Here is a 288,358-nt window from a genome sequence, read left to right on the forward strand (position 1 = left end):
GCTTTCTTGCTGGTGTGGCTGTTGGAGGGTTTCTTGAGGGGGGCGAGGGTGTTGGTGCAGTCGTTGATCCACTGTCGGAGGTTGCTGGGCTGCGGAGTCGGGGTTAGTGGGGTCGGCGGGTGGGCTCTGGGCGAGGGTGGTGGTTAGCTGGTCTTCGGTGACTTTGCTCCAGCAGCGGCGAGGCATCTGTTGGGTGCAGTGGTGCGAGGCGGGTTTCCGAAAGGTGAAGTGGATGCAGCGATGGTCGTGTCCAGTGGAGTTCGGTGGTGTGGTTGAAGGCGACGTGGGGGCTTACGGAGAAGATGGGGTCAAGCGTGTGGCCGGCAGAGTGGGTGGGTGTTGTGATGAGTTGTCTGAGTCTGGGGTTGGCGAGGTTGGCGATCAGGGTGGTGGAGTTGGTGTAGTTGTTGTTCTCGAGATGGAAGTTCAGGTCCCCGAGGAGGATGTAGTCTGTGGAGGCGAGGGCGTGTGTGCTGACGAAGTCGGCGATGGAGTCACTGAACTGTGGTCGAGGTCCGGGGGGGTCTGTAGACGAGGGTTCCTCTGAGGGTGGTGTTGGGGTCGGTGTGGATCTGGAAGTGCGGGGGGTTCGGCGGTGCTGATGGTGTCGTCAGTGTTGGTCGAGACTCTGAGAGTATTCCTGTGGACGATGGTGATTCCTCCACCTACTCCGTTGGTGCGATCCCTGCGGGTGATCTTGTAGCCTTCTGGGATGGCCATGGCTGTGTCAGGTGCCGAGGCGGGGTTCAGCCAGGTCAGGAAGGCGACGTCTGGGGAGGATGAGTCGAGTATGTCCCAGAGTTCGACGGCGTTTTATGCGGGCGGAGCGGGTGTTGAGAAGAATGCATCTGAGGTAGTTGGGCTCTTTCCTGGTCGGTGGGCTGGTGGGTCAGATGCTGGTGAAGCTGCAGTTCCGGCAGGAGAAGGGTCCATGGGTGCGCTTCGGGGCAGCCAGGAAGCAGGCGTGTGGGCGTCTGGTGTTGAGTGCATGGAGGGTGCTGGCATTGTAGCAGAGCGGGGCATCATGGCATCCACAGGGGCCAGGGGTACTGGCGCTGGGTGCAGTCCAGGCACCTTCGGCGCGCCAGCAGCGCGCCCGCTGCGCGGGTGGCATATATGGGGAGGTGGGAGGGAGGAGCAGTTGGGAGGTGGGAAGGGGCGGCGAATGGGCGAGCGGGGGGGCGGGGCCGCAGGGACGCAGCGCAGTAAAAACGGGTGAGGAGCGGCGGGGGAAGCAGAGGGGCACAGAATTACAGGGGGCAAAGACAATACAGGCAAAGCAAAAAACAGGGCACAAAAAACGATAGGGGGCAGGATCACAGGGGAAGAAAGGAAAAATACAGGTGGCAGGACACAAGACAGTACAGACCAAGTGCAGCGAGCGAGTCTCGAACTCGCGATTGGCGGTAGTAACGAGCTGGGGGGGTGCTTACACCAGGAGCAGCTGTTGCAGAGGTGAGGCGGAGCGACCTGCCTGCGAGCAATTAAAGGTGCATTTTTTGATTAATTCGTGCATTCAAACAGTTAGTGTTTTTAAAGTTATGAGGTCATTAACTTGGAAGGGGGTACAAACATTTTTGTATTTCCCCTGCTCCATCAATTCCCCCCTTTGGTGATTTTTAGTATCACCACAAAAACCATCTCTACCAATTTATCAGAAATCATGTTTCTTGTCCTTTTCCATTTGTTAGTTTAAACAATTGTATTGTTCAATGTACTTGTTGTACATTTTCTCTTTAAATTCTTCTAATTCAATCTCTCCCATTTCTCGTTCTCTTTGTTTATTTTTCTCATTTTGTCTTTTTGCCTTATTTTGTCTTTTTCTTTTTCTATTACATACACATGCTAATCTCAACATTAATGTCATCAATATTACTATTGTCACCGGTATTAGTATTTTCCCAACTAATGAACTACCTATTTCTGCAAACCATTTCTTTACTGAGGAAAAACTCTTACCAAGTTTCTCCAAAGCACCATCAGCCTCCAGTGGGGTAACTTCTTTATGCAATTCAGTAATATTCTTTATATACTTTTGTATATTCTGACTTTTATCTGGAATGTAAGTGCAACAATGTTGTACCTTCAGCATTCCACAGACTCCTCTCTCTTTTGCCAAAAGAATATAAAGGGCAAGTCGATTTTGCATCCCCATAGCTCTCATGGCAACCATCTCGGTATTTACCATCAAGAACCTCCAGCAGTATTCGTTGATAGAAGATCTACTATTGTTGACAATTTCTGAATCTAATATGCATTAAAAGATATACCCACTGCTGGTATCAATGCTCCAAAAATGTCACCGATTATTTCTGAGAAACTTTCCCTTCTTCTACGTGTTATTGGTTTACCTATCTTGTGAGTTCCTTTAGTTCCCCTATCTACATGAAATATCTTTGGAAAGACCAGGCCTAGATAACATGTTCCGTACCAATGGTTCGGCAACCTATAATAAGCTTTGTTCCCACAAATGAAATAGATCCCTGGGAATAATGGATCTTTTCCTCCTTTGGATCCTCATCTCCCTATAATTCTGTATGTATCTCGGCATTCACTAGCACCCACGAAATAGTTATCATACATAGTGTTATCTTTACGAATGCACAATTTCCCTTGTTGAGGCAAATCTAACCCTATTGCTACATTAGTTTCACTCTTATCATAATTTCCTTCCTCAAAACCTCTTTTCTCCTGTTACATTTCTTTGAAACTCTTCTATCCTCTACCATGTCTAAAAATACTTTTTCTTCTTTCCTTAATCTACATGTAGGGTTGTGTCTAAATGCGTATTCTAGTGTTAATTCTTTTGTTTCTAAGAAAAATTCTCCAAAAACGTAACTAGGCTTCACCTTGTTTAGTTCAGAAACTACAGAAACCTTAGCAAAAACATTATCCATATCAGTATAGTAATGTTCTAGTTTACCTGTCTTATAAAATAAACTAGCCAACACACTGCAAGTTATTCCGTTCGTCAAAGCAAGGTGATGATATGTTACACCCTCTGTCACAGACGCAGGTAACTGCATACAGACATAACAATCCCTAACATCCATTGTCTCTACATATTCATATAAAAGATTTGTAAAAACATTCTTCGAAATATAATTTATTGACCTATCTCTATGAAACTCAGTATTATCTATCAGTGTTGCAGTATCCTTTGTGTTATGTCTCTTATCACTATTTGTTTTATTGTTCATCCCAGACGTATTCTCTGCAGTTAATCTAAGTGGAATAATTATTGCTAGAACAAACCAAATAAGCATCAGTAAACCTGTACAGTAAAAACACATTGTCCACCATCTGAGTAGAAAACTACACCTACATCTTCTAATTCATTCTCTGCCATGGTAAACTATAATCTAAGATATGTACAGAAAAATGTATCTTTTCACACTCAAAAATATATGGCCTTTGAACCAACTGCCCTTAGCGCACTGGCTGGTCTTTAAAATTTTCTTTAAGTTCATCAGTTTGTCTTTATTCTGGTTTCTTCAGTCCCTTCAGGATGGGCACAGTTCACTTTCACGCTCCTGTTTACAATTTTCGTTTGAGTTCTCTTGATTGCTATCCACCTCTTCGATGTCAGGCAGTGCGATGTAAGTCCATTAAGGTGATTTGTATTTCAAATTAGGTCTTTTTACTCTTTTCGGTCTCTGCAATTGTTCTTTATCCAAATGTATTTGATTTCTTTGACTTGTTATTTCATTCAATTGTTCTACCTTGTCTTTGTTTAAACTTATTATTTTTTATCTCAGTCTTTTACATTCGTTGGGCCACTTGTCTCCTTTTCTTGGCCTTTTTAGTCCAGTCTCTGTTTCTTCTCGTTCCACTTTCCAAACTCTTTTTCTCGGTCCTCTCCTTTGTCTTAATTCTTCTTCACTTTCTTCCGATTCTGTTTCAGATCTCACTTCACTTTCTTTAACTTTAAACTTTATGATCTCTGATTCTTCGTCTGATTTTAGATTTTCTTCTGTTGTTTCAATTACTTCTGAAGGGATTTCCTCAAAACTTGTTCTTGGTTGTTTGACATCACTGTGAAATATTTCTGTCTCTCCTGTTTCAATATCAATTGTCTGTCTTTCAAAGTCCTCTGTTTGCTTTTCAATGTCCTCAGTTTGGTTTTCACCAAATTAAGATTGTTCTGCTTCAGATGTCGAACTGGTGTCTGATATTTCCAGATGTCGACTTACAGGTCGATCTTCAGGATCTGAAACTCTGATTGCTCCAGTTTCTGTCTCAGAAGCCAAACTGGTGTCTGATATTTCCAGATGTCGACTTACAGTTCGATCTTCAGGATCTGGGACTTTGATTGTATGACTGGCATGAATCTAATTTTTCACACCTGCACACTTTACTGCTGTGGTAGTCACCAGGATCACCTGGCAGGGTCTGTCCCAGCGAGGAACCAGGCAATTTCTTCTTCGGTGAACTTTTATGCGAACCCAGTCTCCCGGACTCAGATTATGAGCTGGGTTTCTTTCAAGAGTGGTCGCATCCGGTCCGACCCGATGAAACACCGAATGCACCACATCAGCCAATCCTTTGCAATAGTCCAGAATAAGATCTTCAGTTATAGTTAGCAGTTTGTTGACAGGTATGAATGCTTGTCTCATTACTCGTCCCATTATTATCTCATGGGGACTCAAACCTGTTTTTCTGTCTGGTATGCTCCTCATGCTCATGAGCACAAGAGGTAGGGCATCTGGCCATTTGAGTCCTGCGGCTAGACATATTTTCCCTAGTCTATTCTTGATTGTGCCATTTACTTGCTCAACCACCCCAGAAGCCTCTGGTCTGTAGGCACAATGCAGCTTTTGTTGAATGTCTAATGCTTCACATATCAGATGGATGATTTCATTTTGGAAATTACTTCCTCTATCTGTTTCTATCGTTACTGGTAAACCATATCTAGGAATGAATTCTCTCAGCAGGAGTTTTGCTACAGTAACTCCATCATTCCTTCTTGTTGGATATGCTTCCACCCAACGAGAAAACAAACAGACAACCACCAAGACATACCTCAGTCTGTAACTCAGGGGCATTTCAATGAAATCTAGTTGCATTCTGGTAAAAGGACCTCCTTCTCGTCCTATTGTTCCCAAACTCACTACTGTTTTCCTTCCTGGATTCAACTGTTGACATATAAGACATCTTTCACAAAGGCTTTCAGCTTTAACCCTACATTTTGGGTTGTACCAAGTCTGTTTAAAAAGTCTGATCATTCCATCTCTACCTATGTGTGCCTGTCCATGGTACATCCGTGCCATGTTAGAGATCATGCTATCAGGCATAACTGGTCTTTCATCCCTGTAAACCCAAACTCCATCTTCCTCTCTACGTCTACAACCTGATTTTATACATATATCTATTTCCACATAACGTGCTTCTTCCTGCAATTGTCTCACTTCTTCCCACGTTTCAACTGTGTTAGTAAACACCAAAGGACATGAAACATGTTCTTTTTCCCTCCTCCGATTCATTGAGGTTGTATGTCTGGCACAATATTGAGCTATTTCGTCAGCAAACATATTGCCCTCTGTAATGTAGTCATCACCATGTTTGTGTGCAGCACACTTCACCACTGCAATCTGTTTAGGCAGCTATATCACCTCAAGCAACATTTTCACAAACTCACCATTCCTAATTGGAGATCCTGAAGAAGTCATGAATCCCATCTGGGACCAGATCTGTCCAAAATCATGTACCACTCCGAAGCCATACTGGCTATCCGGGATCAGTGATTCGGAAATTTCTTCCCAGTTTACAAGCTCGAATCAGAGCAATCAGCTCAGCAACTTGGGCTGAACGTATGCCTCTCACACAAGATGCTTCCATAATGTCTGCCACCGTACATACAGAATATGCAGCACTTAAAATTCCTTCTTTAGTTCTCAAGCATGATCCATCCACAAACATCACATAATATGATTCTTCTAGAGGTTCATCTTTGATGTCAGGGTGGGGCTTTGTGCAGAATTCAAGTACATCCAAGCATTTGTGATCAATGTTATCTTTGACCTCTGCATTTACTGCATCAGGTAATAAAGTAGAAGGATTCACACTTATGCATCTCACAATCATTACATTGTCTGCACCCAGAATCACCTTCTCATATCTGGGTAATCGGCTATTTGTCATGAATTGGGTCTTTGTTCAGGTCAGCAGGATTTCAACTGGATGTGGGACATATACCTTTAACGGATATCCCATCACAATGCCTTCACTCTGTTCCAGACTCTCACAAGTGGCTGATACCGCTTTTAGACATCCAGGCAATGCTTTTGCTGCTGGGTCCAAAACAGCGGAAAAATATGCTATGGGCCGTCTCATTCTTCCATGCCTTTGTATTAGTTCCGAAAGTACACATCCGTCTCTTTCACTACAGTTACAGTACAAATCAAATTCTTTCTCATAATCTGGCATTCCCAACGCTGGGGCTTCACACAACCTGTTTCTCAGTTGCTCAAAAGCTTCCATCTCTTGCTCGTTCAACACAATTGGATCTTTTACATCACTTTTTGTTAATCGCTGTAAAGGTTTTGCAATCAATGAAAATCCATTTATCCACTGTCGGCAGTAACCAACCATTCCGAGAAACATTCTCACCTCTCTCTGTGTTATTGGGGCTCTCATTCCTTTGATAATCCTAATTCTTTCTGTTATTACTTTTCTCATCTCTTTTTCAATCGTATGACCTAAGTACTGTACTTCTTGTTGACAGAACTGCAGTTTAGATGGGGACACCTTATTTTCTCCTTCTGCCAAATGATTCAATAATACAATTGTGTCAGTAATACATGCCTCTTTGGTCCTTGATGCCACCAATAGGTCATCGATATACTGGACCATAACAGATTTCTCAGGCATTTTCAAACTTTCTAGAGATTTCTTCAGAATCTGATTAAAAATGGAAGGACTTTCAGTATCCCCTTGAGGAATTAGGCACCATGCCAAAATACGCTTGCCAAACCGGAAGGCAAATAATGGCTGGCTATTAGGGTGTAATGGAATCGAAAAGAATGCATGGCAAGAATCAATAACTGTGTACCATTCTGCGTCATGTGGAATTTGACACAGTATTACAGCAGGGTTTGGTACAATTGGACAACAGGGAACAACGATTTTATTCACCTCTCTCAGATTCTGTACTATCCTATAGGTTCCATTAGGCTTTTTCAATCCCATTATAGATGAATTACATGGGCTACTAATTATTTCTCTCAGAATCCCTTGTTCAATCATCTTATCAATCACTGGTGTTATTCCTTCAATAATTTATGGCTTTAATTTGTACTGTGGAGTATTCGGGTAAATTGCTTCTTCTTTTACAGTAATTTTTACAGGATCAATTCCTTTCATTAGACCTATATCTTCACCCGTAAAATCCCATACATCAGTCTTCACTGTTCCTTTTAATTCAGTAAGGATTTTCTCTGCATCAAACACAGGAAATGTATCACAGTTTTCTGGTTCAAGTGCGGTCATAGTCACTTTATACAGAACATCGTCATCTGATGTCTGGAAAGCAATACCATCTGGGGTACAGTAGATGGTGCAGCTCATTTTACAAAGGATATCGCGTCCAAGTAAATTTACGGGACTACAGTTGCACACTACAAAACGGTGCTTGTCTTTAAAAGGACCAATTGCCACCTCCACTGGTTTAGTAAGAGAGGCTTTAATTTGTCTGTTGGAGACACCTACGACTTGGATGAATTCTCCTGAGAGAGGAAGGTTTGGAATTTCAACTGATCTTACAGTAGAACGGGTAGCACCAGTGTCCACAAGGAAAGTAACATTTACACCATTCACCTTTCCATCCACAAATGGACCTGACTGATCTACCTCTAGAGTTACGCCAAGCACGCACTCCTCTTCCTCTCCTAGGCACCGTCATAAGCTTTCATCCGATTCATTTCCATCCAGTCGTAGCCAATACTGTGAAACAGCAGCTGCGCGCGGCAATTTCGTTACCTGCTCTCCACCGTAGAATGCTGTCTCTGCACTGTATATTTGAAGATATACACTCTTTGGGAGAGGTGGCTGCGGCACCTGACTCTGTTGAGTAACTACCTGTTGCTGTGGCTGTTGTTGATAACCCACCTCATTCTGCACCTATGGATTTAATGATTTATTTTCGGTATTAAATTTGGTAGGTAATTTACACTCGTTTTTCCAATGCCCTAATTTTCCGCAATTATGACATGGCCATTTCTTTTTAGCTTCTTCTATATTCATCTGACCTTTTTCTTTACCAATGTTTGGTTTCATTTTTGTCTGCCCTGCTTCATTAATCTGGTTAATTATCTGGGCTTCTTGTTGTTCTGCAACCTTCACCTGTGCCCACATTGCCTTTCCTTTGAGCTTACGTTGTCTGGCCTCAATGTCGTCACTACAATATTTTGCATACCTTAGTACCTCATCCACTGTACTAGACTGTCAACACAGCATGTGCTGCTTAATCATTTCACTTATCTCAGGTCTCAGACCATACACAAATCGATATACAAAGTGACTCATGTCTTTTTCATTCAAACTCTTATATCTACTGTACTGTTTAAAAACTAGAAGCAACCTTTCATAATAAGCGTGCACAGACTCCTTAGATTCCTGAGTTCTTCTATCTATCTTCACCAAATCTGTTTCTCTTGAAGGAATCTTATTTTTCAGAAATGTGATTACTTGCTCATATTTTCTCATTACTTCTGAACCTGGAGCTGCTGTTTTTGCGTCTCTAGGATTTTCTTCCTTTGGCCAATCAATAGTGATTTTACATTCTGTCCACAAATCAGCAGGAACAACAATCTCAAACAATCCATCCAAATCTTCCCATAATACCTTTGAAACCTTTACAAACCTTTTCACTTGTCTATACCATTCTACAGGCTTTTCTCTCACTCTTGGAAAATCATTTGTAAATGACAATATATCGTGTCTGGACCATGGGACATGTACATAACCTCCTCCTGGAATTTCTCTCATTGGGCATTCTACTACTATTGGTTCCTTTTCTTTTACCGGGAAAGCTAAAGTTGCTTTATCAGCCATATCGTCTTTTCTCCTTATTCATCTACTTCTCCATCTGTCTACATCTCCCCATTTTCTCAGTAACACAATTAGTTCTTTTATCTGTGTTAACTGTCCTGAAGTGTTCAAATTTTTTATATCTTTCTCACTAAAATCTACTCTGTAAGGTTTCTATAATCCTCTAATTTTTCCAAAATCTACTCCCAATTCATTTGCTGTTTCTTCCAATTTTTCATGCAAATTCTTACCTCTCCAAGTAATACTTTTACACATAAACATCAATTCATCATCCTGATATGTTTTTAACCGATCTGTACTAATAGTTCCTAGAATCAGTTCTTCCATGTCTATTTTTATTCTAACTACATCTAAAGGTTATGGTTCTGTATCTTTCTTCTGCAAATTCTTAACCCATTCATTTAATTCTTCCGCCGTTGGACCCACAGGGGTCATATTTAAATCTACTCTAGTCACACTTTTCTCTGGTGTTTCAGTTGCTGGCTCAGCTCCTATAGGAATTTTAGTTATTGGACTCTTATTTATCTTCTAATCCATAGGTGGAGTTAATCTGACCGAATCTTTCGTCTCCCTAACTTCAAGATAAATCTTTTCTCGTACTTTTTGCATACTGGAATTTAAGGGAATCGTTAAGGAATGTTCATCTATCTTTTGATTTTCGAATACAGGTATCACTGGATCTATAGTTACTGGTACAGTTACAGCTTCTACATTCTTTGTCAACTCTTTTATCTTTTCAGCCAATTCCTTTGTTGTTCTTGCTAGTTCAGATGCATTAGGATTATCAGGTTCTACAGTCTGCGGTATTTTCTCTCTATTAAATGGACTATTTATTTTAGAAAATCGTTCAAGATTTTGATTCATCACAGTTTCCATTGGGGGTGCATTTGGTGTCACCACCGCAGAAACCTGTTGATATGCAGGGGGTCTTTTATTTAATATGTCTTCCATCATCATCTGTATCACTGGCTCCATATCCACACCTTTCTGGTACTATATGCTTATTTTTCTCTGTACACTTTTTCCCTGTTCCCTCAACGACTGTTCTAGCAGGAAACATGCCATCCGTCATATTAGCGTACCTCCATCGTCTCATCCTGTCTTCATGACTCCAACCCCATACTCTTCCATGAACATAACTATCATCCCTTGTACCTCTGTGTCTCTCTCTTTCATACATCTCATATTCCCATTCACCTAGGGCTTCAAACTGTGTCGGTCTAGGTCTCGCTTCAAGCTTCATCATTTTGTTTCTCAAATTTCGTAGTATAGCTGTACTAAACGAACCAGTTTCTGGAAACGCCAATATTCCATCATTTTGAGTATATTTTGCCCAATTTTCCAACCAAATACAAGTATGATAACCATATTTCGTCATCATGTAAGATGCTGGTGTTTTCGGTGGAGGAATCACTTCTCCCTCTCTCGTTATAATCCTTTTATCTTTCATAAAAAGGTTCTTGAATTTCGTATCCCATGAAGGTTTCTCTATCTCTCGTCCATCATAATAAGCCATATTTCACAATTATTTGCCGAAGTAAATTCACACAACTCTCCTTTAATCTGCTTGACTATTGGGTCCTATCCCAGCGCGAATCACACTAACACACAATCCGGAAAGCTCCTCGTACTTCCACGACTGTCCAATCCCAGTGCAACTCACACCAACGTACCAATCAGAAAGCTCTTCGTACTTCCGCAACTGACCAATCCCAGCGCGGTTCTTGTTGACGTCAGCTCTACTCCTGCTTCTGCTGACCCCTCCTTTACAAAAGTTATCGGCACTATTTTATAACTCGTTGATTTAACAAAATCGGTTAGTTACGACATAAAACACATTACCATTGTCCATTTCTCTAAACAAAAGAGATAGTTTATTCAAACATTCAATAATACTGTTTCGTTCGATAAGTGTAGCATTTCCCTCTACCTTACCCTTCTCTCAAGCAAGAGCTAACCCCATTTCTCTGGGGATAAAACACATGTGGAGACTATACTGCTCCTGAGAATTAAGGCCCGAGTTTCACAAGAAAACCTGTTGCTATTCCACTCAACGCAATTCACACATTAATTTTTGCTAACATAACACAGCCCTGTGTTATCACCAAATCGAAATCAGACAATGCACAATTCCATGTGACTTCTCTTGTCACACAAATCCACTTCCTACTTCCCGGAAGCTTCAAAATTCTGACTACATATAACGTGATACAAATTCAACATGGGTTGTTAAACATAGAATTAATAATCAATAATCCCCTTAACTGACCTATAGTAACCATAACTCTGCTACCAAGAAAACTGATGCAGCACGGCTATAATAAAACCTTTACAAATGACACCAACCCAGAAAAACCCTTACACCACTTGTTCATCGGTGGGGGCCCATAACACCGAAACACACATTCATTCAGTTTTTCTGGATCAGTTATAAGTAGACGAGCTGCAAGACATAGGGGGTACCTTGTTAATATTTTTACCTAAATAATGACTATATACATTATATGCATTTGATTCTGGAATTTTCTATTCTAAACATCAAGGTACTCCGCTATTTGGGTCGATGGACCAACTAGTAGGAATCAGTTGATGGCGATTAAGTCCAGCTCAATCAAAATTAAAACCTTTAACAATTGTTGATCATAACTTTAATTCTAATAACCACAGACTCAGTTTGAGTTAGCATGAAATTTTATCTACATTCATTGAATAAATCGAATAAGTAAAGTTTTATTAGACAAAAATTCTAGACATAAATTTTATAAGCATTCAAGTAAAGATTGAAATTGAAACGGAAAATACTCATTACCCTTGGCCTTAGGGCGATGACGAAAATGATTCACCAGAACATGAATCGAAGATCACAGGATAGGTACCCAAACAGACTGACTGTTCCTCTAACGTCCTCGGACGTATTCCCTCTCAGGATAGAATCCCGCGATGGTCTCATTCCTTTTCCCCATCAACGTTCAAAGTCCAAAATTTGTCAAAGTCTTTTCAGTATCGAGAAGAATAATCATCTCAACAGACGGTGTGTTGTGTTGAATAGTAGAATAAGCGAGTGCAACAACATCATTGTAAGCACAACTCTTTTATACCCTTTCAGTAACTTGGTATACCCAAAATTTAAACCTTTTTAGGGGCTACATTCATTCTGATTGGTCCATTGGAGGGATGGTGATGGTCACCTCATTGTCCTCCTTGCCTGAACCGGTTCTGAAAATAAAATACATTCATACAAACTCTCGTGATCATCAAGTCCAAATATTTTAACTTTGTTAGTGTATTTGCAACATTTTCCGTCAGTCATGAATTTGTTCATCTTCTGGAGTTCGAGTCTCCCATCCGTTCCCAGGCATTCATGCAGGGATTTAGCGATTTAGCACAACTTCTTGTCTTAGGTCGAACTGTCCTTGACAGCTCTCACTCTGGGCATAGGCCACACACTCGTGACTGGAACTTCCATTCTGCTCATGCGCGGGGGCCATCTTCATTCTGCGCACGCAATCACGTCTCTCGACAGCAGCCATTTTCCCAGCGAGGCCTAGCAGGCCCGAACTGAACTAATTTGAAAACAACATAGCAGAAATTAGGCATAGAAAATAAGCCCTTCTGTTTACCATCCACCATTCTAATGACCCGTGTTAGGTGTTAGGACATTTAAAGCTGTTTTACTCACCATCTGCATTCTTTGCCACAATATATTTTACTACAAATGAAATACATGCAATTTACTTGTGGAGAAGTGTGGCTCAATGGTTAGAGCGGCAGACCCTGATGCAGAGGTCTGGCCCGGGACCAGGGTACAATTCCCGCCTCGGCAGCTCTTGGATTCAATTTCCCCGGACCTGATAATTCTCGCCTCGGTGCCTATTCTAATCATGGGTCCCACTGTGCAACTCTGGGCAATAGCTTGCTTAATCTCCACAACGGCCCCCACAGCGCTAGGATGCCTGGCTTCACCTTGGGGGGTGCCCAGAAGGGAAAATCTCACAGGAAAACCAGGAAGGGTTCCACAGCGGTATGAATACAGCGCTACAAGACCTCTGGGTAGAAGTGCACTATATAAGTACAAATACATTTACATTTTTACTTCTATTTTCTACACGAATCCATAAACCTATGTTAATTTAATTCCACATTGGTAAATAAATTAGATTTTTGCAAATGCCAGTTAGTTTCCCGCGTATAGTGTCAAATTAAAGGTGCATTTATTGATTAATTTGTGCATTCAAACAGTTAGTGTTTTTAAAGTTATGAGGTCATTAACTTCGAAGGGGGTACAACATTTTTTGTATTTTCCCTGCTCCATCATACCTGTGCCATGTTAGAGGCTAGTGTGTTCCTGTGCCCTGTGAGAACAGGCTTTGCCATGTTAGAGCAGAGTATGTGGCTTGACTGTCCCTGTTATCTATGAATAAGTACAGATTTATGACTTCAGGGATACCTGGAATTAATTTTTCACCTCACTGAGATCTGTTTGCAGATTTCCATTTGTGCACATCTTTTTGCCATAATAAACAGCTGTAGGTAGCTGGCTCTGCACATACTATACCAAAGTAAGGTATGGTGTGCACAGAATCCAGTGGATCCGCAGAGGTATAGAAGAGTCTAAATTCAAAAAATCACTAACAGCTCTATTTGTGATAGTGTGGTCAAGCATTTAGGCTTATCAGAGGGTGTGTCAAGCATTTATTGTATTCACTCATGCAAGAACTGATGGCACACACTCAGAGACTGAATCCAGACCAATTGATTAAGTATAAAAAAGGTATACTTTTGTTTTATTTCTAGAACCAAGCAGAACTTGGGACAGGTAGGTAAAATATACTTTAAAATGCAAGGCTGTACACAGAAATGCAATTGAGGATGGATTTGCTGTTGATACAGGTTAGTATCACTTTAAAAGGTAGTTTGAATTACAAAGTAATTACTTTCAGAATGCTTTTCAGTTGCTTTTAGATTACTTTGAATGTTGGGGGTGGTATGCCTAGATACCACAGCTAAGAATCTCACAGTACAAGGTAAGTAGCGTCTTACAGGTGAGAGTTTTGGGGGCTCAGACAAATGTTCCCCAAGGTCTAGATGGGCACTCCAATTGCACCACCAGCAGCACTGGGGCGGCGGGGTGCAGAGTGCAGGAGCCCAATGTTAGCTAGTGGGGCTAAGGGGGCCTTTGGTTAGGGGCTGCTAACGAGCAGGCCACTCGGATGTGGGAGCAAAGCTCCTGGAGTTAAGGTCGACACTGCAGGGGCTAACGACCAGCACAGGAGCCACCAGCGGCACTGTGATGGGCGGGTGCATGGTACCAAAAAGATGTCGGGCCCTTGTGCTTTTCAATGGAGACATTCGGTTCGGCGACTTTGCTGCAGACTTGGACAAGGAGACTTCCTGGAGGTGACCACCGGTTGGAGAGGTAAGGTGGGATCGTGGAGAATGCCTAGACACCGTCGGTTGGGCCATTCAAGGCAGTGTGGCGTCGGGTGCAAGGGTGTCTTCTGGCATCGAGTTTTCTTACCAGCTCTGGTTGTGGTTAGGGGGACCCTTCAGGTTGAGGTGGCAGGCTTCCTCTCGAAGCTTGAGGGAGGTCGTGGATCACCAGATCCCAGGTCAGGATTGCTGGGGAGACCTCCTTGTGGTGTTGGGCCACTCAAACTCGGGCCGTGGGTGTCGGGTGCAGAGTGGTGCAGATTCGAGGAGTCGCCTGAATCCAGATTCTGGTCTTGGAGTCTTTGTTGAGAAAATCCGGTGCTCACAGGAGAGTCTGTAAGGTGAGTGCAGGGCAATTCCTCCAGGCTCTGGGGGGCTGCTGGCTGCTGGACATGCCTGTTTCTTTGCTGTAGGCAGGTCGGAGTCGGGACAAGCTGGTAGGGCTGAGGCCAAAGCAGTAGGCATCCTCTTCATCCTGGGTCAGCATGGCTCTTCGGTCCTTCTTCTTTCTTCCTCGAATCTGAGGAGGCAAGGTTCAGGGTTGCCCTAAATACTAGATTTAGGGTCATTTAAACAGGTGTGCAGGTCAGGACCAATGAGTCCCTTCTTTGGGGTGGTTACACCCTCTATTATACCACCCTAGAGTGGGAGGGGGGCATGAGCATCTCCTGAATTTGCTGGCTCCCCTCATCCTCAAGGTGGAGGTGACTGAGATGTGTGTTTCTCCTCGCCTCCCCCACCTGAGGGGTGGGGTTGGCAAATGTGGGCACACCTCTCTTCCTAGCTCAGTTTTCCCACTGATTTTCACACCCAAAATGGGGGCCAGAACTGGTGGGAGCCAATTTCTGGGGGCAGCAAAAGGCAGGGACAGCTTCCAAAGGCTGCAGATCTGTGAAACTTCCCCTTCGTGGACCCTGCCCATCCTGGGGGTAGAGGCATGACACCTCTATCCAGCATGGGCTTTTTTTCTGGACCCAGAAAGCAGATGCTCTGGACCCAAGGGTCCAGAAACCTGTCTGCTGGTGGCCAATGGCAGGCATCCATTCAGGAACCACACCAGGGCTGGTTGATTTTCGGGAGGCAACTCTAAGATGCCCTCTGTGTGCATTTTACATTAAATCCCACACTGACAACAGTGCAGGTTTAATGTGCTGAAAAGTGTGCTACCAAACTTCCCAGTTTTTAGTTAAGCCATTATGGATCTGTGGAGTTCATAATGACCAACTGCCAGACCATATACTCTGTATGGCTTTACTAAACTTACAGTGTCAAAGAATGGATTTAGGCACTGTAGGTGCACAGGGCTAACGCCACTGTGCCCATACCTGAGGGCTAGTGCATCCTGCTAGAGGGGTGACTTAACTAGGCCTCAGGCAGTGGGTTACAGGCGCTTCATTTTTCTCTGCACCACAACACGCAGCCTGCAATGGCAGTGTGTGGGTGTTAAAGTACCCGGCCTCTAAGGGTGGCACAATAGGTGCCGCCGCCCTTAGAGGCCTTTCCTGGTCACAGGGCCTTGGTACCCATGGTACCTTTTACAATGGCTTACCTGTGACCAGAGATGTGCCAATTGTGGGTACAAAGGTACAGTTTTGGGAAAGAACACTGGCCCTAGGAACCTTGTTGCGAGGTACCCAGGGCACATAAAGTCAGGTTGCATCAAATGTCAGGCAAAAATTAGGGGGTAACCATGCAAAAAGGGGTACTTTCCTGCAACAGTAAAGACAGAACTTGAAGCTAAAGATTGTACTATGGTGTTTTGTCAAATCAAGGACAGTTGCAGGGGCTATATATCAATAGTGCAGCAGGTGCAGTTACACTGGAGCCCAGGAGTGTAATGAACCTACTGCACACAAATGATACCTCTTTGTAACTACCCAACAAGGAGATGGCGGGTCTATTTTCCTGCTTTAGTAGGCACGGACTTGGCAGGTCTATTTTCCTTGTAGTAGTGAATGTGGTACCTTTGCTATGCCACTAGACAGTTGCATATAAGGGGGAGATAGCCTTTCAACGAAGTCTTTACCACACAATGCCTTCAGTATGCAGACTTTGCCAAGCAGGTAAGTACCAGAGAGAGAGAGGGATATATATATATATTTTACACAACTAAACCTTGCCAAGCCTAACATCTCGGAAAAAACCCGAGAAGAAATCCAAGAAAAAATGAACGAAATTAACAATGAGACAACCAATGATGACATGGCACAAATAAATATTGATGCAGCGGATCGAATGTTAATATAAGATATGCAAGAGTTGATGAACGAGGATGCTATAATGAGCCCAAGTATTGAAACCACTGGACTGCCAAGTACTGCATACAAACCAATTATCACCCCTTTCAAACCTCCTTCCACCTTTAATCTTATTATGTTAAAGGACACGATTGATGCTTTTCAGGAGCAAGTTGTGGGCGGTTTAAAAAATCTCAACTGCAAAATATAAAGCATAAATACGAATAAAAACAACAAAAGGGAATTACAATATCAGCAACTAATGACCAAACTTAAAAACAACAGTGAGATTGTAGTTAGAAATGCCGATAAAGGTGGGAATGTAGTATTATGGAAAAGGGAGGACTACATCAAGGAAGCTATGCTTCAATTAAATGACAGTACCTGCTACTGTCGCAGCAATCAACAAGCAATGAACAGTGTATGCAGCACTTACAAAATGAAACTAGTGGCTTGGAAAAATGCTGGCTTATTATCAGGTGATGAATAAAAATATTTGAGAAAAGACAATCCTGTGATACCAATATTGTATTTTATCCCGAAAATCCACAAGGACTCGACAAGACCCTCAGGAAGGCCGATTTTTTTCCAGCCAGAAAAAGTCTATTGGAGAGAACATCGATATACATTGATTTCTTCTTACAGGAATATGTCCAACAACTAACATCTTATAAACGGGATACAGGGGATTTTTTAGCCATTAACTTCAAATGGCAAAAGGACTACCGGCTCATTACGCTTGATGTTACCTCACTTTATACATCTATTCGGCACAGGGATGGCCTAAGGGCATTGCAATTTTATTTGTCACGTAGAGGTATCAATTTCATTCAACATACTAACATGTTGATTAATATGGCAAAGTTTAGTCTAAACAATAACATTTTCATGTTTCAAAATTCATTGTTTCAACAACTAAGGGGTGTAGCCATGGGAGCCAGCTTCTCCCCCAGTTACGCTTTCCTCCACATGGGCTGGTGGGAGGAGCTGGTTCTCATGAAAGAACACACTGAATTCATGAATAACAATGTGAAGTTTTGGTGGAGATTTATTGATGACCTTTTTTTGGTATGGCAAGGCACTCATATAGAGGCTGAAACATTCATAGAGGGACTTAACAATAACCAGCTTAACCTGCACTTCACCGCATCTATTATTAAGACCTCAGTCAATTTTTTAGATGTGCCATTGTATGTGAACAATGACAGGCTTGAGACTAAACTCCACAGAAAGCCTACAGCCGGGAATGCCATCCTTCACACCAGCAGTGAACACCCTGGCCATCTAATCCAAAGTATACCCTACGGTGAACTGCTGCGCTTAAAACGCATATGTAGCAATGAAAATGATCTTAAGTTGCTCCAGCACATAAGGGTTATCAAAAACAGCGACCATTCATACCCAGTGGCACGTCATTTTAATGAAATGCATGGAGGTAACTCCAAGGATTTAAAATACTTCCTTATTGACTCAGTCACACCTAACAAAAGGGGCGGTGATTGAGAAAAAGCACTCCATAAACTTTAAATGCTATATATTTTAAATCTCGACACCAAACATCCGAGAGGGCTGAATGCCACAGTGGAACTACATGCGAGCTTGCTCAACTGATACAATAAGGATCAAATAAAATAAAATTAAACAAATTAATGCACTTTCTGAATACCTATGGAATCGATAATTCATTCATCTTTGATTAGTTTTATCAATAAACATTCAGTTTTATATCATTGCCAGCCCCACTCCCAGTATTTTAACACACTTAGCAAGATAGGTTTTTGCACAAAGTTTTTCAATAGTTTGCACAATACACTTTTCTCAGGGTATTTTACACATAGTAGCACTTTATGATCAATAGGGAGACACATCAAATACTGTCATACCCCGTAGGACTTGTCTAAAGGACGGAATCAATCTAGAATAACGTCAGGTATTTGCACCTAGATGTGAGTATATCAAGTAGGGTTCCCAAACAACCAGCAGCCATTTATACAATGTTCAAGTGGGGCTTTAATGTTTTCAATAATGTTCAAATCAAATTATTTGGCAAATATATTGTATTATTGAAAGCAGGAAAGTTTATTCAAAGTTTTATGGTTTTTAAGCAAAAAAACTGGCATTTTAGAAGGGTGATTATAGGTATTTATACCGTTATTTTAAAATATTTTCTGCAATGTGCAAGTGTCTGTATTTATATATTTATGTATTTAACTTCATAGTTACTTATTTATTTATTTATACATTGATACGCATGCACCATTATGAAACCTTCTAAGCCTGTAGCTTAAAAAGAAACCATTCAATATGAGACTATATCAACAGTTTTACTTTTATGTCCATGGTCAAATGTGTTTTAATAATGCACATGTCACTTTAAGAAAATCACGAGGGAAAAGTTAAAAAAAATAGTATTTAAACAAATCAACCTGTTGAAAGCGCGTCATGTGATCAAGTCCCCTGTGAGGGACGAAACACGTCATGGCTGCTGTGATCTGTTGTGAGCAACAATAAAATAGCCAGCAGAACAAACTACGGTGGTCCGTGCTCTTTCATTTGCCAATGGAAGTGAGCAACATGGGAAGGAGTTTTTTGGCTATGTATAGATATATATATATTCACTAAAAAACAAAGGTTAAAGTAACTCTATATTTAGGTGAATAGGTCAGTGACGACATTAACGTCTTGAACTAAAAAGAAAACACAGAAGTTCACCAGTTATAGTTAGCAAAGCTAACTTTACCCTGCACCCACGCCATGCACTGCTTATGACCTCAGATATTACATCACTCATGACATTTTTGTATGACATAATTTATGACACCTCTGATGACATCTTAAATGACATCACTCATGACATATCTGATGACATCATCCAATGAGTGTTAGTTTGTTTTACAGTTTACATAGTTGCGGGTAGCTACCATATTGTGACGATTCCGTCCCAGGTCCGATACTCCTCAGGATTCGAGCGATGCCATAGGGGTCCACCTCTCGACGTCCCCAACTCCTGCACTAATGGCACGGAAGGTTGGAGCAATCAAGCGAGGGAAGGGAAGGAAGGGAACAGCGGGGAGTAGAACCTGTAAAGGAAACAAACATACAAACACAAATGAAGCGTTAAAGCATATAATCTACACTCATCAATTCTCGCTAGTGACACCCGTTCCTTACAGGCTGATGGCTGGTTGAGTAATGTTTTATATTTGCCAGTAGCACTATTGCATCATACGCATACCACCAAATAAACCAGAAGCAGGCACCTCACAGGCATCATCAGCTAAGAAACGCGGGCCACCACCACCATCCTTGGATTTACTAAGTGCCACTGTGTGGAAGTTTATAAACACTCGGAGCCTCTCCTTAAAGCCCCCATAGTCTCGCTTTGGCAAATCAGAAGAGCCTCCATAGGTCACTAGTGAGGAAATGGCGATCGTCCAGGTGAAGCAATACTAACAACCTGGTTCATCTGGCTAGACGTGGTTAAGATACCATCAGACTAAACGTCCATAGTGTTTCATAAGTCGTTTTTTGAGCTGCTTATCCATTGTGGTTACATACACCACCCTTGGACTCAAGTACTCATACGTAAATTAACAATGCTCCCCCACCGAAGGATTAGGTGGAAGAGCGGACGGCACGAGCAGGATTCCCTGCTTAGCGCCAAGACAACAGCGTTCCCTGCCCCACCAAAGACCGTGGCGGTGTGCAGGGAGAAAGGCCTCCAGTCCGAGGGGGAGACTTAGGCAGAAAATACCTGGCTTTTCTCGCTCCAGTCCCGAAGCGCTGCACTCGGCTCTGGCTTTCCCCGATGTCCGGAATGATACACGTCTACCGCCGCTCGTCTCAGCTGAGCAGGCGACGTAGGCGAGTCTTAGCACAGCTGTCGGGGGTTCTTTCAAAATGACCGGGGAATTGCGTTCTCACCACAGGCACCGGTCAATGATCCACTGGTACTGCTCCGTACTCCTCGGAGCGGGGTTCGGAAAGGACGAACTCGCCAATCAGGAATTATGCACAGCGTCCTGTGTGCGTCTCGTCTTCTTTATGCTCGTGGCTCCGCCCACGCTATCCCCGGGGATTCTGGGGATCGTAGGCGATGCAGGCGCGCGTTGCCTGAATCATGACAGTAGGTCTCCGTGCACGTTGCCACAGGGTACCCATGAATCCTCTTCCGAGGTATACCCCTTCCAGGATATTAAGTACCATAAGTTACTCCCTCGATACTTGGAATCCACAATGCGTCGCACCTCGTACTCCAGTCCCTCTTCTGTGGACACGGCCGGTGGTGGCTTCTCCAACCCCCCTTTGGCAGGTTTCAAAAGGCTACCGTGGAAGTCAGGGTGGATCCGAAGAGAGCCTGGAAGCCGTAGTTTGTAGGCCACTGGATTGATCCTCTTCACCACTCGATAGGGGCCTATATATCGGGGGTTGAACACGCTACGCAACTTGAAGCTGATGTTCTTTGTGGACAGCCATACTTTATCCCCCTCCGTGTACTGGTGGCCCTCTACTCGGTGCCTATCAGCCCAGTGTTTGTAGGTCTGTTTTGCCTTTGCCAGATGCTTCCTCACCTTTACGTGCCCTTGACGTAACGCTCGCATGTGAGCTTGTACTGATGGCTGAGTGTTTGTTCTTCTTGGTAGGATGATAGGCAAAATCAGGACACTGTAGCCGTAGTTGGCTGAAAAGGGGGAGACACCTATGGAGCTGTTCGTCGCGTTGTTGTATGCCAATTCAGCCATCCATAGCATGGCAACCCAGGAGTCTTGAGCCTCTTCCGCGTAGCACCTCAGGTATTTCTTTACCGTTTGATTTAATCGTTCTGCTTGTCCATCAGTTTGTGGGTGGAAACTTGACGACACCGCTGACTCAATATGCATGGAACTACACCATCCCTTCCAGAAGCGAGCTATAAATTGGGGGCCCCTGTCCGACACTATGACATGCGGGATGCCGTGTATCCACACCACGTGTTGTAGCAACAGTTGAGCTGTTTGTCCAGCCGTAGGTAGAGTCTTAAATGGAATGAAATGCCCCATCTTTGTTAGGCTGTCTATCACCACCAGGATGGCGGAACACCCCTGATCCATGTGGAGTCCTGTGATGAAATCCAGGCTAATGTTCTGCCACGGCGACTGAGGTGTTGGCAAAGGAAGGAGCTTGCCCCTCTTTATTGATGTGTCCATCTTTCCCCTTGCACACTCCTCACATCTGGATACCCAGTTCTTTATGTCTGGGACTAGGGAGGCCCACCAGAAGTGTCTTTGCACCAAGAGGGTTGTTTTTTGTATGCCAAGGTGTCCTGCTAACGGTGATTCATGAAACCAAATGAAAGCCTTTCTTCTAAGGGCTGGTGTAGGCAGAAACAATCTATGGCTCCGAAAAGGCAGTCCATGCCTAATTAGTCTCTCCGGTTCTTTCTCTGCCCATCTGCTCCAGGCTTCGACGCTCTTGTTTTTCCGGATGCTATTCAGATAGTCCTCGGCCTGTAACGCACAGATTACCTTGGAGGAAGGTATAATCGCCTCTTCTAATACTTCGGCGTCCGTCTCAGTGGTCAGCACCCGGGACAGTGAATCCGCTTTACGGTTGTCTGCTCCTGGTCTGAAGGTGATGACTAAGTTATACTCCTCGAAGAAGAGCATCCATCTCATTTGTCTGGGGGAAAGGCGTCGAGCCGTTCGTAGATACTGCAGGTTCCGATGGTCGGAGTAAACAGTGACTGGAAATCTAGCTCCCCACAAGTAGGGACGCCACTCCTGAAAAGCCTTTTTTATAGACAGCAGCTCTTTTTCGTCGATGTTATAGTTTCGTTCCGCCGGGAGAAGTTTCCTGGAGAGATATGCCACTGGGTGGAGCTGCCCGGTGTCTTTATCCCGTTGTGATAATATGGCCCCGATAGCCTCGTTAGAGGCGTCTGCCTCTACTATGAAAGGTGCATCTAGCTGTGGGCGTCGCAACACCGGTGCTGTGGTAAAAGCCTTTTTTAGGTATCCGAAAGCCATTTCCGCTTCTGGGGTCCATTCGAAAGACACACCTTTTCTGAGAAGCCGAGTGATCGGTAGGGCCTTTTGCGAGAACCCTTGGATGAAGCGCCTGTAATAATTGGCAAACCCTCAGGACGGAGGATCACCCCCAAAAACTCCACTTCAGACACCCCAAATTCACACTTGCTCAATTTGCTGAACAAGCGATGCTTTCGCAATGCCCTCAATACCTGTAACACGTGTTCTGTGTGGCTGCTCACAGACTCTGAATAGATCAAAATATCGTCTATATACATGACCACTGTTCTATCAACATACTCTTTTAACACGTCATTCAAGAAATACTGGAATGCCGCCGGGGCGTTGCACAACCCGAACGGCATGACCAGATACTCAAAAAGACCATAGCGGGTCTTAAACGTGGTTTTCCACTCGTCCCCTTTGTGTATGCGCACCAGGTGGTACGCACCCCTAAGGTCTAACCTCGTATAAACCTTGGCCTCACGTACCTGATCCAACAAGACGGGAATAAGGGGCAAGGGATACCGGTTGCGTACGGTGTTTTTGTTCAGCATACGGTAATCACAGCAGGCTCTTAACTCCCCATTGGGCTTCGCTATGAAAAACAAAGGGGACGCCACAGGAGAACGTGAAGGACGGATAAATCCGATTTCCAAGAAGTGGTCCAGATATTCTCGGAGGTGTTTAGTCTCGGGCTCGAAGAGCGCGTAGACCCTACACATAGGGATGGTAGCACCCTTCACCAGATCTATTTGGCAGTCGTAGGACCGGTGAGGAGGAAGCGACTCGGCCTGAGATTTGCTGAATACATCAGCAAAAGAGGAGTATTGTTTGGGTAAGCTTATCTCTTTTTCCACTGCGGTAGCGGCTACGAACGAGCAGACCAAAGCCGCCACACAAAAACTCTCCCCGAGAACAAGGTGCTCCTGGCATGTCTCTGACAGGAACTGTACGGTTTTTTCTCTCCAATCAATGGTGGGATTGTGGAGGCTAAACCACAGCATCCCCAGGATAACCTCGTACTGGGGGGCTTCTATGATATTCAACGCCAAGGTTTCTATGTGGCGCATGCCTCCTATTCTGGTCTCTAACCTGAGTTTCTCTGTTTGTTCAATGAGGAGCCCTGATGTAAGTGGTTTGCCATGAACCGCCAACACCTTTTCTGGGATCTCACACGACACCTTCCTTGTGGCTAATTGTTCCACCAATCCTCGGTGTATGAAGTTACCCATGGCCCCAGAATCCAACATGGCTCTGATCTGATATGTGTGTGGACCGTTCTCTTTCCACATAACCAACTCGATATGTTTTTCTGTGTCTTTCTGTTGGTTAGTAGCCAAAGAAGGGATCCTCCAGTGTTGATTCTTAGCTTCTACGGAACTACCCAATGGTACTGGGTCCAAGTCTGTGCTTGCCACGGTGGCTATGGCCTTTCTGTTCCTGTTATACCCCCCGGGTCTTTTAGGTCGAGCGGGGCATTCACGGACATAGTGTCCCTTCTTCCCACAATACATACACAGCCCCTGTATTCTCCTGCTCTCCATTTCTGTCCTTGACAGAGGAGCACGAACAGCACCCACTTCCATGGGCTCTGGTGCTGCTTCGATACCGGTTGTTTCCTTCCTGACCCTCTCCCCTCGGAACCTGTCACCCCCCCCTGTCGGCGATGCGCCCATCCAGCCGTAAGGCTAGGCTAACCAGAGCGGTGCATGTGCAGGGTTGTGGGTCTATTCTGGCGACGACATCTTTTAACTCGTCGCAGAGGCTCTGGTAGAACAGAGACATCCTCTTCTCTTCTGGCCATGCAGCCTCCGCTATCAAGCGATTAAAAGAGGTCAAATAAGTCACCAACTCATTTCTTCCTTGTTTTAACTCTAGAAGCTCACGGTCCGCGCTAAACGTGGTAGATCGTCTGTCAAACACCCCTTCTAAAGCTGCCCTAAACTCGTCCCAGTCGGATAAAACCGGGTCATTGTTTTGTACCAACGGTACCGCCCAATTTGCGGCGTCGCAGGGCTAAGTAGGAGATAGCAAAGGCCACCCTAGAGTGATTATTCGGAAAAGGGGACGGCCTGCAAGAAAAATGCATCAATAGTTGCATTAAAAACACCTGTATCTTCTGTGGATCCCCGGAGTATCTTTTAGGGTTGGCTAGTGGAATAGGGGGAGGCACGGTGACCTGGATGGGAAGAGCCCCAGAACTTGCATCAAAAGAATTTCTCGACATCCTTTCTACCTTCCCTCGTAATGCCGCTGTTTCAGCCCTAGAGGCTGCTAATTCCTGCTGTACTGCGGCGAGTGCTTGCAAGACCTCTTCCATACTGCGTCCCTACAGCACCCCCCGAACTGGTAGGAGTCTCAATACGTGGGTGCGTAATTCTGTGACGATTCCGTCCCAGGTCCGATACTCCTCAGGATTCGAGTGATGCCATAGGGGGTCCACCTCTCGACGTCCCCTTCTCCTGCACTAATGGCACGGAAGGTTGGAGCAATCAAGCGAGGGAAGGAAGGGAACAGCGGGGAGTAGAACCTGTAAAGGAAACAAACATACAAACACAAATGAAGCGTTAAAGCATATAATCTACACTCATCAATTCTCACTAGTGACACCCGTTCCTTACAGGCTGATGGCTGGTTGAGTAATGTTTTATATTTGCCAGTAGCACTATTGCATCATACGCGTACCACCAAATAAACCAGAAGCAGGCACCTCACAGGCATCATCAGCTAAGAAACGCGGGCCACCACCACCATCCTTGGATTTACTAAGTGCCACTATGTGGAAGTTTATAAACACTCGGAGCCTCTCCTTAAAGCCCCCATAGTCTCGCTTTGGCAAATCAGAAGAGCCTCCGTAGGTCACTAGTGAGGAAATGGCGATCGTCCAGGTGAAGCAATACTAACAACCTGGTTCAGCTGGCTAGACGTGGTTAAGATTCCATCAGACTAAACGTCCATAGTGTTTCATAAGTAGTTTTTTGAGCTGCTTATCCGTTGTGGTTACATACACCACCCTTGGACTCAAGTACTCATACGTAAATTAACAATGCTCCTCCACCGAAGGATTAGGTGGAAGAGCGGACGGCACAAGCAGGATTCCCTGCTTAGCACCAAGACAACAGCGTTCCCTGCCCCACCAAAGACCGTGGCGGTATGCAGGGAGAAAGGCCTCCAGTCCGAGGGGGAGACTTGGGCATAAAATACCTGGCTTTTCTCGCTCCGGTCCCGAAGCGCTGCACTCGGCTCTGGCTTTCCCCGATGTCCGGAATGATACGCGTCTACCGCCGCTCGTCTCAGCTGAGCAGGCGACGTAGGCGAATCTTAGCACAGCTGTCGGGGGTTCTTCCAAAATGACCGGGGAATTCTCACCACAGGCACCGGTCAATAATCCACTGGTACTGCTCCGTACTCCTCGGAGCGGGTTTCGGAAAGGACGAACTCGCCAATCAGGAATTAGGCACAGCGTCCTGTGTGCGTCTCGTCGTCTTTATGCTCGTGGCTCCGCCCATGCTAGCCCCGGGGATTCTGGGGATCGTAGGCGATGCAGGCGCGCGATGCCTGAATCATGACAATATTACTTTTCTACCTAATTTTGTACAACCTGTGCCCAGCTAATAGTTGTAACTGTTTACAAAATGTGTGTGCTTCTAATGCATCCTAGGTGTGAAGAGATATTGAACACGTTATAAATCTTTGTATTGAAGAGTAACTCTGTGTGCAGATGACAGTTGACGACTTGCATCCATTATGTTACACATATGTTTTTTGGTTCAGCAGAAAAAGTTTCCAAGAAGGCAAAGATTCTAAATACTACATGCTAAGTATTGTAAGCAGCCTTGAGTTATTAGACAGAAATGTCTCAGCAAGACAATTTCTACATAATGTAGACGACTGTGTGCACCAGGAACTACCTTATGTACGTGTGCTTCTTTTGCTTCAAAAGATGGACTGTCTGTAAAGTTTACACCACAGTATGAAGGCTGCAGGCAGCATGATCTTTAGCACCTTCAGACCTTGGTTATTTTAAGCGAATAGTGTCTTTATTGACTAGTGTTGCACGGAATGTATACCGTTCTCAGTCGATACTTTCTAATACTCTGTGGTGTATTTCTCATGATAATCTGCAAATAGTGTGGTACAGAGTAAACTCTCTCCATAGTGTAAACATTCTTTGTAGTACTCACTTTTCTACTCATACCAACTTCATTTCTCAATGTAGTTCTGGCGAATGTGAGGGGTTTGGCACAGATAAAAGCTGTCCATAGTAGGGCATTCATTTAGGAACAGACATTGAGTATCTTGAGGAACTTAGCTTTCTCTGAACAGTTGTATACATATTGAAAATATGTTCAATGCGGGTCTCCCATATATCTGTGCATGATTTTTTTTAGAATGTTTTTTTTACAGAGTTTTATATAGCGCGAACTTGACCCGAATCGGGTATCAGAGCGCTTTACAAAGCACCAGTTGCATAACATGAGGACACATTCATTTTTTTGTTTATTTATATGAACTAGGCTACCCGTGAAGTGTATGGTATAGGATCAATTTGCACATAACACATTTTTGACACACCTAAGGTAGTTGTGTCTGTGATGGTGTATTAATGATGATTTAGATTAATCTGAGCTTTATTATGATTATTCTCAGGTCTCTAATGTCATACTAGTTCATAGAGTAATGTCTACAAAAAAAGCTTGGATGATCTCATCAGTGATGTCATCAATTATTTCTTTTGAGTTGTAATCAGTGATGTCATAAATAATGTCATAGAACATGGCATAAGTGATGTAATATGTGAGGTCATAAGTAGTGCAGGGCGGGGCGCAAGTTATAGTTAGCTGTGCTAACTATAACTGATGAATTTCTGTGACATTTTGAACTAAAAACATTAGTGTTTGACATTTAATGACATATTTACCTAACTATAACATTACTTTAGCTTTTATGTTTTTTTAGTGAATTTCTAAAGTTTAAAAAAATAAAAAACAGATCTTTTTTATCAAAACTAAGCACAATGTTAATTTAACCTTTGTTTTTTTCAGTTAATTTCAAGTTTTTTTTTAACATAATGTAATATTTTATTACCATACATAAAGCCAACCCCCCGCTGCGTACGGCCTTAAGATGTGCGTGGCAGGGGTATTCAATCAATCAATCAATCAATCAATCAATCAATCAGGTCACTTGTAAAGCGCACTACATACCCGTGAGGGTCTCAAGGCACTGGGGGCCGGGGGGGGGGCTCCTACTGATCGAAGAGCCAGGTCTTGAGGAGTCTTCTGAAGGCCAGTAGGTCTTGGATCTGCCGTATGTTGGTGGGGAGGGTGTTCCAGGTCTTGGCGGCGAGGTGGGAGAAAGATCTGCTGCCGGCGGTCATTTTTCGGATGCGGGGGACTGTGGCGAAGGCGAGGCCGGTGGAGCGGAGCTGGCGGGTGGGGGTGTAGAAGCTGAGGTATGCCGGTCCGGTGATGTGGAGTGCTTTGTGTGTGTGGATGAGGAGCTTGAAGGTTATCCTCTTGTTGATGGGTAGCCAGTGCAGGTCTCTCAGGTGGGGTGTGATGTGGCTGCGGCGGGGGATGTCGAGGATGAGACATGCAGAGGCGTTCTGGATGCGTTGCAGCCGTTTCAGGAGCTTGGCCGACGTTCCTGCATAGAGGGGGTTTCCATAGTCCAGCCTGCTGGTGATGTGGGCCTGGGTGACTGTTCTTCTTGTTTCGGTGGGGATCCACTTGAAGATCCTGAGGAGCACTCGGAGGGTGTTGAAGCAGGATGAGGAGACGGGGTTGACCTGCTTAGTCATGGAGAGGGTGGAGTTGAGGATGACCCCTAGGTTGCGTGTGTGGTCGGTGGGTGTCGGGGCTGTTCCCAGTGTTGTCGGCCACCAGGAGTCGTCCCAGGCTGAAGGGGTTGAGCCGAGGATGAGGACCTCCGTCTTGTCCAAGTTCAGCTTCAGTCGGCTGCTCCTTATCCATTCGGCGATGGCCTTCATTCCTTCGTGGAGGTTGGTTTTGGCGGTGTGAGGGTCTTTGTGAGGGAGAGGATTAGCTGGGTGTTGTTGGCGTAGGAGATGATGTTGAGGTCGTGCTGTCGGGCGACGTGGGCGAGGGGTGCCATACAGATGTTGTACAGCGTCGGGCTGAGGGAAGAGCCATGGGGTACGCCGCCGATGATCTCAGTGGCATTGGAGCGGAAGGGGGGGAGGCAGACGCTTTGAGTTCTGCCGGAGAGGAAGAATGTGGTCCAGTCCAGGGCCTTCTCTTGGATCCCGGCGTTGTGTAGGCGTGTTCATAGTGTGCGGTGGCAGACCATGTCGAAGGCAGCTGACAGGTCCAGGAGGATGAGGGCCGCTGTCTCTCCGTTGTCTAGCAGGGTATTGGCCGTAGGGCCTGGCCTATGACCAGACCCTGTGGCAAACTCCTCACAGAGTGCAACCAATCCTGTGTAGGCAGCCAACCCCATTCTGCACATGGCCTTTCATCACACGTGGCATGGGGTTGGCTGCAGGCAGCCACTTGGAGGAAGCTAACTACATGCTGCCCACAGTCTTTGGTCATGCATAGTTAGCAGCAGGGCCTGTCTTGTAGCCACAACCTGCTTCCAACTCCCTGCAGGCAGTCAACCCAATGCTGCACACAGCCTTTGGGCGTGGGTAGTGGGGGTTGGCCATAGGGCTTGGTCTGCCACCAGGCCCTGTAGCCAAACCCCCAGCAGGCTGTCAACCTCAGACCGCACACAGCCTTTGATGTGCACAGCAGTGGGTTGGCCTTCCGGCCCTTGGGACCCCATCCGCTGGGGTCAAAAAATATTTATTAAGGGGAGAGGAGTGTGCAGCCTCCTTCCTGACCTTTAGTTAGCCACAGGGACCCCATCTCCCGGTGCCAGTTCCAATAAAAGGGGAGGGGAACCCATGGCCTCCTCCCCAAGCCTTAATAGGTCCCGGCGACCACATTTCCCAGAGCTAAATACAATTAAAAGGGGAAGGGGGTCGCACAGCCACCCTCCCCAAACTTTCTTGGTCCCCGGCAACCCCATCCACAGGGCCAAATATTGAAGGGGAGGGTGCTACACCAATAAAAAAAGGGAGGGGGCCGTGTGGCTCCACGGGAGCCTTCATAGGCCTTGGAACTTTTTTGCTTTAAAGGGGAGGAGGGCTACACGGCCACCCTCCCCGAGCCTTATCAGACCCTGTGGATCCTATCCCCCTGGACCACAACCAATTAAATAGGGGAGGGGGTGTGCAGTACACTCCCCAGGCCTTCTTGGGCCCAAGGATCCTTTCCATAGTAATGAATAAAGGGAGGAGGCCGCATGCCCCCCCTCCTCAAGCCTATTTTGGTCCTGGGGACCTCATCTCCTGGGGCCTGCATCAGTATTAGATGGGTGCCTTGGTGCCTACTGGCCGAGGCTGTTGGCAAAGAAGGGCTTCCTCAAGAGTCTACAGACCCATGTCAATAGGGCTGCTAAAGAGAAGGAGAGTACATAGGCTGCCAACCCGCCATTTTGGGTGGCGGTTCCAGTATAATCAGACACATCACACTGTTGCACTTTATGCGTAACTTTGCATATATAGGCAGGGATCAGTCAACTATGTAATGGTAAAAGGACAAATCGCTGGATACCCCTATTACTATCTTCCTAATATTTTGTGCTAACTGTCGTAAATCTTATTATGTGCCCCCTTTGTTTACTCCCCAATATTTTACACCTGTAGGAAAGTAGGGTCTGCTTTCATGGTCACCCCCACGTTTTGCTGTTGTCATAATGTTTTCTGACTAGTCTGACTGGGATCCTGCTAATCCGGACCCCAGTCTTTGTGATTCTTCCCTAAATTGGACACGGTGAGTACTTTAGTACACTTCAGATTGGCTGCTGGTGTAACATTGTAAGTCCCTAGTATATGGTACTAAGGTCCCAGGGCAAAGATACACCAGGAAGGAGTCTTCCAAGGGCTGAAGCATATATTAATCCACCTATGAAAGACCACTCAAATTGTGACTACAGGCCTGCCATTGCAGCCTGTGTAAGCTGGTGCTAGCATCACTTACGTCAGATATACGTTTCCTTATATCTAAAGTCACTGCACTTAAAACCTATAAGTCACCCCTAAGGCAGGCCTTTCAATCCTGAAGGCAGGGTGCTCAGTTATAAGTGTTAGGGTGCCCCTGCATGGGAAGGACATCCCTACCTCCCTCAGAGTCCATTCTCCCCGGAATGTAAGTGCATCAGCCATTTCGATACATAGAGTGGCCATGCGTCATTACGTGATGGCTATCTCTTAACTGGCTGTAACGAACCCTGTCGTGTTTGGTATCAAACATGTTAGAATCCTACCCCCACATGCCTGCATGCACTATAAAGCTCCCCAGCTTGCTCGAGGCCTGCTATGAATTACCGACTCGTGGTGAGTCACTTGGACCTTGCTGGTCCCGACACTGCACCATTTTCAACAAATACGTTGGTTGCGGTTGCCAAGGCTTGTTGGTGCCCCTGCCAGACACTGACCCCTTGGTTCTTGACATCCGACCTGTAACAGCTTGTGAACGGCTTCTTGTCTTCTACAGCGTCGCCTGGTCTGCACAGCTGCATCTTCACGGGCACTGTCAACTCTCCTGCATCTCCGACATCGGTGGGCATTCGTCTTCCGTGCCTCCCTCCTGGTCACTCCTAATTGGCATAGACTCTGTCACCTCTGCTTTCAGGTACCTCTCACTTTTGGGTTCCACCGGACTCTTTCGCCTTCTTCGCCAGCGGCATCTTTTCTGTAGTCTACAGCGGTTTCTGACGTCACTTTGCACCAATGCAACCGGCTTCCCTGGTGTAGGTATTCTGGCTCCTGGGGTATGCATGTGTGGGGTTACTCTACAACCTTCCATCTTCCATAGGGTGTCCTCAAGGTCCCCTGGGAAGGGTGCTTTTTCTTTAATAGTGCAACTGCGTTTTACTTATTAACTTGCATTGAGCAAGTGGTCATGTTCCCACTCTGCACACGACCTCCATGGGGTTCCTAGATACTCACCTCAAGTGGTTCCTTGGGTCCCCAGCTCTTCTATGTCTTATGAGTCCTTTCTCAACATAGGTCGTGGTTCGCATCCCACTATTTTAGTATATGGTTTGATCTCCCCTTGGAGACCACTTTGTATTTGTGCTACTTACTAATTATATTTCAAAAGTATTGTGTGTATTGTAATAATATCTCCGGGTAGGAGATATTGAAATTTGTTGGTGAGTGTTAATAAGAAATGCATATTTTTTATAACTACACTGTGTGGTTCTTTTTCACTTAACCTATACCATAAAATTATGCACTGCTAAAACAAGCTGCTTTACACTCTTTCTGGACTTAGCCTAAAGGCTGCTCTCCACAGCTACCACTTAGAGAGCTTTCTAAGGTTGTCTAAGATCACTAAAATCACCATAAGGGTTGCCTAGATTAGTGCAGGGTGCTACACTTGCACCATATACTAAGCCAGCCTCCTACATTGGTGTGCAGCAGTTGAGATTCAAGCCTGCATTGTTGTACCAGCGAATCTAGGCGTGAATTGATTGTAAAACCATCCCTAGCATTAGGCACATATAATCCTTTATAGACTAAGTTCTACTGAACTTTTAGATTGGTTGTTAAGGGTCTAGCACAACTCCTGCTCCAATCTTAAGAAGTTTAGTTAATACTAGGGTAAGTAGGTGCTGTATCCCAGTCTGCTAAAGTACAGTGGTCTGAAGGTCCAGGAACTAAGGACCCTGTGTAGCCTTAGAAGAGATAAAGGCAGGCAACAACCCCATTACTAAGCTGCTCTTAGAGCTACTTCATCTGGATGACAAGAATCTTGGAGGGGCAGAATAACAGGACAATGTGGGTGCGGATGCTCCTGAAGAGGGGACACCAGGAGTATGGTCAAGAGGAGTCTGGTGACTCCCACTGGCAAATTCTGGTCCCTAGGGAATAGTGCAGATGGCACAGAGGGTGTCCACTTTATTTCTCCAGGGGGGAGGGGTTCAGAGTAGGCAGATAATTCCATAGGGACCTCCATATCTAGCAAGAGGGAGGACTCCTTCAGGAGGGACTATCGCCTGATCAAACTTGAGAGAGTAAAACTCAGGCTCAGGCAAGATCAGTTGGCCCTTGAAAAAGAGACCCTGGAAGTACAGAAACTTAGGAGGAAACTGGGACTAGAGTCCCAAAGTGGCAGCAACAGTGTCCCTAGAATAAGGAAAACTAAGGGGCTTAATTACAAGCCCCATGCGCCACCCGTACGTCACTTTTCCAATCTTAAAAATGACGCAAAAGTAGCCCAAGAGGCTTGTAAATTAGCCCCTAAGAGCCTGAGCAGGATAGTCCCTCCTTACCAGGAGGAGGATGTCATCCATAAATGGATCACTACTTTGGAGAGGGCCTGCAAAGTACAAAAGGTCCCTCATGGGCAGTAAGCAGCTGTCCTTTGCTAACAAAAGTAGAGATAAGCTCCTCACTGTTAGAAAAGAGGATGCTGACAATTATTCAGTCCTAAAGAGTGCACTCATAGATGGGTTTCGCTTAACCACTGAGCAATACAGGATTAAGTTCAGAGACACCCTGAAGGCACGCTCCTAGAACTGGGTAGATTTCAATGACCATGCTATTAAGGCTCTGGAAGGCTTGCTTCATGGAAGCAAGGTACAGCACTATGAAGGATTGTACAATGTGATAATGAGGGTGCACATCCTTAACAAATGTCGGAACCAACTCCTGCACCAGTACCTGGTGGACTCTGATCTGACCTCTCTCCCAAGAATTGGGAAAGAAGGCAGACAAATAGTTCGGCAACAGGGTTAAGCAGAAAAAACACGGTGGTGGAGGTGACCAGAAGAAGCAAGATTCTTCTAATTCCCAGGAGAAGGGTGGGGAGAAGGGCAAAAACAAAAGGAGTCTTCTCAAAGTCCCTAAAACCTGCATCTGGGAATGACTCCAAGAAGGGTAAAAAGAAACCTTTGTGTGATTTATGTTAAGTAAATACCCATTGGACAAGAGATGCTGATTGTCCAAAAGCCAGGCAACCTACTACCACTGCCCCTAAGGCAACCGTAGCCACTAGCACCAGTACAAGTGGTAGTACAGCAACCAAGAGCATTGCTGGGTTCACCTTGGGTTCTGGCCTAGTCACAACTCCAACTCAGGCTGTTCTAGTCTGTGATGGTGGCATTGATCTTGCCACCTTACTAGTAAGTCCCACTAACTTTGGAAAGTACAGGCAACAGCCTTTAATCAATGGAAAGGAAGCAATAGCTTTCAGGGACACATGGGCCAGTGTCACCATAGTGAGAGAGAAACATGTGCCAGCTGAACCATTCATACTTGGACAGATGCAACGCTAGCATTGTCAGGACTGATCATTCCTTGGAAGTTGTGAATCTCAGCTGGAGAGGGGTAACTGGACCGAAGAGAGTTGTGGTATTGTCTGACCTGTAGATTGTCTGTTGGGCAATGATTTAGAAACTTCAGCCTGGTCTGAAGTAGAGTTCAGAACTCATGCAGAACAGATGGGCATATCTGCCAGCGCATTTACTGTAACTAGGGCTCAGGCCAAACAGCTCAGCACTAAAGGAGCACAGGATCCTCAAAGAATGGACCAGATTGCCCCTAAGAGAAGGAGCAAGAAGGGTAAGGAAGTATCTTCCTCCCAAACTCCCAGTGAGGATCAGTCTCCTGAGAGAGAGGATATCAGTCCCTGTGAAGGAACTGTCCCAGAGGAACGTGGGCCTGACCAGGAGTTTTGTCGCTCCTGTGTCACTTAGCAAGCCAGTGGTAAGTCAGGTGGCACTACAAAGGCCCCTTTAATTCCACTCCCAGTGGTTGGGGTTCCCTTTGAGAGGATAGGGATTGACATTGTTGGTCCTGTGAACCCTCCAACTGCATCTGGACACAGTTACATCCTAGTGGTGGTGGACCATGCCACAAGGTATCCAGAGGCAATTCCCCTTAGAACCACTACAGCTCATGTAGTTGCCAGGGCCCTACTGGGAATTTTTTCCAGAGTGGGCTTCCCTAAGGAGGTCTTAACAGACAGAGCTACCAATTTCATGTCCCGTTATATCACTGCAATGTGGAAAGAGTGTGGAGTAAACTATACGTTTACCACACCCTACCATCCACAGTGCAATGGGCTTGCTGAAAGGTTCAACAAGACCCTGAAAGTATGATCATGGGACTCCCAGAAAGGCTCAGATGAAAATTAGATGTCTTACTACCCTGCCTTTTCTTTGCCTACAGAGAGGTTCCTCAGAAGGGGGTGGCTACAGCCTATTTGAGCTTCTGTTTGGGCATCCAGTTAGGGGTCCATTGTGTCTAGTTATGGAGGGTTGGGAGCAGCCTCTCAAACCTCCTAAACAGGATTTTGTGGACTATGTACTTGGTCTGCGTTCACGTATGACTGAGTATATGAAGAAGACAGGTAAAAACCTTGAGGCCAGACAGGGGCTTCAGAAAGCTTGGCATGACCAAAAGGCTGTCCTGACTGTTTACCAGGCAGGCCAGAAAGTGTGGGTGTTGGAGCTTGTGGTCCGAGCAGCTCTTGAAGACAAATGGAGTGCCCCCACACAATCTTTGAAAAGAAAGGTGAGGTCACCTACCTGGTGGACCTAGGCACTCCAAGAATTCCCCACAGGGTACTTCATGTGAACCACCTAAAGCCTTTTGTAGACAGGGCTGACATGAGCTTGTTTATGATCACTGATGAGGGTTGGAGGAAGAGCACGACCCTCTCCCTGATCTCCTCTCTCAAAACCCTGTTGATGGGTCAGTTGAGTTGATGGAGTAGCCTTGTCAGGCAGCCTCACTGACCAGCAGCAAGCTGATCGCATGAATATTCTCAATCAGTACAAACACTTGTTCTCTCTGACACCAAGTCAAACCACCTGGTGTACCCATGAAGTGGACACAGGTGACAGTCTGCCAGTAAAGCACACAATTTACAGAGAGCCGGGCCATGTCAGAGACTGCATCAGGACAGAGGTCCAAAAGATGCTGGAATTTGAGGTCACTGTGCCTTCAGATTGCCTTTGTCCAGCAGTCCTTGTGCCACAACTTCACACCAAGGGTGGAAAAACAGAGATTAGGTTTTGTGTGGACTACAGAGGCCTCAATCCACTCACTAGGACTGATGCCCAACCAATTCCCAGGGCAGATGAAATTATAGATACTCTGGCCTCAGCCAAGTTTCTGAGTACATTTGACCTGACTGCTGGCTACTGGCAAATCAGACTAGCTGAGGATGCCAAGCCAAAAAACAGTATTTTCAGCCCCCAGTGGACATGATCAATTTATTGTGATGCCCTTTGGTCTGAAAAATGCACCTGCCACATTTCAGAGGTTGGTGAATAAAGTTCTCACAGGTCTGGAAGCATGTAATGCAGCACATATAGACAATATTGCTGTCTTTAGATCCACCTGGGAGGATCACCTGGTGCACCTCCGGAATGTTCTGGAGGCCCTGCAAAAGGCAGATCTCACTATCAAGGCCACCAAGTGTCAGATAGGGCAGAACAAGTTTGTATACTTGGGTTACCTGGTAGGTGGAGACCAAGTTCAGCCATTGGACAGCAAAATCCAGACAATTATGGACTGAGTTGCCCTCACTACCCAGACTCAGGTCAGAGGTTTCTTGGGTTTGACTGGGTACTACAGAAGGTTTGTTCATGGGTATGGGTCCATTGTGACTCCTCTTAATGATGTCAGCTCCAAGAGAATTCCTAAGAAAATACAGTGGCCAGTTATCTGTCAAAAGGTATTTAATGACCTGAAGCAGGCCATGTGCACTGCCCCTTTTCTGCTAAGTCCTGACTATTCCAAAACCTTAATTGTCCAGACAGATGCATCTGAGATAGGGGTAGGAGCTGTTTCATCACAACTGTTACGAGCCCAATACTCTTCCAATGCACAGGAGCAGAATGTCGCAAGTCCCCAATGCCTTCCTGTGATTCCTCAGTCACACGCTGTCATAAACATGTAGGCTTGTGGAACCCCAGGGGTAAAAGGGGATGGGAAAGAGAAGAGACATTCGCACCTCGCCTGATTCTTCTTTCTGCTTCAGACGTGCCTTCTTCTACCTTCTTCTGCTAACACGGGAATATGTTTTTACTGTAAGAAATAACATACATTAACACATCATCTATACTTAGTGTGTCTATATCTTATCCACTTCCTTGTAAACCTACCCCGTTTAGGTGTGACCAATGCCTCTCTTCTTTTAGTTTTTTCTTTTAGACTCTGTAGCTTCTACGTTCAGTAACGAAAAATGAATGGTCTATTAGTAGTTACTCTACTTCCTCCTAATTGTTTATTGTACTTTATTTTTAGGGGACTCTCACCTATTCTGTCACGGCAAGAAGCGTTATTGGGTCCAGTCAGGTATGAACTAATGAATTCGATATATACCTATTCCTATTATTTTCCTACTCTTACTATTTTTAAAAAGCTGTAGCCATTAATCTTTCTCAACTGAATGTTTCTACTCATGCAGAAAATAATACCATTACGGGAGCTTGGAATGTAGCGACCCCCCTCGTGTTTAAACCTAATGAAATTGTCACCGCTTTTCCTTGACTGGCACTGACTAAATAAACGAAAAAAGAACAGCGCTAAATCTTTTAACTAATGGCCCGTGAACTACCTCATAAGACTTGTGCTGACTCTGAAGTCAAAGGGAGTTGTGTTATTCTTTAGCGCATGTGCAATTTAGTCCACTAGTATACGCATGACTTTTAAGCATGTTAGTTCGAATATTCTAGCGCATGCTCAACCACAAACTACTCAGAACAATCTTACTGCAACTTCCTATTATTCCATGACGCTGAAACTGTACTCTAACGATGTGCGACAAAGTTTTCTCCCTGACTAACTTCGCGACTAATCTTCCTTGACGACCTTCCTCTCAGCAAACTCAGGTGAAGTGCGCAACGGAACAAGCGCTTCACCTGCATCTCGATTATTTTCCTGGAACACTAGTGCGCTAACCTGTGGACATAATGATAGACTCTTGGTGGCCATTTTGTGGTTAGCTCTAGGCAAAGACGTGTTTTGCTCCTCCTCTCCTTTACTTTTACTCTTAGAGTTTCGCGCCACTGTGCTAATCTTTAGTGTCTTTCTGTATAGTGATCTGGCAGTCCTGACAGTACCCTCCCTCAAAGTACTTCCTCTCTGCTTGGGTTTGTTTGGAAATCTTCTATGAAACTCCCTGATCAGTCGTGGGGCATGAACTTCTGAAGACAATTCCCAAGACCTTTCTTCGGGCCCATAACCTTTCCAATCCCAAAAATAGTACAATCGCCCTCTCCGGATCCTTCAATCCAGAATCTGTTGTACCTCAAACTCTTCTCCTTTCTCGGTTTGGATTGGTTTTGGGGGCTTGCTGATTCGTAAATCTTTTGACACCTTCTTTAACAAGGAAATATGAAAGACTGGATGTACTCGTAACCCTTTAGGTAACCTCAACTGAAAATTTAAAGCACTTAATTTTTTCTCAATTAGGTAGGGACCTACAAATCGCGGCTGAAATTTCCTAACTCCTTTTAATCTAAGATTCTTTGTGTTCAACCAAACCTTATCTCCTACATGTAATTCTGGCTCTTTTCTTCGTTTCTTATCTGCGTAATGTTTGTAGCTTTCCTTAGCCTTATTCAAATTCTTTGGAGCTAAACTATGCACCCGTGTCATGTGTTCTACAAGATCAGTCACTGCTGGAACATCTACCTCCTGAAAACTTAGTGATTGATGGGGATGTCTATCAGTGGTTAGATAAAAAGGGGAATAACCAGTGGAAACATTTGTCGCATTATTATGTGCAAACTCTGCTGCCCACAGGTAATCTGGCCAATCTCCCTCATGATCCAATAAACACAATCTAAGGTATTGCTCTAATTCTTGATTGGTTCGTTTGACCATCGGTCTCGGGATGATAACTTGTCATGTTTCTAGTCTCTATGTTCAATTTCTTCGTAAAGGCTCTCGAAAAATGGGACAAGAATTGGGTACCCCTAGCTGATATAATAATCTTTGGAATTCCATGTGCTCGTACAATACTTTGACTAAAGGCACATGCCAATGTTTTTGCTTGGGGCACCCCTTTTAAAGGTACAAAATGGGCCATTTTTGTAAAGGCATCTACGCCTACCAAGATGGTATCATACCCTTGACTCAATGGTAAATCGACAATCAGATCTAACGTGACTGTATGCCATGGGTAGGGTGGGGTTGGTAAGGGTTTCAGTAACCCCTTAGGAGCTTGCCTCTCTGGTTTTCCTCCTGCGCAGATCTTGCATGTGGCTTCATATTGACGCACATCCTTGATCATGCCCGGCCACCAAAACCCTCGTGTAACCAATTCTTCAGTCTTAGTAATGCCCTTATGGCCTGCCAATATGCTATCATGACTTTCCTTTAAGGCCTTTTGTTGCATTTCAGGCGTAGGTAAATAGAGAGCTCCATTATGATACGGCAACCCTCCCCTAATTTCTCGTCTCGAGTCTTCTTTCACCCAATTCCTCATTTCTTCCCAAGTCTTGGATTCTTGTTTTCTTCCTTCTTGTGACTCTTGCAACACCGCTCCGATCACCTTTTCAGCTGGTATGATCGTCTGATTCTCGACCTCTTCGATAATTCCATCTGTACCTAATTGGGACAAGGCGTCTGCTTTACCATTCTGCGACCCAGTTCGATAGGTAATGACAAAATCATAGTCCGCGAAGTATAAAGACCAACGTAATTGCCTTGGCGTCAGTGTTCTGGCTGACTTCAAGAATTTTAAATTTCTATGATCAGTGTAGACGGTGACTACATGTCTTGCACCCATCAAATAGTGTCTCCAGTCTTTAAATGCATCTTTGATGGCTAATAACTCCTTTTCAGTTATTGTATAGTTGGTCTCGGCCGCTGTCAACTTCCTAGAACTAAATGCCACTGGGTGCAATTGCCCTGTGGTTTTATGTCTTTGGGACAACACACCTCCCAATGCCAAATTTGAAGCATCAGTTTCCACGAAGAAGGGTTCGGATGGATCTGGATGAAGTAATATTGGTGCTGTTGTGAAATCCTTTTTCAACTGAGTAAATGCCTCTTCAGCTTCCTTTGTCCACTCAAAACGAACACCTCTCTTCAGTAGTTTAGTTAAAGGAATCAATTTCTTGGAGAAATTTTGGATGAATCTCCTATAGAAATTAGCGAATCCAATGAAGCTTTGAACTTCTTTCACAGATCGAGGTGATTCCCATTCCACCACTGCTTTAATTTTATTTTCATTCATGGTTATTCCATTGAGTTCAAGTATGAACCCCAAAAATTCCACTGTTGTGACATTAAACGCACATTTCTCCAACTTAACAAACAAATTGTTTTCTCTCAATTTCTGCAAGACTTTCTTAACATGTTTCTCATGTTCTTTTACAGTGTTGGAATAAATCAAAATATCATCAATATATACTATTGCATTTCGATCAATGAACTCTTTCAACACATCATTAATAAAATGTTGAAAAGCAGCTGGGGCATTACATAAACCATATGGCATCACTTGATATTCAAAAAGCCCATGTTTGGTTCTAAAGGCTGCTTTCCATTCATCTCCTTCTCGAATTCGGACAAGATGATATGCCCCTCTCAAATCCAATTTCGTGTAGATCCTTGCTTCTTTCACCTGGTCTAATAGCACAAATATCAAGGGCAAAGGATACCTATTCTTAATGGTTATTCGGTTGATTGCCCTATAATCTATGCAAGTTCTCAACCCTCCACTTTTCTTTGGAATAAAAAAAAGTGGTGATGATACCGGGGATTGAGACGGTCTAATGAATCCATTTTTCAAATATTTTTGTAGATATTCCTTCAGATGTTCATCTTCTCGTTCAGTCAAGGCATATATTCGTCTGCATGGAAGATTGGACCCAGGTTCCAAGTCTATTTTACAGTCATACTCCCTATGAGGAGGAAGCCGTTCAGCCTCTGCTTCATTGAACACATCTTGGAATTCTTTGTACTGTTCTGGGAGTTCGGTTGTATCTATCACACAAATCGTAGTCTCCTTCTGGCTTAAATGATATGCTGGTGTGTTTACATGGCCCCTCTTACATTCTCTTTACAATACTTTGAATCCAAAGTTATTGACCGAGCTGCCCAATAAATCGCAGGGTTATGTTCTGTAAGCCACGGTAATCCTAGTATCAATTGGAATTGTGGGGCATCAATTAAGTTAAACTGCAACGTTTCAAGGTGTCCATCATCTGATTCCAATTCCACTGGTTCGGTGTGACTCACAATGGGTCCCGACGATAGATTGGTTCCATCTACCGCTCGGACTGCTTCACTTTTTTCTTTCTTGATTGCCCACAGACCAATCTTATTTGCAAACTTTAAATCGCAAAAGTTGCCCGTAGCTCCTGAATCAATCATAACAGTTACCGATTTCAGTGTCTTCTCCCTGAACCGTAAGGTCATCATCAAAACCATATGTGGTGAAGCCGATTGCAAGGTATTAGCCAAGGTGTGAGTCTCTGGAGTTGTCTTAGAATCTGCAACCACCAGCCCAACTCCTTCTACTGGTGGTGCGAGGCGTTTTCCGACAAAGTTTGCTTGGGTTTCTTTGGGCAGTTCCGCACAAAATGACCTCTACCTCCAAAATAGAGGCATTGCTTATTTAATCTTCGTTTCTCCTTTTCTTCCTTTGAGAGGGGTCCACGAATTGTTCCTATTTGCATTGGTTCTCCTCCATGAGTGGAATCTGTCTCTTTACTGCCTTCCGTCCTGGCTCGATCAAACCTGGGCACACTGGGACGATAATCTCTTTTCCTCTCACCTCTTCTTTCACTTTGTCGAAAGTCAATTTCCAGAACTAAATCAATTAATGCTGAGGTCTCCGAGGGCCTATTGGGCATTTGAGCCAGGGCATCCTTTAGTTCATCTTTTAGGCCTCGATAGAACACTGCGGCCCGTTTACTCTCTGGCCATTCTGTCTCCACCACCAACTTATTAAATTGAGCCAAATAGGGAATTAAATCACGACTGCCCTGTTTGATTTCCAATAATTCATTATCTGTTGCCTGGGAGACTCTCCGTCTGTCAAATATTCGAAGAAACTCTTTTTTGAATTCATCTAAATCATATAAAATGGGATCATTTCTGGTGACCAAAGGCATAGACCAAGATGCAGCGTCTCCACTTAATTAAGACAGAATAAATTTATTTATTTATTTTTTAAATTTATAAAGCGCAGCGTATGCCCGTGGGCGTCTTGGCGCTAAGACTAATGAGGTACAGAGAAAAGCACTACTGGTCAAAGAGCCAGGTCTTCAGCAATTTCCTAAATTGGAACAATGTGGGTGTGGATCTAATTACCAATGGAAGAGTATTCCACAGTCTAGCTGCGGTGTTGACGAAACATCTGTCTCCCCAGGTGACAGTCTTGGTCCGTGGCACCACTAGTTGGTATAAATTTTTAGATCTTAATTGACGAGTGGGGCAATAGAAAGAGAGATTCTGTTTAAGAAACTCTGGCCCTAGCTGATGGAGGGCTTTGAACGTATGACACAGTGTTTTAAATCTAATCCGATTTTTTACTGTCAACCAATGGTAGTTCCTGAGTACTTGCGTAATTGGTTTGAATTTGGGGGTCCCAGATAGCAGTCTTGCTGCCGCATTCTGGACCAGTTGTAACTTGGCTACCACCCGACATTGAGCATTTGCAAATAAACCGTTACAGTAATCAAGAGATGATAATATCAGTGAGCTCACTACGGTTTTCCTAGCACTTTCTGGAAGAAATGGAATTATTTTTTTTAGAAGTTTGAGTTTATAAAATGCTGAGGAAGCTGTTTGGTTGGCGTGATTAACAAAATTTAGTTTCTCATCGAAGATGACGCCTAAATTCCTAGCCTTCTGGACTGGAGTTGGTGTAGCTCCGAGTAGTGGGGGCCACCAAATAGATGACCACATGGGAGATAGTTTACCAAAGATGATCACCTCAGTCTTTTCGGAGTTCAGCCTTAAGCAATTACGAGCCATCCACTCCTTTATTGCCAGCATGCCTTCCTGAAACTGGGCCGCTACCCTTTCTCCATCATTGTTGATGGATAACACCAACTGGGTATCATCGGCGTATGTAGTAAGGCTCATCCGGTGGGTCTTAATGACCCTAGCTAAGTCCAACACATAGATGTTAAAAAGTGTCGGACTTAGGGATGAGCCCTGAGGAACCCCACAAGGTAGAGCTAGATCGGCCGATGTAAAAGGCCCTAGTGTTACGGCCTGGGTTCTACTAGACAAAAAGGAGGCAAGCAATGCTCCAGCCTTAGTATGAATGCCCAGTTCTCCGACACGGCCAATCAAGATGGAATGATTGACCGTGTCGAAGGCCGCAGACAAATCCAGCAGAACCAGTACCGCCGTGCCCCCCTGGTCTCTAATAGTTCTAATGTCATCCGCAGCTTTGATTAACGCAGTCTCAGTGCTGTGCATTTTCCGGAAACCGAACTGAGAATCATCCAGCAATACGTTTTGTTCAATGTATTCCGAGAGTTGATCGTTCATTAATTTCTCAGCTACCTTGGCAAGAAACGGCAGGCTAGCAATGGGCCTATAGTTTTTCAACAGATCTTTATCCAGACCGGGCTTCTTAAGAAGTGGTTTTAGTAGCGTGTTCTTTAGCCTGTCTGGAAAAATCCCGGATTTAAACATTGCATTACATATTTGCATGATGGTTTCACTAATCAAATCAATTATTGGAGAAAGAAACTTTGGGGGACAGGGGTCGATGGTCGAGCCTGTTTTGATAGATTTAATAGTGTCAACTATTTGGTCTTCATTTATCTCTTTAAATTGGTCAAGTGAGCATTCAAGGTGTTTGCTTCGAGAACTGTGGACCGAGGACATTGATTGATCAATCACTGAAAACTCGGAGTAAATATTTTTTACTTTGGAGAAAAATAAGTTTGCCAGTGCGTCACAAAGCTCTTGAGAAGGCAGGGGAACCACATCGGGTAGTTTCCCGGCCAAAGATTTCACCACCTCATACAATTGCCTGCTTGAATTTTTGGCATTTTCGATTTGTTCCCCATAGAATTTTTTTTTGGCTTCATTGATCATTCTTTTATAAGTGAGCAAAGTGTCTTTGTATAGAATTTTACTTTCATTGTCATAAGACCTTCGCCAAATTCTTTCGTGGTTCCTACAAATTTGTTTTTGCTTTCTTAGCGATTCAGAAAACCAGGGTGCGGACGGCGTTTTCCTGTTTCTGGAAATCGATTTAAGAGGGACCAGTGTTTCCACAGCGTTACTTAGCCAATCTGAGTATTGTTGCACAGCTATATTGGCGTCTGCAGAAATAGTCGGACGGGAATTGATTACGAATGCCCTTAGAGTCACATTATCAACATCCTTCCAGACTGTAAAAAATTCTTGGGTTAGAGGAGGCTGTTTTGGTGTATGGGTCAGGGTGATTGAGATGTTGCTCAAGATGGCGAAATGATCGGACCAAGTAAGAGGCAATATATCCCTTACTGTTATCTCTTTGGTGTTGGAAAAGATACCGTCTAATGTATGACCTGCCTCGTGTGTGGGTACGGTTATCAACTGGGTTAGTCCTAAAGTACTAAAATCAGCCATAAGAGATTGAGTTTCAGTATCTTCGGTTTTATCCAGATGGAAATTTAAATCCCCCAGGACCATAAAGGTGTCATCAATAGCAAGGGGTTCCATAAGTGACATAAAGGTGGCCAAAAATTCGGAGCGAGGACCCGGTGGTCTGTAGATAAGGGCTCCTTTGAGATTATATGAGGGGGTGAATTTAAGTGTAAAATATAGGGCTTCGCATGTTTTGGAAAGAATGGGAGAGGTTCTGACCGGAAAGCTATTCCGGACAATAATTGCCAAGCCCCCACCTTTTTTCCCTTGTCTGTCTTGGCGATATATGGTAAAGCCCTGCGGCACTGCCACCACTAGATCGGGGTCGGACGCCTCGTCCATCCATGTCTCTGTGACAAAGAGTAGGTCTATTTTTTTGTCCTGAATAAGGTCGGCAATCTCCTGCCTATGCCTGCCTAAAGGGCGTGCATTAATAAGTGAGAAAGTGATGTTCTTAGTCTTGGAGTTGTGGGCTTGTAATGGAAAGGCTTTGGAGTTGGCAGATGGTATAAGGGTCTTACATCTAAGGCAGCAGGTGCTGATCGTTCCGGCAGTAGCGCCAGGGTCATACTGTGAGCACGCCATCCCGCTGGAACGTCTCAGCTGTAATAGATCTGCCATTCTTGTAATGCTGGACCAGGGGTTATGGCGCTCGGCGCTGGTCCTTCGGCGCGCCGCCGGTGCGCCCGCTGCGCCCGCCCGCTGCGCGGACGGGATGACTTCCTCATTTTATCCAGTGTAGAAGAGGGCGGGAATCAGCCAGCTACTGGCGCTCCACCCTTAGTTCCCCCAATATGGCGGCTGCTCACCTCTACTCCCAGCGTCAGCACGTAGTCTGCTGCGCTGGAGCGGTGTAGTGAAGCGACTATGATACAGGTCAGCTCCCGAAGTTAAAAGCAGGCAAAATGTACGATAAATGAACACAAACTAAAAATCCAAATGCACACAATTTAAAACATTGCTGAGCCCCCGGCTTCCGCCTCAGGGGTAAGACTAGTTTTGGAGTCAGCGCGTTCGCACTACAAGGCAGTAAATATAGCCTGAGAGGGCGGGAATCAGCCAGCTACTGGCGCGTCACCCTTAGTTCCCCCAATATGGCGGCTGCTCACCTCTACTCCCAGCGTCAGCACGTAGTCTGCTGCGCTGGAGCGGTGTAGTGAAGCGACTATGATACAGGTCAGCTCCCGGAGTTAAAAGCAGGCAAAATGTACGATAAATGAACACAAACTAAAAATCCAAATGCACACAATTTAAAACGTTGCTGAGCCCCCGGCTTCCGCCTCAGGGGTAAGACTAGTTTTGGAGTCGACTTTGCCACTCGAGATTGCGCATCAGGGAATACTGCTGGACGACACATAAAATGTAAAGTACATTGTGTCAGAAACACCTGAGCCTTCTGTGGGTCTCCACTGAAACACTCCGGTGGTGCCAGAGGAATGACTGGAGAGAGGGAATGGATAACTTGTGTAGTGATTTTTGGTTGTGAAGCGGATGCGTCATTAAGATTCCCCTCAGATGAGGCTGAATACTTAAAACTAGTGCTGGATACTAAATTACTCACTTTTAAAGTCAACTCTGTGGTTTCTTTTTTAAGTTCCCTATTCTCCTCTCTGACTGAAATGAATTCCCTTTGTATTCCTTCTAAGATTTCTCCTAGTTTCTTCAAATCCAAACCTTCCGCCATTCTGCTCAGGTGCTAATTAAACGTGGGCACTTTACTCTGTCACGAACCCAATACTCTTCCAATGCACAGGAGCTGAATGTCGCAAGTTCCCAATGCCTTCCTGTGATTCCTCAGCCACACTCTGTCATAAACATGTAGGCTTGTGGAACCCCAGGGGGGAAAGGGGATGGAAAGAGAAGAGACAGTCGCACCTCGTCTGATTCTTCTTTCTGCTTCAGACGTGCCTTCTTCTACCTTCTTCTGCTAACATGGGAATATGTTTTTACTGTAAGAAATAACATACATTAACACATCATCTATACTTAGTGTGTCTATATCTTATCCACTTCCTTGTAAACCTACCCCGTTTAGGTGTGACCAATGCCTCTCTTTTAGTTTTTTCTTTTAGACTCTGTAGCTTCTATGTGCTGTAACTAAAAATGAATGGTCTATTAGTATTTACTCTACTTCCTCCAAATTATTTATTGTACTTTATTTTTAGGGGACTCTCACCTATTCTGTCACGGCAAGAAGCGTTATTGGGTCCAGTCAGGTAAGTACTAATGAATTCGATATATACCTATTCCTATTATTTTCCTACTCTTACTGTTTTTAAAAAGCTGTAGCCATTAATCTTTCTCAACTGAATGTTTCTACTCATGCAGAAAATAATACCATAACGGGAGCTTGGAATGTAGCGACCCCCCCTCGTGTTTAAACCTAATGAAATTGTCACCGCTTTTTCTTGACTGGCGCTGACTAAATAAACGAAAAAAGAACAGCGCTAAATCTTTTAACTAATGGCCCGTGAACTACCTCATAAGACTTGTGCTGACTCTGAAGTCAAAGGGAGTTGTGTTATTCTTTAGTGCATGTGCAATTTAGTCCACTAGTATGCGCATGACTTTTAAGCACGTTAGTTCGAATATTCTAGCGCATCCTCAACCACAAACTACTCAGAACAATCTCACTGCAACTTCCTATAATTCCATGACGCTGAAACTGTACTCTAACGATGCGCGACGAAGTTTTCTCCCTGACTAACTTCGCGACGAATCTTCCTTGACGACCTGCCTCTCAGCAAACTCAGGTGAAGTGTGCAACGGAACGGGCGCTGCACCTGCTTCTCGATTATTTTCCTGGAACACTAGAGCGCTAACCTGTGGACATAATGATAGACTCTTGGCGGCCATTTTGTGGTTAACTCTAGTCAAAGACGTGTTTTGCTCCTGATCTCCTTTACTTTTACTCTTAGAGTTTCGCGCCACTGTGCTAATCTTTAGTGCCTTTCTGTAAAGTGATCTGGCAGTCCTGACAACAACTAAATGCTGAAGGACAGGACCAACCAGTAGCTTTTATACGCAGAGGGTTGACCCCCAGGGAGAAATGTTAGTCAGCTATAGAGAGGGAGTCCTTTGCTGTGGTCTGGGCCTTAAAGAAGTGGAGGCCATACTTGTTTGGCACTCACTTGATTGTTCAGACAGACCATAAGCCCCTCTTATGGCTAAAACAAATGAATGGTGAAAACCCCAAACTTTTGAGGTGGTCTATTTCCCTACAAGGGATGGACTATACAGTGGAACATAAACCTGGAAGTAATCATGCCAACGCAGATGCACTCTCCAGACATTTCCACTTAGAAAGTAAAGACTCAACTGGGCAAGGTTAGTCTCATCTCCCTATGTTTGGGGGTGGAGGGGTCGAGTAGGAAAGTAGGATCTGCTTTCATGGTCACTCCCACTTTTTGCTGGAGTCATTATGTTTTCTGACTAGTCTGACTGGGATCCTGCTGCTAATCAGGGCCCCAGTCTCTGTGCTTCTTCTCTAAATTCGACACGGAGAGTACTTACGTATACTCCAGATTGGCTACTGGTGAACCCTTGTAAGTACCTAGTATATGGTACTAAGGTACCTAGGGCATAGGTACACCAGGGGTCTTCAGTGGGTTGTAGCATGTATTATGCCACCAATGAGAGACCACTCAAATTGTGACTACAGGCCTGCCATTGGAGCCTGTGTAAGCGGGTGCCAGCAACACTTACGGCAGATATAACTTTCCTTATATCTGAGGTTACTGCACTTAAAACCTATAAGCCAACCCTCAGGCAGGCCTTTCAATCCTGAAGCCAGGGTGTTCAGTTATAAGTGCTAGGTGCCCCTGCATGACCAGACACCCCTATGACCCTTGGAGTTCATTCTCCCTGGTTGTAAGTGCATCAGCCATTTCGATACATAGAGTGGCCAAGCATCATTACGCGATGGCTATCTCTAAACTGGCTGTAACGAACCCTGTCGTGTTTGGTATCAAATATGTTGGAATATGATTCCATGCACTGTAAAGCTCCTACAGGAGGACCTCAGTGCTCCCGATACCAGTTTTCTAGACCCAGAAGGTAAACTATGGCTGCTGCCGACCAGAGACACCATTCTGCCCTCCTGCTGAAGAGCCAAGCTCGAGCAGGGAAAGGCAGGACAATAGGTTTCCTGTCACATGGAGGTGTGACCACCTCCTAGATAGGACTTAGTGTATTGGAACAGGGTGGGGGCGCTCGCCAGCGCAACTAGACTGCTTTGAAGGGCACATTTGGTGCCCTCCTTGCATATTCCAATTTAAACCAGTTCAGGGAGACGTTGGCTCCTCCTCTGACGTGAAACTGGACAAAATTCATGGGAGTATCCTCCCCACTGTCCAGCCCCTCCTCAGGGAGGGACCTCTGAATCATCCCAACCCTTTGCTTAGGGTACCTAAGGGCTGATCTTTGGGTGGGTCCTTAGATTGGTCATGGGACAATATTCAGATAGGAAACCATTTCATCTTCAAGTTGCTGTTGCATGCCCACTCTATATGTCATAATGGCTGATGCACTTATAACCCGGGAGAATAAACTTTGAAGGTTTTAGGGGTGTTCTGCTCATGCATGGGAACCCTCACACTTAGGATCCAGCACCCTGACTTCAGGATTGAAAGGCCTGCCTTAGGGGTGACCTATAGGTTTTAAGGTTAGTTACCTCAGATATAGGGAAACCTATATCTGTAGTTAGTGGAGTTAGCACCAGCTTACACAGGCTCCAATGGCAGGCCAGTATGCGCAATCTGAGTGATCTCTAATGGGTGGTATAATACATGTTGCAGTCCATGGGACACCCATAGTGTACCTATGGCCTGGGTACCTTAGTAACATATACTAGCGACTTACATGGGTACACCAGTAGCCAATCTGGAGGGTACCTAGGTACTCACCATGTCCAATTTAAGGGAGAAGCACTGAGACTGGGGTCCTGCTTAGCAGGATCCCAGTCAGACTAGTCATAAACCACAGTAACACCAGGCAGAAAGTGGGGGTAACCATGCAGAAGGATCCAACCTTCCTACATACCCCACCCAAAATAAAGGAATACGTCTAACCTTTCCCAGTTGAGTCTTTATTTCCGAAGTGGCAATATACGGAAGGTCCTGCACTGGCATGGATACTCCCTATGTTATGGTCCACTGAGAAGTTAGTCCCCTGTAGGGGCTTTGATCCTCTCAAAAGTTTGGGGTGTCTACCTGACAACGTTTTGAGTCCAGAGAGGGTCTTGTGGGGTGTCTGAGTAGGGGAGTGAGGCCCTAACAGGGTTGGTATCAACTTCCTCATAACACTTGCCACAATGGAGGCCTTCCTTTCTAGGACTGACTTGTACCTATCCCTAGGAGTCCAACGTTTGCTGGGTACACCTTTTGGTTGAACCTTTCTGACTGGGGCAATTGAGGGCCTGTTAATGTTTGGGGCATTCTTGTACCAAGTCTTGCCTTGCCCAACAGGAAGAGGTCACCTGCTAAAGGTAAAAGGGATCTCTGAGATTGCTGAAGGTTATCCACCTTGCTAGTACTACTAGACTGGGGGTCCCTAATCTGTAGATAAAGAGATTCCTCTTGGCAGTGGGCCCTTTTGGGTCCACTGACATCCCTAGCCTCTGCAGCACCCGGCTGACTGAAAATTGGCAGAGAAGGGCAGAATACCTGCTCCAGACTGGTTACCTCCCTAGAAGAGTCACCTGCCCTCAGGGGCTGGGTCCGGATAGGCCTGACCTCCTCTCGGGCAGTTTCTTCACAATGGGTAGGATCAGTTCCCTGAGGAGGCTGACCCTCACCTGAAGTTTGGGGGGAGGAAGACTTTTCTTCTTCCCTTGTGCTCTTTGTGGGAGCTGGGTGGGCCAGTCTTTCAGGCTCCACAGATCCTGAATTTCCCTGGTGTTGGACTGGGGCCCTAGCAGTCACACCAACCTGCTCAGGGAGGCCAAACATTTCTAGATGGGCCTTGAGTTCTGCTTCAGCCCAGGCAGAAGTCTCTAGATCATTGCCCAAGCGGCAATCTACAGGTAGATTTGGGGATACTGCAACCCTTTTAGGGCCATTGACCTCTCCCCAGCTGAGATTGACTATGGCCATGGGATGATCTGTCCTAACACCATCAGTGTTGGTCGCCTTGTACATAGACCCAGGTAAAACTTGAAGGGGGAATACAAGTTTTCCTGTCACCATGGTGACACTAGCACCTGTGTCCTTACAGGCTATGGCCTTCTCACCATTTATCAGAAGCTCCTGTCTGTACTTCCCCAAGGTATTAGGACTTACAGTAAAAGTGACAAAATCCATGCCACCATCACAGACTAGGGTAGGATGTGTGGGGGATCTGGCTAGGCCATTATCCACCTCAGTACCCCATGAGAACCCCACTAAATGTTTGGGTGCACTATTACTACCTGGTGGGCTACTACTTGGGGTGCTAGCCAGTGTAGTAGTAGTAGTAGTAGAAGGAATATGTCTCTGTACTATGAATGCGCTACAACGCATTCCATTACAACGCAGTCGTTACAACAACCGCGTTGTTTCAACGTGAACCATTACATCGCAAGTCATTACAACGACTTGCTGTAGGGAGCGCGCTGGACTTAGGAATAGTATTATTTACTATTCCTACCCCAGTTTGTGCAACAGCAGGGAAGGTGTTGGATTGTAAATCCAACACCAGCGCGCCCCCTACAGCAAGTAGTTGAAATGACTTGCTATGTAATGGTTCGCGCTGAAACAACGCGGTTGTTGTAACGACCGCGATGTAGTGGAATGCATTGTAGCGCATTTCTAGTAAACAATGTCTCCCAGTAGAAGTAGTATTCTTATTGCTGGGCTTGGGGCAATTGGATTCCCATTTCCTGTGGACTTCGTCTTTGCAGACATAGCAATAAGGTTTCTTTCCAGGGAAAGGAGTTTGGGACCCTCCCCCAGAGGAAGATTTTTGGAGACCTTCAGAGGACTTCTCTTTAGACTTATCCCCACCTTTCTCTTGGGTTTTGGAAGAATCCTTCTTCTCGTTACCACCACCTCCATGGTTTTTCTGCTTGAGCCTGATGCGGACCCATTTGTCTGCCTTCTTTTCCAATTCTTGGGGAGAGGTCAGATCAGAGTCCACCAGGTACTGGTGCAAAAGTTGGTTCTGACAGTTATTAAGTGTGCTCCCTCATTATCAAATTGTACAATCCTTCATAGTCCTGTACCTTGCTTCCATGAAGCCAGCCTTCCAGAGCATTAATAGCACTATCAATGCAGTCTACCCAGTCATGGGTGTGTGCCTTAATTTGTTGAACTTAATCTTGTACTGTTCAGTTGTTAAGCCAAACCCATCAATGAGTGGACTCCTCAGAACTGAATAATTGTCAGCATCCTCTTCTCAAACAGTGAGGAGCTTATCTCTGCCTTTGTTAGCAAAGGAAAGCCACATGATAACTGCCCACTGCCCTTGAGGGACCTTCTGAACTTTACAGGCCCTCTCTAAGGCAGACATCCATTTCTGAATGTCATCACCCTCCTGGCAAGGAGGGACTATCCTGCTGAGGTTTCGAGTGTCAAAGGATGGTTCTCTGATTCTAGATACACTTGGGCTGCCACCATGGGGATCTAATCCCAGATTTGTTCTAGCTTTTTGGACTTCCAGGGCCTTCTTGTCAAGGTCCAACTGATCTCATCTGAGCCGGAGTCTACCGCTCTCAAGTTTGGTCAGGTGGTATTCCCTTTCCAATGAGCTCTCTCTCTGGCTAGAGATTGAGGTCTCTATGGACTGTCCTGAAGAATCAGACTGAGCAGAAGGAGATCTACATCTCCTCCGCCTGTTCTGAACCCTCGCAGGAGGAATAAAGGGGGACCTACTTCTTGGGACACGCTCTGTGCCATCTGCACTATTCCCTAAATCAGAGTTCATCAAAGTGGAGTCCGCAGACTCCTTTTGATCATGCTCAGAATTAGGGCCACTGGGGGTTATCCCTCCTGTCCTATCTTCTGGAGCATCACCACCCACTTGTCCTGATCCCCTGACCTATCAGGGTTCTGGAGATCATCTAGGAGAAGCAGCTCTAAAAGATGCCTAGTGGTTGGATTGCTACCTCTCTAACTTCCTAGATGTACACAGGGTCCTTAGTTCCTGAAACTTAAGACCACTGTATCTAGAAGACGGAGCTCCACTGGGGTCCACTTTAAAAGACATGTCTAGGTGTAGTGTGGTGTTGCACCTACCTAACCCAGTGGAAACTAAATGTTCTAAGATTGGAGCAAAGGCTGTGCTAGACCCTTGTCAACCAGTCTATAAGTTAAGTAGAACTTACTTAGTCTATATAAATATTATGTGTGCCTAGTTCTAGTGATGATTTTTCAATTAATCCACACCTAGAATAGCTGGTAAAACAATGCAGGTTTGAATCCCAACCGCTGCACATCATTGTGAGATGTTTGCTCACTTTGTAAGTGTAGCACCCTGCACTAATCCAGACAACCCTTATGGTGATTTTAGTGGTTTTAGACAACCTTAGAAAGCTCTCTAATTGGTAGCTATGGAGAGGAGCCTTCAGTCTTAGACCAGAAGGAGTGTAAAGCAGCTTGATGTACCAGTACTTAATCTTATGGTATAGGTTAAAAGAAAAAGAATAACAAAGTGTAGTTATAAAAATATGTATTTTATTACAAACACTCACTGAAAGATTTGTACTATCTCCTACCCAGAGATAGAAACACAATACACACAATACTTAGGAAATAGAGCAAGTAAGTAGCACAAAAACAGAGGTCTCCAGGGGGATACCAAACCATATACTAAAATAATGGAATGCGAACCACGACTCAAGTCAAGAATGGACCCAGAAGACGTAGAAGAGCCGGGGACCCAAGGAACCACCCACGGTGAGTATCTATGAACCAAAAACCAAAGGAAATGATGGACGGAGTGTTGAACATTGCAAGCACTCACCCCCAGTCAACTGATCTGGGTTTAATCCATCACCGTTCTTTAGCCCACTCTGCCACCCCAGTTCAGACATGGCCACATGCAAATCAGTCTGACCCTGTGCCTCATGGGAACAATCCAGCCCGAACTGCCAAGCCATGTCTTCTCTGGACCGGAAACAAGCTTCCTAGGACCGGTTTCTGGCATTTCAGCCGTCTTCAGCCAGGCTTGCTTGCATCCAGTGGCAAAGTGAGCAAGGGACTCACGTCTGAGCATACCCTGCCAACTTATGGCGAACAAAGCAAAAACCAAAGGAAATGATTGACGGAGTGTTGAACTTTGCAAGCACTCACCCCCAGTCAACTGATCTGGGTTTAATCCATCACCGTTCTTTAGCCCACTCTGGCACCCCAGTTCAGACATGGCCATATGCAAATCAGTCTGACCCTGTGCCTCATGGGAACAATCAAGCCCGAACTGCCAAGCCATGTCTTCTCTAGACCGGAAACAAGCTTCCTAGGATCGGTTTCTGGCATTTCAGCCGTCTTCAGCCAGGCTTGCTTGAATCCAGTGGCAAAGTGAGCAAGGGACTCACGTGTGAGCATACCCTGCCAACTTATGGCGAACAAAGCAAAAACCAAAGGAAATGATGGACGGAGTGTTGAACATTGCAAGCACTCACCCCCAGTCAACTGATCTGGGTTTAATCCATCACCGTTCTTTAGCCCACTCTGCCACCCCAGTTCAGACATGGCCATATGCAAATCAGTCTGACACTGTGCCTCATGGGAACAATCCAGCCCGGGGTGGCAGAGTGGGCTAAAGAAGATGATGGATTAAACCCAGATCAGTTGACTGGGGGTTAGTGCTTGCAATGTTCAACACTCCGTCCATCATTTCCTTTGGTTTTTGCTTTGTTCGCCATAAGTTGGCAAGGTATGCTCAGACGTGAGTCCCTTGCTCACTTTGCCACTGGATTCAAGCAAGCCTGGCTGAAGACGGCTGAAATGCCAGAAACCGGTCCTAGGAAGCTTGTTTCCGGTTCAGGGAAGACATGGCTTGGCAGTTCGGGCTGGACTGTTCCCATGAGGCACAGGGTCAGACTGATTTGCATATGGCCATGTCTGAACTGGGGTGGCAGAGTGGGCTAAAGAACGGTGATAGATTAAACCCAGATCAGTTGACTGGGGGTGAGTGCTTGCAATGTTCAACACTCCGTCCATCATTTCCTTTGGTTTTTGCTTTGTTCGCCATAAGTTGGCAGGGTATGCTCAGACGTGAGTCCCTTGCTCACTTTGCCACTGGATTCAAGAAAGCCTGGCTGAAGACGGCTGAAATGCCAGAAACCGGTCCTAGGAAGCTTGTTTCCGGTCCAGGGAAGACATGGCTTGGCAGTTCGGGCTGGACTGTTCCCATGAGGCACAGGGTCAGACTGATTTGCATATGGCCATGTCTGAACTGGGGTGGCAGAGTGGGCTAAAGAATGGTGATGGATTAAACCCAGAACAGTTGACTGGGGGTGAGTGCTTGCAATGTTCAACACTCCGTCCATCATTTCCTTTGGTTTTTGCTGAGTATCTATGAACCCCAAGGAGGTCATGTGCAGAGTGGGAACACGACCACGTGTTCAATGTTAGTCAATAGGTAAGTCGTGGTTGCAATTTTAAAGAAGAAGGACCCTTCCCAGCAGACCCTGAAGAAACCCAGTGGAAGATGAAAGGTTGAAGAGTCACCCAACCCGTGGATACCCCAGGAACCAGGATACCTACACCAGGGAAGCTGGGTGCATAGGTGTGAAGTGACGTCGGAAAACGCTGTATACCACATTGGAGGACTTTAGGAAAGATGCAGCTGGAGAAGAAGACGAAGGAGTCCGGCAGAACCCTAAGGTGGATTCAAGATGAGAGGTACCTGCAAGCAGAGGGGACAGAGTCCATGCCACTCAGGAGTGACCAGGAGGCATGGAAGACAAATGTCCACCGATGTCGGAGATGCAGGAGAGGTTGTCTATGCCCTTGTAGTTGCAGCTGTGGGGACCAGGCAATGCTGTGGAAGACCAGAAGCCGTGCACGAACTGTCCGACGTAGGATGTCGAGAGCCCAGGGGTCACTGTCTGGCAGGGGCACCAATAAGCTTTAGCAGCGGCAAACAACGTAGTTGATAAAAAGAGGTGGAGTGTTGGGACCAGCAAGGTCTAAGTGACTCACCACGAGCAGGTAAGTCAAAGCAGGCTCCGAGCAAGCAGGGGAGCCCAATGAAGCCAAAGAAGACCCTCAAGAGGTCCCACAGGCCGCAGGCACGGGAGTGGTAAGAGGACCTTGAGCAGCTCACCAATGAAGAAGGCCCACAGTGCTAAGGAAGCAGTGAGGGCAAAGGTCTTGGCTGCAGGAGTTGCTTGGGGTTGGAGCTTTTTGGAACCAAAAGATCTCTAGAACAGAGTGTCACTAAGCATTGGAAACGGCAAGTCAACGCAGTGCACAAGGGTTCTGTTCCAGCAGTTCCAACTAGGGATACTGACCTCAAACTTGGTATGAAGACATTGCAGGCCTCAAGGGAGTTGCAGATCTACCACCTATGTTGCTGAGCCTTTCAGAGTTTGTGGGAGCCCAGGATCAGCAGACCGATCAGCTGTGTTGCGTTGCCTGCTAATGCAGGGGGGTGACAACTTCACTCCAAGGGAGATGCCTTTGGGTGTCTTGGATGTCCACCGGCCTGGTGAAGAACCTGTATGTAGCATGGGCACAGACGTTGCAGAATACCAGCAGGACGACGAGACCAGGAGGAGCAGGAATCTTCCCCGGTGCAGTCTCGGTTCCCAAAGCGCAGTCCAGAGTGTCCAGATGTGGTATGTGATCTGAATCTTATCCCATGATGAATCTAGGGACACACCCAGAGGTAAGCCCTTAAGTACACTTAGGAAAGGGTTGGGACGATTCAGGGGTCCCTCCAGAGGAGGGGCTGGACAGTGAGGCAGATACTCCCATGTCCTTTGTCCAGTTGTGCGCCAGAGCGGCAGCCAACGGCTCCCTGAACTGGTTTGAACTGGCATATGCAAGGAGGGCACCAAATGTGACCTTCAAGCAGTTTCAGTAGCACTGGCAAGTGCCCCACCCTGTCCCAATCCGCCAAATCCGGTCTGTGAGGTGGTCACACCTTTCTGTGACAGGATACCTATTGTTCTGCCTTTCCCTGCTCGATCTTGGCAGCAGGAGGGCAGAAACGTGTCTCTGGCCAGCAGCAGCCCTAGCTTGCTGTCCTGTTCTGGAAGATTGGTACCAGGAGCACTGAGGGCCTCCTGATGTGCCTTACAGTGCATGGAATCATACCTCCCACACTGTTATGATGTGGGGGTGTGATTCCAACATGTTTGATACCGAACAATACAGGGTTCGTTACAGCCAGTTTAGAGGTAGTCATCGTGTAATGACGCATGGCCACTCTATATCTCGTTATGGCTGATGCACACACAACCTGGGAGAATGGACTCCGAAGGTTGTAGGGGTGCCCTGCTCATGCAGGGACACCCTCACACTTAGGACTCAGCACCCTGCCTTCAGGATTGAAAGGTCTACCTTAGGGGTGATTTATAAGTTTTAAAAATGTAGTGACCTCCGATATAGGGAAGCCTATATCTGTCATAAGTGGTGTTACCACCAACTTACACAGGCTGCAATGGCATGTGGGCACAAGTTGAGTGGTCTCTCATGGGTGGCATAATACATGCTGCAGTCCAAGGGAGACCCCTAGTGTACCTATGCCCTGGGTACCTTAGTACGATATATTAGGGACTTACAAGGGTACACCAGTAGCCAATCTGGAGGGTACCTGGGTACTCACCGTGTCCAATTTAGGGAAGAAGCAATGAGACTGGGGTCCTGATTAGCAGGATCCCAGCCATACTAGTCATAAACCACAGTAACACCAGGCAAAAAGTGGGGGAACCATGTAGAAGGATCCTACCTTCCTACATTGAGATTTGTGAATCCAGTCACGACCACGTAACGTGGTCTTGCTTGGCTTCATAAATCTCATTTTTAATTTGCTTCGAGTGATGTATAGGGGCTCATAAATATGCCCCTGTATTTTTAGCTAATGTTCTTCTCTAAGCTCCCTTCTATTTTGCCTTTTACTGTAGTGTCTACACGCTCCACATTTTCTTTCAGCACATATACACTCACAGGTTTTTTTAAACAATACTATTTATAGTACAACCTGAATAACATACCTGTAAAATTTCTATACTGTTGTCCAACTTTTGTAAAATCTGTTAACATCTGTTTTCCACTGCAAATCTCAAGTCAGAACTAGGGCAATCTTCCTCCACTCACAGCTGAAAAGTACCTAAAATGGCTACCCTACCCCATGTGCTCTTACATATACTCCTGTACTTAGCATATCACAGACTTTCTTTCATCCTTTATTTTTGTTATACCACTCCTAAATAGTCGCTATTTTTTAACCCTTTCCAAGTTTTCTGTAAAGAAATCCAATTTAGTAGGTTTCACAGGACTATGTCGATCCACTGCGGCGCTCAGCGCACCTCACACGTAACCCCTTAAAACATGCAACAATCTGCTGTTAATGCTTGTAATTTGTTTCATTTTGTAAAATAATGTCAATTACAAGACATACACTCCCTACTGAGCAATTTATGTACACCAGTCTGCTTTTCAGTTTCAAACTGCTGTCTCTTTTGTTTCTTTCCCCCAAACTCTTTTACCTCTGTTTCCATAGTAACCATGTTTCCAATAGTCTCTGCCTACCAGTAGGTGAAACGTTCACAAGACTTTCTCCAAACAGCATTCTAGCTTCACATTAACTGTAGCAGGTGTGGTTGATTGTTAGCAATTCCAAGCCTATCCCAAACAACATTGCTTTTTTTATTTTTCCAAAGCCAACTACAGAAGTAGTTACTTTTTTAGTTGTTGAAGTCACTACCTAATTTTATTTCCCTGCACATCTCCTCCATCCAATCAAATATATTCTTTTATATTTTACTTGCTTTCCTCCATTTTAGCTGCATTTCATCACCAAAACTGCCTTATTCTGCTGCAGTATTTTCCTGTGTGCTACTCCTGCCTGCCTCCAAAAGGGTCAGAGCCTGGATTGTGGGCCATAGTTTTGTATTTTGAGACAGAGAGAGAGCGAAAAAGAGTGGCATTGACAGGACATAGGTTTATCTAATGTAGACAGTACTTGGGTTGACCAGAGAGGGCTAAAGTAGCATCAATTACTGCCTTTGTAAATGTAAATGTAAATTGATACTTGTATAGCGCACTACTCACCCGCAAGGGTCTCAAGGCGCTTGTACGAATACCGCTGTGGAACCCATCCTGGCTTTCCCTGTGAGGCGTCCACTCCTGGGCACCCCCAAGGTGGAGGCCAGGCATCCTTAGCGTTGTGGGGGCCGTTGTGGAGATTAAGCAAGCTATTGCCCAGAGTTGCAGAGTGGGACTCCATGATTGGAATAGGCACCGAGGCGAGAATTATCATGTCAGTGGAATTTTTGAGCCCAAGACCCACGGAGGCGGGGAATTGAACCCTGGTCCCGGGCTAGACCTCTGCATCAGGGTCTGCCGCTCTAATCATTGAGCCACACTTCTCCTTTGGTAGAAAGCATTGCCAATTGCCAACATCCAGACCTCATAACACTTTTCCCAGATACTGCCTTGTGTTCTCCAACATTTGCCAAAGACAAACAGTGGGAGTGGTCAATCCAATTTTGTCCATGGATAGAGGAAACCAGGAATCATGTCAATAAAGCTGTGCCTGCATTTCTCAGCGCCCACAACATGGGCTCTATATACTATCACAACTTACCTTCGATATGAACTTTAACGATGTTGAGTCGTCCTCGGGGTTGGTCTGATGCTCAATAGGTCCACCTCCTGATAGCTTCAATTCTGCATGCCTTAATAGACCAGAATTTTAGGGTGATCAAGTGAGGGAAGGAAAGGGAAGAAACAGCAACAAAGGAGAGCTGAAATATAAACTACACACTATCAATATATGTAGGTTTATCTACCTGTGCAAAACATATCATGAACGCCTTCATGTACCTGTAAACAATAAGAAAGCCTTTGTGTCAACACTTGAAACTGAGTCCATCTTTATGTACGTAAACATTAGTATGGGTTTTATGTAACACTGCTAACTCTTCAATAACGAGTGGCTTATAACCTGGAAAGGATACCTCATTTAACTGTAACAACAAAGAAAAAACACTATTGGTAACACATGTCCATTCACCTCCAATGACTACTCTCTCTTCCTTCTTTTGTGAATTTCTCTTTTGAAATGTTATTTACTGTACCCACCTAACACTTAATAATGCCTTGCATCACAGGGAGTGAACCTTAACTTGACAGGACTCACGATGAACCCTGTTAAAAAACTGCAAAGAATAAATGCAATTTAACACAAAGCATACTACCACCTATTAGGCTTTGGAGCCGTATTTGTAGAAGTATACGATGATTGGGTATTTCGTAATACCCCTTAGGATAGTCTGTGGATACCAAGTAATGGTAGTCTGAATAATGCGACTCAAGAAATGTCTCGTAGAATTATTTGCACTGAAACTCGGTAATGCTCAGTATATCCTTAGAATCCAATATTATCTGTATAAAGAGGAAATCGTATCCCCCTCAGCAAAAGTCAGTATATATTTTAGAACCAAATAGTGTGATCCAATAATCCCAAGAACAACCGGACTCATAGATTGGGACATTCACCACGCGGGAAAACAAAACAACACTCCAGGCACCCACTCATTGACAAAGAGCACTGTGAAAGGAGAGAAAATGCTAACTTGGCAAAAACCCAAAAAAGCATCAGAAGGAGGTGCAAGCACCCTTACGGTACTGGGAAAAGATCACAACGAACTTCTGCAGCACTTCCACAGGTCTTGTAACTGGAATAATCTGCCAGCCTCGATGTCTGAAGCCATTTAAATACTTCCTGGTTGAACTTTCAACCCGCGAACTGGGTTTCTCTTCCTGGTTCAGGAGGAAGCAGCGGAATCATGGGAATTGTAGTCCTCATTCCCATGTATATCTTCCTTCATATGTATTTCCATGCTTCGCGCAATTTAAGGAACAGGGAAACCACCCTGGTGAGTTCGCATGGGGGTTATGATGTCGCTCTTTCCTTAGCAGGCACGTTAGTCGCGCTGTGTCTATGCTTCCTAGCTGAGTGTGTAACATGGATGGGATATATCGAAACGGCGGAGTCCATTTCAGACAACAGTGTTCCTCAACAAGTTTAAAGACTGCATCATGTTCTATGTGTGCTTATCATCTATACAACATTAACACAAAGACTGTTTTCAGAGACGACCCGTTTCCCACACATAGTTTTCTTTTTCTTTTCAAATACTTTTTTCACAAGTTTTCAATAGGATCCGCGGATCCGTAGCAGGTCCTTGACCAAATAAGGGGTCTGCTGGCTATGTTGCAAGCATCCGTTCCCAAACAAAAGCACACATTCAATACAAAACAACACATTTAATAGAGTGGGTGTGTGAGTGGCTGATGGGTGTGTGATTGTTGTGTGGGTGTGTAAGTGGGTGTGTGAGTAGGTGTGTTAGCCTCTGTGTGGGTCTGTAGTGGGTGTGTGAGTGGTTCTCCAAGTCAGTGATAGGATGAATCGGTGACTGTATGGGTGTGTGAGTGGGTGTATGAATGTGTGAGTGGTTGTGTGGGTGTTATAAGAGAGTGTGTGCATGCATTTTTTTAATTGGTGTCTTGATCCGTGGATCCGCCATGGATTTATATGGGGAGCGTACTGAGTGCTGCAGTGTATCCGCGGATCTTCGCATGACCAAACAAAGGTTTAGGATGATTTCTTGCCCATAAGGGGTCCCTACAGACCCCTTTTGGGCCTGTAGGGTCAGGATACCTTTATCCTGACCCCTAATATCCTATCTTTACATTATTCTCCCTCAGGAACCGTGTCCCTATACAAAAAATGGCAGCCGCAACTTTTCTCTTAGGTTGCGGCCAGCCAATCACGGCAATGCTGTTGGCACATTAATCCACTCTAGATATAAATAATTGTTTTGTATTTAATAACTCCAAAATTACTAAACATATTTACACCAAATTAGAAAGAGCACTCTTTTTGGACAAAGATCTAGCTTTTGCGTAATTCCATTTAACGGTTCGGGCTGTAGTTGTGTCTAAAATCTCTATTTTGTGAAGATTCGTCAAATGGCGCCAAGGTTATTTGAAAAACAAAAAATGCTCTGTCTATAGAAACTAGGGGCTAGATGAGCGACCCTTTCATTTAGTGCCTTGCAATTTGCGACACATTGCGAGTCGCAAATTGCGAAGCGCTAAATGAAATGTACAACAGTGTGTTTACACTGTTTTGCGATTCCCAATGGGGTCGCAAATTGCGAGGTTCATTAATATTAATCAGCCTTTCGCAATTTGCGAGCCCATCGGAAATGCTAACCCTCCCAGGGATGGTGGCCTGCTGGGCTCAGCAGACCCCCATGTCTGGGACTGCTTTTTTAATAAAGCAGATTTCTCTTTTTAAATGCAGCCCGTTTTCCTTAACGGAAAACGGGATGCATTTAAAAAAGAAAAATGAAACTTTTCAGTTTCATGTTTTTTAAGGGCAGGCAGTGGTCTCTGGGACCACTGCCTGCTCTTAAAAATATGTTCCAACATACTCACAAAGGGGAAAGGGTCCCCCGAGGACCCCTTCCCCTTTGCGAGGGGTTTACCACCTACTTGAAGTAGGTTGTAAACTACGCTTGTTTTGCAGTCGCAAAACACTAGTACATAGCATGTTGACTCGCTATTAGGAAGGGACGCCCCTTCCTAATAGCGAGAGTCGCAAATGCTATTTTGCAAGTCAGTGACTCGCAAAATAGCATTTGTACATGCTATTACCCTTTTTTGCGGTCGCAAACGGGAGGTCCTTCCGAATGCGGCCGCAAAAAGGCGCCCTAGGTCCTAACTATAACCATCTACTGGCAACCGCAGCAGGTTTTATATATATATTCACTGAAAAAACCAATGGTTAAAGTAACATTATAGTTAGGTGAATTTGTCATTGACAACATTAACGTTTTGAACTAAAAAAAAATGCACCAGTTATTGTTAGCAGCATCAACTTCTTTATGACCTCATATATGACATCACTCATTACATGATCTATGACATCATTTATGAGAACATAATCCGGAAGGCCTGACTTTAGTCTAAGCAAGGATTTGCTCTCCAGATAATCACATGCTCAATAGCTGATCCCAACAAACATATTGCTTTTTAATGCATAATGGCAGTGACCGATCAGACTCTTAGCTTGAGGAGGAAGCCCAGCGTCACTCATTCCTGACCACGGCAGATCTGGCCAAGAGTGTGCTTATACCTGGCTTGTGGTGAAACTGCATGATTGCAGTGATTCCTTGTCGTCTGTGTTGTTGCTGCAGCTACATTCTTCAATGTGTCGTGAATGCAACCAGTGAACTCAAGAGGAGCATCACAAACCATTTTTGGACCTGTGCTATTTCATGTCCTTGGTGGTAAGATAAAGCAGTGCTTGCTCCAAACACCTTTTACCACTGCATTCTGAAAACAGGATTCTGGAGGCTGTAATATGTGACAAGAACATTTGTGCACATTGATTGTGTGGAATTTTGCAGTGCTGATGTGTACTTTTTTGCTGCTATGTTTCTGTGCTGCTTTGTTACAATGTTATTTTGTTGTGCTGCACTGTGGTTGTTGTGTTCTGTCTGTTTTTACTATTTTGTTGTGATATGTTATGGTATGTTTTAATTGTGTTATTATGACAAGATATGCTGCTATATTTCCAGGCAAAATCAGCACTTCATGAAAGCTAATGTGACAAGCAGTCATTTACAGGCTAAAGTGGTAAATTATACATCTCCAGCTCTTCCATCACTTAAGCCTCCAGTCAGCCCAAAACTGTGGCAGAGACTGTCTTAATTTAGCGGTTCCAGTGCTCACTTTATGTGATAGCACCTACAATGTTTTCCTTGTGAATTGGTGCAACCAGAAGGGTAAGGGCTGAATTCCTGTCCCTGACTCTGTACGTTCTTGATATGGCTCTGGCGGCCCAGCTATTGTAGTTGCCGCCTGGCTCCATAGCATCAAGGGACGATGCGCCATGTACTGTGGTTTCATGGGAACGCCTCTTGCCTTGCTTCATTGATCTATTTGGGCTAACATATCTGATAACAAGGACTTGTAGCATTAAAACATATGCTTAGAAAGATGGTACCCTTATGACATGGAATGAGGTGAAATTGCATAGTCCAATATTGTGATTTTAGCTAAGCGATTACTGTTACTTCCCCGTACTTGAGTATGCCTTAAGGCAGTGGGTTAAGGGTTCATTTCTGCTGTCTTTAAGAAGCACCTTACGTTTCAATAAGTTTCCTTGTTTAATTCTTAATCTCAGTTCCTTTTAGTTTTCAGCCCAGTTTCCATTCAGAAATTCTCCCTCTCTCTAAAGATACTTTAGTACTTTCTGTATAGTTAGATTTCTTGTTTATTCATTCACTGCTTGGACCTGTTAATCTTGCCCCAACTAGTAAGTGCTCAGGCTCCGACCCTCTGCTCTATGTATTTAGAATAGTCGCTGTTGCAACATGCTATCCTACTCACCACTTTGTGCGCCATTTGCACAGTTTCACCCTTAAGATGATGTTTGTTCATTCCTATCCCTTCTGCACATCGTGTCAGTGAATTGCAGGCATTATCTGTTCAGCTATCACATACCAACCACCTTTTCCCCCCGACACATCGGTGCTTCAGACTCAGGCATCCTTTCTTCCAAAAGCGGTGTTGCTTTTGCCTTGTCATGTAGGGTACTTCTTCACACTTCCCGTGTTCTTCTCTTTGCCACATCCTTCTAAGGAGAAGGAGAAGTTTCACTGGTTGGGTCCTAAGCTGGCCTTTGGTTTCTACACTCATAGGCTAAGGAATATCAGTTGGATGATGGACTCTTTCTCAGATTTTCCATTACAAAGAAAGGAAAGGCAGTCCAGAAGGAGACCTTTTTGAGGTGGACTATCATTTCCTTTAACTTGTGCTATGCTGTGGCCAACAAGGAGCCTCCTGAGGGCCTTCAAGTTCATTCAAATGGGTTAAAGCCCATAACTATGGCCTTGGCTAAAGGTGTTCCCTTGTTGGAGATCTGCCAGCAGGTTTGTAGGTAACGTTGTTTTGCCTGCTCAGTCCTACAGGACTTCCTGATGTAATGTCCACACCTAAGACCCACTGTCATTGTACTGCTTTGGTATTGAGTCAAATCTTGACTAATCTGCGATAAGAATTATCCACCAGAAATACTCTTTCTGGTGGATACTGTATCTAACCGCAGATACCTCACTGCCCGTCTGCCCTTTCTGTGGAGTGAACTTCTTGTGGGTCATCAAGTTAGAATTCACACTCAGTCAACATATTTATTTGTTGGCAGCTTTGTGCCTGAGTGTGTGGATATTGCCTGTTAATAAACTGAGATCATTGAGTAGGGGTGGCTCTTACATTCAGCTGAGTGTTATCACACCCGGAGATGGGTGAGACAAGTCACCAGAACGTCAACGGTGTTAACTACCAGCACGTTGAAGCTACTGCAGACAGTTTTTTTTTTTAACAACAAATTTTATTGTCAGTCGCAGGGCTCTGTACCCCAGAGACTGCTGCATCATCAGGTTGTACAGTGGCATGCCCGCCAATTACAGTTTTGTTTTTGTTTTTTTAAATTATAAGAAAAAAACCAACACAATCTTGGACGTACAGTGCCATTCCGGGTGCCCATTTCAAACACCCAAACGCCCCTCCCTCCCCCCCATCCCGAGTTGCTCAATTCCCACTGAAGACCGCCCACCCGCCAAAAGCCAAGGACCAAAAAGAATAGAAACAGACATACTACCCGCTCTGAGGAAAGACCAGACCATTCTAACACACACCCTCCCCAGGCATCCCCCCTCCCCCCAAGCATCAGACCCAGCGACCCCATCTCTGCCCTATTCCACTGGGACATCGTCTGTTGCATTCGGAGGCTCCAGCCACAGGCCTCTATAGTCCGCCCACCACTTCCATATTTTATAATGCTTACGTGGACAGCCCCGCGCCACAAATATGGGCTGCTTCAGCCCCATGCAGAAGTCCAGGCCGTTTATCCAGGCGGCCACCGAGGGAGCCCGCGTGTCCTTCCACAGTTTAGCAATATCACGTTTCGCCAAAGTGAGGCCCAGCAGCAGAAGATGCCATTTATATATGTTGCCCCCGATATCTGCCATTACATGTAGCAGAGCTAGCTGTGGCGTGCGTGGGAGCATCCACCCCAGGACCTCAAACAGACAGGAAAAGACTCCCCTCCAGAAACGATCCAGCGATGAGCATTGCCAGACCATATGTAGGAATGTGCCCTCCGCCCCGCCACACCGGAGACATTCCGGGGAGGCAACCAGGCCCGCTCGGTACAGCCGAACCCGAGTATAATAAACCCAGTGAAGGTACTTGAATTGGATAAGGCGGAGGCGCATCGCTGTGGCAGCTCCCCGAGGGGAGGCCAGGGCCTCCCTCCAATCTTCTTCCTCCAGCGTGCCTATGTCCTCCTCCCACCCCTTTCTCAGCTTATCCAGTGAAGGCACACTGTGGATGACCAAGGACTGGTATATCTGCGATATTTTTTTGTTGGCAAGGTCACCCATGAATACCTTCGCCTCCAATGGGCTAAACTCGGGGATGGAAGCAAGGCCCTCCAGACTGGGGAAAAGCGCATGTCAGAGCTGGAGGTACCGGTAAAATTGTGTCCGAGGCATACAAAATACTTCCTGCAGATCCTGGAACGATTTAATGGACCCATTACGCACTACATCGCCGAGGGTGAAGATGCCGATAGCATCCCATCTGCTAAAACCCTGTAGGGCCGCCAGGTAGGACAGGCGTCCGTTGTGCCACAGAGGAGTTTCCTCCGTTAGTGTATTCCACCACCCCATTTTTCTTAAAGATTGCCGACAGACCTGGAAGATTACCCCCGTCACCGGCGGCAGTGCACCGCGCAGTTTCGTCGATTATAGGATTGTGTGCAGAGTGTACCGCCCCATGAGGTGCCGCTCCAACGCATAAGCCGGGTCCCCCCTGTCCCCATACCACCACTCATTGAGTACTAACAGATGTGAGGCTTGGTAGTATGAGAGGATATCTGAGGTCGCTAGGCCTCCACAATAAGTGGAGAGAAAGCATGTGCGCAACGCCACACGCACCGCCCCCTGCCCCCACAGGAACCGGCTCAGCGCCAAATTCACCAGCCTGAACCAGCACGGCGCGATCGGGTACGGGTGGTTCTGTAATTCATAGAGCAAACGGGGGAGCGCAACCATCTTAAAGATCGCTGATCTACCTTAGATAGTCAGTGGCATACGGGACCAAGTTGTAAGATCTGCACGTACGCGCTCCCACACCGGTGCCAAGTTCCGCTCCCAGGATAGCGTCGATACCTCCGACAGAAAGACTCCTAGATATTTAAGCCCTCCCTCCGCCTCCTGTAGCGTCAACGCCCATGTACCCACTCTCACCCGAGTACCCAAGACCCACAGTGTGGACTTGAGGGGGTTCATATACAGCCCGGACTTTTCCCCAAAAATCTGCATTATCTCCAGTATGCGCGGCCCGACTTGTCCAATGCCGTTAAGAAGAATTGGACATCATCCGCATACAATGCGATTCTGTCCGAAAATCCCGGGGCCCACTCAAATCCCTCCAACTGTGCATCCATACGCACCCAGGCCGCCAACGGCTCCATGGCGAGGGCGAAAAGATAGGGCGACAGGGGGCACCCCTGTCTGGTACCACGTCTAATAGGGAAGCTGGACGAGATTGCTCCCACCACACGGACCGAAGCTGTCAAGTCGGTGTATAAGAGCATCACATATGACAGGAACCGAGGACCGAGGTTAAGCCGACGAAGGAGGGCGAACAGATACACCCAGCTCAGGGAATCAAATGCCCTGTCCATGTCTGCCAGTAGGAGCGCAGCCGGCACCCCCATCTGCCGGACCGCTGCCAGTGCCATGTGTGCCCGCCGTATGTTGTGCCGTGTCGCCCTCTGGGGCATGAACCCGGCCTGGTCCGGGTGTACCAATGTCGAGATGTGAGGCAGGAGGCGATTAGCCAGGGCCTTGGCCAGAACCTTGGCCTCCACGTTGAGGAGGGAGATAGGGCGGTATGAAGCATGCTGTTCCGGGGTCCGACCAGGCTTATGGAACACCACCACTTCTGCATGCCACCAGTCTGGTGGGAGCCGACCGGCATCCCTGGCCTCCTCCACCGCCGCCCGATAATAAGGCGCTAGTTGTAGATTATACCGACGATGGAACTCCAGCAGGAGTGAGGCGTAGGACTGCCTCGCCAACAGGAGCTGTCATACCGCCGTTCCGCCGCCCTCCTCCCGACATCGACGCTCGAGCCCTTCAATCTCCGCCTCGGCCCTAACAAACCCATCGCGACGCTTCCTACGGGCCGCCACGCACCATGCAATGTCTACCCCTCGTAGAGTGGGCTTCAGTGCCTCCCAAAGTGTTACGGCACTAGGGCCGACCCCGCATTGGCGACAAAGTAGTCCGCGATCGCCTTCCTCAGAAGATTCTCGTATTCGGCGCTCTGCAAATTCCACACTGCTAGTCGCCAACTAAATGGTTGCTGCACCCCACCTAACCGCAGCACCATGAATACCGGCGAGTGGTCCGACAGCCCCCTAGGAAGGATCCCAGCGGACAGTACCTGCGTTGCAATCGCCCGTGGGACGAAAACATAGTCTAGCCAAGAAAAAGACTTATGGACCGCCGAGAGATACGTAAATTCCCTCCTATCACCATGTACGTGCCGCCAGGTGTCCACCCAATCGAGGCTCCTAACCAGTGAGTGCAGCTTCGTATGCTGAGTGCCACCCAGGCCCCCTCCCGCCCTGCTCCTGTCATTTCCCAAATCCATTACATCATTCCAATCGCCACCCACCACCGCGGCCACGTCTGGCATGTTCGCCCACAGGGAGAGCAACCGCTCCACCAAGGACCACTGTAATGGAGGGGGGGGCGTATACACATCCTAGCACTATAGGGTCCTCCCCAATCTTGCCCTGAAGAAACAGGTACCGCCTCTGCGGGTCCAGCCACTGTTGCGCATGTACGTATGGGACCCTGCGATGTATCAAGACCGCTACTCCCCTAGAGCCCTGCAGGAACCCAGCATGAAAGACCTGCTGGAAACCATATCGCTGCAGGCACAGGGCCTTGGAGCCCATCAGATGAGTCTACTGCAATAGGAGAATATCAGCTCCGACCCTTTTTCGCCTGACGCAGGACTGCCCCTCGCTTAATTTTATCCAGGACGCCTCGTACATTCCAACTAAGAATATGAAGGGCACCCAAGGACGCCCCAGTCTCTACCCTCCCACTAGCCATTGGGCAACATGCCTTGATGTAGCGCGGATAGAAGGTCCCAGCCACGGGTGTGTATGATAGATGTGCACAGTGTGAAAGTGCAACTCATACCCCTTCCCCGTAACAAACCCCCCTTCCCATACCTCAAAAACACTGAAGTACCTGTCGCGGCGGGGTTGGCTCCATGCCCCCAACCGGGGGGCACAGGCTGTGCCCGCCAATGGATCCCCAACTTACAGCCCATATCACCCAGGCCCACCCTCCACAAACCCTGAGTCGGTGGGGATTCAGCCCTCCTAAGGGCTCCCTCTAGACCTTGAAAGCAAACAGTCACACAGGCCAATGAAGGAAGCACCCCGGCACCAACCCGACACCACCCTATTCACAAATATCAAGGATCTAGTGTCCGGGCTGGGAGGCAGAGTCCTCCCGGGGCGGGGCTCCACGGGAAACAGAGCGCCTCCGGGATCGCGATCTCCTATGCCCCTTCCGACGCTGTCCACGAGGATTCTTTGACGGCCCCTCACTCAATGAGGAGTCTGACTGCAGACCAGGCGGCGTATTGACCCGCACCCGAACGGTTTCGTCAGTCCACTTAAAGACCTCTTCTGGAGAGTCAAAGAAGTGGGTGCAGGATTGAAAGACCACTCGCAAGCGGGCAGGGAATAGTAAAGCATACGGGAGATTAAGGTCTCTCAGTCTGGCCTTTGCCGCCATGAACGATTGGCGTTGCTGCTGCACGAGTCGTGTATAATCCGGGCACACTAGGATACGTTGGTTGTTGTAGAGCAAAGGTTCTTTGGCGCGGGCCTGCTTCAGCACAGTGTCTCGGTCAAGGTAATTTAGCAGCCTCGCAATCACCGGTCTTGGGCGAGCCCCCACCGGGGGCTTCTGTAGAAGCGCTCTGTGGGCCCGCTCCACGACGAAGCACCTGGATAGCGCATCCGGCGGGAGCCAACTCTCCCACCACTGCGTAAGAAAGTGCTCCATATTGCCATTCTCACACCCCTCCAGGAAACCAACAAAGCACAGGTTGTTCCTCCGGGCACGCCCTTCAGCATCCCCCACCCGAAGCACAAACAAGCACTTCTGGATGCTCTCCAGACCTGCCACCTTCTGCTTGAGAACGCCGACGTCATCCTCCATCCCAGAGATGCGGGTTTCCGCTTCCGTGATGCGGGACACCGCGTTTCTAAGATCTTGGCGCAGTAACATGACGTCCGCTCCCACTGCGCCAATTTTTGCGTCCAGCATATCCCGGGATTGGGTGATTGCCGCCATCAGGGCCGCGTTGTCTGGTATGGCCTCCTGAGATGCCCCAGCGGCTCCACCCGTCGCTCCCGGACCCGTGAACTTGTCAATAGGCCCATGCCTCTTGAAGCCACCACCACCCTTGTCCCTCGTCATGGCGGCGGACTCTTCACACCTTCAGACCACGATGGATAGGACGCCGACACCAGGGCCTCCCCCGTGCAGGCACACCACAGATGAATTAGTCGCCCGGCCCACGGGAAGGAAGAAAGGAAAGAATAGAGGTGGGAAAGCACCCCCGACCCGGGGCCCGCAATCCACCGACATGAGCCTCAATTCGCGAACAGACTCCGCAGAGTCGCCGGTCACCAATGCTACGTGGCCCCACTCGGGACGCCGTCTTCCGGATCCCAAACAGCTCTCCCGCCGTCCCAGGGAGCGTGACCCGGCGTGGCCGCTGATCACGGGCCCCGCCACCACAGCCGGGGCCGAGATGCCTTCACCAAAGCTGGCTCGCCAACCTGCATGCGCCCCCAAGGCCCATAGAACTGCGACAGTCCAGCAAAATCCACTGTCCTCACCCTGCGGTCGCGCTGTCCCTCCTGGTCTTCCTCCGGCCGCTGGACCGTCACGGGGGCCCCCCGCTGGAGCACATTCACGACCCGGCGCCTCTCTTCATCCGACCTGGACGCCCGCAAGACTAGAAGAGCGTAGGATCCCCACTCCGGGGATAACCAGGCAGCTCCCATGGGGCCCCCCTGGCCTCTCCACCGTGGCCCGATGCAGCCACCGATCCCCCAGCGCAGTCGCCAATCCGGCCAGAGAATCAGGGGGGGAGGCAGGGGGCTGGGGGAAGGGCCCCCTGCTCGCCCTGCTGCTACCACCTCACCACCACTGAAGAATTTCTGGGAGGAGGGCCCCCGGCTCCCGAGGCCCGGTGCCGGCCTTACTCCTGGGCGCGGTGGGCAGGCCCAATCAAGTTAATCCAGATGCCGCTGCCACAGGCTCACTGGGGCTGCCGCACGGCTCGCGGCGCCTCTCGGGCACGCCGGAATTGACTCCCCGGCTCTGCCTCGGAATGCTGGGCCGCACCTCGCGAGCGCATCTGCCTCTGCGCTCCGCTGCTCTGATCTCCGCCGCCGCTCACCGAGCAGCCCCCTCCGATCGCTGGTGCTGTAGCGCTCCCTTCCAGGACCGATCGCGGGTCCGAGGGAGCCAGGATAGAAGGCGGATAAGTGCTGGCCTGGACGGAGCGGACTAGCACGCGTTCGCCATGTTGGCCCACGAAGCCACGCCCCTACTGCAGAAAGTTTTTAAGATCCAGTTGGGCGCCTGGGGATTAAAAATGAGAGGAACCTGTAATTAGATAAATCAGTGCTTCCCAAATTATTTTAGAACCACAACCCAATTTTTAGAACCACAACCCAATTATTAGAACTTTCGTGACTTACCTACCTTTAATGGACATAAGGGGGGGTGATTTTCGAATGTCACTAAAGCATGGTGTGATAGTACACTGTCATTTACAAAAAGCACATTTTCCGTTGGAATGTCCACTACATTTGCACAGACATACTGATAAAACTATATAGCACACAAATGATAATTTGTGGAAATCGAGTTTCTGTAAAGATTTATCATTTGTGCATCACCAAGTAAGCATCTTGATTCGTTTTGATCTTATTAAAATCTCTGTTTCTAGTACACTTCAGAATTAGAAAATAAATGTGTTTCATTTCTGCTTTCCTAACCATTGCATGTATACAGATCATTTACGGGTATCTACATTTTGTTATGTGCTGCAAAAAACAACATTCTACCATCTTTCCTTTCACACTCCCAGTACTCTAACAAGATTGTCACATAATTCACTTTAAAAACTCATCTCACTTCGCAGTCAGACAAAGAAAGAAAAGTAAACACCTACCACCATGCTAAATGAGTGAGCAGCAATTTTTTCAGCAGACATAGCCAGCATTTGTCCTGTCATTGAAGCACCAGCATATGTGAGAAGATAAGCACAGAATTTAAAGGCATCTTTAGTTGTTACTCAGAGTTTCCTGACCAAACATAACTCAGGCCACGACCGAGTCGCGACCCACAGTTTGAGAAATACTGAGGTAAAGTATCGCCTGTCAAGAGCGTTATCGAAGTTAAGTAATCACTTCTTTTGAAAATAAAGAAGACTACAGGTAAAGCTGCCTCTTTCCTGACTAGCTTCACTGCAATATTTGGGAGCCACACATCATCCCTTCTGACAGTCATTCCTCTGCATTGCCTACTAGGGAGACACCAGTGGATCGTTGCCTTCACCCAGCTCCTCTTGCGTTGTGCTCTGAGTCATTAGGGTTGATGTAAGTTACCTGAGCCAATCCATGCCTTGGGCAATGTAGATACAAACTTCTGAAGCTCCCTGAATTTCCTTGCAGCAGCGATTGCTGCTGGGACCGTTTTGAGGAACATCTCTTCTGCCAATTGCATGTGAATTCAAGGCCAAGTCCATTCCAGGACTTTGTCAGTTCTGACACCATCCACTCTTCTAACAACAAGTGCTGGTATACCCAGGAAAAATGGCTCAAACGTGACCAAACCCATGGTTTTCACCCAGTGCCCCTGCTGAAAGTGCAGGTTGGGCTGTTCCTACTGAAGAAGGGTCAAGACTGATTTGCATACGGCTGTGTCCGAACTGATGTGGCATTGCAGGAAAAAAATGATGCTTGGGATGCCCCAGAGTGATTGCCAGTAGCTGAGATTAATTCAAGCCTTTTACCCATCACTTTTTTTTTGATGCTCTGCTGAAAGTGCATGACAAGATTTTCAAGCTTGAATTGAAGTGACAGATATCCTCAGGATAGCTTGACAAGTACAGACAACACAAAATATATTTCAAAGTATTCAAGTCATTTAGACAAGAGAGAGAATGTCTTTGCACTTGTCAGAAACATCCGAGAGCGAGCTCATCCAATGAACTATTTGCAAAGACAATTTTTTCAAGAGCTACATTTAAAATGCCCCATTAATCCCTGCATTATTCTACTCCTCCCATCTAATATTTGATTAGCCAAACTCCTGACGTAAAGACTAGCTGTGATACTTTAATCTGTTTGCCTTTTTCGGTAATGAATTGTTTATTTTGTGTTTGGATATAAAGTTGATTTAATGATTATGTTATCAAAGGAGACCTCCAGAAGTCTTGTAAGTGACTAGATGAGCATGTTTGCCTTTAATGAAGTGATCACCATATCTCTTTCTTACAGAGGAATCAATTGACACAAATGGTTGAGTGAATTGGGAATCTGAGAACATCTGCTACCTTCCACAACTGACAACCAATACATTTGGAATTAGGAGGAGCAATTGGTACTTAATAGCCCAGGAGTTAGTTAGTAAAATGAGGCATAGGAGATGCTCCACCAAAGGAAAAACTTCCAATTATGAAAGGGTAAGTGGCAAAAGAAGATATTTTAGACAATGTTTGCCCTGCAGAGCATCATCTGCGTTTTGTTTCAGACCATAAGGCTCGGGCCACCCCAGGAGTGGCCAGCCTGAAATGGCTGGAGAGAGTACCTGAATAGGGGGATCAGAGCACCCTCAAGAGCGAAAATGCCCATCACAAGCATCCATAAATAGGGCACATTGAGAATTTAATGTAGCAGGTCAGTGGTTTTGAGAAATAATAAAACTCTTGAGGAAAGGCTGGAGAAGATGGGCCCTGTGTCCAAAAGTGGTTCTTCAGATCCACTAAGGATGTTGTGAAGGGACACCATGAACTGTCATTTTATTGAGCCCTCATTCCACTTCAGAGCACTAGTCACAAGGGAATGTAGGGGACACAGGAAAGAATTTGCAATGCAATAGGTCTCGCATTAGTTAAATGGAGAGCTAATGGCTTTGCAAATAGGAAAGAAATGTGGAGTCCGCATGGCTTTGTTTTGAAATGTATTGACTCTTGTAGCAATCGCGGGATGCTGCGCCTTAGCTTTGGATGTTAAACGCTAAAGCGTGGTGTGTTGCCATTGCTATAAAAGTTACTAAATAGAAAGAAAGTTTGCGGCCGACATATTTTTTTTCTATTTATTTACTATTGTAGCAATCATGGCACGCAGCGCTGTAGCTTTATATGTGTAAAGTAAAGCGATGCATGATGTGATTGCTGTAACAGTACATCAACGGAAAACAATGCACCTTCCGCCCCCCTTTGTTTTTATATGTATTGACTTTTGAAGCAATGACGGCATGCCGCGCTTTGGCTTTAGATGTTTAAAGCTAAATGGCGGTGTGCCGCCATTGCCACAAAAGTCACTAAATAGAAAATAACAGTTGTGTGCCTGCCATATTTATTTTTTATTTATTTACTTTTGTAGCGATTGCAGCAGATAATAGGTGGCATTGATGCGTCATTTAAAAAAAATATTTTGTGCTTTGGTCACGTCAAGTTTCTGGCGTAAAACGAGTTTGCTCAACAGTGTTGTCACGCAAGCTCCCAAGTTAAAGATAGGAAAGTAGACCTTATTTGGGTATGACCAAGCTGCGCCCATTTGGATGTGAAATCAGCAGTAGGGTTCTGAAGTTGAAGTAATGAAAGGGAGGCGGGGAGCCACCTCAACACCCCAAGCAGATGTGAGAGTGCAATTTAAAAAAGCTGAGAAACCTGCATTGCTGAGGGTGGAAGAGTGAGAATAACATTCGCCTCTGCCTAAACAAGCACCACACTCTTTATTCCCATTCAGTCGCCCTGATTCAGCCAGGACACCGGGGGCAAACTTCCCAAGAGAGCTACAAGAGAGATGCGCCCCAAGTCAATTTGAGTGAACAACAGCACAGTCAGTATTGACAACTGTGGTTAAAGTGGCGCTCGGGACAAGATGGACAAGTGGCGCTGGTCGCGTCATGCGGATGATACAGGCCGGGAGGCTCTTGGTCCCAAACGGCGCCACTGACATTGCTTCAGGGCGAAGTTCAGTCAATCAGACCCAAGTCCGCAAGTGTAGAAAAAAGCACAGATTTCATTCACGTTCGTCTGTTTTCTTTAAGTCTGGATGCTGGTTTATTGTAACACGCAAGGAAAATCACTCCGTGAGCAGTTGGGGAACTTGCTTACAGATGTAGGCTACAATATGTAGCATATGAGTTCCCTGCCTTGCACGCACCCGCGGTGCTTCTGCGTTTCAGTCTTTGAACATCTACGCCAAAGTGGGAGATAAGTGTGCAGCCTCCATGAATACAAAGCTTGACGTGCTGCACTTTATAAAAACATATACATTTTAAAAGAAATGCATTTTGGTGGCACACGCGATAATAAAGTTGCGCGGCTGCCGTATGCGCTTTATAAAACAAGCTGTACCAATTGCCAAAGCAGAATAAAAAAAAAACAAAGGGCCTCATTTATGAGACTCCTTGCGCCTCCGGAACGTCACTTTTTGTGACGTTCCATGGCACAGAAGCCTGCGTGATATTTATCAGGCAGCACTAAGCCACTTTGTTTGGCTTAATGCTGCCTCATAAATATCAGTCCCTTTGACGCAGTGTTCTGTGTTGAAGGGGCGTGCAATGGGTGCTGCTGGGGGCGTTCCCAGCAGCATCCATGGCCTTTTGACACTTACCCAGATTTATGTGAAATCGTAAATCTGAGGCAGTGCCAAAAGCTTACCCCTCCCCTTGGGAGGCGTAAGGGAGGCACAACAAGGAGAAATATCTTTATTTCTCCTTGTTTTTCCTTTTTCTATGTGTGCTGCATTCTGCAGCACACACAGAAAGAGGAAAAAGCATCTGTGATTATTTTTGTACAGAAAGGTTTCCCTTACTGTACACAAATAATCCTCCCCGCAACGCAGGCACCCTTGCACCATGGTACAAAGGTGCCTCCATTGGCGCACGGCAGCCCATTGTGCGGCAGCGCAAGGGAAAAGTACAGGAATGCACCTTATCTTATAGATACGGCGCATTCCTGCCCTTTTCTTTTGCCATAGGGAAGCGCAGCAGGAAGCCCTGCTGCGCTGCCCTACAGCAAAACCCCATAAATGAGGCCCATAGTGCTTACTGAGTAAATGAAGGAGACAGTATAACGCCGCAAGTAAAAGATCCAGTCCTGATGGGCGGTCACAAAAGGAGACATGGGGGTAACAAGGAGGGACTAAGAAGCCTCACTATCAATCGGAAGCTAGCGTTTACCATGGACGATGTCGCCAACCAATGAAAAATATGGGCGGGGCTTCCACACCACTTCTAAAAAATACCCTCACAAAGCGAGCAGCACATGCACTGCAATGCTAGGCGAGACCTAAAAATCATTGCTTGAGGGTCTTTCATATGATATTATGGAGAGGCACTTTCCCATCTCTCTTTGTACTACATGAATTTGGGCTTAAGTCTCAGGCATGCAAGTAATGTGTGTTAGAGGGCCAAGCCTTGTACAGGAAGGGATTGTTAACCAAATTGCGTTTACTTAGCTGTCTGTGATAGTGTTGAAATAAGAATAATTTATTTCTAAGACAAAGTGCCATCGAGATTTAAAAATAAAAACAAAAAAAAGTTAAACAATCTAAGTACAAATAGAATCTTAAAATTCAACAAGATCTGCACCTTATAGCAAATCAAATGACTCATCAAGGTGCAATAGTTAAACCTCTCAGTAACTCTTTGGGGTATATTCTCAAGGACGTGTGATAACCATCGCAAATTTAGTTAAGCGCAACTTTGCATATCACAGTCTATCGCGGGAAAACAACGCCGTGTCAACGTAGTATTCTCAACCTGGTGGCACCAAATGACCGCGTTAAACACAATGCGACGCTGCAAAAATGCGAAAAACACCAACGCAAAAAAGTAGCGATGAGGCCAACCTCGATACAAAAATCAGCGATATCCAGCGACAGGGCTGCAAATCCCCCACGTCATGCTGGAAAATGCGCCATAAAAGCATCCAAAAAAAAATCAAAGGGAGAAAAAATGAAACCGCGTAACCCCATGGATGCTCCCGGACTGAGTGCAGAGGCCAACGCAAATCCCACAAGCCCCACAGACCACCTCCAAGGAACGGCCAAGGAGAAGAGGAAGAGGCAGATGGGGTGCAGTCTGCACGAAAACCAGATGAGCGGCACGGAGGTGACAGAACACCACCATCCACTGAACGTCAACACGACAAACGTGAATGCAGTCGGAGTGTCCTGGACGCCTATGGAGGAGGACAAGAGGCGCTGGCACGATGTGAAAAGCCAAACTAAGTACAAACCCGCTGCCCACAGGAAGGCAGCAACTGCGGCAGGAGGTTGGAGTCCTGCGCCACAGGAGGAGCTGGAGGAAACAGAGGCCACTGTCAACAGGGTGGAGACGGCGCAAGGAGTCGGGAGTCCGGACACAGTTCGATAGGAACTGACACAATATCAACCGGGTCAGTAACGACCAGAGACTGGGGGGACGGGGGGAGATGGGCACAATGGCACACATGAACGACGACGTGTAGCACACTGCACAACCACAATGACCCTGGATCATGTCCCTGATCCCCGTGGCACACTGAAGCACACACACAGAGCAACAACAGCACATCCGCCGACAATGTGGAACAAAGTGCAACACCGACACTGCAGAACAGAAGACACAACTGGCTCCGCTAATGCGCAGACACAGGCCACTCACATCTAACATAGCAGTAATCTGCGAGATGGGAACGTATGTGTACAACCTCACCTACGTCATGTGGTCCAAATGTCTACTGTCCCGCATCAAACATACTGCACCTCCCAAACAGTCACAATGAACAACGTCATATAATCTGCTTGTAAACCAGAAGAATGCACCAATACACATTTCAACACAATGTCAACATGCATATCCCCTTCTCATTGCAGAGGGACAAACAACACCTCTAGCAGAGCAGACCACACTACTCATCAATGACGTTGGAGAGGACCATCAGCCCTTCGACACCGACGCCCTACAACAGCCCATGGACATCTTAGGTGACCCACCCCCCAGGAGCAGTGCAGCCAAGCCAGATAGAGGAGACACCAACCCCCACACAGACCACACAGCAGGAAGCACCCGCCTCCACGTCTGGCTCCCAACACTCCACCTCGGAACACATCTCATTCCAACGCCAGGTGTCAGAATGCCAAAGGGAGGTGGCCGAACAGGTGCGGGTGGGGTCCGAGCACATGGAAGCCTAACTAGAACACACACGTGGGTGTTCAAGTCCCACCAGGGACCACCTACACCCCACAAAGGAGACCCACACCGCAACAGAGACACATGCATACTTCCTGCAACGAACAACGCCCAGAGCCGAGGAATCATCATTCACACCCCCATGCTGGACCTCCTTACAACGGCCCAGGCCACTCCTCCCACGCATTGAGCGGGTGACAACAAAGCTGAATGTCCAAGGTCTTACCCGCTGCCAGAGATAACATGGTTGCGCACGCTGTACACAGCACAATGTAATGTTGTAGGCCCAGGGACCCTCATGCATACATCATGACCACACGGACACACTGGGATAGTTCGTAGAACTGGCTACGGGCATGAGCGCCTGGCTCCTTTATTGGCAGGGACACATGTACAGTGATGCCTGTGCTGGATGTGTGTGGGGTGAGTGTGAGCCAGCCAGCACGGAGTGGCTGGTGCTGACAACAACTTGTAGTGTCAACACTATGGAAACAGAAACAGAAAACACCAGCATTACAGAGGCAAACGTGGAGCATCATGTTAGTAGCCGGAGCAAGTACAGAGGCCACCCAACATGCAAACAAAAGTGTACGTGAGTTGCAGTGCACTGATGTCGGGGCACCTAAGCTGAGCTTGCACATGTGAAGAAATTGTCTAGGAATGTGTCCCTTCGGTAAATACCTGATGCAGCTGCAGTGGTGTGTGTTACACCTGCATCATCATCCTCATCATCGTGCCAGGTCTCCCACACTGCCTGAGGTGACATTGCTGCGTGACCTCTCCACAGCACACAACTCAATCCGAAATGGTCCATGAGTCATGGTGCTCTGAGTCAGTGGCACCTGAAGTGCAGAGCAGGGTATCGGGTAGATGTTGGCATTCACCACAGGTGTGGCCGACTCTGATAGTCTGACAGCAAGACACTTTCGACTCTGGCAGTTGTCTTTTGGAGGTGGCCCTGGCTGTGGTGGCGTGTGCCTCCTGCGGTGATGCGGCGTCCGGTCCGGTCAGGACTTGTAGTGATGTGTGAGCCCTGGTGGACCGCATTTGAGTCCGGAGGCAGCATACAGCGCAGGGCCACAGACACATGGCGTTGATGACCCAAGACCACCGTCTCAGAGACCATCCAATATATCAGCAGACAGGGCCCCTCACTGATGCTGTACAGAGTCAGTGGCCCCGGATGCACAGCGGGCGGCACAGGCACACCCGCAAGGAACGTTGACGTGTGGGGCACTGAGATAGGGGCACATGAAGGGCTGAGCGAGTCCTCGTCGATGTCCAAGGTGGATGTGGCATAGGCTTGCAGTGAAAGGTGTCCTCCAGGGCATGATGCAGAGGGCAGAAGCCGGCTGGAAGCAGCAAATAGAGCAGTGGAATGCCACAGCCTAATTTTTTGCCACAAAGTCTGTATCACCGACATGATGATGAAGACAACCCCAAGTCCATAGACTCAGTCGCCACCAGAATTCAACAGGAGAGTGTCCATGGATGTTGGAGGATAGACTTAGTGGCACTGGAGCTGAAAGGGGTCGCAGTTCAGCGAGCTCCTCTGGGAACTCTAACACACAACGTTGAAATGGCATGAGGGGGTGACTTGTGGTTGACGGGTTAGAAGCACCAGAGCTGAGCAGGTGTTCAGTCAGCGACGATGACGTGTCCTGCCTGGTGCGGACTGGATTGGATTGGTGTGAGGCCTGCTGGACCACAGTGTAGGCCGGAGACAGTGGTCCGCATGGGCCCACAGCCACGTGTCGTTGGGATGCTATGCACAGAGTTGCTGCCACCTGATCGAAGGGTGTACAGTGAAGTAAGGCTGCCATGTATGAATGGCCTCTGACATCATGTAATCAAGACTTAGTTCCATATGTGTGACCAACTTCACCGCAGTGTCGGCCCGAGGCAGCGCTCAGCAGGGGCACACAGCCACGTGTTGTTGGCCCGTGATGCACATAGTTAGTGACACCAGAGCAGTTGTCAGCAGTGTTCGATCACCTCGGTAATGGTGATCCTTTTCTGCCCCGGACTGAACTGCGTCTTCCTCTTACACCTCTCCCTGCATGCAATGATATGGACTCTTGCATACATGTATCAAGACTCGGTTCCAAGTGTGTGACCTACTCGGACTCAGTGTAGGCCGTAGGTAGTAGTCAGCAAGGGACCACAGACAGCTGTCGATCAAATCCTATGCACAGAGTTGGTGGCACCACATAGAAGGGAGAACACAGATATGACTCAGCCATGAAGTGTGTACTCTGCCATTGCATAATCAAGACTCAGTTCCAAATGTGTGACCTACTTGACCGTGGTGTAGGCCGGAGGCAGCAGTAGACTACGTCAATGAGAAAGGAGTAAAACGGGCCTGTGTCGCGGAGGCCGTGATGGTCTGAGGAGGCTGACAAGGTCGCGGGCCTCGGGCTTGGAGTTTGAGTCGGCACGTGATGGGCCGGTGTCGGCAGGCGATCAGTGAGGCTTGGCTGCGCAATGACGGGCCTGACGGGTTCGGGATCCAGCGGGCTGGGGTACAGCAGGCGCACAGGATCGCAGGCAACTCCGTTCACGAAGACGGCGTCGGCCTCGTGGTGGGGTGAGTGGCGCCCCCGTGGCAGAGACGTTGGGCATTCTGGAAGAGAACCACGCCCAGGGCTACGTGCTTTTTATTCACACCCCTACGCTGGCCTGGTGTACGATGGGCCATCCCACTCCGCTCACGCTTACGGGGGGACGTAACAGGCAACATTTCCGCAAACTCCCCCACTGGCTGGGGTGACATGGTTGTGTCCTCTGTTCACTACACTCCACACACCAGCGGTGTATGTCGCCATGGATATGGGTATGTTTTGCATACTGCGGTCATCCAGTACATCTCCGCCACACTTGGCATTGTGTACTTTCCCAATCATGGTTCTCTTGCCTCCTTCACACATGCCTGGTTCCCACCTCTCCCCACATTCCTCTATTGTGTGGCTGAGGTGCCATGACGTTAATGGCTCATGTTCACGGCTAGCCCAGGTTACCATAGTAAGTTGTTCTGTCGTGTCTGGTGGGTGGGCATGTTGTTTTGCATGTTGTATGTGATTTTGTGACGTGTGCATTGCCAGAGTTGTGAGTTGCATGGTTGTGAAGTTTAGGTGTGTGGGGTGTTCATTTGGTACTTGCCAAGGGGCTGTGCATTTCCCTTGGTGCCATCCTGGGAGCGCTGGTTTGATGATGGACTGTCAGAGGATGAAGGAATCATGCACACTGGCTGGGTAGTTGGAGACGATGTTGATGGAGATTCCACGGTGTTCGGATGTTACCTGCACATTGATGGTAGGCGTGTGCTTTCTGTTGCGGTAATTGTGTGCTGTGTCACCTGGGCCACAAGTAGGACATGTGTGCTGTCGATTGCCCCCGACACGTGTGTGCATCCAGCTATGGCATATGGTCCTTGCTCAGTCTCCAGCTGTTCCTGCGCATTGTGTTGGACGTATAGGTACTGGGGTACCAGGTTGATGATGGCATCCAGGACAGGTGTGAGGGACTTGGATGTGGCTGGCTGTGAGACTCCTCCGACTCTGGCGGTTGTTGTTTGGGAGGTACCGGAGGCCAATAGGTGCAGCATAGCCAGCAGCTTTGTCTGGGCTGGCATGTTGGTTGTCTGCTGTGTTGGTGCTGTGAGCCTGTTGGGCGATGATGGTCAGGATGCGGAGGATGGTTGCCCTTTTGGGTCTGTAGTGGGCAATGACATTGTCAGGTTTTGGGTCTGTGAGGCTGGTGAGTTTCCTGCGGGACCGCTATCTTTGTCCGTGCTGCCTCTGTGGTGGTCTGGGGAGGATTCCGGGGGGGGGGGGGTGTTCAGTCCTGGGTGTGGTGGCAGTGGGTGTTGGGGCTCCGATCTGCATGATCAGTGGCTCCATGGCGTCTGTTGGTCTTCATGTGTGGCTGTGGTCTGGGCTCCTTTTTCTGTTGCAGGTTGTCGTCCGACTTTGCACCAGGCCAGAGCAGGTGTTCATTTCCTGCTGCTAACGCGCCTTATCGCATGTTTTGTGATCTTATCGCCGATGTGGCTGGTCGTTGAGATTGTTGGGGTGTGGTGTTGTCGCAGCTTTTTGCCCGGGAACGCCTACTCTGCATCTCATTAGTGATAGTTGCCGTGGTCATCTGTGGTGATGTTTTTTTAGGGTGCTATCGCAGGAAATCTGGTGGTATGGGCTGTTTGCACCAGCTTGTGAATAGGGCGGTAATTTTATCGCGACTTTGGCTGCGATAAAGTGCCGATAACTCTGCGATAGCTCCTTGAGAATATGCCCCATTACATTAAACTAAAACCGCGTATCTGACCGTTTATAATAAGATGCATCAATGATCAAAAAGTGCAAATACTGAGATGCGATCAATCAACAGTTGAGACATATAAATAGAAACATTCTTAGTAAATATCCGAATTTCAACTACAGAATCAACTTGTTTTGGGAAAGTAATACCCTCACACTTTGCATTAAACGAACTTCAGCAAACACTCTTTTTTTTAACGGTCTTAATGTAAAGTGTAAGTGCAGTCGAAATTTCCAACAAATCCATCGAAAATAAACTATGAAGTGCTACTACTTGGGAAAACACCTCTAATTTTAAAAATAACAGTCTGAGTATTTCCCTTCTTTTACCCATGAAGAACAAAGAGTCCAGGAAAAGATGAGTTGTATTTACCTCTTCCCCTATCTTCCTTGCCCCAGTACTTACTGTTGAAGTTCCCTCACATTTACCAAACTTTACAAGCAAAACACACTAAAAAATGGCCACCTGCTACCTGCAGTGAAGTATAATAGAGGGTTAGGCCAAAGGACTTACTGTTTCTTTTTGTCACAACGCAAACAAATGCAAGCAAGATGGAGTAAAGTATGTTTATCTAATTTTATATCATATTTCAATATGACCGGTCTCGTTATAGAGGACCATTTGATTATGGTTGTACTAAGTCGGGGCTGCTACCTCCCACTCGCAGTGGGGCGGGTGGGTGGTAAGAGACGGGTAGTGGGGGGGCTTGGGTAAAAAACACAACAAAAAACACTTGCCTCCTGGCTGGCCGGCTGCCGACGCTTCTCCTGCAGGGAAACAGGAAGTGCCAGGGCTCCCACGCTCCCCGCAGCCAATCACAATTGCAGCGTTGTGGTTGGTCTGAGTCCTGTGATACGGCGCTCAGCCCGTGGCCAGTGGCCGGAGGGCGGGCATGTTTCCATGCAGGCTGTAATGCAGCCTGCATGGAGAACAGGGGAAGTGTGCATGACTGTTTTGGGCGGCCTGAGAGGGCCGACCAAACAGTCATTGCGCCCTTAGGAGGGTTGTACCCTCCTCTCCTGCTCTTCAGCCCCAACCGCCCCCTCATGCAAGCTGCCGCAGCAGGAGGTCAAAATAAAATGATAATAACATTACATTATTATCATTTTATTTTTTACTTTCTTTTGCTGCATAAAGGCATTGGGGTGATGCTCCTCCGCCTTAGTGGAGGTGCCGCCACTGTTTGCACTCCCGCGCTCCTTAATAGAGGGCATCCTGCTATAGTGGATGTGCAAGGAGAGCAGGTTTAGGGTACACCTTAGCAGCCTGGTTTCAATAAGGTGCAGTACACGCTCTAGCGGTTTAAATCCACCTTTGAGTTTGCGCTCATGGTATAGGGGGCCAATTTGCTAAGTTCATAGGCCTGCTCTCCCCGACAGCATGTGTCCAGCTCTAGCAGATATGCAGGGAGAGCAGGAAATCATTCAGTCCCTGCTGCTCAGTAATAAACAGGTAGAATCCAGGAGAGTATTCTAAAGCCTCTTACTTATAGGGTCATCTGCGCAGGTAGTAAACACTTGTTTATTTTGCAAACTCTAATTCTGAACGAGAATTGGTTGCTAAGCAACCTCCACTATTTAAGAAAATGCTCTTCCCTCTTTGTGTGTGCTACATTATGAAGGTGAAAGGAACCATGATAAGGAAACTGTTGGAGAGGAAACCACATTTAAACTTTTTAATGACAGGAGAAACCAAATTATGACACTTCTGAGAGACAGTTACTAAATGTGCACCAACTACTCATTAAGAAAACATGACAAGACAAGAGAACCTTTAGTTACTGCATCTTAAAAGCATGCAGAAAAGATGTAGTCCAGATGATATTTGTCATGTAAATAATATAGACTGTGGTTTACAAAATGACAAAGTACTATATTTCATTAACGTGTACTAGAAATGTGTAGATGGTGAACTCTCACTCTATGGAGTTTACCTCCAATCATTCTTTATTATGATTTATATGTGTGTATAACTAATGAGAAGTAATCAAATATTAAGATTTAACCTGATTATGATGGTGATTTTTATTGAAATTTATCTTTGCGTGTGCACCAAAATAACAACAGAAAATAGGTGTTACACATTACTAATTAATGATGTCTCAGTGAAACTTTCAGAGATTGTATTTCACGCATGTGCTAAAACAAATTTCTAAATTTATGGTTTGAAATATATTTGCATGCTAGTACGTTTGAAACATGTTATTTGTAATCATACTAAGTGATTTCAAGTGCATTAGAGTTATACTAGAATCATGAGATCTTTATATTCCCTATGAATGTATGTTTAATGATCATATATATTTTACGGTATATTACCTCAAATTAATGTGGGCCTGACTGTATACATGAAGTCTCTTGACCTGCTGAATCTACTGCTCGTGAGAGAATTTCTCAATATACCCAGTAACGTGAAACAGTGTTTTTTTCTGAGTTCTCATGTACTGTACACGACACCTTGCTATATTTTTGTTACAGTCCGGAACAGCTGACAGGGAAACAGTCCTCTTAAACTCACTTATGTATTCTTGCTAAAGGGGCATTGTTCCGACGTTTCACATACTGGATTGCTTAAGGACTGTGTAATTGTCCCACCTATTTCTCTACATTTTGTGCCTACTCTATGCCGCCTTACACGCATCCTATACGAACTGACCAATGAACTGAGTGGTCTGATCAGATGAGGTGACTCCAGGAGGTGTCACCCTGCAACTTTAAGAATATAATATTGCCCGATTGCACTGACCGAAAAGCATGAGCGCGAGCTGATGGTGACAGATGGGCAGCTGGCTAGTCTCTTACTTTCTGAGCTCTACTGACGTAAACAAATCCTGTGGCCGAGACTTGCGGAACTTTCATAGCAATCTGACGTGCCAGATGTTGACTCACCTTGCTTCCTCTCTGAACTGACGCATACACCATATACGCCTAGTGGTTTATACCTTCTTGGGAGACTGCTTGAGCTGGCATGTTTCATGTCCCTTCCTGACCTCTTGAGCTTTGGTATCTTATCATTATTTGTCCAAATTATCTTAGAACCTGATGCCAATTTACTGATGAATTTGTCTTTCCTTAACCTCTGATAATCTATAATAAAATTGCCATATAGACTCAGCTATCATGATTATTTCTATTCAAGTGAATGTGCATTCATTTGGGTTCATTGATGATTGGGAGGCAACATATTAGAGCGATCTTGGAGCATCAAATACTAATGCCATTATCCTGTATAGCTTTAACTGAGCTCTTGGTGTGTATGAATTTGACTTGCCTATGTTTCTTCAGGAGATTAGGGCTTTCTCTGATAATCCTTTACTTTTACAGCATTGTTTTGAGAGTAATTTACATGAGTTTAATTTTGAGTGTGTAGTCCAGTTATTCAATTCCTGGTCCTCATTGGAAGACTGTTTATATCAGACCCCTCTCGGCACAAAACAAGGTCCATCGGAGGACCAAGAAAGTGGTACAAAATATAATGTAGAAGAAAAGGAAGACATTCATGGGCCAAGAAACACTACAACAAAACATACAGATCCTTCCTCTCTTGAAGAGGAGGATGCAGGTCCAGCATCAACGAAGCTGGACACAATATCTCTAGAGTCCATACACAAGATTATTGAGAATGATGTAGAGGCTGCAGTTAAAGCCTGATATGGAGATCCTTCTCCAACAATGCCAGAGTATCGACGGACATTATTATGAATACTCGGGATGCTATTGTAGTAGAAGAAATCAAAGGACATTAGGTGGAAGGTCAGCCGTTTTCAGAATTGTTACCACATTTTATGAGACAATCTAGCCTTACCGGAGGTCAAAGAGGATTCCAATGCAGAAGCTATCTTCAGTAAACAACCTATACAATTTAATATTTGTTTAGAGAGTTTCAATGTTTAACAGAACAGAATCAGAATGGCTCAGATCTAAAACCTACTATACTTGTCATCATGAAACAACAGATGCATTTTCTCTCTGATGTTTCTTATGATCTACTCTGGGCTGCTGCTTCATTCCCTAGAGCAGTAATAGCAGCCAGAAGGGACCTATTGATATGTTCAAGTAAAACAGATGCATCCTAGAAGGAGTAATTGATGCATCTTCCCTCCACTGAAGCGAGGCTTTTTGTTCCACAGCTTGAGGAACTCCTCAAGAAGTCAGTAAAAGAGCAGAAGTTGCTGCAGCCAGCGTATTCATCCTTTAAAGGAAGAGGAACACCATACAAGAGAGTGTTTGCACCTAGTTCATTATCTAGAAGAACCCTTCAAGGAAGAGGTGGTGGCTGGGGGACCCCTGTCTCAGACAAATCCCAGTCCCAGTTAACCCAACCAGCTTCTTCAGTAGTCTCTGCAAAGTTCTGACTATGCTGAGACAATCAAGAAACCAGTGGGCGTCAGTTAAAGTGTTTTCAAGACAACTGGGAAAAAGGACCCTGGAAATTTTCTCTTCAGGTTTATCAGGTGAAATTTGCACAGGACACTCAAAAGGTTTTTCTTTGTACTCCATTGCCTCCAGACTGAGAAAGATGTGCAGCAGTACTAGAAGGGGTTCAATCTCTTTAGAACAAAGCAGCTATAGTACTAGTACCAGAAGATCAGAGTAGTAGTCAATCATTTTTCTGGTACGGAAGTTATCAGGAGGATTCAGATCAGCTATAGACTTAAAGAATGTCAATACATTCTTTCCACACCAGCCATTCAAGATGAGAACTTTGACAAGTATCGTTCCCTTCGTGAAGCAAGGGAACGTCATAGCTTTAATAGATTTGTTAGATGCCTACCTGCACATTCCAATGGACAAATCATCTCAGAAATTACTAAGATTATGTGTGCAGGAACATCATTATCAGCACCAAGAGTGTTCACAAAACAATTGGCTCCAGTGGTAGGTATACTACATTCTTTAGGAATCTCACTATTCACTTACTTGGATGACTGGTTGATTGTGGCTCCTTTTTTTAAGGTTTCAGAGAATGTAGCGATAATGTCCAGGGTCCTCATAGAGCACGGAATTCTGATAAACCACTCCACATGGATTTCATACCAATGTAATCAAATCAATTCATGGGAGCCCTGTTCAATTTGGAGGTGAGATGAGCATTTTTGCCAGAATACCGAAGGGTCAAACTCCTATTCAATCTACAGGACCTCCTCTCCAAGCAAAGGGCAATAGCAAGGGAGTGGTTATCTGTACAAGGGAAATACCTTCCACTGTGTCTTTGGTCCCATGGTCTCTTTTACACAGGTACACCTTAGTAAGGCATCTACTAGAGCATTAGAATCCAGCATCACACAATTATTAGCTCATGATTCAGATAACTCCTCAAATTATAGTCATGCTACAATGTTGGCTCAGTGTGCACAACCTAACTAGGGGTTATCCTTTTTAGCTTTGCTTGCCAAGATAATCAACACAGATGCCAGTGGGACAGGTTAGGGAGCATCTCTGGAGTCACTGGAAATTCAGGGGAAGTGGGGTCCTCAAAAACTTTCCATGTCATTAAATGAAAGCGTGTAAGGAGGTCATGCTAGCATTAACTAATTTCTCTGAAATTCCAGAGGGATATGCAGTCAGAACCAGAATAGAAAACTTGGTGACAGATCCTTAATAAACCACCAAGGGGGGACAGGCTCCCTAGAGCTATTTCATGTTGCACAGGAGATTGGAATTTAGGCACAGAACAATCTTACCAATCTCAGTGCAGTTTACCTCCCGGGAAACAAAATGTTCGAGCAGACCATATGAGTCAGTTATTTCAAATTTCTAATTTTTGGTGCCTTCCTCCGAAGGTGTTCGAGACACTGACTCGGAAGTTCAGAATCCCTGGATTGCATCTGCGTGTGCAAGAAAATAATGCTCTTCTCCTACAATTTTGTTCTCTAGAGCAGACCGATCAGGCTTGGGCAGTGGAAGTTCTATCAATAGCATGGCCTCAGGGACCTCGGTATGCTTTCCCTCCAATTCCTCTCCTCTGGGTTATTTGAAGATTCGGGAGGATCATGCCTGCATTTTGTTGGTAGCACTGTTGGCCTTGCAGAAATTGCTTTACCTATCTCAACAGGCTACAAATCTCCCCTCCTTGGTTGTTTCCAATTCAGCCATCTCCATTGAAAATCCTGATGCTAGATCAAGCAACATTGTGAGGCCACACCTGAGGGTATGGAACTTTAGAGTTTAAACGTCAGGTCTCAGGGTTGATCTGTGGATGTAGCAGTAAACATTCAGCAGTCAAGGCGTCCAACAACATTACAAATGTATAGCCGGCATTGGGATTCCTTCTTCAAATGGTGCAAGGTAAAAGGTTTTTGCCTGGCTTCATGTGATCCGGAAAGAGTGCTAGACTTTTTGGGAGATGGCTTTCTCCATGGTCTAGCAGCTGCCACTATTAGAAGCCAGTGGGCTACAACTCGAGCCTTTAGGAGCTCAGACTGTTCAGCCATAATCAATCTGGTAGGTAGGCTCCTAAGCAGTTTCTCACTTGAAAGACCAAAATTACACTCCAGATACCCCTTTGGCATCTACCCTAAGAGGCCGATTCCGATCTCGCTCGGAAGGGCTCAGAACGCGATCCGGCCGGAAAAAGTACGAGCCGTACGCGTGTTTAACGACGAGTGAGCGAGTACGCTGCGAGAAACGCAAAATTGCCGACTGACTCGTTTCTGGGTCCGAACCGCTCCGTACGTCTCGTCCATAAGCAAACCGTGCAGGGCAATGGAGGCAATTTCTGACCGAGCCAGTACGATGCACGATTCGGACAGCCAGATCGAGTCGGAGCCTCTGACATGTAAACACACCGGGAAGCGGACTTCGGGGGTCGTGCCAGACCCCCTTCACCCGTGGCCTTACGATTCGGTCGCAGGGGGAGACCCAAGAGTCCCCCCACACATGCATGTACGGTGCAGATAGCACCAACGCGTAGACACTACAGGGGGCGCCCTTGTTCGCAACATACCCATTCATTCAATGGCAGCCTGTGTAAGCATCGTACAACCGGCTCTCATTGACTTCTATGGGAGTCCGAGCGACCCGAGTCTGTCAGCATACGGCTGCATCGTACTCGCTCGGTCGGACTTCAGGGGCATGGCTCAGTCGGAAAACCCTCCGGATCCGACTCGGACAGAGGGCTTTCCCAACGAGATCGGAATCGGCCCCTTAGTGTTAAAAGCTATTCAGTCTCCACCTTTTGAACCTCTAGAAATAATATATCTCAAGATGTTGTCATACAAAACACTGTTGTTGATGGTTGGGAAATGCTCAATAGGTTGGAAAAAGAGCACAGTTATGTGGGCACCCGCCGTAAAAACGAATGAAAGTGACAATCACTGCATGGCAAACACTGGTGTCGAGAGTGAGTTGGTGTTAGCCACGTAGTGACATGACCACAAAATGTTTTTGGTAGCCATATGTTCTGGGTGCAGGGTTGGTAAGTTAGGTGCTTTGTTGAAATGTGAACCTTTTTTGTGCTTTTTTGCAAAGTGATTTTAAGGCAAGACCCATCCTTCCTAACTAAGGTCCAGCTACATTTCATGTTTCTCAAGATCTATTGCCCCCTTCTTTTCACTCCCATCTAAACTCCCCAGGAGAATTGAAGTTGCATACACTCACCATTTAAATCAGAAGAACAGCTCCATTCAAGAAAGTGGACTCATTGTTTAAAACCATCTTACATCACAATGAGTAGGCGGCTGAAGGCAACCATTATCAGTACTTATGAAACAGAGGGGGAAGTCCTGTCAGAGACATATTGTCGAGATCCACTCGAGGAGTAGGTACTTCATTATTTTTTTGTAAAGTAGCATCGATGAAGGACATTTGTCCAGCAGCCACATGGTCTACCCCTCACACATTCATGACTAGCTATATACTGCAGTTGGGGATGAATCCTATTCTGACTTTGGGTGAAGGTACTAGGATCATCTTTTTAACACTACAAATGCTTAAGCAATAAATGTTTTGAATGAATTATTTTTGGAGTGATGCAGGGAAGACAGGGGAGGAGGTAATGAGCCAGTTACTTATTGGTAATCTTCATTACTCTGACTCCAGATCTTCCTCATCACAGTATGGGTTCAAACAGCAAGTAATGTTCTAGGCTTGATTATTCGCAGGAAGTACTGGTGGCCAACCTGCTATTATATTTCACAGCGGTATATAGTGGAAAGCCATTTTGTAGTTCATTTTGCTTCTAAAGATCGGAAAACGGAAGGGAACTGCGACAGCAAGGACTGTTGTTAGGGGGAACTGGAGTCGGAGAAATGAAGGTTACTGGTAAGTAACTGGGTCATTACCTTCGATCACTTTAGTATTTAACGTTTTCTAAATGTTGGGCAAGCAATTGATTCCACAAGTTTTAAGATGTTTATCTCCGAATTAGACTTAGCCAGATGAGAGATAATACGGTGGGAGCGATCATCAGCTCCTTTTGCTACAGCCTTCCAAAGTACATTAGAAAGTTACATCATGTCTTCAAAACCTCTTAAGGAATCCATAAATAATCATCTAAATGTAATTTATTATATTCACTTTAACTGAATATATATTTCAAAATTAAGTTAAAAGTGCTGTTGCGTTTCTTTGTATTTAGTTCTATATATAAAAGAAATATATCAAATGAATTTACATTAATATTTATCATAAAAATATTTTTATGACTTTTTTTAGTGTAGCTTTCTACATTTTCCTTATACTTTACCAGGTCGAGATCTCTGGCCCGACTGTGGAGTCTCCCTGTGGTACAGTATAGGGAAAATTACATTTTGTTATTAAACTAAAAAATAAGGTTCCAAATATTTTTATGATAAATATTAACGTTAATTAATTTTATACATTTATTGTAAATATAGGATTACATTTTTAAAAAAGGTACAGAACTATTAAGTTAATTTTGAAATAAATAATTAATGTAAATATAATACATTTATTTTAAATTATTTTTTAGAAGCTGAAATTAAAAAATACATTCCCACCTAAAGTAAAACAAAAAATATTATGCGCTAATAAATATTAAAAGTGTTGTATAGAACTTACTAAAAGTAATTTAATTATATTTGAATAAACCGTATTATGTTAATGTTCACATGCAAAAAGGTTAGTAAAATATTTTAGAAGTGAATTAAAAACATTTAACATTAAACTATATTTATTTATATTTGTTACGTTTTTAAAAAAAATAATTTAATTTAATTTATGGGGTTTCGTTTAAGTCTCTAACACCATTATTTTCTATTAGGGGGGTTGCAATATCAGTGTTTGACCATGATTGATGCTAGACTTACTCCAGCTCTGAGATGGTATTTTACTGCTGTTCAGTGTACCTTTTTAGCTGTAGTAACTATAGAACTGCATTTTGTGAACAGCTATGGTATTATGAGTGGGTTGACATCCATCTATTAACACCTCCCTGTCCTTCCCTAACCCCAACTTACTCCTCCCCATAACCCTACTCTTTATTCTCAATATTTCAGCCACTCCTTTGTGTCCCTGCCACATTTACTACTAAAACATAAATATATATATATGCAGAGACTTTGCAGTTAGGGTGGAGATCTCCACACATATAGGTGTAAGAGAAGCAGAGGCATAAATTCCACACTCATGTTTATGAATAGCATTTTGTAGTACTATAAAACTTTCCCCAAAATGCAGTTTGTGAATGTCCCCTGAGTCTTCGAGATTGTACTTGGGAGGGGAAATGGCTTTTACAATGCGGGCTAAGCCCCACATGCCATTTACCCACAAGCACCACCACACTTACCTTAACCACGCATATGCCTTAAGCACGCATACGCGTGTTTAAGGCATGTACGTGGTCTAGATGCTGGAATTGGCAGGCCCAGGAACAGGAAGGATCGGAAGAAGATGTAGTGAGGTAAGTGGGGCTGAGGCCGTATTTCGAGGGAGTGGGGGTTCATTAGAGTTGAGTTGGGGGCTACTTTTTAGGGCTGGATGGCCGGGTTGTTTCAGGGCTCGGGGTTAGGGATGATTTAGGGATCGGGCTCAGGGTAGTTTTTAGGGCTAAGGGGGGGGTCAGGGTAGTTTTTAGGACTTGAGGGGTTGGGTTAGTTTTTACGTCTCATTGGGGTTAGTTTTTAGGGCTCAGGGGGTGAGTAGTTTACAGGGCCCGGGAAAGTTTTTAGGGCTCAGGGGGATCGTGGTAGGTTTTAGGGCTCGGGTGGGGGTAGTTTTTAGAGCTCAGGGGTAGGTCTGGTTAGTTTTTATGTGTCGGGGGCAGGGTAGTTTTTAGGGCTCAGGTGGGGTTGGGGTTATTTTTAGGGCTCGGGGGGAGGGCTGGGTGTGAACTTTACCACACATATCCCTTTACTAGCCATACCTTTACCACGAAATTGCGTGGTAAATGCATGTGTGATAAAGGAATGCATTGTTCAGACGCATTCATGGTAATGGCAGCGTTTTTAGAGGCACGCATGGTTTAACCATGCATGCCTCAATCATATAACCACTTGGGAGGGCAGACAAAAATGGAGTAAATAATAATGGAGAAAGGACCTACCCCTGCTTCAGACCATTCTCATCCAGAATCTTCTTCGTGAGATCCTGGTCCTATTAACAATTGCCTGGACACAATTATTGCTATGAAAAACCTGCAAACTACCGAAAAAGTCAGAGGGAATTTTAAGGTTGAAAAGCTTTCTCCATAGCACATTTCGATCTACTCAGTCGAAAGTGGCTCTGAAGTCAACAAAGAAGCAGAAAAGTTTACCTGCTACTTCTATGGACCTCAGTCAACACCCAGAGAGCACAGCAATGATCTATAATTGCGTGGGTTTCTCCAAGCCCACCCTCTCTGGGAATAATCCCCTCACACGTTGACCAGCGTTCCAGATATTTCAATACCATTCTTGAAAAGATATTAGCAATGGTATCTAACAAAGATATCAATCTATAATTGGCTAGTTCATTACTATCTTCGTTTTAACCCGGGTTCATAACAGCCCTTCTTCATGAGTCTGGTATCTCAGCATTCAATGGAAGAAAGGTTGAAGAGCAGAAGCCCACCAAAGGTGGCTTGGTACCAAAATGTGTCGCCAGTAGATAATCTAGGCCTCACGCCTGAGCCGTTTTCATGGACCTAATTATGTGTGATCCCCTTTTTTATAAAGAGAATGACCTAAAACCATTTATCTTGTGGGCCCACATATTGCAAAGAGGCAGGAGTTATTATTATTTGCCTAGTAAATAACTAACAAAAGTGTATAGAGTCACCTAGTCTGATTGGCTTAAGCATCCATCACAGATCTATTAAACAGGAAGTAATTATGTTTTTTAGTTTTGAATACGAGTCATGTACCTTCTTTTATCTTCTAAAAAGCTGCTGCGAACATGAATAGATCCCTTTTGAGATAGATGTGGACGCATAGCCGTTATGCTCCCGTCTACTAATGTAGCACTCAGCAATGAACCAGTCTGTAACTATTTTGATTTATTTTATTTTTTGCTGTTGAAATCCTTTTTTCAGGCTAGTTAGGTTTGAGGCATTTTACTAATTTTTTGATTAGAAAGTCATACCACCACATCAAAGATCAGTGCAGAACTAGGCAAATCTTTATCACCTTGATGCTGAATATTGCTAAGATGTACCTCTTAGAAATAGAGACTCTAATCCTATGAGGGTAGGAATAATGAAGAGTCATCTTCTGTCTTTTTCTACTAACTGAGATGTTTGTAGCATTACTTTCAGGAAGAGACATCTTAAGGATTTTGGGGGCCCTGGGCCAAAGTATTTTGGTGGCCCCTGTTCAGAACAGCTGTGAATTTATGATCCAATTTCAGCTGTTTCATGCCCTCTTTGGCCAGGTCACTGATAGTGCATAGATACGCTTGTCCAAATTCTAAATGTGTTGACATCTAATATTCAGGGATAGTGTGACGTGTTTTCAATACTGCGACACCTCACTAATATTACAGCAGATAATCTCTGTGACAACCTCCCATTTCTCATATGAGAAGTCCTGTTTTTGGTCTGAAAGAAACTTTTTTATGGATGTTGCATAAACACAACATTCCCCTCATCCAAAATGTCTGTAATAGACTCTCACACATCACCCACATTAAAAATAAATTAAAGGAAAGGTATTTAAAACAATCTGTTTAAGAAGTACTCAAGGGCATTAGGGCTGGCTCTATCAGGGGGCCCTTGAAAGGCTGGGGCCCTTGGACAGAGCCTACTTTACTCATGCCTTAAGGCGTCTCTGCTTTCAGGGCTAGTTGGTCACTGATTTTGTAATCAAATACCATAAAACTTTTAATTAAGATAAAGTGCTCACAAAATAGAAATGTATAGCCAATAGTGGACAGTCCTTTTCTAAATCTAAATGTGGCACATTTTGAAGACTCAGATGGAACTTGTCAATTCAGATTTCGCTGATTATGCTGGATTAAAATAGCAAATAATTGAGCAGCTCTCTTGGATGTAAAGTTATGCATGGTCCAAGATTCAGAATTTCATTATAAAGACATATCAGTAGAAACATTATCCAGGCAACATAGTGAAAGATTTTTAATTAAAATTCATTCCTGTGATAGTAAATTTGGGATAATTACACCTGAGATTTGTCAATTCTTGGTCCAATTTGTGTAAATGTTCCAAGTACACTATTGCATTTGGTGGGATATAAATATTTAAGGGGATAAATGATTTGGCAGGATTTGCTTGACTCCTAACAATGTCTGCATATGCTAGAATCCAATTGCAAGCAGTATCTAGAAATGTTAGTTACATCAATTCCAAATGAGGTTGATACCAGGGTCATAAAACTATGCTTACACTAACCAGCTTGAAAAACACCTCTGGGTCCTACTGCAGCGTAGTAAACAAAGCTGGAAGTGATGTATATGAAAGGCCCTTGAAGAAACGCATCACAACCCATGACTTGAATAAAGAGGGCTGTGCAGGCAAATATACAAGGGCTGATGAGTAACTGTTAACTGTGTCTAGAGCAAGGTTTTGCCTGGTCAGAGACAAAACAAACAAAAGAACTTCAGACAGCAGGGCATGAAGTGGATCAAGCTGTCTGTCCTCATACTAAGCTACAAACCTAGAACAACTTTGAGGATGGGAAGTGAGCAGCCAAAATCATATCCACCACCTCTTGCTGAAGGTCAAAGGCAGTTGATTCTCAATCCTGAGGCATGGCGGTGTAGATTGTGGAGGTTTGGGTTCAGAACTATGTCCTCTTGTTGGGATAACAGGTCCTCCCGACAAGGCAGTTGAAGTGGAGATCAGATGCTTAGATTTAGTGGGTCAGGGTACCAGAATCTTTGAGTCCAAAAGGGGTACAACAAGATGAGCTGGGCCTCATCCCTGTTATTCTTCTTAATGACCCTTCAAAAAGAAGCTGGGGTCCCACCAAGGGCAGAACATGTCTCCCAGATAGCCCTGAGGAGGTAGCATCTCTTTGTGTTCACGACCTCTGCCACCACCTCTCCCTTTGGAGCCATGAAAAGGCGGGACAGGATGCTGGATAGACTGTGAGTGTTCCCCTGTCAGTGGAGTAACCTTGGAACTTCCAGTGCTGCTGGGGGAACTGGAGAGAGGAGGTCAGTGACTTCAGGGTGCGATGTATAGCACTTCTACCTTTACAGAGCTCCAGAGCCAAAAGCACTTTCCTGCCAAAGAGTCTGGCTCAATCAAATGGCATGTCCATCGATAATGCTTGAACAGGCCCGGGAAGGACTCGGTACCACACATCCAAACATACCATCTGGAATGATGCTAATGCAAATGGAATGGCTGACATAGTCTATAGTGTCCAATGTAGCCCCAGGGCGTACTTGGCTGTGCCCTGGATGTCATTGACTCTTTAGATAAAGATAGTGAGCAATATCTCACTCACCATGTCTCAGAGCCCATGTGTGTAGTGGCCCCAAGAGACACAGCTTTCAAGGACCAGGGAACCAAACCGGCAGAACAGAAAACTCTTTTACCTAAGACAACAAACCTTTTGCACTCCCTATCTGCAGGAACAGTAGGGAAAGGATTATGGTTCACCTTACTTGCCATTGCCTGCATGACAAGACTCTTTGAGTTGGATTTGCATAAGAAAGCATAGGTCACCAGGAGCAGCCCTGTGGCACCAAGCAATTGGTTGACTCACAGGTGGAACATAAAAATGTGTTGACGAGGCTGCCACAAGAGCCTTGTAGAGGATTCGCTAAATGGCAGTAAGGGCTCAGACGTTGATGGCCAAGGCTGCAAAATAAAAACCAAAGGAAATGATGGACGGAGTGTTGAACATTGCAAGCACTCACCCCCAGTCAACTGATCTGGGTTTAATCCATCATCATTCATTAGATCACTCCGCCACCCCAGTCCAGACATGGCCATATGCAAATCAGTCTGACCCTGTGCCTCATGGGTACAGTCCAGCCCGAACTGCCAAGCCAGGTCTTCCCTGGACCAGAAACAAGCTTCCTAGGACCGGTTTCTGGCATTTCAGCCGTCTTCAGCCAAGGCTGCAAAATCACAGTCAACAGGTTTTGCCTTAGTCTCCACTTCTGGAAACTGTCAATTCAAGATCACCACAGCCTTGCATATGACCACAGTAAGGGATGCACTCTCTTCAGAAAGCGGCCCGAGGGTGAATCCAGTACTGTTTCATGTAAAGTGTCCAACCCACAGTCATTCTGAAGGTCATGGTAGAGTCCAGCATCAGTATAAAAAGGAGGGAGTGAATGATCCACTTTCTCATCGTCATCTTCATTGAGGGGAACATATCTGAGCCCCTGGACCGCACCGGGGTCAGTACAAAAATGGTTTCCAATTTCCAAAGGTACTGGCCTCAAAGGGAACTGTAGCGGAATCCTCGCGAGCCATGGGCTGTTTTAGTTATTTTATCCTCAGACATTGGAGTCAGACCAGAGTCTGGAGAGGGCGCCTCTTCATCTGAGGCTGGTGCCGAGAAGGCTTTACTGGAGGAGCCTGTGGCACAGGTGTCAAGGCGGAGTCTGGCTTCAGTGGGCCAGGCCGACGCTGAACAGGGTCAGATGGCACCAGGGGGCCACCAGTGGAAGTGCAGCTGGAGGCCCAGATGGTTTCATGGACCTGAAGGCAAGCCAGAGGGACCTAGAACTGTCCACACCAACTGCAGCATCTTCTCCTTTAAGGCCTCAATGTGCCAGGAAGCAGGAGTTATTGCAGAAAGCCTGGGCCTGGGGGATTCAAAATGTGAACAAAACATGGTTAGAAGAATCCATTAAAATGATGGATTAGAGTACTTCCTCAGTCCCATGGTAATGGTTTTGCTGGGAGAATGTAGTTTGTTTTAATTGTAATCTTTCCTCCCTCGGCTCATAAAGAGAATCACAGAGATGGGGAGGTGGTTCCTAGAATGGCCTGCTCGTTCCAGAATGCAGCTACACGTGATGATCAGTACCCAGGTCCAAGCTTCCACACCCAGAGGGAACAACTGGGCCTTTGCAAAGCAGAAAGGAACAGGGGAGTTAAATGGGCGAACTCTTGAGACAGCTGGTGTAGCTGGCGAGGAAGCAGCCGTTGCATCTGCCGGTAGGCGCTACTGCCTGTGCTTTGGATTGAGGAATTGTATTCAACAGATTGTGTACATATAAACACCATCAGCTTCTTCATCACAATACTAGCCAGGGAAGAACCAAAAAATCCCCTCACATGCATTCGAGTCCGAAGAATATCCTAAAACGTAACCTTAGCTCACAGGGAGGTGAACGTCCTGCTTATGAGTTAACGTGTAACAAGCATTTACAAATGCAATAGGTTCCGTCGTGTCCATCTCTCTCTCCCTGACCCAGGTAATGGCAAATACATTTGTCTTGAGTTTTGGAAATGTTAGTTAAATATGTAACACACTGTTACATACGTTCACTTGCGCTTGTTCTTCTCTCCTCTGAGTCTCCTTAAACTTTATTTTATTCAAAATAATTAACACATGCTTGCCCACAATATGCCAGGAATTGCCATCATTGTGCCAGGGCCAGCATGTTACCAGGAATTACCCCGGTTAGGCCAAGGCCAGCATGCTGCAGAGATTCCCACCATTGCAACAGGGGCAGTATTTGACCACAAATCATCACCTTTGTGACAGAGTCAGCATGATGCCAGGGATCGCTACGACTGTCCCAGGGTCAGCATTTTACCAAACCATGGTGCCAGTGCCGACATGTTGACAGGGATTACCAACATTGTGCTAGGGCCAGATTCTACCAGAAATTACCACTGTAGTGCCAGGAGCAGCATGTTGTGAGGGATAACCTCCACTGTGCTATGGCTGGCATTCTGCGAGGGAATGCCAGCCTTGGGCCGGGCCAGTATGCTGCCAGAAATTATCATTGTGGAAGAGGTGTGGCGCAGCGGCCAGAGTGCCTGACTCGGGACCCCAGGGTTAACGGTTCGATCGCCGGCGGCAGGTCAGCCCAGCACCATGGGACTCTGGGCAATAGCTCTCTTAATCTTCCCGAGGGCCCCCAGCGACGGGAAACCACTTCGGAGGTAGCTGTGCGCTTTACAAATTCAAGGTTATTATTATCATCAACATCGTGCAGGGCTTGCCACCATTACGCCAGGGCCAGCGTGATGCCAGAGAATATCATTGTGTCCCAGCCAACATTTTACCCAAAATTACCACCATTATACCAGGGCAGCGTGTTGTCAGGGATTATCTCCTTAGTGCCAGTTACCAGGGATTGCCACCACAGAACGCAGGCCAGCATGTTGAGAGGAATTATCATCCTGGTGCCGTGGCTAGCATGTGGCCAGCGATTACACTGATGGTACCAGAGTCAGCATTCTACAACAAATTATCACTATTATGCTGGGGGCTGCCTGTTGACAGGGATTTCCACCATTGGGCCAATGCCAGCATTTTACCAGAAACCTTCCCCATTGTGCCAGGACCAGCATATTGCCTGGGATTATCTCCATTGTGACAAGGCATGTTGTCAGGGACTACCTTCCATGTATTAGGGCCACCATGCTGTCAGAAGTACCACCATTGGGCCAGGCCAGCATGTTGCAAGAATTTACAACCATTGAACCAGGGCTAGTATCTTACCAGCAGCTATCATCATTGTGCCAGGGCCAGAAATGCTCTACCGTCACATAAGTTCCTTCTCCTATTAAGTAGGGAATAGACGATAAGGTCCGATTTTGTCACAGTTTGTAGGCATACAGCGCGTATGCGCGAAACCCTGTCAGGGCTGCTTAGATGAGTTGTGTCTAGTGAACGACGTGAACAACAACGACACTATTTGATAAAAGCATGATGCAATTACGCTGTGAGCAATGGCATGCAGGGGTATTGGCACATATTCTCATGTATGATATAACTGTTTGTACTGGTGTACAGCATATTGTGTTGTTTACATATTATTGTGTGATATACTACTACTCTGACCATGGGTTTGTATCTCCGATGTCAGATTCCAAACAAATCTGTACGAATTGACGGTGACAGTCATGTTAATGTAAAATACCAATAAAGATATTTAAACAAAAAAATCATTGTGCCAGGGCCAGCGTGTTGCCAGGGATTATCACTATTGAACCAGGGGCAGCATTTTACCACTAATTACCACCATTAGCCAGGGCAGCATTTAACCAGAAATTACCAACACGTGCCATGGCCAAAGTGTTGCCCGGAATTACCACCAATGTTCCAGGGTCTGCATATTGCTAGGAATCAGCACCATTGTGCTAGGGCTAGCAGGTTGCCAGGGATTACCACCATTCTTGAGAAGTGGGAATTGGCTAGGAATAATCCCCATGGTTGAAGGCGCAGTATGTTGCCTTGTGCACAGAGCCAGACATTGCTGGGGGTTACCGTTGAGCGTTTTACCGAAAATTACCACTATTGTGCCAGTGTTTTCAAGCTGCAAAGGAATACCACCATTGGTCCATGGGCAGCAGAGTGCCTGGAATTGCCGCCATTGTGCCAGGTTAACATTTCATGGGTGTTGGCAGTTGCTAATAGAGCGAAGGGATGCACTTTTACACTCGCATAGCAACGGGTTGCAATGTGGGAGATACCCTATCTATAGGCTTCACCTCAGTGCTGTCGCGACATCGCAGCATTGAGACAGACCAGGGTGGCTGGCTCTTTCTGAGTCTGACTACAGACCTCGTTAGCTGCGCAGAAGACCTCATGCAGTCAATATTTCAAGAAAGTTCATTAGGAGGAAGTACACAGAGAGAGAGAGCGAGAGAGATTTGTTTCAGCCCCCTCCAGACGTTTTCCTTTCATGTTTTCTCCCGGTTTGTCATTGCTTGGGTAGAGTCCCCATCCAGGCCATGACAATTTGAGGATGGTTATATTGTCCCACTTGGGTTTCCATTAGGTTTTGTTGTTTGGATGTCAAGTAGTCCTTTTGTCACACTGTAGATGCAACAAGACAGTAGCTTGTAATTAAAAGCCAGTGCAGGTTCTATATTTAATTTTCTACCACAGCAATATTTTAATCGCTTATTTGCGGCTTTTAGTTTAGGAAGGGCTTCTGTTTGGGTACCCTAGCCTTTCATAAAGAGGCAGTGGTTTATACTAAGTGCCCTTGCACGTGTATTCACTTCACTTTGATAGCTTTATTTCGGTCGATGACCATAAAAGCACAGATAAAATATATACATATACATAAAATACATAAATAATTCAGTATTTATAGATAAAAAGTTATTAAACAACAGTTATCAAAGTAGCAGGAATGAACAATTAAAATCCATTTGTATTAAAAATAAATAGTTGATTAGATTATCAAGGCAGACCTTCTTCTCCACATACCATATAAAAAGCGGGAAACAGAGAACACAATTGGGGGGGAAGTGTCATAGCGTAAAATCCTGCAGGCTTGTGCACAATGCTTTATTCCCAAATTTCGGCACAATGGCACTAGCCAGGCTCTGCGTATTTCATTATAAGCGGTGCAGAAAAATAAAACATGGGCAAGGTCTTCTTTGGTTTTGTTACAGACAGGGCAAACCCCCGCATCTCTTCCCGTCCACTTGGACGTCAATTCCCCAATCGGGAGGCAACCATACCTTAGTTGGATGTATAATTTCTTTGCTCTGGGCGGCTGGATCGAATCTAGGAACTCCTCCCTACTAGGGGTCAGTTTTACTTGCAGGAATTCCATAGTCAGCCTGCCCATAGATGACAGGCGGTATAGTTGGTCCAGATTGTGCTGTCTAATTAGAGCTAGCAACTCCGTTCTTTTTACCGCCATACAGCCTTCTTCTGGAGTCTCCCATAATTGAGGGAGACCAATCTGGTGTAATGTGGCCTTTATATGGGATAGCCACGGTATGTTTCTACTCTTCAGCTGATCCCAAATTGCTAGAAACTCAGCTCTGAAATCTCCTAGCTCTGGTGCTGTCCACAACCTTCTCCAATACAGGAGGGGTCTGCTCGCCAGGAGTTCAGAGATAGGCTCTAGATCTAAATCCAACCTCAGCGGTATCAGCGGGGTGCTCTGGGGTAGCCCTATCAAATTTCTAATAAATGTATGTTCGACTTTAGACAGGGCCAATACACGGGTATAGCCCCAGAGTTCTGCACCGTACATTGCAGCAGGTCTAGCTTGGGCTTTATATATTTCAAGACCAGGGGAGACTGGCTTAAATAGCGTGTTCCTTTGGAATTTATTTATACCCCCCGCTATCTGTGTGAGTCTCAGGGCAGATTTGACCACCTGTGGGCCCCAACCAAAATCTTCAGTCAGGGTAACACCCAGGTAGACAAAGGTACTAACCCTTTCTAGTGGGATGCCATTTAGGACTGGGCAGGGGCGAGTGCGCTTCGGGGGGCCAAAGATCATGAACTTTGTCTTTTCTAGATTGATCTCAAGCCCCCGCGAAGCGCAAAATATTACAAAGCCATCCAATACCCTCTGGATGCCTGTAGAGGTTCGAGACAACAGTAGAGTGTCGTCTGCGAACATTAATGCAGGCACCCGTCCAGATGCCAACCGAGGAACATCGCCATTCTTAACCTTATCTAACTCACTCACCAGACCATTAATGTAGAGGCTAAAGAGAGTGGGTGCCAGGGCGCAGCCCTGGCGTACACCTCTGGTGACTGGAAAACGTTCTGAGAGCTCTCCATTTTTCCCACAGCGTACCTGGGCATAGTTCTCTTTGTGGAAATGCTTCAAAACATCTAGTAGGTAAGGCGGGAGGTTTAGATCTTTCAGGACCTTCCATAGACTTTCTCTGGGCACAAGGTCAAAAGCAGCCCGTAGGTCTACGAAGACCAGGTAGAGGCTACCCCCTCCCAAAATTACAGTCTTCCAAAACAGGACCTGTAATCTAAAGAGCTGGTCCAAGGTCGAGATCCCTGCTCTAAACCCTGCCTGGTAGGTACTTAATATCTTGTTCTCCTCTGTCCACCCGAGTATTCTATCTAGTATGATCCGGCCCATGAGTTTCTGTGTAGTATCCAAGAGACTTATAGGCCTATAATTCGAGGGAACTAAAGGGCAACCTTTTTTATAAATAGGGACAATTTCAGCCCCTGCCCAGGTGTCTGGTAAATTAGCTCCCGCCAAAACTGCATTGAATAATACAACTAGATAAGGTCCCCAGATTTTAGGTTGTGACCGAAAGAGATCACCTGGCACTTTATCAAGCCCTGGGGCTTTATTAGAGGGCTGCCTGGCAATGGCGGATTCTACTTCCTTGATTGAGATATCCTCAACGCTTTCAGAAGTCGTCTGCTTCCTAGTTCTTAGGTGGTCAGAGTGGTTTCCACGATCTGGCAGGACAATGCTCCTGTGGACAATGCTCATGTGTAGGATCTAAATCCGATATAACACAGAGTTGGTCATTTGATTGCATTATCAGAGCCCTATTCAGTGGCTCCAAGGTGACCGAGGGGGAGGAATACAATGTGGCAAAGTGCATTTCCCATACTGAGGGAGCAATATTAGGCAGGAAAGATTCCCCCCTGCCTCCTACAGAAGAGTTTACTAGCTCCCAAAAGAGTTTAGCGTCCTTTGTCACCAAGGCATCCCTCAGCGCTTCCCACCTCTCTTCTTCCCATTCCAACCTACTCCTAGACAGTTCCTTCTTATACTCTTGTCTAGCATCTCGTATGTTGGGTTTATTTTTTGATTTGATTGCTGCGAGAAGGTTCTTTTTTTGTTCCCTACACCTAGTGTTAAACCAAGGAAAAGCTTTGGGCACATACTTATTTGCTCCAGCTATCGGGTAGAAGACATCCCCCAATTCCATCACTAACTGTTTGTGAGTTTCCACTGCTTGCATAGGTCCTATTTCGGTAGCCATCCGGGTTATCAAGGGTATCGCAGTTTGATAAATTTTCGCAAGTTGTAAAGGTGACGTTGCCAGCCGAGGCCATTTCACCCTTCTGCGATTGTTAGATAATACAAGGGGAGGAATTGCCACATTTAATGAAGTGTCAGGGTATTTTAGCCCGAAGGCCCCTGGCTTCAAAGTTAAAATCAGAGCGTTGTGGTCGCTATCCTGCCTTTTTTCAACCTTGAAGTTCTTTAACTTACTCCAGTTTTTAGCTTCTATCATTATATAGTCAATGATGGAGACCCTATCTGTCCGGTTAAACGTTCCTATTGCTGGGCGGTCAGACTCCATTCTCCCATTACACGCCCGCAGAGACGTTGTAAGGCAGAAGGATTGTACTTGTAATACCAAAGGTGTCCAAGCTCTGACTGGGGGAATATCAGGGTCTGGAATGTGCCATAGCGCATCTACCTCATCCTGCTCACCCTGATCCACCCCTCTCAATGGTTCAAACTGGCAGTTGAAGTCCCCGCCAAGGACTATAGAAATACAAGGATCTAACCCTGAGATAAATGATGTCAGCTCACTCAGTGTAGTTGATTCTTTACCATTTCGAATTGGCCTCGAATATACATTAATTAGTGCTACTGGGGGGTTATTTGGCAGTTGTAATAAAACACATTGGAAATCCAGCGAGTTTGTTGGTATTTGTACAGCCTGGGTTCCCAGATGTGTAGCTACCCATATTGATAATCCCCCAGAGGGGCGGCCTTTACCTAATGATGTTGCGAGGATATTGTAGGTAGCAAAAGTCGGGCTACTGCTATCCTCCAGTGCCCAAGTCTCCTGCATTAGACAGATATCGAATTTAGTCATAAATGCAGTCCAATCTGGGGTACCCAACTTATTTTTTAGGCCGGCTATATTCCAAGAGACCAATTTTATACAGCCTTGTGTCGGATCATCAGAGCTCTCAGTGTCCAAGCTATTTATATTGGTTTCCCTGGCCACACTCGTCTGCTCAATTTGCGAGCTGTTTATACAGTCTGCTAGCGGTGCTTCTTCCTCTGTGTCCCTTGTCCGGCTAGAGGTTTTACTGATGGGTTGGTGACCTAATTTTTTGCCTAAGCTAAGTCAATCCACCTCTTCCAGTACACTGAATCTATTCCAGTGTGGCTGAAGCGGGTAGAGAGGGGTACGGATGGGCCAGCCTTCTCTATATATTCCTCTACTTTCCGAGTTACAGGATGGGAGGTGATGCCCCCTATTGAAGAGCCTGGCTCTAGGGCAGTGTGGTTCCCAGCTAGGCATAGGATAAAAATAGGATAGATGTAGAGCAGATATTTGAGTGTTTTGTCTATAAGTGCCACTACTACATATGTATTGTACAGCAGTGGGATCCCTGAAATTTAGGATTATTACATCTCCTGCTACAGTCTTTGGGGTCCTCCCGATCCAGCCCACTCTTCTAGCCAGCAAAATTTCTCCTGAGATGTCTCTTTGCAAGGGCCTGTTCACTGTGAGCCACTGAATACACTTATTTTTTAGCTCACCCTCGTTTTCTCTTTTGCCCTCACTTAAGGATGGAACACCCACCAATGCCACAACCAAAGTTTGCGCTTCGGGAGGTAAGTTTATTGTGGGAAAGTGCTGGGCATTAGTTTCTGGCATCATATTACCTTTCGTGGAGATGCTAGTATTGTTACTCAACTGGCCTTGCTTTGATTTAGTCGGGACTTTATCAGGTTTACTTGCTAGAGTTTTTGTAGGTTGGCTATTTCTTTGCTGAGAACCAACACTAGAAGTGTCATGGGGTGGAGAGGGTGTAAGTTTTTGGGTATCCAAAGTCACTCCCGTATTTACAATCTGTACCGGTTGACTAATAATGCCAGGTACTAAAGCACTGGAGGCTTTATGTTGCTGGGCTTCCATAGCTAAAGGGGCCAACGATCTTTGGGAATTAGCTGCCTCAATTTTCCCCCCACCTCTGGTGTTTAACATTGACATCAATTTATCAAGTTTTGATATTAGTGGCTTAAGCTGGGTGAGAATTGTGCGTTCCAAGGAAGTTTGTAGGTCCGTGACCATATTAGCAACCCAACACGGTATTCCTGGCGCTGAGTCACGTAGATTTTCAGATGGAGTCACCAGGTCATGATTGGTATGGATATTTTTGTTTGATTTAGTTGGGGCTATATTATTTTTGTTTTTATTCCTCGGACACGGTTTACGTGAATCCACCCTTTTCTTTATAACAGGGGGAGAAGCCAATATAATGGATCTATCTCGGGGATCTTTAGAGTTTTCTGTTGGCACCTGGCTGGAGGGTAGATCTATATAAGATGATGTCATAAAAGAGCTGGCCTCCAGCGCTTCGGTCATAGTGACCGAAGTGTCTCTTTCCTGACTTGGAATGTACAGTGATGGTGTAATGGAGAGCCGTCTCTCAGTATTCTCGATAGCATTTGCCACAACCCCAATGGTCTGCTGCAACATCTTATCAATAGCAGTCAACGTTGGTAGTGGCTGGGGACCTGCAGCTAGGGACTTAGTACGTGACCGTGTTGCAGGGGTTTTGGCATTTGTTTTCCTTCCCCGTTTCATCATTTCCTTATTTTATCACTTAGAACAGATAAATACAATATAGAGTTAGTTCTGCCACTAATAAACAGTGGATGGGAATAACAGTCCAAACAGTTAGTAGTCTCTAGTCCATAAATAGAGGGTCATGTACCTCAATGGGTAATTAGCTTATCCATATGCCTGTGTCTAGTGCTAATCAACTTTGAATCAATAACATAAAACACCGTAGTGACTCACAGTCTCTGGGCGAAGGGGATGTGGCCCAGCCCGGCCTCCTCCGGCCCCGGACGGCCACAGACGGCCCGCCCTCTGCCCGGGCTCAGCCCGGCGCCGCCCGCGCGCGTCCGCGAGGCGGAGGGAGCAGCCCTCTTTTGAAGCTCCTCCGGCGCGGGATTCTGTCAGTGGGCGGAGACTCAGGGCGAGCTGGGGCTTGTGGTCCGCACCGCTCCGCGGCCGCGAGATAACAAACACGGCGGCGGGTGCGACCAGGACTGCAGGCTCTGTGGTGGTGGAGACCGTAGCACCAGGTAGGTGTAATGCGCGTTGTAGGCAGCGTTACCTGCCCAGGACCAACGGCGGCTTCGTAATGCTTCCCCCGCTCCCCAGTGGGAGCAGCCCTCTTTTGAAGCTCCTCCGGCGCGGGATTCTGTCAGTGGGCGGAGACTCAGGGCGAGCTGGGGCTTGTGGTCCGCACCGCTCCGCGGCCGCGAGATAACAAACACGGCGGCGGGTGCGACCAGGACTGCAGGCTCTGTGGTGGTGGAGACCGTAGCACCAGGTAGGTGTAATGCACGTTGTAGGCAGCGTTACCTGCCCAGGACCAACGGCGGCTTCGTAATGCTTCCCCCGCTCCCCAGTGGGAGCAGCCCTCTTTTGAAGCTCCTCCGGCGCGGGATTCTGTCAGTGGGCGGAGACTCAGGGCGAGCTGGGGCTTGTGGTCCGCACCGCTCCGCGGCCGCGAGATAACAAACACGGCGGCGGGTGCGACCAGGACTGCAGGCTCTGTGGTGGTGGAGACCGTAGCACCAGGTAGGTGTAATGCGCGTTGTAGGCAGCGTTACCTGCCCAGGACCAACGGCGGCTTCGTAATGCTTCCCCACGTGTATTTGTTTTACTATTTCCTCATGATAACATGTCGGATTTACTGGATTTTTTGTTTGCAAAGATGTGTGCACAGAGGCTTTCTCCAAGATGCAACAAATGCACTGACCCTTTTCCACAAGTATCAATTATGTACTATTTTGCTGGGTATGCCCATAACGTTCACCAATTACAACGTAAACCTCATCTGTTCTGGCACCCTTTCATTATACTCCTCTTTGAGGGTACGGCTGAACTCAGCTAGCTGTTCGGCAAAGGGATAGTCCTTCCAGCTTCCACACTGTTAGAATCCATGGGAGTCTCTTTCTAGGACACCTCGGGCAAGCCACAGCAAATCCCCCTGCTGTTATCAAACACTTCCCATTACAGGGAGGGGGTTCCTTTTAATGAGCATAAGGGGAGTTGACCCTCCCACAATATGAGCCGTCACACACTGCAAGCATTTAATATAAAGATCCGTTCCTTCTGGAAAAGCATCAGCACTGTACGCGCAGTATTGTGAGGGGAGGAGGTGTGGTCCTGTCACAGTACACCATGTGACATCATCCAACCTCCTGATGGTTGCTGTGAAGTGTGCATGTCCGATTGGCCGTTGGCTTCAATGCGGCCAATCTGACATGCGCACATTTGCCCTCTGAATCTGCTCTGTATGAGAGAACTATGTACTGTACACTGAGGGAGAGCTGGGTTGGCTCCCCAGCCAATCCCGATGCTGCCTTTAAGCTTTGGGTGGAAATACAGAGCATGAAAGCAGCATTGTGATTGGCTGTGTTTTTGCCTGTCACAGCTCTTTGTCGGCAGTCGGCACCACACAGAAGGAGGCACGAACTGTACTCGAAAAGGGAGAAAAAGGAGATCAGCGTTTTCAAGCCCCCTTGAATTACAGTGGTCAAGTGGCAGGAAAAGTAAGTCAATTTTGTAGGCTTATTGCCGCACCACTTTCATATTTTACCAGCTGCCGCTGCCAATTTGAAAAATGTCAGACTCCTTAGCCTTGCTAATGCTTCTTAAAAGTGTCACCTACTTTCTCTTAGTCGAAGCTCCACTCAAAAGGTGTAATACATGTTTGAAAACAACAAGTACTGCTGTAGTCATGTTTTCAGGCAGAAAGTATAGTGAAACAACATAGTTTTGGTTTCCTGTGTGACTGTAAGATGAACGTATTGGCATTTCAGTGTGGGGAATAGGCCAAACAAGGCAGCTGCTTTATCCACATCCGACAAGAGACACAGACTGCATCTTCATTTTTTATTAAGATCAAATATTAATCGCACTGTGAACTGCTGCTCTGACAATAAATAGCAATAACTTACTTTTCGTTTGTTCTTTGAAGGCTCAACCACTCGCTCTTCCACGTACAAGATAATTTATGTAAAAAAAAAACAAAAAAACAACAACAATGTTTCATCAAACCCCTTGGTGTCCTTTTATATTCCAGCATCATGCTCATCATATCACAGAAAGAGACAGGGACATACAAGATGGTCTGATGCAAAACATGTCACAAGCCAGATGGAGTGGCTGAAGGCAGGGTCTTGTGATGGAGGACAGGATGCTTGCACATTGGTCTGAGATGAGATAGTGATGTCCGGCCACTTGTAGGAAGTCCCATGACCAGTCTTTATTTTCTCTTTTAAAAAGTATGAACGATCATCCTTAGGGATTTCCGGCGGAATGCAGAAAATCCACATTTATCTTGAAAGCATCCTGTCTACAGAGAGGGACTCTTGATCTGTCCTCCTGTCTGGTAGAACGCACTTCAAATCCCAAGTGCATTTTTTGGCAGACGACACATTTTTTTAAATAAAAAACACAAAAACTGGAGAGTTTGGAGAGTTGCAATGGCCTGAGGGTTCCGGGCTGGGCCTGCTCATGCGGGGTAGACATGCTGATGAGTCCAGGGTCCAATGGAGGTGGAACCCCCCTCGGGTTTGGGCAGGACACCCCTCACGTCTCCACTGGACTGGGCACCATGCTGTTCGGTGTGTCGGGTAACTGGGAGGACAGGGAGGTGATATCACTGCCTGAAGAATTCCCCATGGAGCCGGATTCAGAGAAGGAAACCTATGGGCGAAAGAGAAGAGGCGCATGGTAAATGTACAGAAGGCCTACAGCTTGCATTACTCACATCCAAAGCAATCCACTGCCATCTACCTCCATAGGAAGCCAACCCAACATCAATCATGCCCCCAGACCTCATGTCAATCCCTCCGATACAACCATCCGAGAGCACAAACACAGGCGTATTACAGACGGTCTGCATCCCCTCCCTTACTGTAGTTCCAACACACACACACACACACACACACACACCATGAGATACTTGTATATTAGCTCAGGCTGACATCAGCCCAAATAAAGGCAAGGCTTCATTAAGAGAGCCCCCCTTCACCTTGCACAACAGAATCTGCAGTCCCACCCCTGACCCCTACTTTCTGCTAAAGGGCAGAGCTTCAGGAAGTCTAATCAGCAGCCACTTGCTAACAAAGCCTTCAATGAATTTCAGAGTTTGGATCTCCACCATGCAGCCCCAGGAATGCAGGCCAGAAATACACTTCCCCTGTCTGGGGAAGCTGTACTCCTCGCCATCTTGTGCCATGTCAAACCAGAGGAGTCCAAAATGGATTTCACTTTGCTTTTCGATTACTACTGTGAGCCAAACTTGAGAAGGCATCTGCTCCAGCATTTGAAGAACCTCCTTCCAAGGTTTATGTCCAGCCATTATTTTAAGCTTCCAACCCCTGACTGATCAGCTGTGCCTGCTGAAGCAGTGGTCTACCAGCAGCCTAGCACTACACAGACAGTTCGCCCACTTCTAGCGCCCGTCAAAAATACCAAATAAAGCACTACCTTCACATGGAAATAATGTAGCTTCTGTCTAGTACCGTGCACCCTCTAACTGTGTGCTTTGTCAAAATGCCTCCTCTACATTCACAAAATCCTGCATGAAAGAGGTATCCTAACTTAACTCTCTGATTGACGCTTTTCTTTTTCCTTTCAAAAGGCCCCTATGTCCCCTGTTCACCCTGTGCATGTCTTTTCTTTCTGGGCATAACTTTCACTAAGTCATTTGCATGTTTGCTTTAATCTCTATTTCTGAAAATTGCGCACAACTCATTTCAAAGATCACAAGCTCTCCTTTTTGAAAGCCATATACCCCTGCAAGCTAACTATACCTAACCATCTATTAATACACCAAACATCTGCATGAACACAGACACCTAACAGTGCAGCCCACCTATGGAACAAATGTTTAGTGCCATTCTAAGAAAGCATAAGACCTATCGAACCACTCATAGCTGGCATTCTATGAGTGCAGCTATAGATTACAGCTTAGTGCCATTCTGAGAGTGCAGAGACCTATAGAACTGCTACTCAGTCCGATCCTGCGGGTGCTGACCACATACAGAGGTGCTGCGGGGTGTCGTTCGAAGCGTGCGGCGCACCGGTGGGAGTGCTGTGGAGTGTCACTCTAGGAGTGCAGGCCTGTAATACATAGGACGTATGAGTTCATGTGATGTAAATGTACAAGTCACTTATAGAACTGCTGGCAAGAGTGCAATGAACACAAGCATGGCTACCCTGCTTAAAGTAATTCTGCACGTTCCCGTTGTTGCCTGTAGGACTGACGTTTTGTGTTAATCTATGAAACAAGTCGTGTAAAGGTTTGCTGCTTCTGTTTATGCATGCAGCCGGATGTTCTATGAAGCACCGTCTGTCATCTTGCGATAACTTCAAAATCTAAGCACACAGGCCTCTTAGAGATCTGCTATCGGTGGTTCTAAGAGGCCAGGTTGTATACACAACTGCTGCTTTCATGTCATTCTACGCCCACGGGCTACCTATGTGACTGCATTTATAATGCTGCTCAGAGTATATGTCAACTACAGAAATGCTGCTTTGATGCCATGCAAAGAGTATATTTTACCTATAGGAATACCATTCTACTGCACCTATGTGATGCATGCTTTAGTGTCCTTCTAACCACACTGGCCTGCTATAGGGCAGCCGCTTTAATGACACTAATTGGGTGCACACTGCTCCTGTAGGACAGCTGTTCTCATACCATGCCATTCTCAGAGTACAGACCACAGACACGGCTGTGGCATTGCCACTCTGAAATTCTAAGAGTACGTGCCAAACTGTGACTATATACAACACATAGTAGCAATGCTTTCAGGCCATACGAGGACCATGTGCAGGTACATTCTACGAGTGCATGTCATTCTGAGACTACATGCCACCTATAGAACCGATGCTTTCATGCCATTTTAAGAGTACCGACCAGATATAGGGTTGCGGCTGTGATAGAATTCTAAGAGTACAGGTCAGATGTTGGACTGCTGCTTTAACCCATTCTAAGCACACATGAAACCTATAGGACTGGTGTTTGATGTCATTCTAACAGTATGTCCTTTTCAGACTATGCTAGACCTATAGAATTAATGTTTTAACATAATTCTAGGGGTACAGTTCAGATGTAGGACTATTACTCTAAAGCCATTCTAAGAGCACATGAGACCTACAGGACTGATGTTTAATGTCATTCTTAGAGTGCGGTGCTACTCTTGGATGGTTACGGCTTGCAGCAGACATATAACTCACGAGGCAGATTCCTGTCCGGCGCAGCTCTTAGACACATAAGATTGGCAGTAGCAGACTGACACAATGCAGAGCCCTCCACGGGGCTGCTCTTAAGTGGTTACGGCTTGCAATAGACGTATGACCCACCAATGCAGAATCCTGCTCGGCGCAGCTCTCAGACACATAAGATTGGCAGTAGCAGACTGACACACTGCAGAGCCCTCCCTGATGCTGCTCTTGGGTGGTTACTGCTTGCAATAGACGTATGACCCACCAATGCAGATTCCTGTCCGGCGCAGCTCTCAGACACATAAGATTGGCAGTAGCAGACTGGCACACTGCAGAGCCCTCCGCGGGGCTGCTCTTGGGTGGTTACGGCTTGCAATAGACGTGTGACCTACAATGCAGATTCCTGTCCAGTGCAGCTCTCAGACACATAAGATTGGCAGTAGCAGACTGACACACTGCAGAGCCCTCTGCGGGGCTGCTCTTGGGTGGTTACGGCTCGCAATAGACGTATAACCCACCAATGCAGATTCCTGTCCGGCGCAGCTCTTAGACACACAAGATTGGCAGTAGCAGACTGACACAATGCAGAGCCCTCCGCGGGGCTGCTCTTAAGTGGTTACGGCTTGCAATAGACGTATGACCCACCAATGCAGAATCCTGCTCGGCGCAGCTCTCAGACACATAAGATTGGCAGTAGCAGACTGGCACACTGCAGAGCCCTCCGCGGGGCTGCTCTTGGGTGGTTACGGCTTGCAATAGACGTGTGACCTACAATGCAGATTCCTGTCCAGTGCAGCTCTCAGACACATAAGATTGGCAGTAGCAGACTGACACACTGCAGAGCCCTCTGCGGGGCTGCTCTTGGGTGGTTACGGCTCGCAATAGACGTATAACCCACCAATGCAGATTCCTGTCCGGCGCAGCTCTTAGACACACAAGATTGGCAGTAGCAGACTGACACAATGCAGAGCCCTCCGCGGGGCTGCTCTTAAGTGGTTACGGCTTGCAATAGACGTATGACCCACCAATGCAGAATCCTGCTCGGCGCAGCTCTCAGACACATAAGATTGGCAGTAGCAGACTGACACACTGCAGAGCCCTCCCTGGTGCTGCTCTTGGGTGGTTACTGCTTGCAATAGACGTATGACCTACAATGCAGATTCCTGTCCAGTGCAGCTCTCAGACACATAAGATTGGCAGTAGCAGACTGACACACTGCAGAGCCCTCTGCGGGGCTGCTCTTGGGTGGTTACGGCTCGCAATAGACGTATAACCCACCAATGCAGATTCCTGTCCAGTGCAGCTCTTAGACACATAAGATTGGCAGTAGCAGACTGACACACTGCAGAGCCCTCTGCGGGGCTGCTCTTGGGTGGTTACGGCTCGCAATAGACGTATAACCCACCAATGCAGATTCCTACCCTGTGCAGCTCTTAGACACACAAGATTGGCAGTAGCAGACTGACACAATGCAGAGCCCTCCGCGGGGCTGCTCTTAAGTGGTTACGGCTTGCAATAGACGTATGACCCACCAATGCAGAATCCTGCTTGGCGCAGCTCTCAGACACATAAGATTGGCAGTAGCAGACTGACACACTGCAGAGCCCTCTGCGGGGCTGCTCTTGGGTGGTTACGGCTCGCAATAGACGTTTAACCCACCAATGCAGATTCCTGTCCAGTGCAGCTCTTAGACACATAAGATTGGCAGTAGCAGACTGACACACTGCAGAGCCCTCTGCGGGGCTGCTCTTGGGTGGTTACGGCTCGCAATAGACGTATAACCCACCAATGCAGATTCCTACCCTGTGCAGCTCTTAGACACACAAGATTGGCAGTAGCAGACTGACACAATGCAGAGCCCTCCGCGGGGCTGCTCTTGGGTGGTTACGGCTTGCAATAGACGTATAACCCACCAATGCAGATTCCTACCCTGTGCAGCTCTTAGACACACAAGATTGGCAGTAGCAGACTGACACAATGCAGAGCCCTCCCTGGTGCTGCTCTTGGGTGGTTACGGCTTGCAATAGACGTATAACCCACCAATGCAGATTCCTGCCTGGCGCAGCTCTTAGACACATAAGATTGGCAGTAGCAGACTGGCACACTGCAGAGCCCTCCGCGGGGCTGCTTTTGGGTGGTTACGGCTCGCAATAGACAATGCAGATTCCTGTCCGGTCAGCTCTCAGACACATAAGATTGGCAGTAGCAGACTGACACACTGCAGAGCCCTCTGCGATGCTGCTCTTGGGTGGTTACGGCTCGCAATAAACGTAGAACCCACCAATGCAGATTCCTGCCCGGCGCAGCTCTTAGACACATAAGATTGGCAGTAGCAGACTGGCACACTGCAGAGCCCTCCGCGGGGCTGCTCTTGGGTGGTTACGGCTTGCAATAGACGTGTGACCTACAATGCAGATTCCTGTCCGGTGCAGCTCTCAGACACACAAGATGGGCAGTAGCAGACTGGCACACTGCAGAGCCCTCCCTAGTGCTGCTCTTGGGTGGTTACGGCTCGCAGTAGAGGTATAACCCACAATGCAGATTCCTGTCCGGTCAGCTCTCAGACACATAAGATTGGCAGTAGCAGACTGACACACTGCAGAGCCCTCTGCGATGCTGCTCTTGGGTGGTTACGGCTCGCAATAAACGTAGAACCCACCAATGCAGATTCCTGCCCGGCGCAGCTCTTAGACACATAAGATTGGCAGTAGCAGACTGGCACACTGCAGAGCCCTCCCTGGTGCTGCTCTTGGGTGGTTACGGCTCGCAATAGACGTATAACCCACCAATGCAGATTCCTACCCTGTGCAGCTCTTAGACACATAAGATTGGCAGTAGCAGACTGACACAATGCGAAGCCCTCCGCGGGGCTGCACTTGGGTGGTTAATGCTTGCAATAGACGTATGACCCACAATGCAGAATCCTGCTCGGCGCAGCTCTCAGACACATAAGATTGGCAGTAGCAGACTGACACACTGCAGAGCCCTCCGCGGGGCTGCTCTTGGGTGGTTACTGCTTGTAATAGACGTATGACCCACAATGCAGATTCCTGTCCAGTGCAGCTCTCAGACACATAAGATTGGCAGTAGCAGACTGACACACTGCAGAGCCCTCCGCGGGGCTGCTCTTGGGTGGTAACGGCTTGCAATAGACAATGCAGATTCCTGTCCGGTGCAGCTCTCAGACACATAAGATTGGCAGTAGCTGACTGACACACTGCAGAGCCCTCAGCGGGGCTGCTCTTGGGTGGTTACTGCTTGCAATAGACGTATGACCCACAATGCAGATTCCTGTCCGGCGCAGCTCTTAGACACAGAAGATTGGCAGTAGCAGACTGGCACACTGCAGAGCCCTCCGCGGGGCTGCTCTTGGGTGGTTACGGCTTGCAATAGACGTGTGACCTACAATGCAGATTCCTGTCCGGTGCAGCTCTCAGACACACAAGATTGGCAGTAGCAGACTGGCACACTGCAGAGCCCTCCCTAGTGCTGCTCTTGGGTGGTTACGGCTCGCAGTAGAGGTATAACCCACAATGCAGATTCCTGTCCGGTCAGCTCTCAGACACATAAGATTGGCAGTAGCAGACTGACACACTGCAGAGCCCTCTGCGATGCTGCTCTTGGGTGGTTACGGCTCGCAATAAACGTAGAACCCACCAATGCAGATTCCTGCCCGGCGCAGCTCTTAGACACATAAGATTGGCAGTAGCAGACTGGCACACTGCAGAGCCCTCCCTGGTGCTGCTCTTGGGTGGTTACGGCTCGCAATAGACGTATAACCCACCAATGCAGATTCCTACCCTGTGCAGCTCTTAGACACATAAGATTGGCAGTAGCAGACTGACACAATGCGAAGCCCTCCGCGGGGCTGCACTTGGGTGGTTAATGCTTGCAATAGACGTATGACCCACAATGCAGAATCCTGCTCGGCGCAGCTCTCAGACACATAAGATTGGCAGTAGCAGACTGACACACTGCAGAGCCCTCCGCGGGGCTGCTCTTGGGTGGTTACTGCTTGTAATAGACGTATGACCCACAATGCAGATTCCTGTCCAGTGCAGCTCTCAGACACATAAGATTGGCAGTAGCAGACTGGCACACTGCAGAGCCCTCCGCGGGGCTGCTCTTGGGTGGTAACGGCTTGCAATAGACAATGCAGATTCCTGTCCGGTGCAGCTCTCAGACACATAAGATTGGCAGTAGCTGACTGACACACTGCAGAGCCCTCAGCGGGGCTGCTCTTGGGTGGTTACTGCTTGCAATAGACGTATGACCCACAATGCAGATTCCTGTCCGGCGCAGCTCTTAGACACAGAAGATTGGCAGTAGCAGACTGGCACACTGCAGAGCCCTCCGCGGGGCTGCTCTTGGGTGGTTACGGCTCGCAGTAGAGGTATAACCCACAATGCAGATTCCTGTCCGGTCAGCTCTCAGACACATAAGATTGGCAGTAGCAGACTGACACACTGCAGAGCCCTCTGCGATGCTGCTCTTGGGTGGTTACGGCTCGCAATAAACGTAGAACCCACCAATGCAGATTCCTGCCCGGCGCAGCTCTTAGACACATAAGATTGGCAGTAGCAGACTGGCACACTGCAGAGCCCTCCCTGGTGCTGCTCTTGGGTGGTTACGGCTCGCAATAGACGTATAACCCACCAATGCAGATTCCTACCCTGTGCAGCTCTTAGACACATAAGATTGGCAGTAGCAGACTGACACAATGCGAAGCCCTCCGCGGGGCTGCACTTGGGTGGTTAATGCTTGCAATAGACGTATGACCCACAATGCAGAATCCTGCTCGGCGCAGCTCTCAGACACATAAGATTGGCAGTAGCAGACTGACACACTGCAGAGCCCTCCGCGGGGCTGCTCTTGGGTGGTTACTGCTTGTAATAGACGTATGACCCACAATGCAGATTCCTGTCCAGTGCAGCTCTCAGACACATAAGATTGGCAGTAGCAGACTGGCACACTGCAGAGCCCTCCGCGGGGCTGCTCTTGGGTGGTAACGGCTTGCAATAGACAATGCAGATTCCTGTCCGGTGCAGCTCTCAGACACATAAGATTGGCAGTAGCTGACTGACACACTGCAGAGCCCTCAGCGGGGCTGCTCTTGGGTGGTTACTGCTTGCAATAGACGTATGACCCACAATGCAGATTCCTGTCCGGCGCAGCTCTTAGACACAGAAGATTGGCAGTAGCAGACTGGCACACTGCAGAGCCCTCCGCGGGGCTGCTCTTGGGTGGTTACGGCTCGCAGTAGAGGTATAACCCACAATGCAGATTCCTGTCCGGTCAGCTCTCAGACACATAAGATTGGCAGTAGCAGACTGACACACTGCAGAGCCCTCTGCGATGCTGCTCTTGGGTGGTTACGGCTCGCAATAAACGTAGAACCCACCAATGCAGATTCCTGCCCGGGGCAGCTCTTAGACACATAAGATTGGCAGTAGCAGACTGGCACACTGCAGAGCCCTCCCTGGTGCTGCTCTTGGGTGGTTACGGCTCGCAATAGACGTATAACCCACCAATGCAGATTCCTACCCTGTGCAGCTCTTAGACACATAAGATTGGCAGTAGCAGACTGACACAATGCGAAGCCCTCCGCGGGGCTGCACTTGGGTGGTTAATGCTTGCAATAGACGTATGACCCACAATGCAGAATCCTGCTCGGCGCAGCTCTCAGACACATAAGATTGGCAGTAGCAGACTGACACACTGCAGAGCCCTCCGCGGGGCTGCTCTTGGGTGGTTACTGCTTGTAATAGACGTATGACCCACAATGCAGATTCCTGTCCAGTGCAGCTCTCAGACACATAAGATTGGCAGTAGCAGACTGGCACACTGCAGAGCCCTCCGCGGGGCTGCTCTTGGGTGGTAACGGCTTGCAATAGACAATGCAGATTCCTGTCCGGTGCAGCTCTCAGACACATAAGATTGGCAGTAGCTGACTGACACACTGCAGAGCCCTCAGCGGGGCTGCTCTTGGGTGGTTACTGCTTGCAATAGACTTATGACCCACAATGCAGATTCCTGTCCGGCGCAGCTCTTAGACACAGAAGATTGGCAGTAGCAGACTGGCACACTGCAGAGCCCTCCGCGGGGCTGCTCTTAAGTGGTTACGGCTTGCAATAGACGTATGACCCACCAATGCAGAATCCTGCTCGGCGCAGCTCTCAGACACATAAGATTGGCAGTAGCAGACTGACACACTGCAGAGCCCTCTGCGGGGCTGCTCTTGGGTGGTTACGGCTCGCAATAGACGTTTAACCCACCAATGCAGATTCCTGTCCAGTGCAGCTCTTAGACACATAAGATTGGCAGTAGCAGACTGACACACTGCAGAGCCCTCTGCGGGGCTGCTCTTGGGTGGTTACGGCTCGCAATAGACGTATAACCCACCAATGCAGATTCCTACCCTGTGCAGCTCTTAGACACACAAGATTGGCAGTAGCAGACTGACACAATGCAGAGCCCTCCGCGGGGCTGCTCTTGGGTGGTTACGGCTTGCAATAGACGTATAACCCACCAATGCAGATTCCTACCCTGTGCAGCTCTTAGACACACAAGATTGGCAGTAGCAGACTGACACAATGCAGAGCCCTCCCTGGTGCTGCTCTTGGGTGGTTACGGCTTGCAATAGACGTATAACCCACCAATGCAGATTCCTGCCTGGCGCAGCTCTTAGACACATAAGATTGGCAGTAGCAGACTGACACACTGCAGAGCCCTCCGCGGGGCTGCTTTTGGGTGGTTACGGCTCGCAATAGACAATGCAGATTCCTGTCCGGTCAGCTCTCAGACACATAAGATTGGCAGTAGCAGACTGACACACTGCAGAGCCCTCTGCGATGCTGCTCTTGGGTGGTTACGGCTCGCAATAAACGTAGAACCCACCAATGCAGATTCCTGCCCGGCGCAGCTCTTAGACACATAAGATTGGCAGTAGCAGACTGGCACACTGCAGAGCCCTCCGCGGGGCTGCTCTTGGGTGGTTACGGCTTGCAATAGACGTGTGACCTACAATGCAGATTCCTGTCCGGTGCAGCTCTCAGACACACAAGATGGGCAGTAGCAGACTGGCACACTGCAGAGCCCTCCCTAGTGCTGCTCTTGGGTGGTTACGGCTCGCAGTAGAGGTATAACCCACAATGCAGATTCCTGTCCGGTCAGCTCTCAGACACATAAGATTGGCAGTAGCAGACTGACACACTGCAGAGCCCTCTGCGATGCTGCTCTTGGGTGGTTACGGCTCGCAATAAACGTAGAACCCACCAATGCAGATTCCTGCCCGGCGCAGCTCTTAGACACATAAGATTGGCAGTAGCAGACTGGCACACTGCAGAGCCCTCCCTGGTGCTGCTCTTGGGTGGTTACGGCTCGCAATAGACGTATAACCCACCAATGCAGATTCCTACCCTGTGCAGCTCTTAGACACATAAGATTGGCAGTAGCAGACTGACACAATGCGAAGCCCTCCGCGGGGCTGCACTTGGGTGGTTAATGCTTGCAATAGACGTATGACCCACAATGCAGAATCCTGCTCGGCGCAGCTCTCAGACACATAAGATTGGCAGTAGCAGACTGACACACTGCAGAGCCCTCCGCGGGGCTGCTCTTGGGTGGTTACTGCTTGTAATAGACGTATGACCCACAATGCAGATTCCTGTCCAGTGCAGCTCTCAGACACATAAGATTGGCAGTAGCAGACTGACACACTGCAGAGCCCTCCGCGGGGCTGCTCTTGGGTGGTAACGGCTTGCAATAGACAATGCAGATTCCTGTCCGGTGCAGCTCTCAGACACATAAGATTGGCAGTAGCTGACTGACACACTGCAGAGCCCTCAGCGGGGCTGCTCTTGGGTGGTTACTGCTTGCAATAGACGTATGACCCACAATGCAGATTCCTGTCCGGCGCAGCTCTTAGACACAGAAGATTGGCAGTAGCAGACTGGCACACTGCAGAGCCCTCCGCGGGGCTGCTCTTGGGTGGTTACGGCTTGCAATAGACGTGTGACCTACAATGCAGATTCCTGTCCGGTGCAGCTCTCAGACACACAAGATTGGCAGTAGCAGACTGGCACACTGCAGAGCCCTCCCTAGTGCTGCTCTTGGGTGGTTACGGCTCGCAGTAGAGGTATAACCCACAATGCAGATTCCTGTCCGGTCAGCTCTCAGACACATAAGATTGGCAGTAGCAGACTGACACACTGCAGAGCCCTCTGCGATGCTGCTCTTGGGTGGTTACGGCTCGCAATAAACGTAGAACCCACCAATGCAGATTCCTGCCCGGCGCAGCTCTTAGACACATAAGATTGGCAGTAGCAGACTGGCACACTGCAGAGCCCTCCCTGGTGCTGCTCTTGGGTGGTTACGGCTCGCAATAGACGTATAACCCACCAATGCAGATTCCTACCCTGTGCAGCTCTTAGACACATAAGATTGGCAGTAGCAGACTGACACAATGCGAAGCCCTCCGCGGGGCTGCACTTGGGTGGTTAATGCTTGCAATAGACGTATGACCCACAATGCAGAATCCTGCTCGGCGCAGCTCTCAGACACATAAGATTGGCAGTAGCAGACTGACACACTGCAGAGCCCTCCGCGGGGCTGCTCTTGGGTGGTTACTGCTTGTAATAGACGTATGACCCACAATGCAGATTCCTGTCCAGTGCAGCTCTCAGACACATAAGATTGGCAGTAGCAGACTGGCACACTGCAGAGCCCTCCGCGGGGCTGCTCTTGGGTGGTAACGGCTTGCAATAGACAATGCAGATTCCTGTCCGGTGCAGCTCTCAGACACATAAGATTGGCAGTAGCTGACTGACACACTGCAGAGCCCTCAGCGGGGCTGCTCTTGGGTGGTTACTGCTTGCAATAGACGTATGACCCACAATGCAGATTCCTGTCCGGCGCAGCTCTTAGACACAGAAGATTGGCAGTAGCAGACTGGCACACTGCAGAGCCCTCCGCGGGGCTGCTCTTGGGTGGTTACGGCTCGCAGTAGAGGTATAACCCACAATGCAGATTCCTGTCCGGTCAGCTCTCAGACACATAAGATTGGCAGTATCAGACTGACACACTGCAGAGCCCTCTGCGATGCTGCTCTTGGGTGGTTACGGCTCGCAATAAACGTAGAACCCACCAATGCAGATTCCTGCCCGGCGCAGCTCTTAGACACATAAGATTGGCAGTAGCAGACTGGCACACTGCAGAGCCCTCCCTGGTGCTGCTCTTGGGTGGTTACGGCTCGCAATAGACGTATAACCCACCAATGCAGATTCCTACCCTGTGCAGCTCTTAGACACATAAGATTGGCAGTAGCAGACTGACACAATGCGAAGCCCTCCGCGGGGCTGCACTTGGGTGGTTAATGCTTGCAATAGACGTATGACCCACAATGCAGAATCCTGCTCGGCGCAGCTCTCAGACACATAAGATTGGCAGTAGCAGACTGACACACTGCAGAGCCCTCCGCGGGGCTGCTCTTGGGTGGTTACTGCTTGTAATAGACGTATGACCCACAATGCAGATTCCTGTCCAGTGCAGCTCTCAGACACATAAGATTGGCAGTAGCAGACTGGCACACTGCAGAGCCCTCCGCGGGGCTGCTCTTGGGTGGTAACGGCTTGCAATAGACAATGCAGATTCCTGTCCGGTGCAGCTCTCAGACACATAAGATTGGCAGTAGCTGACTGACACACTGCAGAGCCCTCAGCGGGGCTGCTCTTGGGTGGTTACTGCTTGCAATAGACGTATGACCCACAATGCAGATTCCTGTCCGGCGCAGCTCTTAGACACAGAAGATTGGCAGTAGCAGACTGGCACACTGCAGAGCCCTCCGCGGGGCTGCTCTTGGGTGGTTACGGCTCGCAGTAGAGGTATAACCCACAATGCAGATTCCTGTCCGGTCAGCTCTCAGACACATAAGATTGGCAGTAGCAGACTGACACACTGCAGAGCCCTCTGCGATGCTGCTCTTGGGTGGTTACGGCTCGCAATAAACGTAGAACCCACCAATGCAGATTCCTGCCCGGCGCAGCTCTTAGACACATAAGATTGGCAGTAGCAGACTGGCACACTGCAGAGCCCTCCCTGGTGCTGCTCTTGGGTGGTTACGGCTCGCAATAGACGTATAACCCACCAATGCAGATTCCTACCCTGTGCAGCTCTTAGACACATAAGATTGGCAGTAGCAGACTGACACAATGCGAAGCCCTCCGCGGGGCTGCACTTGGGTGGTTAATGCTTGCAATAGACGTATGACCCACAATGCAGAATCCTGCTCGGCGCAGCTCTCAGACACATAAGATTGGCAGTAGCAGACTGACACACTGCAGAGCCCTCCGCGGGGCTGCTCTTGGGTGGTTACTGCTTGTAATAGACGTATGACCCACAATGCAGATTCCTGTCCAGTGCAGCTCTCAGACACATAAGATTGGCAGTAGCAGACTGGCACACTGCAGAGCCCTCCGCGGGGCTGCTCTTGGGTGGTAACGGCTTGCAATAGACAATGCAGATTCCTGTCCGGTGCAGCTCTCAGACACATAAGATTGGCAGTAGCTGACTGACACACTGCAGAGCCCTCAGCGGGGCTGCTCTTGGGTGGTTACTGCTTGCAATAGACGTATGACCCACAATGCAGATTCCTGTCCGGCGCAGCTCTTAGACACAGAAGATTGGCAGTAGCAGACTGGCACACTGCAGAGCCCTCCGCGGGGCTGCTCTTGGGTGGTTACGGCTCGCAGTAGAGGTATAACCCACAATGCAGATTCCTGTCCGGTCAGCTCTCAGACACATAAGATTGGCAGTAGCAGACTGACACACTGCAGAGCCCTCTGCGATGCTGCTCTTGGGTGGTTACGGCTCGCAATAAACGTAGAACCCACCAATGCAGATTCCTGCCCGGCGCAGCTCTTAGACACATAAGATTGGCAGTAGCAGACTGGCACACTGCAGAGCCCTCCGCGGGGCTGCTCTTGGGTGGTTACGGCTTGCAATAGACGTGTGACCTACAATGCAGATTCCTGTCCGGTGCAGCTCTCAGACACACAAGATGGGCAGTAGCAGACTGGCACACTGCAGAGCCCTCCCTAGTGCTGCTCTTGGGTGGTTACGGCTCGCAGTAGAGGTATAACCCACAATGCAGATTCCTGTCCGGTCAGCTCTCAGACACATAAGATTGGCAGTAGCAGACTGACACACTGCAGAGCCCTCTGCGATGCTGCTCTTGGGTGGTTACGGCTCGCAATAAACGTAGAACCCACCAATGCAGATTCCTGCCCGGCGCAGCTCTTAGACACATAAGATTGGCAGTAGCAGACTGGCACACTGCAGAGCCCTCCCTGGTGCTGCTCTTGGGTGGTTACGGCTCGCAATAGACGTATAACCCACCAATGCAGATTCCTACCCTGTGCAGCTCTTAGACACATAAGATTGGCAGTAGCAGACTGACACAATGCGAAGCCCTCCGCGGGGCTGCACTTGGGTGGTTAATGCTTGCAATAGACGTATGACCCACAATGCAGAATCCTGCTCGGCGCAGCTCTCAGACACATAAGATTGGCAGTAGCAGACTGACACACTGCAGAGCCCTCCGCGGGGCTGCTCTTGGGTGGTTACTGCTTGTAATAGACGTATGACCCACAATGCAGATTCCTGTCCAGTGCAGCTCTCAGACACATAAGATTGGCAGTAGCAGACTGACACACTGCAGAGCCCTCCGCGGGGCTGCTCTTGGGTGGTAACGGCTTGCAATAGACAATGCAGATTCCTGTCCGGTGCAGCTCTCAGACACATAAGATTGGCAGTAGCTGACTGACACACTGCAGAGCCCTCAGCGGGGCTGCTCTTGGGTGGTTACTGCTTGCAATAGACGTATGACCCACAATGCAGATTCCTGTCCGGCGCAGCTCTTAGACACAGAAGATTGGCAGTAGCAGACTGGCACACTGCAGAGCCCTCCGCGGGGCTGCTCTTGGGTGGTTACGGCTTGCAATAGACGTGTGACCTACAATGCAGATTCCTGTCCGGTGCAGCTCTCAGACACACAAGATTGGCAGTAGCAGACTGGCACACTGCAGAGCCCTCCCTAGTGCTGCTCTTGGGTGGTTACGGCTCGCAGTAGAGGTATAACCCACAATGCAGATTCCTGTCCGGTCAGCTCTCAGACACATAAGATTGGCAGTAGCAGACTGACACACTGCAGAGCCCTCTGCGATGCTGCTCTTGGGTGGTTACGGCTCGCAATAAACGTAGAACCCACCAATGCAGATTCCTGCCCGGCGCAGCTCTTAGACACATAAGATTGGCAGTAGCAGACTGGCACACTGCAGAGCCCTCCCTGGTGCTGCTCTTGGGTGGTTACGGCTCGCAATAGACGTATAACCCACCAATGCAGATTCCTACCCTGTGCAGCTCTTAGACACATAAGATTGGCAGTAGCAGACTGACACAATGCGAAGCCCTCCGCGGGGCTGCACTTGGGTGGTTAATGCTTGCAATAGACGTATGACCCACAATGCAGAATCCTGCTCGGCGCAGCTCTCAGACACATAAGATTGGCAGTAGCAGACTGACACACTGCAGAGCCCTCCGCGGGGCTGCTCTTGGGTGGTTACTGCTTGTAATAGACGTATGACCCACAATGCAGATTCCTGTCCAGTGCAGCTCTCAGACACATAAGATTGGCAGTAGCAGACTGGCACACTGCAGAGCCCTCCGCGGGGCTGCTCTTGGGTGGTAACGGCTTGCAATAGACAATGCAGATTCCTGTCCGGTGCAGCTCTCAGACACATAAGATTGGCAGTAGCTGACTGACACACTGCAGAGCCCTCAGCGGGGCTGCTCTTGGGTGGTTACTGCTTGCAATAGACGTATGACCCACAATGCAGATTCCTGTCCGGCGCAGCTCTTAGACACAGAAGATTGGCAGTAGCAGACTGGCACACTGCAGAGCCCTCCGCGGGGCTGCTCTTGGGTGGTTACGGCTCGCAGTAGAGGTATAACCCACAATGCAGATTCCTGTCCGGTCAGCTCTCAGACACATAAGATTGGCAGTATCAGACTGACACACTGCAGAGCCCTCTGCGATGCTGCTCTTGGGTGGTTACGGCTCGCAATAAACGTAGAACCCACCAATGCAGATTCCTGCCCGGCGCAGCTCTTAGACACATAAGATTGGCAGTAGCAGACTGGCACACTGCAGAGCCCTCCCTGGTGCTGCTCTTGGGTGGTTACGGCTCGCAATAGACGTATAACCCACCAATGCAGATTCCTACCCTGTGCAGCTCTTAGACACATAAGATTGGCAGTAGCAGACTGACACAATGCGAAGCCCTCCGCGGGGCTGCACTTGGGTGGTTAATGCTTGCAATAGACGTATGACCCACAATGCAGAATCCTGCTCGGCGCAGCTCTCAGACACATAAGATTGGCAGTAGCAGACTGACACACTGCAGAGCCCTCCGCGGGGCTGCTCTTGGGTGGTTACTGCTTGTAATAGACGTATGACCCACAATGCAGATTCCTGTCCAGTGCAGCTCTCAGACACATAAGATTGGCAGTAGCAGACTGGCACACTGCAGAGCCCTCCGCGGGGCTGCTCTTGGGTGGTAACGGCTTGCAATAGACAATGCAGATTCCTGTCCGGTGCAGCTCTCAGACACATAAGATTGGCAGTAGCTGACTGACACACTGCAGAGCCCTCAGCGGGGCTGCTCTTGGGTGGTTACTGCTTGCAATAGACGTATGACCCACAATGCAGATTCCTGTCCGGCGCAGCTCTTAGACACAGAAGATTGGCAGTAGCAGACTGGCACACTGCAGAGCCCTCCGCGGGGCTGCTCTTGGGTGGTTACGGCTCGCAGTAGAGGTATAACCCACAATGCAGATTCCTGTCCGGTCAGCTCTCAGACACATAAGATTGGCAGTAGCAGACTGACACACTGCAGAGCCCTCTGCGATGCTGCTCTTGGGTGGTTACGGCTCGCAATAAACGTAGAACCCACCAATGCAGATTCCTGCCCGGCGCAGCTCTTAGACACATAAGATTGGCAGTAGCAGACTGGCACACTGCAGAGCCCTCCCTGGTGCTGCTCTTGGGTGGTTACGGCTCGCAATAGACGTATAACCCACCAATGCAGATTCCTACCCTGTGCAGCTCTTAGACACATAAGATTGGCAGTAGCAGACTGACACAATGCGAAGCCCTCCGCGGGGCTGCACTTGGGTGGTTAATGCTTGCAATAGACGTATGACCCACAATGCAGAATCCTGCTCGGCGCAGCTCTCAGACACATAAGATTGGCAGTAGCAGACTGACACACTGCAGAGCCCTCCGCGGGGCTGCTCTTGGGTGGTTACTGCTTGTAATAGACGTATGACCCACAATGCAGATTCCTGTCCAGTGCAGCTCTCAGACACATAAGATTGGCAGTAGCAGACTGGCACACTGCAGAGCCCTCCGCGGGGCTGCTCTTGGGTGGTAACGGCTTGCAATAGACAATGCAGATTCCTGTCCGGTGCAGCTCTCAGACACATAAGATTGGCAGTAGCTGACTGACACACTGCAGAGCCCTCAGCGGGGCTGCTCTTGGGTGGTTACTGCTTGCAATAGACGTATGACCCACAATGCAGATTCCTGTCCGGCGCAGCTCTTAGACACAGAAGATTGGCAGTAGCAGACTGGCACACTGCAGAGCCCTCCGCGGGGCTGCTCTTGGGTGGTTACGGCTCGCAGTAGAGGTATAACCCACAATGCAGATTCCTGTCCGGTCAGCTCTCAGACACATAAGATTGGCAGTAGCAGACTGACACACTGCAGAGCCCTCTGCGATGCTGCTCTTGGGTGGTTACGGCTCGCAATAAACGTAGAACCCACCAATGCAGATTCCTGCCCGGCGCAGCTCTTAGACACATAAGATTGGCAGTAGCAGACTGGCACACTGCAGAGCCCTCCGCGGGGCTGCTCTTGGGTGGTTACGGCTTGCAATAGACGTGTGACCTACAATGCAGATTCCTGTCCGGTGCAGCTCTCAGACACACAAGATGGGCAGTAGCAGACTGGCACACTGCAGAGCCCTCCCTAGTGCTGCTCTTGGGTGGTTACGGCTCGCAGTAGAGGTATAACCCACAATGCAGATTCCTGTCCGGTCAGCTCTCAGACACATAAGATTGGCAGTAGCAGACTGACACACTGCAGAGCCCTCTGCGATGCTGCTCTTGGGTGGTTACGGCTCGCAATAAACGTAGAACCCACCAATGCAGATTCCTGCCCGGCGCAGCTCTTAGACACATAAGATTGGCAGTAGCAGACTGGCACACTGCAGAGCCCTCCCTGGTGCTGCTCTTGGGTGGTTACGGCTCGCAATAGACGTATAACCCACCAATGCAGATTCCTACCCTGTGCAGCTCTTAGACACATAAGATTGGCAGTAGCAGACTGACACAATGCGAAGCCCTCCGCGGGGCTGCACTTGGGTGGTTAATGCTTGCAATAGACGTATGACCCACAATGCAGAATCCTGCTCGGCGCAGCTCTCAGACACATAAGATTGGCAGTAGCAGACTGACACACTGCAGAGCCCTCCGCGGGGCTGCTCTTGGGTGGTTACTGCTTGTAATAGACGTATGACCCACAATGCAGATTCCTGTCCAGTGCAGCTCTCAGACACATAAGATTGGCAGTAGCAGACTGACACACTGCAGAGCCCTCCGCGGGGCTGCTCTTGGGTGGTAACGGCTTGCAATAGACAATGCAGATTCCTGTCCGGTGCAGCTCTCAGACACATAAGATTGGCAGTAGCTGACTGACACACTGCAGAGCCCTCAGCGGGGCTGCTCTTGGGTGGTTACTGCTTGCAATAGACGTATGACCCACAATGCAGATTCCTGTCCGGCGCAGCTCTTAGACACAGAAGATTGGCAGTAGCAGACTGGCACACTGCAGAGCCCTCCGCGGGGCTGCTCTTGGGTGGTTACGGCTTGCAATAGACGTGTGACCTACAATGCAGATTCCTGTCCGGTGCAGCTCTCAGACACACAAGATTGGCAGTAGCAGACTGGCACACTGCAGAGCCCTCCCTAGTGCTGCTCTTGGGTGGTTACGGCTCGCAGTAGAGGTATAACCCACAATGCAGATTCCTGTCCGGTCAGCTCTCAGACACATAAGATTGGCAGTAGCAGACTGACACACTGCAGAGCCCTCTGCGATGCTGCTCTTGGGTGGTTACGGCTCGCAATAAACGTAGAACCCACCAATGCAGATTCCTGCCCGGCGCAGCTCTTAGACACATAAGATTGGCAGTAGCAGACTGGCACACTGCAGAGCCCTCCCTGGTGCTGCTCTTGGGTGGTTACGGCTCGCAATAGACGTATAACCCACCAATGCAGATTCCTACCCTGTGCAGCTCTTAGACACATAAGATTGGCAGTAGCAGACTGACACAATGCGAAGCCCTCCGCGGGGCTGCACTTGGGTGGTTAATGCTTGCAATAGACGTATGACCCACAATGCAGAATCCTGCTCGGCGCAGCTCTCAGACACATAAGATTGGCAGTAGCAGACTGACACACTGCAGAGCCCTCCGCGGGGCTGCTCTTGGGTGGTTACTGCTTGTAATAGACGTATGACCCACAATGCAGATTCCTGTCCAGTGCAGCTCTCAGACACATAAGATTGGCAGTAGCAGACTGGCACACTGCAGAGCCCTCCGCGGGGCTGCTCTTGGGTGGTAACGGCTTGCAATAGACAATGCAGATTCCTGTCCGGTGCAGCTCTCAGACACATAAGATTGGCAGTAGCTGACTGACACACTGCAGAGCCCTCAGCGGGGCTGCTCTTGGGTGGTTACTGCTTGCAATAGACGTATGACCCACAATGCAGATTCCTGTCCGGCGCAGCTCTTAGACACAGAAGATTGGCAGTAGCAGACTGGCACACTGCAGAGCCCTCCGCGGGGCTGCTCTTGGGTGGTTACGGCTCGCAGTAGAGGTATAACCCACAATGCAGATTCCTGTCCGGTCAGCTCTCAGACACATAAGATTGGCAGTAGCAGACTGACACACTGCAGAGCCCTCTGCGATGCTGCTCTTGGGTGGTTACGGCTCGCAATAAACGTAGAACCCACCAATGCAGATTCCTGCCCGGCGCAGCTCTTAGACACATAAGATTGGCAGTAGCAGACTGGCACACTGCAGAGCCCTCCCTGGTGCTGCTCTTGGGTGGTTACGGCTCGCAATAGACGTATAACCCACCAATGCAGATTCCTACCCTGTGCAGCTCTTAGACACATAAGATTGGCAGTAGCAGACTGACACAATGCGAAGCCCTCCGCGGGGCTGCACTTGGGTGGTTAATGCTTGCAATAGACGTATGACCCACAATGCAGAATCCTGCTCGGCGCAGCTCTCAGACACATAAGATTGGCAGTAGCAGACTGACACACTGCAGAGCCCTCCGCGGGGCTGCTCTTGGGTGGTTACTGCTTGTAATAGACGTATGACCCACAATGCAGATTCCTGTCCAGTGCAGCTCTCAGACACATAAGATTGGCAGTAGCAGACTGGCACACTGCAGAGCCCTCCGCGGGGCTGCTCTTGGGTGGTAACGGCTTGCAATAGACAATGCAGATTCCTGTCCGGTGCAGCTCTCAGACACATAAGATTGGCAGTAGCTGACTGACACACTGCAGAGCCCTCAGCGGGGCTGCTCTTGGGTGGTTACTGCTTGCAATAGACGTATGACCCACAATGCAGATTCCTGTCCGGCGCAGCTCTTAGACACAGAAGATTGGCAGTAGCAGACTGGCACACTGCAGAGCCCTCCGCGGGGCTGCTCTTGGGTGGTTACGGCTCGCAGTAGAGGTATAACCCACAATGCAGATTCCTGTCCGGTCAGCTCTCAGACACATAAGATTGGCAGTAGCAGACTGACACACTGCAGAGCCCTCTGCGATGCTGCTCTTGGGTGGTTACGGCTCGCAATAAACGTAGAACCCACCAATGCAGATTCCTGCCCGGGGCAGCTCTTAGACACATAAGATTGGCAGTAGCAGACTGGCACACTGCAGAGCCCTCCCTGGTGCTGCTCTTGGGTGGTTACGGCTCGCAATAGACGTATAACCCACCAATGCAGATTCCTACCCTGTGCAGCTCTTAGACACATAAGATTGGCAGTAGCAGACTGACACAATGCGAAGCCCTCCGCGGGGCTGCACTTGGGTGGTTAATGCTTGCAATAGACGTATGACCCACAATGCAGAATCCTGCTCGGCGCAGCTCTCAGACACATAAGATTGGCAGTAGCAGACTGACACACTGCAGAGCCCTCCGCGGGGCTGCTCTTGGGTGGTTACTGCTTGTAATAGACGTATGACCCACAATGCAGATTCCTGTCCAGTGCAGCTCTCAGACACATAAGATTGGCAGTAGCAGACTGGCACACTGCAGAGCCCTCCGCGGGGCTGCTCTTGGGTGGTAACGGCTTGCAATAGACAATGCAGATTCCTGTCCGGTGCAGCTCTCAGACACATAAGATTGGCAGTAGCTGACTGACACACTGCAGAGCCCTCAGCGGGGCTGCTCTTGGGTGGTTACTGCTTGCAATAGACGTATGACCCACAATGCAGATTCCTGTCCGGCGCAGCTCTTAGACACAGAAGATTGGCAGTAGCAGACTGGCACACTGCAGAGCCCTCCGCGGGGCTGCTCTTAAGTGGTTACGGCTTGCAATAGACGTATGACCCACCAATGCAGAATCCTGCTCGGCGCAGCTCTCAGACACATAAGATTGGCAGTAGCAGACTGACACACTGCAGAGCCCTCTGCGGGGCTGCTCTTGGGTGGTTACGGCTCGCAATAGACGTTTAACCCACCAATGCAGATTCCTGTCCAGTGCAGCTCTTAGACACATAAGATTGGCAGTAGCAGACTGACACACTGCAGAGCCCTCTGCGGGGCTGCTCTTGGGTGGTTACGGCTCGCAATAGACGTATAACCCACCAATGCAGATTCCTACCCTGTGCAGCTCTTAGACACACAAGATTGGCAGTAGCAGACTGACACAATGCAGAGCCCTCCGCGGGGCTGCTCTTGGGTGGTTACGGCTTGCAATAGACGTATAACCCACCAATGCAGATTCCTACCCTGTGCAGCTCTTAGACACACAAGATTGGCAGTAGCAGACTGACACAATGCAGAGCCCTCCCTGGTGCTGCTCTTGGGTGGTTACGGCTTGCAATAGACGTATAACCCACCAATGCAGATTCCTGCCTGGCGCAGCTCTTAGACACATAAGATTGGCAGTAGCAGACTGACACACTGCAGAGCCCTCCGCGGGGCTGCTTTTGGGTGGTTACGGCTCGCAATAGACAATGCAGATTCCTGTCCGGTCAGCTCTCAGACACATAAGATTGGCAGTAGCAGACTGACACACTGCAGAGCCCTCTGCGATGCTGCTCTTGGGTGGTTACGGCTCGCAATAAACGTAGAACCCACCAATGCAGATTCCTGCCCGGCGCAGCTCTTAGACACATAAGATTGGCAGTAGCAGACTGGCACACTGCAGAGCCCTCCCTGGTGCTGCTCTTGGGTGGTTACGGCTCGCAATAGACGTATAACCCACCAATGCAGATTCCTACCCTGTGCAGCTCTTAGACACATAAGATTGGCAGTAGCAGACTGACACAATGCGAAGCCCTCCGCGGGGCTGCACTTGGGTGGTTAATGCTTGCAATAGACGTATGACCCACAATGCAGAATCCTGCTCGGCGCAGCTCTCAGACACATAAGATTGGCAGTAGCAGACTGACACACTGCAGAGCCCTCCGCGGGGCTGCTCTTGGGTGGTTACTGCTTGTAATAGACGTATGACCCACAATGCAGATTCCTGTCCAGTGCAGCTCTCAGACACATAAGATTGGCAGTAGCAGACTGGCACACTGCAGAGCCCTCCGCGGGGCTGCTCTTGGGTGGTAACGGCTTGCAATAGACAATGCAGATTCCTGTCCGGTGCAGCTCTCAGACACATAAGATTGGCAGTAGCTGACTGACACACTGCAGAGCCCTCAGCGGGGCTGCTCTTGGGTGGTTACTGCTTGCAATAGACGTATGACCCACAATGCAGATTCCTGTCCGGCGCAGCTCTTAGACACAGAAGATTGGCAGTAGCAGACTGGCACACTGCAGAGCCCTCCGCGGGGCTGCTCTTGGGTGGTTACGGCTCGCAGTAGAGGTATAACCCACAATGCAGATTCCTGTCCGGTCAGCTCTCAGACACATAAGATTGGCAGTAGCAGACTGACACACTGCAGAGCCCTCTGCGATGCTGCTCTTGGGTGGTTACGGCTCGCAATAAACGTAGAACCCACCAATGCAGATTCCTGCCCGGCGCAGCTCTTAGACACATAAGATTGGCAGTAGCAGACTGGCACACTGCAGAGCCCTCCCTGGTGCTGCTCTTGGGTGGTTACGGCTCGCAATAGACGTATAACCCACCAATGCAGATTCCTACCCTGTGCAGCTCTTAGACACATAAGATTGGCAGTAGCAGACTGACACAATGCGAAGCCCTCCGCGGGGCTGCACTTGGGTGGTTAATGCTTGCAATAGACGTATGACCCACAATGCAGAATCCTGCTCGGCGCAGCTCTCAGACACATAAGATTGGCAGTAGCAGACTGACACACTGCAGAGCCCTCCGCGGGGCTGCTCTTGGGTGGTTACTGCTTGTAATAGACGTATGACCCACAATGCAGATTCCTGTCCAGTGCAGCTCTCAGACACATAAGATTGGCAGTAGCAGACTGGCACACTGCAGAGCCCTCCGCGGGGCTGCTCTTGGGTGGTAACGGCTTGCAATAGACAATGCAGATTCCTGTCCGGTGCAGCTCTCAGACACATAAGATTGGCAGTAGCTGACTGACACACTGCAGAGCCCTCAGCGGGGCTGCTCTTGGGTGGTTACTGCTTGCAATAGACGTATGACCCACAATGCAGATTCCTGTCCGGCGCAGCTCTTAGACACAGAAGATTGGCAGTAGCAGACTGGCACACTGCAGAGCCCTCCGCGGGGCTGCTCTTGGGTGGTTACGGCTCGCGATAGACAATGCAGATTCCTGCCCAGTGCCAAGCCCCCCCCCCCGCCCCCTTCCCCCCTAGAACGTCATTTTCCTCAATCTCGGCAGCGATCCAGTTGCTATCGAGCGGCCAGAACACACATATATCACAGGATGATGTACTGGGGCCATACATCACAGCCGGGCTCTTACAATGAGCCTTTAATTATGCACACCGTACTCCTGTCTCCGCTACCAATTATATTAACCAAACACCGCGCTGGATTTCTTTTTGATTATCCTCTAAAAGCCTCATAATTGCGGGAGAGCTGTATATGAAGGAGCGCCCGCGCCCAACCTCCCTGTGTGGCCGAAAGCATCGCCACAGGACTCTTGTTTATGTTGCCTCAATGTGCGCCTTCATTCATAAGCGTAAAATACAGAAATAATCCTAACCTCGAACTAATGCCCCTGGGCCTCGTGGCACCCTGCCAGCTACTCGGGGGGCAGGCATGAGGCGCGCGCCCTGGGGGGCGGGAGGGCTTATGGATGGAGTTCCCCGTTACCGCAGAGAAGCGAATGCGAAAAGCGGGGGCTCCCGTTAGGATAAGACACTAAAAAATGGACCTGGAAATCTACAAATAGATGGGTGGATATTAAGATACTTTTTGTATATAATTATATACAAATAATGTATACGTAAAACCATATGTGATTTTTTAAAAATAATCCTTAATTGTCTCCCATTCTCACCACTATAGCCCACAATATTTATTTCTATGTCTGTTGCTCTCTGTAAATGATTTATCATTTTTGCAACGCCTGCTTTACGTTGCTTTTTATGTGTCTTTTTTATGGTCATAGTAGACAAGAAAGATTCAGGAGAGGAACTCGGTTTCTGCTGCTCAAGACTGAGTCACAGGCCTTTGCCTCCCTTTCCACAAGATACTCCTGGAATACGAAAGTGCACGCCAATCAAACAATACGTGTGGTATATATATGACAGCACATTATTTGCAATAAGTGGGGTTTACAATCTACACTTACACAACAGTCTCTAGGATAATGCCCGCGATGCAGACCCAGAGTGATGCGGGCTGGGGTGCATGAAATGGCAGAAAGAACAACACAGAGTACGAATTCTGCAAAATTACTTCACACTTCATACTGTCGGGAGAAGGTGGCTTGGGATTCAGGACTTCTTGGCCTTTTTGAGCCTAAGAATATATTAGAATAGAGCTATTGCTATTTTAATAAAAGTGATCTTGCTCTGAGGGGCAATCCAGTGTCAACGAGATGTTGTCAAGCAGTATTTCATGCCCCTTTATTAAGATGAGAAGCAAAAAATTAAAAAGAAAAAAACTATCGTTTTAAATTGTATAAATTACTCTCTTGGCTATTTAGAATGTTTTTTTTCCTGTCCTACATAGCGAGCTAAAGAAAACTTCTCTTTGTTGCAAACAATGCTTTTTTAAGATAATACAATAAAAGCCCTATTTCAAAGCGAGAAGAGTTGGCTTGTTAGGGGTTTGGATGTTCCGGTCTGGATATCACCGTAAAGTTGTGTTCCTCTGCTTTTCAGCATTTTACACAAAGATACCCCGCTGGGAAAGTACCGATTCCTCACTACACCATGTTTCTGCACTTATTCTGCTCACTACTGTTGTTCATAGTGACGTGAGTTACAAAGTATATTCAGCATAAAACAATGTCGTGTCATACTTTACTCACAGGATAATCTATGGAAACCTTTATGGTCCCTGGAAGGATGATCACTAACCAAGCTAACTAACATAGCTGAAATATTAAACAATCTGCTGCCGTGTTTAATATGCATATAATCAATCATAATACTTAAGTAGAGCATTCGTATCCCATATATATATATATATATATATATATATATATATATATATATATATATATATATATATATATATATAATATATACTATGTATAGTATGTGTGTATGTGTGTGTGTGTATATATATATATATATATACATACACACACATACACACCATACCTATCTGGATAGGTATACCATATATACCTGGCTGGAAAAGAAATGTAAATCGGAAGCACACGCAAAATAATTTGTATTTCTCAAATCATAACCCTGGACAGCTACTTTTTCTCTAACACAACAGGGCAGAATGACAATTTTTGTGTGTGCCACAATTTAAAAGGGAGAGTTATAAATTATAAAATTTGTCAGTCAGGCCCTATGTGTCTGAAAGGACGGTGAGGTTGGGACATAGCAAGTCAACATATCAGGTGAGCCTGTAATGTGATTGGCCCTTTCCAAGCTTGACGGAATTTCGGTAGAACTGATCTGACGGTAGCACAAAAATACTGGGTGGATTCAATTTCTGTGCCCTGAAAAAAATATATTTATCTAAACTAAAATGTAAGCATCATAAGGGGTACTAGCTAAAGGACTTATTCAAGGGGTATTTCAAGGTGCCCAGAGCAGTCTAGTGGGTTTTAATGCATATTTATTGTTGGCGCCTGTGTGTGTGTATATCCGTACAACCGCATAATAAAAGCCAGTAAGAAAGCACTGACCAACAGGAAGGCAGCTCTACCAGTGCTTGGTGACATCAACAAGTGCCCTGCTATGATGAAATTTGACCTGAGACAGTTGAAGAAAAAAAAAGAAAGAATTAAATGCGATTTAAAAAAAATCTAATGTATGTGTGAGTCCCCCAAACAAATATGTGAATTACGGCAAACCAATCTATGATTGACTTCTAAATTTGTGGGTACGCAGCCAAGCAAATCTGTGTGCGTCATTCTGAAGTCCAACGTGTTTGTGACCCTCAAACAAACAAATCTGTTTAGGACTCCAAACTGTATGCAATAAACAACTAGTTTGTCGCTACCAGAAAACAGTGCTTGACATCAAGCCAAACCATGTCATAGTCCCAGAGTCTATGTCCTCGAAACCCAACCCGTGCATAGCACAACCAGGTGTAACCTACTACGGCCAGTGTTGTTGTTGTAAAAGCTTTACTCGACAAGTAATGTCATAAAAGTTATCGAAATACATTTTTTTTTTAAAGTGCAATCGCACAATGCCATGGACATCGTATGAACGGACAATACAACATGGTGGTCTATTTGGTCCTGGACATGATAAAACAATTGTTGTAATCAAATTGTTAAAAATAAATTCATCAGATGAAAACATGCAATTAATACAGCAATATAGAAATATACGGTAACAACTGATTAAAAACAGATAGCATTTCATCTTGTTGCCAAACCATCAAAATGTTATGGACGTCTAATATTTTGCTGGGACATTATGCATTTGCCCTGGGATGGCATCAAAAGTAACTAGTAAAGTGCTTGTGCATGGAAGAAGGTTATTTAGTTGGCCAAGCGGACTTAAGGTCATCGCACATGTGTGTTGCAGCCTCAGTCAAGTTGTGGCTGTGCCACTCTCGAAAGGACCTTCCACCTAGTGAGCTGTGCTTGGCCAAGAAACTTTGGCAGGGCTGCATGGTAATCCTGTGGGCCTATTTGCTGACAGATCGATCTTATCCACGTTGCCCGTGAGTTTTTATATGCCGGGCAGGCAAACATTAGGTGTGCAGCACTTTCTATCTGGGTGTTGCGGCATGGACAGCCTTTTGGGGTCTCGTTGAATGAGTGCCACTTAACGTCATCTCACGAACAGGGAAAGTTCCATACCTGAAGTGTATGTACAACTTCCTGTCCCTCGGGACCTGGATTATATCAAGAAAAGGCTCGAGGTATCTGTTTTATTTGTGCATGAGAAACTCTTTCGTTAATCTGCCCACATTAGGATTGCTACTCTCCCGATGATCTACTCGTTGCCAATAGAGCCATTTGAGGTTGTCTAGATGATAGCATTTTTTTGACAGTTGAAATCCAGCCTATCTTACCGCCAGCGTCCAAACGGACGATTTTGGTGAGGGCTTCGGCATAAGGGAGGAGCTCTGGGGTCTGTCTAATGCGGGCCCAGAATAGCAATGGGCGTAATCTTGCTATATCTCCAATCGACCGCCTACCCATATCCAGCATTAGGGCGGTAAGAGGGACATTTTTGGGTAGCATCACCAAGGGGCATATCAACAACAACCGGCGATAATTATCGCTAAGCGCACTTAGCGCTAGGATAATTATCGCCGGCTAGCGTTGATTTTTATCGCTGAGATAGCGTGCTATTAGCAACGCTTATCTCAATAGCGATAAAAATCCTCACGCTAAGTGGCTAACGTGAGATTATCGCTGGAAACCCAGCGATAATCTCATGGTATCTTGTTGATAGGGACAGACAAACTTAGCCATGATATCCTCCTTCCATAGGATATCATGGCTAAGTCAGAAAAATACCAGACGTAAAAAAGCAGCGTTAACCGCGGTTAGCGCTGCTTTTTTTGTCCCTAACAGGGTTAGCGATATTCTTGATAATAGGAGAAATGTGGCTTAGCGACATTTCTCCTATTATTTTACTCTGGAACTCCCCCTTTGCATCTCATTAGAGATGCAAGGGGAAGCGTAGAGTAAAAGGGTGCTAACATGCAAATTTGCATGTTTGCACCCTGTTGTTGATAGGGTGCTAGTTTTATCTCTGCTTTTTTGGCTTTTAAAGCCAAAAAAGCAGAGATAAAGCCCTTGTTGATATGCCCCCAAGTCTCTAAAGAATTTGTGCACGGATCTGCAGAGGTCGTCGAGCTTATCGAATCCCCAAACCTCTGCACCATAAAGAGCAGAGCTAACTGCCTTGGCATCGTAGACTTGGAGGGCAGGGGCTATCGGCCTAGTGTGTGAGAGGCGGTGTTCTTTTCCTATTACTCCAGCCACCTGTTTATGTCCCAGCAGCATCTTTGCTAGATGAGGCTTCCAGGACATTTTGTCAGAGAATCTGAGACCTAAGTAATCAAAGGTGTCGACCTTTTCCAAGGGTGCCCCACCCAGCTGGGGTCTTCCCCTGTATGACTTATGACAATTAAAGGCCATAAATTTAGTTTCCGTACTATTTATGACCAACCCCTGATTATCACAAAAAAGTTGGAACCTGTTAAGTAGACGTTGTAACCCTGCTGGGGTCTTAGATATCAGCAGGGTATCGTCTGCAAACAGCAAGGTTGGTATCTTGATTCTCTTCAGGGTAGGTGAGTCTGAGGGAGTCTCCTGGAGAAACCTAACCACCCCATTCACATATAAGGAAAATAGGGTTGGGCTAGAATACAGCCCTATCGGACTCCTCTGTTGACAGGGATGCATTCTGTGAGTTTTCCTTGTGGCCCCCATCTATCCTGGGCATAGTTGCCCTCTTAGTCGGATCAGCAATTTAAGGACGAGGTGGGAAATACCCATCTCTCTGAGTGTCGTCCATAGCTTAGATCTAGGGACCAGGCCAAAGTCAGCCTTCAGGTCGATAAACGCGAGATAAAGACTGCCCTTGCCTATCACCACTACCTTCCAGTAGATAAGGAGGAGTCTAAACACCTGGTCCATCGTCCCAGTCATAGACCTGAATCCAGCCTGGTACTGGGAGAGGATGGCTTCGTCCTCAGTCCATGACTGTATCCTATGCAGAAGGACTCGACCAAAGACCTTCTGCATAGCATCGATCAGGCTGAATGGTCTATAATTGGAAGGGTCATCCCTAGCACCCTTTTTATAGATTGGGACCACCTCAGCAGCCCTCCATGACTCTGGACCCGGAGCACTATTAGCTACTGCGTTCGATAAAAGTAAGATGTAACATGCCCAGTTGGCTGGTTCAGCCAGAAAGAGATCACCTGGCAGGCCGTCTGGCCCGCTGCTTTGGAGGGTACTATTTTGCTGATTGCGGCTTCTATCTCAGCTAGATTAAAACATTCCTTTTCAGCAAGGGGCTCATTCAAATCGTCTAGTTCCATAGAAAGTGTGACATCTGGCGTTGAATAAAGCTGTCTGAAATGGTCATGCCATGCCTGGCTGGTGATGTCATTTGAGGGGGGCTTTCACCTGATCTGCTTCCCCAGGTGACCATCTTCCAGAACAGGTTAGTATTTTTGAATGTACCTGCATCTTTGAGATGTTGCCAGCGCGATTTGTCCCATTCTGTCTTTGACTCACGCTGGGCTGCCCAATAGGATTTTCGGGCAGCTTTTATGAATGGCTGGTTCTTCTCTTTGATTGCTGCAACTAAAATGGACCTTTTTTGCCTACAGTTTTTAGTAAACCAAGAATATGGGTCATTGGTGTTGTTGCTAGATTTTTACTCGGGTCGGGGACTTGAAAATATGCACCAATTCGGCTAACAGTATATGAGTGGGCCCTAGGAACATCCACCAATTGAGAAACACTATGTATGGCGGCCTGGAGCTTAAGTATTCCTATGGCTAGATCGCATTTGATACCAGCAATCTTTGTGTCATGCAGGATTACCTTCTGCCACTTCAGGAATTTTTTACAGTTTGAGGGATCTACCTCCCTGGTGGTTTTCAGAGGTAAGTTGCTCGGCTGGTAATAGGGTTTCTCCCATAAGGGTTTTAGGGTTAAACATAGGGGGTTGTGGTTGCTCTCTATGCTGGTACCCACGATCATATCGACCATTCCCCCCACAGCTTCAGGTCAAGGAGAATATATTCAATCTGAGATGGACAAGTAACTCTGTTATAGGTATTGGCACCGTGTTAGTCTGATGCTGACCTACCATTGGCTGCCCTCAGACTATACTCCATAGTGATGGCATTAAGTTGGAGCGCCTGCTGTGACCATTTCTTGACTGGGGGAAGGTATAGTTGAGAAACTGCCCATCTATTATCATGTTCTTCTGTTCCCACTAAATCTTCTTTGGCCAGGGACACAAAGGTGCAGTTAAAGTCACCTGCAACCACCACTCTGGCATGGGGTGGGCAGTTAGCTAGGCAATCCTCCAATATTGAGATGGTAGGTGAGGGCCTGCCACCTTGTGTCCCTCTCGCATAGACATTAAAGAGTTCAATTGTAATTCCACCCCTTTGTCCCCTAATACTTAGCCACTGGATGTCAGGACTCGAACTTGTTCGAGAAGTGATTTGACAATTAAGAGTGATGTTTACCCAAATGATAAAGCCCCCATGAGTGCAACCCCACCCGTTGGAAGTTGCGGGTATATGAAAACAAGTGTAGCCGGCTTTATGCAGCGGGACCAGACTCCACGTCTCTTGAAAGATACAGATGTCAAATCCTTCCACTAGTTGGTTCCAGTGAGGAAGAGCAATTTTACTATTGAGTCCTGCCACATTCCATGATAAAATCTTTAGTTGTTGATGGGGTGTAGGGCAAAAAGCAATATTTTCAGCGGAAATAGGATTAATTTATGATGAGTGGATTAGTGTATGTGATGGTAAGTGCATGAAAGTGCCACTGCTCGTCTCATCTTGAGGAAAGGTACAGATTCTACTTGCGCTTGCCCTGCATCGGAGACTATCCTCTTTATGATATGGAGTATTACATAGAATTGAATTTCCAAGAGGTCTGACTACGTCATTGGAGCTAAAGGCAATAGTAGAAAGGTCAGGGCATTGAGGAACTGGATTCTGTAGTCAATCATTATCCTCGAGCATTGAGGCACCTGCTGGACAAGCTGATTGTTGCAAAGTTAGTATTTTATCATGCTCGTATGTTGGAATATGCCTAAATTGAATAGAGGACCCATCTGGGGGACAGGTGCGAAACTCCAGGGCAAGAGTATTTTCCACTAGCTCGCTTCTCTTAAAGATGACCTCGATGCAATCTAGTGAATTAGTAGGCCAGTGCCAGAATCCAAAACAACCAATCTGATATGTGACACCAATCAATCAATGTGGCTTGCTAGGCTGGGGCAGGCTAACTGACTCTGAGCACATGAAACATTCCCTGCTCTGACGACTGGTCGAAGGTCACATGCCAATACTGCAGGTGTACAGACCCAGACTGATCTTGGTGGAGTTCACCCTAAAGTTTCGAGGAAGAAGTCTTAAAAGATCTTACCAGACTGAGAAACACATCACAAACAGGTATAATCCTATTAGCTTTAACTTGTTTGTTACTCACCCCATCAAAACAAATTGTGCTTTTGATATTTTCCTTAAAAAAGGAATCCTGATGATATGTGATATGTAGAGTTTTAGTAATCTGTGGGGTTATGTACATATGTCATGGCCTCAACCCTACAACAGTGCCTGGACATTACATTAACCACTGCTACGGCATTGACTTGCCCTTACCTCAACTGGACAGAATGTACTATTCAAAATACAGTCCTAGCCAGATGGGTACTAGAGCGAGGCCATTACATCGACCGTGATCTAAGGTCATGGTCGATGTAATAGTGGGGATGATGCAGTGGTCAATCGATGTAGGTAACGAGGGTGCAACTACACACTAGCACAATCACCCACCACTCTTGACTTTCAACTCCCCTCCTTTAATATAAAAATGCTTGCAAAATCAAATAGTAAATAGCTCTCTATGGCGTTTGCATTCAAAAGAGGAACACCACTATTACCCCCATTTCTTTTCTTTCAAAGAAAATTAGCATTGCATATCATTTAAAAAAAATGAAAGGTCCTGCGTCCCACAAAACTCCTAGGGCCTTATTACGAGTACGACAGTCCACAGGACTACCGTGCTTGAGGTGGCGGTCCGACCACTGCCACACTGGTAGTCCGCCTTCTGTATTTTGAGTGTGATGGTCGGACCGCCACGAGACTGCCGGCTCTACTGGGATCAAGGATCCCACAGCACCAGCGGTGTTTAAATGGCAGGAATAGGCTGGTGGTGTCGCTGTGGCACCGCCGAGCATATTCTGACTTTCATTTCCACAGCCCTTTTCATGGCAGTGAGCTTGCCATCAAAAGGGTGGTGGACATGGAATTAAGGAGGCCCTAACACAGCTCCCTGCCACTTCTGGGGGCACAAGTTGTACCCCCCTGGGATTGCACCCCCGTTCCTGTGGGGTATGGCGTGCAGGACATGGTGCATGCCCCACCGTGCAGGAACGTGCTGCAGGCGCTGTCACTGCAGCGGTCTGCTGTTAAGGCTCTCCTATGAGCATTAAGTAACTGCAGCCATGAGACCACTGCAGCACCGCCCACCCGCTATGGATTAGAGTTGTAATCCGGTGTGTGGGTGCACAACAGGCTTTGCGTTCTTCCTGTCAGCACGGTAGTTGCGGGCCAACTGGTGGACCACCAAACTCATAATAAGACCCCTAGAGAGAGAGAGATGGTCAGATTTGCTGCCTACACTCCCATGCAAAAGAAGGCTCGTAATATTCTCTACGTCGATTTTAGCTACCAGGCCAGCCCTGAATAGAATGAGTCCAGATAAAGAAGGAGCAGGGATTTCAAAGCTTGGGGTCAAAGAGAGAAAATAACAAAACCAATAATAGGCAGGAAGGGGGCACTTCAGAGCACAGATAATGGGACAGGAGAAACAGGTAAGGAAGGAAGAATGATGTTGGAGTTGGATTTAAACCCATGTTCAATATGCTTCAGTTGCGATCCCTAAATATATGCAGACTTGAGTTACAGAAAGAAGCATACAAAAGAAAAATTCCAAGCTAATGGTGAGAGTAGAAGGGTATTCTAAGGATTGAGAGAATAGAGGAATGGATACGTTGTAAGTAGAAGATTAAGGAGAAGATAAAAAAGGAGGACAAAATAGAGATGGAGTAAGGGTTAGGTTGCAGGAAAATACAACAAAGAATAGTAGGCTGTCTAGTAGAGAAGGGCAAAGCTTTTGGTGGGTTGGAAAGCAGGAGTGACTAAAGAATTATGCTTAATCTCCATTGGCACGAGAAACTGAGAAAAGGTGGACAGAGAAGATTGGAAAAGGACCAATGGGCTGGGTAGATGAAAAAAGGGAAACTGAAGATAGGTGGAACAGAAATAAAGTTGGAGAGGGAAAGCGCGTTCGAGAGGGGCGGAAAGCGAGTTGGACAGGGCAGGAAGCACAAGTATTCTGATTTAAATCAGCTGGCACATCATGAAAGTAAGTTACCCAGTACTGAACAGCTGTCAATCAATTAAAGAGGATCATGAGCAGGTGATGAGCAAAACATGAGAAGCAGTCAGCATGCACATGGCAGGAAAGGCCAAAAGGAGAAGGTAATGGAAGCAATAGTAGTGGTTTATAAAGAAATAAGGAAGACCCTGAAAAGAGCTCTAAAGAACACCACACTTATGAGTGAAAGGGGAAGCCTCTTGACCAGCAGAGTAGACAAACCTAGAGTTTAGAGGCAATCATGTATACTGCATGCCCAAAAATACCAAAAGAATAGCAATGGGAGACAACAGAATGATTGATTATCTTAAACGATGCTGATATGTTTAGGCGAGCCGAAGGGACACATAAGAAATCAATCCACAAGGGTGCTCCTTTGCTCTGCTAGTGCATTGCTAGTAGAATTGAGGACCGGAGAGCAGGGGAAGTGTTTCATGGCCAGTGCTGCCAAAAACCTCCTGTGAGTGACCATTGATCCTAACGAAAAATGTCCCATTGCGTTTTATGTGCGTACATGCCATACAATTCAGCCATAAGGCAACAGATAAATGTGCAGGTCAGTCCAAATGTGGGCCTCTTTATGGAGGAGGTGTGGCCTTGTGGCTAGGGAATCGACTCTGGAAGAAGGAGAACTGGGTTCTAACCCTGGCTTCTCTTGACCACATTATTAATTCTAGGCTAATCATCTGGTGAAACAACAAGTTTTCCAACCAACAGGAATGCTATTAAACTGAGTAACCCCTAGTATACAGTGTTATATTTAAAACTGGGGGTCCTATCAACAAAGATAAATTTATATGTGAAGATTTGCTCATGTATACATTTTCTTTGTATCCAGGTGTAGGTCTACACTTTTTTTTGCTATTCACCATTTTCTGCTGTATTACACCTACGTGGCAAAGGCCTCCGCCATCAGGGAGCAGGTCTCCTTATGTGAAAGTATATGGAAAACGAATAAAGCTTGATCATTCTTAAAACATGTATTAAACATTATTTAATGTAAAATAAAAATGTCAATTATTTTAACATTATTATTATTACAGCACATTAACTTTTAAAAGTTTTTTTTAGATAATTAAATATTTTAAATATATGAACTATATTTATAAATATTTTTTAATTCCACATTTTAAAAACAAACTCTCACTCGCATTTGAATATTCGATTAATATTTATTAAATGTAATTAATATTTGTGTTTTGTATTCATTTAATATACTTTTAAATTTTTATTAAATATTTAAGTTTCATTTATTTTCTTTTTTAAAGTTTATTGATGTTCTAAATTATAAAATATTAAATTTTTAATTTAACGTTCATAGGCTTAAACCATTACATATATTTAATTTAAAAGTCAAAAAAATCTAATTTATTTAATATTTTTTGTCTATGGGGTGTTAATTTAAGTCTCTGCCTCCATTATTTTCTATTGGAGTGCGCTGCAGTACCTGTGAATGGTCATGCTGCATGTACTTCAAGGAAGGGCTGGAGTACAATTACCACTGTTTTGTGACAGTTTGGGCTGTAGTAACTCTAGAAGTATAATTTATGACTAGAAAAGGTCTTACTCTTTTGTGGGTAGATGTTTGTATTAGCATATTCCTCCTTACACACCTCTTTCCTTCGCTTTAAACCCTTCACATTTATCAGTAAGCATTCCCTTTTTTCCTGCTACTCCCACTTGTCGCTCTAAAATGTACTAAAAACTTACAAGTACATGGTTGGAGATCTCTGCCCCGTTGGTGAGGCAGTGAATAGCATTGTATAGTTAAGTGAAATACTATTATTGTAATACCTCTCAAGTACCACAAAATGCAGGTTGTGAATAGGCCCTTGAGTATTTACCAAAGGTAGCCTCTGCCCGGTCCCAAAGGCTTCCTAACAGCCTCTACACGAGCGGTGATGTGTTCATTTATCACGATCTATATTAATGTGGAGTTATACTGAAAACAGTTGGACAGATACGCAGTATTACAAGACCAATCGGGGACATGTTTTCACTCAAGGCACTCTGGGGTCTGTTTTTCCAGCCTGTAAACTGACCGTCTCCTTTCTTTCCTACGAGCAGTTCTTTCTCTGGGTGGGTACAATGAGTTTGTATATACGAGAGCTTCACTGAGTATGCACCTTCAAAAATATTCATTTAAGTGTTTTGTGAACATTATCCCAAGTGATGTTAGAGTGCGTTTTATATGATATGAGGGGAGAGGATGTGCATTGTGAATAGATTCCATAAGTACAGTGAGACAGCTTGATACCTTTGAAAAACTGGAGTTAATTTGTACGACCAACATGCAAGTATTACAGTAAAATGCATACATACATCAAATATACAGTTGTGTAGTGGAGATGCTCCACACAGAGGACAAAGAGTGGGAGAACGGAATATAGGTTTAGAGTCCGTATAGTTGAGTTAATGGAAAACATAATGTACATAACAAGGCCTAGTTGTTAGGGCATTTGGGAATTTGGATGGCTGACACACCAAAGGTCTATTTTCATGTCTCTTCTTATTTGGGACGGCCTGGCCGTGGACAGATCTATGCGCGTCTGCTGCGAGAGGCCACGATGATGAATGAGTGAATGATTGTGCAGATCAAGTAACGTGGAGCTGGGTGTCGAAGGATGATGGGGTAGAAATGAGGGGTAAAAGGACAGTTTTGAGAATGGGCAGAGCTTGGGCTGGTGCTACAGAGTTGGGCTGTTAGGTGTAAATATGAGAGTTAGGGTATGAGGCGGTGTGTAAATATAAGTGCTGAGTGTTCAGTCTGCCCCAGCAGGATGTGGAGACTGCCCTGAGATTACCACCACTCTGGTGTTTGCCCAACTACCAGCACCTCACAGGACCTGGGCCATGGAAAAATCCAAGGAATGGTGGTGGTAGTGGGAGCCTACAACACAGTGACTGCAGGGACCTGCCTTATGCACCTGGCTGGAGCGGGAAGTGTTTTCAGCCATAGGTGTGGGTTTATGAGAAGAGAGTGGATAAAGAATTGGCATACAGGCAGGTGTGTCTAGTATGATATTAGGGCACAGTATGAGACCATCTTCCCATTAGCCTCTTTCTGTGTGGCAGTCACTGCTGGCAGTTCGCACTACAAGCAGAAATGTTGTGCATCACTATAGCGGACAATCGTAAAAAAGTGTTTGCTAGAACTATGCGGTTCTTGTGCATGTGGAACGGCAGGGAAAGTACCCTTTATGAGGTGGAACAAGTTAGAGGCAACGTGCATTGAGGTGTATGTGCCCTCCTATTTTGCTCATTAATGGCTGCCCGTCTGCTTTGTTTGTTCATTCACCCACACAATCCTCTCCTGGGGCAAAGCCCATTCTGTCCTTCCACCACACCACTGCTCACTGGCTGAACTTACATCGCAGTCCGGTGACTGCACCCTAGCTGCTATTCCCTGCTCTTCCGAGAACATTTTCCAAGCTTAACAGAAGAACATTCAGCTTCACCACTGGGAAATCCTGGAAATTGTTGCTAAAGCAGCATCGCCTGTCTCTGAAGTCACCTGCCTGCATAAGTCACAGAGCAAACTAATAAGGGCTGAAATAGAACAACCCCATAGAAGTCCTGTTAAAGATCCCAGTTCCAGCATGCCTCCAGCTACAATAGATTCAGACAAACTCCAAATCTGTGTTTCATGAATGGTTTCAGTCCCTGGTTGTATGCAAAGGATGAACAAAATCCCTGAGGATAATAACTCTCTACACCAGGGTAAACAGAAAGAAAAGACGGCAGGGTAACTACTCAAAAGATATGATATGCAGGACTTTAAAAATATGAGTTGAAGCGGGATGTAAAGAGTGGCTAAGGTTATGAGTTATATTTTCAAATGGCTATGCGATTACCAGTTTTGGTTAAAAATGGGCTGTAGGTTGGGTATATTGAGTGTTATGTAAAACGAAAAAGGATTTGTCTATAAGGTGTGAGTGTGCGTCCCACCTACACATATGAGGGAAGTTTCATTGTGGTGCTTTGGATATAAATGTCGCGTCATGGAGGGGCTGTGAGCATGTACAGTACAGATTGTGGGGACATTAGGTATGTATTTACCAGTTGCTGGAAGGCAGGCTGGTCCAGGTCGCTCTGCAGGGCGAACTCGCTGAGTGCTTTCCATGGGGGTTGGTAGGTCTGTACCTCTACTGCAGTGCCCTGCACCGCACTTTCATGGCGTATCGGACTCCCAGCCACCAGTGGCGTCCCCGTGAGTCCCTGTAGGCTCTGTTGACAGAAAGGAGAAATATATCAGCCACAATAATAGTGCAACAGAAATACTGCATTGGTGCTTGAGAAGCATCTAGAATAAGCTAACTTCTAAATCATCTCTCACAGTGTGGTGGGTGCAGCATCAACCTTCACAGACACATAATCCAAACACGTATAGCACCACCACCCCTCATCCTACCTGAGGGCATGTGACTGAGACCTGGTTTTCAACCGCTCCTCTCCCGGGATCTACACGGATCCTCCCTCACCCTGATGACCGTCCTCCACAAGAGATACAAAGCACCTTAGAGACCAGCCTGAGAGGACTTCCCAGACCATCTTCCCATTAGCCTCTTTCTGTGTGGCAGTCACTGCTGGCAGTTCAGGCTACAAGCAGAAATGTTGTGCATCACTACAGCGGGCAATTGTAAAAAAGTGTTTGCTAGAACTATGCGGTTCTTGTGCATGTGGAACGGCAGGGAAAGTACCCTTTATGAGGTGGAACAAGTTAGAGGCAACGTGCATTGAGGTGTATGTGCCCTCCTATTTTGCTCATTAATGGCTGCCCGTCTGCTTTGTTTGTTCATTCACCCACACAATCCTCTCCTGGGGCAAAGCCCATTCTGTCCTTCCACCACACCACTGCTCACTGGCTGAACTTACATCGCAGTCCGGTGACTGCACCCTAGCTGCTATTCCCTGCTCTTCCGAGAACATTTTCCAAGCTTAACAGAAGAACATTCAGCTTCACCACTGGGAAATCCTGGCAATTGTTGCTAAAGCAGCATTGCCTGTCTCTGAAGTCACCTGCCTGCATAAGTCACAGAGCAAACTAATAAGGGCTGGAATAGAACAACCCCATAGAAGTCCTGTTAAAGATCCCAGTTCCAGCATGTCTCCAGCTACAATAGATTCAGACAAACTCCAAATCTGGGTTTCAAGAATGGTTTCAGTACCTGGTTGTATGAAAAGGATGAACAAAATCCCTGAGGATAATAACTCTCTATACCAGGGTAAACAGAAAGAAAAGACTGCAGGGTAACTAACCAGAGAGAGTCCTCGTGTACTTGAGTGGAATGTCCAACCCAGAAGAAGAAAGGCAGTAAAATGTAATTATCCACAAAACCCATGCTCAGAAATCTCCATGTTACTGGCACCAGATAGTTATCGAAACAAAAAACTGAATGTAGTGACTGGCATAAAGTTTGAGTTACAGTCTGGTCTGATATCAGCAAGCAAAAATAGCATGTATTTAGTCCTCCAGCATTGCACTGGAGCAAACGAGCATTGGCACAGCCAGTAAGTCTAACTTCTTTTTAAACATGCAAATCTGTGTGCTTGCTTAGTGAAGACTGTGCATGGATGAGAGTTGGGTGGAAGGATGGTGGGTGTATGGATATAGGAGAATATGGGATGGATCACATAGTGAGGGTGGATACAAGAAAATGTAGGATGACAGGTGAAATGATGGGATAATACACAAGCGCTGGAGATCAGATAAGGGAGTGTGGTCAGGGGTTTAGCTACCATTGGTGCAGTAGGTGCAGAAGCACCGGCCCGCTGGACTGCGATTATTGCTATATTTCACTGTGCAAACAGTGGCCAGCGGAGCCATTCCCTTCTCTGCACTAGGGGCCACTATACACTACCTACGCCACTGAGTGTGGATGGATGACAATGTGGAGACAGGTGGTTTGATGAAAGAAGACTTTTTTGGTTGTACAGCACCTTCATTTTTGTTTCAGAGTTATTTATTAGGTCTCGCCTGACCCAGCGCATGCGCTGGTCTGGCGAGACTTATTGAGAGGGCTCCAAAAAGTGCTACCAGGCCAGCCTAGAGCTACAGTGCATGTGCGCGGGCGCGCGCGCCGCGCTTTACCGCGATTACTTTTACTTTCGCGGCCGCACGGCCGCTTTGATGTTTGATCGTGATCGCGATCGCGATCACTTTCACTTTCGCGGCCGCTTTACATAGCCAAAAGGTCTCGCTTTTGGGGCCTTATAAGTATTTAGGTATGCAACTGTTGCAGAGCTAAAGACTTATAAGGTCCCAAAGGCGAGACATATTGGCTATGCCAATGCTTGTTGAATTTTATAAGAGCATAACAAAAGATAAACTAGAACCAATACAAACTCAAAGGGGGTTATGTAAAAAAACAGAATTGATGAAAGAAGATTTAACAAAACTCGGGCCTGATTTCAGGTTTGGTGAACAAAGTAGGGGTCGTCAGGGTGGCGCAGGACTTTGCCTCTACCCCCCTGACGGACTATAGTCTGTCAAATGTAGAGACATCAGCCGGCCCAGCAGTCATCTCGGTACATTCAAAGGTACCACCTTCAGAGCCGTTTCTTTTTTTTAAAAACATATTTTATTGTCAGTTTGCGCAGAGGTCGCAGGGCTCTGTACCCCAGAGGCCCCTGCAGTATCAATGTATACATTTGCACAACAGCAACTGACTTTCTTTTTCATCAAACAAGGCAACCAAAATACTTGACATATCATATCTGTTAGGATGTGAAGCCCACCCTCCCCAACTTACCCCCCCCCCCCCGCACCCTCCCTCAACTGAGACCAGTCCATAGGCACATAATATCGGGCCAGAAGAAACAAGAAAAGAAAAATAGTAACGGCAAAAGAAAAAAACAGCCTTGGCACACACACACCCTAGACTACCCCTCTACCCCCCCCCCCACCTGTATCCAATCCGACCGGCCCGCCCCTGCACTCATTCCGCTGGAGGATCGTCCGTCGCAATCGGAGGTTCCAGCCACAAACCCCTATATTTCGCCCACCTCTTCCATATTTTGTAGTGCTTACGCGGACATCCCCGGGCCACAACGATTGGCTGTTCCAGCCCCATACAGAAGTCAAGGCCATTTTTCCAGGCGGCCACTGAGGGGGCCCGTGCATCCTTCTACATCCTGGCTATATCTCGTTTCGCCAATGTGAGGCCGAGCTGCATAAGAGACGTTTCTTTTAATATACAAAACGTTTGGTGGATGGCCGTCATCAATTCTGAGCCCCGTCCACTAAACTTTTTCAATGTATTTTGTTTTTTAATAAAACAACATCCAAAAGTTTGAATTTGCTTTTGTAAAACAAAAAACTAATGCCCCTACGATTTTCGAAACTTGTAACATTTCCTGCTTGAAAGACCGCAAGGCTGAAATGTGTTAGGGGTAAAATAAATAGGAGTGAAAACCCCGGCTTTTGCCCAAAAATAATAAATTCATTCTTTCGGGTGATGAATTGGAGATGGTTGAACAGCATGCAATCCAGAACTACCACTAAAAAGGTGCTTATGCTCCGAGCCTGGTTTAGGGTCTGTGGTGAATGTAATATATACCTGGGTGCTGGAAGAATAGTAATATACCGACATTTACTGTTCAGTGAAGGTCAAGTATGTGACAAAAGTATGTGTTAAATACCTAAAAGAGAGCCAGGCATAGGCACATCCCATTTGGAAAATCAACTTAAGGTAGTGGTATAGGGTGACACCATTGAAACATACAACCATTTCAATGCGGCCTGAAGCACAACCCAAAAACACCCTTACAGGGCATGTCTGCAGCAAGCACAGCAGCAAATGGTGCCTCCCTCGGCCATGTAGGTGGGCAGCAAGGGAGCCAGGTCAGCTGCTTTCACACCGCCTCTCACGGCGCTTAGACATGGCTGGCCATGCGATGCCCACGGTCTAGTTCCAGCCCAACAATCCTGATATCTGAAGAATGTGGCAGCCACATAGCCCAGAACAGGCAGTCCAGAACCAAGTGTCCTTTCGCTCTCTACTTGCCAGGGCGCGTGCTGCTGGCATCCAGCATTGCATACATACAGAAGTCAACGGAGTGGGTGATTGAGCAGAGGTGGTATCCACAACAGACATGCAGTGGTCCAGCTTAGACAGCGAAAGTGTCGCCAGTCGCGTGGAGGCACTGAAGGGCAAGCTTCCTTAGCCTTCATTCTGGGGACTGATTTGGTTAAGAGACCTTTTCAACTTATAAGGGAACAAACGTGCCCAGGTAACAGATATCTGGTCAGCAGAATTTCTTTTCAATCACACCTAACTCCTATTAACTACACCAGCCTCTCCTTGTCCTAAACTGCGAAGCTGGAAACCTTGAGATGGGTTGACAGCTGTAAGAGTGCACAATCTCCCCAAGATGAGATGGAAGCGAGGGAGAGGCCGGGAGGCCATGGCCAGCTCAGCCGGGCTCTGCACACTGGAGTCCTGGAGTAAATCATTCAGGTTTTCACAGGTGGAACTTCATCTGGCTCCACCGATGGAATCCCTTTGCCTACTGTGGCACGAGGTCACAGTGATGCTTGCCCTGGAGGCAGGGTCTTTAAATAGGGCATAGGGTCCTCGGCCAAGGAAGCAGAGGCCATAGCAAGGCTGAGCTGCTGGCCACGTCTAGGTGACGCCAGAGTGAACTCTGAAGCCAGGCCATCTGCAGCACAGCCACGGCTTCCGACATCCACTCACAGAATCCCCCCTGCAGCCAGCACCACAAAGCGATGGCTTTCAACACCCAGAAGAAGCGGTCCTGTTGGATGGTTTCAATGCCATGATTTTCACATCTCGAAACCCGTCCACCACCGACTGCTGGTCTAAGCTTTGGCTTTGATCCTGGAAAATCCAGAAAAAGACATCCCACCTGCACGACAATGCTACGGCGCTACTGCCATGACAATGAATCCTAGTATTGTCCATTGAGTACAACTTTGGCATTTGAAGTCCCTCTTTAAATCATAGGATGGAGTTGCTGAAAGAGACTGACTGCGGTACCTCGATATCTAAGAGGCCCGAACCCTATACAACCACCTAGCCAAGGACAACCAGCGCGCTAGAAGCAGTTAATGCGCACACACTGGGAAGAGTAGAACTGGAAGTCTAAACCGGCTGAACTGCACCCTCAAGGCTGGGATCTGCAGTGAGTTTGAATCCTTGCTCCACGGCCAGATGGAAGGCTTTCCAAAGTGAGTGAGATGAGTACCATTGAACTGGACAAAGGTGTCACCTGTTTGCTAGGAAAGAACAGACGTCTGGTATAACAAACAGGTGTCAAAAACAGGTTTGCATTATAAAATGCAAAACGCTGATAGCCAGAAATACAAGACTGGCCGCTGGAGGAAACCCAACCAAGGACCCATCTTTGGAAACAACCTCCTCAGGAGACAAGACCCATATTGTACAGCAAACCACTGACTGCCGGGATTACAGCTTCTGTAAATCCGGAGACTGAGATCCTGCACAGGAAGGTGAAGGTCCGCAATCACCCTCCTTCAGACACCCCCAAACCCTCACCATGACTGTGAGAAGTAAGCCTCTGTAACTGATGGTAAGGCCAGAACTGGTAGGAGTACAGTGTGGTGGAGGCTCCGGCCCTGTCCCCGCCAGCTGCTCATATGATATCCGTCTGCTCTAGTACGAAAACTCTACAATTTATAGTGACACCACTGTCGCCACAGGCTTTAGGACTTCACTGCACATTCATTATAAACATTTGTCAAAGGAAAGGTGGAGGAACCTGGCTAGACACGGAAGCAGCATCGACTTCAGAGGGGTGCAAGGAACACAGGGAAGCAGAAGAAAAGGAGAAAGTTCAGTACCCGATCGAGCAACGAGCCTCAGATTCCCTGTGCACCGTTATGTTCATAGGGAGTAAGCTTGGTCAGTTTGGAACAATACCCAGTGGGTATGAAAAAAGCCCTCACTCACCAACCTGGTTGGTGACATGCTTCATCATTGGGCTTCCACTGGGACGACCGAATGTCATCCCAGTGTGCTGCGACGCCAGGTTACTGCGGAGCTGGGTTGGTTGTGTGGGGAAAGTGAATTTAAAATAACCAATCAAGTCAAAAAAAGGAACTTTATTAATTTTGCTTAATTGGAAAGAGGTAAAAAGGAGTGAGGGTCAAAAAAATAATAGACCTGGTTCACTCCGTGGCGGCCAACATGTTTCTGCCTAATGGAGTGTTAATCGGGCATTCGTCAGGGCCAGAGGGGGATGTGCGTAGCCCCGGTGGTGTGCACTCGCTAAGGTCCACCCAACCGAGGGCTAATGTGTGAAAAAATCAAAAAACACTGAGTAGTGTGAACTCCGCCAAGTAAATTAATTATGGGGAGAGGAACGAGTTTACTAGAGAGGCCTGTCCGTTAGAAGCCTCTTGCTGCCGGGTCCGGATTCAATCCGGACCCGGCAGCAAGAGGCTGTTTAGGCACAACGCGGGTTGAGAGCAGCAAGGGCGGTGTGCCATTTTGCTCCCACCCCCCTACCGGGATCCTTGAGGCTTCTAACGGACAGGCCTCTCTAGTAAACTCGTTCCTCTCCCCATAATTAATTTACTTGGCGGAGTTCACACTACTCAGTGTTTTTTGATTTTTTCACACATTAGCCCTCGGTTGGGTGGACCTTAGCGAGTGCACACCACCGGGGCTACGCACATCCCCCTCTGGCCCTGACGAATGCCCGATTAACACTCCATTAGGCAGAAACATGTTGGCCGCCACGGAGTGAACCAGGTCTATTATTTTTTTGACCCTCACTCCTTTTTACCTCTTTCCAATTAAGCAAAATTAATAAAGTTCCTTTTTTTGACTTGATTGGTTATTTTAAATTCACTTTCCCCACACAACCAACCCAGCTCCGCAGTAACCTGGCGTCGCAGCACACTGGGATGACATTCGGTCGTCCCAGTGGAAGCCCAATGATGAAGCATGTCACCAACCAGGTTGGTGAGTGAGGGCTTTTTTCATACCCACTGGGTATTGTTCCAAACTGACCAAGCTTACTCCCTATGAACATAACGGTGCACAGGGAATCTGAGGCTCGTTGCTCGATCGATTGATGTATCACATTGATTAGAGTGCCCCCTACTTCATATTTTTGTACACTGGCTTTATTGTTTATTGATATTCTACTGAGGGGACTAGCCGTGTTGATCCCTTCCTCTCCCGTTGTTTATGAAAGTTCAGTACCATCAATTAATGGAGGGAGTCACTCAATTTTCAATTCAATTCCTTTATTCGATATTTAAAAAATATCATAAAAGTACAAATATACAATTAAAAAACAACATTCCGTTCATTACAAATCCAGTAACTACACAGAGACCATTGTCATCAATTCGTTCCAAATTCACAGTTCATTCAAGGAAGTCCCCTGGTGTTCCTAAGTCTTATTGCAACTTTGATAAAATTTAAAGTACAAGCCAGTGCTAGTGGGTTCTCAGATCTTTGTAAATATAAAAGAGCAACCTTAGCATGTCTAAACTTCATTTGTTTAAGAATCCTTACTAAGTATTTACGTCTAGGTATCGAATAAAAAGGGCATAGTAAAACGAAATGAAGGGTATCCTGCGGAGACCTATTGTCGCAGCCGCAGGTACCCTTCTGTTCGACTGTGACAGTAAAACCAAGCGGGTCAGCCAGTAGGTGATGTAGAAGGTTGAACCTAAATCGTGTAATTAGGAACCTGTCCTGTGCATTATGTATGAGGGCAAGTTACGGTTCCATACCTTCTACTGTCTTTACCATTATATGGGCGCGGACTGTAGGCTTGCTTTCCTCAAGGATCGCTCTTCGTGTAGTCTCTTTTTCGAAGAACATTCTTTTAATTCTGATTTTGTCCTCGGGAATTATTGTTAGTGGATTATAGAAAAGACCCTAAACTCTCCAGGGTGACCCTAGCGTAATTCAGCCATGGTATGCACATTCCCTTATCCCTATCCATGCAGTCAGTAACTATTTGTCTACTCAGTCCCGCCTCTGGATTGGTCCAAATTTTTTGCCAGGCCATAATAGGTCTGATTTTGATCAGATCTTCCATATATGCTCTACCCAATTCGTCATGGCAAATATGGGCCGATGTACTTTGTGAGGTTTGGAGAATCTTTCTCAGAAATTTATTCTCCTCAATCTGTATTTGCTGGGTACCTACAAAACCCCACACTTCTGCCCCGTATAATGCTTTGGGGCAACAGATTGAGCCATATAGGTGCATAACCTGCTCAGGGGACCACCTGCCCAGCCTGCGCCCATAACTCATTATGGCCCCAGTAGATACCACTAACTTTGACCTCCGCTCTTCAGTTAAAAGTTTAAAATTTAAAAGCCCGTCAAAAAGTATACCCAGATAAGAGAAGGTTTCAACCTTTTCCATTTTATGTGTGCCTATTTTATATGAAAATCTTTTACAGGGTTTGGACCCAGTCACTCAATTCCAAACACCGATACGTTACATTTGCAAAAAGAACTGGTAAGTTGGCATCTAAAGAACATTTCGATAAACATTTTGTTAAAATTAAAGGAATCGTACAGTTGCCACTTCCACCTCTATAAGGTAAGAGCTGTCACGATGAACCAGGGCAAAGCGTTAAACTAGTCTTCAGTTTTTAGGTCTCGCCTACAGAGAGCTTTTAGCTGTCTCCTGTCAAAGCCCTACTGTGGACAGTACCAGTACTTGAAGCTGCCTTGGGTTAACCCATTGCTTACCACTAGTTGAATTTCTTGTCGATCTCATTTGCTTGCATCTTATTTGATGGCTTTACGTCCTCTATTTGTTTTTTATCCCTTCCTTTGGAGCATAGCTTCTTTGCCATCCTTGTTGATTAGATGCCTTGTATCCTTCCACAGCTCCACGTCAAGGAACTACTTTTTTCTTTTCCTTCTAGCACTGTATTTTGTAGGTCTCTCTAACTGCTTATGATTTCTAGCGCTCTCCACCGTGGCCAGCATTCCCACGCCCCCAAGCTTCTCAGTGCGTCCCCAGCCCCTCCTAGTCCGCCTACTTCAGTCTTTTTTTTTCTTTTGTTATTGAAAAGCTCCTCGTTTTTACTCCCTTACTGCTCCCGCCACTCACTGGCATTTACTTTTCTCCCAGACCCGCTCCAACGTTGATCCACCCCAGTCAAATTCATTCTTTTGTGTTTATCTTCTCTTTCTTGCAAAACCTCACAATGCTTTTGTAATTTCTCCTAAAATGACAATGTTTGTATTGCTAACTCCTTTGTTCAAATTTTGCAGACGGCATGCCTGGCAGCTGCAAAATGCTTCCGGGCCACACCTTGTAGAAAAAAGATGTGCTTTGGTGCACTTTCTATATTTTTATAACTTGCTGCTCAAAGATTGGTGTCTCTCATCTTGGAATGGTGAATGGAAAAAAAAACAAAGTAGCATCTGCATCATCGCGCATACGCATGCCCGGGTCATCTCTTTGGTGCCATTGTGCCATTTTTTAATTGATGCTGTTCAGCAATAACTATTTTATTCTTTTTGAAAATGCTGAATGGCATCAGCAATCAGTACTGGCAAAGCCCACAGGTCTGCATGGGCAAGTCAAGGTGAGACCTATTGGCTTTGCCAATGCATGATTACTCGTTACCATGTTGGAAAGGGTACTGACTTGCCAACACTTATGTTATGAGGATTTTTATAGTGCGTTTATCACTCCAGGGGGATTCAGGTGCTGGAGTAGGTGAGTAGGCCCATCGGTCTTCTAGTTGAAAAGCCAGGTCTTCAGTTTCTTTCAGAATTTGAGAAGTGATGGGGAAGTCCTGATGTGGACAGGATGGTCATTTGGGAAAAGAAGCCTCTTCCTGGCTTGCTCCTGTGGATGCGGGGGTACTTGCGAGAGGAAGAGTGAAGCTGAGCGCAGTTACCTAGTGGGTTGGAAGAAGTTGAGGTGGTGGTTGAGGTAGACAGGTCCGTCATTGTGGAGAGGTTTGTATGTGTTGGTGATCAGTTTGAATTGGTATTGCTTCTGGATTGGTAGCCAGTTTAACTCTCTGAGGTGGGGTATGATGTGTGTGTTGCGGGGATGTTGAGGATGAGTCTGGTGGCGGCGTTCTGGGTGGTCTGGAGTCTATGTACGAGTTGATCGGTGATGCAGGCAATGAGTGCATTGCCATTGTCCAGTCTGTTGGTGATAAGAGCCTAGGTGACCGTGTGTCTGGTGTCGGTGGGGAGCCAGTGAAATATTCTGTGACGCATGCATAGGATGAGGAGCCAGGATGAAATTACGCCGTTCACTGATATCAAGATTTTTGGCGTGTTTGGTGGGATGGACGTGGGTGCCAGGTCTCTTGGCCCCCGGGAGGAGTCCATGCAGAGCTCTTGTTGTCAAAGATCAAGACTTCAGTTTTATCAGTGTTGCGCTCTAGGCAGTTCTGTTTCACTGAGTTAGCTACGTTGGACATGCAGGTAATAAAGGTGGTTCTGGTGGTGGGGTTGTTATCCGTGAGGGAGAGGATGAGTGGGTGTCATTTGCGTATGATACGATGTTGATTCTGTGGAATCTTATGACTTAGGTAAGTTGTGTCATAGTTCTGAAAACTATAGAGACCTTGCAGCGAGCTCATTGAAAACCTACTGACCTCATGTACACCTCATTATTAAAGGCTTCATGGCCGCTCAGGAAAGTATGGATGGGGCAGAGGGTGGGCACAATATCACAGTCTCAACCCCTGACGACTCCGAAGCAGTAACCCTTGATTAAGGAGGAGTGTTGGCAGCAAACATCAGAATCTTAAACCTTCTCTAAAAACAATTAAAGTAGGAAGAGTGTTTGTGATCTAGAGCCAAAAGTAGTCATCAAAAATAGGATTGTGCTAAAATAAGATAATTTAACAATATAATGAATGTTCCCGTCTTCCTCTGATGAAAATGTAGATATTTTTGGCTCACGTTAAGAGGATAGCTGAAGTATCAGATCACAAGAACATCCACAATCACTCAGTCTCTTTTTGGTGGAAAAGGGAATGTTGCATTCTGGGACTTGTAAAACTCATTAAACACAGCATGCAAAGTATGCTCACTAAATGACAGGACTGGCTGAAGGGGTCAGACGCGGCCTAGGCACTTGGCAGATGCTAGTCTTGCCCCCAAGTTCCTTCATACACCAAAAAGACGGAAAGGGTAATACTACAAAGAATAAATGAAACCAATTCAGCTATTTTGTGGGCTCTTCTGTGCAATATGAAACAGAATAATAATAAATGGATCCCTGTTAAAATATATAAATATATGTTTTAATAAATATGGAGCTCTGGCACAAACCTTTGTGAGAACGTGACTCTTTCAAGCACAGTGTGTGAATGCAGAGCTTTACCGTGACCGCGTGCGAGGACTCACCATGGGGCAGGAGTCAACATTAAGGGACAGATGTTCAGGGCTGAACCTAAGAACTAAAAGCAGTCCTGCAAATGGTCTAATACCAGCCTCATGTTTCCCCCGAGTGAGTCGGCCCTCGTCTATCACCTCTTCAGTGCTGTTCTTAAAAGAGGAATATACTTGTTTTACCACACAACTCCCCCAATATATTGATTAAACAGACAAGTTTTTTCAGGCAGTTCAGACGTGTAACTCATTCATTCTCTGCTAATCGCTATCCCTAATGCATAGAACACTTTTAGTTTTATTTAGCGATTCCTAGTGGGTTGCAAATCGACCTACCTCATGATTGTTAATGAGATAGGTCGCAGTTTACGAACCATACGGAATAGCAGCATCACAGGTATAGTGGCCTGCTGGGGTCAGCAGACCACCATGTCTGTGATTGCATTTTAATAAAGCAAAATGTTTGTTTTTTAATGCAGCTCGTTTTCCTTAGGACCACTGCCTGCTCTTAAAAAACAGGTACCTATAAATGGGGTACAATTGAATTGTGTAACAGTATACCCAATTTACAGTGGACTGAAACTGCAGACACTGGTATAAGGTGGTGCAGGAAAAACAAGTTGTTAGCTTCCTTATAGTTACAGCACGGCACAGGGTTCCACAGTAGTATGGCGTACGTTCCACAGTAACATAGCACAGGGTTCCACAGTAGTATGGCATACGTTCCACAGTAACATAGCACAGGGTTCCACAGTAGTATGGCGTACGTTCCACAGTAACATAGCCCAGGGTTCCAAAGTAGTATGGCATACGTTCCACAGTAACATAGCACAGGGTTCCAAAGTAGTATGGCATACGTTCCACAGTAACATAGCACAGGGTTCCAAAGTAGTATGGCATACGTTCCACAGTAACATAGCCCAGGGTTCCAAAGTAGTATGGCATACGTTCCACAGTAACATAGCACAGGGTTCCACAGTAGTATGGCATACGTTCCACAGTAACATAGCACAGGGTTCCAAAGTAGTATGGCATACGTTCCACAGTAACATAGCACAGGGTTCCACAGTAGTATAGCATACGTTCCACAGTAACATAGCACAGGGTTCCAAAGTAGTATGGCATACGTTCCACAGTAACATACCACATGGTTCCACAGTAGTATGGCATACGTTCCACAGTAACATAGCACAGGGTTCCACAGTAGTATGGCATACGTTCCACAGTAACATAGCACAGGGTTCCAAAGTAGTATGGCATACGTTCCACAGTAACATAGCCCAGGGTTCCACAGTAGTATGGCATACGTTCCACAGTAACATAGCACAGGGTTCCAAAGTAGTATGGCATACGTTCCACAGTAACATAGCCCAGGGTTCCAAAGTAGTATGGCATACGTTCCACAGTAACATAGCACAGGGTTCCACAGTAGTATGGCATACGTTCCACAGTAACATAGCACAGGGTTCCAAAGTAGTATGGCATACGTTCCACAGTAACATAGCACAGGGTTCCACAGTAGTATAGCATACGTTCCACAGTAACATAGCACAGGGTTCCAAAGTAGTATGGCATACGTTCCACAGTAACATACCACATGGTTCCACAGTAGTATGGCATACGTTCCACAGTAACATAGCACAGGGTTCCACAATAGTATGGCATACGTTCCACAGTAACATAGCACAGGGTTCCAAAGTAGTATGGCATACGTTCCACAGTAACATAGCACAGGGTTCCAAAGTAGCATGCTGCAGAATTCCACAGTAGCATGGAGCAGGATTCCACAGTAGCATGGTGCAGGATTCCACTGTATCACAGCACAGGGTTGGGTTCCACAGTAGCACGCCACAGGGTACCACAGTAGCACGCCACAGGGTTCCACAGTAGCATAGCATAGGGTTCCACAGTAATACGGCACGGGGTTCCACAGTAACATGGCATGGGGTACCACAGTAACATGGTACCGCAGTAGCACAGCACGGGATTCCACAGTAGCACAGCACGGGATTCCACAGTAAACCAACATGGGGTTCCACATTAACACAGCACGGGGTTCCACAGTAACACGGCACAGGGTACCAAAGTAACACGACACAGGGTACCACCGTAGCATGCCACAGAGTTCCACAGTAGCACGGTACAGGGTTCCACTGTAACACGGCACAGGGTTCCACGATAACATGTAACGGGGCTCAACTTTAACACAGCACATTGTGCCACAGTAGCACAGCACGGAGGTCCACAGTAGCCACGGCACAGGGTACCACAGTAACATGGCACAGTGTTCCACAGTTACACGCCACAGGGTTCCACAGTAACACTGCACAGGATACCACTGTAACATGGTATATGGTACCACAGTAGCATGCTACTGGGTTCCAAAGTAACACGCCACAGGGTTCCACAGTAACACAGTACAGGGTTCCACAGTGGCACACAGTGGTTGGAGCGGGTGGGATCTATTGGGAACTATGTTCCCACTCTTTTTTAATTTTACACTAAGAGCTTCCATACTTCCTGATGCCTTGCCCCCAAAATCGCTGACCCCGCTACATTACCCTCATCATAGTTGCAATACGTTTTTATGTACTCCAGATTCTAGTAGCACGGCACATGGTTCCACAGGAGCAAAGCACAGAGCTTCACAGAGCACAGCACAGGATACCACGGGACCACTGCACAGAGTTCCACAGGAGCACAGCACAGGGTTCCACAGGAGCACAGCACAGGGTTCCACAGGAGCACAGCACAGGGTTTCACTGGAGCATTGCACGGGGTTCCACAGGAGCACATCACAGGGTTTCACAGGAGCACTGCACAGGGTTCCACAGAAGCATATCACAGGGTTCCACAGGAGAATGGCACAGGGTTCCACTGGAGCACGGCGCAGGGTTCCAGAGGAGCACAGAACAGGATTACACAGGAGCACGGCACAGGGTTCCACAGGAGCACGGCACAGGGTTCCACAGGAGCACGGCACAGGGTTCCGCAGCATGGAAGGGGGGTCTATAACCTGAAAACATGGTCTGAATCGCAGAACCAAAGTCTGCAGCACGACCCAGTGTTTATAGCTTGACAGAGGAACAACGTAAATGGATACTAAGCATGCCCTGGGGTCTATAGCACGCGTCTGAGTCTACAGTACAGCATATGTTCCTTATAGTTTCAGAGACTCTGAGCCCTCCGGCCAGCCCCACAATGACTGGCAGGGAGGACCCGCGTCTAGAGGTGAAACTGAAGCTCGCCAAACTTGAAGATCCGAATTCAAATCCAGCTACTCCCCCTGTGCGCAAGGCCTAACCCACACACATCATCACATTCTCACTGCATCTACTGGGCTAGCTGCTAAAATACCGGTGCTTCACAGAACATACTGTTACTCCACATACAATACTGGAACTTCACATAACATACTGGTACTCCACATACAATACTCGTGCTTCACAGAACATACTGGTGCTCCACATACAGTACGGGTACTTCACATAACATACTGGTGCTTCACAGAACATACTGGTACTTCACATACAATACTGGTACTTCACATAACATACTGGTGCTTCACATAACAAACTGGTGCTTCACATAACATACTGGTGCTTCGCAGAACATACTAGTACAACACATACAATACTGGTACTTCACATAACATACTGGTGCTTCACATAACAAACTGGTGCTTCACATAACATACTGGTGCTTCGCAGAACATACTAGTACAACACATACAATACTGGTACTTCACATAACATACTGGTGCTTCACAGAACAAACTGGTGCCTCATAACATGCTGGTGTTTCACATAACATACTGGTACAACACATACAATACTGGTGCTTCACATAACATACTGATACTTCACATGCAGTACGGGTACTCCACATACAATACTGGTGCTTCACAGAACATACTGGTGCTCCACATACAGTACGGGTACTTCACATAACATACTGGTGCTTCACATACAATACTGGTAATTCACATAACATACTGGTGCTTCACATAACAAACTGGTGCTTCACATAACATACTGGTGCTTCACAGAACATACTAGTACAACACATACAATACTGGTACTTCACATAACATATTGGTGCTTCACAGAACAAACTGGTACTTCACATAACAAACTGGTGCCTCATAACATACTGGTGCTTCACATAACATAATGGTGCTTCACAGAACATACTGGTCCAACACATACAATAATGGTGCTGCACATACTATACTGGTGCTTCACATAACATACTGGTACAACACATACAATACTGGTGCTTCACATAACATACTGGTACAACACATACAATACTGGTGCTGCACATAACATACTGGTACAACACATACAATACTGGTGCTTCACATAACATACTGGTACAACACATACCATACTGGTGATTCACATACAGTACGGGTGCTTTCCATAACATACTGGTACTTCACATAACAAACGGGTACTTCACATAACATACTGGTGCTTCGCAGAACATACTGGTACAACACATGCAATACTGGTGCTTCACATAACATACTGGTGCTTCACATAACATACTGATACTTCACATACAGTACGGGTACTTCACATAACATACTGGTACAACACATACAATACTGGTGCTGCACATACCATACTGGTGCTTCACATACAGTACGGGTCCTTTCCATAACATACTGGTGCTTCACATAACAAACGGGTACTTCACATAACATACTGGTGCTTCGCAGAACATACTGGTACAACACATACAATACTGGTGCTTCACATAACATACTGGTACAACACATACAATACTGGTGCTTCACATAACATACTGGTACAACACATACAATACTGGTACAACACATACAATACTGGTGCTTCACATAACATACTGGTGCTTCACATAACATACTGGTACAACACATACAATACTGGTGCTTCACATAACATACTGGTACAACACATACAATACTGGTGCTTCACATAACATACTGGTGCTTCACAGAACATACTGGTACAACACATACAATACTGGTGGTTCACATAACATACTGGTGCTTCACATAACATACTGGTGCTTCACATACCATACTGGTGCTTCACATAAACTGGTGCTTCACATAACAAACTGGTGCCTCATAACATACTGATACTTAACATACAGTATGGGTACTTCACATAACATACTGGTGCTTCACATAACATACTGGTGCTTCACAGAACATACTGGTGCTTCGCAGAACATACTGGTACAACACATGCAATACTGGTGCTTCACATAACATACTGGTACAACACATACAATACTGGTGCTTCACATAACATACTGGTGCTTCACATAACATACTGGTACAACACATACAATACTAGTGCTTCACATAACATACTGGTGCTTCACATAACATACTGGTGCTTCACATAACATACTGGTGCTTCACAGAACATACTGGTGCTTCGCAGAACATACTGGTACAACACATGCAATACTGGTGCTTCACATACCATACTGGTGCTTCACATAACAAACGGGTACTTCACATAACATACTGATACAACACATACAATACTGGTGCTTCACATAACATACTGGTACAACACATACAATACTGGTGCTTCACATAACATACTGGTACAACACATACAATACTGGTGCTGCACATACCATACTGGTGATTCACATAACATACTGGTACAACACATACAATACTAGTGCTTCACATAACATACTGGTGCTTCACAGAACATACTGGTACAACACATACAATACTGGTGCTTCACATAACATACTGGTGCTTCACATAACATACTGGTGCTTCACAGAACATACTGGTGCTTCGCAGAACATACTGGTACAACACATGCAATACTGGTGCTTCACATACCATACTGGTGCTTCACATAACAAACGGGTACTTCACATAACATACTGGTACAACACATACAATACTGGTGCTTCACATAACATACTGGTACAACACATACAATACTGGTGCATCACATAACATACTGGTACAACACATACAATACTGGTACAACACATACAATACTGGTACAACACATACAATACTGGTACAACGAATACAATACTGGTACAACACATACAATACTGGTGCTTCACATAACATACTGGTGCTTCACATAACATACTGGTATAACACATACAATACTGGTGCTTCACATAACATACTGGTGCTTCACATAACAAACGGGTACTTCACATAACATACTGGTGCTTCGCAGAACATACTGGTACAACACATACAATACTGGTGCTTCACATAACATACTGGTACAACACATACAATACTGGTGCATCACATAACATACTGGTACAACACATACAATACTGGTGCTTCACATAACATACTGGTGCTTCACATAACATACTGGTACAACACATACAATACTGGTGCTTCACATAACATACTGGTACAACACATACAATACTGGTGCTTCACATAACATACTGGTGCTTCACAGAACATACTGGTACAACACATACAATACTGGTGGTTCACATAACATACTGGTGCTTCACATAACATACTGGTGCTTCACATACCATACTGGTGCTTCACATAAACTGGTGCTTCACATAACAAACTGGTGCCTCACATAACATACTGGTGCTTCACATAACATACTGGTGCTTCACATAACATACTGGTGCTTCGCAGAACATACTGGTACAACACATGCAATACTGGTGCTTCACATAACATACTGGTACAACACATACAATACTGGTGCTTCACATAACATACTGGTGCTTCACATAACATACTGGTACAACACATACAATACTAGTGCTTCACATAACATACTGGTGCTTCACAGAACATACTGGTACAACACATACAATACTGGTGCTTCACATAACATACTGGTGCTTCACATAACATACTGGTGCTTCACATAACATACTGGTGCTTCGCAGAACATACTGGTACAACACATGCAATACTGGTGCTTCACATACCATACTGGTGCTTCACATAACATACTGATACTTCACATACAATACTAGTACTTCACATAACATACTGGTGCTTCACAGAACATACTGATACTTCACATACAATACTGGTGCTTCGCAGAACATACTGGTACAACACATGCAATACTGGTGCTTCACATACCATACTGGTGCTTCACATAACATACTGGTACTTCACATAACATACTGATACAACACATACAATACTGGTGCTTCACATAACATACTGGTACAACACATACAATACTGGTGCTTCACATAACATACTGGTACAACACATACAATACTGGTGCTGCACATACCATACTGGTGATTCACATAACATACTGGTACAACACATACAATACTGGTGCTTCACATAACATACTGGTGCTTCACAGAACATACTGGTGCTTCGCAGAACATACTGGTACAACACATGCAATACTGGTGCTTCACATACCATACTGGTGCTTCACATAACAAACTGGTGCTTCACATAATATACTGGTGCTTCACAGAACATACTGATACTTCACATACAATACTAGTACTTCACATAACATACTGGTTCTTCACAGAACATACTGATACTTCACATACAATACTAGTACTTCACATAACATACTGGTTCTTCACAGAACATACTGATACTTCACATACAATACTAGTACTTCACATAACATACTGGTGCTTCACAGAACATACTGATACTTCACATACAATACTAGTACTTCACATAACATACTGGTTCTTCACAGAACATACTGATACTTCACATACAATACTAGTACTTCACATAACATACTGGTGCTTCACAGAACATACTGATACTTCACGTACAATACTAGTACTTCACATAACATACTGGTGCTTCACAGAACATACTGATACTTCACATACAATACTAGTACTTCACATAACATACTGGTGCTTCACAGAACATACTGATACTTCACATACAGTACGGGTACTTCACATAACATACTGGTGCTTCACAGAACATACTGGTACAACACTTGCAATACTGGTGCTTCACATACCATACTGGTGCTTCACATAACATACTGGTGCTTCACATAACACACTGGTACTTCACATACAATACTGGTACTTCACATAACTTACTGGTGTTTCACATAACATACTGGTACTCCACATACAATACTGGTGATTCACATAACATACTGGTGATTCACATAACACACTGGTACTTCACATACAATACTGGTACTTCACATACAATACTGGTGCTTCACATAAAATAGTGGTACTGCACATACAATACTGGTGCTTCACATAACATACTGGTAATCCACATACAATACTGGTACTGCACATACAATACTGGTGCTTCACATAACATACTGGTACTCCACATACAATACTGGTACTGCACATACAATACTGGTGCTTCACATAACATACCGGTGCTTCACATAACATACCGGTGCTTCACATAACATACTGGTGCTTCACATAACATACTGGTGCTTCACTTAACATACTGGTACTTCACATCAAATACCGGTACTTCACATACAATACTGGTACTTCACATAAAATACTGGCACTTCACATAACATACTGATACTTCACATAACATACTGATACTTCACACACAGTATGGGTACTTCCCATAACATACTGATACTTCACATACAGTATGGGTACTTCCCATAACATACTGATACTTCACATAACATACTGATACTTCTCATAACATACTGATACTTCACATACAGTACGGGTACTTCACATAACATACTGATACTTCACACACAGTATGGGTACTTCCCATAACATACTGATACTTCACATACAGTATGGGTACTTCCCATAACATACTGATACTTCACATAACATACTGTTACTTCACATAAAATACCGGCATTTTTTTTTTTGCATATTTATATAGCGCGAACTCGACCCGAAGGTATTGGAGCGCTTTATATAGCACCGTATTTACATTACACATTCAGGCACGGGGAGATTAAGTGATTTGCCCAGAATCACAGGATGTGGACGCGACCTCGAGGCTCGAACCCTGGTTTCCTGCACCAGAGGCAGCAGCGCAGCCGACGGACCACATACATCACATACATATGAGCACTCACATCAAATATTGGTGCGCCACATAAAATATAGCCACGTCGCATACAATACTGGTACTTCACATAAAATACTAGCACTTCAGATAAAATCCTGGTTCTTTACATACAATACTATCACTTCACATACAATACTGGTGCTTCACATAACTTCTGGTCCTTCACATAACATACTGGTACTGCAGATATACAGTCCATACGGGTGTCTACATTTAGCAAGAAACAGAACTGTATACCTCGTGCAAATAAAGTGCTCCCGTGAGGAATTAGACCAATAACATGCGAACAGGTTTTTAAAATAATTTTAGCAAGTATAATTAAAAAACTGTTTTCTTTTATGACATAAGCCAAAACGTTTAACTCGTGAAATCATTTGCCTAGGCAGCAGGCTGGAATCGATAAATAAGTTTCTAAAGTAATAATATTTTTGTAAATGATCGAAATAAGGTTATAAATTTTAACTTTAATAGATTTTATAACACAAGGTGCAACGGACTTCAGGGTTCCGTTTTCCTACCTGTAGTTTGAATGATATGCGTAATACGCTCCATTAAGATCACGTTTACCAAATGCTTTAAGTAAATACTTTAGCAAACGAATACGATGGCAGTTGTTCAGTAATTTGAATTATGTAAATATTATTGCAAAAAAAATTACGTGTATAGGTAGATTTCCCTTTAAACAAACAGTCAGTAAACAAATTATTTTCTCGGTTTGGGCTTCATAAACAACGCGGCAAACAAATAAAATGTATCTTCTAATGTTTAATTTTTTCCAGGTTTCAGGATACAAACAGTGCGTTAACCGACAGCTATTTCCCGGGTTTAATAAAATAACCATAAACCGAGGAGATCTCTATAAAGAACACGTATTGCATTTCCCAGCGTTAAATGTACGCAGAGTTGCATAGATCTCGAATTACTTCTAAGAAAAGAAAAACAACGTTTGCCCTGGAAGTTAACACTATAATCAATGTGTAAACACTACAGTTCACAAGCAACCAAGGTTCCCCCCGCATTAAGAACAGTGAAAGGAAATAAACTGACCCAGCAGGAGACGAAAATATGCGCAAAATATTCCAATCAAATCCGCTGACTTTAAGAGCATAAATGACATCACAGAGGGAACTATACAACCTCTTAGAAATCAGCACAGTTCTCGTTGTGTCTTACAGCTCCCTGACACTACCCATGGCGATTTGCAGCGCTTTAGAAAACAGCAAAAATAAAGGTTTCAGCTAAGGGATGTCACTGTGGATAGGATAGTAAGGCACAAAGAATATATATATACATATAGTGTTCCACGTGACAGTAAGCGCTAAAACAACCAATGTTTCATATAGTGAAAGCAGCCAATCAAGGAAAAAGAAGACGGGAAAAAAATGAAGGAGAAGAAGAGAGACTAAAGCTTTCTGCAGTAGTATAGACCAAAACAGGAGGGACCGGCCCCGAGTCAACACATGCAGAAATTGTGAGCGCCAACGATTCCAGCAATAAAGTCACATTTAGCTTCCAGAACCCTGGGCAAGAGTTTAGAATGAAGACCCCTCTATCACACGCCCCTCGGAGGGGGGAATTCCTTAGTCGTGCCATTCGCAGCCCTCGTCAGACACGAATCAAATGTGTGAACAATCGTGTAAACAAGTGAGTTAGGTTCACACGCACGTCATTCGGAGCAGCAAGTGTGAGTGAGTAAGCGACGAGTGAGGGTGGAGGCCCAAGCAGCCTGGCGCGAATTGACGCGATATGTCCTGTTAAGTATCAAAGTAGTGAAAACGTATCCCAAGACTCACTTTAGCGGCAAGAAAGCGTATCCTTAGCACCGAGACGTGGAAAAAGTGCAACACTCGTGCAATGTATCCGAAAATACGTGCGAAGGTTGTGCTGCACAAGACGTAAATGAGAAAATAAAAGCCTTGGGAAGGACCGTGGACGTCAGAGCCCGGAGCGAGACAGTGCCGGTGTTTGTGTACCGTCGAGACCGGGCTCGGTCGGTGTTTGTGTACCGTCGAGACCGGGCTCGGTCGGTGTTTGTGTACCGTCGAGACCGGGCTCTGTCGCTGTTTGTGTACCGTCGAGACAGCCGCATAGAGTGAAGAAGCAGCCGAGGTGGGGGGGCAAAGACGGAGCAGAACAGACAGAGCAAGGGGCTCTGTCGGTGTTTGTATACTGCCGAGACCGGGCTCGGTCGGTGTTTGTGTACCGTCGAGACCGGGCTCTGTCAGTGTTTGTGTACTGTCGAGACAGCCAAGCAGCCGAGGTGGGCGGCAAAGACCGAGCAGAACAGATAGAGCGAGGGGAGCTCTGTCGGTGTCTGTGTACTGTGACAGCGGCACTGAAGAAGCAAACAGATCGCGCTAAGAGAAATCAAACTGTGTTAACTGTGAGACACAAGTAGGGTCACGTAGTACTATTAGCAGTGTCATTATTGCCATTAAGACTAATGATGGTAATAGTTGGCAATACTAGTTCCTCATTAAAAGTATTCTCTCTCTGACTGCAACGAGCCAGAAACATTGAAATCGCCCTCACAGGGTGTACTCGGCGCCCTGGGGCGGGGCCGCACCCGGAGCTCTTACAAAGATCCTTTTGGTGGCTTTTACTCATTCGACTGCTGTAAGGCGCTTCGAGGGAGGCTCGAGACTCGCTTCGAACGCACAAGAAAGTGCCAGACACGTGAATGAGTAGAGACTGCGGATGCCGAGGCCGTCGGGTCTGCTGCGCCCCGAAGCCTGGCTTCTGTTCTTGTGCAAAGCTGCGCTGGGATCCTTGGACCTACTGGGCTGAGTGAGAGGTCGAGGCAGCGCCAGTCTGACCTAAATGGAGGGCGGAGGGGGGCGATGAGGTCAGACAGCTCAGGGGCTAATGCACCTGCTGCAGCGCCTGCGTAACCTCCAGCTCAACACGCTCCCGTCCCAGCGGGGTCGACTCGGGCTGTCATCCTTCCAATGTCAATAAAACGAGCACTACTGGTTTTAAATTACACCAAAAGCACCAGCTGTTTAAAGCATTAGAATATGGAGCTGCAAACCATTTGCAACAAACGTCACGTCTAAGGTAAAATATAATTTTCATCCTATTTCACCATTATTGCAATGGCTAACATTATTAATGGTTTATGTATGTTGTATGTTTATTGCTAGCACTCATTCATAATATTTATTTATTTAATTTTATTTCTATCACTCATTGACAATATCAGAGTGATTGTTTTCTGTTGTCAGTTATGTTTATATTCTGTGCTTCGTTTATTATTGTTCTAGAACTGTCCGTGCTTTTATCAGGGTTTTCTTTTTATATTCCAGTTATCGTATTATTGGTGCTATTATGATTATTACTATCCTTTTATTTTATATGTTTCAGTGTTTTGTGTTATTATTGTATTTTAATGTGTTGTTTTATTTAATATTTTTATTATGATTACCTCTTGACCCTTTTGAGCGCTTTCGGCCCCTTTTTTCTGCTCTATTTTCAATATTTCCATTTTTCACGGACCCCGCTCTGGGCCAAGTCTTTGCAATCACTTAGCCTATAATTGGGAGTTCTTTATCCGATTTCCTGAACAGTTTATTTCGTCTCCTCTTTGAGAAATGAGAAGCAAGCACGTCTCGTTTTCAACTCGCATTTGGCTTGCACGGGCACTTTGCACGTCCCTGTGCGCGTGGCACTGCGCGTGCGCGCACATTCCGGCCTTGTTCACGGCGTCTTCTGGCTTCTGAACTCCTGCTTGAGTCAAACGTTCGCTTTGCAGCATGCTCGTTCTTTTCTCCTCGGAGGGGTCTCTAATCGAGATATTTATTCGACAGGCACACGAGAGCGCATGTGGATTAGATGGATTAGAGCTGCCGACTTGGGAAATAGGGAAACCAAGTTCGAGTCTCGGCGTCGGCTCAACATCCTGTGATTCTGGGCAAATCAGTTAATTTCAACGCGTCTATAAAGGTGAATGTGTCCTGGTGTAGGTAACTGGTGCTCATTTAAAGCGCGTATTTAGTGCCTTGGGGTCAAGCTGCGCGCTATATAAAACTGCAAAAAAAACAAGGTGAACGACACCCCCTTCTGACAACATCTGTTCTCTTCGCACAGTAGTCAGGCGGGTGAAATTAAGAACTTTAGGATCCGAACGGCAAAGCCTTTCACACACGTCGGCAAGATAGCTCCTGGGCCTAGGCGCTTGCTGCAGAGACCTGTCGCACCCGCAGTGACAGCTTCATTCCAGCCCTTGGTCCTTCCGCGAATTAAATGCGTACGAGTACCTTAGGTAATACTTGCATCGGCTGTTAGAGTGCTTGTATGGGGAGGACTCTGGCATGAAGCGCTATAAAAAGAAGATAGGCTGCTCTGCTCACATCCGCTACAATGCGCAATGGTGGAGTAAATCGGGCGAAGCACAAAGTACGTTGTGTCCTAGCGTCCAAGAATAGCTTCATTTGCCCATCAGAATAGTACTTATTGTACCCGCTTCCCAAAGACGAAAGACACAACGTGCGCCAATAGAAGGCAAAGGATTAGGACTGGTCTTCATATTACGAACACAACTGTGCGGCAGGTGTTAAACCCGCTGAGCTGAGTCTGGACAATAAACAATCGCGGGGGAAGAAGGGCGCAAACATTTCCAAGCCCAGGAATGAAGCATTCGGAATGTGTATGTGCGAGGGCGGACGTAATTCCACCCGGCCCCGCCCCTTCCCCATGGCCCGACAGACCAGCTGCTGGGAGGGGGGATGTAACATCCGGGGCCTCGAGGACATGTCTCCCCTTAAAGTAGTCCGGGGAGGCACATTCTAAGACGATCAATCGCTGGACGTCAGAACACCTGCCAATCAATGCTGGACGGCCAGTAGGGAGCAGTCTGCGGGCAAAGGGCGGCCATATTGTATAGCCCCATCCACAGGGCATGACCTGTACCCTCCGCAGACTATTCTATCCTAGTGTACAGGGAGGAGTATCCCTATCCTGTGGTGTGTATCTCAGTCCAGCACAGGGCAGGAGTCTTGGACAGGGCGTTTCCGTCCCATGAGGAGTATTTCTAACCAAAGCACCATACTTATATCCAGTTTAGAGTATTTCTTCCCGAAGCACAATACTTATATCCAGGTTAGAGTATTTCTACCCAAAGCACCATACTTATAACCAGGTTAGAGTATGTTATACCCAGGTTAGAGTATTTCTACCCGAAGCACCATACTTATACCCAGGTTAGAGTATTTCTACCCAAAGCACCATACTTATAACCAGGTTAGAGTATGATATATCCAGGTTAGAGTATTTCTACCCGAAGCACCATACTTATATCCAGGTTAGAGTGTTTGTACCCGAAGCACCATACTTATATCCAGCACCATACTTATATCCAGGTAAGAGTGTTTGTACCCGAAGCACCATACTTATAACCAGGTTAGAGTATTTCTACCCAAAGCACTATACTTATATCCAGGTTAGAGTATTTCTACCCAAAGCACCATACTTATATCCAGGTTAGAGTATTTCTTCCCAAAGCACCATACTTATATCCAGGTTAGAGTATTTCTTCCCGAAGCACCATACTTACATCCAGGTTAGAGTATTTCTTCCCGAAGCACCATACTTATATCCAGGTTAGAGTATTTCTACCCGAAGCACCATATTTATATCCAGGTTAGAGTATTTCTACCCGAAGCACCATACTTATATCCAGGTTAGAGTATGTTATATTCAGGTTAGAGTATTTCTACCCGAAGCACCATACTTATATCCAGGTTAGAGTATTTCTACCGAAAGCACCATACTTATATCCAGGTTAGAGTATTTCTACCCGAAGCACCATACTCATATCCAGGTTAGAGTATGTTATATCCAGGTTAGAGTATTTCTACCCGAAGCACCATACTTATATCCAGGTTAGAGTATTTCTACCCGAAACACCATACTTATAACCAGGTTAGAGTATTTCTACCCAAAGCACCATACTTATAACCAGGTTAGAGTATTTCTTCCCGAAGCACCATACTTATATCCAGGTTAAAGTATTTCTACCCGAAGCACCATACTTATATCCAGGTTAGAGTATTTCTGTCTCATATAATGAATGTATTCATTGTTAATTATTTTTTACCCTGTACTGAGCAGGTCAATCCTGTACAGAGAGTTTCCATCCTAGGGTCAGTATTTGTATTCTATGAAGGGTATTCTTCTCCTGTAGCGAGCATGTCAATCCTGTACAGAGAGTTTCCATCCTAGGGTCAGTATTTGTATTCTATGAAGGGTATTCTTCTCCTGTAGTGAGCATGTCAATCCTGTACAGAGAGTTTCCATCCTAGGCTGGGTATTTGTATTCTATGAAGGGTATTCTTCTCCTGTAGCGAGCATGTCAATCCTGTACAGAGAGTTTCCATCCTAGGCTCGGTATTTGTATTCTATGAAGGGTATTCTTCTCCTGTAGCGATCATGTCAATCCTGTACAGAGAGTTTCCATCCTAGGGTCAGTATTTATATTCTATGAAGGGTATTCTTCTCCTGTAGCGAGCATGTCAATCCTGTACAGAGAGTTTCCATCCTAGGCTCAGTATTTATATTCTATGAAGGGTATTCTTCTCCTGTAGCGAGCATGTCAATCCTGTACAGAGAGTTTCCATCCTAGGCTCAGTATTTGTATTCTATGAAGGGTATTCTTCTCCTGTAGCGAGCATGTCAATCCTGTACAGAGAGTTTCTATCCTAGGCTCGGTATTTATATTCAATGAAGGGTATTCTTCTCCTGTAGCAAGCATGTCAATCCTGTACAGAGAGTTTCCATCCTAGGCTCGGTATTTATATTCCATGAAGGGTATTCTTCTCCTGTGCAGAGTATTTCTGTCTCATGTAATGAATGTATTCATAGTTAAGTATTTTTTACCCTGTACCGAGCAGGTCAATCCTGTACAGAGTGTTTCCGTCCCAGGCTCAGGATTTATATCCTCAGAAGGTTATTCTTCTCCAGTGAAGAGAATTTCTAGCCCCTACAGAGTATTTCTATTTCATGCAATTAATGTATTCAATACAGAGCATTTTTATTCTGCACCGAACATGTCAATCCTGTACAATGCGTTTGCATCCCAGATTCAGTAGTCTTATCCTATGCATGCATCTCAATCCTGTACTGAGTGTTTATTTGCTAGGCTCAGTATTAATATCCTATGAAGGCTATTCTTCTCCTGTGCAGAAGAGTTTTTGCCCTGGGAGAGTATTTCAATCCCATGTAGAGTTTTTCTAGCCTATGCACATTCTAATATTTTTGCCAACTGCAGAGTATTCTTGCCCTAAGCAGAATACGTCTACCCTATTCGGAGTACTCTTATCCTGTGTGTGGTATTCCCATGACCGGGTTGGCCATTGTGCCACCCTCGCCTTTCCCTGCTGGGCAGCAGGCTAGGCTGCTGCTTTTGGAGTAGGATGGGTTGCCATGACCACGCCATGTCTTTATGGTCCTATTTCAGTCGTGCCCTCCTAGTTTGAACGTTTTTATCATGGTTGATTTCATTTCGATTCCGGTCCCAGTATTTCTGTCATTTGCAAGGTATATTTATCTCATGGAGAGAGTATTTTTATCCATCGCAGTCTGTGTTCTTTGCAGTGAATATGCCTCTGTTGTAGGGTACTCTTAGCATGCAGAGTATTTCTACAACGTTCAGAGTATTTTCATCCCGCAGAGAACTTTCCAATTTTCAAGATTTCTAACTAGTATATAGTATTTCTATTCCTCTCAGACTACCTTTATCCTGTGCAGAGTATTTCTGCCCCCAGTTTATCATGCATATCCCTCGCCGAGCCAGAAGGTAGTGCCTATTTTTAGAAAAGCTGCAGAAATGTATAAGGCACTCTATAAAATGCAGAGTATAGTTTGTGTATGCTGACTTAAACTAAGCAAAAATCCATAGGAATAATTACTAAAATTGTAAATGAAGCAAAGGTGATCGAACTACATAAATAACAGCACAGCATGCGAAAGAGTACGCCAAGCAGCACTACACACACAGGCACCGGCGAGGGAAAAAGAGACAACAAAACAACAATGAGAAATACCAATGAAGTTCAATCCTAATCAATAACAATAATGATTGTAATGACAAAATAATACCTGATGATAATAGCACTGCAATATGAACACAACTGCTACGAATCATGTGACAACAGAAATAATAATAATAGTAATAGGGTCAACCCTGTGATCATGTGAAATGAGTAGTTTAAATACCAGCATCATCACTATCACCACAAACACAAACAGCAATGCTACTACTACCGCAATTGGTAATAATAATAAAGAGTAATACATTGCAGTAAAGCATTATCATTATAAACAAGAAGTAAAAATAATGATACCATCCACACTATCACCGTAACCACCACCAACAAACAGTATCACTACTACTGTTAGTAATAATAATGGTCAGACGTGCGATCCGTTGAAACTAGTATTACAAACAACACCATCTCCCTCCATCTCTATCACCAACACTACTACTATACTACTACTAGAATGGTTAAAATTGTGACAACTTGTAACTGGTATTATAAAGAAAACTACCACCACAACCAATAATACAACTGCTAACAATTGTCAAACTCGTCATCATTTGAAACTTGTGTTAAAAATAACAGCCCCACCATCCACCATCACCACCTACAACAAAACTACTACTATTACTACTACAAGTAAAAATAGAATGGTTAAACGTGTGATCATTTGAAAATAGTATTAGAAATAACACCACCACACCCACTACCACCACCAACAATGTTACTACTACTATTATTACAACTTCTACCATTACTATTACTGTGACTACTGGAAAATAGTATTTTCAATACACCACCACCTTCACTACCACCTCACTCACTAACGATAATACTACTAGCACTACTTTTAATGGCCAAACATGTGAAACAATAATTATTATTAATAGCACCACCACCAAAAACAGCCACAAGAATAAAACAGCAACAATGATGTACAGGCGTCTGACGGCCTTTGTAGAAGGGACAGCGAGCCTGGACCAATGTTAAAAGGCTGAGAGTGCGAGGTCTGCTCAGACACAGGGACCTGTCCAGAGTATTGAGCCCACAAGGAAGCTGCCAACACCAGCAACTGTTTTCTGTCAAAACACGGTTTTTGGTTAAACTGAGGCAACATTAATTCAACCGACTCCGGCCATATTCGTATATACTTGCTCAAATATCGCTCAAATAGGTAAAAGTGACGAGTGCGAAATGCTGATTTAGTATTTTTAAGAACAGTGTTATTTCATAAGTGTGCATTTTGCACAATGATGAAGAAACGGGCTCCGCCGAAAATGTTAATTCTTTACATAATGAATGACTCAAGATAGCATGCCAGGAAACGATGGCATGGGAACTCTATCCAGCATGCGCTTCGAATAGTGCACCTTGTAGTGTTCGGAGGGGCCACAGGGCGCCCTCCGCCATTTCCACCCACAAATGTCCTATCATCTTTCTAGCCCCTCCCAGTCTCGACCATAACTCCCCCACCTGGGTTCACAGACAGCCATGGATTCTATGGCAGGACCAGAGGCTCAGATTATGCTTCTCAATTTCTTTACTACTCAAACAGCAGCTAATGAAAAAACAGTAAATATGTAAAAACACTACATATCCCATGAGGCTTTGAACTACGCCTCCTTCAATAACCAATCAAACATGTCCTGAGTATACAAAATAGCGAGGCACCATCTTGACTGCCTCTATCTTTGCTGCACCGCAGTCAAGACAAGTGCCTCGGTATTTTACTCACTACTGTTTATAATATTGACCTAAGTTGTTTTTTATATAAGGCTTATTACCTGTGGCATATGTTTATTAGCGATGTTGTGTTATTCGCTTTGTAATTGCCGAAGCGCTGTCGCGCTCGCCGCGAGAGGCGCGCGTTCCACTCACTGTCAGTTTCCTTTCAGCGCGTGTTGCGCTATTCCGTTTATGCCCATGTTTGTTCCCATTTCAATTTTTTCCCTTTCTTTTATTTGGTTTTCAGGCTCGCTACTGCGACGCAACCACCTGTGAGTTACGTGCTTCTCGCGCTCCGGGCTAGGTCTGGCCCCCTTCTGGGAGCGAGACTCACGCTGGGAGCCCGATCAGGCTGCTTGCGTGCATCTCAGGAGCCCGCACGCATAGTCGGTCTTCCTTCAGCATGCTGGAAGATGCCGCTCCCGGGCTAGGAAAACAGGGGAAAGCAGCACGCAGTGTATTTTGAGCTGGTACCGGGGCCTCAGATAAAGAATTTTCTTCCAGCTGTTTAGCGTTTTGGCAATAGATTAACCCCTTATTAGCCGGCAATAAGGAATATACTTTTTGGAAACCCTGCTTACATAGACAGGGAGGGCTAATTACCCTCCATTAGTCCTATATTACAGAGACTGTTTTTGGTACCTTTTTTGTGGCCTCACTGCTCCAGGTTTTGCTCCCTTTCAACGCCCTTTCTCATCTGAGAGTCAGGGTTGTAAAATTTGGCTTCCCTCTGGGGACTCTGAGATCAATATATCTATACATATATTATTTTAAGGATGTCGGACTGTGAGGTCTATGAGGAGGAACTTGCTGCATATGGTCCTGCAGAGAATGAAGATTATTATCACAATGAGAATGTTGAGCCACTCATCTAAAAGACTTTGCATAAAAAATTAGATAAGACTCTTTCCTCCGCCTTGTTGGCTATTTCTCTCCGTGTGGACCAATTAGTGGGTCCCTCTCCTACTCTTCCTGCAGGCACTCCTAATCCCTCTCCTATCCCCCCCTCTGAGCCCCCAGGCCTCCCTTGGCCCCACGTGTGGATTTATTCCAAACTGCGGACCGTAAAGGAACATGACTATGACGCACACCCAACGGCACCTTCCCCGGTCCTGACCCCCTCCGCCCCTAACCCCATGACTGACACTGATACCAATTCTTCACATGAATCACGCCCACGTAAACGCGGCAAGAAGCGCAAACACTCCCTTTCTCCCGCCCAGCCTTCACTTTCACTTTTGATCCCTCCAGAATCATCCACCCCCGTTCTTCCGATTGGACTCCCGCCCCAGCAGTAGGGGAACACATGCAAACTAACCTACGCAAGAGCTTTGATAAGGGGGTCCGGGCCCGCTTGAGATCTGAATGCCCACGACCAGATCTTGCGAATAAAACTGCCTTGACACGTCCATGCAGACCTTCTATAAAAAGGACCCTAAAAAAGGCATAAATCGGGCCCTTCGGGCATGTCAAGATAAGCTTTTGGATGTCTCGGGGCCTTTGGCTAAGATTTTAGAGCTAGCGCTGCATGATCAAGAGACTGGGGCTGCTATCCATCCGGATGTCCTAGCAGGCTGGAAATGCAAATTGTGCACTTTCCTCAGAAAGACACAAGTCCGTCCTCCTACGAATTGATCCACAGCTCGTGGAATTAGCCTCTGCTGAACCTGGTCTCCTAGCTGAAGGACAGCTTTTCGGAGAGAGATTTGTTAAGACATTGCAAAATTTGTTAATACGTTGACTTCTCTGGATAAGTCACAATCTTCTCTCAAGAGGGTATTCTATCCCCTCTCTGGCAGTGCCGGTCGTGGCAGAGGACGCTCGGCCGGCCGATTCAGTCACCAAAGTCCTCAGCGTGGCTTTGCACCTGGACGTAGGGGATATACCCAGGAACCAGATCAGGCAGGATTTTACCCCACCAGATCCAGGGGTTTCCGGGGCCGGTACAACAAAGGCATCAACAGAGGCTTCAGGAACAATGATGCCCAATCCTCAGGTAGTAACACCTTTCTTTCCTATGATTCCTCTGGGGGGCAGACTAATGCATTTTCTGTACAATTGGACAAAGATCACCTCAGATGCGTGGATCATTCACACTGTTCAGGGTTATCAAATAGAGTTAGTCGATATTCCTTTTAAAGCAATTCCCCTTACTCCTCTCCATTTTTCCCTACAAGAACAAGTTTTTATAAGCTCAGAACTTCAAGAACTTTTGGCAAAGCGGGCTATTGCTGTGGGATCCTTTATCCCCGAAGGTTTTTGCAGCAACGTCTTCTTGGTGCAAAAGAAGGGAGGAGGACAGAGACTAGTGTTCAATCTCAGGGAGTTCAATCCTTTCAAGGTCTACAGGTATTTCAAGATGGAAGGAATCTATCTTGTAAGAGATCTATTACTGGAAAAGGATTGGATGGTCTGTTTGGACCTAAAAGACGCTTACCTAACAGTCCCCATTTTCCCCTCCCATCAGAAATACCTCCAATTTCAGTGGAACGGACAATGGTTCCATTACCTGTCTCTTCCCTTCGGCCTGTCCTCAGCCCTGTGATTTTTTACCAAACTGCTGCAGCCAGTGACCACTTCTTTTCGAGAAATGGGCGTCCGCATGATCCTTTATCTCGAAAACTTGCTTCTCCTGGCTCAGGATCCCACTCTGTTGTGCACTCACTTACAATATACGATCTCTCTATTGCAGGAGTTGGTTTTTGTGATCAATACCAAAAAATCCATGACTATACCGTCACAACAAGTGGACTTCCTAGGCTTTCAAATCCATTCAGTGAATGCCCAGTTGTTTCTTCCGATGCCCAAGATCAAGTCCATAAAAAGGGCGATACGAACGACTCTGTGAAAAAGATGGTCTCTTTGAGGTCCGTGGCGGGGATTGTGGGTCTTCTAGCATCCTCGATTCAAGCTATCTTCCCAGGAACTCTCCATTACAGTGTGTTAAAACGCCTCAAGATCCATTACCTACAGAAGAGGTTCTTGTACGATCATATGATCGCTCTCTCTACATGCTCAAGAAGAACTGCAATGGTGGTTAGCTCACATGGAGGGCTGGAATGGCGAGGCCATTTCGGAGCCTCTCCCGACGTCATCATCGAATCAGACGCCAGTATATGGGGCTGGGGTGCAAGATGCAGAGATTATGCCACTGGCGGTCGGTGGTCAGCAGAAGAGTTAAAGTTACACATCAACTGTCTAGAGTTGTTAGCCAGATCGTTTGCCATCAGATCGATCTCGCCTTTGAAGAGCAATTGTTGCATCCTACTGAGGATTGACAATGTGTCGGCGGTACACTACATAAATCGTCTAGGAGGGACGAAATCTCGCCTTTTGGCCAATATTGCAAGGGAGTTTTGGCACTTCTGTCTGGTGCAGAAGATCAGGATTGTGGCCGAATATATTCCCGGCAAGAGCAATCAGGTAGCAGATTGGAACTCCAGGTTTCTGAGGGACTTCAGCGACTGGAGACGCCATCCTTCTGTGTTTCTAGAGATCATGAGTATTCAAGGCCATTATCGGATAGATCTCTTTGCATTTCGCCTCAAAACTCAGCTTCCCCGCTTCAACAGCTGGAGACCGGACCCGATGGCGTTGGGAACGGACACGTTCCTCCATCCCTGGGGTGCCCAGAGGAACTATGCCTTTCCCCCTTTGCATTAATTCCGAGAGTAGCAGCTTAGGTCCAGCGGCAGGCAACCTCATTAGTATTAGTCACACCATTATGGAAGACACAATCGTGGTTTCCGACTCTATTGAAGTTGTCAGTGGACCTGCCATTCCAACTACCTGTGTTCCAGATGCTGCTCCAGGACCCATTGGGCTCTCCTCATTCTCTGGTCCTACAGAATCAGTTAACCCTCATGGTTTGGACGCTCTCAGGAGACATAAACAAATTGAGGGCCTTTCATCAGCGGCTGCCGAGTTTATACAACAGGCTTGGGCTCCATCCACCCACAAGTGATATTCTGCATCCTGGAAGCGATGGATGGGTTGGTGCCTTCAACTACAGGTGGGATCAGATTTGAAGGAAATACTGAATCTTTTGTCTGAATGTGCTGAATCAGGTCTGTCTTATAGATCTGTGAATAATTTCAGGTCGGCTTTATCGGCCGGACATAACCACATTAATGGAAAACCGGTGGGAGTGCACCCGTTGGTGTGTAAGTTGCTGAAAGGTATCAGAGTCGCTCGTCCTCCATGACCCAGATATACTACGTTATGTATCAAAAGTTCTGTCTTTGTTAGAATCGTGGCCAGACAATAAAGGTTTAGCTTTAAAACAATTGTCAGCAAAACTCCCTATGTTGCTGTGTCTTATTTCATGTTGTAGAGTGTCTGATGTTCATGCTTTAGATTTTGCAGGAAGGGGTTTCTCTCCCCAAGGTGTTTCTTTCATTATCTCTAGAAGAACTATTGTCTCGTTCGATTGAGTATCCTGCTTTTCCTCATAATGCTAAATAATGTGTTTTGAAATGCTTAAAAGTGTATGAAGAACATACTTTAGCTCACAGACCGGACCCTCTGGGTCAACTACTCTTGGCGCTTCAGAAACCATTTTGCCCAGTCTCAGCGGCCACCCTGGCGCGTTGGGTTCGGTGGGTAGTGGCTGAATCTGGTATGGATATTTCTGTGTATGGTGCGCGTTCAGCAAGAGGCGCTATGGCCTCTAAAGCCTTTATCATGGCCTCTCGATTAGAAGACATCTTGAAAGCTGCTGATTGGTCTTCGGAATCAATGTTTAAAATATTTTATAATAAACCCATTGCTCATGTTTCTTCTGTTGTTGTTGGTCAGCTTTGAACCAGCATAATCTGAGCCTCCGGTCCTGCCATAGAATACAAAATTTTTCAGCATTCGCGACAAGAATTTAAGATTCTATTAAGGACACGGAGGCGAGGATTATCCCACCCGTCGGGACAGGTAAGAGTTACAACTGTCATGTTGTTTTTTGATGCATAAGATGTATGTTTTTTGTCCCACCCTGATACCAAACTTTTGGTTCGTGTTTTCAAACTTGTTTCTATTTTCAGGAACGGATTCCAAACGGAGTTGAATCTGCTTTTCCTCATGACAAGGAAGCCGGCGCTCCTGGTGGATAGTTGTCTAGACCGAGACTTGTTTTGGAGTTACTCTCCGTTGAGAATCAGAACTGTTGCTTATTTGTTTTACTGGACACTTAAGATTGCTTATTGCAAAGAAAGAGGCAGTCAAGATGGTGCCTCACTATTATGTATACTCAGGACATGTTTGATTGGTTATTGAGGGGGGGCGTGGTTCAAAGCCTCTTGGGATATGTAGTGTTTTTACATATTTACAGTTTTTCATTGGCTGCTGTTTGAGTATTAAAGAAATTGAGAATCATAATCCTTGTCACCGTGTCCTTAATAGAATCTAAAATTCTTGTTGCAAATGCTAGAAAATATTGTATTCCTTCCGCGAACATAAAAAAGCACGTTGTGGCGTTTTCAGCGCACAAGCAGCGGAGCCAATGGGAAGATGCGCATGGGTGCTCGCGCCGATGATACTGCAGCCCAGCAGGCTCGTGCCAGGCTCTCACAGAGGGAGCTAAGAATCGGAAAATGGAGTGGTGGTGTAGGTTAGAGAGGAGCAAGGTTTTATGTGGAATGAAAAAATTGGGGGAGAGGGGCCCGGGGTCTCTCAAAGGAGCGTGGTCAATGTAATTAAAGGCGTGGCTTAAAATCATGTAAATGGAAAATCTGTGCTTAGCATATTGTGCCAACTGACTGGTATTTTGCTGCTTCTGTCACTGCATCCAGATATAATACAAGTGACATTATATCTACAACAACCCAGGACTATTGGCTCTGTCAATGGTTGCCAGTTGCATAAGATAAATAAACAACAACTATGGCTTTGTTGTATAGAATATTGAAAAGGCTTCAGTTCCGAAATTATGAGACTGAAATAATTACAAGGAGTCTCAAGTTACGATTGATTTTTTTCGGTGAGGGTGAGAATGGGGAGCCCGATAGGGACCTATTTTGGCACTTGGTTTTTGGAACTGCCGGCAGGACCCGCCCACTTCAAGCCCTGGTGAGGGGAATGGGGGAGGGGGCAGAGTGCGAGGGACAGAAAGACGAGGTAGATAGAATAGAAAATGACAGAAAGTAAGAGAGTTTTGATGCCTTGATTTTTTGCCAGCTTGGCTCGTGTTTTTAGCTGCCCCCTCCTCCGGCTCGGCCCTGCCCATGAACATGTGGGTGCTCTCTCTAGCCTCTTCAGTGGGCTTAGGATCTGCCGGATATAGGGTCTATCTATGCTCAAAAGCCCATATCTCCACGGCTACAGGAAGGTGGAGAGGAGGGCCTCTGCGCAGTGGCGGCTCCACCACTACGGCGGCGGAGCTTCGCTTCACCACTACGGCGGAGGAGCTTCGCTCCACGGCTTTTAGCAGTGGAAATAAAAGAAAAATAAAATCTCGTTGTTATTGCTATTTTATGTGTTTCTACAGCAGCGTTTTTGCAGGACAGGGCTGCTCTGCTCTCAGAACAAGGCCGAGGAGTGGTGAAGACACTGTAAGTGCGCAATGACTGATTGGCTGGTCCGCTCGGTCGGCAAAACAGTCATGCGCACTTTGCATGTTCTCCACCCAAGCTGCATTACAGCCTGGGTGGAGAACATGCCCAGGCTCTCATTCGCTAGCTGAGCGCCGAACCACAGTGCTGAGACCAATCACAATGCTGCACTGCAGCGTTGTGATTGGTCAGGGAAGCCTGGATTTACTTCCTTTTCCTGACAGGGAGGGACCTGGCAAGAAGACGGAGGAGAGATACGGCGATGACAGAGGAGAGACACGGCAAAGAGGTATGTTTTTTTCCATTATTTTTTACAACCTTCCCCCACACCGTGCCGCCACCCCTGATCCATGTCGGCCACCACTGGGCTTTGGTTCCAGGCTTCGCTGATAGTGATGGACGCCTGTGTGTGATAGAAACCACCTCATAACCAGCCCTATCTGTAAACTCAGACCCTGTTACCAATATTCACTTTTAGCTGTTGGGTACAGGTAGCGCCACCAGCGCTCAATTTTGGGCATGGGCACTGATTTTCCTCATAAACCTTTGACCCAGAGCAAGGGAAAGAAACACAACGTGGAAAAGAGAGAGGCGGAAAAAGGTAACAAATGGAGAAAGCGGTACCCTGCAAGAGTGGTTTAAAGGGGAAGGAAGTGTCTAGTGGTAGATAAAGGCCTACGGTAGAATCAAGACTACGCAGCCTTGGTATTTCACATCTCAACATTCAGTAGCACAGGGCACATGCTTCTGGGCAAACATTAATCACTCCTGTTAAAGCTGATTCACACTATAGATGGAGAGTGCTTCACTCAATGTCTCTAATAGAGGGAGCATCCCTCACTACCAGTCCAGCATAGCAACAGAGGGAGCCTCCCTCAATGTCAGTCAAGCCTAGTAACAGAGGGAGCTCCCTCACTGCCCGTCTAGCCTAGCAACAAGGGGAGCCTCCCTCACTACCTATCCACCCTAGCAACAGAGGGAACCTCCCTCGCTGCCCGTCCAGCCTAGCAACAGAGGGAGCCTCCCTCACTACCAGCCCAGCCTAGAAACAGAAGGAGCATCCTTCACTACCAGTTCAGCCTAGCAACAGAGGGAGCCTTCGGAACCGCCTGTCCAGCATAGCAACAGAGGGAGCATCCCTCACTGCCCTTCCAGCCTACCAACCGAGGAAGCATCCCTCACTGCCCGTCCAGCCTAGCAACAGAGAGAGCCTCCCTCACTGCCAGTCCACTCTAGCAACAGAGGGAGCCTCCCTCACTACCAGCCCAGCCTAGCAACAGAAGGAGCATCCTTCACTACCAGTTCAGCCCAGCAACAGAGGGAGCCTACGGAACCGCCTGTCCAGCATAGCAACAGAGGGAGCATCCCGCACTACCCTTCCAGCCTACCAACCGAGGAAGTATCCCGCACTGTCCGTCCAGCCTAGCAACAGATGGATCCTCCATTACTACCCATATAGCCTAGCAACAGAGGAAGCCTCCCCCTAACTGTCCCTCCAGCCTAGCAACAGAGGGAACCTCCCTTACTGCCCGTCCAGCTTAGCAACAGAAGGACCATCCCTCACTGCATATCCAGCCTAGCAACAGAGGGAGCCTCCCTCACTGCCAGTCCACCCTAGCAACAGAGAGAGCTCCCTCACTACGCGTCCAGCCTAGCAACAGAGGTAACCTCCCTCACTACCTATCCAGCCTAGCAAGAGAGGGAGCCTCCCTCACTGCCCGTCCAGCCTATCAGAATAGGGAGCATCCCTCACCGCCCATCCAGCTTAGCAACAGAGGGAGCCTCCTTCACTGCCCGTCCAGCCTAGCAACAGAGGTAACCTCCCTCACTACCTATCCAGCCTAGCAAGAGAGGGAGCCTCCCTCACTGCCCGTTCAGCCTAGCAACAGAGGTAGTCTCCCTCACTACCTGTCCAGCCTTGCAACAGAGAGAGCCTTCCTCACTACCAGTAAAGCCTAGCAATAGAGGGGAGCATCCCGCACTATCAGCACACCCTACCTGAAGAGGAAGCCTCCCTCACTAACCGTTCAGTCTAGGAACAGAGGGAGCCTCCCTCACTACCAGTACAGCCTAGCAACACAGGGAGCCCTCTTACTGCCCATCCAGCATAGCAAAAGAAGAGCTTCCCTCACTACCAGTACAGCAAAGGCTCCCTCCGTTCCCGTTCAGCTTAGCAACAGAGGGAGCCTCCCTCACTATCAGTACAGCCTAGCAACAGAGGGAGCATCTTTCACTGCCAGTCCAGCGTAGCAACAGAGGGAGCATCTCTCTCTATCAGTACAGCCTACCAAAAGAGGAAGCCTCCTGCACTGCCTGCTTAGCATTGCAACAGAAGGAGCCTCACTCCCTACCAGTACATATAACGCTATTCCATTCTCAGGCGTTATAAACCATGGAGTACCCACTGCAGGAATAGCCCACGATACACCCAACTTAGAACCAACAGAATACTTCCTACAGAGTTCACTAGAACAGGTCCTCAAAATCATAAAGAACTGAAGGCCTGAGGGTGCTCCAGGGCCCAAATGCTTGCCAAATGCACTATTCCGGCATGACCCTTTATTCTGGTCTGGTATCCTCACCCCGCTTTTCACATACGTGCTAGCATCCGGCACGATCCTGGCGAGGAAGTATCTTAAATCCCATATACAAATCAGGTTCACGCTCGGACCCGGCTAACTATAGAATGATAGCATTAATTGACGTGGAGGCCAAGATGTATGCTTCGAATCTGCTGGTAGATTTAGAAGACTGGATCAGACGCACAAATTTGATGCCAAACATGCATACCGGCTTTTGGGCTGGAATGGGCACCCTTACTAACATCTCCGCGGTTACACTTTTAGTCAATCAAGCTTATCTAAAATCCTGTACACCTGCTTTATCGATCTTAAAGTGGTGTTTGACAAAGTACCAAGAGCGAAGCTATGGGCCAAAATGCAAAGTTGGGGGCCCCAATTAAACTTCTGGAGGCGATAATCAACCTTTACTCAGATACGTGGGTTCAAATAAGGAAAGGAGACGGGCGCAGTATAACTAACAAGATTCCAACTAAAAACAGGCTAAAATAGGGGTGCGTATTGGCCCCCTGTCTATTCAATATCTACACCGCCGACCTCGAGAAGCATCTCCAACTAGTTCAAACTGACCCCCCAAAAATGGGCAAAACACCAATCCAAAGCCTCCAATATGCAGACGATATTATTCTTCTGGCACAAACACCGATAGGTCTGCAGCGATCGATGACCCAACTAGGAGCTTATACTGCCTCAGCTCAACTAACAATAAATCTTAAGAAAAACAAGGTGCTATGCTCTTCTAAACATCACAAAACAGGGTCAAAAGGCAAATTCATCTAGAAATTAGATGACAAACCAATATCCCAGGTGAATTTGTACAAATACCTAGGGTTTCAACTCGATCACAACCTTAACTTTAAGCGACACCTGGACCAAGGGAAAATGAAAGAAAAACATCTCCTCTACGGCCTTAAAATCCTAGAGAGGATGAACGACAGGGGTTCAAAACGTGGGACCTTATTGGCATCTCCCAGCTAGGGGATGTATGGGCCAGGGGCCATATGTTGTCCTTTCAGGAGCTCCAACCCACTACTCCTTACATTTGTCCCAGTTTTATAAATATTTTCAGTTGAGACATGCCCTCCACACACATACTATGGATGAGACGAGGCTCCCCGAACATAGACCCACTGAGGCTCAGACGTTGCTGGGAGACTTGGGTGGGGGGGGTTTCCCGCATTTATCGCACCCTAGTTAACAACACCCCCACATCCCTAGATCGATTGAGGGGTCAATGGGTGGATTGAGTGGGCCCCTTGATGAGGTGGATTGGCGTGATGCCCTCATGGCCCCCAGAACAGACACCGTCTCCGCTAAACTCAAGCTGATTCAGCTCTACTACTTACACGCTGAGTACCTCACCCCCTTACGCCTGTATCGAGCGGGTTTGCGCCCAGATGCGTCATGTGCGAGATGTAACCAAGCACCGGCCGACTTCCTCCACATGGTTTGGTTGTGCCCTCGCTTAGGACAGTTCTGGGGATCTATTGAAGTGGAGCTAATGGAGGTACTGGGCTGGGAGGTCTCCCATGATCCACGTCACTCTTTGCTGGGGATCACCGATGGGCTGGACGGATCCAGGAGTGATACTTTTTTTAATATAGCTATGATGGTGGCCAAGCAGGACATAGCGGCGGCCTGGAAAAGCCCTGACCCACCAGCCCTGGAGAGGTGGCGTAGAGGGGTGGATTGGTGCGCAACCCAAGAGAGAGCCCTTTATAAAGCCATGGGGTACGTCAAGAAATACCGCAGAGTGTGACGGAAGTGGTTGGGGAATGTGGAGGGTCTTGATTAACTTGGTTCCAGATCCTGTCTATGTAATTTTTATGGGGTTCGTGATTTGGAGGTTATGTCGCTTTTGTGAATGGATTCAACTTCGTGATTGCCGTGTTTTTGGCTGAGTTGTTTTATGTGTTGTAAAATCAATAAAAATGTGCTTATCAAAAAAAATCCTAGAGAGGAAGCTAAAAGGCTGCTCAACTAGTCACCTGCTGAAGGTAATCACAGCAAAATTCATACCATCTATATCGTACGGGTCGGAAATCATGAACACAAAAGATGCTGCCGCATTAAACCAAGCCCAATCGAGTTTCAAGAGTCTGTTTTTAATCCCCCAGTGTATCTCTCAGGCACAAATTGATTGGAATATGGGCTTAAAAAACAGAAACCAGCCAGACAATGGGCGGTGGTCAAATATCACTGGCGGATGAGGCAAGCAGAAGTCAATACTTTAGCCCACTTCTGCTGGGAAGAAATTGAAAAGCAAGCGAGGCTAAATAACTCCATCATCATTGTTTTAAAGGAATCACTCGCGGACCTACAGCTCAAGGAGGCTTGGTATACAACTACCTCCTACTCTAGGTTAAAAAATGAGGTGGATAGTGCAACTAAACGAATCTCGTTGTTAATGGACAAAACTGCCTTCTCCAAGAAAAATCATGCATGGGCAGTGATTCAATCTTACCAGATGCTGAAACCCCAACCGTATTTGTCTGAACACTTCTCACATCATAAAAAGCACCATTTGACGCTGTTGCGGCTGGGGTCATTCCCCACAAAGGATTTGATCCCGAAATGGAAGTGTATATGGCCGACAAAAGAATGCCGCTTGTGCGGAATAGGAGAAGAGACATTATTACACCTCCTATGCATCTGTCCCTCGTTAATAGAAACTCGAAAAATAGTCCTTCATGAGATCTTTAAGAAAAATCAATTAAGGTCATGCAGAGCTGCAGTCATACAATGCCTTAGAGGCCTGTCAATACGACTGTATTGCAGAGCCATTACGTTTGAGAAAATGGCAGTCAAAGAACTAGACAAAAAAAATGAATTTACTTGAGTGGCTTTGACAAGACTACCTGGACATTCTTCATCTGGACTGGCACTATTCTCTGATTGTTCCTCATTAAACCGCCCTGTATCTTTTATAAATTGCACTGATTACAAATTTAATATTTCTTATTTTAACCATTGATGACGATTGAGTATATGACCGCACTGTGTTTTTTATCTTTTTGTACCTCACAAACCCCTATTTTAAATAATTTTGTATTATGTGCTTTTTCAATTTTTTTGCGATTTTTAATTAAATCAAATAAAAGTATTATTGACTTGACTACCAGTACAGCCTAGCAACAGAGTGAGCATCCCTCACTACCAGTACACAGGGCCGGACTGGCCATAGCGAGCACCGGGAGTTCCCCAGTGGGCCGCCAGAGTGACAGAAACCACCTCATACCCCGTCGGTTTTGAACCCCTGGGGGACTATTTTTGTTACCGGGGGCCACAATATCGGCCCCCTGTAACAAAATCGCCCGAAACCGGCCCTAGCAAACAGCTTGGCTGCACCCCCCTCCACCCCAGGGGGGCCGAGTAGTTTGCCAGAACCAGTTTTGGTTCCCAGTCCGGCCCTGCCATTACATCCTACCAGAAGAGGAAGGCTCCCTCACTGCCCTTCCAGTTTAGCAACAGCAGGGGCCTCCCTCACTGCCAGTCCAACCAAGCAACAGAGAGAGCCAACCTACTGCCCATTCGGCCTAACTACAGAGAGAGCCTCCCTCATCATACTACCTATGCACAGCAAACAGAGCCTCCCTCACTGTCAGTCTATTCTAGCAACAAAGGCAACCTCTCTCTCTGCCACTCTAGCTTAAGAACAGAGAAAGCCTCCCTCACTGCCTATCCAGCCTAGCAACAGAGAGCTCCTCCCTCAATGCCCGTCCAGCCTAGCAACAGAGAGCGCCTCCCTCACTGCCCACCCAGCATAGCAACGGAGAGCGCCTCCCTCACTGCCTGTCCAGCCTAGCAACAGAGAGCGCTTCCCTCACTGCCCACCCAGCATAGCAACGGATAGCCCCTCCCTCACTGCCCATCCAGCCTAGCAACAGAGAGCGCCTCCCTCACTGTCCACCCAGCATAGCAACGGAGAGCGCCTCCCTTGCTGCCCGTCCAGCCTTACAGAAAGCCTCCCTTGCTGCCCGTCCAGTCTAGCAACAGAGGGAGCCTTCCTCACTATCATTCCTGCATAGAAATAGCAGGAGCGCCTCACTGTCAGTGCAACCATACAACAGTGGGGGCAATCCAACCTATCAGGAAACCTCCCTCACTGCTGGCTCAATCTAAGAACAGAGGCAGCCTCATTCACTGGCATACCAGTTTAAGAAAACAAGCATTTACAATGCAATGGTCTCGGCAGTGTTAAAGTTAGAGCTATTGGCACTGCTCATGACATTATTTTTGTTTATGTTTTTATTTTTAAAACATTTAAAGAAACGCCATTGTTATTTACAATGTCAATAGCTTAATCTATCTCAAATGCGAGACCTATTGCATTTGCACCCACACACAGAGCCACACACACAAAGCCACCAACAAACACAGAGCCACCTACACAGAGCTATTCCCATAGAGCAACCCAGACAATAGTCAGAATGGCGATGCAGGGGCTCTAGAAGGGGTGAAAAACCAACAAAGCCCCATTAACAACCGAATGGTCTTTTAAACACCTGTGAAGTACTGGCACCCCACTGTGAAGCACCCCCCCCCCCCAAGCACAGATATACATACTCCACACATCACAACAAGAGCAGTGACAACAAGACGGGCATGCTCCCGTGCACGAAAGTAAACCCTGCAGCCTGCACTCTCACTCTTGGCGCTTTAAATAGTGCACCATTCCATTAGCTGAAGTCGCAACCTATGCAGGGGACAAAAACCCCTCCCCCCGCACATCACTTCTTCCCACCCACAAACACCGCACACGTCGAGAAAAAGATGGTCCACAGACCACATCACTGCTTGTGAATAGGAGAAAACCTGAGCTTAAAGCTGGATTTTTTTTTAAAAACATTATGATCCTGGGCAATTCACTTAATGTTCGGCGCCGCTGTTCGTGTGTGTACCAACATAATCTTTTAAACACAGCCTGTACACCAGGACTAGGCGCTATGCAGCACATGCCCAGACCCTTCCCAATTACCTCCAGTTAGGGATAGACCAACAGAGAGAGAGAGAGAGGGGGAGGGAGAGAGCACCAATGCTGGGGGCATAGAGAAAGAGGCAGTAACATTAACAAGGGGTCAGTGACACAAACTGGCCCAAGAAACAGTGAGACACACAAAAGATCAGGAATTCACAAGCATGGACGCTGGAGAGGACTGACACAGGACACAGGATACAGACGTATGGTCAAAGCACTCGCACCCCCTCATATGTTTCCAGAGACAGAACTGTGCATTATTTAAATAGGGACCAAAACGATGTTAGTTTATAGTTCTTCCACCAAAACCCATCCACTGCTGCCAAGGCGGCAGCGATGGGCGGTCCGGCCAGCGCTGTACGAATGGGGTTGGTGGCTGCAACAGGATGGGCTCGAATACTGCGGTCCCGAAGCCGGACTCTGCCCCTGAACACAGGGGGTCGCGAACCCGCAAATAATTTTTAATTTCCCGCTGCTAAGGCTCCCGGCATCGCACCCCCAGCGCCCCCCTCCGTGGACCTGAGGCAAAGAATGCTGTGGTGACCTACCCGACATCCAGTTGAGGACGGCAGCCGGGATCAGACCCTCAGCATCGGGTTGTGGCGTGAGGATCAGCGGGACAAGGAGCGGCATCAGCAAGGGCTGCAGGAGCAGCGGGCTTCACTTTTGCACCTTTTTTCGAAGGTGGGCTGCGAAGGACGATTGGCGCGTGGACGTGGGGCAGCGTGACCGGAGCCTCCACCCCCGCCTGTGCCACGGATCGAAGCAGTGAGCTGGGTCTCATCTCGCCATTCCCGGTGGTAATAGGGATAAAACGGGGGCAGCGTAGCGAAAGCCTTCACCCCCACCCAGCAGAACAGCAGAAGCGTGCACTGTGGCTGCACTGCAGAGACAACGGCGCCATTAAAAATAAAACAAGTAAAGAGGAACAAGCCGAGGGCACCGGAAGACACCACTGCCTTTCTCCGAGGCAGAGCAGAAATGCCTCGGAGAAACGCAGCGGCATTTTCGGATTCGGGGGCGTGTTTGTCTTTTCTCTCCTCCAGCCATTGGCTGGTGGAGAGAATGAGACTTCTTGCAAAAAACACACCCCCCGATCCGAAAAGGACGGGGCCTAATCGGAATGACTGACCTCTTCTCCAATGGCTGGCCAGCATTCAAGAGGCCAGCCAATGGAGAACAGGGGGGAAGAGGGGTGGGTTCAAGCCCCTCTTCTCCAAGTCATTAAATCTCGGAGCTAGACTGCGCAAGCGCAGCCTTCGCAGCCGAGACCTAAAAAGGAGCCTCCTCCAGTGCAAGCCCAACCAAGCAATAGACCGATTACTGCATGTCCTACTTAACAGGAAGCCTCCCTCACTATTAGTTCAATGGAGCAACAAGGGAAACCTCCCTCACTGTCAATCTACCCAAGCAACAAAGGCAGCCCCCGCACTGCCACTCCAGTTCAAGAACGAAGGAGCCTCCCTCACTGCTAGTGCAGCCAAGCAATAGAGGGCCTACTGCCTATCCAACCATTTAATAGGAAGCCACCCTCACTGTCGACTAAACCTAAAAACGGAGGAAGCCTCCTTCACTGCTCGACCAGCCTAGCAACAGAGGGGGCCTCCCTGTCTGCCAGTTCAACTTAACAGAGAGAGTATCCTCCTCTGTCACCTCAGACTAGCAAAAGCGGGTGTCTCTCTCACTATCAGTCCTACCTGGGACAGAGGCAGCTTCCCTCACTGCCAGTCCTACCTAGTAACAGAGTGCTTAATTTGAGCCAGTGGTTGCAGGTGTTCCCCACTAACACTTAGTTTCGGGGACCAGAGCTTATTCTTTCTCATTAGACTTTGACCCAGAGCAAGAGATAGAAAAATACACAACGGGGAAAGAAAGAGGAAGAAAGAAATGATAAACAGTGGGAAAAGATAAAAGCAGAGAAGAAAAATAACCTGCAAAAGTGTGATAAAGGACAAGGGAGTGTCTGGTGGTGGATGAAAGAGGCATGAGGTGACATCAAGATTATGCAGCCTTCGTGTTCAGCACCAACGATATTTGTAGCACCAGCGGTGGCCTTCTGAACAAATCCTTGGGCCCTGGCATTTATTGTTTTACAAATTAGGCACTGGTTTACATAGCCTCCCTTACTGGCAGTCTAACTTAACAACAGAGAGTACTTCCCTCATTGTAGATCTGGCCTAATCCTGGCCGAAGAGAATCCTGCCTCTGTAGCCTCAAATCCTGGCTATGAAACCTGCATCACATGATCTTTGCTGGTTTAGGACTTCCTTCCTTCTGTCACCAGACCTTTTACCCTTTATTATTTATTATTTAATTAGAATTGGAGCTACGTTTGAGTGTTTTTCCCATTACTGAGCCAAAGGCAAAGCAACGTGTATTTTTAATCCTAAGTACTCGTGCTATTTAATACCTCCCACCCCCATTTCATAAACCTAGCATTCTTCTTAGGAGAGATGTCTTCATGTTCAAATCTGTCCATTTTCTGCAATGCTTATCATGCTTGAATGTGGTCATTGGTTAAGTAAATTCATACATAATGGTGCAATTATTGTTTTGTTTAGCCAGTTGAAGGCCTCATAACATGCTTTCTCCAAGATGTCACCTAGGCATATCTAATTCTATGATGGCCTTGTGATTTCCAGGATGTCATAATGGCTATTCACTTTCATGATGTCACATTCGTTCTTCCACCTCAATGATGGCTTGGAATCTAAAGTATCTTTTTCATGTCACATCAGCCCTTCTTCTTCAATGTCATGACAGTTAATCCGTTGATTTGAGGCAATTACCACCCATCTGTTTTCACAATGCCCTGACTGCCATCAAATTTCCACCAAATCACGATAGTCCTTCCATTCAATGATGTCATTGTGGCACCCATGTCTTTATGGATCTATGACAGCCCATGTAATTCAGTACTGTCTCCTTATATTCCTTTGGTATTACGATGGCCCATCATCTTCACAATGGCATTTTGGTCTTCCCATATCCATGATGTCACTAAAGTCCTTTCTTTCCATGATGTCACAGTGGTCCTCCCGCTTTCATTTGTCAGGGTACTCCTTTCATTTCTATTATGACAGGGTGGTTCTCCCCTCTGATGCTAAGATGGCCTATCTTATAACATACCCCCCAGTGCTCCTTCCATGATGTCATGGTGGGCCTTTCAATGCATGATGTTACAGTCATCCTCACGTCTACATTTTTAACGGGGGCACTTCCATTTTTGAGATGTCCCAACAATCCTTCCATTTTCATTGTGGCCCTTCTGTTTTTCATGATGTCACTATGATCTTTCTATATCCAAGCTACCACAGTGGTGCTTTCATTTACATGACACCATGCAAGTGTATTCATGGTGTCATGGCGGTCCTTCCATTCATATGTTCTGGGTTCAGAGTGGCCCTTCCATTTCATGATGTAAAAGTGGCCCTAGTGTCACGGAAGTCCTTCCATTCCCATTGTATAATGGGAGTCCTTTCATCTCCATGAAGTCACAGTGGTCCTGCTCTTTTCCTGGAGTCGTAATGGTCTTTCCATTTTCATTGTACCAGGTACGTCCTTCAGTCTTCATGGTATTCCAGATGTTTGACTGTGTCTGTGACGTCATAATGGGTTTTCCTTGCTGATGATGTTATGGTGATCTGTCCTTCCTGTGGTTTAACACTGGATCCTTTCATCTCCATGCCTCAAGGCCCCTTCGTTTCCACTGTGTCATGGAGGTCCTTCCATCTTCATGATGTCACAGTGATCCTTCCATAATCATGTTGTCATATTGGTGCTTCAACTTCTGTGATGTCATATATGTCTATTCTTGATATCATAGTGTCCTTCTTTTTACACAGTGTCATGGTGGTCACAACGGCCTTCCATGTCCATTGTGTGACAAAAGTCCTTCCACTTCCCTGATATCACAGCGATCTTGTCATGGTGATGTGGGTTAAAGCCAATGTCATATGGTATGTTACGGTGCTCCCATGGTGACTGATTTTCCTTTGTACCACTTGGTACTTGGTAGCAGTGGTCCCATAATGAAGATGTTTCCTTGGTATTTCTGGTTTCTTGGCCCTGCTTCCATGGTGATCCTATATCCATGGTGTCACAGAGGCCATGTTTTGTTGGTGACTGTGGTTCCCTGGTAGGAAGGTTGTGAAGTTTCCGTGGTGTTATGTTGGTAATTTCTAATGGGTTATGATGGTCCTTCTATTTCCAGAGTGAAACTAAGCGCAATTGATCATAATTTGTATCATCAAATCTAGTGACTGTGCTCTGGGTGGCCATCACTCAAACAGACTAATGTCACTGTCCAAAAGAGTCCTTCATCATACGGCTGAGCAGCATGAAGTGGTGACCAATGGACCCATTTGGAGCCTCTGGATATCATATAATATGTCCTTGTCACATGCACCAACTTGGGGTCTGGATGAAGTCCTTCATATGAGCCTGACACATTGAGACTAGGATGTTTTTCAGCTGAAAATACTAATATATCCATCATGTTAATGGCTTGTTCGATGAAATCACATGTTCAGCTCAAGAAAAAACTGAGGCCTAGATTAAGTAGCACTCGCACAGCCTAAAGCAGTGTGACAATCAACCATGCGGCACTGCACGAATGAGAAAAAAATGATCTGCTCCAAATTTAGCCAGAGCTGTGTGGCAAAGATAGCATTGATCCTGCTGGCACTAACAAGCTGTGCTGTCATGATGCTGTACATTGTGCTATGGTGGAAAGGGAACCCTGCAGTGCCTTACATGACATCTGTAGTTGAGATACTGTCTCCAGAAGAAATGTCAACAGTAAGACAACCGCCCAATGGTAAGCCGCGTGAAATGTGTAATTTCAAGTCAAAATATGACACAGTCTTCCACTTGCTCTTTGTTTGATCCTGGTTTCATTTGTCGTTAGGGATTCACGCACAGCCAGGTCACACTACTTTAGTGGATACAACTAGCATGAAACACTAACTGGGTATTTGCACTGTTTGGGCCCCGTTATGCCCCATTTAAATAGATTACAGCTCGAATTGCGCTCATAACGCAAAACCGATTTTGGGGTAAATGTTCGGTGCAAACTATCTTTTTTGCCTGATGGTTAGTTGGTGCCGCTGTTTGTGCCGCTTTGCAGTGCCGTGAATAGGTGCAAACCTATTGCAAATAGGGGCACCAATTTTAAAATGGAAGGAAGTGCGGGTTGTGGGGTTAAAAATACATCTACAATGGGAGACAGTTGGATCCGACTAAATGGAAGATTTAGTGCTGAAACAAAGATGTCCACAGGGGCACGGATGTTGTGCCAGATAAATGCCCTGGATGGCAATTTCCTCTCTGTTGGTATACACCTGCACAGAAATAGGGTGTTCTGATGGAAGAATTCTAGCCTTAAGGTTAATCAGAATGTGACACATTCTTCTCAATGTTCAACACTGCAAATCTGGGATAAAAGCATCGTCTACTGGAGTCTTTATTCTCCCCAACAGGGTTGATGCCTAAATATATCTTTAGAAATATGACATCACGCAAGAGCCACATGCCTTTAAGGAAACTGGTCAAATCTGCTACTTCTCAATCGATCCAGCGTGTCTACAGTAGACGATGATTAGAACATTTTTATTTTCAATGGTTGATACTCTAGAAAATCTGCTGTCTTGTTCTAGCAGTGGAGACAGATTAAAAAAACAAATTCATCTTAAGAGGCCACACTGGTAATAAAAACTATGTCTGGCTCTGGCATGTTATAAATGTTGCACCACATTAAGTTACATCTATCTCCATATTCTGTCCAGAAAATCTCCTTTTTCCTCTGAGCTGCCGACATATTTCACTGATCCATCCTGGAATTCTTAATTCAATCACCCACACAATTTGCATGAAAGAGTGTGTGTATTTAGAAAAAAAAATCATAAGTCAAGGTTCATCATGTGTCGACACAGTGCAATTTTTATGAGCGCTAACGGTTTCTGTCCCGTGACTCAATGAACGCCTTGCGTTCTTGCCCGATAAACAAAGTCCTGTACTTCCTTCTGCCTACCTCAGATTAGTGACGCACATCTTGCCCCCAAAACCAGATTGACCAATGGCTGAATGACACAATTGGCTCTCAATCACCTCCAGAAGACCTCAAGCTTACCTAATTAACAATTCCTTTCATCTGACGTCGAGCATGTATGACTCTGAGTGCGCTGTCTTCAAAAGAAAATTTACCTGACAATAAATGCCATAAACTCTCTGTATATGATGGAAGCCTGCCTGGCACTAACAGCCTCGATGTTTCCAAGGTCCTTATTCCCGTCAGCCACTAACCGCTCCCACTCATCACCATGAACTCAAACCTGCCTGATGCTAACTGCTCCCAATTATCTCTATGAACTCAAACCTGCCTGATGCTCACTGCTCCCACTCATCTCCATGAACTCAAACCTGCCTGATGCTAACTGCTCCGTATCATCTCCATGAACAAAGCCCTATCTGCCTGATGCTCAGTGCTCCCAATCATCTCTATGAACTCAAACCAGCCTGATGCTAAGTGTTCCCAATCATCTCCATGAACTCAAACCTTCCTGATGCTCACTGCTCCCAATCATCTCCATGAACTCAAACCTGCCTGATGCTAACTGCTCCCAATCATCTCCATGAACAAAGCCCTATCTGCCTGATGCTCTGTGCTACCAATCATCTCCATGAACTCAAACCAGCCTGATGCTAAGTGCTCCCAATCATCTCTATGAACTCAAACCAGCCTGATGCTAAGTGTTCCCAATCATCTCCATGAACTCAAACCTTCCTGATGCTCAGTGCTCCCAATCATCTCTATGAACTCAAACCAGCCTGATGCTAAGTGTTCCCAATCATCTCCATGAACTCAAACCTTCCTGATGCTCACTGCTCCCAATCATCTCCATGAACTCAAACCTGCCTGATGCTAACTGCTCCCAATCATCTCCATGAACAAAGCCCTATCTGCCTGATGCTCTGTGCTCCCAATCATCTCCATGAACTCAAACCAGCCTGATGCTAAGTGTTCCCAATCATCTCCATGAACTCAAACCTTCCTGATGCTAGGTGCTCCCAATCATCTCCATGAACAAAGCCCTATCTGCCTGATGCTCAGTGCTCCCAATCATCTCCATGAACTCAAACCAGCCTGATGCTAAGTGTTCCCAATCATCTCCATGAACTCAAACCTTCCTGACGTTAGGTGCTCCCAATCATCTCCATGAACAAAGCCCTATCTGCCTGATGCTCAGTGCTCCCAATCATCTCCATGAACTCAAACCTGCCTGATGCTAAGTGTTCCTAATCATCTCCATGAACTCAAACCTTCCTGACGTTAGGTGCTCCCAATCATCTCCATGAACAAAGCCCTATCTGCCTGATGCTAAGTGTTCCCAATCATCTCCATGAACTTAAACCTTCCTGATGCTAGGTGCTCTCAATCACTTCCATGAACAAAACCCTACCTGCATGATGCTCACTGCTCCCAAACATCTCAATGAACTCAAACCTACCTGATGCTAAGTGCTCCCACTCATCTCCATGAACAAAGCCATACCTGACGGATGCTAGCTGCTCCCAATCATCTCCATGAACACAGCCCTACCTGCATGATGCTCACTGCTCCCAATCATCTCCATGAACTCAAACCTTCCTGATGCTAGGTGCTCTCAATCATCTCAATGAACAAAGCCCTACCTGCCTGATGCTAACTGCTCACAAACATCTCCATGAACAAAGTCCTATCTGCCTGATGCTCAGTACTCCCAATCACCTCCATAAACTCAAACCTGCCTGATGCTAGGTGTTCCCAATCACCTCCATGAACTAAACCCTGCCTGATGCTAACTGCTCCTAATCATCTCCTTGAACAAAGCCCTACGAGCCTGATGATAACTGCTCACAAACATTTCTAAGGCCTCAAACATGTGGTCAAGGAGATGATTGGGAACTGCTCCTAATGTTCTCCATGATCTCAATCTTAGATGACACTAGCCATTCACAGTCATCTCCATGAACTCAAACCTGCCTGATTCCACTGCCTCAATGTTCTCCAAGACCTCAATTGTACCTAATATTAGCTATTCTCAATTGTCTCCATGCCCTCAAACATGTGTAAAGCTAATGGTCCTCAAGGTTCTCCATGAGCTCAGTCTTAGTTGATACTGGCCACTCCCAGTCATCTCCATGACCTCAACCCTGCCTCATTCGCGCTGCCCTAAATGTTCACCACAACCAAATCCTGCCTGACACTAACTTTGCTCAATCTTCTCTATATAAACTCAATCCTACCGCTACTATCTTGATATCCATTAGTCCCATCAAATGTTTGGTGCAAAGTCTTCTTTGAATGGCCTCCACCTTGTCAAGTAATGTTTGCCTCCAGCCTGACCGTGTTCCTGTCCAGCGCATCTTGCTTCAGCTGTTTTTAGATGACCTTACGTCTATCAAATATTACTGTTTTTAATGATCTATACATAAATTCGGTGCTTCTCGGAAGCTCTTGCAATCAATCACCTCAATTTGACTTCAATTTAGCCAAGTACATTTTTCCCTTAATTACCTCCATGAGACCTAAGACTTGATCAGTATTTCTTACCCTCAATCATTTCCAAACACCTTCCCCACTATGTATTTGCACTCAGTCAGCTCCACAGGAGACCAATATTGGGTGGCAAGCGTTGCCCCATGCACCAATGTCGGCCTTGAGACCCAGCTTACCGTCTTGTCGCTGTGCTGCTGCTGCTGGAGCTGCTTCATGAGGATGGTCTTCTTCTTGTCCTTGCAGCGCTTGTTCTGGAACCAGACACGGATGACCCGGGGGCTGAGACCGGTCATCTCCACCAGCTGCTCCTTCATAAGTGCATCAGGCCGAGGGTTGGCAGCGTAGCAGGTGCGCAATGTGTGTAGCTGCTTCTCGTTCAGCACTGTCCGCACACGTGTGGTCTTCTCTGCCTGCTTGTGGACGTGCGGCCGTAAGGAGGGCTGTCGGCCTGACACTGAGTCTACAATTGTCCATACAGAGGCAAGACAAAAAGAAGAGCAAGAGGGGATTCAGAAGAAAACACTAACACAGTAAGAGATCCTAATGTTATCACCCTATGAACTGAGCACAATGAGGTTTCACCAATTTAAGATCATTATTTTATGAATCATAAAGTTCTGTATTGGGCAAAACAGCCACTTCTGACACAGGAGGACTGTAACTATTTGTAGGACCAGGACACAAGCCTTTGCATATCAGTAATGTAATTTCCATCTCTCTCAACATATGTGTGGAATGTAGTGCTTGCCCTAAAAATGTAAGATCTTGATTACACAAGCACAAGTATGTTTTAGACAATATGATTAATAATTACACAAGCTGACACTGTAGTCAGTGCATAGACATGTAAACAAAGTTTTAATTTAGCAAAAACATGGTTTCTTTTGTTATTTCATATTGATAATCTGGGTCTGGTGCTAGGTACAGGGAGTTTCGGGTTGTGCCATGCCATTGCAGCCAAAGTGACATTTTTCCTTGGGACACTCTGGGAAACATGTGGCTGCTTAGATGGCCATGCTGCTGATTCACTAGGCTGCTGCATAGATTTTCCTTGCTATAGAACTGACCAAGGCCTCAACCAAAGAAGAACTGGAGACAAGTCTGTGGGTTTTCTTGGATTCCATGTACACAATGCTTTTACTTGCTAGTGTAAAAATGCCACCTTAGATAATGATTTTATTTTTGGGAACATTGATCAGAAAACTGTGATGAATAACCTGGAAAAGTAGGCAGGATTCGTTGAAAATGTCACCTGCTTCTAAGGGTTATCCTTAGAGGGATACCGAAAGCCTGCATTGAATCTCAGCTCATTCTGGGAAATCAACTTCCACCTATTTAGGGCAGATATTTTAAAATTTATTGACATTAAATCTACTTTGGATTGGCTCTCTGAGCACCCTGATAACCAACATTTCACCAATATTCAAAAAGACCTCTATGAGTAGGCAAACAAGGAAAACTACTAGAGAAATTATGCGTTCCGCATAAAATTCTATACACCCCACAACCCTGTGATCCTTCGTCAAGGGAGCACATCCCAGAATATGATCATAAGCATTGAGTGTGAGGGTAGAAATGCTTCTTGAGGAACCTCAACTTAGAAACACCAACCAATCCAAGTGGAAACGCAGCTAGCAGGATAAAGCTTGTAATGATACCGCCTGTCCACCAGGCACTGATTTCCGAAAAACAGCTGGTAGCCTTTGCCCGCGGACACCTGATCTTTTGACAAATTAGTTTAGATAAACTGAAATTCTGCACTCACTCTCACTCCATCTTTTCTCATTTAATAGTAGCCTTTTTGTTTTTGGCTTAACAGTCGCTATGACCTCACTTCCTCCTTCACATGGCTGGGTAACCACAGCTTGAAATTGTTAGTTATCAAAATATATGTTGTCCGTAAGAAAAAAATAGGTTTGCCAGCACTGTGGTATGTGGTTTCTATTTATATTGTTGCCTACAACTGAACAGTGCAATAAGCAAAGTTGATATTTTGATAGGTCAAATATTTGTTGATTCAGCATTTCACATATTTTATTAACTTAAACCCTGTTTGCAGGGTACTTTAGGGCTTGAACTTCTCAAATCACTGCGGTATCACAATGAGTTTAAATGAGTAACATGTTTGGTTCCAAATGCCTTCAGTTGAGTGAACACTTGGGAGGTCTGCCTGTGTTCTTTAGGCTACAGCTGAAAAGAGCAAGTCCATAGTTTGGAAACAGTTATAGCATGAATGACTCTCTACCCAGCCATCTCAGCCATGGAACTGTGAATGGGAATATGCAGCATGGACCTGAGGTGTTTTGAATCGTACTTGACCAACCAATCCCAGCAAATAAAACTGGCTACATCCATTTGACCCTTTCCCCAGTCCAATCTACAAGGAGTTCCCCGAGGACCTATTCTGTCCCCAGCGCTCTGTACATGGTGCCCTTCTGCTTCCTCCTGAAGCATTCAAACCTCTCCTTTCACCTCTATGCTGAGGACAAGCAGCTTTACCCGAGAGGCACTTTTCCAGAGGACATTGCGGACTCGGCATCACCCAGTCCTGGATGTCACCTCATCACCTGAAACTGAAGTCCCTGAATACTGCCTGCCTCATTTCTCCCCTGAAAGCTTGGGTGGGTGCAACAAACATGCTGGACTGCAAGCCTTCTGTTGTTGAAACTGATAAATCATCAGACCTCAACCTCCAGAAAAAACACAAAATGACTGTCCACATTAAGGCCCGACTAAAAGCGCACATTACCAAATCAAACTTCTTTAGGAGGAATTAGGAGATGACTTCAAAGCAGAGGTACCAGCACTTGCCCTCTCTTAGAGCATAACATCCCTCTTGGCAGAATCTTGGCTTGAACCCATAAAAGCAGCCTTTAACATTGCACCTCATCTGATGTCTGGCACCAGAAGATCTGACCACATTACTCCAATACTGTTTTTACTGAACTGCCTTCCCATTTATGTAATACGTTTATTCACACTAGCTTGCATTGTCCGTGAGCCTATGCAGAAGGGCTATGCCAAACATCTAGCCTGCAAATTGGTCATCACAAGTGACTCAAATTCACTCCGAAATGTAGACTCTCGCCTCCTGGAAGCACCAGCCGTCAAGAAAGGAAGAACTTTAAATCAGGTTTTTTCACGGAGGGGGACCAAGAGTCTGGAATTCTGAACCACCGCTATAAGAAGATCCCTTCGGATAGCACCTCCGAGAGAGACCTGAACGCCTGGCTCTACCAATGGCACTTCCAACTTGGAATGTCTGGAGGCTAATGTGTCCACACGAGTGCTGATGAAATGGCTAAAGGTTTCTCTAACAGAGATTTATTTATTTTATATAGAGGTACTTTAAGGATGTAAACTCTGTATTGACGCGTGGCTCCCCTGTTTCAAATCTTAAGGAAACCTTTCTCTTGGCCACTTAGCATATGGAACCTGGGGTTTAGAGAAAATTGTGACCGTTCTATGGAGATATGTCTTCTTTTTAGTTGCTGACTTTGACATTCTAATTCATACTCTTGTTTATACTTTTGCTAACTGTAAAGTTCTATGCTGCTCTGCTAGGTGTGGTTTGCATGATAAATAAACAATATATAGAAAGAAACTACGACTGACTCCTAGTTTCGCACTTCAATCCCAATGTACCAAAATTATATTCAGCTCCTGTGCACAAATCTTCCGGAGTTCGCCGTAGAACAAATCCACTGAGAGCCAGATGAAGAAGATAGAAACAAAAAAGGAAGGTGCACCAGCAAAAAAGTCCAAATTCGAAATGAAGTCCTTAGTATTTATTTTATTCTTGTAGTACAAAAAGATAAAACTCAGCCAACGCGTTTCGTTCTACACAAGAACTTCTTCAGGGCAAAAAAGAATCTTTGTAGCCATCTGCAGTGAGAATTCAATGATAACAGTCCCATGTGCATAAGAAAATTCTAAGTTTGATAATCCGAGAGAAAGGAGATGTTCATCATGAAGTAAATATAAACACGACAAATACATCTGGGGAAGTGTCCCTTAAATATTTCATTGGGTCACTCCATAATAAGAGTACAATGACCCACAGATAAGGTTCCAAGAATCTTGGAAGTCCTGCAGCACTTGATGACAAATAAGTAAATAACGGTGTAATCGAATATAAATAAATAAATAAACAATGCTTAGCCAATTTTTGGGTCCCATCTTTTTTAAATGTGACCACAAGAAATTTAGGAAATCTAGTTGTTGTGTAATTGTCACATTTACAGGTGTAAATTCATCCGAATTCAGTGAAAGCACTGCAACCCGCAGCTAGCTCACAGCTCATCTAACTACTAGACACCAGAATATTCACTACTCTAACATTCCATGATACATCACAAGTAGGAAACATTCCTACACAGCTCCCCTTACAAAAGTGGAAAAGTAAAACATGTATACATACATATTCTAAAGCATAGCTGTATTGGATCACTTCTTCCAATTAGGGAATATAATAATAATAATAATAATCCACATTTGTAAAGCGCGAACAATCACCCGTAAGGGTCTCTAGGCGCTAGGGGCCGTTGGGAAGATTAAGCAAGCTATTGCCCAGAGTCACATGGTGCTGGGCTAATCTGCCGCCGGGGATCGAACCGTGAGCCCCCGGGTTCTGGAGTCAGTCACCCTGGCCGCTGCGCCACACCTCTTCCCCTAAGGTGGTCCCTTGGGTTCCCTGCTCTTCTACGTCTTCTGGGTCCATTCTCCACTTAAGTTGTGGTTCGCATTCCACTATTTTAGTATATGGTTTGGTGTTCCCTGGTAACCACTGTGTATTCTATGCTATTTGCGAAATCTATAGACAAAGTATTGTACCCAACAATTTCACAATACAAATGTGAAAAGATAACATATATACATAAATATTCTAAAACATATCATTTCTTTCACCCCTTAATTCCTCAGGCCCAACCACTTTGCTTGGACTTCCAAAACACCATTATTTCCCATCCTCCAACACAACTACATTCTTCTTTACTCCAGGGGGTGAGAATATTTGCTTCCCCCCATTTTTTTTTTTTTTACAATTCCTGCCTTCCTTGTCACCACTCCGTCTCCACGTTGCCAGTGCGTTTGATTCACACTTTTTTTGTAATCATATACTTGTTCCCTCGTTCTCCGTTTCTCTCCCACTCTTATTTTCATGGCCCTCCGATCAACCCACACTGGTTTCTTATCTTGTTTATTCATCCTTGTCATATGTTGTCATTTACACGCACACAGGTGTAATCTAATCTTCATTTATTCAGTAAAAGTACTGCAACCTCCAGCCAGCTCACAGCTCATCTAACCGCCAGCCACAAGCATAATGACTGCTCTTACATTCCATATTACATCACAAGAAGGAAACATTCCTACACAAGTCTATAGGGAAATTAAAAAAAATCCCGATCGTCACACGGCCCTTTGACAGACTATTGGCGACGGGGCAAAGGAGATCTATACCAGGCCAGAGCCTTGCATGCAGCTGACTGCCCCAGCCCCGCCAGCCTTACACAGGACCTGGGATTTCATTATATCTCCCTATTTCTCCACAGGTCAGTTTACCAGCAAGTACGGACACAGGGCCGTTTCTACCATTAGGCAAGACTAGGCGGCCGCCTAGGGTGGCAAAAGGGAGAGGGTGGCATACTCAGGGTTATTTTGTTAGTGAGATTTCTATTTTCAATTTTCATTTTTTAAAGGTGAATTTTATTTTTTGTATTTTTATTTTAGCCTCTGTTGAATATTCCACTTTGTTTTCAGATCTATAATGCCTTATATTCCCCACGGTTACACACAGAGAGAACCAGCCTTTACCACAGGGACTACTGTCAGCTGCCCAAAAAGATCTGATGAAAGGATGAAACCAGTGTTCTAGGGGAACAAATGGTCTCTGTCCCGCGAGAATAAAGCACTTCCTTTTTAAAGCAAAATTATTTACTATCCAATCCAAAGGCCCAGCAAAATATACTGCAAACGTCCTATGCAGCTGTTTTAGATCACCAGCCTACTGGAAGCATTTCACACGAGGACGTGTGTCATGAGTAATGTTTGAGTGTCTGACGTGACGTCCTTAGGAATGCCATGGTGCTGTCTGTGATGTCATAGTGTAATGTATAATGGAAGCAGTAAAAGTATCTATAAAAGTCCCCTTATGTCAATTGTAAAATCACGTGGGATATCATCAATAATGAAATGTAGTGTCTTGTGTGATGTCAGCAATGCAGTTCAGTGTTGTATGCAATATCGCCCATAATGTTATTCACACTGGCACGTGTGATGCCCTAGGCAGCCTCCCAGTGTCATGCGTGAGGTCACTAGTACTCCTATAGCGTGATGTCACTTGCGACCCGTAGTATTATGTGTGATGTCATCAGTAATGGTATAATGCAGGGGTTGTCAACCCTTTCTGTAATAAGAGCTACTTATGTTCCATGGAAACCATTTAGAGCTAATAATGTTAGTGATGTATGAGTGAACACCCCGTCCAGGATTGTCAGCAGTGATCGCATCAGTGTATGAGGCGGGGTTTCCAGCACCAATAATATTAGTGATGTATGAGGGAACACCCCATCCAGGATTGTCAGCAGTGATCGCATCAGTGTATGAGGCGGGGTTTCCAGCACTAATGAAAAAAAAATCTTTGAGGATGACTGTGCATAGGTAATACATAAGAGGCATAGCTGCAGCCCCCTGGCACCAAGGTAAGAATATGAGTCATAAACCTCCCAACTCAAATATAGCTTTAAAAACATTTTGAAAGCACAGCTATCTTTTGCCAAAATCAGCTTATGGGTTCTAAATATAGACGCATTTTCACTTGAAAACATGCTCTTAAATGTTAGTATATATATATATGTAATAATTCAACCAAACCATAGCTTCAGGCCGGGCTGAACACAGGAGAGCGACTGGGAGCTCGCGAGCTACTCACCTGGTATCATGTGATGTGTGATGACATCAGCAATCGTAGTCTAATGATACCAATAGTGTGTCATTGAGATGGTCATGTGATATCAAAAATAGTGTCAAATATGCAGCCACCAGTAATGCCACAGTGCCATGTCATCACCTGTAAAGTCAGTGTGCTATCAAGATATTTTGTATCAATCTATGATGATATTAGAGATGTCTGTCCTGAAGTCATGCAAGGTCAGTCACATTGTTGTGTCATCAGCATTATCACGTATGATATGCCACTCATAGTGTCATGATGCCCCTAACCCTATAGGTGTGATGTCATCAGTAATGTCATGTGTGATGTCACCCATAGTGTCATGTGCAATATCACTCATTGTGTCATATGCAATATCACTCAGTGTCATGTGTGATGTCATACACAGTGAAATGTGCAATATCGCTCATAGTGTCATGTGTGATGTCACTCATCGTGTCATATCCGAGGTCACTAATTATGTTCATGAACAGTATGCATAATACTAAATGTCTTTTTATTGTTTTCAATGCTTGCCTGGATTGTAAAGTGCATTTGCACCCATGTGACTGGGGAGTGGAAACGTGCAATACAAATGAACACTGAAATGTATGGTGATATAACCTGTAAAGGCGAAAGGATGGGATGTCAGAAGAACGCCATTTATTTCTGATCTCTATCAACTTGAATGAATATTTGTGATTAGATATATGTGTTTTTAATGACCAACCTTAAAGTCCAGTAAACATTTGCAATAATCACATTTTATGCAAGCGGTGAAGACACCTTAGATTTGTCACACAGGTTGTGGGGGAGGTCTAAAGTGGGGGTAAGAAACCATACAGAAATGTAATCACACATGAATGAAATTCACCACAATAGAAACATTCAAATGCAACACCTCTGACTATCACAGGGGTAATACTTACTTTATGGGTAGCTGGCTGTGGGTGCTGTCTTTGCTAACCCGGTCTTGTTACATTTCTTGTTAAATGTGTTATAAATGTGGCCTTATGATCCCAAAACACTAAGGGCCACATGTATCGAGTCTCTGCGTGCTCTGTCACAAAAAGAGACGCAAACCAAAGTAGCCCTAAAATTACACAAAATGGTGTCCTGTGGTACTTTGCCTCACAGGAGCAGCCCATGTGTGGCACACGGATGTGGGCGTTTCCGTGCATCAAATCTGGATTATGACTCGCATCTCTATCTACAAAAAGAGGCAAACAGGGTTTTGCGCAGAATGTATGTCTGCGAGAGGCAAGCGTTAGGTTTGAGGAAAGTCCTCTTTTCTAACTCTGCACGTGCGCTGTTCTGCTCTCAGCCGCCTGTGGGTGCGGCGCTGTGGCTTGTTGTGCACGACCCGCTGTTAAATTAAATAAAAGGTTATCTCCTGCATTTAAAACGCGGATTACGCTTGTGGGATAATTTGTCAGGTGCCCAGTATTAGCAGGCGGTTCAAAAGAAACCTGCACAAATATAAACACCCTTTTGGAACAGCGTTGCCAATAATTTCCCTTAAAGAGACAATGGCAGCCTGCAGGAGGCAAGAGGAGGTCTCCTCTCTTTGGGGGTGGTACACTCCAGGGAGCGCTGTGGGGGCACCGGCAGGTGGAAGGAGGGCTGGGTTTAGTTAAGGGTTACCCCTAGAGCTGAGAGGGGAGAGGGCCTGGTTCCTGGCACCCACCCCTATTTATGGGCCACAGGAGTGAAGAAAAGTAAAGGACACGGGCAAGAGGTTAAAGAGGAAGCAATATGAAGGAGCTCTGACATGACTGGGGGGGAATTTATAGGATTTAAACCTGGCTCGCTTATGTGTGTTTTGGTGGGAACTTTTGCTTCCAGGGAGATTTAAGGATTAGCATTTTTGTCTACCTCCAAATGCGACTTTTTAAACACTTCATGTACGGTTGTTATGAATTAAATGCTAAAAGATTATATTGCCTGATTCTGTCTCCACACTATTTTTTTCTTCCAGGTCCACATTCCTTCTGTTTTATAATATTTGCATGTTAATATAAATCTTGCCCATTAATGATGTTTAATAAATATATATATATATATATATAAATATATATGTATGTATATATATATATATATATATATATACACACAGAGAGAGATAGATATGCGCACATACAATCACATACACAAAGAGATCTGTGTGTGTCTGTGTGTATATACACACACACACACACACACACATATACATAAATATATTGTTATTAGCTTGTTCCCTAAAGCAGAACATGAGAAGTCACCACGCCAGGAAAAGATATTCTTTAATTCAATATAAATTTATATAATAAAACAGAACATAGTCGACTATATCAATGAATGAATCAACTTGGATTTGTAGCGCATGCCCCATCACCCGTGAGGGCATACAGGCGCTGGGTTCTTGCTGGGATCAGTCAGAGAATAGAGGGAAAAAACAAGGAGAAAGCAATGAAAAAGGGGGGAAAGCAAGGAGGAGGCACTCAAAAAACGGAAACAGCAGTGGAAAAGCAAAGAGAAGGAACTCAAAAAACAGGGGGAAAAGCATGGAGAAAGGAGTGGAAATGAGGGAAAAGCAAGGCGAAGGCAGTGAAAATGAGGGGAAGACAAAGCAGGACAGGGAAAAGGCCCAGAGAAGGCAGTAGCACGGTGAGAGCAGGGCCTGAGACCTGCTGACTAGAGCAACTTTGTACAGTGATTGTCTCAGAAGTTGCACAGCATATGTTTGCCCTTAGTTTTCACTATGATTTTCAGTTGACCAATCAGCACATATTTGGGAGGCTAAGGTACTTTGTTTCAAATTTGCTGCAGATTGGTTGTCAGAGGATGCAAAGTTATTTACGGAGAACCAAAAGTAGCATTTGCCATAGGGAGTTTTGCTGTGCTCCACAACAAAAACTGCTAAATGAATTATGTTGAATGTGGCATAGAGTTAGAACCCTACTCAGAACAATTTTTTTTTTTTTTTAACTCTGGCCTCGAGACAGTTTTAGCTACCTCACCTACCTCATGTATTGAAACAATTCCCAAACATAAAATATATACAGCTATACATATATAAAGAGATTTTGGGAAACCATTTTCAACTATTGTTCTGTTCAGCTGTAATTCACATTTCACATCTTCATACCCCAGTATGAAGCATGCGGCAATGGTTAATGGTCCTTCGGCCATTGGCTCTCTCGCACTGAGTGACAGAATTCATGAGCACATCCTTTGCAGTGCCAGGACCGGTGGCCCAAGACCTTTCTTTGGCTGTGCTGTTTTGTTTTTTATTCTTTATCCTTTTTTCTTTGTGCCAATGAGAATTCTATTTTCCTGGGATGTGCATTAAAACTAGAAGGTGTTTCTGTAACACCTACTGTTTTATTTAAATATTATATGCGATGGTTAATTTTTTTTAATAAGTCTTTAGACCCTTGCTTAGCAACTGCGACTCGAACATTTTTGTTGTGGCCACCTTTTCTCAATGGATCACAAAATCTGTGATGAGGATAAAATATGGGGGGCGCTCCTGGATTCAAGGGGGATGAAGGGCTACTCAGAGGGTGCTGCATCCTTGAGTTTCAAATAGACCCATCACAGACTCTAGAGAGTTGCGGAAAGCATGCACTCTAAGATCAACTTTGTTTAGTAAGTATATCACTCACTTTACAACTGTGAGATGAGTGTCTGGTCTTATATCTTATACAGAAAAGTTAAGTTAAAAAAAGCATACTAAATGCTGGTCACTACAGCCCACGGAAGAAAAGTAAAACGTCAATCTAAATCTCCAAACTAAAAAATGCAAAAGCTGGACCCTGGAGGTAAACAAGAAAGCAAAGTGACCAAAATCACTAGATTTCAGAAAACCAAAAAACAACAGAAACAAGTTACAATTCTTTCTTAACATGCAGAGACCAAGCACACAAAAACTTTTACCTTGGACTAAAAATAAAATTCTCTGAAACTTTTGAACAGGCAGTTAACTACAGGATCCACAACACCCAATGTATTCTCGGTTACTTGGTGTGAAGTGCAGGCCCTCAAAGCCAATAGGCCTTGTCTTGATAAGCTACTGAATGGCTATTTGTTTTTTAGTTGTAATTATTTGTAAGCCAGAAAAATAAAAGGATGGGAAAAAAAGAAAACATGCTGCCTAAATATGGTGGGCATATGCTTGCAATATGATTTTTAAATATAACAAATAACCATTGCATAGAATAGTTCTGATGCTTCCTGGGAGGAAAGCGTACTTGGAACATATATTTTAAAAAACGTTTACGTTGTAATGCACATCAGAGGAAAGTATGATTCTTTGCGATACAAACAAAGGGTACTGTTGGCTTTTAATTTCTGTAATCTCAAAGCATAGTTTAAACAACAAAGATGACTAAAAGGATTGAAAATGATAAAGCATGCACAGGAGAAATCAATGGCAAAGTATTGACCACCAGCCATGACTTTGAAGTGAATTTTTTTAAGCAGAAGAGTAGAGTGAAAATCCATCAATCGTAGTGTAGGAGAGTCAATGTCTGAAGCAGCCTGGCCCATTGCCCCACACTGTATGCTGCTGTGGGTCGAAGCAAAATGTGGATGAAGGCCGTACAGACCATTGGATGAAGGTGGGTGACCGAAAGCCCCTCTATTTATATCTATATATATATATTTTATTTATACATTATTTTGATTACATTAGGCTGGCAAGTTAGCAAATTTGTCTGTAGTCAGACCTAAAAAAAAAAAGAGTATGGCGAACGGGACAAAGCTCCTACACAAGCTTGGAACCTCGAGTTCTGCACACATATCCGTCCAGGTCATGGGTGCATACGAGAACCCGTGGGACATTTTAAAGTCCATGCACCACATCAAGGAAAGTGGCGCAAATACTGCATTCCCGCAGAAGTTGAAACACCAAACCAGTAACTCTGGCAAAGAGATAGGAACTAACTCATATAAAGGCAATCTTAATCCGAGGTACCCTTAAATCCCCCAACAAGAGGAGAAGAGGTGCCTAACCTACTTAGAAAACGCCTTGAAGAAGAAGGGCCCAGTGTGCAGGAATACGCCCTTAGTGCAGTACAACAAACTAGACTGTTAGATTACTTGGACTAAACTTAGCTTGTAGAATATCTCAATGTGGTCGAATACCAAAATCACAGGCAAACACTGACCAAAGGCAAACTGGGTGGCACAGGATGGAAACAGAAACTGGCCAACAAAGTTCATACCACAAACCCAAAACTTATAGAAACCATCATTAGCGTGTTCCAGGGGGGATAAAAAAACACTTGAGAGACAGTTTCTCCACCACTGCCCCACCTAAAAAGACATTCTTCATATTCTGCAGGGAAGGAATACTTTTTTTCCAGTAAAACTCAATAAGAAAACCTGTGTCTCCCCCAGGAGACCTGCCATCGACAGCAGAGAGGGAAACAAAATATGCCCATGCATGCCACCGAGCGAGAGACCGGGCATAAAAACAACATGGACTTTGAAAATGTCTGAATACTGAAATTAACACAACTCTAGAGAATATAATAGTTTGTGTATTCTAGGCATTTACTTAGGTAACCCTTGGGTATCATGTATTGGAGTATTGTACTGAATTTATTGGCGGCTCATTGGTCTGGCTGTGGGGAAATACAGGGCTGGGCTGGGTGGAAGTACTGTTCCCAGACTCCACCTCTGCACGTGCCCAGCAGGCTCTGCTTCAGAGGCACCACTTAATTGTCAGCAAATAGGGGGAGGGATACAGGGACTGAGAACTAAACCTGCACAGTGGGGGTTTTGAGAAATGTACTCAATGTTCTTAAAATGACCAGAAATACTAAGAACGCAGACTATTTGCATACTCTGTCTAATCAATAACTGACCAGATGTGCCTACAGATATTGTGCAGCTGTAGAGGAACTGGGAGAGCTAGTATTGTGGCTTCTGAAGTCCAGTGTTGGGAGCCAGAGGGACATGTCTCCTGTTGCTGTCAGGGCTAGTGTTGCGTGGACAGTGTCAGGATGTTGGCAGTATAATATTAAGGGACTGATGTGGCTAGTTGTTTTAGGGCTCTGGAGACTAGTTCAGTTGGGCTCGGGGGCTAGTATGAGACCTAGTTGTGTTGGGCTGTAACCTCAAGTGATGTGGTTTCACTGAGTTCTACTGTTGTGAGGCTGCGAGATGGCGTGTTGCTGGGCCATGCGGACAGTGTTGTTGGCTGTGAGGTGTATTTTGAGGTTCTGCGCGGCTAGTGTGATACTTGGGTAGGTAGGGTTGTGGGGCAGTGGGGGGCAAGTGTTGGGCAAATGTGGGTATTGGTGTTGTGGGGCTGAAGGGCTCGTTTTGAGGCCCTGTGAGGGTTAGTTTCTTGGACTATGAGGGCTGGTGATGGGGATTCAGGGGGTAATATGGTGTCAGCGGGAGCTCACTGGGTTAAGCCTTCCCTTTAACACATGACCCATTTGGGAGGTTCAGTAAACTATCGTCCCAGCCACGAAGAATTCACCATCCCAATTTTCATTGTAAATTTCGGCCGCAATAGCTAGGAATATTTAAAATTTGTTGTGTAAAGTGAAATGGCAATATGGAGAGGGAGAGATAGATTACTGGTGTAGTTAAAAATATAAATACAATTACAATACAAATGTTGTATGTGTTGGTATACATATTAAAGAATTTCTGTATATGTACTTTTATTACGTCTGTCTTTATGTATAGATGAATACTATATAAATGTACCTCCCCGTATGGTTATTACAGTGCATTGCACATAGAAAAATACTTGTGTGTTAACAGCACACATACGTGTACACTATCAAAATTTATACCTATGTAAATGTCTTGTTTCTGTGTGTTTTGTGTTACCATGTATTCCTATTTAAATAAAAATAAAAAAAATTATGCTGCGTGTGTGTTGCACACATCTATGTGCCTAAAGTAATTGTACATATAAGTACTGATATCTGCTCATCTATATTAAAAGTATATGTAATAAAAGTGCATAGATGTGTATGTTTGTAATAATGGCCTGGGTTACATATCGCCTAGTACCGTCGTCTACTATCTCAATGGTACTTAATTTACAGGCCTCGGAAGCAGCGAGAGGCAGAGGTGGCCAAGCCATAGCTCCAACTTGTGACCAGCGAGCATTTTAAATCACTGAGCCACCTTGACAGTTAATTTAATACTATAGTAATTGTATGTGTGTGTGTGAATTAAAAGTTTATGTATGTGTCTGTGGATATGTAGTGTGCGCGCGTCAACTGTTTGTCCAAGCAGCCACTCCCTCGTATGAACAGCCCATCACTGTAAACCAATAACTAATTGTATTACAGATAGGTCACTTTTATAGTAAAAGCCTGCAGCTTGAGGTGTAGCACGCCTTACGTGTTGTATTTGGCACGATGCATCCAGTATGCGCCTTGGTTTTTTAGTGCATCGCTAACAAAACACCTGGAAAGCATGGGTCCATACACAATCCCTGTGGCAGAGTGAGGCAGTGTGAGGTGGTGTTGTGTGAGAGCGGGACAGAGGGATTGGGGTGCATCAAACACAGAATGGGGGCTGCAGGAGTAGGGGTACTAAAGAGACTGTCCCTGACATGGAGAATAACACATTCACAGGCCGCCAAGGAGAAGCTGGGCGAGGCCACAAACGCCCCATCAGAAGCATACAGAATAGTCATTGGGGTATAGCGCTGACCTGCTATAGGACCACTATAGTCAGTTTAACTTCCCAAATGCCAGAGGGAATTCAACATCTTACCTCTGGAATCACTTCTGAAACGCTTTGCCAAAGTTCACCCAATTTTAAATTACCTCCAGAAAAGTAAGTTGCTTAAATATCTCACTTTTATCTAACACCAGTCAAAGATATTATAATGTACAACAGATTTGTAAAGTTCTGTAATAGTGTGTGTGTGTACACACATGTTTGCACACTAATATTTGACTAGCTACTCTCCTGTCTTATGTTTAAATGCTGCTCACAACATTCGGTCAATGCTTTTAGGGACTGCGATGCAGGATAATGTATGCTTTTGTTAAAACTCGTTTGTAAGTAAATATATATCTATTGATAGAATATTTACTTATAAATTGACTGCTGTCAACATACATGCTAATATTACAAATAAACAAAATACCCAAGTAAGAAATAACTATGAATAGCTTCATATATATGTATGTATTGTACCTAGTCTGAAATATGCTATTTATTACCATTGCTAGGTCTGGAGGGAAGCCATGACTGTCGACACACAAAGCCTCAATCACTCCCACAACAATGAGTTGCTGTTATCAATCATGACAGACCCGCGGTTCTTAACCTTCTGGTGTCTGTGGACCCCACCGAATCACATCTGGAAGCCGGCGACCCTGCCTGAGCAATCTCTACGATTTAAACGTTAAAAAACATACAGCAACAAGAATACACCAGTACACAAACTTCCAACATATTTTTTTACATCTCAAACACAAAATATAAAAAAAAAATAGAAGTTTAATTTTAGTGAGAAAGTTGTAACATTCAATATTTTATTTCAACTCTACATGACGAAGTGCTATGCGATGCTCTAGCCTATTAATTTAGCTTTTTAACTCCCAATCCTCGCTCTCTTTTTTTTTCTTTTTGTCAGTGCTTGTCAGCCTTCATTTGAGGTTACCAATCCTTCATCCTAGCTTCTGTTTGCTGGACTCCTACTGCTCCCACGAATCACGCGGGGTATATTCATCTCACTGTTTAGTCTCTGATTTCCAAAACCTTCACTGATCGTTTACATTTTTCATTTTACATTTTTCTTTTTTGTGTGTACATACTAATAATCTGCTAAATATATTTAACGTTGTAAACAGATGCGGACTTTCAGGGGTCCACGGGCCACCAGTTAAGAACCTCTGAGCTAAGCTATTTTTTCACGTATAGAAGTAACAAAGTTATTAAACCGAACTGCAGTTCAGAAGTTATATAAACTGTCCTTAAGAGTAGGCACCCAGTTGCCTTCCTCTGTAAAGTCACCGTAACATGGAATAAGCCAGGCAATAAGAAACTGTTTCTAAAGTCATTTAGGGTGTACTATGTAATAAATCAGAATTTGACTTTTGCACTACAATAATACATATGTGCTTATGTGCTTTTCAGTACCCTTAATCCAAATAACAAGCGTTATTGGGCTACATTTATTTTCTGTGATATTAAGAATATAGATACACATCTAGATACAGATATATACATTTAAATTAAGGGATTCAGATATAGTTACAGATATAGATATATCTATGTTTAAATGCCTTACTAAATCAATACATGTAAATACCACAGCTACATACATAATATGTAGTAAAACATTCTACTTTATAAACCTAAAAATCCATATCTCTTTCAATATATAAATGTGTGTGTACATGTGTGCTTTCGATGCATGTTCAGATAAAATGACATTGATTACACTGTTTTATAATTATGCTAAACGTGTATTGATATTTACATCAATGAGCATCAAATTTAAGTGCAGCGCTTATTGATTTAATTCATGAAGTGAGTATACCTCAAGCACATTTTAAAGATGTAAAAATAGCCATGGTCTGTATCTAAAATACATTCCAAACAATACATTTATATGCCTCAAAGTTGTCGTACTGTGACTAAAACACAGGGAGCACCTGCTATAGAACTCATGAAAGCAACCATCAGAGCGCGCCCCCCCCCCCGGGGGAGAATGGGGCAACTCAAAAAGTGCACCAGTTACACTTTATTTGGGACTATTCTTACAGCAGTGGTTTCAAAACCCGCTGCTCATGAGAATGATGTTACGAATCTTAATATATTTCAATATGTTTTGTAAAAGATGGGATTCCAATAAATTGTTACATTCAAGTATTCCGAACCCCAAAAATGTTTTTCCCCAAAATAATAATGTCTAGTGACTCTTACAAAGCACTCGACCTTTGGCTTCAAAGGTCATCGGAAACACAAGCTGACATTTCAGATACACGGCGGCTGCTCTCTTTAAGTTTTGTAGTTGATTTGAGACAAAGGTGCATTTGAGTATAGATGCAATGATGCAGTCCCAGCTGCGTGCGCTGCATGGATCAGTGCATACAGCGAGAGGTGTTGTGCACAGGGTACACTTAAAGGTTTTGTACGCTGTACTGTCTGTCGTAGAGATGCAAGGCCCTTGCCCTGGATTAGTGCACGGCATTGAACATTATATGAATGGTGCAGTGCAGGCTGCAGTACAGTGTGCTGTACATGCAGTGAGTGCAGTGTGTGTATAATGTAGGGGGCTGTGCAATGCAGACAGAGGGCCCGTCGCAGACACTCAGCATGGTTGGTATGGGGCAGAGAGAGGTGCTGTTTTCGTGTGGTGCAGGGCAGGATGTGCATGTTATACCGGGTACACTGCGGACCAGGCAGAGTACTTTGCAGACGTTTATGTGTCTTTGCATGAAGCAGTGCAGGGCAACTTGCATGTTGTACAATGCACGATGCGGTTAATCTGTGGGTTGTCTCGGGATGTGTTGTAGTGCATTGTGCATGCTGTGTGCGGTGCATGGCGCTGCACACTGTCCTGTGCATGTGGTAGGCGGTGCATGGCGCCCTCCGTGTGATGCTTGCCTAACGGTCGGGTTGGGTGCATTGCAGACGGTGCAGGCTCGCGCGCAGAGCTCGGTCTTACCTGTAAGGTGCAGGGCCCTGCCGCCCTGCAGGGGCCCCGGGCTGCTGGGGCTGGGCGGGCTCTCGGCCTGCCCCCGCTCCAGGAGGCCGTGCTCGGCCCGGCACAGCAGCTCGTGCTCCCGCAGGCAGAACTCGTCGCCGGGGAGCAGCTGGCGGCTGCAGAGCGAGCACCGGAAGCACTCCATGTGGTAGACGCGCTCGCGGGCCCGCATCACCAGGTCACTGCTGGAGAATCCCAGGCCGCACTGCGCGCACTTCACCCCGAAGAGCCTGGGGGGAAAGAGGAGAAGGGATGAGTGTCAGGGGCCAGAGGGGCAAGCCTACCGCACGCACCACACCTCACACACCACAGCGCACACCTCACACACCACAGCACCCTCAGTGCCTGTAACACCTCACCCCGAAGAGTCTGGGGGGAGAGAGGAGAAGGGATGAGTGTCGGGGGCCAGAGGGGCAAGCACACCGCACGCACCACACCTCACACACCACAGCGCACACCTCACACACCACAGCACCCTCAGTGCCTGTAACACCTCACCCCGAAGAGTCTGGGGGGAGAGAGGAGAAGGGATGAGTGTCGGGGGCCAGAGGGGCAAGCACGCCACATATACCATAGCGCACACCTCACATACCACAGCGCACACCTCACATACCACAGCGCTCACATCACACACCACAGCGCCCTCAATGCCTGTAACACTTCATCCCGAAGAGCCTGGGAGGAGAGAGGGGAGAAGGGATGAGTGTCGGGGGCCAGAGGGGCAAGCACACCACATACACCAAAGCGCTCACCTCACACACCACAGCGCACACCTCACACACCACAGCGCCCTCAATGCCTGTAACACTTCTCCCCGAGGAGCCTGGGAGGAGAGATGGGAGAAGGGATGAGTGTCAGGGGCCATATGGGCAAGCACACCACATATACCATAACGCACACCTCATACACCACAGCGCTCAACTCACACACCACAGCGCCCTCAATGCCTGTAACACTTCACCCCGAAGAGCCTGGGAGGAGAGACGGGAGAAGGGATGAGTGTAGGGGGCCAGAGGGGCAAGCACACCACATACACCAAAGCGCTCACCTCACACACCACAGCGCACACCTCACACACCACAGCGCCCTCAATGCCTGTACCACTTCACCCTGAGGAGCCTGGGAGGAGAGAGGGGAGAAGGGATGAGTGTCAGGGGCCAGAGGGGCAAGCACACCACATATAACATAGTGCACACCTCAGACACCACAGCGCTCACCTCACACACCACAGCGCCCTCAATGCCTGTAACACTTCACCCCGAAGAGCCTGGGAGGAGAGAAGGGAGAAGGGATGAGTGTCGGGGGCAAGCACAACACATATACCACAGCGCTCACCTCACACACCACAGCGCACACCTCACACACCACAGCGCCCTCAATGCCTGTAACACTTCACCCCGAAGAGCCTGGGAGGAGAGAGGGGAGAAGGGATGAGTGTCAGGGGCCAGAGGGGCAAGTACACACCTCACACACCACAGCGCACACCTCATACACCACAGCGCCCTCACTGCTAGTAACAGGCCTCCCTCATGGAGTGCACCACACCCCGAGAACCTGGGAAAGGATGAGTGAATGTGGGGGAGGGGGGGGCAGAGTGACAAGACAACCACACACCTCACACACCACAGCGTCCTCAACTCCAGTAACACCTCACCCCGAAGAGCCTGGGAGGAGAGGGGCGGAGAAGGGATGGGTATCAGGGGCCAGAAGGACAAGTACACACCTCATACACCACCACGCACTCACTGCTAGTAACAGGCCCCACTCATGGAGTGCACTTCACCCCGAGGAGTCTTGAGGGAGGGGAATTGTCTGGGACAGAGTGATAACCACACACCGCACACAGCGCCCTTACTGTAAGTAACAGACCTGAGGAAGTGCACCTCACCCCGAGGAGCCGGGGAGGGGTGGGGTGCGGATGAGTGAGTGTCAGCGGGGCAGAGTGACAACCACACACCTCACACAGCACAGCGCCCTCACTGCAAGTAACAAGCCTCCCTCAGGAGCCTGGGAGTACGGAGTGGAGAATATGTGAGTGTGATGGGCCAGGGGGACAAGCACTCACACCGCAGCGCCCTCACTGCAAGTAACAAGCCTCACTGAGGGAGCGCACCTCACCCTGAGGAGCCTGGGAGGGGAGGGAGGAAGGAAGAGTGAGTGTGATGGGCCAGAAGGACAAGCACTCACACCACAGAGCCCTCACGGCAAGTAGCAGGCCTCGGGGATGAGTGTCAGCGACCAGGGTGACGACAACATCCCACGCAACGCCGCCTCCACTACCGGATAATGTCTGTCAGCCAGTGCTGTGTGCACTTGACCCCTAGGCTAGGAGCCTGTGAGAGGGGGGCGAAGGGATGAGCGTCAGAGGTCAGAGTGTCGACGGCACAGGCACACACCGCCATCTGTGCAGGAGAAGCACAGTCGCCACTACGAGCACGCTGAAGAGCAGAGAGAGGGGTCAGGAGGTCGGGCTAGAGTGAAAAAACAACTCACACACCAGTACACCAACCTCCCTGCCACTACTGGGACACACCAGGCTACTCTGCGCTCATTTCGCCCTGGATAGCCCGGGAAAGGAGGGGGGGGGGGGGAGGTTCAGGGGTGGATGCCAGGGTCCTGGGCCCCCGTGGTGAAACCCACATATCACTACTCCAATCTCATGTCATTCCTGGTGAACCCCAGGTCGCAGTGAGTGCACCTCACCCCGAGGAGCCTGGGAGAGGGGGAGTCGGAGCTGCATGTCAGGGGCCTGGGCCGGTGTGGCAAAACTCTTCGAACTGCTACTGCTGGCTGGACAGATCTAGTTGTGTCCTTGCACTGCCCGGTATACCCTGAGGACAGACAGCGTCTCTTTACGCCCTCACGCCCCCAGACAGTGCACCTCCTGTTCAGGACTGGCACTGAATATTGCCCACCTGGGAGCGCGGTGTCCCAGCAATGCCCAGGCACCATTACGCGCACTGTGGCAAGTTGCACACAAGGCAACACAGTGACAGGTGTTGGGGTGACTGAGGGGCGGGGGGCTTACAGGGCGCTGCAGACAACTGCCCACCGTGTGTTCCATCTTATCATCTCACCAGCGCAAAACCCAACGCACGTCCCCAGGACGTCCCCATCGCCACACTGCGCGATTCCACAGATAGACTGCACTCTCGTATACACGTCCACAACACAGACAGGAACTCGAAAAATACTGCTCGGATTGTTGCAAAAGTACTGCTCTGTTTGCGCGCACTCGCCAAACGGAGAGGGATTCTACAGGCATACTGCACACCTATCCACACACTCAAAACATAGAGAGGAACTCTACAAACACAGTGACTGCACTATAAGGCACACAACAGCACAACACAAGAGGAGCTCAGCAAAAAGATCACACCGTTATCCGCAAAGAGGCAATCTAGAGAGCAACTTTGAATAATACTGGACTGTGAGATACACACTCAATATACATGGATTCTGCAAAAAGAATGGCATGTTAGACACACAATGAACACAAACAGCAACTACAGAAATAACGCACTGGTAGATACACACAACACACAGAGCAACTACAAATATACTGCATTCCAAACTCGCAACACAAGCGGGTTCTCTGTAAAAATAATGCACAATTAGCTACACACTGACAACACAAAGTGAAATGTGCAAAAATACTACAATCACCCCCACTCGCAACACAGGACGACTACAAAAATACTAAGTTAGTCACAAATTGAACAGAAAGGAGCGCTGCACAACACTGCAGTTAGACAAAATCTCACAGAACTATATGAATGTATTGCGTTGTTGGCGACACGCTCAGCAAGGAGAACTCCCGTAAATACCGCACTGTAAACAACAGTCCACTTTTCTCCACCTTTAATGTAACTATAAACTCATCAAATATTCATATCGGTTGTACCAAGGCAATTCCACCCAATAAACTATGCGGTTTAACTGTCATATTCAGAGCCCGGTGTCTTGTTGTTGTATTAACAGTGCGCCAAAGAACACACGCAAATATTGCGGGTAACGTTTTTAGAATTTTAGTTATAAACTGGGTAAAATAACAGTGTGTGTGTGTGTGTGCGTCCCTTTCCTAAAAGGTAAGCAATGCATTCATATTCACACTAGTTCTTCGTTCAATAGACACGTTAATTTTAATCCCGAGAATCTAACTGGAGTCTTTATTCAGCGCGTAATTTTTATTCCGGTATATTGCCAAGCCGAGGGGACATGCGAATTAAATGTATTTTCATTTCGACGGTAGCGATGCAGAACACCAACACCTTTAATTTTCATTTGCGCGTGACTGGTCTAATACCGTTTTAAGGAAAATAAACAGTGAAAAACCATAAGTGGTCTTTGAATTACGACACTTTGAATACACTCATATTTTCTCTGTTTGGCCAATCGTGGTTTGCGTATTGTGTATTTGTATCTAGCGTATACGGCATCATTCTAATGCAGAATTGTATTTTTAAGACTGCGTGTGTAATGCAGTAGTGCACAAGCTCAGCATTTCAACTCTGATTGGGTGAACCCATGCAGATGAGCATTTTAACTGTATTAAACAAATTGGGCTTATGCTTTAGTGCAGTATTTTAATGTGATATTAGATGTGAGGGACGCCTCACACGCACAGGTATTTGTACATAAACTACGATCTTCTAATCTGAACGCTACGCACGAGCACACACTGCACAGAAACCACTACAATTTACATTTAATTTTACGAATATAATGTTGTTCTGCAGCGTACGTTAGTCTTGGGGTATTGCGACTTCCAAGAATTGAATCAACTGAGGTTTAATCTGAGTAGCATCGAACAAAAAAAATCTAATAACACTTTATAACAAAAGTGCAATTTTAATGGTATTGAAAGTGCAACTCCGCACCGGGGAGATCGGCTCTTCTGACCACAATATCAGTGAGTGCCGGGGTGCCTATGTTGGTCTCTCACAAGTTTTAAAACAGGTCGAGTTTAAAGTTGATTTTAGGTGACCGAGGCGGCTCTCAGACCCCCCCCTTGTTTAAAAGTAAGTCGCCCCCTCCCCCCACTCCAGACCCTCCGGGCGAGTCGTTCAGTACTATTAAATATACACCCTGGAGATACTTATCTCTCGCGAGATATGATGCGTGACTGTGGCGTAAAATAGCCAATCTGGCTTTGCTTAAAATGAATACCACACTTCTTCAATACACGTTCGATGTCCAACTAATTGGGGAGACGGAGGGGGGCTGGCGCTAGCGATGAGGGGGTGTCCACAGCTCGCCACGAATGCGAGAGAGATGTACACAACCCAAATGCGTGTGCCCGCAGGCGCGCGGACAAACGATAATACCGTGCGCGCGACATATTCATACAGCCAACCTGACTGGAGTGTAAACTGCACAGATTTACTGATGCAACTATAAACTCAGAAATACTAATGAGATTAGTAGTGCAGCAAATAATTACGAGCAATTAGAACAGGCGCAAGTCTTTTTATGACCGGCCAATACTAACACCTGCCGTTTACAGCGCTCAGATACGAGAGAATTCGTTCTGAAGCGCTATATCAGTAAATATTGTTATTAACAACAAATAAGCTTGGGTGACTAATTGGGAGTGCAGTTGTCTTTCGAAACAAATGTGTGGGAGTCTAGAACGAGTAATAACGCATAAACTGCGCAGAGAGAGGACATCAGATCGTGTCACCCCTTCAACATGGCGTAATATTTACCTAAAATATAAAACACTTTCAGCTGTCCTGCTAGTAACCCTTCTTCCTACTATGGGAAAACAGTTGCTTTTTAAAAAACGGACTCTCTTTTAACCATTAGCCCCAAAAGGATCGCTACGATAAAACCCCTTATCTGCCGATAGTTTTCCACATGAATATAGAAAGCTTTTATTCCAATCTTACGCTTTTGCTAACCAAAAAAGAAAATACTTATTTGAAACGTTAGTTTGATTGTTTTACAACTGCGCAATATGCCTAGGCTACCCTTTGCATTTTAATGCAAATAAAAACAATATGTAGATTAGATTCATTAATGAATTACCCGTGAGTTTTACTGCTGAGAGCAGGCTCCTTGCGCCAAAGGGCTCGCGCTGAATTTTAGTGTTGTCATGCTAATATGGCCCTGCAGAAAATGGCCGCGTATCTCACATATTTTTAACTGTACATTACAGGTGGCCACCCAAACATTTGCGACCCGGCCGGGACTCCGGTGTTGGCGTTCACTTGGAAAAGAAGGTGCAACAGACACACTACATGCAGGCCACAGCACATCGGAGGGACTTGCAGCCCGGACACGCACTACAGGACACGCAGGCCGGACCTCACACCACAGGACACGCAGGCCGATCCACACACCACAGGACACGCAGGCCGATCCACACACCACAGGACACGCAAACCGATCCACACACTACAAGACACGCAGGCCTATTCACACACCACAGGACACGCAGGCCGGACCACAGGACACGCACTACAGGACACGTAGGCCGATCCACACACTACAGTACACGCAAACCGATCCACACATCACAGGACACGCAGGCCTATTCACACAATACAGGACACGCAGGTCGATCCACGCACCACAGGGTACGCAGGCCGATCCACGCACCACAGGACACGCAGGCCCATCTACACACCACAGGTCACCCAGATCGATCCACACACCACAGGACATGCAGGCCGGACACGCGCCCCAGGACATGCAGGCCTAGCCACACACCGCATGAAAAGAGTCACAAACCAAAGGGCGCGCATACCAAACCATCTACAACAGGACACACACATCACAGGATGTAAACATCACAGGCCACACAGACCACTGCACTCATCACAGGACAGGCACGCCATTGTACAAACCACAAGACAAACACTGGAGAAAGATGTTCATGTGTGTTATCTAAACGATTAGACACAGAAGTGTGACAGGCATCCTCACAGAGAGTGGGTTGGCAGAGAGGGGATTTGAGAGGAGGTCGTGCAGAGAGAGGCGGCTGGGCTCGTCGGCGTCTGCTACAGAGCCGGGGCGGCGTGCAAAGGGCTCTACAGGGTGTCTATGCAGCGGGACTGTGAAGAGGGGCATCAGCGCAGGGACCTAGCACGGCGTCTCCGTCTGATGGTCTGTGGGGAGCTCTACAGCAGGAGCTGTGCTGGTGGGTCTGTGAGGAGAGGCGTGCGGCCTGGGCCCTGTGTAAGGAGGTTTGCAGACAGGTGTGTGTCTTTGTAGAAAGGGTTGTGTACAGGAGACTGCAGTAGAGTTCATACTGGGGTGGGATTGTGAAGCTGTGCACTGTGTTGTGCAGAAGGCTCTGTGCAGAGAGGTCTGTGGAGCGGGCGTATGCGGGGGTGTGCAAAGAGCTTCACAGGCGGGGTGCTTTGTCCGACGTTGTTCGGGCCGCGCTGAGTGGGGGACAGTTTAGAGACATCCTTTCAAAGGCCTCTGTGTATGGGGTGTGTGGCAGGGGTTTGTGGAAAGGAGATGTGCAGATGGAGCCCCACAAAAGGTGTGTGTGTCTGGGATTGTGCAGCAGTTGTGTTGATGTGGCTGTGTGTGGAACTGTATGTACAGCCGACCACGCGCAGCGCAGGTGCTGTGGAGAGGGCCATGAGGGGGTTATCGTGAAGGGGTGTGCAGAGGGGTCCGCGCATTCTGCGCAGCGTGGCTGTGGGGGTTGTTCTGAAAGACCCGCGCAGCGCAGGTGGTGTGGAGAGGGGCCCGTGCTGCGCGTGTACTGTGGAGAGGGGCCCGCGCAGCGCGCGTGCTGCGGGAGGAGGCGCGAGGTTGCATGACAGACCCACGCAGCGCAGGTGCTGTGGAGAGGGTCCCGCGCGCATGCTGCGTGGAGGGGGCGCGTGGTTGCATGACAGACCCGCGCAGCGCAGGTGCTGTGGAGAGGAACCCGTGCAGCGCGTGTACTGTGGAGAGGGGCCAGCGCAGCGCGCGTGCTGCGGGAGGAGGCGCGAGGTTGCATGACAGACCCACGCAGCGCAGGTGCTGTGGAGAGGGTCCCGCGCGCATGCTGCGTGGAGGGGGCGCGTGGTTGCATGACAGACCCGCGCAGCGCAGGTGCTGTGGAGAGGGACCCGTGCAGCGCGTGTACTGTGGAGAGGGGCCAGCGCAGCGCGCGTGCTGCGGGAGGAGGCGCGAGGTTGCATGACAGACCCACGCGGCGCAGAACAGCTCGCGCACGGAGCGGCGCTTCACCTGATGTAGTCCCTCTTACAGTAGGTCTTCCCGTCCCGCACGAAGCACGTGCACGTCTCGTCCAGGTACTGGCTGCACTCGGCGCACTTGAGGCAGGCTGCGTGCCACTCCAGGTCCGGGGACACGCGCATGATGAACGGGTCGTGGATCTGACTGCCACAGCCGACGCACAGGGCCAGGGCGGGCTTCTCTAGGGGGAAGGAACAGAGAGGTCAGACCCCGGCCGCTCTCCCTCACCTGGAGCGAGAGCCCCCCTCCCCCGTACACTTAAAGCCGAGAGTCTGACCCGGGCTCCCCCTACCCTCCATGCACACATGCGGACCGTCTACCACCCCCTCTACTACAGATACCCAGAGCAAGCGAGCGTCCACAAACAACAGACACTAGAGGTAGAAGGGTCTGACCCGGCCCGGACCATCCATATCTGGATCAGAAGTGGGGAGACCTCCAAGCAACTGCACCCCACCCACAACTCACCCTCCGTAAGACTGGCCGGACCACACACTCCAGCTCTGCTCAGGAAAGCCACTATGTCTTCAGCAAGACAGGCCAGACACCGGACAGCTCCACTTCCCCCGACCCCTCCACGTCATCAGACAGACTGGCAAAGCCGTGGGTATCCCCGCGACTCTCACATCTAGAGACCGGGATGGGTATGTAATGGCAAGCCCCGCGCTTGTCACACAACGACGCCAGGGTCAGACGCCAGACACTCCGGATACACACAAATGCAGCTTGTGAGGTAGCGCCCCCCCCTCCCATCTCAACGATACTGACCAGCCTCACACACCTGAAGTTATGGAGCTGAGCCCCCAGGAAATTCCAACTCACACCCAGCCCTCTTCATCTGTGAGACTGGTCAGAACCCAGCCATCATACCACAAGACCCCCTCCCCCACCCCGGCAAACCACCGCTTCTTCAGTAATCCACATCCGGCCCCAGCCTACCCCCCCTAGCCTCAACCCCCCATTAGTAAGACTCCTTTGACCAAAACTCAGGTCAGACCCCGGGCAACCCCTTTACAACTTCAGCAAAAGAGGTCAGACACCGGACAAAGCTCTCACCTCGTCAGAGCAGGTCAGCGACTACCCCCGCCCCATCCCACGCCACCCACGTGCGTGTGTGTAAGCCACTACTCCAAAATCTTCATTAAATCAGAACCGGTCACAGGTACACCCCAAAGAAGCCCTGGTCCCATGTTCAGATTGCAAAGAAAACATCGCGAGCTTTCATCCTTGCAGCAAGGCTACACACACACACACACACCCGAAGAAATACAGTCAAAGTTCCCAAATGCACCCCAAGTGGTGCCTGCTGCCCCCTCCCTTAATACAGACATGGAAGCTATCAGAAGTCCCCCCCCCCCCCAAAGTAGGTAGTCACCCTGCGTGTGACATGAGTCGGGAGCATGAAAACTCTGCTAGACACCACCAACTCAGATGCCACATGGCATGATCCGAGGGCACCCCTCCGCCCTGTGCCCAGTAAATCACGACAGCGGTAAGAAGCTATTTGAGTAGAAAGGGGGAAGAGGGACCGCTGTGGTATACACAACCGACCCCGCACATTTGGAAACTTGGGGCGTTTTCGGTCTGCTTGATACACACCAATAGGTGCCAAGAGAAGTGCTAACAACAAAAAAAGTCAGAAAACAATGAGCGGAGAGCGCATCTTTGCCCTAAAAAAAAATGCACAAAAGCGCGTCCTTGAAATGCGATGTTTGGAATGAAAAAGCTCGTCCATGCGCTGTAAAGCAGGGAGGCAGCTCTGAATAAAGAAAACATCGGCAAAACAAGTTTAACTCGCCCAGGAAACAATAACAGCGGCTAAAGGCAGGAGGGAGCGTCAGGCACTTACTCTTGGGGTGCTCTCCCATAGCCCCCAGGACAGGACACTGAAAGCTGAGCTCCAGCATCGGGCAGACAGGCAGTCTGTGCAGAGGGCACAGCCCGGGCTGTGCAGGCTGAGCTGTGCTGGAGAGATGGAGGGTCGGTGTGCAGTGGTGTCTGCAGGAAAGATGCAGCCCGGGGCTGCCTGTGCTTCACTGTGGCCTGGGCAGGGCTGTTGCAGGCAGTTTAACCGTATGCAGTGATTGCAGGCAGAGCTGGAAACTGTGCAAAGATGCTGCAGGCAGAGCTGTGCAGACGGAGTTAAGCTGCGGCGGAGGGCGCCAAAGCTCGAGGAGTGCAGGTAAAGTCACAGTTGGTGCACCGTTGCTCCGCAAAGAGCTGTGCTGGTAACGCTGGAGCATGTGCAGTTCTGTTGCAGCTTGAGATGTACAGGCAAGTTTGAATCTGACGCAGAGACGCTGCAGCTTCTGCTGTGCAGGTACCGTGAAATCTTATTTATGCAGGATGCTGCAGGTACGGTTAAATATAATGCAGGACGGGTGCAGGTTGGTCTTTGCAGGCACTACCGGAGCTTACGTAGAGATGCTGCATGAAGTCGAATATTATGCAGGGACGGTATTGCAGGACATCTTCAAGCTTGTTCTAGAATACTGCAGCTTGTTCCCAGCTTCCAGGCTGAGTTGATTTTTATGAAAAGTTGCTACAATCAAATGTGATGCTTGAATTAGGATACTGCTCTTGAAAATACGGTGGTTTTAAAGGAATGCCAGAAAGCAGCAGTTTAACCATGCAGGCAGAAGTCTTGCAGGGATGTTGCAGTTTTAAGAGTGAAGTAGTTGCAGTCTGTGCTGGTAGCGCTGCAGTAGACGCAGGGGGAGCTGCAGGTCCAGCCCTGCTGTCTGTTCACCACACACTCAAGCAGGACTTGGTGCTGCAAGTCCAGCCCTGTCCCAGACAGAGAGTGACGTCAGCACGCACGCCCAGCCAGGCCCAGCTAGAAGGGAGTCCTCCCCGCGTCACGTCACATTGGGTGTGTCAGGAGAGATGATTGGACGAAGAGGGCAGAAGGCGTTACTTTACTGGCGCAGGCCACACCCCTTAGCATCAACGTTCCCTCAAAAGTCACCGCTTCACGGTGAGAGAGCGGCTGTACCATCTTAGAGGGTATGCTCTTTGTAGACAGGCGTAGGAGAGAGAGAGAGAGAGTAGGGGGTAAAAGTTACCCACATATGGGCAAAGGTGGCACGGTGTATTTATTTGTTCTTATTTCTGCGCAGTAAGCCACAGAAGACGTGCCTTCATGGGAGCAGCGCCGTAACACAGGCCCCTGCTGCTCTGTGGTGAAGGGAGAATCCACCCCTTGGTAGAGGTCTTCGAGCTAACAAATTAACATAGGACCTGATGTACGACCTGTTTTTGCATGCGCAAACGGGTTTGCGACCCATTTGCACCTGTAAAAACCTACAGGGCCATGTACAAACCCTATTTAGCAAGTCACAATTTATTTGCAACTCGCTAAATAGGATTTGCCCCTTGCTATTAGGAAGGGGCGTTCCCTACTGTTTTGCGACCATAATTGTGGTCGCAAAACATTCGCAGTTTACCACCCTTCACAGAAGGGTGGTAAACCACTCGCAAACGGGAAGGGGTTCCCAGGAGACCTCTTCCCCTTTGTGATTGGCTCCCAAAATATTTTTTAAGGACAGGCAGTGGTCCCAGGGACCACTACCTGCGCTCAAAAAATGAATCGAAAACGTTTCATTTTTCTTTTTTTAAATGCATAACGTTTTCCTTTAAGGAAAACGGGCTGCATTAAAAAAAAAACAGCTTTATTTGAAAGCAGTCTCAGACATGGAAGTCTGCTGAGCCCAGCAGGCCACTATACCTGGGAGGGCCAGCCATTCTCAATGGGGTCGCTAATTGCGAGTGCCTCATGAATATGCATGAGGCATGCAATTTACGACCCCATTGAGAATCGCTAACAGTGTCTCTGACACTGTTATACATGTCATTCGCGAGTCGCAAATTGCGACACGTAATTGAGCGGAATTTGCGACTCCCAAAATAACATGGTCGTACATCTGGCCCATATTCCTCAACATTATAAATTATTAAATCAAGCACAATTTATTAAGTCAAACACCCCAAAAAATTAACAAAAAGGAGGCTCTGTGAAAAATATTTCTCTTGAATCACACAATTTGGTTAAGCAGGGAAGCTGGACTTTATCCCCGCTCTTTCAGTTTCAGTTTTTCAGTTTTTAACGTCTTTATTTCAAATATTCTTCATAAAAGACAAAATATTTACAAACATACGATAAAAAGCAGTATTACATAGTCAATACAATTTAAAAATTAATTAAAACCTAGTTAAAACCTCAATTAAATCAAATGAATTCATAAAGACGATGAAAGAAGATTGTTATTATACAAATTCAGTTAAAAAGATACAGCATCAATACTGGACAAAGACACAATCTTGAAATGTAACATACTAAATAGGTTGTTCATGGCGGTGTATTATAAACTATCCTAGACCTTAATAACCAAGCCCATCCTAGGAATTTGGCCATTCCGATTGAAAGACATTCAGAGGTGTTAGTTCTTAAGATGAGTAGGGCTTCCCTGCTTGACCGGGTCTTTAATCTATTGCATATGGGTTTTAGCCACTTATGTCGAGGTTCATGATAGGCATTGCAAACAAACAAGAAATGACCTACTGTTTCTTTATGGTTAATGCAACATGGACAAAATGGGGTCACCGGCTTCTGCCAGCCACTGGTAAAGGCCCGTAATGGCAATGTACCTAAACGGAACTGAAAGTAAAGTTTCCTATCTATGGTTTTAACAATTATATCCCAAAAACACTCGGTGTAGGGGACTATTTTATGTTGCAGAAACAAACCAGTCAGGTTCGATTTCTCTGAGAGAGCAACGTGTTCATCCTTGACCATAGACCAAAAAAGAGATTTAAAATCTTTTTTAGAGGGAAAGATATGAGAGCCCGGCTCAGACCACAACTGGGGAAGGCCCATTCCAGAAAGAGTGTTTCTGATTGACTTGAACCAAGGGATTTCGCCTGCCCCTTGTTGTGATCTAACATCCTGAAGCTCTTGGGCGTACATGGCAAGTTCCGGTGTAGACCAAATTCGTCGCCATAACGCCACCAACCTATACTGTGCTTGATGTTTAAATGAGTGGAGCCCCATGTCCATCAAAAGTGGTAGAGCTGGTGTTGATGGCGGAAGACTAACTAAATTTCGGAGGAATTTGTTTTGTATCCTGTCAAGGACAGCCAGGTCTACACAACCCCAAATATCCGCCCCATATAATATAGCAGAACTCATTTTTGCACTGTATATTTTAAGGGCGGGCAACACCCTTTTGGTCAAAGAGCTCCGCTGCTCCTTCACCAGACAGCCGGACAAGCGCATTAGTTTCAAGCTAAGCGCTGCTATTTGCTCTTTCCAGCGTAATCTATAGTCCATTGTAACACCGAGATAGGTCATAACTTCAACCTGTTCCACGCGTGACCCATTCATCATGACATTGCCCCTCTGTGGCTTTTTCTTCGTGAAGACCATAAACTTGGTTTTGGTAATGTTAATTTCTAGATCGTTCTCTTTGCAGAAATCCACAAATTTATCCATGGCTACCTGCAGACCCTTCTGGGTTTTGGCCAATATAAGCGTATCATCCGCAAATATTAAAAGGGGGAATTTACTCCCACCCAGAGATGGGGCATCAGTAGGAAATTCTGAGAGAAACTTAACCACTTGATTAATAAAAAGTATAAAAAGGGTAGGATCCAGGACACAGCCCTGTCTCACCCCACGAGTCACAGGGAAGGTTTCTGTGACCTGGCGACCCCACCTAACTCTAGCAAAGTTTCCCTCATGCATCCTGATGGTAAGTTCTAGGAGCGCAGGTGGAACACCCATCTTTCTCAATGCAGCCCACATCTTTCCTCTGGGGACCAAATCAAACGCTGATTTGAGGTCCACAAATGCAGCGTATATCATGCCACCTCTCAGGAACACAGTTTTCCAATAGATCATAACAAATCTTAGGATCTGGTCTACAGTGCTGATGTAAGCCCTAAAACCAGCTTGTGCTGGGGAGATAATGTCAACATCAGTCATCCAAGTGTCGATTTTTCCTAAGAGCATTCTGGCCACTACCTTTTGAAGGGCATCAATAAGACTAATTGGACGGTAGTTTCCTGCATTAGTTTTGTCCCCTTTTTTAAACACGGGCAGGATCTCTGCCCCTTTCCATGAATATGGGATCCGCATCCCTCTAGCTATCGCATTAGCTAGGGTGGTTATGTACGGAACCCAATGCACCTGATCATACTTAAAAAGGTCCGCAGGGACGCAGTCCATACCGGGGGCCTTACCGTTCTGGACTTGTTTAAGAGCAGCTACGGTATCTAATTCTGTAAAGACAATATGGTCAAATAAAGGCACCGCAGTCTGAACACTGGCATCTTCCCAGGGGTGGGAGATCCGTACCGTGTTACTAAACTGCGTAGCGTAATGTTTGACCCATTGTTCTGCAGACACGTGGTTTACAGGTACTTTCGAGTCCCCAGTCCCGCCCCATCTCACAGCCTCCCAAAATTTTTGTTGGTTAGATGAAATACTTGCTTGGTATAAATCTAACCAGCGCTGTTCATCCCAGTTGGTTTTTGCCTCTTTGAGTACTTTCTTGTAGTTAACCCTAGCTAACCTAATATCATTGGCCGACTTAGATTTAATAGCAGCTATTAAGGTGCTATGGGCAAAACGACAAGATTTATCATACCATTTATTCTTGGTGGATTCTAGACCATTATTCCTACCTTTAGTGGGTTCATTAAAAAAAGCTTTTATCTTATTGAATAAAGACTCGTGGATCAACCCTATTTCTTCCAGGGAGGTGTCTTCATTGAGTATCGTTACCATCAAATTGGTGGCTACTGAGACTTCCACCGCAATCTTTTCTAACACGGTAGGGTTGTCTATAAGCCTAGTCCAGCGGACCCTTCTGCAATCATTTGATAGAACCGCCTCGGCTGTAACGGCGGTGGATGCAAAATCCATTCTGTAACCCTCGTTTAGTAATAATGTAATTGCCAGAGGGTTATGGTCACTTTCTGATCTTTGCACTACTTCCATATCCTTTAGGAGTTTCCAAAATTCTATCTTTATTAGGAAGTAGTCAATACGACTCGAGTACCTGGAATTGTCAAATGTGGCCTTTCCCATCAAATCAGATTTGGTTCTACCGTTAGCTGCACGCAGATCCCATTCAAGACAGAGGCCTAACCACTGCATTGCGGCCTCGGTAACCTTTTTAATAGGAGGGATGGATAATGGTGGAATATTCCAGATTTGGTCAGTTTCCCCATATCCTTCGTTGTCGAGATTGGGAAAGGGTTCAAAAGAACAGTTAAAATCACCTGCCACCATTGTACAAATATCGCTGGAAATGTTGTCTAGTAAGCAGTCTAAATCACTGACTGCTCTCATAGGCTTCCCACCAGGTTGCCCTCTTGCATATATATTGATCAGTGAAAAAACCTCTTTATTTTTACCAGACAATTTCAAAGCAAGAATATTACTACTTAATGTAGGAATATCTTTAATTGTAAAAGCTAGAGATTGCCTGATCCAAATGACCAGACCACCTGAGGGACGGCCTTTTGGTCCTTTACAGGCTGGTTTGTAATAGTTAAGATAGCCAACCCGAAAGGTGGCAGCGGTAGACCAGCTTTCCTGAAACATAATAACATCAAAAGAATCCACAAAAAAGCCCCAATCATCTTCAGACATTTTCCCTGTTAGTCCCGCTATGTTCCATGACAGGACTGAGAGAATATTACTTGCATCTTTCTGCAGGTTATTAGATGGAATCATAGTCTCCACTGGAACCAGAGGACTATATATGGGATTAGGAAGTGTTACCCCATCTACCTCCCCTTGTGAATTATCACTCTCCCCGGTTACAATCTCAGCCCTGGAAGGAGGAATACAGTTAAGAGAACACAATACGACTTCACTCAGCCCTGGAGTCGACAGTGAATTGTCAAGTCAATCCACACCTTCCAAGCCGGAAAGTGGAGCAAACCGGTTTGTGAGTTGCGGATAAAACAAAGGATGGGCAGGAGTATCAAGGTGGAATCTCCCTCTTGGCCTGACATTTCTAGAGTGTAGGGATGGCGTTTGAGGACCACTTGTACATAGAGCGGGATAAAAATAATTCAGCAACAAAGTTTGCACATCCCCAGCTCTTCCAAATCTAGGTTCCCTACTGATAAAATTGGCCACCCATGGTTCTCTGAAATTTATCACCACACAGTCTCCCTCGAGATCTTTTTTACCATAACCTATCCAGTCCACCCTTCTTACATTAAGAATTTCAGAATACGTATTGGGTGGGAGCGGGCGATTTTTGTTAAGCCAAAATGTTACCTTATTATGGAGGTCCATGTGTGTTTCTCTTTTACCTTTGACTAAAGGGGCCACGCCAGTTAAGATGATGGTATAAGGCTGTGACTCCGGAGGGAGATTAACACAGTGTTTCCTCGGGATTGGTTTAAAATATGGTCGGAGGGTTTGATCATGACTGCTAGGTGTTTTCTTGGCCTGGGGTTGTTTATCGGCCTTCTGTCTAGGTGTGACCCCCGAGATAACTGTTTTCTTGGGGGCCGATACAGATGTTGGCTGCGTGGCTTTTGACATAATGGGTCCCGCTTTTAAACTTGACACCCCTACTTTTTTATTCACCAGATTGGATTTCAATGGTGATGGGGCAGTGGGGGGCACGCCTTTGGGGGTTAAACTAGTTAGCGTTCTATTTACAGATGCTATATTCTCTTTAAGCAACCTATCCAAGGAATCCATTTTTACATTCAGTAGTCTTGTCCTTTCTAATAGTGGTAAGAGCAAGGATTTTATTAATAACTCTATCTTGGCCAGGAATATGCCTTCTGCAATATTAACGGTGGTATTATGATCTTCAAATTGACCCGCCGTGTTAGTATTAGGCAACCGAATAGGAGGGTCAATAGTGCTTCCCACCCCCTCATTGTATTTGTCTAGGTCGGGAAGATCTAGCCGTTTACGTTTCCCAGGATTGTGTGAAGGTGAAAGATGTAACATAGGGGGGGAGATCACTTGCTCTTTACTAAAGTTTAAATTAGGTGAGTCCGAGAGACCTGATTTCTCTCTAGACTGGTCTAACAAGATGGTAGTCCCGCTGTTTAGTATGTTATCATGAGCAGTAATAAATGAGCTATCTTGACCCACCACCACCAACTTCACTGTTTGGGTCTCGGGGGCAGTTACAAGCACTGGATCAATATTATCAGCATTGCTAACAGTATCTACAAAGGAAAGCGAAATAGGGGAAACTGCCTCATTAATTTTCCCAAGAGAAGATCGTTTACCTGTGATAATATCTAATGATAAGCGTTTTTCAACTATAGCAATTTCTTTCTCCAATATTGCAGTAGAGCGTTTAAAAAACTGGTCAATAGTACCCGTAAAAGTGCCATTAGAAGTAGAGACCTGGACTTGCCTCTTTTTTCCAGATCTTAGGGTCATCTTCGAATAAACACGTAACCCAATTAGATCCACAAGGAGTGTCTATAGGTGGAGGACAAATGTTAGGAAGGTGGCCCGGCCCGGCCTCCTTTGGCCTCTGATGGCCACAGATGGCCCGCCCTCTGCCCGGGCTCAGCCCGGCGCCGCCCGCGCGCGTCCCGCGACGCGGGGGGAGCCGCCGATTTTAAAGCGCCTCCGGGCGCGCAATCTGCAGGAAGGGGGCGTGGCAGTGAAGGATGACGGGAGCTGTAGTCTCCCCCCACCGCGGCCCTCGATGTCGTCAGGGCAGCGGGGGAGACAAACAGCGTGGGTGCCCCGCAAAAGGACCGCCTCTCAGAGCCTCCGGTAGGTGCCTGGCCTGGGTAGAGACCGATGCTGGCGTAAGAACAGGTATCCCCCGCTCCACCGAGGGAGCCGCCGATTTTAAAGCGCCTCCGGGCGCGCAATCTGCAGGAAGGGGGCGTGGCAGTGAAGGATGACGGGAGCTGTAGTCTCCCCCCACCGCGGCCCTCGATGTCGTCAGGGCAGCGGGGGAGACAAACAGCGTGGGTGCCCCGCAAAAGGACCGCCTCTCAGAGCCTCCGGTAGGTGCCTGGCCTGGGTAGAGACCGATGCTGGCGTAAGAACAGGTATCCCCCGCTCCACCGAGGGAGCCGCCGATTTTAAAGCGCCTCCGGGCGCGCAATCTGCAGGAAGGGGGCGTGGCAGTGAAGGATGACGGGAGCTGTAGTCTCCCCCCACTGCGGCCCTCGATGTCGTCAGGGCAGCGGGGGAGACAAACAGCGTGGGTGCCCCGCAAAAGGACCGCCTCTCAGAGCCTCCGGTAGGTGCCTGGCCTGGGTAGAGACCGATGCTGGCGTAAGAACAGGTATCCCTCTCTTTCAGTTTCAAGCTGTGCAATTCAGTCACTAGATGGGTATCCCTTGCTGACAACGGCTTTGTCTTTAATTCTTGGAAGAGGGGATTAATGCGTGGGTGACAGGCAGAATGTACATTTTATTTCTGGCAATTTCACATAGTGCTAATCTTTCCCACGGGCATGCTAGTGTGTCACAACAGACAGACTACTTCACAGTGTTATTTTTATTACACAGGGAGATTTGTTTGATTTACAGGATGGCGAGCTGAGGTCAGAATTTGTACCTAGTTCCCATGTTACATGATTGGCATTTGTAACCACCAAGCTACATGGCCTTCTGTAAATTCTAGGCTCGTTGTAGTCTCGACGTTCCAAAAGGACCTCGAGTTGAGCCATATGCATCCATCTCGATTGAGCCTGGATCGATCATGGCTTGAGCTTTCAGTGGCTCACCCACCTACACCCCTCAGTGTACCCTGTGCGGCCTTCTGTGCCATTTTAAAGGCTACTAACTGGTTTTTATTCTCCATGGTGTGTTATATTTATATTATGACCTTGTAAATGGGCATATGAGAAGCTATAAGAAGGGGCCTCAAGCGCTATATACACCAGTAGTTTATATATGGGATATACCACCCCTTTTTACACTGAAAGGGTATCGTAAATCACCAGAGGAGTTCCGAGGAACACGTTCTTTAATAAGATCATGGAAATCCAAGGCAACTTGCAATGTAATTTTAATGTACAGCAGAGGGTACTTTATTAATTACGTTACAGGGCAACACTATTGATCCAGCGGAAAGGGGCAACTTCACATATCCTCCCTGCGTCACAGATCCGTCACCACACAAGCTCATTCACGCAAGCATTAATTGGTAGGGCCCATAACACCAACACTCATATGTCTCACTCGAATCTGCATACAGGAGGGATGAGGAATCCGCTGGACATGTGGGGGGTACCTTATTACCTATAAGGAAGGAAATTTATAACAATATTTACATGTATACATCAAAAACCATAGGATCCTAACCTTAACATCAAGGCACTCCACCACTTGGTCGATGGAGCAATTAGTTGGACTGGTTGATAGTGACTTAGAACCAGCTAAAACACATTAAAGTTTCAGAATCCCTTTAATGACCTACTTGAAAAACCACAGACTCATTTTCTGTTAATCAATATTTAGTTTATCTAATTTCTTGCATTATGTTGCATAATTAGCATTTCAGTCAACCAAATTGAATTTACTCAATCAACACAAATTTGCATGACATTTTATATTTACCTATCGGGGTTCTTTTCTAATCCAATTGGCTCTGCATAACCCAAATTCTTTTGACTAATCGTCCCAATCGAATGCAGGCCAAACTCAATAAGTCAGAAAGTTCTTTTTTGCTCAGCACGGCACAGTCCTAAAGATATCCAATGGACTAAACAATTGTGCAAGCAATTCAGGATACCTCTCTGGAACGCACTCACACCTCCGGGATGCACGGTGTATAAGGTGGCACTCTGGGTGGATGAGGGTGACCCCTCCCTATTCTCCTACCCTTTTTATAATAAAATTCTGGGTAACATGAAACATTTATTGAACTAGGAAGTACTGTGATTGGTCCATCTGGCAAAAATTGTTATATGGTCCAGTTTTCTCACTGTCTTGGGTTCTCAGAGAATCAGCTTGGTCATCCTCAGTTTATGTCATTTTCATGCAACAATGTTGATTCTTCATTATAGGTGACTATTGTTTCTCCGGGTAATTTACTCTGACTGAAATCTGGCAGTCCTCCACGTTCCTATCCTTGACCAGGAACACTGTGCTCTGAATTGAGGATGCCTGGAGATTTTCGGAGCCATCCGAGTCTGCGCAGTAGACATCACGCTCACAAGACGGTGGCCACTTCCGAACTCCACTTTGAATGTCATGGCTTGGTAGGTCCGAATGGCAACTTAAGCAAAACAGATACTAAAGAATAATTAATATGCGGAATTGAAGATTGTAATGTTTAACCCACACTAATCCCATTATATATTAGTATTTTCCTAGCTTATAGCGACATTTAAAGCAATAATACTCACCATTTGGCTCCAACAGGAACGCAAACGTCACTAAAGCAACATAAATCATGCAATTTTCTATCACCACACCTTCTATTGTTAATAGGCGTACCACAGTTATTCATTAAAGTTATTCTGCAATGCAAATAGCAACGAGTCCCGCGTGTAATTTGTGTTTATTAAAAATGCACGCTGTTGATTAACATATCACAGCACACAGTTCATTTAAATTAATATATAAATTGATTACGTCATTAGTATTTTCATGCAAAATAGAGTTGGTATACAAAATTTTGCTTTACCTGCTCCATCAATCCCCCCTTTGGTGATTTTAAATATCACCACGAATTCCCTTAAATTTTGGTAAAGTTTTTATGGAAATGAATTCAGTTCTCTTAAGTTTTGTTATGTCACATGATTGTTTCCCCTGTTTCATCCTCTCCTGTCTTCTTATACACATTCTATTTTCATTCTTCTAGTTCTATATCTTCCATTTCTCTTTCCTTTCTTTCTTTCTTTCTCTCTTTTCTTAGCAACTTCTCTTTTTATGTTATTTTGTAATTTTCTTCTTTTGTTACATAAACATCCTAGTCTCAGAATTAATACTAGAAATATCACACAGGTTACTGGAATTAGAATCTTACCAATAAGGTGCCGATTCCGATCCTGTAAAACCCGGGTACGAATGGTTGTACGGAGCGTATTCTCCGTACGATTCGTGCCCGGGAAATCCATCCACCGTACAAACCAGCAAGTACGATTCGTACAGAAATACCATTTCCGTACGAATCGTAAAAAACACTGTACGGCGAAAATATACCTACTATTCTGATCCTGGACAGCGCGTATGCGATGTCCGCACGGAGTCAGGCAGCGTTTTACGGACCAGCAAGTACGATTCGTACCCACAGCACTCCGCACGGCTATTTTTTTACGGGAGCCAAAAAGTGCCGGAAAAGCTAAGTATGCTGCGATGCACGACAAAAAGGCGGCCCGGTACGCGATGTACCCCCCACTCGCGTATGTACGCACCGTACCCCAGGCGTACGCCCCCACCCGCCTATGTACGCACCGTACCCCAGGCATACCCCAATCCTCGCATATGTACGGACCATACATACGCGAGGATTGGGGTACGGTGCGTACATACGCAGGTGGGGGGTACGCCTGGGGTACGGTGCATACATATGCGGGTGGGGGGGTACGCCTGGGTTATGGTGCGGACATACACGGGTGGGGGGAGGCTAGGGGGGCCGTACGACTCGTACCCCGGGCACAAGTGTACCCGGGGTAGGGGTCATACAAAGTTCGCTCCGTACGGGACGTTTTCCATACGCTTTTGCATTCGGAACGCCGGTACGGATCGGACTTGTGCGCTCGGACTTCTGTTTTACGACTCGTACGTAAAACTGTCCGGGGACGTCTCGTAGACTTTTCCTGCAGTGATTCATATGTATTTTTCACGTACGAATCGTACTTCGCCGTTTGTACGGGACTTGTACGATTCGTACGTAAAAAAATACGGATACGAGTCGTGTGGTAAATCTTTATAACGGATCGGAATCGGCACCTAAATGTACTACCTAATTTTACAAAAAAAATTTTAATAGTAGAAAATCCTTTTCCAATTTTCTCCCAAACACTTTCAACCTCTAATGGAACAATCTCCTCGTGCAAGTCAGTTATATTCTTAATATATTTCTTGAAATCTTGACTTTCGTTTGGAATATAAGTACAATAATGTTGCACCTTCAGCATTCCACAGACTCCTCCCTCTTTGGCCAAAATAATATCAAGGGCAAGTCAATTTTGCATCACCATGGCTCACATGGCAACCATTTCTGTATTTACTAATGAAAACCCTCCAGCAGTGCTTGTCGATAAGCGATCCACTACTGTGGACAATTTTCTAATTTTGTGTGCACTCAGAGATATTCCAACGGCTGGTATCAATGCTCCAAAAATATCCCCTACAATTTCTGACTAACTTTCCCTCCTTCTACGTGTTAAGTGTCTACCTATCTCATGCACACCATCTTTTCCCCTTCCCACATGAAATATCTTTGGGAAGACCAGGCCTAGGTAACATGTGCCATACCAATGGTCCGGTAATCGATAATAAGCTTTGTTCCCACAGATAAAATATAATCCAGGGAATACCGGATCATTTCCTCCTTTAAATGCCCATCCTCCCATGATTCTATAAGGATCATGGCAATCACTCGCACCTATAAAATAGTTATCATGCACAGTTAGATTTCTTCTAATACACAATTTCCCTTTCTGAGGCCAATCTAAAGCCATAGCTGGACTAGTTTCTCCTTTCAAATGTTTATCTCTCTCAACGTCCCAGAATGTCTTTTCTTCATTTCCCTCTGGTATCTTCCTTTGCATCTTTGTCCTCCTTTCTTCTGCCATATCTAAAAAAGTCTTTTCTTCCCTCTTCAGACAACAAGTGAGATTATTTCTAAATGCTGATTCCAAAGTTAATTATCTAGTTTCTAAGAAAAATTCACCTAAAACTTTACCAGGTTTTACTTTATTTAATTCAGGAACTACCGGTACTTGTGAAAAAATATTATCTACATTAGAAAAATAATATTCTAGTTTCCTGTTTTATAAAACAAACTTGCTAATACACTACATGTTATTCTATATGTCACTGGAAGGTGGTGGTATGTAACTCCCTCAGACACTGATGCAGGTAACTGCATGCAGACGTAGCAGTCTCTCACATCCATGGTTTTTACATATTCATACAACAACTTTGAGAAAACATTGTTAGAAAAATCAGTTATGGACCTATCCTTATGTAAATAAGTTCCATCTATTACTCTAGTTGGATGAATATCATGATTTTTTTCTATATTAGACTTATTCTCACTATGACCTTCTATCGTTTCAAACGTTACTTTAAATTAAACTATTAAAGCTAATACACTCCACAGAAGCATTAGTAATCCTGTACAACAGCAACACACCTTGCACCATCTTCGAAGGAACACACATGTAGATTTTCTACCTTCTGTGTTTGCCATTTCGGAAAATGATCAGTGTCTTTTGACTTAGCCTCGTCTACTCACAACTAGTTTTGTCTAAACCCAAGGCTCTAGGCGCCTACTTGGTTCCTTTCTGATATGTCCCTTATTTAGTATTTTCTCTTCTGGAACACCTTTGTTTCCTCAATCTGGCATTTGATTGTCTTTTACTTTACTCTCACAGTCTTGGTTCAGAATTTCCTGAACAACCGTCTCTTCTCCGATGTCGGACAGGATAACTCTCAGGATTTCCGAATCTTGGTCTTCCTCAACCACTTCTGGTATAGCCACACCTAGACTCCCTTGGCTGTCTGCTTCCTCTTGTACTCCAGGAAGTGCCACGTATGTCCATTCTGGTGACTTATACTTCTGGTTGGGTTTCTTAGTCCGTTTTTCCTTCTTCAAGGATGTCTGATCAGTGTCTTTTGATTTCTCTTGGCTAGACACCTCATTTACTTGTTCAGCTCTAGATGAATTTACTCGTGTCAATCGATATCTTAACCTCTTCACCTTATTTAGCCAAACTTCCTCCTTTGCTGGCCTTTTCAACTTACTTCCTTTTTCACTTCTCTCAGTTCTCCATGCTCTTTTCCTCAGAACTTGACCTTCTTGTACTTCTTCGTCACTGTCCTCAGATTCAGTTCTACCTTGACTCTTACCTTCGGAAGTTTCTTTCTCCACAACTTTCTGTTTTCTATCTAATTTTATCCCTCCTCATGTTTCTTCCACGCAATCTTCCTGCTGACTGACTGTCCCTTCTTCTACCTGGATGTGTGGTTTCCCTACACCTCCTCGGGGATCTTCCGCAATAACCTTTCCCTCTCTCCCTGTATCTAGTACCTCACCATCTACTTCTGTGATTTCAGGTGGAATTTCTCTTGTTTTTACATGTGGAGCTTCTTTATCGAGAATTTCTTTGACAGTTTCCTCACTGTTTTCTTTTACTCTTTCATGTACTTGTACTTGTTCAGTATCTGACTCTGAGCTAGTGTCAGAAATCTCCAATCTCCTTCTTAATGGTAGATTTTCTGGTGCTATAACTGGACTTGATTCTAACTCCCCCCTTTCAGGAGTTGGTCTTGTTCTTGTTTCTTCTGAATCTGACTCAGAACTGGTATCAGATTCTTCAAAGTATTCTGCTTCACTATTATTCGCTGGATTAGGAATTCGCAAGGTATGACTAGCATGAATCTAATTCTTCATTCCTGCACATTTCACAGCTGTCGTCGTGGTCAAGATTACTTGACGCGGTTTACCCCACCGTGGGACCAGACAATTTCTTCTTCTATGCACTTTAACTCTCACCCAGTCTCCTGGACTTAGATCATGAGCTGGCTTCTTTTCAAGAGTGGTTGCATCCGACCCAACCTGATAAAACACAGAATGAACGGAATCAGCCAACCCCTTGCAATAATCCAACACAAAGTCATCAGATATAGGCAGTAGTTTGTTGACAGATATGAAAACATGTCTCATTGCCCTCCCCATCATTATTTCATGCGAACTCAATCCAGTATTCCTGTCAGGGATAGATCTAATAGTCATGAGCACTAGAGGCAACACATCAGGCCATTTCAAACCTTTGGCTAAACACATTTTTCCCAATCTATTTTTAATGGTGCCATTCACTTTTCCCACTGCTCCAGAAGCCTCTGGGCGATAAGCACAATACAGTTTCTGTTGTACATTCAATGCTTCGCAAATCAGTTTTATGATTTCATTATGAAAATGCTTTCCTCTATCTGATTCGATCGTGACTGGGAAACCAAATCTGGGAATGAATTCTCTCATTAGTAGTTTTGCTACAGTAATTCCATCACTCCTTCTGGTCGGGTATGCTTCCACCCATCATGAAAATAGGCAAACTACCACTAGAACATACCTCAGTCTATTGCAGGGGGGCATTTCAATGAAGTCAATCTGCATTCTAGTGAAAGGCCCTCCTTCCCGTACTATTGTTCCTAGGCTCACCACTGTTTTTCTTCCAGGATTGTATTGCTGACATATAAGGCATCTTTGACACAGGCTCTCAGCAAAAAGTCTAAACATAGCATTATACCATGTCTGTTTGAAAAGCCTATTCATAGCATCCCTTCCTACATCTGCTTGTCCATGATACATCCGTGCCATGGTAGAGACCATGCTATCAGGCATGACTGGTCTTCCATCCCGATAAACCCAAACCTGATCTGTCTCTCAGGGTGCACATCCTGATTTTATCCACTGTTTCCTTTCTTCATCTCCTGCTTCTTCTTGTAACTGCCTCACCTCCTCCCATGTATTCACAGTGTTAGTAAAAAGCAAGGGACATAAATTCATTTCCTTTTCCCTGCCTCGATTAACCGAATTCTGGTTGCGTGCACAATATTGTGCCATGTCATTTGCAAACTCATTCCCCGCCGATATACAGTCAGCGGTTTTTGAGTGAGCAGCACGCTTTACCACTGCCAATTGCTTAGGCAGCTGTATCGGCTCAAGCAACTTTCCAACCACTTCAGCATTCCTTATAGGAGTTCCACTCGATGTCAAAAATCCTCTGTGGGACCAAATCTGCCCAAAGTCATGCACCACACCAAAGCCGTACTGACTATCGGTAATCACAGTTTCTCTCAGATTCTTTCCCAACCTGCACGCTCTTTTTAATGCAAATAGTTAGCAACCTGGGCTGATTTTACTCCTTTCAGGCAAGATGCTTCCAGTACAGCTGCTACAGTACATACTGCGTACGCTGCACTCAAAATTCCTTCGTCTGTTCTCAAACATGACCCATCCACAAACATCACATTATCACTTTCTTTCAGAGGTACATCTTTTATATCCGGACGTGGCTTAGTACAAAAATCAAGCACTTCCAGACAATCATGGTCCCCATCATCCCTGACTTCCACATTCTCAGCATCAGGTAACAATGTTGAAAGGTTCACATTGAGACATCTCACAAGGCTCACATTCGTTGCACCTAAAATGACCTTCTCATACTTAGTTAGACGACTATGCGTCATAAACTGAGTGCGACTCCTAGTTAAAAGGATCGCCACGTCATGAGGCACAAACACTCTCTCAGGATATCCCATCACAATTCCTTCACTCTGTTCCAAGCTCTTACAGGTAGCTGCTACAGCTACAGGATCTAGTATAGCCGAAAAATATGCAATTGGTCGTCTCAATTTTCCATGTTTCTGTACTAGCACATCCATTTCTTTCGCTGCAATAGAGTTCAAACTCTTTTTCATAGTCAGCCATTTCAAGAGCTGGGGCGTCACACAAACCATCTCTCAATTGTTTAAAAGCCTTCAACTCCTCCTTATTCAATTCAATGGGGTCTTTTACATCACTCTTTGTCAAACGTACCAGAGGTTTTGTAATCAGCGAGAAATTACTGATCCCAACCATTCCAAGAAACATTCTCACCTCTCTTTGAGTCATTGGGGCTCTCATTCCTTTGATTATCCTGATCCTTTCTGTAGTCACTTTTCTCAGCCCCTTTTCAATTTTATGGCCTAAATATTGTACTTCTTTTTGACAAAATTGTAATTTTGATGGGGATACTTTAAGTCCTCCATCCGCCAAATGATTCAGCAACGCAACAGTATCCACTACACAGGCCTCTCGAGTTCTCAATGCCACCAGTAGGTCATCGTTATATATTGGACTAGTACCGAACTTTCGGGCATTTTTAAATCTTCTAGAGATTTCTTCAAAATCTGATTGAATATCGATGGACTTTCTGTATACCCCTGTGGGATTCGGCACCATGCCAAAGTACGTTCGCCAAACCGGAACGCAAAAATCTGTTGGCTATCAGGGTGTAATGGAATGGAAAAGAAAGCGTGACACATGTCAATGACTGTATACCACTCTGCATCATGTGGAATCTGGTAGAAAATCACAGAGGGGTTTGGTACGATGGGACAACATGATACAACAATTTTATTCACCTTTCTCAGGTCTTGCACTATCCTGAAAGTTCCGTTAGGCTTTTTCAGACCCATAATTGGTGAATTACATGGGCTGCTCATTATTTCTCTCAAAATACCTTGTTTAATCATTTTGTCTATTATAGGAGTAACCCCTGCAATTATTTCGGGCGTCAATTTATACTGCAGAATATTTGGATAACTTATTCCTTCTTTTACAGTGATCTTTACAGGGTCTACATTTTTCATTAATCCCATATCCTCTCCTGTGAAATCCCACACCTCGGGTCTCACTGTTTTCCTTAATTCTTGAGGCAATTCCTCTGGGTCAAATACCGCAAAGGCTTCAATAACCTCCGGTTCCATATTTGCCATGGTCATTTTGTACAATACATCCTTATCTGGAGTTTCAAAAGCTATACCATCAGGAGTACAGAAAATTGTGCAATTCATCTTACACAACAAGTCCCTTCCTAACAAATTTACAGGGCTGGTGTCGCACACGACAAAACGGTGCATGTCGGAGAACTTCCCTATTTTAACCTTAACGGGTTCCGTAAGATACGTTTTTATCTGTCTGTTTGAGACTCCAACTACTTGGATTGTGTCGTCCGAGAGAGGAAGATTTTTCACATCAGCTGATCTAACAGTTGAACGAGTAGCACCAGTATCTACTAGGAAAGTAATGTTTTCATCATTTATCTTTACATCCACAAAAGGGCCTGTCTGGTCTACTTCCAGAGTTGCGCCAAGTACACACTCTTCTTCCTCTCCTCGGCACCGTCAATAACTCTCTTCTGATGCACTCTCATCGCGTTGCAGCCAATACTGCGAAACAGCACTAGCGCGCGGCAGCTTAGTTACCTGTTCTTTGGTGTAGAATCCTGTCTCATTACTGTATCTCTGAGGGTTTACACTCTGTGGAAAAGTAGGTTTTGGTACCTGACACTGTTGGGCAAAAACCTGCTGCTGTCGCTGTGGTTGACAACTCACCTCATTCTGCACCTGCGGATTTAATGATGCATTATGGCCATTAGCACTTGGGGGTAATTTACACTCGGATTTCCACTTATTTTTGGCTTCTTCTATACTAATCTGTCCCTTTCCCTTTCCAATGTTGGGTTTTTGTTTCATATGGCTCATGCCATTTGCCTGTTCAATCAGTTGGGCTTCTTGTCTTTCTGCCACTTTAACCTGAGCCCACATGGCCTTTTCTTTTAACTTACGTTGCTTGGCTTCAATCTCATCACTAAAATACTTTGCATGCCTCAATACTTCATCCATCTTTTTATTTTGCCAATCCACAGTATGCTGTTTAATCATTTTGCTTACTTCAGGGCGCAACCCATACACAAATCGATATACAAAATGACTTAAATCTTTCTCACTCAAATTTTCATCACCACTGTATTGTTTAAAAGCCAATAACAATCTCTCATAATAAGCATGTACAGATTATTTTACTTCTTGGTGAGTTCTATCAATCTTTACCCAATCAGTTTCCTTTGGAGGTACTTTATTTTTCAGAAAGGTAACTACCTGTTCGTATTTTCTCATTACCTCTGGATCAGGGGCACCTGTTTTAGGATCTCTAGGGTATTCCTGAGTAGGCCAACCTATTGTAATCTTACATTCTTCCCATAGATCTGCTGGCACAATTATGTCAAATATACTGTTCAAATCAATCCACAGTACTTTGGATAATTTGACAAACCTGTCTACCTGCCTATACCATTCCACCGGCTTCTCATGAAGACGGGGAAAGTCATTTGTAAATGATAAAATGTCCTGTCTAGTCCAAGGAACATGCACATAGCCTCCTCCTGGGATCTCCCTCATGGGACACTCAGTTACCACTTTCTCCTTTTCTCTTACTGGGAAAGCTGAAAACGTTTTGTCTATTGTATCGTCTCGTTTCCGAAACCACCTGCTCTTCCATTTATCTACATCACGCCATTTTCTTAGTAAAACAATCATCTCTTTATTTTGAGATAATCTTCCTGCGGTATTCAAATTCTCAATGTCTTTTTCAGCAAAATCTACTCTGTATGGTTTCTGTAATGACTGTATTTTCTCAAAATCAATACCCATTTCACTTGCCACTTCTTCTAAATTTTACAAGCAAATTTCTCGCCTTCCATGTTATACTTTTACATAGAAACATTAGCTCTTCATCCTGATATGCTTTTAACTTTTCTGTGGGAATAGTTCCTACTATCAATTCTTCCAAAGTTATTTTCAATTTTGCCACATCTAAAGGTCGAGGTTCAGCATCCTTTTGCTGTAAGCTCCTTAACCACTCACTTAGTTAATCAGAAGTAGGACCTACAGGAATTATTTAATTCCTCACTCGTTCTAGACTCTTTGGTGATCCTGGTACTGATTCTGTCGTCATTAGTGTTTTATTTGTTGGATTCTGATTCACTGTCAAATGTTTAGGAGTACTTAACCCAGAAGTTCCTACCAATTGTCCCCATGGATTATCTCCTGAATTCCTTTTTCCCGTTTCAACTTGTTTATTACTGTTGTAAGGGCTCATTAGACAATGCTCACTATCCTTTTGCTTATCAAAGACAGGCATCACTGGTCCTATTGTTACAGGAACAGTTACAGCTTCCATATTTTTGGTCAATTCCCTAATCTTTTCAGTTAACTCTAAGGTAGTTCTGGCTAATTCAGCTGAGTTTTCATTTTTCATTCTACCGGGCTGTGTATTTCCTGATTCTCTAAAGGGATTGTTTTTTCCCACCTCAGGTGGCGTTCGCTCAAATTTAATATTTTGTGGTGCCTCTTTTACTGGCGCACTTGGTGTCATCAAAGTAGAATTTGGTTGGTACGGGGGAGGATTTTTATAAAACATGTCCTCGAGTAAATCATCCTCCGACTCATTCACACCATACTTGTAGCCTTCTGATCCTGTATTGTTTCTCTTCTCTGTACACTTTCTACTACTAGTCTCTTCAGCATTTCTCATATCCCATCAGCCATATTCGCACTCCGCCATCTGCTCATTTATCATCATGATTCTCCTGTCCACACGGTCTACCAAACATGTATTTATACCTTCCGCCACTCCACTGTCGCTCCCTTTCATACATCTCATCTTCCCATTCTGTTAATGCTTCAAACTGAGTAGGTCTAAGTCTCGGTTCTAATCTCATCATCCTTTCTCTTAAGTTCCTTAATACCGCTAAGTTAAATGAACCATTTTCTGGAAACACTAAAACTCCATCATCTTTTGTATACTTTGACCAATTATCTAGCCAAATACATGTATGATACCCATATTTTGCAATCATGAAAGATGCTGGCGATTTTGGTGGAGGAAGCAACTGTCCCTCTCTAGTCACAATCGGCTTATCCTTTTAAAATAAATTCTTGATCTTCTCAAACCATGACCTTTTCTCTTTCTCTGGTGGATCATAATACATAATTTTTCTTATTCTGTATCGCTAGATTTCCTCTACGACTATTCTGTGGTTTTATCCAATCGTAGCGCGACTCACACTAACGCACCAATCCGGAGCGTTTACATCTCTTGATGGCTGGCCAATCCCAGCGCGACTCACACTAACACACCAATCTGGAGCGTTTACGTCTCTTGATGGCTGGTCAATCCCAGCGCGGTCTTTCTGACGTCAGCTTCTGCTGACCCCTCCTTTACAATTCTTATCGGCAAACTTAATCTACGTTCTCTTTCACTTAAAAATCTGTTAGTAACGACATACAAAAGACCACCATTGTCCGCTTCGCTAAACAAAAGAGATGGTTTTGACCTTTTACACTAGAATTCCATATTTCTCGAGAGCAGCGCTTACCTCTGCCCTTCCACGGAATTATTCCATTTGCCGATAAAGTAGCACTTCCCTCTACCTTACCCTTCTAACAAGCAATAGCTAACTGTTTCTCTGGAGATAAAACACATGTGGAGACTACACTGCTCCTGAGAATTAAGGCCAGAGTTTCACGATAAAACCAAATGCTATTTCATTTACACATATTCATACGGAAAATGTTAGTCCATTTACACAAGAATTCTGTATTTCTCGAGAGCAGCGCTTCCCTCTGCCCTTCAACAGAATTATTTCATTGTCGATAAAGTAGCACTTCCCTCTACTTTACCCTTCTTACAAGCTTAGGGGAGACCTATTACCTTTCCAGTGATAAGCGTAATCAGAGCTCACATTGACTCCTGTTCTTAAGACCGAAATTTCACAGGTGGACTTCGCTATCCATACACCACTTTCACACAGAAAATCCCTACCGATAACACACGACGATCTTACCAATTCGAACCCAGACAATGCGTCGTGCGACTCTAATCGTCACACATTTTCTCTGTGTACCTACAGGGCAACAAGACAATACACTGTGCGACTTCACTTGCCACACGTTTTCCCCGTGTACCTACAAGGCAGCCAACTTCCTACATCCCGGAAGTCTTCAAAGACCACATAAAACACGACGCGACTCAACATAGAATGTTGGAACATAAATCAATAATCAATCAATCATTCGATCATGAAAGCCAATAATCAATAATCACCAAACCAATGCAATAAAAACCATCAATCTACTACCAGAAAAACTGATCCAGCGGAAAGGGGCAACTTCACAAATCCTTCCTGCGTCACAGATCCGTCACCACACAAGCTCATTCACGCAAGCATTCATTGGTGGGGCCCATAACACCAACACTCATACGTCTCACTCGAATCTGCACACAGGAGGGATGAGGAATCCGCTGGACATGTGGTGGGTACCTTATTACCTATAAGGAAGGAAATTTGTTACAATATTTACATGTATACATCAAAAACCATAGGATCCTAACCTTAACATCAAGGCACTCCACCACTTGGTCGATGGAGCAATTAGTTGGACTGGTTGATAGTGATTTAGAACCAGCTAAAACACATTAAAGTTTCAGAATCCCTTTAATGACCTACTTGAAAAACCACAGACTCATTTTCTGTTAATCAATATTTAGTTTATCTAATTTCTTGCATTATGTTGCATAATTAGCATTTCAGTCAACCAAATTGAATTTGCTCAATCAACACAAATTTGCATGACATTTTATATTTACCTATTCTTGCTATCGGGGTTCTTTTATAATTCAATTGGCTCTGCATAACCCAAATTCTTTTGAATAATCGTCCCAATCGAATGCAGGCCAAACTCAATAAGTCAGAAAGTTCTTTTTTGCTCAGCACGGCACAGTCCTAAAGATATCCAAGGGACTAAATAATTGTGCAAGCAATTCAGGACACCTCTCTGGAACGCACTAACACCTCCGGGACGCACGCTGTACAAGGTGGCACTCTGGGTGGATGAGGGTGACCCCTCCCTATTCTACTACCCTTTTTATAATACAATTCTGGGTAACATGAAGCATTTATTGAACTAGGAAGTACTGTGATTGGTCCATCTGGCAAAAATTGTTATATGGTCCAGTTTTTTCACTGTCTTGGGTTCTCAGAGAATCAGCATGGTCATCCTCAGTTTATGTCATTTTCATGCAACAATGTTGATTCTTCATTATAGGTGACTATTGTTTCTCCGGGTAATTTACACTGGCTGAAATCTGGCAGTCCTCCACGTTCCTATCCTTGACCAGGAACACTGTGCTCTGAATTGAGGATGCCTGGAGATTTTCAGAGCCATCCGAGTCTGCGCAGTAGACATCGCACTCACAAGACGGTGGCCACTTCCGAACTCCATTTTGAATGTCATGGCTTGGTAGGCCCGAATGCCAATTTAAGCAAAACAGATACAAAAGAATAATTAATATGCGGAATTGAAGATTCTAATGTTTAACCCACACTAATCCCTTTATATATTAGTATTTTCCTAGCTTATAGCGACATTTAAAGCAATAATACTCATCATTTGGCTCCAACAGGAACGCAAACGTCACTAAAGCAACATAAATCATGCAATTTTCTATCACCACACCTTCTATTGTTAAAAGGCGTACCACAATTATTCATTAAAGTTATTCTGCCATGCAAATAGCAATGAGTCCCGCGTGTAATTTGTGTTTATTAAAAATGCACGCTGTTGATTAACATATCACAGCACACAGTTCATTTAAATTAATATATAAATTGATTACGTCATTAGTATTTTCATGCAAAATAGAGTAAGTATACAAGATTTTGCTTTACCTGCTCCATCACTATCACCCCACAAAATGGTAAATGTTGGGCCCAGATTTTCTAACACTTTGTGCCAGGTTTTCATCACAAAAATGACATTAACAGGTGCAAAGTGCTTTATTGGGATTTACTTTCCAGCACAAACATTTTTGTATTGGAAAGTAACACAAAGTATAACTATTAATTACTTTGCCTCAAGGTGGAGGTTCCAAATGTGATACATGGGCAACCCATGCAACCACACATGGGTCTTGACTGTAATCCCTAATAATATTGATAGAGAGGGTTTAGTTTAAAAAAAGACACCTTGAGGAAGGCATAACATTGGTGAAAAGTATTCTTTTCTCCAAACTTTGCCAACAAGCGAGCTATGCTGTACTCCACATATGCATACTTGGAAACATTTTAAGCTATGCCTAAGCATAGTATTGTGTACTGGAAGGGTAGCCTGTGTGGCGTAAGCAGTGGTCGAAGTGGGGGAAAAAAAGTAGGGGAACTGTGGGTGGAGAATCAGAGGGCGGTTATAACCTGAGGATTGGTCAGTGGGCAAAGTCAGAGGTGTGGCCAGAAAGAGCAAAACATCCCAATTTTCTGTATAACTTAGGTGTAACTTAAGTTAGGATTTTGTCTTAAGCAGCGGCGTCACTATGGGGGTGCGGGGGTGCTGACCGCACCGGGTGACACCCTCACATGGGGTGACACCAACAGGGCCGGTGTGAGCAGAGCAACCTAACCTTTCAGGAGGAGTGCGCACTGTCTCCTCTCCTTTCTTTTATTTGCTTCCCTGTGAAATGGATCCAAAAAAGAAAATCACTTTTGCTGGAAATCAATGTCGTATTTTCCTGACATTTAATTCCAAAGTGCAGCATCTGGAATAAAAGTTTAAAAATATGAAAAATAAATAACTAAATAAAGTAAGACAGAGTGGTAGCAAGCTGGCCAGATTGATTTTATTCACACCCAAACACATTAGCGCCACGTTTACAGTTTGCCAGTGAAGCGCTATTTTTGTTGTCTTGGCTTTGTTTTCCCTGGGCTTGGAACTAGCGCACCAATCCTGGAGGTACTGCAATGTGAGGATTGAAAAAACTAATTTGTACTGCTGCTCTGTATCTAGGGATGTTGTCTTTTTTTTACCATACTGCGTACGTTTTGTAGGATATAAGCAATGGCCATTGAAATGGGTCCATTGTCATGTCCTTAACTTTTCAGGCAAAAGCATTCACTGATTTCTGAACAGTGAGTGTAAAAGCGTTAAGGTAACCATGTTGTTCCTGCATACATTTCACATGGTTTGTACAATTTTGCATTCCATATAATTGTTTGCTTTTTCCAGGATGCTGTCACTTGTTTTTTGTAGGCCACATATTGCTCTTGCCCAGTGCGTAATTTAAATTGAGCCGCATCCAGGTGTTTATAGCTGGCAACAATTGGGTTGTAGTTGAAGGCAGTCTGAGTTTTTCTCAGTGGGGCAGTATGGTGTTCAGTGGGGGAGAGGATGTGGCACTATGGCCAGAGCTGCTGAATTTGGAACTGAGGAACCAGGTTCAGCCTTACTAACCAGTCCGCCAGACCACTCTCCTGAGAGAGCACTATCTCATGCTAGACCTTAGAAGGCTTCGCAAGACATTAGAAGCCCCGGTGTCGTAGCACCAGCAGGTGGACCCTAGCATGACAAGTTTAGGTTAACCTTCAAGGCTTGTCCACCACTATTCATACTGAAGTTCACCTCCAGTCTTGTGGGCAGGCCTATGAAGCAGTACACCCTAGAACACGGTTACTCATAGTACGGCCCGCGGGCCGCCAGCGGCCCGGCAAGCCTTCCTTGGCGGCCCGCGGACCTTGCAGACATCCTACCTGTGTTTAAAAAAAAAAAAATTAAATAGTGTTAGCAAACACTGCCGGGTGCAGCAGCCTGGACTCTGAGACTCTGCTCTGTGGGGGCCGGGGGATTCCAGTGATTGTCAAAGTGGAGATGCAGGGGCCTAAGAGGTGAAATACAAAAAAGCTTTATTAACATGTAAATGGTCTTTTAAAGACCTGTGAAGTACTCGGGTGGGGCTGTGTGTGCGCGCTGGGAAGCTGTCTCAGTGTGGCTGTGTGTGCGCGCTGGGAAGCTGTCTCAACCCGGGCTGAGGGCTGACACACACACGGGGTGAGATGACAGAGGGTGAGGGAGGGAGAGGGAGACAGAGGGAAAGGGAGGTTGACAGAGCGTGACAGAGAGAGGGAGACAGAGAGGCGCAGTCTGGGGGAGACAGAGGGAGGGAGAGGGAGGCAGAGGGAGGGAGAGGAAGGGAGACAGAGAGACAGAGAGAGGGAGGCAGAGAGGGGGAGGGAGACGGAGGGAGGGAGACGGAGGGTGACAGAGGGAGGGAGGGAGAGGGAGGGAGGGAGAGGGAGGGAAAGGGAGACAGAGGGAGAGAGACAGGGAAACAGACAGAGGGAGAGGGAGGGAGGGAGAGAGACAGAGGGAGAGGGAGGGAGAGGGAGGGAGAGACAGAGTGAGGGAGACAGAGAGAGAGACGGAGGGAGGGAGACAGAGGGAGGGAGACAGAGGGAGGGAGGGAGACGGAGGGAGACAGGGAGGGAGACGGAGGTTGAGGGAGGGAGGGAGATGGAGGGAGACAGAGGGAGAAGGAGGGAGACAGAGGGAGAGAGACAGAGGGAGAGGGAGGTAGAGGGAGGGAGACAGGAAGGGAGACGGAGGGTGACAGTGGGAGGGAGGGAGGGAGAGGGAGACAGGGAGAGAGACAGAGGGAGAGAGACAGAGGGAGAGGGAGGAAGAGAGACAGGGAGAGATAGAGGGAGGGAGACAGAGAGAGAGACGGAGGGAGGGAGACAGAGGGAGGGAGACGGAGGGAGGGAGACAGAGGGAGGGAGATGGATATGGAGGGAGACAGAGGGAGGGAAATGGAGGGAGGGAGATTGAGGGAGATGGAGGGAGGGAGAGTGAGGGAGATGGAGGGAGACAGAGGGAGGGAGGAAGATGGAGGGAGACAGAGGGAGAGACGGAGACAGAGGGAGGGAGGGAGACGGAGGGAGGGAGGGAGACAGAGGGAGGGAGGGAAACAGAGGGAGGGAGACAAAGAGGGAGACAGAGAGGGAGACAGAGAGAGGAGGGCGACAGAGGGAGGAGGGCAACAGAGGGAGGGCAACAGAGGGAGGGCGACAGAGGGGGAGACAGAGAGGGAGACAGAGGGAGGAGGGAGACAGAGGGAGGAGGGAGACGGAGGGAGGGCGACGGAGGGAGGGCGACGGAGGGATAGAGACAAGGAGAGAGACAGGGGGAGAGAGGCAGGGAGAGACAGGGAGAGAGAGACAGGGGGAGAGAGAGAGGGAGGGGGAGGGAGGGATGGAGAGGGGGGAGAGAGGAAGAGGGAGGGAGGGGGAGAGAGGGGGAGGGAGGGGGAGGGAGGGGGAGGGGGGAGAGGGGAGAGAGGGGGAGAGGTAGAGAGAGAGATGTGTGTATGCCGGGTCTGGTGGCTCAGTGGAAGAAGGCGTCTGCTGCAGGGACCTGTGTTCAACCTCATGGTCACAATTTTTTTTTGCTTAAGCCCCGTCACTCCCCCTCTGACCCCGACCCCACCGGTGCGGCCCTCGGCCACAAACCATACTGTAAATTTGGCCCCCGGGAGAAAGTTTGTGAGTACCCATGCCCTAGAACAACAGTGACCCTGTCACTGAGATCACAGGGACCTTGAGAAGGCCCAGCTCTAGGGCGGTGCAACCGGTGTGACCGCACCAGGTGCTGACTTTAAGTGGAGGCATCATTTTTGCAAGTATATTATGGTTTTAAAAGCGCTTGCTGCCTCCTTCCTGGCCTCCAGTAATTTTCGGTAACAATAAAAATGTCATGATGACTCTGGTGATTAATGTTCTTCCTAGAGAGAGATCGGAATTTTGTCTAATGGAAGATTTGACTCATGGAAAGGTAGCTCAGAGGGTTAATGTACCTGCTGCAAAGAACATGTACCATGCAGATCACAAAGTGCACATAAGGTAAATAGGCCAGTGGGCTACTGCTTTTGTCAGAGAGATCCTTTTGTTACTTGCAGTTTATAAGTTAAAATCCTAACATAGAACAGTGAGCTATTAACTGTCATCTACTCCGCAGCAATACAAGTCACATTTTTTATTAACTTTTGATACGTTTCAGCTACAAACAATTTATTAGTTTAAATGGTCAGATCATGCTGCAGATCTTGCATTATGAGGCAAATATGGCAGAGCCATTATTATTTAGAAAACATTGGCAAACTAGGATTTTTAGCCATTCATGTTTGAACTGCTGTTTTGGAAAAGGGAGAAGTGCTGATGACAGAAACTCCATGGCTGGGAGACAAATGGCTTGTGCTCCCGCATTTTATGGTATTTGGGGATATTCTGTGATTAGAAGCATATTTCACTTTGTGAATACATTTTATTGTCAATAACTCATTATAACCTTAAATAATCATGCGTATCCATTGGTTGATAAAACTGGGCAGTGAAACCAAACAAATACAAAAAATTGGGATGTTTGCGCATTCTGGCCACGCCACTGGCTCTGCCCACTGATCCAATCCTTGGGTTATTCCCGCCCTCTGATTCTCCGCCCACAGTTTCCCTACTTTTTTCCCCCCACTTCGACCACTGATATATCGTGTTGCTGGATAGTGGGAACACCACACCAGTAAAAAGTACCATGCCTATGATATTATAAATTCCAATAAACTGTTGACTAGCAGGTAGCCCACTGTACAACCTGATTAATGAGTCATTATCACACTGTTGTTAACAGGCACATTTTGTAAATATAGGACCTACATTTACAAACGTTACTAAGGATTCTGTATGGTCCCATTATTTGCCAACTGTGTCCACTGGCGGACTTGGATCGGAGGAGGTCCATGCGGTAAGTCATGAGGGGGTGACACCATGAGTTAACCGCACCGGGTGACACCAACCCTAGTGACGCCACTGGTCTTAAGACCAAAACTTAAGACAAACTTAAGGCAAAATCCTAACTTTACTAGTCGTAAATGCCTTTTGTGAATACCAAAAGTCATAAAGTTAGGATTTTGTCTCAGATTACTTTTGTGAATCGGGCCCCTAGTTTGTAAATGTTTGCCACATAATACATCTGCTGCTGCATAACCTGACGATTTTAACTAAACAAATTGTTTGTAGCTCAAACGGATCAAAAGTTACTAAAAAAGGGGACTTGTGTTGCTAAGAAGTGGAGGGCCTATTGCAAAGCTTGACTGGTCCCCTTTCTCACTGCTGCATTTGTATGTTACACTGGTACTCCGTCTCCCGCCCTCTGTTTCCCTCCCTCCCTCTGTCTCCCTCTGTTTCCCTCCCTCCCTCTGTCTCCCTCTGTCTCCCTTCCTCCCTCCGTCTCCCTCCCTCCCTCTGTCTCCCTCTCTCCCTCTGTCTCCCTCCATCTTCCTCCCTCCCTCTGTCTCCCTCCATCTCCCTCACTCTCCCTCCCTCCATCTCCCTCAATCTCCCTCCCTCCATTTCCCTCCCTCTGTCTACCTCCATCTCCCTCCCTCTGTCTCCCTCCCTCCGTCTCCCTCCCTCTGTCTCCCTCCCTCCGTCTCTCTCTCTCTGTCTCCCTCCCTCAATCTCTCTCTGTCTCTCTTCCTCCCTCTGCCTCTGTCTCTCTCCCTCTGTCTCTCTCCCTGTCTCCCTCTCCCTTCCTCCCTCCCACTGTCACCCTCCGTCTCCCTCCCTGTCTCCCTCCCTCTACCTCCCTCTCCCTCTGTCTCTCTCCCTCCGTCTCCCTCCTTCTCCCTCTGTCTCCCTCCATCTCCCTCCCTCCCTCACCCTCCGTCTCCCTCCCTGTCTCCCTCCGTCTCTCCCCGTCTCCCTCCCTCCCTCTGTCTCCCTCCGTCTCCCTCCCTCTGTCTCCCTCCCTCCGTCTCTCTCTGTCTCCCTCCCTCTGTCTCTCCCTCCCTCTCCCTCCCTCTCCCTCTGTCTCTCTCCCTCCCTCCCTCTGTCTCTTTCCCTCTCCCTCCCTCTGTCTCCCTCCCTCCGTCTCTCTCTGTCTCCCTCCCTCTGTCTCTCCCTCCCTCTCCCTCCCTCCCTCTATCACCCTCCGTCTCCCTCCCTCCGTCTCCCTCCCTCTGTCTCCCTCTCTGCCTCCCTCTCTCTGTCTCTCTGTCTCCCTTCCTCTCCCTCCCTCTACCTCCCTCTCCCTCCCTCTGTCTCCCCCAGACTGCGCCTCTCTGTCTCCCTCTCTCTGTCACCCTCTGTCAACCTCTCTCTCCCTCCCTTTCCCTCTGTCTCCCTCTCCCTCCCTCACCCTCTGTCATCTCACTCTGTGTGTGTGTCAACCCTCAGCCCGGGTTGAGACAGCTTCCCAGCGCGCGCACACAGCCACACTGAGACAGCTTCCCAGCGCGCACACACAGCCCCACCCGAGTACTTCACAGGTCTTTAAAAGACCATTTACATGTTAATAAAGCTTTTTTGTATATCACCTCTTAGGCCCCTGCATCTCCACTTTGACAATCACTGGAATCCCCCGGCCCCCACAGAGCAGAGTCTCAGAGTCCGGGCTGCTGCACCCGGCAGTGTTTGCTAACACTATTTAATTTGGTTTTTTTTAAAACACAGGTAGGATGTCTGCAAGGTCCGCGGGCCGCCAAGGAAGGCTTGCCGGGCCCCGCGGGCCGTACTATGAGTAACCGTGTTCTAGGGTGTACTGCTTCATAGGCCTGCCCGCAAGACTGGAGGTGAACTTCAGTATGAATAGTGGTGGACAAGCCTTGAAGGATAACCTATACTTGTCATGCTAGGGTCCACCTGCTGGTGCTACGACACCGGGGCTTCTAATGTCTTGCGAAGCCTTCTAAGGTCTAGCATGAGATAGTGCTCTCTCAGGAGAGTGGTCTGGCGGACTGGTTAGTAAGGCTGAACCTGGTTCCCCAGTTCCAAATTCAGCAGCTCTGGCCATAGTGCCACATCCTCTCCCCCACTGAACACCATACTGCCCCACTGAGAAAAACTCAGACTGCCTTCAACTACAACCCAATTGTTGCCAGCTATAAACACCTGGATGCGGCTCAATTTAAATAACGCACTGGGCAAGAGCAATATGTGGCCTACAAAAACAAGCATTTGCAATGCAATAGGTCTCGCATTTACACGTGTTTAAGCTATTGGTATTGTAAATGACAATGCCTTTTATTTATGTTTTAAAAACTTTCAATGTTAATAGCTCAAACTTGCGTAAATGCGAGACCTATTTCATTGCAAATGCTGGTTATTCCTATAATTTCAGGAATGCATGAGATCTCAGCAATGCCCTCCAGGCACACTGCTCACCTATCAGAATCAAACACCCACAGTTCAATCAGTAAAACTGCCACTTGACATAGATACACCACAAAACTGTACCCAAAACACATCAGAATGTGCTGGATCAGAATATATTATCTGGATGAAACCTTGAAACAAATGTCAATTCTGTACTGAGTAAACTGAACAAGCCATGCAGACTACGCACTTAACAGAGTCAAATAACATTGTATCCACACGTTGCATTCGGTCACTGAAAGCTGCATTTATCACCAACAACTTCTGGCTGCCGCAAGCCTCGCTGCTTTGGTATGAGTTTAAAGGAGAGCAAACCCTTTGTATTCGGATATCTGGCAGAGTCCAGTTTTGTGAAGTGCTTGTCAGAAAAGAAAGCCCAGTTCAGTGGGGGAAGTTGCACAGACACCCTTAACTAAATGAAACCAACCATGACTTTGAAGATGCTCCACTGAAAAGAAATCCTGCCTACCCCACGTAGCCTCAATGTGCACGTTTCACATGGGAGAAGAAAGGTGAAACAACTGCACGGTGCAATAAAACTCTTCTCGGGCGTTCGAGGTCCCTAGAGCAAGGCTGAACGTGGCGAGGTCATCCAGACAACGCCTCCCTCCTCCCCCTTTCTAATCATGGGGAGGGCGAGCGAGGCGCCTGGTCAGCCTTAGTCACCAGCCCTTTGACGTACACACAGGCACATGCTTCCACCCCGAGGAAGCACAACACAGAGGAGGTAAATCCGTCTGCCAGATGCCGAATCAGCGTTTACCACATCATACGATTTACTGGGGCCGCTGAAACTCACCCTTGAGCGAGCCTTGTGTGTCTGGACCCGGTACAGCCTAAAACCGGAGCTCCCCGAGGGAAAAACACCCAGCTTCCGAGCCCTGCAGAGACAGACACCCGCCCTTCTATAAAAAATAAAAACATTCATAGAGTAAGATCACGAGGTCTTTGCGTTAAACGGGAGGGGGCTCGTCCCAGCAATGAAGCAATAATTGTTTACACACAACCTCCACGTGTGCAGGGCCGGGCAACACACGAAGTTTTTGTATCTGTCTGCGAACCCCACCTCCACAACCATTTCGCAACACACTTATGGGGGGAGGGGCGGAGAGGAAATAGTACAGCCGCGAGTCGTGGCTACTGTGGTCAACAAACAAGCGGAAAGCGCATGCACCTTTCCTGTACAGGTCATTGCAAGCTTGTGGGTGGCGCATTGTTTCAGTTCCCCTCTCATACCCTCGGGACAAATATTACGAAGAAAATAAACCGATGTTAGTAAATATGCCAAATAAAACTAGACAGTTCAAAATAAACGTTTCCATCCAAACAGTATTAACAAGCGCGCACTGAAGCTGACGGAGTGGGAGGGGGAGTGGGGGCGGGCACGCAGGCTGCCAAATGGTGCGATGAATCACGGCTAAAGTGAAAGCAAACAAGTGGTTGCAGGACTCCAAATGGTGCGCGCGCCCGGACGGGTCACATGCACTGTAGTTGGAGGCCTGCAAAGCCACTGTTTGCACTTCCAAAACGCGCTTACTATAAGTCTCGCCAGAGCCAGCGCTAAAGCGCTGGTCAGGCGAGACCTAAAAAGTGACAGCATCCTGGAAAAAGCAAACAATCATATGGAATGCAAAATTTTACAAACCATGTGAAATTTAAGCAGGAACAACATGGTTACCTTAACGCTTTTACACTCACTGTTCAGAAATCAGTGAGTGCTTTTGCCTGAAAAGTTAAGGACATGACAACAGGGTCCTGAATTGACCCATTTCAATGGCCATTGCTTATATCCTTACAAAACGTACGCAGTATGGTAAAAAAAAAGACAACATCCCTAGATACAGAGCAGCAGTACAAATTTGTTTTTTCAATCCTCACATTACAGTACCTCCAGGATTGGTGCGCTAGTTCCAAGCCCAGGGAAAACAAAGCCAAGACAACAAAAATAGCGCCTCACTGGCAAACTGTAAAAGTGGCGCTAATGTGTTTGGGTGTGAATAAAATCAATCTGGCCAGCTTGCTACCACTCTGTCTTACTTTATTTAGTTATTTATTTTTCATATTTTTAATTTTTCCAGATGCTGCACTTTGGAATTAAATGTCAGAAAAATACGACATTGATTTCCAGCAAAAGTGATTTTCTTTTTTGGATCCATTTCACAGGGAAGCAAATAAAAGAAAGGAGAGGAGACAGTGCGCACTCCTCCTGAAAGGTAGGTTGCTCTGCTCACACCGGCCCTGTTGGTGTCACCCCATGTGAGGGTGTCACCCGGTGCGATCCGCACCCCCATAGTGACCCCGCTGCCTCCTGGTGATTTCACTTCATCTCCTCCATGTTAGTCTTAATAGAGCCTTTCCTCAGAGAAGTATGATGAGTTAATTGCCACTCCCAATGAAATTGGTTTGTGTAATCTGTAGTTTTTTTTTAACATGGTTATTCTTTTCCTCCTATTCAATAAAATCACTTATAGGCAAAAATATATATATATATAATTTTTAAAGCGTGAACCCTATATTTCCAGAATATTTGCTATCAGGTACTCATTTTTGGGCACAGGCAGTGAAAGATAGTAGGGATGACCTGTAGAAAATGTGTTTAATAATATCTTTTTCCATCTGTTATCCTGTGCCATCCTCCTGTGTTGGATATGCAGCAGTTCAGTGAGTATACAGTCGTATATCCATGCCCCTGCACCCTGTCTCAAATAAAAAAAAAGTCCTCCTTATTTAGATATTGACGGAGGATTCGGGCATTCGGCCCCCAATTATAAGACTGTTCAGATGCAGCTAATCTGCTATTGAGATGTCGTAATCCATGTCCTTTATAGAAGCTGCCAATGGAGTGGCCATACTTGTTACCTGATTACAGCATGTTCCTTGATGAGACAGGGCAACAGTGGAGCCCATCGTTCTTATTTTCCTTTCCTTTCCTGACAGGGTCAATTAAGGTTGCCCCAAACCCCACGACCCCCGTCCTGCACACATGCAACTTGGAAGCTATTCCTCCAATGTTCATTAAAAATAATAGAAAAAGAGCTAGGGAGAGATCATTGGGGCTCCCTGAATCCCAGTAGTCCAACCACAACTGCACTATGGGGGTTCCAGCAGTCCCTAGCCTTGCCTTCAGTGGGGTAGTAGGATGAGCAGATTTGCTCCTTGGCTAGGATTTGTGCAGAAAAATGTCCTCCCTATTAGAAATATCTTTTTTAAATTCCTGCAGCGTAGTGAATCTTTTGTCATGATGTAGCTGCTTTACATACAACCTGCGAGTAGAACTGTTTTATTGTTATTTTTTGTGCTCAACTGAAATTTTAGTTTACAAGGTACTTTAAAATTGTCTGGAGTTGGTTTCTTTTCTTTCAAAGCTGCATGAAAGTGTTCATGACAGTAGTTTAAGTAACACCGATTTTGAAATGAGTTCGAAAATGTCCATTTTAACTTGCATTACGTTTGGAAAATGTAACAAGTAGATATATGTTTGTACTCGAATATGCATTAATTCTGCCACAGTTTTGGTTCAGCTTTTTCAGTGATGTACCTATATACATTTTTTAATTAATGCACATCTTCGGCAAAAAAAGATGGCATTTCCAGCCAAAAGTATTTCGTATGTTTTTAGATCCTTTTAACAGGGGAATGAATGAAGGAAAGGAGAGAAAAGGGGTTACCTGCCATTTTCAGGAAGCGAGGAGGAGCGAACCAGAGACAGAAAGAGAGGGAATACGCTGCCAGAGGCAGAGCAGGAAAAGTGGACACTGTCCTTCTCTGGGCAAGAAGGAAGATGCAGAGTCCTTTTCCTTCTCTGCCCGCCAGCCCCCGAACGGCCACGAGCAGCCGAGCCTTATCAATAGGCCTTGGCTATTTCTGCCATCTTGGACCAATTTTTAAAATAAAAAAGTAGGGGAACGGTTTCCATTAAATTAAAAAAGTAGGGGCACGCCGTGCCCTGCCGATCCCGCCCGCTTCAACCACTGGTCGTAAGGCAGTCTAAAATGCACCAGTAGATGGAGGGGGGAGATACAGCTCTATATTTTAATAGATGTGGTGCTTTTCTGGCCTCTTTCTTTCATGCAATCCTGCGCAGCAACTTTGGTTACTGAGTTGCATTGTGTGAAAAATAGTATATTTGGCCAGAGGTGTCTTGCTGTTTCATGTGAAAAAGTATGGTTGCAGGCATGAAGAATAAAAGCAGTTTCTGTAGTGCAAAAAATATTTAACAATTTATTACCAAACTATATTAAAACCAATTTAGTATAAGTTAGATTTAAAAAACATTGTTATTTAGGGTGTTTGGACAAAATATAGGAAAAAATATCTTGATACAAAAATATAGAAACCCCCAACCATTCTTCCATCATTCACGACTGGCTGAATCAACGAACAGCACTCAAAGGTCAACCACTCATTGTCGATTCAGCAAAATCACTGGGAATAGCGCTGAACAGAAACTTAAACATGCAGAAACATATCAGTGCCTCTACAAAAGGAACAAACTTTCAAATAAGCACCTTGAGAAAACTGAAACCCTTTTTGCCCGCAAATGACTTAAAACAGACTGTGCAAGCCTTAGTAATCCCAAGAGTAGAATATAGATGTGTCGCCCTTTGCGGTCTTCCCAGATCAACGACGGCCCTGCTAAGAGCCACAATCAACACAGCGGCTAGACTAATCACAGGCTCCAAAAGAAACTCTCATATCTCCCCGGACCTTAGAGCTCTCAATTGGCTACCATTCGAGGCAAGAATTCATCTAAAAATCGCTTGTATGACGCACAAGGCCCCACACCACAATACCCCAAGTTATCTAGCACAAAAACTGTCACTCTCATGTGGTAACAGATCCACCAGGAGCGCCAAGAATCTTCTTTTGAAACCGCAAAGGTTCACGAAGAAAAAAACATATAACCGATCCTTCTCAGGAATGGCCCCTAGGATCTGGGATGCCCTACCCCCAGAAACGAGACAGAACCCCTCTACTGCCCTTTTCAAAAAAGAAGTGAAATCGATTCTCGTGTCTAAATTTACGTGAAATATTTTATATCCGGATTTTTAGTGACTACTTTGGGGTCGATTCCGATCTGGGTTGGACAGCTCTCCGAGAGCTGTTCGTAGCCTTACCTTGCGACCGACTCGTACCCGGAGCCGGTCCGTCTGGGCGATGAATTACGATGCGAATAACTGACACAAATCCGACCGACACGCAGGCTGTGATTCAAGCTTCATTTTCCGCCCGAGTCGTACCTCCGAACGCCGATCCGAGTCACCCGGAAGCAGTACCCACAGCAGTTTCCGGCCGGACAGGTATGATGCGCAAATCATTCGCGCCGGACGGGTCACTACGTACAGCACGTCACAGTATCCGGAAAAGAAGCATATCAGGTACGATTCGTGCCAGAACACAATCCACGGCTGCCAGCTAGCAACGGGTACAAGACGGAGCAACAAGCAGCATGTACGAGACAAACACATCATGAATCCCATCGCGCAGGTCATACCAGTACTGTACATCTATGACCGGATCAGGAACAGACTCGGACGGCGCAGACGGTAAGTCAGACACCCACCACACAAACTAATGACACATACCCGCAAAATGTCACACACACCCAGAGGACCCATATCCTGTCCACTAGCAATAGGCCACAATAGGGGTTTCATGGCCATCACCACTACCACCACCACTCATAGGGGGTATGTTGCCCATCACTACTGCCACCCCCACCCATAGGGCTTATTTTGCCCAACACCCCTGCCACCCCCACTCATAGGGGACCTGTTGCCCATCACTCCTGCCACCACCACCCATAGGGCTTATGTTGCCCATCACCCCTGCCACCCCCACCCATAGGGGACCTGTTGCCCATCACTTCTGCCACCCCCACCCATAGGGCTTATGTTGCCCATCACCCCTGCCACCCCCACTCATAGGGGACCTGTTGCCCATCACTCCTGCCACCCCCACCCATAGGGCTTATGTTGCCCATCACCCCTGCCACCCCCACTCATAGGGGACCTGTTGCCCATCACTCCTGCCACCCCCACCCATAGGGCTTATGTAGCCCATCACTCCTGCCACCCCCAACACATAGGGGACCTGTTGCCCATCACTTCTGCCACCCCCACCCATAGGGCTTATGTTGCCCATCACCCCTGCCACCCCCACTCATAGGGGACCTGTTGCCCATCACTCCTGCCACCCCCACCCATAGGGCTTATGTTGCCCATCACCCCTGCCACCCCCACTCATAGGGGACCTGTTGCCCATCACTCCTGCCACCCCCACCCATAGGGCTTATGTAGCCCATCACTCCTGCCACCCCCAACACATAGGGACTATGTTGCCCATCACTCCTGCCACCCCCACCCATAGGGACTATGTTGCCCATCACTCCTGCCACCCCACTCATAGGGCTTATGTTGCCCATCACCCCTGCTACCCCCACTCATAGGGGACCTGTTGCCCATCACCGCTGCCACCCCCACCCATAGGGCTTATGTTGCCCATCACCCCTGCCCCCCCACTCATAGGGGACCTGTTGCCCATCACTCCTGCCACCCCCACCCATAGGGCTTATGATACACATCACCCCTGCCACCCCTACTCATAGGGGACCTGTTGCCCATCACTCCTGCCACCCCCACCCATAGGGCTTATGTAGCCCATCACTCCTGCCACCCCCACACATAGGGACTATGTTGCCCAGCAATCCTGACATCCCCACTCATAGGGGACCTGTTGCCCATCACTCCTGCCACCCCCACTCATAGGGGACCTGTTGCCCATCACTCCTGCCACCACCACCCATAGGGCTTATGTTGCCCATCACTCCTGCCACACCCACCCATAGGGATTATGTTGCCCAGCACTTCTGCCACCCCCACTCATAGGGGACCTGTTGCCCATCACACCTGTCGCCACCACCCATAGGGCTTATGTTGCCCATCACCCCTGCCACCCCACTCATAGGGGACCTGTTGCCCATCACTCTTGCCACCCCCACCCACAGGGTGTTTAAGTTGCCCATCACCCCTGCCACCCCCACTCATAGGGTACCTGTTGCCCATCACTTCTGCCACCCCCACCCATACGGCGTATGTTGCCCATCACCCCTGCCATCCCCACTCATAGGGGACCTGTTGCCCATCACTCCTGCCATCCATACCCATAGGGCTTATGTAGCCCATCACTCCTGCCACCCCCACACATAGGGACTATGTTGCCCATCACTCCTGCCACCCTCACCCATTGGGACTATGTTGCCCATTACTCATGCCCCCCCACTCATAGGGGACCTGTTGCCCAGCACTCCTGCCACCCCCACCCATAGGATGGGTGATGGGCCACACATCCATCATACACCAACATTAGGTATGTCAGCAAAATACATCCCCCCAACATCATGACAACAGTGTGTAGTCTGTGACAAATGCCCACAACAGTGATTATGACTTCGAACATACAATGTAACTACCATCACATGTGTGACCAAAAACTGAGTGTGGCCTACACAAGGCAAGCATCACAATAGCACTGTGTCAATGTAAAAATAACACCCCCCCACTGCGTAGAACAAAAGTTAAGTGTGGGGTTCCAAACTGCAGCAAATGTTGAGCATTGTGATGATGGGGTCTAAACCCCCCTCATCACAGTGACCAAAAGGTAAGTGTTATCATGGTCAAAGCTGCAAATGCCAAAAAGCATGTATGATTCCTGGTCCCAACACATGAAACACTTTTGTGGCAAAGTAGTGGTTGTGTCCCATACCCACAGAGATGTGGTGAGGCTAACAGTACTGTGAAAACCTAACATACTCTCGGCCATGTGCAGACAAGCACCACCCATGGGGGCTGACATTGCATACAGTGTACAATGACACAAAAGCTGAAGTGACCATCACAAAGCATACACATATCTCGAAAATAGACACACAAATCAAAACATCCTGTGTAGACTGTAGGTGTCAGGTCACAACCTCCCATTCCATGGCAGCAATGGGACCTAACAACCAGGATGAATGTGCAGAATGATGTGATATGACTCACAGGGACAGCAGGGAAAATCACACAAACAGCATCCAGACAATGGCCCACAACAGCAATACCAATGCACTGGTGCAGATGCACAAACACAAACAGGTAACCTCACACTGCACATCTGACACAACATGTGTGTGTGCGTCTCAGTATCCCCAGGCAACAACACAACACATGAGGGGGGCTGAACCACAGTGAGACAGATGTGGACACAGTGCCATACAGAAGTAACCCATCCTTGGGTCCCCCTTAGTGGGCAATCAGGCATTGTGAGATGAGAGGGAGCACAACAGACACATGTGACATAAGCTGGAATGAACAGCAACTAACACAGCAAGAGACTGACACACAACAGCAATACCCCAGGGACCAGACATTGAGGTGACACAAGCATGCATGATACGTCCACTGTGATGACAAAGGTAGATGTCGTACAAACTGTGAAACCCAGACATGTGTCCTGTGCCACAAACTTACATCACACCTACACAAACACAAATCACTCAGCATGGCCCATCATCCATGGACAACCGGGAGCTAGGGGCCCATCCATGCAAACATTCACACCTGTCCACCCTCAACACCACACACCCTGAACTGCACCAATGTGCATCTGTGAAGCCCACATGGACAGGTGACATTGCACATGCACCCATGACAAACACAGTAATGTTGGGAGGAACTAAGGTGCACAAACTCATCACACAAGGACAGTCTACAACCCTGGTGAATGACAGACATACTGCACAGTATGCGGTACATGGCCATGACGTCAAAGCTCCCGTAACCTCCTGAATCCCTGCCACAGTCACAGCACAATGCAGAAGCCAAGAAGAACCACAAGGCACACCTGCTGACACCTGCCAACATTGCAGCCCTGAACCGGATGAGTGGGAGCAGTCACACACACATACACATGTCTCAATCATTGAAACGTACCACCTAGGGACAACTACATGATATTGCGAACAAAGAAGTGCCTTGGGGACCCCTGACTGTGTCCCATCTGCGTTTGACCACATCATCACCACTCAGAACTTACACATCCCAATGATGAAACACCAATTAACATTAGTGTATCATGCACCCACACATCTGGTAGCCCAGGGCAAAGATGTGGGATGAACACAGTACAACTCAGCAAGCATCAACAACAGGAACATATCAAGGGAACACTGCCTGTGTATGAAAATGGATGTGGACACACACACACATGCTCACACAACACACACCATGGGCCCAGGCAATGTCACAGAACAACACACTTACTTGAGGGGATTCAACTCCTGTGGAAGCTCAGCTGTGCCAAACATAGTCCCAGCAGGTCTCAGTCATGTCAGCAGAACACTTGGTCAGTCAGCCACAAGTTACCACCCAATGAAGGCTCTGGTCACAACAGCCTGGGTACGGGAGTGTCCCGTAAGTCATCTGCACATACTCAATACATATGTCCAGCAATTTGCACAGAGGACCCAGTTGCTCCTACACCTATGATGCCCACACCTGCATGTCCAGTGGAGATGCGCCCACAGTCAGGGAAATAGACAAATTGGACAACGCACTACTTCTGGGTGCCCCGAAGACTCTGGTCCTAAAGCTACAAAGGATACAGAATATGGCCGCTAAACTGGCCTTGTCTCGACCACGGTCCGCCTCTTCATCGGCAGCTTTGGCCGATTTACACTGGCTCCCAGTCCAGCAGAGAATTGCGTTTAAGGCTCTCTGCCTTGTTTTTAGGGCCCTGCATGGACTGGGACCAATACCTATTCAGACTCTCTTCCTCTGGTATCAGGCAGCCAGACCTTTAAGATCATCTTCGGCGTTCTTGGTAAAAGTCCCTAAAATTAATAGAACGAGAATGGGTGGTCGCGCTTTTAGTTTTGCGGCTGCCACGCTGTGGAACACTCTCCCCTTAGCATTAAGGAGCTGCCTTGATCTGCTCACATTTAAAAAGAGCCTTAAAACTTACTTGTTCCCTAGAGTAATGTAGCTGTTTAATAGATGCACGGTTAGGTCTCAGCGCCAGGATACCCTTTGGGTGACAGCTGCGCTCAATAAGCAATAAATACATACATACATACATACAATGGGAAGCACATCATATGTGCATGTGTGCAAGCCACAGATGTGACCATGCAAATGAAATGTTTACAGAGATGTTCACAAATTGTTAATCATGAGTGACACACCCAGTTAGCTGCAAAGGATGACATGGATACCGACCATAATAGGATACATATCTCATGGACCACATGGAGTACATCATATCAACACCTTAGTATTCAACATTGGAAATCCAGCATTAGAACTGAAAGGTCATGGTAAACATCATCAACATAATGTACAGCTAAATCAAATACACAAGGATAAATACAATTGCTTTTTCAGCCAAATTTCAATGCAAATGCAAATGTCCTTTCAAAACAAAGGCCAATGGCCAGTCTATATCCAAATGTCAACAATGTGATTTGAGTGACATCTGTCACACGTTGCTTGCCTGCACTGTTGAGGACAGGGGACATCCACTCGGAGGGGCATACATGGGGGCAGGCCAGGCACCGCAGGGCAGGATCAGGGCTCAGCAGAAGGAGGCAGTGAAGGGGTGGTGGATGCAGGAGAATCACTGGCAACTGCAGTGGAGGTGTCCGACATGGTGGGTGCAGTCACAACTGTGAGGCACAAGTCAGATGGGGTGGGTGCTGGCACAACTGCAGTGGGCAGGTCAGATGGAGTGGACTGGGTCCCCACTGCAGTGCCCAAGTCAGACGGGGTGGTCGTGGACTCGACTGCAGTGCCCAACTCCATGGGAGCGGAATGGGGTTCAGGTGAGGTCGGCAGGACAGAGGGGGGGCGATGGTCCTCACATCAGTGGCACAAACAGTCTGACCGGGGGTGGTGGGGGTGGAAGAGCAAGTGGTAGGGGGGAGGGCTGAAGCATTTTGGGGATGGTGTATCTGTGGGTGGGGGAACTTGCGGCAGGGTGTGGCGGGGGAACCTCTGGAGTGGTGGCCTGGGTGATGGAGGACGGAGACTTTGTCATGGAGCTGCGGGGCGGGGGTGGGGTCTTGCTCTTCCGGCTCCGGGGGGACTTGTGGGTGGGGGCCTCAGTCTGACTGCACCGGGGGGAGGGTGTCCGGGTGTGAGGGGCACTCCCCTCTGTGTGTGGGGATTTCCTCTTCCCCTTGTAATCTGGATCTGATGGGTCGGCGGGGAAGAGGCCAAGGTCACAGAGGAAGAGTTTCTTGGGAGATGGGTTTGCAGGTGAGGCAAGGGAAGGGGTCTTGGAGGGAGAGGTATCGGAGGACTGCAGAGTGGTTGTGGATGACTGTGTGTGTGTTTGCAAACCATCCCCTGTGAGTGTGGTATCAGTCCCTTGAGGTTGCTTGTGTGCACGTCTAGACCTTGGTTTGGGTGTTTGTGTGCTGCCCATGTCTGTGGGTTTGGGTGAATGTGCTGGTGTGTGTGTGCTTGGGACATGTAGGGTGCTAGGAATCGTGGGTGGGGTAGGGGTAGGAGGGCTGCGGGACTGTTGGAGGAGGGACACTACTGCCATCAGGGAGGAGGCCACGGACTGATTGGTCCTCTGTAGGGCAGACATGCCTGATGAAATGACCTCCATGAACAACACCAGTTGTGTCAACAGACTGGTGTGTGCATGGAGGACACTCAGCATTGATGTCTGCCCTACATGGATCTGTCGGAGCAAGTCCACAGACTCCACACTCAGGGCAGCAGGGGACACAGGGGCAGGGGGTGCGGTGCCTGGCACAAAGGAGACATGCTCCTGAACACGTGAGCCTCCACGGACCTCTGGGATGGGAGCCGATGGGAGGGTGGTGATGGTGGTGGTGGTGGTGGCGGTGGCGGGGACAGCCTCACTAGCTGGGGTTTGGCGGCTGCTGACACCCGCCTCCACAAGGGAGTCATCCTCCGAGCTGCTGTGGCCCTCAGCTGGGGTGGATGGTGCTGAGGACTCCTCGGTGTGGCTCCAATCGCCTTCCGTTCCACTGGGTCCCTCCAACTCCACACCTTCTGTCCCAGTCAGGCTCTGTGGCTCCTCCTGGTCCATGGAGCTGTCCCCTCCTGTGGCCGTGGATGTATCTGGATAGAATTAGGAAAAAAAGAACAACATCAGTCACCTGCACTAACCGCACACACCACAGTGAGTACAGCACATCACAGGGCAAGCCCTGGCATCATCAGCTGAACACTGCTCAAAGTGCTCATACTGTTTAGAATAAGCCAATTGTCAGTCTCACCATCAACCATGGTACTCATATCCCTCCTGGACTGGCACCCATATGTCTGTTGCATGCTGGATGCTAATACCCCAATGTGCAGACATGCACCACCTACACATTTGTTGGACATGCAAGTGAACATGTAGGAGTATGTCACTATACACACATCACATCTCTTGCCACTGACTCAGTACAGGTGTCAGGATGAAGGGATGGCCAGAGTCTCATTTCACATGCTTGTGATGCATGCCAGCAACACACACTATGATGTTCTCATGTCCTGATCGTCAATGCCACAATGGGGTACATGGAGCACATTTGACCGCAATGCAGAATCACTCATAGCAAGTTAAATGCCATGGCACTGGCATGCCTGGAAAGTCAGTCATCTCGGTCTCCTGTCACAGGGGCAGGGCATCCAGACAACAACAGTATGCACTGTGTCACAATCATAGGTCATGGGTAAAGCAAACTCTGCAGCTGACAAGTGCACTTGTCCATCCCCTGCAAACAACATATCCCGGACCCAGATGACCCCACATCATACAAAACAAACATATGAGACTGCGAACACAACTCCCTGTACATGAGCACATCACAGTCTGATGTGCATGAAACACAGCTGCCTGAAGTTCACAGTTGCATACACCATTGTGCACTGTCAAGTGATCACACACCTATATGTCACACAGGTCTTGTCTCTTATAGTCACATCTCAGATGTCCTGCTGACCCTCAAACTCATGAACACCCCAGTTGTCCAGAAAAGGAAGCCGCACCACAATGACACAGAGGCAGACACCTGAAGGCACATGTCACTAAGCACAACCTGTAAGTTGATACACAGGAGTGGGATTACAGAGTGTTTCTAAATGCCCTTGAGTATGCATGACTGCCCAGGTCTACGTGAAACAGTGTATATCCCTGGACAGTAGTCAGGTGGCTAAGCAAGTGTGACACACTTGATATACATACTCCTGAGGCCCACAATTTGGAGTCCCCTGCTGCATGGGTGTGTTTTAAATACGCCAGGCACATGTGGCGAGTCAGACCAGCAATTGGAACACATATCAAGGGCACACACAGATCACATGTCAGATCTCAGGCATTGAGTAAACAATTGACCCACTTATGAAACACACAACAGAGTCACGGTAACAGATGCTGTCCGGAACCTGAAGCATAGCTGACTGCAGGGACACAGTGCCCTAGTGACACAAACCACAGACTGTAGGATCCACACCTGTGGATCAGATGAGGAGGGTGCATCACACAATTGAGGGACATGAGTCCTGGACTACAAGACCTACGTAATGTGGAAGTGTGACCAGGCCAAAAGACTGCAAATAGCATGTCAGACATAGTACATAGATTAGGCATGGACTTACCCCCTCCTTGCTGCTGTCTGGCCTTCAGCTGCCCATCTAGGTCCGGGAAGACCACCGCCAGAATCCTGAGCATGTGGGGGGTCAGGGTCCGGTGTCCACCCCTCCTGTCCACCCCTCCTGCGAGGAGGCGACAGCTTCAGCTGGACCCTTGCGATCCTCCAGGTCCAGCCCCGAAGGTCCTGCCACCTCTTCTGGCAGTTGCGGATCCGGCACTTGTACACCCCCACTGATCGAACTGCCCGGGCGATGGTCAGTCATATCTCCTGCTTCTGGTGGGCATCAACCTGTGAGGATGGCAACGTTAAAAGTCCATTAACACACATGCCCCATATTTGTGCTGCACACAGTTGGATATACATGTCGTCATCACAAAGGAAAATGAGTTACACAGGTAGTGCACCCATGGAAATGGACAAATGCCCTGCATGTCTGACATGTTAACATTGCCTGGGAAGTTTAAACTTGCACAAATGCACTTTAGCTGCAGAACACCTGTTCATTACATGTACCTACACACTTTGGGGGATGAAAGTATTCAGTGAGTATGCTTGCCACTGGTGTACACACTGCTAGTACTGCTAGTCAGACAACATGCACAATTAGGAAGGCAGTGGACTGCACACTCACCTGCTCCCCTGGTTTCCCATACAGCTTGCTGTACTGTGGAAGGAGCCCGTCCAGCAGGGCCTGGTTCTCCTCCTCAGTGAAGGCTGGGGCCCTCCCCAGAGTACGTGCCATTGCAGTAGCCAGAGGATGCAGAGACAGCAGCAGTGGTAGCAGAGATGTGGTCCAGTAGCATGTAGTGCAGGCAAGTGAGCTCCCTGGGGGCCAGCCAGCCTTATATCTGTGCTGCAGAGGCAGAATCTGTGCCATGCGTCTTAAGTGATAGGTCCAACACGGTTGCATTCTATGAATCTTGCCAATCCATGGAATTGTACGACTCGTACACGTCTTCCGCATCGTTCAAATCTCCACCTTCATAAAACCCTAGTAATTGCAACATAGATGTAGGCATCCAACTGAACTTCCAGCGCACAACTCGTACACGTTTTGAATCCACATCCGTCTCCATGACACTCCAGAGCCAATGGGTGCGCACGGCTCGGTCAACTGACTGTACAACGCGTAGTTTGAAAATACACACGCACCCGTCTCCATACGATTCAATGGCCAAGGCGTGCGCAGGGCTCGGTCCATGCCTGCACGACACGTATGCATGATAGTCACCCGCATCGGTTCGCATTGTAGTCAATGGCTAAGTGTACGCACAGCTCGGTCCTGAACTGTGCAATGTGTACGCATGATAGTCACCCGCATCGGTTCGCACTGATGTCAATGGCTAAGCATACGCACGGCTCGGTCCTGAACTGCGCAATGCGTACGCATGATAGTCACCTGCATCGGTTCGCATTGATGTCAATGGCTAAGCATATGCACGGCTCGGTCCTGAACTACGCAATGCGTATGCATGATAGTCACCCGCATCGGTTCGCATTGATGTCAATGGCTAAGCGTACGCACGGCTCGGTCCTGAACTGTGCACTGCGTACGCATGATAGTCACCCGCATCGGTTCGCATTGATGTCAATGGCTAAGCGTATGCATGGCTCGGTCCTGAACTGTGCACTGCGTACGCATGATAGTCACCCGCATCAGTTCGCATTGAAGTCAATGGCTATGCGTACACACGGCTCGGTCCTGAACTGTGCAATGCGTACACATGATAGTCACCCGCATAGTTTCGCATTGCAGTAAATGGCTAAGCGTATGCACGGCTCGGTCCTGAACAGTGCAATGCGTAAGCATGATAGTCACCCGCGTCGGTTCGCATTGCAGTCAATGGCTAAGCGTATGCACGGCTCGGTCCTGAACTGCGCAATGCGTACGCATGATAGTCACCCGCATCGGTTCGCATTGATGTCAATGACTAAGCGTACGTACGGCTCGGTCCTGAACTGTGCACTGCGTACGCATGATAGTCACCTGCATCGGTTCGCATTGATGTCAATGGCTAAGCGTATGCACGGCTCGGTCCTGAACTGTGCACTGCGTACGCATGATAGTCCCCGGCATCAGTTCGCATTGATGTCAATGGCTAAGCGTACGCACGGCTCGGTCCTGAACTGTGCAATGCGTCCCTGTAGAAGTCACCCGCGTCGGTTGACATTGCTGTGACTTTTTGACGGCTTCCACACACAATTACTGGCCAGGGACTCAGGTGCACACCTACCACACTACGGCAAACAAAAACAGGAGTAAACCCGTACCCAATTGAGACTGGGTAAGGTATGACAACAATAAACAATGTCTCAACAGGTAAATCACGTGGGGGGACTGTTCAAAAAATGATCAATCATATAGCACAAGGAAGAACAAGGGAGACCAAGAAGGATGGACAGGTTGTTATTTTTGCATATAGAAGCACAGAAATACAACTAAATTGCAGTAACCATAACAACCAAGGTGCACCGGAGGTGTAATAGTGAATAAACGGCGCAGTGACACATGTGGTGAAAGGACAACGTGAAGCGGCGCAAACAATAAGAGTAATGGTGAAGGTCAACAAAAATATTTTACATTTACAAACATGATTTCGTCATTTGTGATAGACCATTTAGTATGCCGCAATTGGCGTTGTGGGGTCGACGGCGTTTCGACCTCTCTAACTTGAGGTTATCATCAGGACGATGGTTACATAAATCAATAAGAGTGCTCTGGCATCAATCAATGAGGGTGGGGGAAAGGGAGGCATCAGAAGGTACATCCGACAATTCTGGTAGCCAAGGGCTGGTCAGGGTTACGAGGCGGTGGCCAATTTGAGGTCCAAATACCGGGGCGATGAGCGTACGTGCAGGAGGAAGACAGCGCTTGAATGAAAAACGGGTTCGCGGGGTAGGGTTGAGTCCAAAAATGATCCAATCGTAATAAATACGAGCGTCGTTTTTCATTTCACGGTTGTTTTGTGGCGTGTACATGATACGCCATGTCATGCCAGTGTCCATGTGGCAATACAGGCACCCTGGGTATCTGCATGTCAAAGAGCTGTGATGCATGGGAGACATCAGGCCTCACTTGTCACTGTGGTGTGTTTGTAACGTGACAGCAGTACATAGGTACTGTGACACAGTCCAATGATTGGCCATTGCACTACATGGAACTTATGTAGACATGTAGACTTGAGATGTGAGGTGATGTGCATGTAGGTGACACACCTCAGTACATTGTGTATTGTCATGATGTATCATGTGATATTTTGCTTGGTCATAGCCACATGGGTGGATGAATCGTCAATCTTCCTTTGTTCATCTCTGTACTGCTGGGCACCAGCTGTTCATAAACCGTTCCCAGACCTTGAAACCATGCAGGAACGCGACTGCATCCGACGGTACCGCTTCACCAGGCCACTGATTGAGGAGTTGGCGGAGCAGTTGGCGCCACATCTGCTACCTGGCTGAACATACCCTACAGCACTGACCCTAGAGGTGAAGGTGATGTCAGCCCTGCACTTCTTTGCTACTAGTACCTTCCAGTACGCTGTGGCTACTGCTGGTGGTATGTCACAAACTATGTTCAGTCGTGTGCTACGCGATGTCTTGGAGGGGATTTTGCATTTCCTTGACCTGTACATCAAGTTTCCTAGCCCAGTTCAACTCACTGAAATAAAGGACGCTTTTTATACACTGGGGAGGATACCGAACGTCATTGATGGTACACATGTGGCCCTGGTACCACCACGGGCACATGAGCAGGTATACCGGAACAGGAAACATTTCCACTCCATCAATGCTGTGGTGGTATGTCTTACAGACATGTGTATCACAGATGTGTGTGCACGTTACCCCAGTTCTGCGCACGATGCCTACATCATGAGGAGTAGTCGCATTGCAACGCTGATGTCACAGATGCCAGACCAGCGTGCCTGGCTTGTCGGTGTGTACTGACTGTTTACCATTGTGTGTGTATGTTGTATTCCACCCTCTTTCAAAACTCAGCTAATTGTTCAATTGTTTGTATGTAGGTGACTCCGGATACCCCAACATGCCGTGGTTGCTGACACCCCTCAGGAACCCTGTGACACCAAACGAGATGCGCTACAATAAGGCACATGGTCGGACCAGGAGGGTGATTGAGCGGACATTTGGTCTCCTGAAAAGCCGCTTCCGCTGCCTGTGCAAGACCGGAGGGGCCCTCCCATATGACCCTGCAAAGGTGTGCACAATTATCCTTGTATGCTGCATGCTACACAACATGGCAGTGCGGAAGAAGTTACCTCTCATCCAGGATGACGATGACCTACCTCCGCCACCTGTGGAGGATCTAGGCCTGGGCCACGATGCCAGTGATGATGATGATGAGGGTGACGTCCGCACACAACTCATAAACAACTTCTTCACCTGAATGTGAGTTTACAGGGTTGTTATGGCAATGTATTGAGTTAGCCTGAAATGTGTTGGGGCTGCTCTGTTGCTATTTGAGTGTGTCTGTGTGCCACTTAACTGGATGCGTGCAGTGATGTGTCCTTTCAGGTGGTCTGTACTCCACAATAGTGTCGAACTGCTAAATTGTTTCTGTGTAGGTTTATTTTGTCATGTTTTGTGCATGTGTATTACATTTGTCTCCTGTTCTGCTGTGCTTTTGACTGTGTCTTGTGTCTGTCCTGTCCCAGGGCACTTTGCCTGTTGTTTGGTCAACTCTGACCCCCAACACCCAGAATCCAACACCAGTGTGGAAGTTGTCAATTCCCATCAAGTGATGTACCACACACCCCTGGACTTCAATTCTCCGACACTTTGTGACCGTGTGTCCACTGTAACATAGAATTACTTTGCAACTATTGTGGAATAAACATGTTGCTGATGTGTATTGAACCTGTGCTACGCTTTGTTATGTGCGTTATCTGTCTGACTGACATTTGCTTACCTCACCTGTGGGCTTGTTACCACTAACTGTGGATAGGTGTGGTGTCTGTGCATTCCAATGTATTTCAGGTCAACATCATTGTGTGGGATGAGTTACATGGACATGGTGAGTATGTGTTGTGGTGCCATGGTGGTGTATCTCTCTCACATGTGTCACATCACCATGACTTCCATAACGTTGATCACATTGTTGTAGTATTTGGCATGCACTGTGTTGTTTAGCAGATCAACATCTCCATGACACATGACAAGTTGGAATCACAACTGAGGCAAGTATAGTGTACTAGTGAGTTTATTTACAAACGTGTGAGGATAGTGCACAGGATGGTGGGTGCTGTACATTTTGTTTGGAATCCAAAGTTCACAGTAGAGTTGGAAGTGTTGGTAGCTGAAATGTCCAGAGTAAAGTCCACAGTCATCTGCTACATTGGACCAACATGAACCCTCCATGTCATGGAGGCGAGTTGTGTTAGATACGACAAGGTGAATGGTTTGCGCACAAAGAACATTGTCCAGAACAGGTTTAGAGGCCCTGGAGGATGTGCATGGACATCTGTGTCTCACTTGTCCTTCTTCGGACGACCCCTCTTCTTCTTCGGGGGGATCCTCAGGTGCAGGCGTCTGCGGTGCAGAGGACTCTCTGCCAGATTCATCCTCCCTCCCTGTGGCACTGGCAGATCGTACGCAAGCAGATGTTGTGGCACACAGGGAGGTGTGGACATGTTGGTGCTTATCATTGGAGTATGTCCCGATGCACCACAGTAAGTGCATCCCACTTTGCCTCCATGCGGGCATGATGGGCCGCCTGCCCCTGCTGAATGTCCTTGAGGATCCCCACTACCTGGCCGAATCCTCCGGTGCTATCCTGGTACGCATCTATGATGCGTGCCAGTTGGGGGTCATCATGCAGTCAAGACCCCTCTGCAAGGCGCGCCCTCCGCTTACCACCCCTCCCAGCACCCCTATCCACACGGGCAGGACCTGCGGTGGCACGCACAGGTGACAGTGGGACCCCTTGGGTGTTGTTGCTGGTGGTGTTGTCCGTAGCTTCCTGCGGGTCCTGTGTCCCTGTGCTGTCGGTATTCTGTGGCCTTTGTCTGTCCGTGTTGGCGGGGTTGCCCTGTCTGTTGCCAGATGCTGGAGGCGTGGGTACAGGGGGTGCAGATGTTGGTACTGCTGGTGCTGCATGATGACTCACACCGGAGGTGCCAGGTTGTTCGTCATCATCCGAAAAGGACAGAGACGGATCCACACCAGAGAGCTGTGGGCCCACCAGAGTCTGGGACAGGGACTCCTCTTCATTTGCTGCTGTGTCCCCAGCACCCCCTGAGTTTGGAAGAGGCACACAATGTAAGTTATGTTTCTACAGGCATCAATGGTTCACATACATGACATTTTCTACTGTACGTCAGGATGCGTGCCTGTACACTGCTTTGTACAAAGTTGTCACGGACCGAGATTGATATTGTTATGGCACATTGCCCAGCCAAAATGAAACATTTCAATGTGAATGTCGAAGTGGGTGCATGCCCAGCTCATGTATAGATTTGGCTGTAAATGGCCATTACTACTCAAGGGCCATCATGTTGCTGACACAGGTGTGTCATCCCTGTACACATTTGACCTTTGACAAGGACATACGTGCAATTCCACTGAGGATATGTTGTAAGATTGGGGCATGTGTGGTAACAGATTTTGCTAGTCTTTGTGTGTCACATTGGTGTATTGGTACGACATGGTCACAGTCCGGTATGCCTGTGATCTCTTGGGAGAAAGTGTTTTTTTTTACAGTGCTCTTAGTTCCCATCTCATTTCATACAAGTGATGATGTCACCATCGTTAATGAGTCTGGTGCTGAGTTTTGTACTTGCATATGTGATTTGACTTGTTAATGTTCTCCATGATGACATAGATTGGGCAAGGAACCACTCTGATTTTTCAATGCTCATGACAGTGAGTGCCGGTGGTGTTTGTGTTGCGCTTTAGCTGCTGTGAGTAGCATGTCTCCTCCAATGCAGTACAGGTTAGACCTTGTGTCTACAGTGTCTATGTCAGTGAGTGGTGTCTTGTGTGAAGGATGCATATGTTGCAGCACGATGTAGGAGTGGAATGCAGCTCACAACAGCACAGAGTGTGAATGAGACCATGCTATGGTGCCGGCTATATTGGTGTGTCTATTCCATTCACTGTCAGATGTCCCCTGTCAATGATGTATATGTGAGTTTCTGTGTGTTTTGTGCAATGCACTATATATGGCTCTCCACACTTGTCATCTGCAAGACACACTTTCACAGCCAGGCCAGGGGGCACCCCTGGACACTGCATCCCCAGACAGTGAGTTTGAACATACGGTTGCAATGGCTGTGTGTGCGACCGTGTTTGGGTTGGCCAGTGCATATGTGTGATTTTCAGCCACATCATTTATCATGCCCATGTGTCAGACATCTTGCCCAGGCATTATCTTTGTGAGTGACTGGTACCACGTGTGCAATGTGTTTTAGCATAGAAGGTGTGTGTACGGCCAGCATCGGTGTTATTTGTTTTTAAGTCAGGACCTCCTTCTCCCCCAGGCCATTTATCCAATCATGAAGCGTGCCACCATTGCAGTGGGTGCAGGTTAACTTTCAGGATGTCAGTCAGTGCAGTCCTGGTGTTTGTTGGTACCCAGTTCCCAGCATGGCCTTGTGCTCCCCACAACAGAGCCCAGTGTCAGACATCCTGTCAGTCCATTCCCACTCCCTGTGAGGCGAACATGGTTCAGTGTGAGCTTGCTGGGCCATGTGGGTGGATGGGGAATGTCTGTGATTGCAACTTCCATCATGCTTTTGGCTACACCCCCCTTCCCAGCATGCCCATACTTCCTTCCTTTTGACTTTGCTTCCCTGTGAGGGGGTGGGACAGCAATGGCAAGATGGCTGACTGTGCAGTCCTGGTGTTTGTTGGTGCCCAGTTCCCAGCATGGCCTTGTGCTCCCCACAACAGTGCCCAGTGTCAGACATCTTGTTAGTCCATTCTCACTCCCTGTGAGGCGAACATGGTTCAGTGTGTGCTTGCTGGGCCATGTGGGTGGGTGGGGAATGTCTGTGACTGCAACTACCATCATGCTTTTGGCTACACCCTCCTTCCCAGCATGCCCATACTTCCTTCCTTTTGACTCTGCTTCCCTGTGAGGGAGTGTGACCGCAATGGCAAGATGGCTGACTGTGAAGTCCTGGTGTTTGTTTGGCTACAAGTCCAAAGAGAGCCCCTGTGCTTCACACAGCTGCACCCAGTGCGGTGTATCTTTGGGTGATATTTCACTACAGTGTGAGTCAATGCATTCTACCAGGTGAGTTGTGTGGAGTTTGTGTTGAGGGGTGTGTGTGTCTCCACATGCTGGTAAGTATGGTCAGAGCTGTCAGTCCTCCTTCCCACCTGGCCAGACGTCCCACCATGAAACGTGCTTCCATTGGAGGGCGTGCAAGTTGTCTTTCAGGATGTCAGGCAGTGGTGTCCTGCTTCTGATTTGCGCACAACCCCTACCAGTGCCTTGTGCTCCCCACAGCAGGTCCCAGTGTCAGCCATCTTGTCAGTCATTTTCCACTCCCTGTGATGTGGGCATGGTTCAGAGAGGTCTTGATGGGCCAATTGGGAGGGGGAGCATTATCTGTGACTACAAACCCCATCATGCTTTTGGATACACTCACTTTGCCTGCATACCCACTATTCCTTCCTGTCAGTCAGCTGCACTGTGAGGTAGGGTGTTTGTGGTGGCAAACTGTCTGACAGTGTTTATTTAGCTTTGTGCCATTGCCTTGCTCTATTTGTTGGTAGGTTTGTACATGTCATGACACAGCTACAAGTCACTATGAGATGGCAGGTATTGTGTTTGTCTGACTAGCAAACACATCTTGGGATGATTATCTATTGGTTACTGTGGCTTTTCTAACTGTGCATGGTTTCACTGTCCCCTTGCCACACAATATTGAGTATGTTGGTTGTGTACTCACCAGGCTTTGGTATGTCTGCTAGACCATGGACGCTCTCTGGTGGGAGGATGCCCCGCACCTTCTCCTCCCAGGACCTGAAATATACTGGTTTGGCAGGAGGGCCACCACCAGTGGGCTGACTCAAGGCGTGATCTTTCTCGATGAGTTTCTTGACTCTCCTGCGCACATCATACCACCTGTTCTGGATATCGCCCTTTGTGCGCAACGTTGGTGCTTGTGCGTTCACCTTGTCCACAATCCTCGCCCACATCTTTGTTTTCTGTGACATGGGGGTCCTTTGGACCAATGTACCAAACACATGTGGATCTACTCTGATGATCTCATCTACCAGCACTTCTAACTCACTATCTGTGAACTTTGGATTCTTCTTTGGGGGTATGGTGATGGGTGGTGGTGGTGAGTGATGTGTGTGTGAGGGTGCAAGTGAGGGTGGGTGGGTGTCGGTTTTGCTAGGTGTAGGTGTGAGTGCTTTTGGTGAGGTGCTAATGGTGTGAAAGTTGTGTGATGGGTGAGTTGTGAGTGTGTCTGTGGTTGCTGTGTGATGGTGTTCTCTGCTGGCTGTTGTATTCAATTTGCAAAGGATCATGGTAGTGATTGGTGTCCTTTATATAGGTGCAGTTGTTGGTGTGTCTTTGTTCAAGGTTTTTTTTTTGTTGATATTTATTGACTTTGTCATTGCTTGTTTGGTCCTTTTTTTGTATTTTTTCCTTTGGGTTTTTTAGGCATGAAGGAGACGGTCTTCTGACGGAGACAGACGCTGATGTTGGCTCGGGCTGGCTTCTCCAGGTCTTTCACGCTGACTTTCTTCTGTGTTTGATACGCGTCGGTCACGGAGATCTCTATTGCTTCAGGTCCCTGTTTTCTGTGCGTGTCGGTCATGCGGCTTGGGATCCGTGCGAGTCGGTCTGGTTTTACACGCATTGCATCGTACTGCGCGGATCGGACATCGCGGGTACGTGTCGGTCGGGTTCCTTCCTGGTGCGTGTCGGTCGGTGCTAATCGCATCCATTTTCCGGGCGAATCAGTGTTTTCCCTACGGCTCGGTCGTACGGCTTGTATTCCATACGTGTCGGTTGTAATTCACACGCGTTGCATAGTACTGCACGGGTCGTACGGTTCAGGTCAGTGTCGGTCGGTCTCCGTTCCGGGTTTGTGTCGGTCGGTACGTTTTGCGGCTGGAGTCGGAATCTGCCCCTTAGTATTGGATCTCTCGCAACAAGATTTGAACTATATTCTCAGGGATACTATGTTTCTAAAAAGTGTGTATATAACCTTGTAATGTATATGTTTCTCTATTGTTAGCTACTTCTATGTACTTGACTCAATCATATATTTTCTACTATATTTGTATCTGCTCCTGACTTCTTGCTTATAAAGCGCTCTGATACCCGCAAGGTTCTTGTTCGTGCTATATAAAACTTTCAAAATAAATAAATAAATAAACTTACTTCCATTGTGCATCTATGTACCTTCCATGTACTTGGATCTGTGTGTCTGTTACCTTTCTCCTGAAAAAGCATATCCAATGCATCCTGTACCTCTATCAATATCTTTAATCTATATATACGTACCTCCTTCATGCATCTATATACTTTCAATGTACTTCTGGATCTATATATTAATCACTTTCTTCTAATTTAGCATTTCAAATGCACTACCCTATTTCTCAGCCTATACTTCTCTCAATATATCATCTGGCACAACCTTCTGACTCATCTCAAACTTCTTTCTACTACTCTTTCCAATGCACTACCCTATCTTTCACCCTATACATCTATCAATATATACTCTACATCCACTCTCTCATTTATCCCAAACCCCATACCACTACTATGATCCCCAAAATAACCCTTTCTAGACTCTCTCCTACTCTATCCCGCCTTGCATCATCTGACACCTCTTTTTTACTATACCGATCCCCCAATACAAACCTTTATAAACTCTCCCCTCTGACTCTTCCCCTCAAAAAAACCTTTTTTCTCATCCAAAAGCCTCCTCCTACTACTATGACCTAACCCCCCCCAAAAAATCACTCTTCTGTCCCTTCACTATCCTTTCCAATCAAAATAACAGACTAACAGGGGCGTGGCTAGCGGCCAACGGGAATGGTCGCTCCCTAAGGCTGCTCCGCAGCCCTCGTCTAAATATCCACACATTTCTCCGCTTTTCGAACTGTAGATTTCCCAATTACATCGGGAATCTCTTCCTGACCCAATCCAGCACGAAGGCGCCGCTCGAGAAGGTGTTCCGCCTGATTTTGAGCCGGTGAGAGCTGCCGACTTGAGACGCCCCGAGTGAGTCAAGATGGCGGCCTGAAAAAGTAGAAGAGACAGCTCCGAACGGGACCCACGGAGCATAGCCGCACTGCCCTTGGCTGCGGGATCGGCACTGCCTGGGGCTGCTATACCCCCTGGGCCCTGGGGGCCACCGAAGAGCGGCGTTGGTGAGGTAACAACCAGGCGCCGCTGTGAACAGCGACGTGAAGAAGGGGCGTCTGTGGCCCGTGGGGGGCTGAAATCGGACCGGATGGGCAGTCAAATCGAGGCCCCCAGCTTTGAGGCCTACCCACGAGTCCGCCGAGACGCATCGTGAGCTGCTGCATCTCCCGAGAGCCACCAAGGGAGTGAGGTGAAAGGGTGCTGATTGGGGGCTGCGAGGGGAAGAGACACGACGGGGATACCCTCGCCGTCCATGGAGTGCTGGGAGCGGGCCGAGCGGCTGTTATCAAATCGAGGCCCCTGTGCGACCTACCCCCGAAGACTGCTCCTCCCGGCTCTAGATCCGCAATAAAGACCAACGGGGGTACCTCTCCACCACAACAGTAACTGCTGACACTAGAGCCACATTATCCTCATGAGCCCCTGAGCACGACGCTCGTGACGGTAGGGCTGGGTGGTGACTGGGCGACCCTGCACACTCGAGGCCTAGGCTGGGAGGCCTATTAATAGCACAACAAACTCAGACCGCGCGCAGTGGACCCTAGGCTGCTTCAACAACTGCAACAGAAGTTGGATCCCTGACCTTCACTCACGGACGCGACGGTGGGTGCTGCTTACCGATGCGGCCCGCCATCCTCTGGCCTCCTCTAAAATCCCTCTGTGGGCTACCGCTGTAGAAGGATCAACAAAGACCCAGGGCTCAGCCGGCTCCTTGGGGGTCCAGGTAGTGGTGAAGGGGATCCCACCCAGAGAGACTGAATTGATGGGTGCTCGCATTATGCTCCCTGCAGTGAAGGCCTTGGACATTGCTGAGTTGTAGACGGCGCACAATTTGGCCCAATAGTGGAACGGACTCTTCCGCGGTTTGGAGACGACTCAATTCCCTCCTTACCTAGCAGAACCACCTGGAACACCGACAGGCCGGCGGAGGGCAGCCCTTTCCTCTGCGCAGGCGGCGCCAATTACAGGTGTGTTTCTCCAAATAGTTGCATCTCTTTGCCTCCTATACATTAAACATGGCCAGCAACAAAGGACTAAAATCCCAAGCCCCAAAACAGCTGGCAAAGTTTGCCTGGACCAAGCAGGGAGAGGACACCGATATAATGCCAGTAGATGATCCCAAAACCTCACAGCCTCGCCCTCCAGCTAAAATTCTCACCCTTGAAGACGTCATGGAGGCCATAGCAGGTGTACGGACATCTTTGGAGACACGTATTGACTCAGTAAATATTGAGGTAACCCTCCTGCAAGCTGACCTAAAGAAAATGGACTCCAGGGTCAAGGACGTTGAAACCACTACGACGGCCCTCGTGTCCGACACCTCTACTCTGCAGCAGCAAGTTGCTCAGCTCCAGGATCAACAAAAAAGGATGGAAGAGCTCCTGGATAATCATGAAGGGAGGGCGAGACGGAATAACATTCGTATCCTTGGGGTGCCTGAACGAATGGAAGGACCGGCCATGGACCTCTTTGTGGAAGACCTGGTGCTCAATAAACTCCAACCTAAACGTCTCTCCAGCTACTTTACCATCGAACGGGCCCATAGAGTTACCGGGGTGCGTCCAAAGCCCGGGTCTCCTCCGAGGCCAATAATTGAAAGAGTCTTTAACTTTCACAACAGGGACCTCATCTTACAGACAGCACGGGCCGGACCGCCGCTATAAATCGACAATGCAAACTTTACTTTTTTCCTGGATTTCACTGTCAAAGGTCAGGCACAAAGACGCAGCTTCACAGCGGTTAAAAAAGCCCTCTGAGACAAAGACTTTAAATATTCCATGCTGTTCCCGGCTAATCTTCGGATAGAATCCGATGGTAAGACTTGGTTTGTTCTGTCCCCGGAGGAGGCTTGGGAGTGGCTGGAGGGATGGTGTTGAATAGGGAAACCGCCGGATGGCCGCAATAATAGAGGCCCCAACAATAGCCAACATGCCCCTCCCGCGTCAAGAGAGCAGCATCCAGAAGGAGACTCAGATGGGACACATTGACTCAGGCTGCCGGATCTTATTGCTCTTACCAACATTTCTTAGTCATGTTTGTATTTTCCAGTTCCGAGACTTGCGACTTACGTGCCACAACTCTTTGGGTGAATGTCTACACTATATTTGAGGCGGAACTGACAGTACCGAGCGTACGCCTCACAATCTCAACGCTAACACGAAGCATACATGAGGATTGGACTAGAATGGACTGCTTTTAAGTGCAACTATGAACATATCATGTTGACAAGGCGAGGGGTAGAGGTGGTTAGCCAGGCACCTCATGCATGGAGGTGTGGCCGACAGGCACTCTGCCTTGTTGGGGAGTGGATAGATCAAACTCCACTGGCAGGGGGGCAGGGAGGGAGGTTCAGAGGGAGAGAGGGGGGTAGTTGGGGTTTTCAATGTTATAGTTTTCTTTGCACAGAGCATCCGAGTGAGCCTAACTTTGCCAGACCAAAATGATAGACTACTGCTATCACCTATATATTTGGGGGGGGGGGGACTGGGGAGGTTACGCCAACACTGTAATCATGTACCATTCTTCGAACTGGGGTTCGACATGTGTGCCACCAACAGTGGTACTGCGTTCCCCTTTTGCTCTTCCTAATCACCAGACATGGCAGACTCAAAAGGTGTGAGGCTATCAATACTGACGTGGAATGTTAATCGCCTGGGCAGTAAAATAAAGAGAGGAGTGGTCCTGCAGTACCTTAAGAGACAATCGTCAGATTTGATATTATTGCAAGAAACTCACCTGGTGGGTAACAGTTGTAAGGCTCTCCACAGGTAGGATACAGGCTTGTGGTCCATGCAGGGTTTACGTCTGGGTCTCGAGGCACGGGTTTCCTCATTCGTAAAAATTTAGCCCTTACACCTAACCGTATGTGGGCTGACCCACAGGGCAGATGTGCTGTATTTGAGGCAACTTGGGAGGGTAAGCCATTGAATGTAATATCGGTCTATCTTCCACCTGCGCTGGAAAAGACAGCATTACAAGACCTGGGCAAGATACTAATAGATCTCCCCCCTTGTACTCTTATATTAGGAGGGGACTTTAACATGATAATGGACGAAACGCTTGACAGGCACCCCCAAAAATTGTCTCCCCGACGTAGCACATACATGGCTGACTTCACCCAAGCAATGGGGCTTGCTGACATTTGGCATATGCTGAATCTCGATATAGTTCACTTCACACACTATTCCAATGCATATAAAAGTATCTCCCGCATTGACTATTTTCTTACGTCCCTTACAGACATAGGTCATTTCCAACATCCCAAGGGTTTCCCAAGAGGTATCTCCGACCATTCTCCCCTCAGGGTTGAACTTACTTTTCACCAGCGGTATTCCCAAGGCCCCATAATCATTAACCCATGGCTTCTTACAATCCCAGATATCAAAGACGACCTGGCTGAGCACACAGACCATTATTTCACCGAAAATATCGGCTCAGTCGATTTGGCAAACACTATATTGGAGGCCTATAAGGCAGTAATTAAAGGGTGTGCCCTAGCACTGAAGATCGGATATATCCAAAACCAAAATGAACAGTTGACCCAACTGGAAAGTGACTTGCTCCTCTTAGAGATAGAACACAATACCTCTACCACTGAAGCCACGGCCCACAAACTCCAGAATAAACAACTAGAATACAAAGCCCTAGCACTTGAAAAGACCCAGGCGAGACTCCTTCATACTCGCCATAGAGTTTATGAGCTTGGAGAACAAGCCGGCAAAATGCTAGCATGGCTGGAACAGCGGGATCAGGCGGCTCGTTGGGTCCCTGAAATCTTACTTGAGGGTGGGAGGCGGGTAACAGACCCCCAGGAAGTAGCGGAAACATTTGCGGACCACCTGGCGGCAGTATATACCTCCAAGACCACCACCTCCTCCGATGACTCACGTCAGCTCTTGGAGGTAATTAACCTACCTACACTCTCGGACAGTGACAGGGATGCTCTAGACGCAGACATAACAGCAGAAGAGATCTGTAAAGCTATCTTTGCCATTCATTTGGGGAAGGCAATGGGGCCTAACAGTATTCTGATTAAATTCCTCAAGGGGATGGCCCTTAAAGTGGCTCCACACCTAAAAAACATGTATGACGAGAGTCTGGAGCAGGGTATCCTTCCATTAGATCAAAGGTTAGACTCTATAGTCATCATACGTAAACCAGGTAAATCAGCGACTAACTGTGGCTCAAAAAGGCCCATCTCGTTAATCAGTTCAGAAGCCAAGGTATTAGCTAAACTTCTCGCATCTCGTCTGATCGCAGTCCTCCCGTCTGTGGTCCATGAAGACCAATCAGGGTTTGTACCGGGGCGAAACACCGCCTTAAACATTTGTCGTGTCCATAATGTCCTAGGCAGACAGCCGTATTTGCAGGAAGACGCGGTTATACTTTCCTTAGATGCCACTATGGCATTTGGTTCAATATAATGGCCTTATCTCTTCGAAGTATTGGCGAGGTTTGGTTTTGGCCCACGGTTTCGACAATGGGTGGCACTGCTCTACACTGAACTGTTAGGTCGAGTCAGAGTGAACAATCACACGTACATTTGCTTTACAGAGAGGGACCAGGCAAGCTTGTCCCCTATCCCCCGTATTGTTCCCGTTGACCCTCGAGCCGTTAGCACACTGGATACGGCGAGATGTTTCGATACACGGACTGCGGTGGAACGAAGACAAAGAAGACAAAATATCTCTATATGCTGACGATATCTTAATATACTTAGCATCCCCTCGGGCCTCTATTAACAGCTTACTTAACATCATCACTAACTTTGGCAAATATGCAGGATACACCATTAATTGGTCCAAATCTGTATTATACGTTCTACACAGCCCCCCGCCTCGATTACCTCGCAGTTACACAATTGAATTGGCCACTGAAGGTTTTAAGTACTTGGGCATTTTTATCACACCTGACCCCAAAACGTTTTATGATCAAAATCTTCTGGGCCCCCTCAAGCGGCTACAAGAAGACGTTAAA

At 46.7% G+C, this 288,358-nt stretch overlaps 1 protein-coding gene across 3 annotated transcripts; it reads right to left on the minus strand.

The window, feature by feature from the left end:
* Positions 1–108,580: 108,580 nt before the first annotated feature.
* On the minus strand, positions 108,581–228,369 carry ISL2 (ISL LIM homeobox 2). Of its 3 annotated transcripts, none has more exons than XM_085643689.1 (6): positions 227,453–228,369; positions 225,595–225,784; positions 217,360–217,628; positions 199,957–200,240; positions 147,051–147,218; positions 108,581–109,410 (listed from the first exon to the last, which is right to left on the minus strand). In XM_085643689.1, the coding sequence occupies exons 1-6, from the start codon at positions 227,508–227,510 to the stop codon at positions 109,294–109,296; spliced, it is 1,086 nt and encodes a 361-aa protein (XP_085499815.1). In that variant the 5' UTR covers positions 227,511–228,369; the 3' UTR covers positions 108,581–109,293. The 3 variants fall into 3 exon arrangements, with proteins under 3 accessions (XP_085499815.1, XP_085499817.1, XP_085499816.1); XM_085643691.1 differs by lacking the exon at positions 227,453–228,369 and adding an exon at positions 226,385–226,428 and having other exon boundaries at positions 225,595–225,782; XM_085643690.1 differs by lacking the exon at positions 227,453–228,369 and adding an exon at positions 226,072–226,281.
* Between the last annotated feature and the right edge of the window lie 59,989 nt (positions 228,370–288,358).

The sequence above is a fragment of the Triturus cristatus genome, chromosome 3_1 (assembly GCF_964204655.1).
Source record: "Triturus cristatus chromosome 3_1, aTriCri1.1, whole genome shotgun sequence".
Taxonomy (NCBI): domain Eukaryota; kingdom Metazoa; phylum Chordata; class Amphibia; order Caudata; family Salamandridae; genus Triturus; species Triturus cristatus.

Bases quoted from the DNA above. Each gene is read 5' to 3' on its own strand.
- ISL2 (XM_085643689.1), bottom strand. From the start codon at position 227,510: ATGCTGGAGCTCAGCTTTCAGTGTCCTGTCCTGGGGGCTATGGGAGAG. The intron at 217,629-225,594 runs GTGAAGCGCCGC...CTTTCCCCCCAG, and splicing joins TGTAAGAGGGACTACATCAG to GCTCTTCGGGGTGAAGTGCG. The intron at 109,411-147,050 runs GTAAATACATAC...TTTCGCCCATAG, and splicing joins AGCCTGCCTTCCAGCAACTG to GTTTCCTTCTCTGAATCCGG.